At 40.5% G+C, this 226,731-nt stretch overlaps 5 protein-coding genes and 3 long non-coding RNA genes across 32 annotated transcripts; 2 read left to right on the top strand and 6 right to left on the bottom strand.

Moving 5' to 3' along the window:
• Window positions 1-15,964: 15,964 nt before the first annotated feature.
• Window positions 15,965-20,947, bottom strand: LOC134150869 (uncharacterized). Its single transcript, XR_009960733.1, has 6 exons — window positions 20,584-20,947; window positions 20,169-20,329; window positions 19,799-20,014; window positions 18,268-18,451; window positions 17,070-17,357; window positions 15,965-16,298 (listed from the first exon to the last, which is right to left on the bottom strand). It is a non-coding gene; the product is annotated as an uncharacterized LOC134150869 (long non-coding RNA).
• A 2,488-nt stretch (window positions 20,948-23,435) lies between these two features.
• Window positions 23,436-29,863, bottom strand: LOC134150961 (uncharacterized). 8 transcript variants are annotated; one of them, XR_009960754.1, is made up of 5 exons: window positions 29,669-29,863; window positions 28,834-29,186; window positions 27,590-27,757; window positions 25,683-27,400; window positions 23,436-24,541 (listed from the first exon to the last, which is right to left on the bottom strand). It is a non-coding gene; the product is annotated as an uncharacterized LOC134150961 (long non-coding RNA). The 8 variants fall into 8 exon arrangements; XR_009960755.1 differs by lacking the exon at window positions 29,669-29,863 and adding an exon at window positions 29,442-29,467; XR_009960757.1 differs by lacking the exon at window positions 29,669-29,863 and having other exon boundaries at window positions 23,436-23,682; window positions 24,447-24,541; window positions 28,834-29,276.
• A 640-nt stretch (window positions 29,864-30,503) lies between these two features.
• LOC134150962 (uncharacterized) lies at window positions 30,504-167,767 on the bottom strand. Of its 17 annotated transcripts, none has more exons than XR_009960765.1 (12): window positions 167,590-167,767; window positions 160,715-160,851; window positions 143,044-143,123; window positions 135,322-135,438; window positions 114,947-115,039; window positions 56,569-56,707; window positions 46,006-46,141; window positions 35,657-35,784; window positions 35,093-35,255; window positions 34,716-34,894; window positions 33,493-33,616; window positions 30,504-31,765 (listed from the first exon to the last, which is right to left on the bottom strand). It is a non-coding gene; the product is annotated as an uncharacterized LOC134150962 (long non-coding RNA). The 17 variants fall into 17 exon arrangements; XR_009960762.1 differs by lacking the exon at window positions 160,715-160,851 and adding an exon at window positions 122,431-122,518; XR_009960766.1 differs by lacking the exon at window positions 160,715-160,851 and adding an exon at window positions 60,924-61,080.
• On the top strand, window positions 72,142-105,906 carry NGF (nerve growth factor). 2 transcript variants are annotated; one of them, XM_062595171.1, is made up of 3 exons: window positions 72,142-72,311; window positions 101,555-101,697; window positions 105,027-105,906. In XM_062595171.1, exon 3 carries the CDS (start codon window positions 105,039-105,041, stop codon window positions 105,756-105,758), a length of 720 nt encoding a protein of 239 aa, XP_062451155.1. In that variant the 5' UTR covers window positions 72,142-72,311; window positions 101,555-101,697; window positions 105,027-105,038; the 3' UTR covers window positions 105,759-105,906. The 2 variants fall into 2 exon arrangements, with proteins under 2 accessions (XP_062451155.1, XP_062451156.1); XM_062595172.1 differs by lacking the exons at window positions 72,142-72,311; window positions 101,555-101,697 and adding an exon at window positions 104,365-104,471.
• TSPAN2 (tetraspanin 2) lies at window positions 143,954-163,653 on the top strand. The gene is made up of 8 exons (XM_062595173.1): window positions 143,954-144,049; window positions 146,752-146,854; window positions 157,885-157,982; window positions 158,416-158,490; window positions 158,983-159,081; window positions 160,349-160,423; window positions 161,348-161,431; window positions 162,866-163,653. Exons 1-8 carry the CDS (start codon window positions 143,981-143,983, stop codon window positions 162,929-162,931), a joined length of 669 nt encoding a protein of 222 aa, XP_062451157.1. The 5' UTR covers window positions 143,954-143,980; the 3' UTR covers window positions 162,932-163,653.
• Window positions 167,768-173,122: 5,355 nt separating the features above from the next.
• TSHB (thyroid stimulating hormone subunit beta) lies at window positions 173,123-174,267 on the bottom strand. The gene is made up of 2 exons (XM_062595092.1): window positions 174,106-174,267; window positions 173,123-173,365 (listed from the first exon to the last, which is right to left on the bottom strand). The coding sequence occupies exons 1-2, from the start codon at window positions 174,265-174,267 to the stop codon at window positions 173,123-173,125; spliced, it is 405 nt and encodes a 134-aa protein (XP_062451076.1).
• A 12,982-nt stretch (window positions 174,268-187,249) lies between these two features.
• SYCP1 (synaptonemal complex protein 1) lies at window positions 187,250-212,343 on the bottom strand. Its single transcript, XM_062594825.1, has 31 exons — window positions 212,236-212,343; window positions 211,160-211,244; window positions 210,890-210,936; window positions 209,778-209,942; window positions 208,871-208,938; window positions 208,602-208,675; window positions 207,271-207,329; window positions 205,416-205,485; window positions 204,387-204,460; window positions 203,363-203,471; window positions 202,055-202,149; window positions 201,732-201,916; window positions 200,725-200,792; window positions 199,409-199,470; window positions 198,210-198,314; window positions 197,146-197,249; window positions 196,543-196,660; window positions 196,306-196,376; window positions 195,716-195,797; window positions 194,943-195,005; window positions 194,463-194,525; window positions 193,600-193,662; window positions 191,922-192,038; window positions 191,164-191,274; window positions 190,465-190,557; window positions 189,578-189,652; window positions 189,341-189,400; window positions 189,034-189,210; window positions 187,916-188,059; window positions 187,479-187,565; window positions 187,250-187,393 (listed from the first exon to the last, which is right to left on the bottom strand). The coding sequence occupies exons 1-31, from the start codon at window positions 212,341-212,343 to the stop codon at window positions 187,250-187,252; spliced, it is 2,946 nt and encodes a 981-aa protein (XP_062450809.1).
• A 199-nt stretch (window positions 212,344-212,542) lies between these two features.
• On the bottom strand, window positions 212,543-218,790 carry LOC134150901 (bile acid receptor-like). The gene is made up of 10 exons (XM_062595065.1): window positions 218,700-218,790; window positions 217,167-217,532; window positions 216,383-216,523; window positions 215,729-215,868; window positions 215,524-215,628; window positions 215,327-215,426; window positions 214,029-214,157; window positions 213,380-213,499; window positions 212,883-212,996; window positions 212,543-212,781 (listed from the first exon to the last, which is right to left on the bottom strand). Exons 1-10 carry the CDS (start codon window positions 218,788-218,790, stop codon window positions 212,543-212,545), a joined length of 1,545 nt encoding a protein of 514 aa, XP_062451049.1.
• Window positions 218,791-226,731: the final 7,941 nt, after the last annotated feature.

Here is a 226,731-nt window from a genome sequence, read left to right as displayed (position 1 = left end):
AAGAAGAAGGGCAAAGAGGTAAACAAAAGGACAGACAGATTTAAAGTGCACAGAGTAGAGAAAGAGAGAAACAAAGTGAAGATGAAAGAATAAATGGAGCAAAAGAAATGGCAGTTATAGCCTGGCAAGCAGCAATCTATGACTTCTTTCTAAAAAAGGACAATTCCAGCCAGACTGAAAGCCAAGGGGATGAATGTAATTTAATTAAGAGGACACAAACAAACAAAACTGTCTTTATTTGAAAGAACAGACACACACAACTGTCTTTGTCTTTATTGCTCAAAACCAGTCAACAATCTCTTTATCGCAATAAGATATCTTGGCCTTCAATCATCACAACAGAAAAACCTCAACAAGCAACTCCACATCCTAGAGCAGCTCCACATACTCCTTGCCATCCATCTCTATAATCTCACAGCTTCTACTCACATCACCCAGCACATACACTACCTTCCTGCAGTAATAGGCGATCCCCTCCTATTTTAGGTAGCTCTCAGTAACAGGGTTACCAAGAAGAAAAAAGGAAAAAAAAAATCCTAAGAAACCCCAGTACCGAGGCAGAGCTCCGCATCGACGCAGGTGACAATAGTTGCCTCGCAGAGTGGCCGGGACCAGGGGAAAAAAAACGCAGCTGGGAAGAAAAAGGAAAAAAAAAAAAAAAAAAAAAAAAAAAAAAAAAAAAAAAAAAACAAAAACCCCAGTCCCGAGGCAAAGCTCCACATCAACACAGGCGACGATAGTTGCCTCGCAGAGTGGCCGGGACCAGGGGAAAAAAAACCCAGCTGGGGGAAAAAAAAAAAATCCCCCAGCTGGGGTTTTTTTTTTTTTTTAATAAAAACCAAAAATAAATTTAAAATGCTAACTACAACCTAGAGGCAAAAAGAAAAGCATACAACATTAGACCCATCCAACTACCAAACAACCGCCCGCTCACGCTCACTACAGCCATCCATCCCCTGAGCTAATGTAACTATCTGCTACCGTTCTTCTTAAAGGTAACGCTGCGTTGGAATGACCGGGAAGGCCCCCAGACTGGAAATTCTAACTAATAATAAATAAATAAATACCTCTACCTCTTATTAACCCCCCCCAATAACTAGGATAGCTACATTACTATATTCTACCCACTACCATAACTACATCCACGGGCAAGGCAGCTCCAAACAAAGACACAGACGTACATACAGACACAAACACACACCCTAGCATAGAAAAAGGGCAGCGAAGACAATGTTGCCGGCCGGTAAGATCTATGACGCTACAGTTGTGCATCTCAGATGCTCTGGACGAGTCCAGAAAAGAGGGGGAAAGGCCACCGCTCGCGATGGAAAGGAGCCGGCAAAGCCGGGAACGCCGAGGAAGAAGAGGCTCGCGAGAAAGACCCGAGCCCGGGACAACGCAGGGAAGAGAACCCTGAAAGGGCGCCGCAAAGATGCGGAATGAGAGCGGCCTCGGAAGAGGAGCGGCCGGCGAGGCTGCGACCGTGGCCCGATCGGCCGTGACGCGAAGCCGGAGCGACGGAGCGCCCCTTTTAGTAGGCCGCACGGAATGAGATGAGATTCCCTTGGCGCGATGCCGATGACTCATGCCCGGCAAAGGGCAACGGATGCCTGCCACGCTACTCCTACACAGTGTGGGCTGTGCTCCCTGAGCACAAAGAACAAGAGCGACATCAGCAACGTCAGCGACGTCTTTTGCCCTCAGCAAAAGAGAACACAGCCACAACACACAGACGACACCAGAACACAGACGACACCCTGGAGCTGCCCTGCCTAGCACACCCTCGCTTTCTGCCACACACACCCCACCATCTCTTCCTCACACACAGCACTCCTCCTGAGGAGCCCTCCACACTACAATGAATGTCAGCACATGTGCACACGCACACACACGCACACACACACACACACACACACACTGAGCCAACACACCCCAACACCCTTTGCCCTTCAGCTTAGCTTTTACAGTGCGGAGCCTGTGGGTCACCGTCTGTCCTCAGGAGGCACCCGCAACAGCAGCCGCGTCCTCTCCGGTCTTCCTTCGATCGCCGCGTTCGCCTCCGGCACCTGCCAAACCACAGCACGAGCGGTCACCTCCGTGCCGGTCAGCTCCTACCTCATCCCCGACAACACCCTCCCCCAAAGCACCGCAGATGCTCTGCTCGCCTTCGCTACAACACTTCCAAACCCCAACGCTGCGGCTGGATGGGCCACCCGCAGCATCTGGAAGAAACAAAAAAAACAAAATTGCTCTTCACCCAGACAATGCTCGCAGACCGCACGATGCCGGACGCTGAGCTGCTCCCCTGCGACCCCAGGCGTGCCACGGAAAGGCCTGCACGGTACCTGCAAAAAAGCAGAGCGAGAGACATCATCGAGGGGCAGCCCGACACCGCCCACCACACAATAACATTCTGACACAAACAAGATATGCTCTCACCTGCTCAGGCTCTTGCCAGCACTCGACTTCTCTCCACAGCGTCCTGCTAAACCTGCAAGCACAGAGCAATCGTGCACTGAGGTGATGTGTCCAAGACCACAGCCCACCCGCATCAAGCATTTGTGCCCGCCCTTTTACCCGCTCCTATAACCCCTGCTGACCGCCAGGCTACGGCCACCGTGCCGAGCTCTGCCACGCCCCTGTAAAACCGGAACGGCAGCGCACAACAGAAATGGCACCGATTACACAACAGCCCTACATAGGCTCCGCTTCATCTCCTGCACTGACACTCATTTTGCTGTGCTCTGCCTGGGCGTAAGTAATCTGCTCTCCGCATTGCTCCTCATCTGCAAGCACAAAGCGGGAATTGATCCAGGAACCGCAACACAACACCACCCCGTTTCCAACAACAAACCCCTAGATCACCGTCTAAGACTACGCCCCTTTCTTCCTCCATCTCCCTTCAGCCCACTGGGAATGCTGCTCTGCATCTGACAAGAAATAAACCACAGCATGCAAAGGCTGAATGATCACCACCCCAGTCCATCACTGCAACACTCTACATCCTACCATTGCTACATCCACAGGCAAGGCAGCTCCAACCCCAGATGGACAGACACAAACACAAAGCAGAATTGTACACAAAAAGAATCACACACAGACGCAAGACTGTCAGCCAGAAAGCCATGCAATGGCACAGTTGTGCAGCTCAGATGCTCTGGACAAGTCCAGAAAAGAGGGGGAAAGGCCACCGCTCGCGATGGAAAGGAGCCGGCAAAGCCGGGAACGCCAAGGAAGAAGAGGCTCGCGAGAAAGACCCGAGCCCGGGACAACGCAGGGAAGAGAACCCTGAAAGGGCGCTGCAAAGATGCGGAACGAGAGCGGCCTCGGAAGAGGAGCGGCCGGCGAGGCCGCGACCGTGGCCCGATCGGCCATGATGCGAAGCCGGAGCGACGGAATGAGATGAGATTCCCTTGGCGCGATGCCGATGACTCGTGCCCGGCAAAGGGCAACGGATGCCTGCCACGCTGCTCCTACACAGTGTGGGCTGTGCTCCCTGAGCACAAAGAACAAGAGCGACATCAAGACCTCAGCAAAAGAGAACACAGCCACAACACACAGACGACACCAGAACACAGACGACACCAGAACACAGACGACACCAGAACACAGACGACACCCTGGAGCTGCCCTGTCTAGCACCCCCTCGCTTTCTGCCACACACACCCCACCATCTCTTCCTCACACACAGCACTCCTCCTGAGGAGCCCTCCACACTACAATGATGTCAGCACATGTGCACACGCACACACACACACACTGAGCCAACACACCCCAACACCCTTTGCCCTTCAGCTTAGCTTTTACAGTGCGGAGCCTGCGGGTCACCGTCTGTCCTCAGGAGGCACCCGCGACGGCGGCCGCGTCCTCTCCGGTCTTCCTTCGATCGCCACGTTCGCCTCCGGCACCTGCCAAACCACAGCACGAGCGGTCACCTCCGTGCCGGTCAGCTCCTACCTCATCCCCGACAACACCCTCCCCCAAAGCACCGCAGATGCTCTGCTCGCCTTCGCTACAACACTTCCAAACCCCAACGCTGCGGCTGGATGGGCCACCCGCAGCATCTGGAAGAAACAAAAAAAACAAAATTGCTCTTCACCCAGACAATGCTCGCCAGCCCCGTGATGCCAGGCACCGAACTGCTCCCCTGCGACCCTGGGCACGCCTCGGAAAGGCCTGCACGGTACCTGCAAAAAAGCAGAGCGAGAGACATCATCGAGGGGCAGCCCGACACCGCCCACCACACAATAACATTCTGACACAAACAAGATATGCTCTCACCTGCTCAGGCTCTTGCCAGCACTCAACTTCTCTCCACAGCTTTCTGCAAAACCTGCAAGCACAGAGCAATCGTGCACTGAGGTGATGCGTGCAAGACCACAGCCCACCCGCATCAAGCATTTGCTCCCACACCTTTACCCGCTCCTATAACCCCTGCTGACTGCCATGCTATGGTCACAGTGTCGAGGCCCGTCTGTAAAACGAGAACGGCGGTGTGCGACACAGACGGCGCCAACAGGACAACAGCCCTGTATAGCCTCCGCTTCATCTCTGGGACCGACGCTCACCTTGCTGTATTCTGCCTCGGTGCAAGGAATCTGGCCTCCGCATCGCTCCTCATCTACAAGTACAAAGCAAGAATTGATCCAGGAACCGTAGCACAACACCACCCCATTTTCCAACAACAAGCCCCTAGATCACCGTCTAAGACTGTGCCCCTTTCTTCCTCCGTCTCCCTTCGGCCCACTGGGAATGCTGCTCTGCACCTGAACCTAAGAGTGGATATGCCTCTCGCTTCCTTCATCTCCCTTGGGCACATGGGCTGCTGCAGGACATCTGCAAAACAGCATAAAGGGGAGCACGCAGGCTGGCAGATCAGTGTTCTGAGCCATCCCTGCCACACTCTACATCCTACCGTTCCTAACGCCCACAGGCAAGGCAGCTCCAGCCCCAAACAGACAGACAGACACAAACACAAAGCAGAGTCCTACACAAAAAGAAACACACACACACACACCTTTGCTAGCCAGAAAGTCCTACAATGCCACAGCTGTGCGGCTCTGATGCTCTGGACAAGTCCACAAAAGAGTCAAATACCAGCGTCCATGATGCAAAGGTGCCGACAAAGGCAGGAGAGTCGATGCCAAAGCAGCCGGCCACGGAAGACCCCGAGCTGTGGCTGTACAGGGAAGAGAACCCTGAAAGGGTGCCAGCAAGATGCAAAACGAGAGCGGTCCCAGAAGACGAGAGCCGACGAGGCCTCGATGACGACCGCGGAAACGATCGGCCGCAAATGACCGGGACGCGAAGCCGGAGCGACGGACCGCCCCTTCTAGCTGGCCGCACAGAATGAGACAGGATCCCTTGGCAGGATGTTGATGAGTCGCGCCAGGCAAAAGACAACAGATGCCTATCGCTCTACTGCTGCACAGTATGGGCCGTGCTCCTTGAGCACAAAGAACAAGAGTGACATCAAGACCTGAGAAAAAAGGTATCACAGCTACACACAACACAGACACAAGCTGCAGCTGCCCTGCCTAGCGCACCCTTGCTTTCTCCCGTACACCCTCTGCTGCACTTGCCTCGCACAGGAATCACCAGAAGAACCCTCCATGCTACACTGAATGTCAGTGTGCACATATACACCCCACACACACTCTTTGACCCTCAATTTCATTTTTGGAGTACTGCGAGTCACCGTCTGTCCTCACGAGTCATCCTCGATAACGGTCGCATCCTCTCCGATCTTCCTTCGGTCGCCACGTTCGCCTTCGTCGCTCGCCAAACTGGAGCGCGAGCGGTCGCCCCTGTGCCGGTCGGCTCCGGCCTCTTCTGCGACAGCACCCTCCCCGCAATCATTATAATTGCTCTGTTCACCTGCACCGCACCGATTCTACGCTCCGTCATGGCTATGAGAACACTCATGGCACCTGGAAAAAACGAGACAACAAAGGTACTCTTCTGCTAGGCGGCATCGACTTAGCTCTAGAACTGTCACACCATTATACTCACCCATTCTACCTAATCTCAAGCACTCAAACATTCCTGGGAAAAGCCCACACAGTACCTCGAAAAGAAAAGAAAAAAATAAGTTACTGACCAGCAGCCTGGCATTACCCGACAGGACAGGGGAACTCCAGCTCACAAGTGCCCCCTCTCACCTGCTCAGCCTTCTTGTTGCCGCTCACGTTCTCCTCTCCACGACTTCCTGCAAAACCTGCAAAACCAGAGAAAAGACTACACCTGGAGGTGATGCCAAAAACCACACCCCGTCTGCAACCATACCTCACTATAACACTTACCTGCTCCGCTTGCCCATCCTGACCGCCAGGCTATGGGTTGCCATGCCGAGGCATGCCACACACCTGTAAAATCAGAACAGCGGTGGGCAACGGGGACGGCGCCAACAAGACGACGGCTCTATACTAGGTTCCGCATCCTCTCTCGGACTGACGCTCGCCTCGCCGCGCTCCTCCCAGGTGAGAGGGACCCTTGCTGCACATTGTTCCACACCTACAAGCACAAAGCAAAAGTTAACAAGGGGACCGTTGACCACACCGCTCTCCTTCCAAAAACAACTCTAGCTCATCTTCTTATAGCACAACCCTTTCTTCCTCCATCTCTCTTCAGCCCGCTGGGAAAGCCGCTGCATATCTGCAAAAAATCAAAGCAGAGCGCAAGGAGGCCAATCGATTGCCACTCCGGTCCATCACTGACACGCTCTACACACTACTGTTGCTAACACCCACACGCAAGGCAGCTCCAGCACTAAACAGACAGATAAGAAACATTAGACACAAACATGCAGGAAAGCCCTACACAAAAAGAACTACTCCCACACATAAGATGCTGTGGGTTAGAAAGCTCTACAACATCACGACCGCACAGCTCTGATGCTCTGCACAAGACCAGAAAGGAACCAAGTGCCACCACTTCCGGTGGCGAGAGCTCTGGCAAAGCCAGAAAGATCGACGCGAGAAAGGTCGGCGAGAAAGATCCGACGCAGCAATGACGCAGGGAAGAAAACCCTGAAAGGACGCTGCAAAGACGCAAAAGAAGAGCGGCCGATGATGCCTCGACAATGGCAAAGATGATTGGCCGCAAACGGCTACGACGCAAAGCTGGAGTGACGGACGGCCCCTTTTAGCCGGCCACACGGAATGAGAGGCGATCTGTCGCCGCGACGCCGATGAGTCACGCCAGGCAAAAGACGACAGATGCCTACCGCGCTACCGCTGCGCGGTGTGGATCATGCTCCTTGAGCGCAAAGGACAAAAGCAACATCAAGACCTAAACAAAAGGTAGCAGAGCTAAAACACACAACACAAACTACACACGAACATAGACACAGGCTGGAGCTGCCCCGCCTAGCTCGCTCTCGCTTCCTCCCATCCACCCTCCGCCGCGCCTGCCTCACACACGGCACGCACCAGAAGAGCCCTCCGCACTGCACTGAGGGTCAGCGGGCACACACACGCAGCCAAGACACCCCAACGCTCTTTGCCCCTCAACTTAGCTTTTGGAGTTCTCGGGGTCACTATCTGTACTGAAGAAACATCCGCAATGGCAGCTGCACGCTCTCCGATCTTCCTTCGGTCGCCACATTCACCTTCATCGCCTGCCAAATCGGAACGCGAGTGGTCGCCCCCGTGCCGGCCGGCTCCGGCCTCGTCCGCGAGAGCTTCCTCCGCCCGAGCGCTGTGCGTGCGCCGCTCGCCCGTGCCACGCCGATTCCGAGCTCCCGCAACTTCTCTGCGGTGACGTCCGCGGTACCTGGAAAACCGACGCGACAAACTTACTGTGCTGCCAGGCAGCGCTAACCAGCCCTTGACCAACTGAAACACCGGTACCATCACCTGTTCTGCCTCACCGGAAATGCTCAGCTGTTTCTTGGAAGGGCCGCACGGTACCTGAAAAAACAGAGCGGACGGCCCCTAAAGCCAGAGTAAGGGTCAGAAGCACAGCCACGAAACTGTACGCTGCAGCATGTTCGGGGACACAAATATAAGAAAGGCGCCGGAAGGCAACGCTGCAAATTGCTTGCTGCTCGCCCAGGGAAGTCCAGCAGTTTCTTCCTGCTCAGCCCTAATGCTTCGGTAGGAAAAGAGGGGAGTAGATTAGCTATATGTAGGTTGATTTTTGAGCTCTTGAAGCACATATGCTTACTTATGTGGGGGTTGTGTTTCCAATGAGATGACTACATTTCTCATCATACTGCGGTGGTAGGGAGGAAGGGTGCTTCCTTCTCTCTTCATATAAACTCTACGCTCTTCTACAAGTCTACATACTACAAAAATCTCAAGCAGTATCTCCCTGACAGGGCTGACAATATTTCTGAGGAGCAGCAAAACATCCAGCAAGTAAGCTGTCAGACTAGCTGATGAGAGCAACAGCTCACACAGATCTGAATTACTGGAGATGCTACACAACACACCACCGCCTAGGCTGTGAAAGAAGGAGAAAATGCTTTTTGAGAACCTCTGCTGTCTCCTTTTGTCCGCAGTCCAAGAGAAGAGCAAATAATTTCTCAGGTCTCATCATCTGGGAAGAACCCAGTGATGAAGTTGGGACCCTTCCACAATAAACACAGAAACACCAGAACCCAATAATGACACTTAACAGAAGATATACCTGGAGACCCGGAAGTCCTTTTCTGCCGCTGAACACCCCCATACCGAAACACCGACCGGAGAGAAAAAACGCGGGGTATGAGGGGTTTTCTGTCGTACTTGCGTCTCTGCGTTCGGCCGTCCCGTTGCTCTTACGTTAAGGCGTGACCCTTGCTATGCTAAATGCAGCAATAAATTTTGCAGGCGGTTTTATTTCCTCAAATGCTGTTATTTACAGCATTTGTTATTTTAAGGCAATTCCAGAGCTCTACTCCCATGAGAGAGCAAAGCCAGAATGATCTCCCTGGGCTGAGAGCCTGCCTTTATGTAACGCTAGGCCCGCCCACCGCCCTACCCACAAGCCCTTGGAAGGGGCGGAGCAAAGCAGTGGAAGCCATAAATACATAGGGCTGGGCAGAAGCAGGTCTTTCTCTTCTGCTCAGACTGCAAACTATGGAAAGGATCAGCAGACCATTTTGACAGAAAGAGTTATCTACTCTGCTACTGAGACTTCATCTACTATTTCTATAATACCAGGAGGTATGTTGTTAAACTTCTTTTTACTCTAACTAGCACGAGCCTTTGCATTCAAAACTAGAAACCGGTTCTGCTTATGCTTTGGAAGAAAACGACAACATTCCACGTAACCTTTAAAGGGAATGTTATACCACAGTCGATTGGTTCAGACCTGCATACAATTCAGCTGTTCGGGCAGGACACCATTTCCTATAGGGCAAACCGAGATACCGCAATAAACTCTTGGAATAAGCCTGCTTCTGTAAGGTGACTGCTTCCCAAGAGGGGTGTTTCCTGTGTAGTACCTGGAGTAATTAAGAAAATGCAGTTGCTAGGTGGGATAGGTAGGTCCCCAGGGGAATACTAGCTCTGTATCTCAAAGTGGAGGACTCGCAGAAAACAAGAAAGGTACTAACAGGGCTGCAGAACCAATACAGCACTTTAGGGCGCAACAAAGGCTTCAGAATGAGGTCCTGAAGGGACTAGAGGAATCCTACAAGGGTGAAAAGGCCAAAACATAACTTGGGCACAAAAAGAAGGTTGAAATAATAGTCCAGACTAAAATAAAGGGATTCCTAAGGGCTCTGCAGGGCCAACAGAGGTGCACGTGGCACAGTAAAGCTCTGAAGAAGAATCCAGAGCACATTAAACATCTCTTATAGATACTAGAGAACAACTTAAAAAAAACCCCAAAAAGTCCAACTAAGGCCACCCAAAGGGTTCAGAGGAAAAAAGGGGGCTCAGGCAGCTGAATGAAAAAAAAAGAAAAAAGGGATTAGGGCATAAGAAAAAGCTCAGGAACAGTTTTGAGAACACTGCAGAAATCCTAAAGAAGCTAGAGTGCCAAAAGACAGCTCTAGGGAGGATGGAAGGCCAAAAGACTCCACAGTGCACTAGAGAGCTCCTAACAGACCTGCATGGCTAAAAAATGACTCTGGGGCACAAGGAAGATAGCTGTAGGGCTACTGAGGAGACTAGACAGTTCCTAAGGTGGCTAGAGAGTCAGAGAGAATCTGTGGAGCACAGTAAGCATCCCAGGAAGCGTCCAGAGCAGACCAGAGCTCGTAAGGGGACTAGATGGCCAAAAATTAAGAACTTGCTAACGAGAGAGACTTCTAGAGGTATTCTAAGGGCACAGAAGAGGTTTTATGAGATATATAGGGCCAAAGGCCTCAGGAGGCCATTTGAACAACTGGAGGGGTTTTAAGCAACTTTGAGGGCCAGAAGACAGCTCTGGGGCACGAAAAGGGCCTTTAAAGGGAAGAGTTTTTGAAGGGTTTCCAGGGGAGTAGCATGGTGCTAAGGGGGAGCCTACGCAGTCAACGCAGGTCTGCGGGCGGGAAACAAAAGGCCGAAAGAGGAGGCCGAAGCAGAGCGGTAGGCTGCTCAAAGAGCTGGAGTGCTAAGAGGGCTCTAGGGCGGCAGGAGCGCTCGAGAGGGATTCTGAGGGGACTGCAGGATCCGGGGAGGGGGAGGGCCAGACAACAGCTCTGGCAAACAATGAAGGGAAGCAACTAGTCTAAAGTGTACAACAACGGTTCAAAAGGGGCCTACATAGCCAAACAAATGACTCTAGGGAATAAAGAAGAAACCTGGATGGGCTATCAGAAAATTACATGCTTTCTAATGGGATTCCAGAGGGCCAGAAGACACATCAAGACCACAAGGAAGGCTGAGACATCCAGAGGAAACTAGGAGTGCTAAGCAATCTACATGGCAAAAAGAATTACTCTAGGGAGCAAGGAAGATAGCTGGAGGAGTTCTGAGGAGACTAGAGGGTTCCAAAGTGTTGGGGTGGGGCGGGGGAGAACTCTGGGGCACACAGCTGAAAGGGTAATCCAGAGTACACTAGAAGGATGCTAAGGGGTCTAGAGGGCCAACAGAGGTCTGCAGGTGTAAAATAAAAGGCCAAAAGAGGTCGCTAAACTGGAGGAGAGTGCTACTAAAGGGGCTGCGCTGGCAACCAGAGGGCTCCAAGGGGATTCTGAGGGGACTGCAAGGTGCTAATGGGTGTAAAGGACCAGAAGAGAACTCTAGGGTAGAAGAAAAGTTGAAAGAATAGTCCAGAGTGCACGATAGAGATCCTAAGCCATCCAGAGGGCCAAAACAGAGACTTTCAGGAACAAGGAGGGAATCTGAAGGGGTTTTGAGAAGACTAGGTGGTCCTGAAAGGGTCCAGAAAGGCAGAAGACTGCTCTTGAGCCCCATTCTGTCCAAAAGAGGTGTCCAGAGAGCACGAGAGGGGTCTTTGGGGCTCTAGAGGGCCAAGAGAAGACTCTGGGGCACCACAGAGGCCAAAAGAGTGGTCCGGAGCAGAGCAGCGTCACACAGGGTTCTGGAGGACCAAAGGAGTGCTCTGGGTTGGAATAAAGGCCTTCAGAGAGGCTCTGAGGGGACTCAAGGTGTGCTAGAGAGGCTGGAGGAGGAAAAGACAGCTGTGGGGTACAAGGAAGGCTGCAAGAATAGTCCGGAGAGCACGAGAGGGATGCTAAGGGGTCTAGAAGGCCACAGAGGTCAGCAGATGGAAAGTAGAAGGCTTAACCGGGGCAGTAGGCTGCTAAAGGCTGCTGGAGCACCAACTGAGGGCTGCAGGGCAAGGAGGAGGGCACCTGGGGGATCCTAAAGGGACAAGAGGGGGGCTAATGGGTCTACAGGGTGCCAAGACAAACCTCTGGAGCAGAAGAAAAGCTAAAAGAGTATTCTGGAGTGTGTTACAGGATGCAAAGATGACTCTGGAGAAGAAGGAGGCTTTCTGAGACTAGAGAGTTCCTAAACTGCCTGGGCGGGGAGGCCAGAAGACAGCTCTGGGGCACGCCAAAGGCTGAAAGGATAGTCCAGGTGGACGAGAGCAGAGCTAAGGGGTCTAGAGGGCCAGCAGAGCTCAGGAGATGGAAAATAAAAGGCCGAAGGAGCAGGCCAAAGCAGAGCGGCGGGCCGCTAAAGGGACTGGACTGGCAACCAGAAAGCTCTAGGGCAGGAAGAAGATCTCTTGGGGGATTCTGAAGCGACTGCAGGGGTGCTAATGGGTGTAGAGGGCCAGAAGAGAGGTCAGCGCCGGAAGAAAGGAGTGTCACACAGAGGTCTAGAGGATCAAAGGAGTGCTCTGGGGCAGAATAAAGGCCTGCAGAGGGACTCTGAAGGGAGTAGAGGGGTGCTAAAGCTGCTGGAGGGACAAAAGATAGCTGTGAGGCACAAGGAGGGCTGCGAGAGTAATGCAAAGTGCGCGAGAGGGGTGCTAAGGGGTCTGGAAGGCCAGCAGAGCTCAGCAGATGGAAAATAAAAGGCCAAAGGAGCAGGGCAAAGCAGAGAAGCGGGCTGCTAAAGCGGGGTGGAGCCCTTAATCATGTTATCTGGTATGCAAGGAACCGATAGACACACAGGATTGAAATATTTGTTTATTATATTTCTGTGCAGAGATAGGTGCTAAGCGGTAGATCCACAAAGCTAGCGCACCTTCTCCTTTCCTCATTCTTTATTTATATATACACTTTTCAGGGAGTACTTTACACATGTTTTTCTATTAGTTACAGTTTTATCATATCATGTGTTAACTCCATGCTTGCACTTTAATATTCCTATTAATTAGCACAAGAAGCTCAGAAGGTGGTAACATGATTACTATGTCATTATCATGTCATTCTGATCTCATTGATTTAGGGGAGTGTAATTTATTATGTTAATAAGTATTAATGAACTTATAGATTACTGGGTTATTCTACTGTCTTTGTTTTGCCAACTCTTCACATTGTTCAAAGTGTTGTTTCCTTGATGTTATTCAGCTGGAACTGTTCGTCCTTCACATTACTGTGGTACAATAGCCTCTCTCCCTTGTCCTTCAGTCTTGCACGGTTTCCACAGCAGCGTTCCAGGAACAAGACTGCAACTCCTAGCATGCGCTGCAGACAAAAATGGCCTCCCAAAAGCCCGGTACCGAAAGACTACACCTCCTACCATGCGCAGCATATGAAAACGCCCTTCCGGAAACCTGGTGCCGGAAGACTACAGATCCTGGCATGCGCGGCAGGCTAAAATGGCTCCCCGGAAACTCTCTGCCGGAAGACTACATCTACCGGCATGCAGAGCAAAACAATATGGCCGACAGGAAGCTTAGCTCTCCCGGCATCCGCTGCACACTGAAATGGCCGACCGGAAGTCAGATTCAGGTGGACTAATGCTCCCGGCATACCGCGCGCGGAAAAAAAAAAAAAAAAAAAAAACTCCCGGAAGCCCGGTGCCGGAAGACTACTGCTCCCGGCATGCCGCGCAAAACAACATGTCCGCCCGGAAGCCCGGTGCCGGAAGACTACTGCTCCCGGCATGCCGCGCAAAACAACATGTCCGCCCGGAAGACCAGTGCCGGAAGACTACTGCTCCCGGCATGCCGCGCAAAACAACATGTCCGCCCGGAAGCCCGGTGCCGGAAGACTACTGCTCCCGACATGCCGCGCAAAACAACATGTCCGCCCGGAAGCCCGGTGCCGGAAGACTACTGCTCCCGGCATGCCGCGCAAAACAACATGTCCGCCCGGAAGACCAGTGCCGGAAGACTACTGCTCCCGGCATGCCGCGCAAAACAACATGTCCGCCCGGAAGCCCGGTGCCGGAAGACTACTGCTCCCGACATGCCGCGCAAAACAACATGTCCGCCCGGAAGCCCAGTGCCGGAAGACTACTGCTCCCGGCATGCCGCGCAAAACAACATGTCCGCCCGGAAGCCCAGTGCCGGAAGACTACTGCTCCCGGCATGCCGCGCAAAACAACATGTCCGCCCGGAAGCCCAGTGCCGGAAGACTACTGCTCCCGGCATGCCGCGCAAAACAACATGTCCGCCCGGAAGCCCAGTGCCGGAAGACTACGGCTCCTGTTTCCGGCATGCTGAGGGGGGGGGGCGGGGGGCTGCAGCGCTCGGTGGTGTCTGCACCTATGGCACTTCTGTTCTGGCCTGCCCCCTCTCTGCTCCCTCCTCACTCTCGAGGGCTGGAAACCACCACACAGCCCAGACTGCAGCCTTGCAATCTCCAGCACGGGCGTGGGGCTCCCCAACACCCTCTCGAGTAGCCCCGAGTCAGCTCCCACACTGCCCAGGCCCATGTGATCCTCCCCAGTGCTTCCCCTGGGACCCCTTCTACCCCTCCAGGACACAGTCCCAATCTGACCCTGGACCCCCCCTCACTAATCTGATGTGCACTAAACCCCACCACAGCCCTGATGCAATATATTAATCTTTCCACCTCCAGCCCCAGCGCACCGCCTTCCTCCCCACCCTCTATGACCCTGATGCACTGCTCTTCCCCACCCTGTCCTTGCATCCCACTGTCCCAATACATGGGCCCCCCCACCCCCAGTACACTTTGCCCCAGCACGGTCCGCCTCAGTTCTGCTCCATCCGCTAAGACCGGCAGCACGTGCATGACCCATCGGCCAGCCCCCCGTCAGCCCTGCTCACCTCCTCTGCAGTGCAGCCAACATTCTAGTCCCAACAGGCAGTGTGTGGCAGCAGCTCCATTGTCCTGGACCAACACTGACATGAACTTCCAAATGCAGACCCAGCTGACAGCATGTACCCACTTCCTACCCTTGCAATCAGCCAAACAGGCCCCACCTGGGACTTGTCCCAGCCACAGTGCCCAGAGCTGCAGGCCATCAGGGACAGCTGGGACTGCCAGGGCAGCAGAGGGCAGAGGCCCCCCCGGCTTCTGAGAGCAGCTTCCTGAAAGCTCAACAGGGAACCCTGGAGTGCACAGGGAGCAAAAGGGGACATTCAGGGCACAACGAAACAAATTGAGAGCTGCAGGTGCAACAAACGGGGTGTGTGTGTGTGTGTGCGCACACACACACACATTTTATGTATGTATGTATATTACAATGCAAAGACAGAGCAAACAGGGTGATTCTGGGAGCACCAAAAGGCAAAAGGAGGGCCCTGGGGCACACCCAGAAAGCTCTGCGACAAAACAGAGAACTTTGTCGCGCGCTGCAGAGCGAGCACAGGGCTCCGAGGCGCACGGCGGCCGTGGGGGCGAGCCAAAATGTGAACTGAAGGCTCCTGAGGGCATCAGAGGGCAAACGCAGGGCTCCGGGGCAAACCAACACACAGACAAAGGGCCTCGGGGCACACCGAAGGGGCCGTAAGGCATGTCGCGGGGCTCAGCGCGGCTGACTTAGCCTCGACAAGAGGCTCTTAGCCTGGGGAAGACTGAGGGGGGATCTTATCAAAATCTATCAGTATCTGAAGGCAGGGTGGCAAGGGGATGGGGCTAAACTCTTTCCAGTTGTCCCACGCGAAAGGACTAGAGGCGACGGGCACAAGCCGAACCACAGGAAGTTGCGCCCAAATGCGAGGAAGGATTTCTTTCCCGTGAGAGTGACGGAGCACTGGAACGGGTTGCCCAGAGAGGTGGCGGAGTCTCCTTCTCCGGAGATATTCAAAACCCGCCTGGGTGCGATCCTGTCTAACGCGCTCTAGGTGACCCTGCTTGAGCAGGGAGGTTGGACTAGGCGATCCCCAGAGGTCCCTTCCAACCTTACCCGTTCCGTGATTCTGTGACGGCACCGGCGCCTGCAGGCTCTCCGCAGCCCCGCGGACGCCCGCAGCTCTCCCAGCTCCGGGCACGCGGGCCCCGGCCCCAGACAGGCCAGGGAGCAGGCCGGTGCCCTCGCAGGGCCCTGGAGGGGGGGCCCCGGCTGCCCCCACGACGACGGGAACCACCCCCAAGAGTCCCGAGGGTCCAGGCCACGCAAGGGCAACTCCCCACAGCCCCGGGAACAGCACCGCGTCCCCTGGGAACCGCAGGCGCTCCAAAGCGCAAGAGGCTCAGGCACCGGCTCCCGGCCCCAGGCGCCCAACGTGTAACCTTCTCCCCTGGGCGTCATCTTCAGGCAGGGGGGCGTCCGGAACCACAGACACGACCGCAAAGAATGAAGCGGCTGTTTATTGTTTTACTGGGCAGGAACGCCACCTGGGAGCGAGCCTGCCACGGAGCTCAGTGCCGGCACGCTTCCCCTTACCCTGTGACACCTGAAGAGTCATCGCCACGCCAGCGTCTGTCTCTCCGACCGTCCGCCCGTCCGTCGGGGAAGGGTCAGCTCCCGCCGCAGCCCCCGAGGCGGCAGGCGTCTGCGTAGCCGACGGCCTGCCCCTTCTGCTTTTTCCTTCGGGGATAGGATTCAGCTCTGAGAATCGGAGAGGACAATGCCTGAGCTCGCCTGCCTGCGCTTCCGCTCTACCCCAGACCAGAGCCCCGCGGAACGCTCGCACGGCTCTCTGCTTGCCCGCCGCACGTCGCCAGTGTCCGCGTGGTGGGCCTGCACCGTATCAAACCCAGGCCTCAGCTCAGCACACAGAGCGGAGCGCTAGCACAGTGGAAGATGGCAAACGCCGAAGGAGGGCTTGCAGCCCGCTGCTCGGGCTTCAGGGCTTACAGTTTATTATTTACGGATTTTTCCCTCATCAGGAAGCCCTAAGCCCTGAACCTGAAGTGACGAACTGCACATCTTGGCACCCAAATGGTTTCTGAGGCTGTAAAGTCTCGGGATGAGGTTGCATTTTCAATCCTGCACCCTGATCGCTAAATGAGGGACCTGTGAACTGTGCCTGATAAAGACTGAGCCCCACAAAATAAAGTGAGAAACCACAACCGCGACGTGAGAAACCCTCAGCAACAAACTACATAAACCTCGAGTGAAAAAGTCCAAACCCTTAGCTTTAAGCAAGGAACGCCACAGCACCCACGAGCGTGAGAACAGTAAGAAGCGGCCAAAGAGTTTTGCCCACAGCTTAGGAACTTTCCCCTTCATTTAGAAGGGCAGCAGAACAGGAAGACGTGCACCACAATCCTGTTACAGTTGCTGTTTAGAGGCTTGGGCTTAGCCGCCGCTAAAGCGTAAGCACGTGCACAAATCGTGCCGCTGGATCGCGCCAGGCTGCGCGACCACTGAACGCACCTGAAACGCCGCAAGCGCTAATTCGTCTCCCCCACGGACCGTTGATAGTTTTGCTCCTCTCGGCTCCGCGGGCAACCATCCACGGCCAGTGACGCCCGTAACCGCCAAGGGCAAAACCACTGCCACGTCCCAGCCCTGCTCACACGCAATGCAGCCCCGGGACTTAGCTGCGTCCACGCCGCAAGCCCGGGCTCGCCTTCCGCTCGTCTTCGGCGGCCAGACGCAGATCTCCGCGGAGAGCTCCCAGCGACGACAACGCTCTTTCGACGGCCAGACTACGCTCAGCACCTGCAAAGAGGCCGGAACAGCTACCGAGAGGCCAGGCAGCCGCACGGCCCTCCTAGAGCTACTCCCTAGTCCACAGTTACGACCGACTGTAACCGACCGATAACCCCTGTAAGGAAAGAAGGCTCAGAGGAGACGAACGCAGGCAAGATGCCCCTGAAGCTCAGGAACGGTATAAGTGCATATGTGGCTCAGCCCAACACAGAGTATAAGGCCTGAACAACCAACAAAGGAAATTTTGGAGAGAGCGACGGGCTGGAGCTGGCTTCAACCCACGTATTCCTTCCCGGCGACGTCGTGACGGTGAGTGTATTGTAGAGTCCGGTAAGAAGATTTACACTTGTGCTGTGATTTCAGTATATTACTGTATCACTCCCCTAAATCAAAAATCTCACGTAACGTCACATACCTTTAAATTAAGCCACTGTAATAACATTGCGCCCTCCGTATGTGTGGAATATCTAGAAGAACCCTGTCAGAGAGTACTAGGCTCCGACACTGACCCTCAACGCGAATCAAACCACCTGGGAGATTCTCGTTTTAGAGCCTTTTCCCTCCCAAACCTTTAACGATGGTTTCCTAACCTGGGCAGATGCAGTGCCCCCCCCTCCACCCCCCCCAGCATTGTAACAGTTTTCATCCTGGGATCCCACGTTGCTCTTATGACGTGAAGCAGCAAAGCAAGGCAAAAGGCAGGTGGGGTCCCAGCTTACTCATCTCGCCACAAAAATTCTTATTTTAGGCCTCACCGCTTCTTCCAGGTAAACAGAGCAAAATACAGCTCCAAGCAGGCAGCTGAGGCTTCACGCAGACCCGGTGACCCTGCCAGCAACAGCAGGGCCACGGTGACCGGGCTACCCGTCGCTATTCCCCGCTCCCTTTGCCCGCCTGTGAATTGCGGCTTACTACTCACAGGTAAGGACGCGGCCGACCTTCCTACGGCCGAAGGCTCCTCGTCGGGACCGGGAGGAGAACCTTTCCGCTGGCATCTGGATCCTACCGGCCGCTCCTGACACGCGATAACTTGCAGAGGTCCGAGGGCGGTAGCCCGTAATTCTTCACGGCAGCGTGCAGTCGTTCCCCGACGTTACGAACGCCTAGGATTAACGCAGTTTATAAACGCTACCGCTGTAAGGCGTAAAGACGTGCTGAAACGTCTGCGAGCAAAGAAAACGTCTGTGTGTCTGACAGGACGATGCAGATGCATCAGCGCCTAGAGCTCAAGAGGGGGCTAGCGACCCCTCTTGGGTGACATTCTTCTAGCAGGTTGTCTAGCTGAACTCCTCCGTCTTGCCTAAGAGTCTGCCTTGGGACGTTATAACTTTGTCTGCCAGCACTTGTCGATGGAGGCATAGTAAAATCCGTCACCCTACAAAAGTACAGAGGAAAGCAAAACAAAAAAACCGCCTCCCCCCAAAACCACAAAAAAAAAAAAAAAAAAAAAATCTCTGCAGAAAATCGTGAGAATCCAAAGCGGTTTATAAGCACAAAAGCAGCTCTAACACACACACACGCACGCACGCACGCAGGCAGGCAAGGTAAACGGGGAATACGCAGGCCACAAACACCACTTCCCCCACCCGTTTTGGAAGGTGTGAGGACGCTCGGGTGTGCTGTGAAAGGGAAGTTAGAGTAAGTGGCCGCTAGAGATTAACCTGCCGGAAACCTTCTGCGTCCTGGTTTTTGGCGCAAGCGTGCTCTGCCCCTCAGTCAATTCAGGCACGCGCAGGAAGACTCGCCGCTCGCAACGCTCGCACAGTAAGCCCCCCCTCCCCGGCTCGTTAACGTGAGCGCCCGCCGAGCCGCTTGCAGAGATGATCCCCTGCCGTCCAGTCGCGTGCCGGGCGTTACTTCTACAGAGGGACCTGAGCGCGTTGGATTGCCTCTGTCCTATCAAAGGTAGGAGTTTCAAAGACCGTTACAGCCCAGACCGCTGCTAAATGGCCTTTCTCACACCCAGAGAGTTTGTGTTCCGGCCTCAAAGGGGATGCCAGGATCTCGCTGCTGGCACCTGCTTTCCCTCACCGCTGTTTTCTAACGGTGCTGCTCCCACAGAGTCAGCAGATGTGGAAAGCATTGCTGAGAAAGGCTTGCCTTGTTGCGGGAATTTGAGGGCAGGAGATGTTATTCAATCCCACGAGGCTTTAACGTTTCCTCTATCCACTGCCTTCCTCTTTCCCCAAATACCACCGCCAGGTAACTAACCGGGGGGTTGCACTAATTGATCCCTCTGAAAACCATCTCTTAATTTTACGGTTCGTGCGCTTTCTCCCTCTCTCTCTTTCTCCCTCTCCTTCTTCGGAAACTTTGGCCACTTCAGAATCATTCCCCTAAGATAATAATTTGCAGTCTCATAGCTTTTAAACTAGGATCTTTCACAAACGTGTTAAGTCACACGTGCAGAAACACGCGTACGTAGCGTGCTCGCTGTAAGGCGGACAGACCTTCGTTATACGTCTGTGATCCGTTATTTCGATCGCTACTAACAGTGAGCCTTCCTAGTCAGGAAGGACGGGCTTTCGTTCGCGGGAGACGGAGACGGCTCTCGGCTGGTTCCACGTGGTTTTCGCACCTCAGCTTGCTTACGTTTTTCTGGTCTCTTCAACTTCAGCCCTGGCAATTCGTCCGAAAGAGTAAGTATTGTATCCTTCCCTTTCTATCTGCACACGTAGGATAACAAGACAAAACACAAACAGCCAAAGCAAAACTAAGGTGGATGCAGTTAACGGTATCCACAGGGCAGGAAAGGGTTGCTTAGCCCTCAGTACTGCCTCTGGGAGGCTGAAATAACAAACAGTCGTTACCAACAGTCACCTTACTTGCCCGTAGCAGAACACCTCCTTCTGCAGCAGTTCAGGGGTCTACTGCATTTTTGCTTCCTCGTTTCATTCACTTCGTCCCTTAGGTATTAATCACGAAAAGACCGCTTGTCCAGCTTTCCTCTCCGTCAGCATTTACTATCATTGGTTCTAGCTCTGTAACAAAGAGAGAAGCTGGCATTTTACTCTCAATGAAAGACAACGAAAGCATTTACGCATGTTCTTTTTTTCTCTTTCCCGTGTTCTTCCCCCTTTTTATACTTTTTCTTCTCCTCTCCCCTCCTTTCTTAAAGGAAAGGTCTCAATACAGCACTTTACATCATACGTTACAGGGTAAACTGTTTGGAAACATTCCGTACAGCAATTAGGGCTAGGTTATTAGACAGGCAGGCGCATCACCTAATGTTTACCTATGCCATCTTCCATGAAGCCTTGTTTTGATCCTGCTTCAGTACTATCGTTACTGTCCTGTACCCTTTCTCAAACCTTCGCACGCACCTGCTTAACCAACAATTCCCTCGGTCTTTAACTACACGGAAGAAGGACAGCACTTGATGTGCCTGTCTCTGTTTCTGACCTATCACCTTTTCGATTCAGCTCCCAGATTCCTCTTACGCTCAGATGCTTGCCTCATAGGTGATGACCAAATAGCTGGTTCGCTACCTGTAGCCACTTCTCTTCAAGATGTCCCCTTTTACAGCCCAGCTCTCTTGGCTGCCAACACCTTCTTTGGGCACCCTCTATCCACATTCATAACAATGGCACGTGCGGCATTTCTCATTCTCTCAATCATAACCCTAACCCTAAACCCTAACCCTAACCCCAACCCCAACCCCAAACCCTAACCTTAAATGGTGTTCCTAACCGTAACCCCTACCCTAACCCTAAATAGCCCTAACCCTAACCCTGACCCTCTAACCCTGACCCTCTAACCCTGACCCTAACCCTAAACCCAAACCCTAACCTAACCCAAACCAAAACCCTAACTCCTAACCCTAAACCCTAACCCCCTAACCCCTAACCACTAACCCCTAACCCTAATCCTAACTCGCTAACCCTAACCCTAACTCTAACCCCCTAACCCCTAACCCTAACGCTAGTCCTAGCCGTAACCCTACCCCTAACCCGAACCCTCTAACACTAACCACTAACCCCTAACCCCCAACCCTAACCCAACCCAACCCAACCCAGGATATCCTTGCCGGAAGACTATATCTCCCGGCATGCAGCGCAAAACAACATGGCCGACCGGAAGACTAGACCACCAGGCATCAGCCGCAGACTAAAATGGCCTCCCGGAAGCCCGGTGCCGGAAGCCTACTGCTCCCGGCATGCCGCGCAAAAACAACATGGGCCCCCGGAAGCCCGGTGCCGGAAGCCTACTGCTCCCGGCATGCCGCGCAAAAACAACATGGACCCCCGGAAGCTCGGTGCCGGAAGCCTACTGCTCCCGGCATGCCGCGCAAAAACAACATGGACCCCCGGAAGCCCGGTGCCGGAAGCCTACTGCTCCCGGCATGCCGCGCAAAAACAACATGGGCTCCCGGAAGCCCGGTGCCGGAAGCCTACCGCTCGCGGCATGCCGGGAGGGGGGTAGTAGTTGCTGACGTTTCACCCTGCAGCGATTGCGTTCTCGCCCGCCCCTCTCTCCTCCTCACTCCCCCCCGCACCCTCTGGAGCCGAAAACCACCGCACAGCCCGGACCGCAGCCCCGCGATCGGGCCCGGGGCTCCCCGACAACCTCGCAACCGGCCCCGGGTCAGCTCCGACACTACCCCTGCCCGCGCGACCCTCCCCAGGGCTTCCACTGGGAAACCTCCTGCCCCTCCACAACACGGCCCGATCTGACCCCAGACCTGCCTCGCACTAATCTGACTGTGCACTAGACCCCACCACAGCCCCAGTGCAAATCCTTCCTCTTCCCTCTCCAGCCCCAGCAGACCGCCTTCCTCCCCACCCTCCGTGGCCCTGACACACCACTCTTCCCCACCGTGTCCTCACTCCCCACTGTCCTGATTCATGGCTGCCCCCGGCCCCAGTGCAGTTTTCCCCAGCATGCTCTGCCTCGGTTGTGCTGCATTGCTGGGGCACTCCCATCCGCTAAGACTTCCAGTGCTTGCAGGACCCATAGGCTGGACCTCCCCGGCCCTGCTCACCTCCTGCGTGGTGCAGCCAATGTTCAGGTCTCAGCAGGTGGTGCATGCCAGCAGCTCCATTGTCTTGGACCAACCCCAACATGAGCCTCTTCCAAATGCAAACCCTGGTCCCAGCATGTGCCCACTTCCTGCCCTTGCAATCAACCGAACAGGCCCCACCTGGGACTTCTCCCAGCCACAGGGCCCGCAGCTGCACCCTATCAGGGACAGCTGGGTCTGCCAAGGCCGGAGAGGTGTCCCCACTCTTGAAAGCAGCTTCCTGAAAGCTCAAGGCAGAGTCCTGGGGTGCACAGGGAGCAAAGGGGCATTCAGGGGACAAGGGAACAAATCGAGAGCTGTGGGTGCAACAAAAGTTAAAAAATAAAATAAAATAAAATAAAAAGGCAATGAAAGAGTCAACAGTGCAACTCTGGGGGCACCAAACGGCAAAGGGAGAGCCTTGGGGCTCACTCAGAAGCACTCAGAAAACTCTGGGACAGAGGAGAAATCTAAACAGAGAACATTGTGGCATTCTGCAAAGCATACACAGGGAATTGGGGCACATCAGTAGCATGGAGGCAACCCAAAATGTGAATTCAAGGCTCCTGAGGACATCAGAGGATAAACACAGGGCTCTGGGGCAAAAAAAAAAAAATAAAATAAATAAAATAAAAAATACAAAGGGCTTCGGGGCACACAAAAGGGACCATAAGGCACGCTGCAGGGCTCAATGCAGCTGATGAGACAGTGCCTGCAGGCTTCTCCTGTCCCACAGAAACTCTAGCTACCCGCTCCAGGCAGAGAGGTCCCGGCCGCAGACACACAAAGGATGTTGTAGAGTGCTGAAAACAAATCCATAATAAGTCTAGACACCTGAGAAAGCCCTGGAGGGGCCCTGGCCGCACCCACTATGATAGGAGTTACCCCCAAGAGTCCCGAGGGTCCAGGCCACACAAGGGCAACTCTCCACAGCCCTGGGAACAGCACCAAGTTCCCTGGGAACCACAGGCACTCCAAAGTGCAAGGGACTTGGGCACCAGCTCCCGGCCCCAGGCGCAACGTGTAACCTCCTCCCCTGGGCATCACCTTCAGGCAAGGGCGCATCCGGAACCACAGACACAACCACAAAGAATAAAGCAGCTGTTTATTGTTTTACTGCACAAAAACACCACCTGGGAGCGAGTCTGCCACAGAGCTTGGCTCCGGCACGCTTCCCCTTACTCTGTGACACCTGAAGAGTCATCGCCACGTCAACAACCATCCGTCCGTCCATCAGGGAAGGGTCAACTCCCACCGCAGCCCCTGATGCAGCAGGTGTCTGTGTAGCCCATGGCCTGCCCCTTCTGTTTTTCCCTTCAGGGATAGGATTCAGCTCTGAGAATTAGAGAGGACAATGCCTGAGCTCGCCTGTCTGTGCTTCTGCTCTGCCCCAGACTACAGCCCTGCACGACACTCGCATAGCTCTTGGCTTGCCCGACGCACATCGCCAGTGTCGGTGCGGTGGGCCTGCACCCTATCAAATCCAGACCTCAGCCCAGTGCAGAGAGCTGAACGCTAGTACAGGGGAAGATGACAAACCCCGAAGGAGGGTTTGCAGCCCGCTGCTTAGGCTTCAGGTCTTACACTTTATTATCTACGGATTTTTCCCTTATCACCGAGCCCTAAGCTCCTGATCCGGAAGTGACAAACTGCACATCTTGGCACCCAAATGGTTCCTGAGGCTGAAAAGCCTAGGGATGAGGTTGGATTTTAAATCCTGGTCGCTAAATGAGCGACCCGTAAACTCTGACTGATACAGACTGACCCCACAAAATACAGTGAGGAACCATAACCGCTGCCTGAGACACCCTCAACAACAAACTACATAAACCTCAAGTGGAAAAGTCGAAACCCTTAGCTTTAAGCAAGGAACACCAAAGCACCCACGAGCTTGAGAACAGTAAGAAGAAGCCAAAGAGTTTTGCCCACAGTTTAGGAAGTTCCCTCTTCATTTAGAAGGGCAGCAGAACAGGAAGACATGCACCACAATCCTGCTACAGTTGCTGTTTAGAGGCTTGGGTTTAGCTGCCATTCACATGTGAGCACGTGCACGAGTCATGCCACTGGATTGCACTAGGCTGCGCTATCAGCAAACGCACCTGAAACGTCACAAGCGCTACTTCACCTCCCTTACAGACTGTTAAATTTTTTGCTCCTCTCAGCTCTGTAGGCAACCATCCACAGCCAGTGACACCTGTAACCACCAAGGGCAAAATCACTGCCATCTCCCAGCCCTGCTCACATACAACACAGCCCCAGGACTTAGCTGCGTCCACACTGCAAGTCAGGGCTCGCCTTCCGTGGCCAGAGAGATCTCTGTGGAGAGCTCCCAGCGATGACAACGCTCTTTCGATGGCCAAACTACATTTCCACACCTGCAAAGAGGCCGGAGCAGTTACCAGGAGGCCAGGCAACTGCACAGCCCTCCTAGAGCTATTCCCTAGTCCACAGTTACGATTGACTGTAACCGACCAATAACCCCTGTAAGGAAAGAAGGTTCAGAGGAGATGAACGCAGGCAAGATGCCCCTGAAGCTCAGGAACGGTATAAGTGCATACGTGGCTCAGCCCAACAGCGAGTATAAAGCCTAAACAACTAACAAAGGAATTTTTGAAGAGAGCAACGGGCTGGAGCTGGCTTCAACCCACATATTCCTTCCCCACACCTGGGGACGCCCAGCATCGTGACAGTGAGCGTATTATAGAGACCAGTAAGAACAATTACACTCGTACTGTGACCTCAGTATATTACTGTATCACTCCTTTAAATCAAAAATCCCACATAACATCACATACCTTTAAATCAAGCCTTTATATTAGATGTTGCACTCTCCGTATGTGTGGAGTATCTAAAAGCACCTGGTCGGAGAGTACTAGACTCTGACACTGACCCTCTCTGCGAATCAAACCACTGAGGGCCCTGGGAGATTCTTGTTTTAGAGCTTTTTCCCTTCCAAAGCTTTAACGATGGTTCCCCAACCTGGGCAAATGAAGTTCCCCCCCCACACCCTCTCTCTCCCCCCCCCAAGCCCTTCCCCCCGCCAAAGCACTGTGACAGTTTTTATCCTGGGGTCCCAAGCTGCTGTTATGACATGAAGCAGCAAAGCAAGGTAAAAGGCATGTGGGGTCCCAGCTTACTTATCTCGCCACAAAAATTCTTATTTTAGGCCTCACTGCTTCTTCCAGGTAAACAGAGCAAAATACAGCTCCAAGCAGGCAGCTGAGGCTTCATGCAGACCTGGTGGCCCTGCTAGCAACAGCAATGCCATAGTGACGGCTACCCATCGCTATTCCCTGCTCCCTTTGCCCATCTGTGAATTGTGGCTTATTACTCACAAGTCTGGCAAGGACGCGGCCAACCTTCCTACGGCCAAAAGCTCCTTGTCGGGACCGGGAGGAGAACCTTTCTGCTGGCATTTGGATCCTCCTGGCTGCTCTTCACATGTGATACCTTACAGAGGTCTGAGGGCCGTAGCCTGTAGTTCTTAACGGCAGCGTGCAGTCATTCCCTGACGTTATGAACACCTAGCATTAACGCAGTTTATAAATACTACCGCTATAGGCTGTAAAGACAAGCTCAAACGTCTGCAACCAAAGAAAACATCTTTGTGTCTGACAGGGTGATCTATACACATCAGCGCCTAGAGCTTAAGAGGGGGCTAGCAACCCCTCTTGGGTGACGTTCTTCTAGCAGGCTGTCTGTCTGAACTCCTCCATCTTGCCTAAGTGTCCCCCTTAGGATGTTATAGCTTTTTAAGCCAGCACTTGTTGATGGAGGCGTAGTAAAATCCATCACCCTACAAAAGTATAGAGCAAAGCAAAACAAAAAAAACAACTCCCCTCCCAAAACAAAACACAAAACAAAAAAACCCACAAACCACACACACACACATACAAAAAAAAAGAGTCTGCAGAAAATTGTAAGAATCCAAAGCTGTTTATAAGCGCAAAATCAGCTCTAACATGCACACACAAGCAAGGCAAATGGGGAATACACAGGCCACAAATACCACTTCCCCGACCCGTGCTTTGGAAGCTCTGATGACAATTGGGTGTGCTGTGAAAGGGAAGTTAGACTAAGCAGCCGCTAGAGATTAATCTGTCAGAAACCTTCTGTGTCCACATTTTTGGCACAACCGTGCTCTGCCCCTCGGTCAATTCACATACACACAAGATCATCCATTTCTTGTAACACTTGTGCAGTAACTGCCCCCCACCCCGCTCGTTAAAATTGGTGCCCACCAAGCCACTTGGACAGATAATTCCCTGCTGTCTAGTCATATGCCTGGCATTACTGCTTCAGAGGGACCTGAGTGCACTGGATTGCCTCTGTCCTATCAAAGGCAGAAGCCTAAGACAGTTACAGCCCAGAGTGCTGCTAAACGGTCTTTCTCACAGCCAGGGAATTTGTGTTCTGCTCCCAAAGGGGATGTGAAGATGGTGCTACTTGCACCTGCTTTCCCTTACCGCTGTTTTCTAACAGTGCTGCTCCCACAGAGTCAGCAGATGTGGAAAGCATTACTGAGGAAGGCTTGCCTTGTGCCAGGAATTTGAGGGCAGGAGATGTTAGTTAATTCCCCGAGGCCTTAATGTTTCCTCTATCTACCGTCTTCCTCTTTCCCCAAATACCCCCGCCAGGTAACTAACTGGGGGTTCCACTAAGCGAGCCCTCTGAAAATGATCTCTTGATTTTACAGTTCACAGCCTTTCTCTCCCCCCCTCCTCCTTCAGCAGCTCCGGCCACTTGACCATCATTCCCCTAAGATAATAATTTGCTGTCTTGTAGCTCTTATAATATAATGCTTCATAGACATGCAAACTCACATGCACAGTACGTGCACGTACGTAGCATACTTTTTGTAACACATACAGACTTTGTTATACATCGGTGATCTGTTATTCTGACCGTTATTAATGGCAATCCTTCCTAATCAGGAAGGACGGGCTCTCCTTTGCGGGAGACAGAGACAGCTCTCAGTTGGCTCCATTTGATTTTATCACTTCAGCTTGCTTACATTTTTCTGGTCTCTTCAACTTCAGCCACAGCAATTCATCTGAAAGAGTAAGTATTATATCTTTCTCTTTTTATCTATGCACATATGCTAACAAAACAAAATAGAAACAGCCAAAGCAAAACTAAGGCAGATGCAGTTAATGACATCCACAGGGTAGGAACGGGTTGCTTAGCCCTCAGCGCTGCCTCTGAGAGGCCAAAATAACAAACAGCCATTACCAACAGTCACCTTACTTGCCCATGGCAGAACACCTCCTTCTGCAGCAGTTGCTGGGGGTATCAGGGGTCCACTGCGTTTTCGCTTGTTTCATTCATTTTGTCCCTTAGGTACTGATCACAAAAAGACTGCTTGTCCAGCTTTCCTCTCTGTCAGCATTTGCTATCATCAGTTCCATCTCTGTAACAAAGAGAGAAACTGGCATTTTACTCTCAACGAAAGCATTCTTTTTCTCTTTCTCATGCTTGTTTTTTTTTTCTCTCGCCTTTCTTTTTTTTTTCCCTATCCCACTTCCTTTAAGGAAAGGTCTCAATACAGCACTTTGCATCATACATTACAGGGTAAACTGTTTGGAAACATTGCGTACAGCAATTAAGCCTAGGTTATTAAACAGGCAGGCACGTCGCCTAATACTTACCTACGCCATCTTCCGTGAAACCGTTTTTATCCTGCTTTAGTATTATTGTTACTGTTCCGTATCCTTTCTCAAACCCTTGCACGTGCCCGCTTAACCGACAATTCCCTCAGTCTTTAACTACACGAAAGAAGGACAGCACTTGACGTGCCTGCCTCTGTTTCAGACCTATTACCTTTTTGATTCAGCTCCGAGTCCTCTTACGCTTGGACGCTTGTCTCACGGGTGATAACCAAAACAGCTGGATCACTAGGTCTAGCTGCTTCTCTTCAAGATGTCCCCTTTCAGGGGACTACCCTGCCAAACAAGCTGAGACGACTCACAAGGCCATGAGGGTATCAGGTTTTAGACATAGCCTTCCCAAGGCTTTCAGCATGATTGACGTAACTGCTTCTCTTCACCTTGCTTACAGCTACACTCATCTGCTACTTAGGACTAAACTGTTTCTACTTGCAGAGGGGATTGTTGTTTGTTTCAACTTTGCACAGAGTCCATAACTCGCTATGCACCCCCTCTAGCCCCTTCTGCTTTCACAAGGCTTTCGCTAAGGAAAGGCAGTAATTAATTTCTCCTGCTCTGAGGAGGTGCCTGAAAGCCAGGTTCTTTTTTGTAGCATCCCTGGGGCTTCCCAGGGCCCATCAGTGTTCTCTTAGGCTTCTCCCAAGCCTTTTATTTTACTAGGTGATTCTGTGGCCTGCTGTTTCACGTTAGCGTTCCCCTTAAGCACTGTGCACACTACAGTCATCCCAGACCAGCCACCTCTTGCACATACAGAGGCTTCTGAGAGGTGGTTCAGAAGAAAAGAGAGAAAAATCAGTCTGACATCTGTCCCTCCACCCACCAACATTCTTCCGGCTGTGCCTGGTGGCAGGGGACCCCTCAGGGTGTCCGGGGCCATCTTTCTTCTATCCGTCTGCTCACTCTGCTCGGCCTGGCCACGCTTCTTAAGGGAACAACTCGGGGCTGCGCTGATCGTATCTGACTCGCGTTCTCCTTCAGCCGGCTTGCTCCAGAGGGTTCCACCTTCCCGGGACTCACCGGCGCTCCGGGCCACGCCTGCCGCAACAGGAGCCGACCTCCCGCCGACGCCGCGCCGCAACCCCGCTCCGGGGCCCGCCCGCGGCCCCGCTCCTCCGGGCTGCGTCCGCAGGGGCGAGCGCACGCTCCGGCCAGCGCGGGGCAGGAGCCGGGGCCCTAAAGGCGACACACGGCGAAGGCAAAGTCGGACCCGCGCTGCGGCACACGCGGTGCCGCGCAGACCCCGCCCGGCGCTCCCGGCGGGGCCGAGCCGGGCCCCAGCCCCCGCCGCCCCGAGCCCCGCACCGCCGCCTCCACGCAGCGACGGCCTCAGCGGGCAGGCAGCAGCCCAACGCCCGCGGCCACCCGAAGGGTCGCGCTCGCCTCACAGCCGCCCCCAAATCCTCTGCCTCAGGCAGCCTCGACCCTCACCCTCACCCGCCGCCGCGGGAAAGCTCCGCCCCCGCTCGCCGCCACGCGAACGGGGCGCAGCCGCAGCAGCCGCCTGGCAGCTGAGCAACGCACATGCGCCAGCTGCGGCCGGAACCGGGGGTGGGGGGGTGGGGGACACTGCCCGTCCCCGCAACCCCGGGAAGCAGCGAGAAGGATAAGCTCTGTGCGCGCCGGAAAGGGGCGAGGAGCAGGGCCCATGCGCTTACCCGTGAGCGAAACAGCGGAGAGGAGCGGTGAACACGGCGAACAGCGCTGCGCGCGTGTGCGGCGGCTGCCGGCCATATTCTCCGCCCGCGGGAGAGGCCGGGCGCGGCGGCAGTACTGGTTTGTGGACACGCGAGGGCAGCAGTGACCGCGGCGGAGCGCAGTGCGCGTGCGCGAGCCGCGTTCTGGTGCAGTACCGCCTGTTCAACACGCGGGGGCAACAAAGAGCACGGGGGAGTGCGGTGCGCATGCGCGTGCTGCTTTGGTGGCGGATGACCGACATGGCTGCCCGGAAGCCTAGTGCCGGAAGACTACCGCTCGCGGTATGCGGCGGTGGCGCGCCGCTGCGCTCGAACAACGTTCCGTCCCGACCCACAGTACCGTCCGGGGCCCCTCCCGCGACCGGCTCTGGGTCAGTTCCGACACTGCTTCTGCTCCCCCCCCTTCCCCCCCCCCCCCGCAATCCTGCCTAGGGCATCCCGGGCATCCCCTGGGATCCCCCTCCCAGACACCAACCCCATCTGGCGCAGGACGTTCCCCTCCTCCCCCTGCGCACCCTCCTTTATCCCCGCCCTCCACTGCACCGGCGCACCTCCTTCTCCCACCGCCCTCCATGGCCCCGGCGCGCCCCACTTTGTGCCACCTTGCCCAAGACGTTCCTGTCTGCACCGGACGCACAGAACGCACCCCCTGGCCCCGCTCACCTCCTCCGCGCTGCAGATGCCCTGCCGCTTTCAGCGGGCGGTGCTCAGCCGCAGCTCCCTTGTCCCGGGACCACCCCGGCACCACCTCGCCCCAAATGCGGCTCATGGACTGAATATGCACTTGACCCAGTACGATTGTTCATACAGGACTTTATCAATGTGTTGCTAGGAAACAAATCTTGACAAGAAGTTATTTATTCTGATCCTTCGGCTTACATGTCTTCGTCTCAATGTAGTCAAAGGTTGTTTTTGCACATCCAGCAGTCAGGGCCTCCCCAGTAATTCTGGCAGCAACTCACCCCTCTGAAGAAACAAGTGAAGAACATAGATAATGTTTGTAAAAGAACAGGGAAACAAATGCATGCTGTGCATGCCAATCAAAGACCCAATCGTTAGGTCAAAACCAAAATTTTCTAAAGTAGATTAGGTGGGCCAAAGAGGTAGCTTTGTGTCACAGTGTTCCTTGCATACATGTAGGTAGCCTCCCCCTGCTATCGTGGTATCCAGTATCAGCAAGGACACAGTGAAAAATTTAGGAAACTACAGTATTTACCAGAAGCATTTCCAATACATTGGGAAAACAGTTGAAGCAGAGGCTCGTGCAGGGTATGCAACTAGAAAGGATACTCTGCACAAAGGCCTAAAGTGACCAGCCCAGAGCACGGGTCCTGTGGTCATTGATTATGAAGCCCACTTCAGAGCAGGAGTTCTTGTGCTCTGAATATATTGTTGCCTGTGAAACACAATACACCATGGTAATACTGATTGCTGGAGGTAAGCCTGGAAAAAGAGTAAAAGAAAGGAGTATGTTGAAGACAAATATGAAGTTATAAGCCATTTGGAATTCAGACGCATTTCTAGATTTAAAAGGTGTACCTATTTAAAGGTGTACTTTCTGGAATTCCGTACCATATTTTCCCAGAAGCCTGATACAAGAATGAAATGTATATCAGAGAAACTGCTCTGGCCTATAAATTACTGCTTTCAACCACTGTACAGTTAAAGCACTAGCATTCCTGCCAAGAAATAATGTCAAAGCAGAATGATGAAGTAGGTCATAATTCTGAAACTAAACACAAAGGAGCCTGTTCTGCAGTCATCAGTTGAAATACAGCATTCTCATTCTCACTAATAACCTGTTGTAGAGATTGGCAGCTATATACACTTGCTTCCACACTGCATAAAAGGAATTAGGCACTCAGTAAATGTCACATTCTGAATGTGGAACTACATATTTGAAAGCACATATTCAAACAAATACCTGTGACATAACAGAGGTCTAGTGTATTCACATTTACTGTGTATCATATGTCAGTCTTTCTATGTGGAATGTGAATAGGTGGTTCCATCTTCTTTATCTGTTAGGGCAGATACCGAAGGCATTTGACAGATACCCTATGAGAAAGCAAAGAAAGGAAGAAATTCAAAATGAAATTAAACAGATTAGAGGTAGTCTTAAATGGTTTGACTGATCTTCCGCCACCTGGCCAAACCACCTTTGGAAAGGCACATCTCAAAATATATGTAGTTCTGTTATCACTGCATTCCTGAGAGCCTAATAGTAGATGGTGCTTGTTAAACAGGAATGAAATTGTAAAACAGACGTTGAACAGTCTCAGAGATTTATGACATGTACATATTATGATAAACCAAAAAGGAAAAACAAGATAAATTGAAAAAAAAAATTTAAAGCTTTCAACAACAGCATTTTAAGATGGCTTATTTGCACCTTAATTCTGTCCCTTTGACTTTGAAGGCAAAGCTGCATTTAGTAAGTTACTGAAATTACACATTTACTGCTCATGATAACTGTGCTAAGAGGAGTCCAGAGGAATACTGTTGTTCATCACCACATGCCTCCTGGCAGAGAGAGTTCTGTGATAGACAGAACCAAAAAAAGTAATTAATAACACTTTTAGTTTACACACACAAAAACCCTGTTTTAGAAAGAGCAGGACCTGGAAACTTTGTATGGCAGCTTATGGAAAAGATACCAAATAAAAACCCAACCATAAAAGAAACGGTTCAGGCTTTTGTAAAAGATGAACATAGTTTAAGTCATCTCAGATGAAATAGCTTCATCAATCACAGTTAAAGCTTTGGAAAAGTCTTCCAAAAATATAACCACCGAGTGGTGGTTATATTGCCTTTTTAAATTGAGTTCCTTATCTTCTTAAATTAAGTTCCAGGGATGGTGTGAGGACAACAGAGAAAAACAACTCAAAGAGAAGCTGCTAGACATAGCAACAGTACTGTTACTTGTGATTTTCACATGACTATGAAAGCATAGCTGGAATCTGGGAGGAGTGAATAATGAACAGTAAAATATTACGACTGCACCAGAATAAAAGTCATGTTCAAGGAAGATGGCAAAGATGAGTATTGAAGAATACTTAATACCTTTAATAGACAAAGCTTAACCAATGTGTTGAACGTTAACCCTGCAGTGCATGAATTTTACTCATACGTTGCACCCAGCTATGTGTAGGTGTAGATTTTTATCTTCTTTTTCTTTGTTACTTTTAAAAGACCCAGGTGCTGTTATGACATGAAGCAGCAAAGCAAAGACACGTGGGGTCACAGCTTACCCATCTAGCCACAGAAATTCTTATTTTAGGTCACATTGGTTATTCCAGGTAAACAGACCAGAATAAAGCTCCAAAGAGGCAGGTGAGGCTTCACACAGAGCTTGTGGCCTTGCTAGCAACAGCGATGCCATAGTGACTGGGCTACCCATTGCAATTCCTCCTCTTCTTTTTTGCTGGTCCATGAACTTTGGCTTATTACTCACAATTCAGGTAAGGACACTGCCAACCGTCCTAAAGCCAAAGGCTCCTTGTCAGCACCAGGCAGAGAACCTTTTCACTGGCATTTGGATTCTCCTGTCTGCTCTTGACACATAACTTAAAAAGATCTGAGGGCAGTGGCCTATAGTTCTTCATGGCAGCATATAGTCATTCCCTGATGTTTCACACGCCTAGGATTAACATAGTTTATAAACATAAAAATACTACCACTGTAGGGTGAAAAGCCAAGCTAAAATTTCTGCAACAAAAGAAAACTTCTTTCTGTCTGACAGAACAATCCATATGCATCAGCACCTATAGCTCTAGGCTACTGACCTGTCCTGGGTGACATTCTTCTGGCAGGCTGCATATCTGAACTCTTCCATATCGTCTAAGAGTCTCTGCGGGGACTTTGTCAGCCAGTGCTTGTTGATGGAGGCATAGTGAAATACATTTTGCCCTACAAAAGTATAAAGCAAAGCAAAACAAAAAAAAAAAAAAAATTAAGGTAAATGGGAATACGCAAGCTACAAATACTGCTTCCCCCACCCCCTGTTTTGGAAGCTATGATGACAGTCAGGCTGACTGTGGAAGGGAAGTTAGACTAAGTAGACGCTAGAGGTTATCCTTTCCAAAACCTTCTGTGCCCACATTTTTGGCACAACTGTGTTCTGTCCATCAGTAAATTCAGACACACAGAAAGAGATCCACTTCTTGTAACACTTGCGCAGTAACCCCCCCACACACGCTTGTTAAGACTACTGCCCACTGAGCCACTGGGATAGACGATACTCTGCTGCCTATTCATTTCCTTGACGTTATTACTTTAGAGAGACCTGAGCGCATTGGATTACCTCTGTGTTATCAAAGGTAAAAGTCTCAAAGACAGTTACAGCCCAGACTGTTGCTAAACAATTTTCCTCACAGCTGCAGAATTTTTGTTCTTGCCCCAAAGGGGATGTAAGGATGATACTATTGGCAGCCAGTTTCCCCTTACCACTGTTTTGTGGCAGCACTGCTCCCATGGACTCAGCAGATGTGGGAATTCTTACTGAAAAGTCTTGCCTTGGCCTGAGAACTTTAGGGTAAGAGATTTTACAACCACTCCTTTCAGTTTAGTGAAAGCAGTGTCATATTCCTTTTTCCAGCTCCATTCCTGACTCCTTTCCAGGAATTTCCGCCATGCTCTGCTGATACTACCAAAAATTAAATCCTACTGAAACTGCTCTAAGTTGGAAATGACAAGAAGGAGCTTTAATTCCACAAGGCTAGAAGTAAGGCTTACCTTACTTCTAACTACTGTCTTCCTATTTCCCCAAATACCACTGCTAGGTAACTAACTTGGAGTTGCACTAACTGAGCCCTCCGAAAACAATCTCTTAATTTTACAATTCAGATACTTCTCTCTTTCTCACTTCCTCTTTGGTAGCTATGGTCACTTGACTATCATTTCCCTAAGAGAATAATTTGCTGTCTTGTAGCTCTTAAAAGACAATGCTTCATAAGCATATAAAGTCACATACACAGAACTTAGCATACTTTTTGTAATACATTCATACCTTCTATTATACGCTGGTGACCTATTATTCTGATCACTAATAGTGATCCTTCCTCACCAAGAGGAACGAGCTTTCCCCTTTGGAAGATGGAGACAGCTCTTAGCTGGTTCCATTTGGTTTTATCACTCCAGCTTGCTTACGTTTTTCTGGTCTCTTCAACTTAAGCCGTGGCAATTCATCTAAAAAAGTAAGTATTTTATCCTTCCCTTTCTATCTATGCACATATGATAACAAAACAAAATAGAAACAACCAAAGCAAATCTAAGGGAGATGCAGTTAATGATATCCACAGGGTAGGAATGGGTTACTTAGGCCTCAGTGCTGCCTCTGGGAGGCCCAAATATCTAATAGTTATTATGAAGAGTTGCCTTACTTACCCTTGGCAGAACACCTCATACTGCAGCAGTTTCTGGTGATATCAAGGGTCTGCTGCATTTTTGCTTCCTTGTTTCATCCTGTCACTTAGGTGTTAATCACAAAAAGACTGCTTGTCCAGCTTTCTTCTCTGTCAGCATTTGCTGTTGTTGCTTGGTTCCATCTCTGTAACAAAGAGAGAAACTTGCATCTTACTTTCAATGAAAGGCTTAGATTTATGCATGCTCTTTTTCTCTTTGCCATTTTTTGTTGTTTTGTTTTTTTTCCTTTTTCTTAAAGGAAAGGTCTTAATACAGCATTTGCCATATAAAGTACAGGGTAAACCGTTTAGAAACGTTACATACAGCAATTAGGGCTAGGTTATTAGACAGGCAGGCACATCACCCAATACTTACCTACGCCATCTTTTATAAAACCTTATTTTTATTCTGCTTCAGTATTATTGTTACTGTTCCGTATCCTTTCTCACACCCTTATATACACATGCTTAACTGACAATGCCCTCAGTCTTTAACTACACAGAAGAACAATAGCACTTGGTTTGCCCATCTCTATTTCAAACCTACCTTTTTGATTCAGCTCCCAGAGTCCTCTTACGCTCGGACACTTGCCTCACAAGTGACGACCAAAACAAACAGCTTGATCACTAGGTCTAGCTGCTTCTCTTCAAGATGTCCCCTTTCGGGGGACTACCCTGCCAAACAAACCAAAAAGACTGATAAGGCCATGAAGGTATCAGGTTTTTGGACTGCTTCTCCAAGGCTTTCAGGGTGTTTGACATAATGTCTCTCCACTTTATCCAAAGCTACATTCTTCTATTACTTAAGTCTAAATTGTTTCTACTTTAAGAAGGGGCTGCTGTTTGTTAACATGTGTTTACATACGCTCCAAAATTTGCTATCCATCCTCTCCAGTCCCATCTGCTTTCACAATTCTTTCAGTAATTAAAGGTAGTAATAGTACTCATTGTACTACAGGTTGAAGCAAGACATTTAGCCTCCTCTGAGGATGAGCCTAAACCCCATGGTTGGGGCTTCCCATAGTCCTTCGGTGTTCTTTTCACATTTTCATGAGTCTTTTATTTTTTTAGGCTATTCTCTGTCCTGCAAATTTATTCTAGCATTCTCCTTAAGCACTGTTATCCACACTGGCCATGGTCAGGGGTGAGGGGGGCAGCGAGAGGTAGCTGAGAAGAAACAAAGAAAATCTGTTTGTAACTGTTCATCCATCCATCACGACTCCACCAAAAATCGCTGTAAACTCCCTTTTCTCTAAAGTGAGACTGAGCCGGGGGGGGACGCACAGTACAACTGATATCGATAAGAATGCCTTTTATAAATTAATCTGTTACTAATAAAACTATGCTGCTATTACATACTGTGAATAACTACTCAGGTTACACATCGCGTTGCACGGACATCTGTGCTAACGTGTCTCCATTGGATCACCCGTCACCCCCGCGCCGCCGCTATAGTGCGGCAGTCACTGCGCATGCGCCGCGGCGGGTTAACCGACCCACGAGGTGACGCGGCCTGGCAATGGCGCCCCCTCGTGCTCAGAGCCCTGCACGGCGCCCGGCCGCGCTCTCGGCCGCCCCCGGGCGGCCGGACGCTGGTGCCGCGCCGCCCGCAGAGAGCTCTTCCCAGCAGGAAGCGGAGGGAGTGGCCAGAGACAGTCCCGGCTAGTAAGCACCACGGAGCAACTCGGAGTTTGCAGTCCCCGGAGACACCGGGCAGCACCAACGAGCGAAGACAGGCTATGTTGACGGTCTCTGAGCACCGGGACTGGGTGGTTACCTGCCTTACCTCTTAGGGAAACACGGGAGACGGCAACGAAGGCAGAAAGCTGCAACAATCCTGTGTGAGCCTACTCTCAGCACTGCTGCAGCGTGCTCCACCAAGGAGTAGAAATCGGGGCAGGCGGCGGTGCGCATGCGTGAGCCGCCTGGCTGCAGTACAGGGTGTGATCAAGCTAGGGCAGCAGCGAGCGCCATTGCCGCAATGCGCACGCGCGAGCTGTCTGTCTGCCCTGCACGGTGCATGGCAGGGCGCCGTGGGCTGCGGCGGCCGCGGGGCGGATGCGTGCACTGGCCGCGCAGTGCGGATTGCGGTCTGCAGTCGAAGCGCGTTTTCATGAAGGTGTCAGGCTATAAGGTTTCACTTGCCTCCCCCTTGAAATATTTTTTCATGCAGCATCAGGAGGCTTAATCTAAAGAAACAACCTTGTCGGGGGGATTCAACTGCTGACTTGCCTGTTGTGCTTATGACAAATCCTCCAACTGAACTGAGGTCTGGACTGGCAGGCTGTGAGCTCATGTCCCAAGGGCTGCTCTAAAAGCACTTCTGTTTGTGTCACCAAAACTAGGCTCATAAAGTAGTGAGATGTGGTCTGGTAGACATTCTAGGGCTTTAGCAAACAATGCTGTATGTATTTTGAGTTGACTGTCAGTTTCTGGCCAGGTTCTGCTTAAAATTTCTTCCTTCATGTTCAACTTCAGGGTTGCTTTTTTTAAAAAAAAATGATGTGTTTGCTTGCATCATCTTTTTAGTATAGGAAATTTACCATAAGAATTTTGCTCCTCAAGTAACATGATTTTTTTTCCTTCTTCTTCTACTAGATCTAAGAAGCAATCAGCATACGCTAAACTATCATCAGCAGGTTGAAACAAACATTTGGATGCAAATACTTGGCTTTTCTAAGGACTCCTTTAGCCATTAAGATGTCACCTAGTGTTTTAGAAGCTGAGTAAAGCCATGTTCTGTCTCTGTGCTCTATGCTGTTTTTCAGCAGTTTAAAGCCTTTGTATCATTGGGATAGAAATTCATTGGGCTTTATCTCTGTCCAGAAGGAAATTATTATTTGCAAATAACTTTTCACTTGCCCCATCCCTTTAGCAAGGTTGCATTGTGTTGCCTGGCAGCCTGTTTCCAAGAGGGCCTATTTCAGCAAAGCGCTACAGAAGTGCCCTGGGAAAGTTTTGTCCTGTACCGCATGCAAGGTAAGGTCTTTGCCACATCACAAGGTGAGAATGCTGAGCAAATCAGGCTCATCTCCCTTAGTACAAATTCATCTGAATGCTGCTTGCAAGTGCCTGTTCCATTGTTCTGGTCTTAGAAGAGCTATAGCTGTATTCACAAGAAGCAGCAACTGAAGTAATAAATCTGACATACCCAAGGTGGTTCTGCATGGGGCAAGCTCCAGTGTTTCTGTACCAGTAGCAGAGATGCACAATGTGACCTGGATCAACTTGGTTCCCAGTGAGTGACAGGGGCTACACCACAACTGTTGTCTTCCTACTGCTCATCTCCAAGCCCTATAGACCATGTAGCTCCCCACCTTTTTCACGTGTGTGAGCATTTATGGGAAAACTTAACATTAAGTGCCTACAAGATATCTCAGATGAGCTGTCCAAGTTCCCAATATGTTACTAGTCCAGGTATAAACCTCAGGTGTGTTCCTGACATTATGTTCAGATCCTCCCCTCTTCAATATCAGGAAACACCTGGAGGTAGTTTCCAGTTCCAGAAACACATTTTTTCATGGACATACTGGAGCACGTCCAGTGAAAGGCCACTATGGTGATTAATGGATTGGAGCATATGACCTATGAGAAGAGGCTGCAAAAGTCGGGATTGTTTAGCCTGAAGAAAAGAAGGGTCGGGAGGATCTTATCACTGTTTATAAATACCTGATGAGAGACAGTAAAGAAGGCAGAGACAGACTCTTGCTGGCACTCAGTGACAGGGTGAGAAGCAACAGGCACAAAATGAAATACAGGAAATTCCAAACATGAGAAAACTTTTTTACTATGAGGGTGGTCAGACCTGGGAAAGGGTTGCCCAGAGAGGTTGTAGAGTCTCCATCTTTGGAGATTTTCAAAACCTCACTGGACATGGCCCTAAGCAACCTGCTTTAGTTGACCTGCTTTGAATGGTGGGCGAAGGGATGGCTGAATCAGAGATCTCCAGAGGTACCTTCCCACTTCAGCACTTCCATGATCTTGTTTCACTTTTAGGATCTCGTATACATTTACACTTTCAACATGAAGTTGAAATAGAAATTGCATTCATGTGCATCTTTGCAATATTTAAAATGCTAAATTCAACTCATGAAAAAAATAAGGTGAGGATTTTTTTACTGGTAACTGTATAAGATTTTGTAGTGTAGGTTTAGGAAAGTCTCACCGCCCTCCCGGATTATCAGAGACAAAAAAGCATTATGATGAACGTAAAAATAAAAGCCAATTTATGACCAAATAACACATTTGATGAAATTCTGATAGACCTAGTACTTTTCTGATGGTTTCTTTCAGCAAAACAATTACTTCATTTTTCATGAAGCAGTGCCATCCAGCCTCAACAGCTAAACTCGACAAGTATTTTTGCCTCCTGGGGTTTTTCAGGGGTTATTTTGACTACTGATAAAGCAAGTAGTGTTATGAAATTAAATCACATTAAATGAATTGAACAGAGAGCATTAATCTGGGCAAATTACTTTGAACAATTAGAAAACTATGGCCATAGCAATGTCAGACAATAGTTTCCATTAGAAAACAGAAAAAAAATGCCATATATAATCTCTTGTCTCTTAGTCCATACAGCGGAAGGAAGGTTTTCATTCTACTGTGATATAATTTATAAAATATTTCCTAGATCTCTGGTAGAGTAGATGCCCAGCTTTCCCTGTTAAATTACTCAAAAATGTCTGGGATGATGGCTGAAAATCCAATTTTTCTTTTAGAAAGACCTGAATTCCAGTTGAGGGAGAAGGTATCACAAAAAGAGAAACATGTAGCTTTTCTTGATTGTTTTTCAATAACTGTCATTGGAAGTTAAACCTAATTTCTTATATTCCTTGTACATATTTTTTCAGATCAACTGAATCCATAGTCTAGAGATTCAAAAAAAAAAAAAAAAAAAAAAAAAAAGTTTTATCATTGTCTGTATGTATTATTTATGCAGTCCATAGCTGCAGTAAATTAAACTTCCTAGCACATCAATATAAACTCTGGGAACAGCTGCCCGTGTTACTTGTATTATTACTAGAAACTGCTTTTGAGCTCCTGTGTGTCCCCATATGATAGCAAGTGTGGTTTTCTGCTGAGTTTCCTGTCCCTGAACTACCAGGGACACAGGTCTAGCAGATACTTTCCTGTTTGGCCTTGGACAAGTTACCATACCTGCCTCCATATTTCTCTTGCCTGATGGGGAAAAACATATGTAATAGGGCAGGACAGGTTTTCAAGGTGAAAGGTGAAAAGTCTCTGTCTTGCACATAGTATCAGAATAATCTTTCCAGAAGCTCTATTGGTGGGACATCTGCATTGGGTCCTACAGAGTAAAAAGCTTAAGGACTTAACTAAATGCTTTCACTAAACTCTCAGCTCCATCTGCCAATAAGCAATATTTCTAAATTGGCAGTCAGAGAAGATAAATCTCCTTTATGACAGGATTTCTCATTCTGATCACCAGGAAGTTTGTGCTAAACATTGAGGACAGAAACAAAGCCTTCATTGAGGCTAATCTGGAAAGTGCTCATTCATGGGAGAAAGAGAAAAGGAATCAGATAGTGTGACCTTTCACAAGCATGCAAGTATTACTGAATAGCTGTGCAAGAACAATTTTCTGAAAGACTATCCATAGTAAATTCCCTGCACATAGTCTGTTCACAGATGTCTTTGCTTTGCCAATCAAATTTGTAGTGGCAATTCTTTCGGTTGTTTAAGAGTAAATATACACTTGTGATACATCCAGATATCACAGACTGCATTCAAAAATTTATCATAAAGAAATACTCTTGAGTTCTACAAGGCACTCTCAGGCACAGAAATTCTTTAGTTTTTAAAGGTCAGTATTGACAGCTACATTGCTTTGTTCTACACTGAGGATTTGTTTCCTTGCAAAGTTCTTGTACTGTTGGAGAGACTATATAGAACAGTTCTTCCAGCTGTAAAAGCAGTAGTTCTAACTTAACAGTTTGCGCAAAACCATCTGTGACATGGCCCTCAAATGACAGCCTCCGTATCATAAAATTTATTAAAATTACCTGTACTGTAAGACTGACTCCCTAGACTGTCACAGCTTGCAATGGAAAAGGAATGCTGTTTATGTTTAGTTCACTCTTCCAATTCTGAACAATTTCAGAATTGCATCTAGAAATAATTATGAAAGCTTGTTCCAGCATGGCAAAAACGAACAGACTTCATAAATTCACTTATGACTCAATGAGCCTGAGGCAAAGCAATCAGAATACGAAGAGTGTGTCTTAGGCAGTGTCTTCAGTTCCCATGCCTCCAAGCACAGGGGTATCTGAAGGTCTTTGCTTGAGCTTCCATTGCACTTTTAAGTTTTTAAAGGGCCTGCTGTATTCTATAGAACTACAGCTAAATTTGAGGCTTCTTGCCATATTACTGTCAAATGCATTGACAAAGAAAGAGCACAATTGTTTAAAAACATGCATATGTCCTCCTGTGTTATCCCCTGTGGAACATCTCTTCTATATTAAGCAACTTGTGTAAGATACAGCTGAATATTTTTGTTGTGGTACAAGAGCAGACTTGAGGTCCTGAATAGAGTAGGAGTTTGAATGGAGTTTTGGGGGTCTAGAGGACAGGACTGATTTGGAGAATAGGCAGACTAAGCTGAGGAACAAATCGGAGTGGAGTCTGTTCACTTGCAGAGGCAGCTGCCGTAACTCCACTCAGATTTTACAATGTGGACAGTGGTCCTTCTGCATGTTCTTCCCTCTCTCGAAAATAACCAGCACACACATACACAGAATAGACAAGCTTATGGAGGATGAAAAATATCTCATTGCTTTGTTTGCTTTCATTTGCAATAAATATATTTCCAAACACATGCAAACATGGTTTGCCTCAGAGAACTGCTGTCTATTACTGGTTATCACAGTAAATCCACTCAGAAGTGCAACGAAAGAAGCTTCATTGTTTCCATTCTCAGAAGTTTACTCTTTCATTTCAAAGATCCTTATGTATGGAACAAAATGCTTTAGATAAGTGACTAACAGAGAATGACTTTTTCCTTCTTCTCCCAAGTGTCAGCCACAAAGACAATATAATAGCCGCCTTCTCTCATTGATAACTGAAACGAACATTTAGGATATGTGTATTCAAAATATTCCTATATATGAAAATATGTTTGTCATTGAGGTAAGGAGATGTCATATATTAACCCTTTGCAACAGATCCTGAAAATGAACCTATTAATTAACTGTTCCTGTTTATTATAATGACCAACAACACAATGTCCACGTTTCAATTTGCTGAAAACCTTGCACTGTGTTATACATAAATTAAAGTATCTCCTAAAGGTTGCAGGAGCAGAAGCTAACCTGTGTAACGATGCAATGACCACTGAGTCATGGTGCAAGAAACGTCTAGATTCTAGTCCCCAATCTGTTCTTCCCTCCGATTTCAGTTTTTAAACTCAGTATGTTTATATAAACTATTAAAATCTCCTATCATGTCCTTGGTAATAACCCCATGAAATTTTCTAGCTGTTGCAAAAAAATCAAAACCCCCAAAACCCTAAGACAAAAAATACACCCCGCCCACCTTTCTGTAGATTATGTCATTATACTAAATGGCACCAGTGAAAACCCAGACCAGAGCAACTCAATACTTCCAGTGCATGACAGAGGAGCTGACTTGTCTCTCTCTCTCTCTCTCTCTCTCTCTCTCTCTCTTTTTTTTTTCCTTCTAATCAAGCACTGCAACTAAGGGCCAATTCATATTAGTCCAGCTCAACAAAAATCTGGACACACAGCCAAGTCTCTGACATCATTACGGCACTCACAGCATTAAGGCCACTGAATAGAGCTGAAAAGCAATTAGACTTTGTCACATGCTACCAAGAGTGTGCACTGACAAACTATCCTGCATCCTTTGGCAACTGCACCTATAAAAAATGTATTATTCAGAATTTCTCATAAAAAGATGATGAGAGAGGACCAATATACTCCATCACTGGCAGAGTAAAGCTTGAGCACCCTAACAAAAAAGCTGCTCTTTTCATTACAAGTTTTGTAGAAAGATGGTTGAAGATAAATCCTTAATTTATGCATACCTAAGAATACAAAGATTAGCATGCTGACTAATCCCAAATTATTGATTAAAATTAATCAGGCTGGGAAGCTTTTCAGGAGGTCAGTTTCGCTGTGGTAGATCAGATCAGCACTAGGAAACAATAAATACAAGGACAAACTGCTCTTCTCATCAACAGACTTCAACATAGACTACCGATCTAGCAAGCACTCAGCTTGTTACAAATGTGCATTTTTAACAAAGAGCCACAAGCAGCTAAAATAGTATTTAGGAGTATAGTAAAAGAACTAACTAGTCTGATCAAATACTAGCTCATCCTAAATTGCAATGAAGTTGCATTCTGTTAACATGCAAAACCAAAATCAGATAACACAGTGGCATTAACACAGTTTCTGGAAAAAATTCTCTCATATGTGCACTGGTGACCTGCTTTTATAGAAAGCTTATTTTTGGGAAGTCATATCTAATCTATAGCCTGATAAGAGTAAATCAAAACCTTTCTTAAAAGTGTGAGCTTTGCTTATAGTTTTCCATAAGCATGCTTTCATTTTTAAAAATTAATATCAGCAGGGTAAGATAACTAGGATACTGGCCAGATTCCTCTAGAATCCATGCTTGTATTGTGCTTATCACACACAGAGCAAGTTCCACCTTTTGCTTCTAGCCCTTTCACCACAACTAACCTGTAGTGCAATCTGACAGCAAAGAAGTCAATGCAAACGTGTGCTACATTTGTCAATTCCATTTGACAGTTAATGTGGGCGACGCAGCCCTCCATCAAAGGAGGACCTTACCCAGATACACAGAGTCTAGGACAAGAACAAACAAAGGAGCTACACGATTTATGAGAATTGTACAGACCAAGATAAACAATCTGCCTCCTGATCACTGATCCATACCTAGCATATACCTCTTGAATCCAGACAGATCTCATACATATTTAGATAATGCCTCTTCCATTAAATAGTCCTTAAAGTTTCGTGTAGTACCATAAAAGCTTGCTCTTGCCCTGTTCTTTATTGCCTATGCTTAGAGCTAATGCTCACTCCAAGTTTCTCCCAGGTCCAGAAGTATCCTTAATACATCTTTCGCCCATAATTCACCCACTACCTCTTCTAATTACTACTAGAGTTGTTACACCTGTCTGCTGCAATTTAACCTTCCAGGCATACAGTCCACCAGAAAGGCCTGCTGTCCAAGAATCCAGCTGGTTTCCTAGGCGAGAAACAGCAGAGCTCTGGGATAACAGAAGCACTGCTTTAAAAACGCACTGCAGCTAAACACAAGTCAAGATTTCAGCTCCAGAGTTCTTCCTCTTCAGGGGAGCATGAGATAAGCCAGCCACATCCCAGCATTCTGAGTGTTACTAAAGTCTCTGATAGCCTAGAGAGATATTTTTCTTTCTCCTCCCTTAACTTCCAAATAGTTAAAAGAAACACAGAAAGCCTTCTGCTTGTTTGGCAACTACTAGAAAAATATTTCTGTTTGTACTTAGCAACACTCTGAATCAGATTCTTTAGTACAAAAGGAGTTTACACACTCTATGCTCTTACCTCAAGCTCTCTGCAACAGTTTTACTCCAGTTTCTTGCCTTCTACAAACCTTTAATGGTGAGATATCTTTCAGAAGACGCCACTCAGAGAAAAAAGATCTTCAGATTTTCCCTTAATAATACCGCTCCTTCAGAGGATCTTGCTGTATATTTTAATCAATGCAGAAGAAATACAGATAGCAATAAAAAACCCTCAACAATTAACATGGGAAAATGGAAATACTGGCTTTATGTAAAATGACTGTTGTTGTCCTTTTTGTTGCTTTATGATAGGAAACAGGCCTGTACTATCTGCACACAGAAATGATCAAGTTATTATATTAAGCAGCAAGGAATTTTAAATCATTAGCTTATTTTTCCCACTCATTTAAAAGGACAAAGTAACCGATTAACATAGAACTGGGTTAAGTATAAGGCTTGTACCTTCTTAGGAGGATGGTTGCCCTCTGAACTCCAATCTGAATTCACGCATTCTCTTATCTAGTGTGATTTACAACCGAAGTGAGAAAGTTAAGATCTGACACTGTTTCAGTTCACTCAAAAGGCATTAGTTTTGGATCCTCAGAATATAACTATCTGAAAAATTCTTATTAGAAGACAGAGAATGGTAAAAGGAAGTAGCTGGTATAACCATTTCAAGGCAGCTGCCAAGAATTTTTCATGGCAATTAGCTCAGTTCATAGACTTCAAAAATATAAACAAGTCTCATTAAATACAGATGAATGACATTTTCTACATTCATAAAACTATAGATCAGCATTTGTAAGAGTTCATGCAGACATCTATCACTCATCCTAATTAGCCACGGTACTTTAAAACCAAAAGGGGAGGGGGGAGAATCTATTGTTGATTTGTCAATTATGGTCTTTTCTAATAGACTGAAAGCATATAGGCTTTGAAATACATAATCCCAATGTCAGCTTCTGCAGTTCAAAAAAAAAAAAAAAAAAAAAAAAAACTATGCTAACAACAAAATCAGTTTATGTTCTTGTATGCCTCTAGTTTTTCATCCCTAGTTTAAGAGATGTGGCCTGAGGCCACAGTCATGATAGTGACCCATACCCAACACCAACAACAAACTGAGCACAGAATTCCAGTAGTAACTAGACCCAAAGGAAGAAAGGAAGAAAGAAAAAAAAATGCAATACATTGGAATAATAGCTCTACCTCATGAGCTTTTTGCTCTACCTTTTCTTAAGATCTTTTGCAGATAACTGAAACCTTATACAAAAGTTTACCTCAGGTTTTTCTGATCCACACATGGTTTAATCAAAACACACATAAAACAATTGTCTACTTACCTCTGAGATAACCCTTTGACTGTCCTTCACTCAAGAGAATGGGTCTCTGGAGGCCACACGACTCAGGTTGAGTTTTGGCTGATTACAAAAGGCTGCAGATGTGCACAGTGAGACCTGCTGCTGAAAGGCAGCTTCTCTAGAGAGAAGAGACTACTAAGAGTCATTTTGTACTTTGACAAGCTCAGTCATCAGTGCAATGATATTTAATTTTTGTATCTAGAACAGTATTTGGGTGTGTAGGGCTCAGACTGCAAGTTTTCTGCCTCCATAGGACAGAAGGGCTTTGCAACTGTCCTGAGAGGAAACTGGAGATAACTTGACATTGTACTGCAGTAGCAACACATCATGAATTAATAAACAAATTAATAAGTATTGAAGAAAAAGAACATGAATGACACCTAACTGAGTGTTCATCAGCTTTTAAAGGAAATTATGTAAGCATGTGCTTGACAGAACACTTAAATATTACATGGAGAATATCTAATTTGAAAGGATGACCAGGCAGGTCTGTATGATTTCCAGAAGCAATTTATGCCAATAGAAAGGGAGAGATACAGCATATGAATGAGTACAAGAGAGCTTGATCAGAATTTCAGGCTTGTACTTTTTCTGAACACTTGCTATTCTTCATTCAGATCTGGAAAGTTACAGAATGACATGTCTCTGGATGGATTTCTTATGTTGTGTTTCTTTCATCCTAGGATCTATGCCCTACTGGTTCTGGGAAACTTGTGACCTCTGCATTTTTAATTAGAGCTTGTAATTTTTTTCCATGGAAACCTATTTTGATGTCGCAAATACGGAATCTGTCAAATTAAACAACTTCCAAGTGCAAAGCTGAGGACTTCTGTTCGGATTAAGTCCAAATAGATAGAAACATGAAGGAGCACTAGGATGTATGATGCAACATAGTTGAGAAAAATAAAAAAACAGATAGGAAGAGAGGGTTGGTTGGCTTCATTTAATTAACAAGTTTGATTAGTAATTAATACATCAATACAAAAAGAACTGCACTGTGTGATGAGGTGGTTTAGATGAAGGATTCTTGAAACTAACTTCCTTGCAGTTGAAAACAGATAAACTCCTCCTGTCTGATTGATGTGCTAGTACTCACATAGTACAAAAGAACTGGACTATTTCCAGGAAATATTCTAGATGGGAAAAAAAAACTTTACACACATGATTAACTGTATAACTAGTCAGTGAATGAAATAAATCTGTTACAGGCAGTGAATGAGAAAGAAATATATTGCAACATGAGCCCAGATTTTAGCAGATCCTCAACTTTATGAGGAATAATGCAATATAGTAGGATGAGTTAAGAAAAATAATTTAGTACAATGACATCTAAATACATATTTTTCAAAACCATTTATGGTACATACATTGCACTTGCCAAATAAAAATATTTCTTCCTCTTAAATCTCAAGAGGAAAAACTAGTGACAATCTTTGTCACTCAGATACACTATATGTTACCATAATTCGGTCACTGATTCTTGATTAGTCTCTTCAGGGTGTTACAGTTCCTGACATTGGTGTGAGCTTTTTTAACATGTTACAGTGTCAGCATTGACTTCCTCAGAATTCTTCTGCCTGTCTCCTTTCCTCTTTGTAATTACCAAGAAAGGGAGTACCAACTCTCCCTCTACAGTATGAAGAAGTCTTTTGACAAAGAGTATTATTTTCTAATGAACTAGATCTGTGCTCGCTCTTACCATAGCCACTTACTTGTGTTTTCTTTTCCTGCTGTAAGCTAAAACTAAGTATGGACTAGGAAAGCATCTTTTACTGCCATTATGATAACATGCAAGATAATCATCCTTTTACAAGGACACGCATAGGTACTTATATGTCAGACCGACAGCCAAGAGATATGAATGTGCTCATTAAGTTTTTTAAAACAAATGTGTGAATGATATGAACAACTTCAGGAAGAAAAGGCAAATACCAATTTGGGAGTAAAAGGCAAAACTTGGTATTCTTTAACCTTGCATTGCAAAAGAAGTCTTCCTGGGGTTCCAGAATCTTTCATCATTGTAGTCACCTGCAAGGGGTGATGGAGTAAGCAGATTTTTCTACTTTATAGCAAATACCTGTTACTGTTTCTGGCATAAAATAAAACTGACCAACTTCAACATTCCAGAAGATGCATTTTAGTAGCCTGAAGGATTGTCTAAGCAGAGCGTAAAAACTGATGACAATACTAACATGATTTTTCCACTTTAAAATGAAGTTACACAAAACTCTCCTAAAACTGTCAAAATAGGTCATTTTCAATTTAAATGCTTACTGCCCTCATTTTAACAAAAAAGATAATATTGCTGTGAAAGCTTTGATTTCCAAGAGAAACAACTTTATTTACAAAACCAGATGGAATAATGTAATAAATCTACTGCTACATCTAACATTCACTGAACTAATCTGACAGCTGGTTTGCTGGTATTATGAGAGTGATACAGAGAGAACATCACCATACTTATGCATGCCTCACAAAAGGCTATATTATTTTAAAGGCGAATAGCGAAAACTGAATGTTTTAAAAGTCAGGAAACCGGAACTGCCAGGACTTTGGCTTCCAAATACAGACAAGTGTATAGACTAGTATAGAGCTCAGCTGTGGCAAACAGGCATGTCTGCATCTAAGAAGCTTGCTGAGAGAAGTTACTTGTATGAAAAATGCAGCATCTATTTACTTTCCATGTTTGCAGCTTTCCCAGCTATTTGCTTAGACCTTGGCTGCCTCATGGGCCCTAAGGATGCCATAACTTTAAACAGTCTTATAAATCCAGAGGGGAAAATGATCTGTCTCTTGTCTTCAGCAGAGAGCCTTGGAGAATGTCTGTGGGGCTTTACCAGCAGAGTCACTGAAAAAAGAGCCAAGACTCAGGGGCCCCTGACCTTTCCCAGCCCTCCTCCACCAGGATTAGCCTGCAGCCTGCTCTTTAGAAGTTTCTGCGCACCCAAGGAGCAAAATTAGAAATCTTCTCCAGGGACAATCCTTCTTCCACCAGGCTATTCAACAGTCCAAAGAGGAATGGAAAGCATAAAAGAAAAAGTGATTTTTTTTTAAAAAAAAAAGAAAGTATGTAACTCAGTGATGGTTTCCCACAGCAGAGTTCAAATGCCTAGACATGCGTACAGGATTCTGATGTTGTCTTGTCAGCAGAGCCACAGCCTTTAGGTTTAGGCCTTCAGTGTTCAGTACAAGGCATAACAGTTTAAGACTAGCACCCAGCATTCTGGTGGTGATGCATGCATCTACAAAGCACTTAAGCATAAACATGCTTAAACTGCATAACACTAGCAGTTACAAGTGTTGAGACCCTCTGATCCCCATGACAAGTAAAAGCATCCATGGAAATGTGTCTAGCATATAATTAGTGAAATATCTTCTTCAAAGGCTTTGAACATATAAGACTGTTATTTAAGCCTTTCTGAAGGATAACAATAGCTATATAGTTTCTTGCAAAAATTTCTTGTTAGCATAATCTCATTTTTATCACAAATCACCACAGATCAAAGTAAAATTGATATATGTGGAAGATTTTCAAATACACTGAAAATCTGTATTGAAAATAAACAATCAAACTGCACTAATTTCATCAGTTTCATTCACTAACTGTCAGGGTATGGTTAATGTTTTTGAGATGAAACCTATGAAATAGTTTGCCCATCCAGTTTTGATGACCTCTCAAAACTTCTCTCAGGTTTTGCACAAGGATGATCTGAGATTTAGAGAGATTTTGCAACATCTAGTGAGCCACTGATGGCTGCCTCAGCAAGAGGGGAAGCAGCTGCTAGTGCGGAGATCCGAACATATTTTGAACTAGTCAAATACCCACTCAACAATGAATTCCTGAAAGATTCGGAAACTGCTGTCCCAGGAACACAGGAATGCTAATATTATTCCAGCAGCACAGCTCCAGCCTCCACACCACGAGCAACTCTTGGCTTGCTTTAGCACTATTGCCTGCTGGTACTGCTACTCCCTCATGGTGCTTCTATTGGAAGAGGCCTTAGCAAGCCTCTACCCCACTCACTCCTGGGGCAGCTTCCTACGTGCATGGTGGTCTGAAATTATGACAGGCTTCATTCTGCGAATGTGTAAAGGCACACAATGAAAGCCCCAGCCTGCCCGCTCCACTCAGCGGGCTCTCACTCAAGAAAGGAAAGTCCTGGTCCCAGGAAGTCCCATGAAACAACACAACCCCTAGCACAACTCTGCCCTGGGAAGGGACTGCATACACATCACGATAGTTGGCCTTAAATAATCACCAGAAAGATAACAGGACGTAAAAACTACTCTCACGCTCTTAGAAGACCCTGTTCTACGGTAAGTACCCACTATTTTTACATACTCGTTTACTTTTTTGTACTTACACTGAAGGCCGTAGTTATCTGAAGGAGCCAGCTGCTCTCTGTTCACAAATTTGAGTGCTGTTGCACAGTTGTCCAGAATGAATGCCATAAAAACCGTGTGTAACTAAGTAACACAAAAGCAGCGTTTCCCTTCTCCACTCTACTCTCCCATACATGCAGGAAAGGGTAGAAAACTTGAATGGAAAGAAAATATGCAATTTCAACTGTCTTGTTCAACATAAAAGCTGCAAAATTTGTAATTGGACTTCCTTTGCAACAAATCCCATTTTTCATCATGGCAGGTAAATGTGCTAAGTATTTAAATTCCCTCCCAAACAAAGTGCCTTAGCATAAGCAGTGAGTCAGACCAAACACCTGTTTAGCTAAGTATCTTGCTTCCTACAAAAAATGACTACAGGATAACTATGGAAATATATAAGTTTAGAACATACGCATATTAAATGGCTCCAGAATATTTTCCCATTCTCCAGAAATTTGCATTCTAGGGATTTCTTAAAGCAGTAGGCATAGCATTGATCCTCCATGGACTTCCTTTCCAGGAATGTGTTCAGTTTCCCTTGAACCCATACAAACTCCTCCTGTTCATGACATTCAGAAGCAAGAAGTTCACAGCTGAGCTGTCTATAACATGAAGAGCAGTCTGTTCTTTGCTCTGAGCAGCTTTTATTGCCCTCTACTTCTCATGCTGTACAAGGCACACAATAATCATCTTTGCAATGTCTCAAATGACATAATAGACATCTGTCATCTCTCTCCCCTTTTCCCATTATTTTATACATTTACTTTCCAGACTAGACCGTATGATTTTGTTAAGCTGCTTCCGTATGTTAAACGATTGCACATGCTTGACTGTCCTCCTCACCGTTCTTCAAACATTTTCCAGTTCTACTACCTCCCTTCTAAAGCAGTAAGATGAGAACTGCATATGGATGCAACAGAAATTTTTGCAATGACATAACAAATTGTTCTTCCTTCTTAATAGTCAACTTGCTTAAAAAAAAAAAAAAAATTACAGAAAATGTTCTTTAAAAAAGACTCCAAAATTGTCTGTGATAATTATTAGGTGTAATTTTCCTTAACAGTCAGCTTGGAGCCCATTACTGTATATGTAAAATTAGTATTTTGTATATACGTATTTTAATCCTGGTACATCACTTCATGTTACTTACATTGAACTTTATATCTCATTTCATTTGTTATCACCTAGACACATAATGCAACAAAGTCCTCCTGTAATTCTTCAGGGAGACTAAAGACAAACACGTACCAGGAAGACTCAGTCTCCTTGCCATTTTCCCATTCCACATCACTTATGAATGCTGATAAACTTGGGCTCAAGGACTGACCCCTGCAGGACTTTATCCTGAAAACTGACTGTTGCATCATGTCTGGATGCCCATCTTCTAAACCAGTAATTTTAATGCATGAGAACCTCTTGTCTTACATACTGTGACAACCTAGCCCTTTCAGTACTGAAATGTGGTTTCTGAAATATTTTATTACAATTTTGATATTACCTTAGACTTAGGTTATCATTTGGTTTCATTTAAGCCATTACCAGGCTCTAACATAAACAGGATTTTGCACATCAGCTGTTCAGCAGTAACTCTATGACTTTTAGTCCAAATAAACAATATAACAAGATAGCTTATTCCCTGCACTATGGTTCTGTCTACTGTGATATAATTACAGGACTTACATAGTTAAATGCTTTAGCACAAGAGACATCTGCTACTGTATATAATTTATCTAGCAAGATTAAATATTTATATCTGTACAGTTACAACTTAATTGTCACCAAAATAAGTTCAATTCACTTAGACTTCACACTAAGGACAAACAAAAGGCTAGACAAAAAGTTCTAAGAAGGTGAGGGCACATCTGAGATCCTACAGCTCACTGGGGGCTCTAGTCAGGTCTGTGAGGAGCCAGTGTAGGATTCCCAGCCTGGAAACACTCTCTAAATAGCAGGCACTCACCTCTTCATTTTCAAAGCTCTCAATAGCCCAGCTCTTTGGAAACATGTCAGAGAATGCAACTGCTTGCCCAATAGCACATCACATTCATTCCTTACGCTACCTCAGTTCACATTGTGCCTACACTGAAAGCAGGCAGCACAAGTTGAATTTCTTTCATCTGTACTGGCACAATAACCCACACGCCCCATCTTCGGGGGAGTGCTCTAACTGCAGCCTCTTACAAGTGGACACAACTCTGGCGCAAGGCAAAGACCACCCCATGGTTTGGAAGGACCTCTAACCTATGGGCCCGTGTTAACCATATTCTGAGAGCATTTGCTGGACTGAGTCCCCCTAAGGTGAGGACTAACACATTTCTAGAATCTGATAAGATTTACCTACCGAGAAGCTCAGAGAAGGGCAGTAGCAACCACTTCATTTCAGGGCCTAATGGCCATACTTACTATACAGCTAAGCTCTTCCAAGACTAATGCATCTCTAGAGACTTAATTGACTGTATAACAAAAGAAAAAGATGACAGCTGACAATACTGCAGTAAATGTGCAGAGGTTTTTCCACATCACAGTTTCAAAATTAGATGTTTAAACTTTGACGTCCAATTTTTCTAACTTTGAATCTGGCACTCTATATAATGTCTTCTGAAGATTAAACACCAGCTATAAATGTCACCTATTATCTGGGCTGGAAAGGAGGTGATATTTTTGGCAACATTAAATTCTTATAGAATTTCTTCAGCACCAAGATTCCTTAGTACTTATTTTGTAGTTATGTGTCCATGTTCTCTGGAATTCTTTGTGTAGGAACTTTTTGCCATGATTTGGTTTGGTATTTGAACTGCCATTCAGTTTCTGTTTTGTGTGGTTCAGTCATGCCCCCATCCCTCCAACTGTTCAGGTTTCTTTCCCCTTGTTCAGAGAATTTATTATCTGACATTAATTCCCTGAGCCTATAGATTAACCGTCCTGGCATATTTAAAGTCTAAGATTTGAAAACAATCAAATATGCAGCAAATGTGAAATATGACACTATCTGAAAATAAATGTTACAGAGAGATCTGCAGGCAACATTTCAGGAGTTATATGAAATCCCATTTTTGTTCTCATTTCCTAGTGGCAGTCAGTGAATCTTATCTTCCTCTTCAGGAATATGACTGTGAGGAATTATTTGCTAATGTTAGAGAGCTAAAATGTACCAGTCTATCAGAAGTTGAACCTGGTGATCTGGTACATTGCAGTTTAATTCTGTTCAAGGAAAATTACTATCCCCTCAGGATGGTAACTCTTCAGAAATATCACTCTGTACTTTGCTATTTCTTGCCTCCAAGGACAAATGTAAACTCTGAACAAAGGCAATGTCTTATGACTAAAAAACAAAGGAAGATTACAGAATTCCTTTAATTAAACATTATATGTAAATGCAAAACATAAATTCATAGTATGCAGAGAAAAAGATACAAACAAATAAAAAAAATCACAGTTACTGTGTCTGGAAGGCTGCAGATGAAATAGATTCCAGCAACCTATGATACTTAACCAAATATTTATACTTCAACCTAACAATTTTTGAAGCAGCATGATAGGTATACTCTAGAAAATAGATTTATCCTTTGCCAGAAACAGCATCCAAAGAAAATCAGAAAATGCTTATTGGTTTATTAATGGCCTGATTGAATAAAGACTGTGTGTATCAGCTTTACAACACTTACTTTCCCTAATTGCTCTGACAGCCTCTGAAGTTACTCCATGTTTTTTATGTAGCTTCCTGTTCTCACTTTTAAGTATTTCAAGGGACAGTTGAATATTATGAAATGAAAATGCAATTGTGAAAAAATTTATAAGCCACTCCAAAATACCATCTTAAGCATCTATGTGACAGATGCTAGTGCATTGCCTAAAGGTTAAAATGGATGCATTTAGCATCTGTTACTGAGGTACAATGATACAGATTAGAACATTATGTTTGTGTTTAGATTATCTGCTATAAACACATCCGGGTGACTGTACTGGGATTAATTTTTTGAAGCCTGACATTTGTGTACTATCACCTAATTGTTATCTGGTCCTCATGGGGTTTCTTGGCAATTCCGTGACTAACTCCCCCACTCAGCTAAAGTTAGGGAAATAAGAAAAATGAAAAGGTCAGACTTCTGAAGCAATCTTGACCATCTGCTTAACATTTACATCACAAAAATAATAGAATAACTCTGTAACCACAGGCACATGTGATAAAGGACAAACTTTTTCCCTTTTGCAGTGCAAGCACCTTCTCATGCAGAATCTGGCACAGATTCTTGTCCCAAATGCATGAGACTTGTTCCCCATTTTCTTCCAGGATGCCAGCAACTCAGCCTCTAGCTGAAGTTCAGTAAGACAAACTACTTTTTGACTTTTCTTGGTCAAACTGTTGCATTGCATTCTAAATACTTACTCTGAATATCTGTCTATGCTCTTTCCCTTCCATAATAATTTCCAGCCTTGCCTACTGCCTCTAACAATCAACATAACCTGTCACTTTCTGCAGGCAATAGTTATCACTTCCTTCAATCTACGATGCAAAATGAAAAATGAAGGGGGAAAGAAGTAGCTTATAAAGTCCATAACAACAAGAATAAGAGTTTATATGATGGATTAGTTTCTTCTCACTTGAGCCTAGGGAGGACAATAAAACACCAGTGATGCATTTTGCTCCAAAAGTTTCAATGCCACTGAAATTCAAATGTTTAAAATACAGTGGAATATGAACTTTGTCTGTATAGCCCTTTAAATAAAAATAGCATTTTTACTACTATAGTCTTCCCAAGTGCCTGCTTCTTCCTAGTATGTTTCCCATCCTAATACTGTATGTTTTTGCAGCTGGCAATTGACACCGCCAATCAGCATTTATGTTCAATGTTATTTAATATATTCCCACCAGAAAGATATTTTTACTATTCAATTTCAGTATCTTCTTAAAGTGTCTTGCATATAAAGTTCATATAGTAATTTGCATTTTTCCCATAGAATAAGTAAATAAAGATTCAAGCAACAATGTTAAAAGAATTTAGGTTTGTTTGCTGAGAGATAAAAGGAGGGAGGGAGAGTTTTATGGGACAGAAAACTGCTTTTTACTGGAAATAAAGCTGCATTTATTTCTTTATGTTTCAGATGGCTATACTGGAGATAACTGGTATAGCATCATAACAGGATGGCGCTTTAGAAGTGCACTTGCATTTAATTTTTTAGGTATGGAAAAGCAACATGCTCAATTATACATGCAAGGATGAAAATTCCTCAAAATACTGCCCCATTCTACAGAATAGTCTCTTAAACTACTACAGCTGGTCCTCCAAGAGGCAATTTGTATGGACCCGTGTGCATATGCCCTTTTTCCATGAAACTGGCATTTCCTGGCCTACCATTACGTGCTGTGGCTGAACACACACCACTCTACGTTCCCATAACGTTTCAGCACCGTGCTTGTAGGAAATTACATCTTCCTTTCCTGTGCTGTCACAGGGTGATGCAGTGGGAACCTTCAGATGCGCATCTAGAGGGAACACCAGCCTGTTCTAGGGCTCAGGACCATTTTTTTGTACTCTTTTCATTCTTATATTGTTGAGATAAGACCAAAGCCATTTGAGTCCAGTGATCTCGTAATCCTTTTTGGAATTTCACACTTGCAAGACTCAAAAAACCCAGCACAACAGAGTCAGTTCAACCTGTGAGTAAGCAGCTGTCTAGATTACAAATAGTTCTTATGTTTACTCTTCCACTGTACCATGCACTGTGACACTGAAGTTAGCCTTTTGTCCATACTGCTCACAAAGCTGTAATTAAAATGGACTAATTCTACATTTGAAGAGTAGATGCGATTTACACATATCTGCTCAAGGCATACCTGCCATCATTGCACTACAATAAGATGTAAATATCCCTCCTGCTATAGCCTACTAAGCAAGTATTCTCTGACCCTTCCCCTGGCCTGAGAAAATTTTTATTCACACACAGCCAGCATAAAAATACTATAACCCCTTTAATAATCTTCAAGCCAATACCTTCTGTTGAATTAGAGAAATAATCTTATGTGGCTACAGAAACAATGTTTGTGTTTTATCAGTGTTGCTTCCACCAAAGGGTGGATTATCTGTTTCACATCTATTTAAACACAAGCAAGTTGCAACAAGGCAGACAGCAATTTGGACTTTATTGGCTGGGAAAACTGACCTCATAAATCTGACTTGATGCATCTGTCCTTTCGGCTGTCTGTGTATATGCCCATGCGTTCAGTTGGCCATGTGCCTGCTCAGTGGTGGATCAACTTCTGTGGCTACTGCATCAAGGATTTTCCATCTCACTCTCTTCTCTACAAAAATAAACATATTGTAAGAAGTACAGAAAAGATGACAAGTTTAGGACTGCTTGCATCTGCCAAAAGAACCAATGTACTGTTATGATAAATGGTCAGCATGCCATTGAAACAACCTACAGCATCAGACCTTCATTATATCTGTCTATTTCTCTAACAGACACTCTCATCCCAGTGCTTTCTGAGCCCTGGAGAGAGTCTATGAATGAAGCACATCACTGTATCATGTTGCAGCCCCATCCCACATACCAAATATCTTACAGCTCCCACCTCAGGATCAGAAGATTGGTATGTATTGCTTGAACCCAGTTAAAAACACCTAACTTTCAAATAGACCAAATTCAGCGTAGGGGATAAAGGATTGGAACTGGCATTGTATAAACGGAAAGTAGATACTATGATAAAACAGTTATTCTAGGTCCATGAAATTGCTGAATAGCATTTTCTAGAATGAAATGTTTCAGTTTATTTACTACCAAAGACACACAAAGCCTATGGCAGTACACAGTACAGATCCATAACAATGACTTTTTTGAATGCAGTCCCAACAATCCCTTTCACCTGCAGCATTCTGGCTAGTCAGTGATTTAAAATCATCTATATGGGTTTATATAATTTGTTCTCCATCAGTAAACCTATTTAGTACAGTTAGTGAATACAAGGGGAAAGGAAAAGAAGCACATTTTTCTCATTGCCTTCCTATAACTTCAGGATGAAGACTGTCAATCTATTTAAATTGAAAAATAAATAAATAAATCCCTCGACCAGTAGGCAGGCCTTAAAGCAATTTATACACTGTTGTCCCAAAATCTGGGTTCTGCTACCCGTAAAAACATTCTCTTCTGTCTATTAACTGCCACTGCTCTCTAAGAGCCTTCATATGAAACTTCACAAGAAGTGCTGCTATTACGTTTTACTAAAAAAGAGATACTATATGATAGAAACAGAGAAGAATGAAAAATTAAACACTAATTTTAGAAAGTCTCTCTCCTGCCTGAGATTTTCTTTCCAGCTGGACACAAGGGTAAGACCAATGCTGACAAAGATTTTCATTGCAATGTCTGAATTAGTTGCTAGATGCAACTACCAGCAGTAAACTAAATGCCTATGAAGGCCCGCATCTGCACTGATTTATGCTGGTTTCAGGCATTGCTGTTTAACTTCATAGTGGGAGAGCAAAAGATTAAAAAACAGCTTAGTTTCCCTACTACAGATTAATTCAGCTATCCAGCTGCTTAACAAAGAATGGGCTCATTCTATTGATCTAATTTCCTACTACTTGTTGAGAGGACACAGTAGTCTGATCCAATGTTAAGAGACTCCACCTCCCAATAGCTCTTCCAGTAGTGCAGAATAATATAAGATGATCATGGGAACAGCAGCTGACAGAGTAATCCACAGAACCCATTGATTTTTCCCTCCCTGTTTATTCCTCACATTTTAATTGAATTTTGTGGTTCAGTAGTGGTTGGAGGCTGTGCTTTCAGAGTCAGCTAAAGTACGAAGTAAAAAGAGTTAAAGCAATGGGGGGAGGGGGAATCAAATTCTTGAGCTGTGTCCAACTGAAATTAGACAAAAATAGATTCAAAGATTCTCATTGCAAATTTGACTCTGGAATGAAGGTTGTGTGTTTTTTTGGGTTTTTTTTTTTTTTTTTTTTTTTTTTTTTTGTTGTTGTTGTTTTGGTTTGGGTTTTTCTTCTTTGCCCTCAATTCTTCCTTGCAATAAAGGGAACGTGAAAAGGAGAATACTGGGAAAGAGAAATTTTCTTGTTCCCAGCTAGCAGGTTAGAATTTTCAAGGGGGCTGGAGACTTTGAGGAACTCCATCTTGACCAGGTCCCAGAAGAAAGTTAACAGGGTGGAACAACTTGCTGTCAATCATCTCATAAATAAATACTTTCTTTGCCAGTAAGGACAGAACTTGGCTCATGGCCTCTCATCAATGCACTGTGTAAATGCTAGTTAGCTTACATGCTGGACATTTAAAGGCATTACAACATTAAATATCGGTCTAAGGGAAATGGAGACATTCAAAAATAAAGATCAACAGTTCACTACTTCTGCAGCTCTGGGCAGAGCCCTCACATGCACTGTCTTTCCCTGTGCTTAAGTGAGTTTACCTCCAGTTAAATAATAGTACTTTCCACCATTTGAGAACATGGCCCTGCACCTCTCTCTTTCTGCCTTACCTGGAGAAGGCCTTTAAGAATCTAGGAGCTGAGATTTACAAACATCCTCAGAGACTCTGATGATACACTCCAGCTCAGTATCTCCCTATTCTCCACTGTCCCATGCAAGCAGCAGGCAATTTATACTCTTTCAGAGCACTGTCACAAAATCACAGTTCCATTCCAAAATGCCTGTGAGCTGTGCTATATTCTTTTTCAAAAGTTCAAGCAACTAAAGAACTGATAGGCCATATGCAAACAAAAAACACATTTCTGTAAAAAGAAAGAGAACACACACACACCACTTTTCACTTCAACTATAGGGTTTATACGATGACTTGTCAGATGCCCACACAAGTTTGGCTTGCATAAAGTTTGTGTAAGTTTGTAAGATGCCCACAAAAGAACTGCATGCATAAAGTCAAGGTCAGAGCCGAAGAAGAAAGCAGGCACTCTTTTAACCTCGGGTAAGGAATACTGGAGGTCCACAGTTGCTTACCACCTATGTTCTGAACACAGATCACCGATGCAAGACTACATCAATCAATATGATAGTTCAGTGAGACACACAGAAATGGTGACCAGGCTGAAAAAGCTGAGATGGCTAGATGACATACAATAACATTTTAGAAGTCTGGTTTCTGACAGCACTTCCAGCTTCTACAAAGAGTTCCAGTGTCTAGAAGCATGCAATGCATTGTGCTCAGCTGCTAGAAAATGGCAAAGTTAATGCCTGCCTGTTGCCTAGTGTAGTGACAAAGTATTGCTGAGCGTGCACTGCAGTTAGCAATAGCAAGTTTATTCAACTCCTTATTAATGTCACAGTCTTTCTCATTGAGAAATAGTTCCTCTAATGTTTAGGGACACCATGTAATGTTTCTGAGAACTTGAATGGTACTCATGAGCCCTATCTGGGTTCTCAGAACTCTCTCTGCTTTGTGAAAAATAACTTTTTTTTAATAGCAGAATCAAAAGGGCCTTCTGTTCTTTATGTCTAAAAAAATAAGCTTATGTACAACATGAGATTCGTAAGTTTGAGTTCTGCTCTTAATATAGTAATACTTATAATTCCTAGGTAAATTTCCAAGCAGAATATGTTTAGCCATCTGACAGCTTATATTTGGAATGATAAAAATTTTGGAAAGGCTTATGGAATGACAAACTCAATGTGAAATTCTTAAAATTGTATTTGCATGACCTGGGGAGAATAGTAAGAAGAGAAAAATCCAAAATACCAACACTACCTTTTCACATAATGAAGAATAGTTTTAAAATGTGATAAAATTTAGTGCTTCAAATGGATCACAGCAGAGGAAAGAGAATGATGCCAAGAAACATAGTAGAATGGCAGGAATCCATGTGGAGCCAAGCTTTCAACACTGCAGATATTGGGTATTCATGCAAAAGCAAAGCTTGACACTCCCCACAAGGCTGCTGTATGTCCATGTCTAGCCAAAAGACCATGATCTTTTAGGAAGAAAAAAAAAGGGGGGGGGGGGAAGTGAGGCATAAGTCTTCAGCAATATTGGTTATCTGCAATTTTTTCTACATAGCAATCATAGAATGGACCATTTTTTCCCCCACATAACCTTGTTCCATCTAGATGCCAGTGCAGAGGTACAGGAGCATCTTACCACTCAAGAGTCATGCTCTGCAGGAAGGAACAAGCAGCAGGCTAGTGACACGTGCAAAGACTGCCAGATATGAAATGGCTGTGACAGTCAGGATGGAGACTTAACATGAAGCACATTGGATAATCTTCTTGATGTTTTGTCATCGCTCTTTGCAGCTTTGCACTGGCATCCCCTTCCTTTTTTCCAAGAGCAAAAAATTTTGCAAGGTTATTTATGTCCTATCCTCATATAGGTTATCAGCTCTCACAGTGCTTTTCATTGACCATGAGATAGCTTTCACTCTTGTGCAATACAAATTGTTCTCTGCTCTTTCCTATGCTGTTTTGTTTGCATGGGAAGAGCATCCCTGCCAGATCAGTGCCCTGCTTCAGATCCTTCTTTATCACAATATTTACAAATGGAAAGCTCACACATTTGTGCTGAGACAACATCCCATTTTGCAGATCAGTAGCTTTCCTTTTGCCCACTTGGCATCATTCACATGTGCTCTCCTGTTTCCAGGCTCTTTCTTCAGATGAGGAGATCTTCCTGTCTTGCTTTTGTCCAACTGGATTTTCTCCCTGAAATCTTTTAAATAGGGATCGTTAAACAAAGGTTCAGCTATACCATCTCTCCTACAGTTTCTTGTAGTCTCTTTGCTTTGCTTTGGCTCTGCCCAAAACTGCCACTTTGCTCCATGCTGCTTATTCCAACTTCTCAGTGTGTTCTGTTACATGGAATAAAGTTTGAAACCGAAGGCTGCTTTTGATAAGTCCACATTTGATAAACTTATTTTCTTCTAAACTGAGCCATGCTCAGAGAATCTCATTCTGGCTAACCAAACTGGTTAGCACTGAATATAAGCAACAGCAACACAGGTTTAGTTCTCTGCATTTGGACATTTCCTAATTCAACTTTCCAGGACTCCTGTAACTGCAAATTTATACTATCACCACTCAATGTGCAAGGTCATGTAAACTGTATCAGTTCCCCACAACAACTTTATGTGGATCAGCTTGACAGAAGCTTTTCTGCAGGCAGGTATCAAACATTGACCAGCAATCACTGCGGAATAGAGAGGTAATCTCCTTTTCTTAATTCAGGCAAAATATGATCCCTCTATATTAAGAGTATCATAGATATTTTTCAAAGACTTTGAAAAAAAATCATGAAATATGCCTGTTGATTTAATAAGTACTTAGTGGATGGTTAAATAAATGCATTTTTAAAAGGAATTTCAATCATTGTCAAGAGTTCCAAGCTATAACGAACTCAATGCACCACTTGTCTCATCATAGATATACTACTCTTTCTTGGTTGCTATTCATCCCTGGCAAAATAGTTAACTCATTCATTTCAGGTCTAAAGAAACAGTACAAATCTCTCAGTGATAGTATATTCACATCTTCTGTAGAGTCTGTAGAGTCTCTTATTCTTTAATAGTGTATAGAAAAAGTTCATGTTCGCTGAGCACTACATGGCTGCATTATGTAAAGCTGCTGCTAGCAATATCAAAACATATTAAAAGTTTAACTCAGACAATGTGTTTCAGAAGAATTTGCTTTCTTTGGAGCTGGAATGTCCCCATAAAAAGGCATGATCTGTACTAGACAGAGCTGTCCAATGGTCTGCAAATGCTGCACATTATGTCCTGGAGTAAACTCTGCTTTCTTCTAACCCAAATTGGTTTGAATTCCTCCTGTGCATGCAAAGAACATTTCTGAACAATACTGAAGCTACATGTTTTTAACCTGAATTTTGATTTGTGTGTTTGCCTTATGTAGAGAGTGTTTTCAGGTTTTAGTGATTGCGAGTCTACTGATAATGCCATCAAGCCCCTTCACTGTACTTTTTCTTTCCCCTTTCTTTTTATGGGGTGTGGGGGTGGGGTGTTAACATGTCCCTGAAAAGCAGAACCATTCCTGTTTTCAAGGCTTGCCCCATTATCCCATCTGATTTGACCAAAAAACGTATTTTTCCCCAAATTCCCTCTTCCTGCTAGCCCTCTGAAACTACTGTTATTTAGGTAGACCTCTGCAGCATACAATGATACAGCTGAACACATGCACACTCTTAACTTCTCCCTGCACAATACTTCGAGTATTTCACTTTTCTTTCCCTCTCAGTCAGCCTCTCACCTCTGTTTTGCCTCATACTCTGCTGTGCCCCTCACCATCTGCCATAGTTTCACCATTTCTCCCGAAAGCATTGTATTCCCTAGTCCTTCCCACTAACCCTTCCTGTTAATACCTATGTTTTGACATTAGAGCACAAGGCAGACAGGCAAGCACAGGAGATGTAAAAGTGAGTCAGTTGAGAGCTTCACTTTACTGCTGATGAAGGCTGAGGGATTTTAATTTTGGAGACTTTGAGAAGATTTACCCAGCAATGCAGAAGTAGAAATCACTTCTGTATTACTGGAAGAAAAATCTGAGTGCTACAGTCCTACCAGGGTTGACTCCATGACCATTTTTCCTCATGGTAAAATTGTAAAGTTGTGCCTTCATTCAGTTTTTGCCTTAGAATGCTTCTCACATACAGAATTATGCCTCTTACTACAGAATAACTTAATATATATAAAGCACTTACACACCAGCTCAGTCCAAAGGTACTTCTGGCCTGGAGCTGTCTCCAACAGTGACCAGAAGATATGTAGGAAAACAGTGCAAGAAACAGGGAAAGTGCAGAGCAACTCTTCCTATCATATACCCTCCCAGTTTACTGCCTTTTTTAGTAGTAAAGACAAGCTGCAACTTTGGCAAGGAGTGCCAGCTTTTTACACTTTCACCATTCCTATTGTTCTTACACAATACAGGCTCAAGTCCTGGGAGACAAGTATGACACGAAATGCATTTAGAGCACTGCAGTAAATATGATCATTTGCATTTCTTTTTAGCCTTTCTTCCCCAAAGCTTCGTTATCATTTATCCTTAAAGGGCAAGAAGATATCAGACATAGAAATGGTGAAGAGTAGGAACACTTCTGACTTTCATGATGCCAGGCCAGGATCCCTCCAACAAGGCACACTCTTCAAGACATTTTAAAGTGTTTGACAGTCCAAGGCTTCTGTCCTTAACAGCCACGTAAATCTGACTCCAAATTTGATGTTTAGCCTGTGCTCCTAATTTCATACGAGCACTTCCTACTACATTGTACCTCCCCTGGATATTACACCCTTGCTGTATGACTGAGCGGACTAGTGCTGACTGCATAAGCTAGAGTCAGCTGCAACTAGACACTGAAGCTTGTGTATGTGTACACACACTATTTATAAATGCAGTGGCTATAACCCTTGTGCTTTAGGATAATAGTGATATTCTGACATCTAACAGACAGCAAGGGATTAAAAGAAAATAATTCTTGATGACTTTTTTTTTGGGAGGGGGGACAAGACAGGAAAAGAAAAGCATGTGTGCGTGTTGGGGGTGGAATGGAGTCCTCCAAAAAAGACAGGACTATCTGCTCTTAGCAGCAAGGACGGATTGGTGTTCAGTCTGAGATATAACTCACATGCCTGAAGGAAAACTGCAGGAAAGGCCTGATCTTCCTACTGTGGAAGTTAAAAGGCTTTGTCAATATATGCAGAATATGAACCAAACAGGAAAAAAATAGCAGCAGGCTTGCAACCTAATGCCACTATTCTTTTCAGTGAATAAAAGCCACTTGAAAAAAAAAAATTAAGGGAAAAAAAAAAAAAAAAAGAGAGAGATGTTTTACACTTCATTGTTGTGAATCCAGTCTCCAAGCTTAGATAGTCACTCTCTCTCAGGTTGCACAAGGCTATACATTCCCCCCAAACCAGCAGTCTCTCCAAGCACATTTTCTTTTTATAATAAAAATAACATTTTGAAAGTAAAATTGCTCTGTGACAAGAATAAATAACAGAACAGCAGCTGTAGTGATTAGCTTGCAAGTACTTGCATAATGCAATGCTAATGAGCTGAAATACACTCTAGCAGAATAACAAAATGATTTCTTCACATGGAGGAAGGCATTTATTTTTAATCATTATTATTATTACTTCTTTTATTCCCCCCTGCTCTTTAAATGAGCATTTGCCTCACTAGATGGCTAGACTACTGTTCTACCAGGTATCTCCACTGCTTACAAACATCACACAGCTCAGAGCATTTAAGAAAACATGTTTGTCTCTGAGAAATCACATACACAAGTCTTTAGGTACCTTTCTCCATCAACATCCTGAGTCCTGCGTGAAGTCCTAGTCTCAGGAAGGGCATAATGGTTCAGAGAAGGGCAAATGCAATGTTTAAGGTGATGGAATGGCTGCTTTATGAGGAGAGATTGAGGCTCTTTGGAGAGGAAGAAGATGGGGAGGGGTAAAACGAAGGCTTACAAAATCCTGAAGTTAGTGGGTAAGGTGAACGTGGAACTGCCATTCAGGAAACCTGACAATACTAAAACTTGGGCCTACTAAAACTTTTGTTCTTAAATCTTTAATTAACAATGAAAAAAACATTCATTTACTATAGAATGCAGGCTAAAAGTTGCTGCTTTCTTATGTTGGTATATGAAGAGTGAATAACAGTGGCTGTTTTTAATTACAGCCACACGATAGAGCGCTAGACACGCAGTAGAACCATGCTGTACAGCAATTCCTGAACGTGCTCCACCTTAGAAACAGAGAAGCAATGCTTGGAGAAACTCCTGCAGATGGGATTTTTTTTCAGAAATCATTTCAGCTTAAGGAAATCAGATCTCAAGTGATTGCAATCTGTGGTTCTCCTTAAAGAACTGCCTCTAAGATTCCTGGTGTTAGAGTGTTAATTCATTTATGGTAAAGCACAGGCAACTTGAAAACTTTCACAGGACTGAAGTGTTTGAAAAAAATTCACTGATACTGTAAAACCTGTGCTGATACTAGAGTTTTGAAAAATCCAAGATGAACTTTAAAGCAGTCATAGAATGTCTATTATCATAAACTAATTGCCACCTTTGCCATTTTTTTTTAAACTTGGCTTTATAGTTTGGCTACATTTTGCTATTACTTCAGTTATTACTTCAGTTTCTTCTGTTGAGACACAGATGTTCTCTTGAGATCTTTCAGCACAACTGATGCCCCAAGAAAGATGTTTTAGGCAGGGTGTTTATTGAAAAAGAGGGGGGCCAGCCAATCTGGACCTCTTATGAGCATATTCAGACCAATGGGCAGATAGAGAGATTTAATGAAATGCTTGATTTTACGCTTAAGGATTTTGTATACTAGCAATTTGAATGCAGAATTGTTTGTCCAATCTCCTCATTAAGATTTAAGCAACAAAGCAGCCTTTCTAAATAATGCAGAGTTCTCCTGTAGTCTACTTTATGATAGAAGGCCAAGAGGCACCACATATTTAGTGAGAATATTTAGTACAGTGCTCTTAGTCCCTGAGATGCTCCCAAACCTCTTGCTTTTCAGGGCCTCTGAAGTCTCCCTTGAGAAAAATTACAACATGCTGCCCTGTGGGGCTTGCGTCTAGATCGGACCCTGTGGTATCTCCTGTTCAATATGTTTGTGCTTGCACTGCTACAGATGAAGGTTCGGCATTGAAACCCTGAAGGAAGCAAAAATTCAGATACGATCATATGTCATCTGCCCACTAACACGGCAAAAGCAATCAGTTACAATACTCATTCTCAGTAGATACTATTATTGGCTCTAAGTGGCTGCCAGTTCCCAGAGCACATTAGCAAAGCATGGGTGTACTGGTAAGTTAGTCTCAACATCTCCGAGTGCATTATGCACACACAATGAAGTCGGACTTTGACAAGGAGAAGTAATTTCTATTAGAGCATGGCAAAAGAGTAATAGAGAGCAAGAAAAGAAAAACTGAGGCCCATTTCATAGACCAAACAGCAGGGAAGAGTCATTCTCTGCCAGAGTCAGTGCTCTTCTCTGGTCCCAATTCATTTGCAGCAAGCAGAGAAGCAACGCTAGGAGCAAGGTTTCTCAGGGAACCCAAGCATGACAGCCTCACTGTCCAGTAACACGTGATGTGTCTAAGCCTCCTATAGCATGTTGTCATTTCATGCTGACATTCGGTGAGTCAGCCTTGAAACAGCTGTGGGTCTCACTGATGGGTCTAATACCCCCAAAAGGGGGAAATAGCTGTTAGGCCATGCAGATTCTAGCAGGATTAACACTAGCAGAGTGTTTGTGGCATATTCCCACTCGGCAAAATGGGGGAAACATGCATTTGACTTTATTTCTTGAAATGTTCCTGTAATGGAAGCATATGTGATGGTATACCAGATCATACGTGGTTATAAAACTGTGTCAAAGGAGCTTTTGTCTACAAAAGAGCCTCACAAGTCCACTACTAGTGAACTCTGACTGACAACTCTTTGTCATTTTCACGGAGACTTCAGATTCCAACCCAGCCACAGTTCAGTCAAGTGCAACAAGCTATGCCTAAGGATAAAACTATGCAGCCACTAAGCGGAGTATCTTACAACCTTTTATTCTCTTATAGAGCAGCACTAAAACAACATCCGAGTACTGATTTTCAAAATTCAGAGTTCCTTTTATGTTTTAAAAAGCATTTCTGTGCTAGTTTTAACACTTACTATTGGTTTGTAGTGAGGGTAAAGTATTCTAATAAAACCACAGGCTTGTGTATTCCAGAAGTATTTGTAGTTACTGTCTCTTTCCAAATAACTTATCAGCCAAAAAAAATCTCTGCTGCATCCAGAGAGGAACGCTATGTAATGTTATTCTCTTAGCTCTGCTTTGCCTATATTTCACTACCATAGGAATTATATTCTGCCTGTAAAAGCACTTGGATGATCAACAGATCGTTTACTTTTACTAATATCAGGCTTTTGAGATGTTTTATTTTATAGCAAAATGGTTTGTTTCTACTGTACCCTCTATAAATAACCAAAAGGGAACAAACAATATTAATGCAAATCACTTCCATAACTCACCATAACTGAATGCTTTCTATCACTGCTTGGTTTGAACTGCAGTATATTGGGAATGCATCATGTACAGATCAATTTCTCAACATGGCTAAGCTGATTCTGTATGTATTATTGATTCAACTGAGAAACCATGTGGCATAAAAAGTTAAGAAAATATTTACAGGAGACTGAGTCCTACAGTCATTCAGTAATGAACTTGTTTCTATGACCTATTTATTCAGGACCCATGAGTGAGCTTCTCTTTTTTGTTTGTTTGTTTGTTTTTTCTTAGCTTCTGCCCTACACATAACACTATAATATAATGCTACACAAACTTAATGAAGCCAGAGTAGACCACCCATCTATCAACTTCTTTGTTTTTGACTAACACAAGAGAATTCGTGTTGTGACCATTCCTTCTGGTCTCTCAGTTAGCATCTATTTGGCCAAATGTGGGTTAACTTCCTACAGCCAAGTAGTAGGGGTTAAGTTTACTATCTCTTTATATTGAATTTAGCTTTAGGACTACAGCTCTCAGACAAGCTTACATAAAAACTTCCTGATAATAGAACGTTGCTGTCTTAAGACTGGAAATAATAAGTATTCCTTTAGGTAAAATAGACTATCTTACACTTTTGAAAGCCTTATTTGAGAGGTTTAAAATACTTTCACATTCACATCCAAGCACCTCCAGATAGCTTGGGGGATTTATTTTTGATTTATCTTTTTTCCATGTGAAAATCCAGCCCTACAAGAAAGTATTGAATGTAACTGTCAGCACATGTGCCTGTGCCTACAAACACACACACACACACACACACACTTAAGTATAGCTGAAGAAAATAGGATTTTTTTACACTCATCCCATCCCCTATGCTTTCATGGGATGTTTGGAAAGCTTGTAATGCTTTGTGAGCACTTTTCTTAACAATCTGACACCTCTCTATGTACCAAGATTACAGCAACAGTAGCGCTACTCACATGTGTTACTTTCACACTCAAAATGATTTCAGACATAAATGAGGACTCTTTCAGTTCTGCCAGCTTTGTTCCTCAAAAAGAGTTGCTTATAAATCAAAAAGCCTAGCCACTTCTTCTGAAACACCCTCCCTAAAACTCTTTCAGCAGCACAAAAGACAGCAACCCCAGGAGGAATTCACCTCCCATCCTCAAGCCCTCTTACAGTCCTAAACAACCCACATAAACACCAAACACCTTTTTCCTACCCTGTACTTCCTTCAATCTCTAACTTGTATGGATAGAAGTGCTGCTGCAGGGAGAGGAGGCTGTGACAATCCACAACTGCTCTTTTGGGGCTTAGGACAACACTGAACTCAGCCTAATCATCAGAACAGCCACAGCCCAGCTCATCAGAGACAAAGCATTTCAGCTGTGGTCACCTCTCTCAGCAGTGCTGCTCTTCCTTTTGGTTTGTGTGCTTTTGGTTTCCTGAAAAAAATATGTTAGTGTGCTACATAGCAATGCTTTGCTGGAAGACAATGGATTGACTAACTTTTAGGGGAAAAATCACAGAATTGGTAAGGTCAGAAGGGACCTCTGGAGATCATCTAGTCCAAGCCCCCTGCTCAAGCAGGGTCACCTAGAGCATGTTAGACAGGGTTGCATCCAGGTGGGCTTTGAGTATCTCCAGAGAAGGAGACTCCACAACCTCTCTGGGCAACCTGTTCTAGTGCTCTGTCACTCTCACAGTGAAGAAATTCCCCCTCACGTTCAGGCGGAACTTCCTGTGCTTCAATTTCTGCCCATTGCCTCTTGTCCTTTCGCATGGCACTACTGAAGAGTTTAGCCACATCCCCTTGACACCCCCACTTCAGGTACTTATACGCATTGATAATATCCCCCCTCAGTCTTCTCTTCCCCAGGCTGAAGGGGCCCAGCTCTCGCAGCCGTTCCTCAGAGGGCAGATGCTCCAGCCCTCTGATCATCTTTGTAGCCCTCCGCTGGACACTCTCCAGCAGCTCCATGCCTCTCTTGCACTGGGAGCCCAGGACTGGACACAGTACTCGAGATGAGGCCTCATCAGGGCTGAGGAGAGGGGCAGGATCACCTTCTTCGACCTGCTGGCAACACTCTTCCTAATGCACCCCAGGAGACCATTGGCCTTCCTGGCCACAAGGGCAGATTGCTGGCTCATAGTCAACTTCTCATCCACCAGGTCCTTCTCTGCACAGCTGCTCTCCAGAACATCAGCACCTAGCTTGTACTGGTGCCTAGGGCTGAGGAGCTACTCTGTCCCATATTTACTGATGAAGACATGGAAGAGGATGGGACCCAGTATTGAGCCCTGGGGAACTCCACTAGCCACAGGAATGGAGGAACTTGTTCATGGAAGCTCACACAGGAGGACATGGGGGATTGGAGGTTATTGCAGTAGAGGCTGAGGAATAACTGCATGCAAAACTGTAAGAGAACCATGATTCCTTAGTTTGGTGCTTACAGAAGAACTTCTCTCCATGCAGCAGCTTCTCTGATTCCAGAACACATCTTTTCCTTGCTCAGCCTGACATTACTAGTCCCTTACCTTGTGATCAGTGACTTCTGGCATAAGTAAGAGAAACTCCAATTCATGAAAGATAGAAGTTAAGCATCCATGCTTGTAGTAAGAGTTTTCTGTTTAAATCTGTGGTTCAGAGCACTGCTAAAAGAGGAAGATACATGAAATCCGTGCTCAGCTCTGAGCATAGCAATCTATCCTGGATTACATCTGTGCATGGCTAGTATACCTGTAGGACAACACCTATTCCGGAAGCTAGAAATGTAGAAATGCTGTTTGTTTGGGGTACATGGGAATGTATGGAAAAACAATACAAGCCAGTGCTTTTTCCCAGGCACTGATGCAGCTATCTTTCTTGCTCATATCAGCCTGCTGGTATGCGGGAATGAGGTACTTGAGGAGGATTTCATTAGACAAAAATAAGTGCTTGTGGTACAGATTGAGTAAAAATTCAAACTGTGTTATTGTTTACTGTGTCCAAAATAGTTCTCATGACCATACTTTTAAGAAAACATATGCAGTTCTTGCCAAGAAATCAGTTGGAGAGATGCTAAACACAAGCATGCACTAACTTTAAGTCAGAAAAGAGCATACCTTTTTATCTCTTTCTTTTTATATGTTGTTCATATACATACATACATATATATATATATATATATATATATACACACTATGCTCTAATGCTCTTTCAAATTTTCAGCAAAAAATCATAACCTGAGGATATTCTAATGAAGTGAGACAAATTTTCAACACAATAATATCCTGGCATTCCTGCAATGAAATACGAATCTAAGGCCAAATCCCAAGAACAAGTTTTACAGGCAAAACTTGCACAAACTCTGATGGCTGTCTGTGTGAACGAAGACCTTACAATCTGGCCTGTGACTGGCATCTTGTGTGGGAAGTCACTTTTTTTCAGTAAAACAAACCATCCGAACTGCATAATTCCGAGAATTTAGGAAAGTAGCTTCAGTACTTGTACTATACATTTTGTGTTGCAATTTCCTTAAGGATTTTTCAGCCAATTTAAAATGGACACCACTTCCAAGAAAAGGTCTAGCACTGAAGACATTCTTATCTTTGGCACTGCACAAAAGGATTGTAAGACTTGTCTACGACTTCCAATAAAATAGGAGGATATGCGTGGTTCGATTTCAGAGAGTATCATATTCACATGGTATATAAAAAACATCAGTATCTCAAAGCTATTTTGCCTTCTTCTTTGCACCTTTACATAGTACCTTCCACACATCTTTCCCTTCCCAGAAGGGTTTAAAGCATGAGTCTCTCCAGATGTCTGCCCTCTTCTGGAGGTAATCAAAGATGTTTGATTATTTCTATGTTTATAAAATGCAGTGATCTGTTTTTCAGTTGAAGACAATCTATATTTTTGCCTTGCATCCCTGTGAAATGACAAAGGTTACACTACACTAGTATGAGAACTATGAAATGCCAGGTGTCTGCTTTGTAGCTGTATTAAAAGTTCCTTCAATTTATTTAGTCAGCCAGCTATCTATTGCTTTTCTAATGCCTTATGTAATATTTCACTTTTGCATTTCTTCCGTGTATTTCTCAGTGCTTAAAACACACTGTTGCTCTGGTAGAATGCTTAATTTTTCTCCACAAAAATAAAGCAGAAACATTTCCATATTTCTCTATTACTTACAATAAGCATGTCACGTACAGAACATTATGGCTGAAAGGGACCTCATATAATCTTTTCCTCTGCCCCAAGTCAGGATAAACTATTTCCTTATTACTCCGCATCAGTGTTGGCTGACCCTGTTAAAGACATCTGATAGCGAGGACTGCACATTTTTTGCCGACAACCTAGTCCACTGCTTCATCAGTTTAATGCTGGTTTTTCCTTATGCTTGTTCATAGACTCATGACATGAATAAAGGGCTCTAACAATTGCTTTCACAAGGAGCTGCAACTTTGCCTTCGTGAGCTCTCATCTTTAAATACAGCACAAGTATTACTATGCAAAGCAGAAATTCTTAAGACAAAAAGTACCTTAAAGAGAATTTCAGTTCTTGACAGGGGAACCAGGAAGTTCAAACTTTTCCTTGGTCATACAGCCAGTGCATGCTTCGAAACTTTCACTGCACATCTGTGCATCACTGCATGGACTAGGCACCAAGCCAAAGGCTGGATTCCTACGAGTCCATGCAGCTCCCACATGTTTACAGCACTAGGACCCAGAGGGAGCTTAATTCCTGTGAGTCAGTGCAGCTAGCTGAGCCCTGAGAGCAGTGAATGAGGCTGGAAAGGCAGAGGGAACGTGAATGGCTCTTCTGGCTTGGGAAAGTGTCCACGGACAAGGGTGCTACGGACCGCAAAACAGCGGGGACACCCCTAAGGATTCCCTCTCCCTCCAGTGCTGAGTGGTAACAGCTCTGAGGTGAGTGACCCCACGACAGTCAAAGGGTTTTCACAAAACAACTAATGTTGTTGTTGCATCAGTTGTGGAAGTTTCATATCTTTAAAAATTTGCCAGTGTGTTTTTGCTGTATTTTGATTTTCGCTTACTTAAAGGGATGAAGATCAGGTATCTTTGAAACATGGAGTACTCATTGCTTAGCAGCAACATTTGTTCAGAACAGCTTGGTCTAGTAAGACTGAAAATTGCATCTACTAATGCAGTTTAAACTGCATGCACATCTGGAAGGTGTTCATAAAGCATTTGTGGCTGAGTTCAAAGCTTGAAACATGCCCTAGTAAAAGCAACTTAACCTTAGAGAAATGTAAGCATTCTTACTCATTGTTTTTCATCTAGGTAAATCAGACCTTAGTTTTATTTGCATAGGTATAGCAGTTAACTTCTGTATGAAAATGCTTTACTGTCTGGGTTTGAATATTACATTTTTTTTAACACTTTCCTTCTTTTCTTTAATTCTACTCTAGGTAAGAACCCTTTTCTTTCTTTTTAAAAATAAATGAGTAAGAATTCTGGTAAATCCAAACATAATTGGCACAAGGCAGAAACCTTCCAGCTATAGGCAGAGCTGTAGCTCACTTTAGACCATGTATGCTCTAAGTCTACTTGGAAAAGCTTACGAACTTTTTGCTGTCTGATGGTTAGTGACAGGATGAGACTGACAATGTTTATTGATTTATCCTGGGTGATAATAACACTGTTTTATCTGAGATACCAGTCAGAGACAGGAATGGGGATCCCAGCAAGGGAGAGGGTAGGAATTTGTCTGCCGAGAACAAAAAGCGTTCATGCTTTCTTCACTTTAAGTTCTCCTTATACACTCAAGAAGTTTTAGAAAAACAGTGAAAGTGAGTGAGCTTGTCGGGCTGGTTTTTCCAAGCTGTCAAAGCTTGGAAGTTGCATTGTAACTGTTAGGCAGATAATTTGTGAATGTTTTCATATATTAGTGTATTACAATAAAGCCTCGTGGGTACTTTTTTGCTAAGCTAAAATAGAATGTGACAATTACCTGCAAAAAGACAGGCAGGAAGCTAACTTGCCTGTATGTTCATACTCATGGCAGTGCTGAGCTGTTTCAGGTACTATGGAAAACAGGCCTTTTTAAATGACCCTGACAACTACCATCTCACATTTATCCAAAACTCACAAGGTTACGATAGCATCTGCACTTTCACAAAAAAAAAGATTACAGTGATGGGATCAAGAAAATAAAATGGAGTGTCCACATGAGCAGGATTAACAAAGATTTGGCCCTTATATTAATCGTTAGGTGCATGAATCATTTTCTAAAAAAAATCTCAGTAAGGTCTAGAGAGTAGCTCTTCTGACAAATGTGCACAGTAAAGTAACAGTCATTTCACATCCTGATCAACCCCAGCTACTCACTCTGAAGGGATCTGTCAGTCTCACAACAGGGTAATTGTGGCTTTCCTGCACACTATTTTCACATCCTCCTAGTTTAGCAGTGTCCATTTTCTCACCCAAAATCTTAAGTTATCTTTTCAGGTGCCTTCATTTAAGTTCAGTGAAGAATTATAGCACACAAAGGATCATTCTAACCCATAGGCTAAGTTACTTAGAATGACTGTTATTTAGAATGATTAAGCCTACGTAATCATTGTAAAATGTTAATTTAAAAATTCAGGTTAGAAAAATACATAAAATGCTCATTTAGATTAGCGTTTTTAAGTGAAAAAGCTTTTCTTTAATGGAGTATATATAATAGCAGGATAGATGAAACACATTTGAAAACTAAATTACTTCAATCCATGGAATACATTCCGTAATTTCACCTTTGGTCATATACAAAATGTTCTTTTAAATGCAAATTCCATAATGCAAATTTCATTAATCAAATTTCTGCTTCTTTAAAAAATACCTTTGGATCTAACAGAATATTAAATATATATTAACATTAATTGCATTAAATTGAAGGCATCACTTGGAAAATATATTGATAATTTTAAGGAGGTAGTGTAGTTCTGCCATTGGTTTAGTGATATATTTCAAGAACAACAAAACAAAAAGGTTAAAAGAATTAATGATTTCACTCCAAAAGATTTAATATTACAACACCAGAAGCCTACACTGGTATTAGCGGGTTTAGAAATATTTGTCTATCCTTTAAATCTTAGTCCACTAAAAGCTAGTGAACTGCAACACCTTTCAAACCAGCTGCACCAATGGTGACCTCTGCTGGCAGCTGCCCACCCACCAAAAGTTTAAAGGGGTTGTTCAGAGAGTGACCATGAAATAAATCGTTTATTAGATCACTTGATACAGCTAGAGAAATGTAAGCTACTACGTCTTCCCTCAAGCTTTGTCTGATGGAAATGAGGGGTAACAGGCACATGTGACAGTGGTACCACAACTGCTTTTTTTTTTTCACAGAGGGAAGGACATTCTCCCTTATCTAAATTTGACTTCAGCGCTGTCACGGAGGCCAATGTGTTACGGAGCATTTCTATGACACAAGTATCTCCCACACTTGGATATATGTACTACAGGATGTGAGCGGCTTGTTTTTCTGACATAAGGCCCTTTACGCAGCTCTGCTGCATTGATTAAATATTTGCATGTGTGTGTGTACATGTATTTATATCAAAAATTATTATGTGGCCAAACATAGCAAGACTATTTTTGCTTTTGCCTTGCTTTTGCATGTAGTTATGGTCATTGCCACATGTCAAAAAAAAGAATAGAGTAAAAGCAGAATAGGTGCAAGAAAGAGCAACAAAGATGATCAAAGGCCTGGAACAATTTCCATATTAAGAGGAGCTACATAGATTAGGACTTCTCAGCCTAGAAAGGAGATGGTCGAGGAGGGACATAATGGAGGCGCTCATAACTGTTCTGAAGAAGGTTAAGAGGGAATGGCTGTTGTCTGTCTCCCAGTTTAAAAATCAACGAGCAGGAAATGAAAATAACAGGCAGCAGGTTCAAAGCAAACAAAAGAAAGTTGTTCTTTTCTCCAGGCATCATTAAGTTTTCTTTCCACAGGATACCATAGTTTGCATGAGTTCAAAAAGCAATTAGACATATTAAAATCAAAGATGCTACCTGCGGCTTAGGCAATCTGCAATTCAGAAATGATTGGAGAGTGGAAGAGTGTAAAAACGATATATCACTATATGGTTAACCTATTCTTATACCACTCTGTAAGCATTACTAGGTGCTGCAGAAGACAGAATACTGGCCTGGGTGGACTTTCTTCTGTTCTGGTACAAACATCCTTATCTGCTTCTCCTCAGCATTTTAGCCTGCCAAATACTTTACCCATCCTTGCAAGAAGAAAGGTCACTACATAATCTTTGCTATATGTTACTAGTTCACTGATGAAAGTATGGGGATTTTGTTTAAGTAAGAAGGAGAAGATAGTGTTCTTTTTATTCAAGTATTCATTAATTAGGTTTAAGTATATGTTCGAGTGAGTTTCTGCTGCAGAAAGAGATTAATGCTGAGATATACAACTAAACAGGCAAATTAAGGTCTAAACAGATTGTAAATGAGGAAGTGGAAATATGCCTAAGAAAAGTATATAACTGTTTGATCTTGTGAAATTCAGTGAAATATACTTCCAATGGGAAAACAAAGTTTTATCTCATTTCTTCCTGCTTATTTATTTGTGGGGTTGACATCTTATTTTGAGACATATTATTGAACTGCCCATTACAGGTGTTTAGGAGACTTAGAGACAGAAGGATGTAGTACTTGCCCACCTTCAGGCATAATGTCTATGTGGCTACATTCATGTCAAAGACCTTTACATCACACTATTACTGTAGCAGAATATACACAAACACTGCTCAATATTTTGAGCTTGCATACATCTTTTAAGATGAATGTAGAGGTCAGGGCCTGCAGATTTACATACAGGCATGAAACTTTTTTGGCATAACATCTCAGTCCAAAACTAAAAAGACTGCATGAGGTAGTGTGAAATAAAATGGATGCTGGGTTTCCTGCCAGGCTTCTATAGCCTCATTTGAATCTTCTGGCTCACTGTTCAGTGAATAAAACACCTTAGACTCTTTATCAACTTGGAAGCAATGTTTAATTTCCAGTAAAGAGCCTTTCCCCTCTTTTTTTTTCCAATGATTTTGCATTTACAGCAATGTTTCGAGATTTTTCTAGCATAATAGTTCCCATTGGTACAGGCCCAAATCAAACTCTATCAGACCCAGTATATACTCTTTGTTGAGGAGAACAGTTGTAACACATGAGCATGGCTTCCAGATATCTTAGTGGTATCTCCTAGGAAAAACTGTGAGATGATAACAACACACAGCAAAAAATTCTGAGGAATAGTGTGGCCTCGGTTTTGCAACCCAAACATTCAGTCTGATGCTCTCTAAAAGTATTTTCTGAACAGAACTCTGGTCACTATCAGAAATCATACCTACAGTAACCAGACCACTTGATGCAGTTTTAAGTCTTTTGTTCAGGCACTTTATAAAATTGAATATTGTATACAGACTATTATATTGATTCTAAAAAAATCTTTCCTTAATTTATGTTGCTGCCTCCAAAAGTGTATTTTCTGTTCCCATAGTGTATATAACAACGCAAAATAAAAGATCAGATTGTGTTCCCACTGAGTTGTTAGGTATCAAAACTCCCATTCATTTCAATGGAAAAAGATTCAAGCACAATTACAGAAAAACATTAAACAGAAGAAAGGTAGTTTCTTTGACTTTGTTTTGGAACTTCGTTTTCAATACTGTTGACAAAAACATAATGACCATATATGCTATGCAAATATCAAGCTCCTTCCAAAAATAACATGAGCCTGCTTCTTACACTCAGGGTTGGTCATTTATCTTGAACTGCTATATTTTTAAGAAATGCTGCTGTGTAAAAGAGTACGTGATAGAAATTGATTTAGCTCAGAGTCAAAAACCTAACAGAACAGCCTGTTTCTGACAGTCCAGAAAAATGAATAAATTAGCCCAGAACAAATATTGTTGAGAAGCAGATTATTTCTTTTGACAACTTCCTGTTTACTAAGTGTGGCTTTCCTAGTATAAAATTACTATTTTGATTTTTTTCCTATTCATAATCATTTTGTACTTTTCCCTCCAGATTGTATGGGAATAAAGGTGGCCCAGATTTTTTTGTGGTCTAGTTCACTGACTTTGATTTTATTTTGTTCTTTATAGAGCCACATGGGATCCAAGATATTAGGAAAAGAAAAAAGGGAGTTCTTCAGAAATATTTGTGATGGAAATTTGCCAAGTACCTCATTGCTATATATTACTTTGCTTATGATATGGTTAAGCAGCTTTGGCTCACTGAAAATGTATGTGTATTTTCTGTTTTGAAATATATCCTTTATTTTTGGAAGCCATTATGTGCTGGGTGAGTCAGGTATGAAAAGAAATTATGCTTGCTCACAAAGCGATTTGCCCTATGGTGAATGACACAGCCTGCATTTTCTGAAATGCATCATTTCCTGCCCATTACTTTAGGATCCTTTTGAGATGCTCTGTGTACCAGTCACAGACCAGCAAAGCATTTAGGCACATGCATTACCACAGCCATAGGAATAATTCAGCTGAACTGTTCAGTGTTTAATACATTCTAAGAACAACTCACAATTCTGAATAAAAGTAACTATCAGCTCAGCCCTACTGTAGCACTGAACATCCTCTCACCATGAAAATGATTATGTTGTGACCTTTAGGAAGGGTCAGCAGTGCATGTCAGCTGCAGTGGGATGGCAGGTAAGAAGTAATGTGTCAAGCTGTTCAAGCATGGATGTATTTGATCACCTCAGATGTCCATATCCTTAATTCTCTGTTGCTTTCATATTTCAGATGGAAAACTAACACTTCTACACAGCAGTCTCAATAGTGTCACTTTTCCCTCATAAATAGTGGGCAAAGGGACTTCAGTAGAAATGCCTGAACATTTACAAATTTTCCATCTTACTTAGATGTGTGAAGCAACCTTTCCAAATGTAACTAATTGACTGCTATGCTGCATAATCTGCAGGCAGCTGCTGCTCAGATCTTTGTGACTTCACAGAACAATTTGCTTCAGGTTAGGATGATATAGGAAAGAAACGGCAATTTTTTTCAAAAGCAGCTACTAATTTCCAGTTGCACCATATTTATGTGGCATGTTTAGGACTTGCTTAACAGGTTCTGAAGCTCCTGAAATTCTATATGATGTCTGGGAGCTGAACAGGTTGGGAAATCAGGTCCCAGGAACTGAAAACTGGGCATTTCAAAATGGAGATACCCACAAATAATGTATTCTATGGGGCACCTGCTAAAAGAAGTATGCTAGCTCACATTCCATTGCACATCAGCTTCTGTATGCATCTACTGAAAGAACTGTGCATGAGGTTTTTGTCTTTACTTTTATGTCTACCTGCTCCTAAACATTTTAATAAGTTACAGACAAAGAATGCTTTCTAATTCACATTTAGTATAGCTTCATACTTCATTCAGATTTTCATTTTATTGCTCTTTAATGTAGGTATCTATACAGATCTAAAGGAATCAAGTACACTTTGAATGTGAAGTACTCAGTAGCAATGAGACAAATACACATGCCTGAAATCTAGGATTCAAATATTCTGAATTATATTAGAAAAGAATTATTTTGAACTAAATGTGCACAGGGATATAGGGCTTATTGCTCGTACTTTGTACAATTCATTAAATTTGAGTGAATTCTGAATCCTCTAAAGAGGCAATGGATTCCCAAGCAACACTTTTTTTGTCTGCTTTGTACTGATATATCAAGCTTCCACAAAAGGTTTTGCTCAGTTATAAGTTTAGTAATTCAAATATAGGCCGCTTTCACTTTCATTTTTACCAGGAGCTTTGCTGGAGAATGACGCTACACACATGCCCCACCTGAACAAAGCAGGTATTCCTTATCCACATGCAAAACTTCTACCTTACTCAGTGACAGTGGCAACACTTGACTTCCAAAAGTTACAGCATTCTGTTTGAATTTAAAAAAAATCTCTTATTGGAGTCTTTTGTAGTCAAAGGATATATACTCCCCAAACACCAGTGAGAGAACAGGAAATTCAGCATCCAAAATTAATCATGTAGAGAGTATATTGTACATTAAGTTTCCTGTGGCGTTTTTTGTGTTTAGTATGTTAGCATTTTGTGGATGTGGGTAAATTACAGAACAGCACCAACACCACCATATTTGACAAATCTGTTCAGATGCAGACCTTTTATAATTATTGATCACCAAAAAATGTCCCATTTGTATACTTTTTTTGTTTATTCCTGGTCTAAGAATTCTTCAGTAGTAGGAAGAACAAATGCACACTCACATCATCTTCACACATCTAGAAAAGGACTGAGGCTTAGGTTTGCAAGGACAATGCGTGTTATATATCTAATCCATGCAAAGACAGGCTCATTAAGATTAGAACACAGAGATCACAGAACCACGTACTGATTGCCTTTAATATCTTAAGTATTAAAATTAAATGCTGTATCGTAGATGTTCTTTTGAACTCTGAAAAATCCCTTCATCTCTCTGAGATTTTCAGGCTATCACATATCCAAATTTCTCCAGGTATGTTCTTGTTTTATCAAATTATTTTGCCTGGGAACTTTTCTGGCAGTATTTCTGAATTTCAGGATGGGTCTAGAATGCCTATATGTGCATAATTTTTGTCCAGGAAATCTCAGAAAAGGATAAGAGTACCACTTCTTTACAATGGGAATTGATATTTTCCTTCCTTCCTGTCTTTTTAGACTATGAGAGAGGCAGCCTTTTCAGGCATTTTGGATGCTTTATTATTCCCATTTAAACATACAAGGAGCAAACATTCTGCAAAATTATTTTCCTGGATAGACATGATCAGTGCAAGATGCTGGTGATGAGCAGCATACCGCCATATCGCCAGATCTTTAAGGGACTTGGAACAAAGGAATGGCATTACGGACAAAATTCTGACATTCAGTCTCCTAAGTAAGTCTTGAAGTGGCTTCACTGATGAAGTATGACATTTGTGTGATAATGGCCTGTATTTACTACTATTCTGACACCTACAAAGTTTTTCATATAAAAAGCCTCCCACTCTTTCTCTCATTAGTCCGTTTTCAGTGCTATGGATTCCTTTTCCTTTCCATCTGGCTGCAGTTCACAGTCATCAGCTATAATTCCAATGGTACTTGCTCTTGATTTTTTTTATCATATTTGCCTTTGACAAGAAGTCTGGGTTAAATGCTTCCAAATATAATCAGTTACGCTTTCACAGGTCAGATTCAAGACAGGCCACAGACTTTACTCACTTGTTTACTTCTCTGTTGGGGACTAGGCCCAACTCTTCAGCTATCCCCACTATCATAATTCTGCACTTAAGGACAGGAATAAAAAGTCCAAAAGAGCTTGAAATCAAGAGCAGCATGGAGTAAGCTCAATTGCTTGGGGCCTCTTCCAGTAAAAACCTAGGTGCATCAAAGACAACCACCTGACGGCAGGTTGAGTAAGACAAAGTAGGAGTTCACACACTATATAGTTAAGCTACAGAACTCAATATCAAAGGATATTTTGTGGCTAAAACTGTAAATGGATTCAAGGAATAGCTAGACCAATTAATAGAAGAGAAATATACTGTAGGCTTAAAATACATGGAAAACCCATCTGGCACAGGAAGTCACTCATCCAAACACTGCTGAAGGATACAAGGGTGTTTAGAAAAGTACTGCTATATGCTTATCTTGTTCTTATACACTTCCTTAAGCATCCTCTATTTCCCTATGTCAGAGACAAAATGGACAAGAGGGACTTTTGATCTAGTTTGGTATGGTCATCCTTATGTACTGACAGCATTCTAAAGGGCTTGTCATCAATGGAGAGCAAGCTGACTATTCTTTCCACTGATCACTGTGTTAGTAGTTTTACTCATTTATTTATTTTCCTCAGAAAAACACAACTTACTCATTACACTTCTTACCTGGAACGAAAAAGCACACACAGTGTATCAAGAGGAAGAGAGAAATACAGTAGTAGATTTGCCTCCTTATCCTGATATAACTCGTTCTAGTGCTGGTACAGCATGGGCCAGAAATTATTTTTCAATGTGTTATACAACATTAATTCAAGATCTTTTTATACTCATATCTTTGCATAATAAAGACTCCAGTCCTGTAAATAAGGCTAGTATACTTTGTTCATATAACATTTCTTTATATTCCCACCACATACAGGCTGTTTCATAATACGCATTGTTAGTTTACCATGGGATCCATAATTTTCTGTCGGAGTTTGTTCCTTTTCATTGTTTGTCACATTTTTCATTTTTGCATTAATTGCAAACATTGTTAGTTATTGCAGGTAATGGAGAGCATGCTAAATAGCCCAGGGTGTGCTCTTCTCTGCTCCTCCTGCATTTCCACATTTACTTCAGTCCTTTATGGTACTAAAACAAGCAGTATAGTAAACAGCAGAAAGAATGACAGCTTGTTCCTTGTGATTTGCATACAGTGGTTACAGTCTCTGGTGTCTAGTAGAGTGTAATCAGAGACCTGAAAAATATTTATGACATACAAGTATGCTTGTTTGCCCTATCATAAATTCTCTCATCAAACAGACCTCTAACACTGTAGCTTTTCTCCTGCTCAGGGCACTAACATGTATTTGTCCTCTACTTTGCCACCCACGTTCTTGAAATCTGTAGAAACATGCTATCTTTAAAACTTCTATCCTTCTGTCAAATGGGACTGATACTCAACAATTCAAGGGTCATTGGGTTAAGGGTTCATAACACAGCCCATGTCACTTCACAAGTGTCATTTCCCTCCTCCTCTTTTACCTGGAAGCAAAGAAATTATGAACATATTCAATGAGCTACATAATTTCTTACCTTTGCTCAATATTTCAAGTTTTAGGAAGAATTCACAAGCCATGTGAACTCAGTCTTTAGCTGTATGGCCTATGATTTTACCTTAATTTGAAAGTGAAAGGAAATACTTTCTAGGAAAAGAACACATTCTGCAGGAAAACTGATATAATTTTCTTGGCTAGGTTTAAAGTTCATTTCTCTACCCTTGAAATAAAAAAATTTGCAAAAGCTAGTTTACAAATGACACGTGTTTAAACTCTGACATTGTGTGGATGGAAATTAGATTCTTTGAAATTCTTGTATTATTTTAACTCTTCCTGGTTTTGATTTTAAGCCAGCAGAAAATGGCCTTATAAGGTGCACAATTTGATTAACTGCAGGCAACCCTAGGATGCAGCCAAGAGACAATGCTGAAAAGTGGAAATATTCTAAATACAAACACAATAGGCCTCCTTAGAAGGAAGATTTCTAAGTCAAAAACCTAATACAGGTACCTTACACAATTTCCCTCTAGCTTATTTTGCTAGTTTTGACTAATGTAGAATCTTATGGTGGTCATAATCTGGTGAAAATTTTAGTAGAAATAGGCATCCGCCAAAGAAAAATCTATTCCTAGTGCCATGATTATGGCCACAACTTGGAGCCCTGCCTTTCAGCAGAATTTAGAATTTTCAGACTATAGATCACATTTGACTACAAATGTCATTTTTCATTTGTCTCTTTCCCCTACATGCTCATGTAAACTACCGCCCTCCTGATTCAGAAGATAACTACTTTTTGTAACTAATATGACTGTTCCTGACTATTGAGTCAACTAAATAAAGCATTAACCAATAATACTGCAATAAATAAAATGAGATGCGCATCAAATATCCAGAAGAAATATATGGCTCAGAGGATTTACATACAGAATTGAGTAATATAATAGCAGCAAACTTCAAATACAACAGATTATTTAAACTAATTAATATTAGTGTACAAAACATGGAAATACAGACTTCTTACCAGACTTTTCTTAATGCTTTCTGTGGAGCTAGAGAATCTGTAGAACTCAGGTATCAGGTTTCTGGCTCTGACTGGCATTTAGTAGTGTCTTGATACACTGTCCTGCTTGCAGAAGAATGCCAAGAAATTTGTGAATTTGTTCATTTGGCACTTCACCTACTGTGCAAATACATGCATTTCATAAAGGATGCAATTTATATCTTTCAGTATGGGAGAATATTTTTAGATGTTCTGTTCAATGTTTTTAAGAACAGGCAGTTGTTCTCGTTCTGTCTTGCAAACTGCTGAGTGATCTGAACTAAACTGAAATACAGTCATAATCATGTGGGGAAAGGATTACACTTTTTATTACACTTTCTCTATTGTCACTAATCACTTGACAACTTAGACCAAAATCATATCAGATAGCTCACTTGTTTCACCAGCAGACCATAGTTGTAGGTGTTAGGTGTAATATATAAACTTTGGAGCAAGTCTACTTAAATTCTCTTTGAAATCCGAATACTGTTTTTGCAGGTTACCCAATATGGAAAAATAGAATTGAATATTAGTATTATAAATTCTGAGCAAAACTTTTTGGGTGTTTAATGTACTGTTAGTAAAAGGCCCAGTCTGATTTCTCAGTAGGAGCTCATATCCCTTTTCACCTTCCCAAAAACTCATATTGGGAAGCTCCAAATTACCTCTTACAGAATTAATGTGGCATAGACCTGTGATAGGGCACAAAGCCCAGGAAACAGGATTGAACTCATGAGAATAGCTCTGACAAAACCCTTTAACCTCCTTCTCATATTTCCTTTAGTTTTATTTTACTTAGCAATGCCACCACTCAGCACCATTCAAACCATATTCAAACAATAAAATCCAAACGGAAAAGGAAGAATCTTCCATTTCTGAGAGTTGTGTTGAATGAAACCTCATAGGCATGAAACAAAATTATCACTTTGTGCCATTGAAAAAAAACTAAGAAAAGTAATTGCTTATTTTGTCTTTGCTAAGCTGTACACTACACTCACATGAGCAAATAGGCTAACTCCAAATGCATGATTTGAAGCCAGAGATCTTTGTTGTAACTTTTATCATTATGGGGCGGGTAATTAAATATGAATATTGTGTCATATTTTATCGGCTCATGAGATGATTATGAACATATTAACTGTGACATAGTATTAAGGCGATAAGTGTGCCTGGCATTTCCAATATTACAAATGTTATGAAATAGCTTCAAATATCAAATATTCTACATCAAAGCAAGTAGTCAGTAAAATTGTGCAACCATGTGGGTGCAGGAAAAAAAAAGATGATTCATTTACAGATGTGCTGGTGATAATGCTGTCATCATTGCACACAACTGCGAACCCATCAGGAACCAGACAAGTATTTAGGCAACCACTGTTATTTTCAATTGGACAAACTTTTGTAAAAAATTGACATAACTTATATTCAGTTCCAATGGAAGAAATATTTTGAATCCTCTTTGGAATATCCTTTTGGGATTAATTCCTTTGCAAAATAACAACTGAAAGAGCTACTGACTTCCAAAATATCCCTTTCAGGTGGGACTTCTGCTGCTGATAGTAGTATCTGCAGGAGGCTGGGTAGGCTGGTGTTAGTCCACTTCTAAAAGCTTGTAAAAACCTGCTGCTTTTTGACAGTCTGTTTCCTAGAGGCTCTGCAAATTATTGCTGTCCCAGAAACAAGGCAGCACTGTCCAGAATGGAGAATGAAAGGGCAGGTGCTATTCATCTGTACATTCGAGTGTAAACCTGCAAAATCAGAATAAAGTTCTTCTCCTTTGACAAGCCACAGTGAAAATCTTCAAGTTATTGTAAACAGCAATATGAGTTTTCTGGAAGCATTTAACCATATGACTGAGACAATCTCTAGTTATGACTTTATCTAAAACTCATGGGTGAGATTTTGAAACATGACTTAACTCAGTCACTCAGTCTTGATTACAGCACAGCATTTCCTTCTGTGAAGACTGATCTGTAGGGAATGCCGTTCATACCAACCAAAGCAGAGCAGGATGACTCAGCTGATTAATCAGCTTTCCTTTTTCTCATAAGAAGAAAATATTTGGCTTCCCCAACTGCTATGTGATTCTCATATTATAACTCACACAATTTTAGTCACCCCGACTCACCTTCTGAAAGAAGGAAAGCCAACTATAACCTATGGTCTCTTTCACAGCTACAAGACTGATGGATACAATACTGTACTCTCTGTCTTCTGTTGGCAACAGCTGCTGTCATTTGTGGGTGAAATGCCTCCTTTCCTGTTGCTTTCTGATCAAGCTTTGTCCCTAGTTTGGAATCAACTGTAAATCCATGCTTAATTCTTAGTAAATAATAAATAAGTGTATCAACTGCTTTCAAGAGCACTTGTATTTTGCTAAATAAATCTAGCCACTTCAGCTAGAATATAGCACAGAAGATGCAGGTGAACCATATCTCTAATTTTCAATCCAAAAATTTGCTGAATTTATAAATCAATATAAATGAACAACAAAAAGTCTAGTTGTAGAACTCTATTCTTAAGTAAACATAGCATTTTTTTTCTTTCATTAATAGGTAAATCACAGCAAATATGCACCTATGTATTGACTAAGTATGTGATCATTGTCATGAAATGCCTATGACATAAATGGATTTAATGATAAACAGCCCCGGCTTCCCACTCACTAAGTGTCAAAGCACAGGAAGGTTGGCAACTGTGCGTAACAGTTTAGAAAGTTAATGATAGTAAAAAATAGGATTCACTGGAAACAGTAATCTTAACTCTACTAAGCATTGCCAGAGGCCTGACATGAAGAAACAAGTACTGTTTCAAGCAGACTGCAAAGCCAAGGGATAGATTAACATCTGTGGGAATCAGCTACGGATGAGATTCTTACTGATCCTTGAATGTCATAGGAATTTAGAAGTGTTAAAAGGAAATGGAAAAAAAACAGATTTGTGGATTTGGTTCTTCAATTTAAAATTCTGGATGAAAAGTAATAACCTTTTCCTACATTTCAACTGTGTATTTCCATAAAACCTGGTGTGATTTAACTCAGTGTTACAAATCAGAAGAAGAGGCAGTTCTTCCAACCTGTTCACTATCAAACTTAGTCTTGTATGAAAAGGAAGGATATGGAGCTCTTTTGCTGCTGTAAACTAGCATTGCTATTACTAACCTCCAAGCTGTTGTTTTATGTTTAAGCTATGTTGCTGTGGATTTTGTTTCTGGCTTATCCCTGCCTATCCCTATTAATAAGATTAAGACTTTGCTCACATTCTGATTAAAATGCAGTCATTCTGGGAAGAGATTCCAGGTCTCCTTTTAGCACAGTAATCAGGTATTATCATCACATTTGTGCATTCAAGTTACCATTTTTTAATGTCAATGTTTGCACAAAGATAGCAGTCTTCCATGCAGGCTACAGAATGTACTTTTTACAAAGCACTATGTTATCTCTGAGGATAACTCATTACCCATACCAGTTAGAGTGACAGGCTCCATTTTGCAGTAGTGATATCAACAGCATTTGCATACTGCAGCTAGCTGCAATGCTGCCTCAAGCTGATGAGCTCACAGGTTTTGGAATTGCTATTTTTCTCAGTAGTTTAAGCAACTAAAGCTTCCTCACATCTCACCCTGCCTGGAGACTATGTGCATTTCTCCACAGCATTTTTCTCATGTTAAGCTAGAAAGAGCATGAGCTGAACTTCAAGCTTTGCTGCATTTACCAACTATAGCCTTCAAATATTATTTCCAAGTTATTACTTCTGTTGCTTCTCATTCTTATATCAAATTAATATTCCAAAAGTGCCTCTTCGCTCTATGGCTCTTTCCTCCATACCTTCTATTAAGGTAGGTAATACAAGGCTAGATGAAATATTTGTTTAATCAGCTATTGCAAGATCGTTTTGATGAATGTAAGATGAGAAAATTTATTGCAGCAGTTTGCTCTTCCCAGTTCCTTGAGTTCTCACAGTCAATTTATTGATTATACTCACTATGGAACTGTAAAGAGTTTCATACCTAATACAATAAAAGACTTTGAGGAAAATAATACATTGGGAATCACAGTAACAGCAATCTTCTAATCTTGGCCTATTTTTATTAGGATTACTGCATTTCAGTCTCTGCCTAGCAGGAAAGTCAAGGAACTACATGACAGTTGAAGTGTAAACAGTGTAAAGCTCTGCAACAAGATCAGTGATTAGCACTGCTTTATAATTTAGACATTCACATTTATTCAGACTTAGAATAAGACCAAACATAACTGTGGAGAAGTGGTTGAAATGTACAAGTGTGCAATTAAACGGAAAGAGGGATATCTTCCCCAGTATACTTTTTGATTGCAGCAAAAACACATTTAGCAACCAGATGATGACAGAAAACAGAAAATGAACACATAAAAACACCAGAAATGTTCCAAGCACAAGTGTGTTGCCAAGCACAGATTTATAAAAATTGCAGAGGCTGATAGGCTAGTCCAACTCCCTGTTTCCTGTTCTTAACCAGAGGTTGCTGAGGCCTGAACTTCTTCTAAACTGAAACTCCTTTGTACTTTGTTCTTTCCTTAAGAGACTCCCTTATATAACGGTGTCAACTGCAGGAAAAAGAATCAGATCTTTTCTTTGTAAACACTTTTCGGTTTAGCTGTCCTCCTGTACAGAATTACTGAATGATGGGGGAACTGAAGAGACAAACTCCTCCAAACCACTAGTAAAATAATTCATAATCACAGGCATTTCAGGGACAGCAGCAGACTGCCAACAAGGGAGGACATCTTGCACTCTACATCACATCATCATTTCCTGCTCTGCATATTACATTGATCATTAATCATGCTTTGTGCAAAGTAGAGATATTGCAAAGTGGTCAGAAGGAGCTCAGGACCCAAAAAGCTGCTGGTTCCACATCCACATCCAGAGAAGCCTCTTTTCACATCTCCCTTAAAAGTCTGGGCAGGGAAGAAAAGCCTCCCGTCTTGAAACATTCACAGCAGCTGCCTCACCTCAAATGCTGACATAATACGGAGAGAGAAAACTCCTACTCACCCACTGCTCACTGGGTCTGCGCCCAGGAGCTCACAAGATGAAGCTAAAATATGGACACCACTCAAACCATCTTTCCTCTCTGGGAGCATTAGCTGGATTTTTTGTGCAGCAGCTGCTTGACATACTCAGAGTGCTGGAGGGTTGTGCAGTGCAGAAGTTTGGGCTGTACTTTGCTGGCCTCCCATGATTCAGTGTCAGGGCCTCAACTGAAGCAGAGCTTAAATTCTTTTGAGCAGAGGAATGAAGTAACATAGTAACGTCACTATCCTTATTCTGTGTAAGGAAAAATAGTTTGCATAGATTTTTCTGAATATATATATATTTTTGCTACCATAAAGAAACTATCATGTTTTGTTACTACTTCTTTTTGTGGTTGCCAACAGTTGTCTAGCATAGCAACTATGCATGTCCCTGTGCAATGGGTTAACATGGTAACGGGTAAATACCTTCTACAAAAGACCAAAGCTGAGAGGCATAACAAGATGTCCAAAAAGCAATGTGGTGAAGAGCAGGTAGGGCATGGATTCTCCATGAGGTCACTGGTCACAGTGTGTCAAGGAAGGTAGGGAGACTGGCAAGAGGAAAAGACATGGTCAGAATACATGTGGAGGAGAGAGAGAGAGAGAGAGTGCTTGGAGTCAGAGAGGAAACAAAAAAAAAAAAAAAAAAAGAGAGTATGTCAAGACATAGGCATGAGCAGAGGAAGGCCTGGTTCCAGAGAATATGAAATTTTACCAGTAAGAATATATTTCTTGGTCTAAGAGTGTGTACTGCCACACAAACCACATCAAATCAGCACAACTATGCCACAGAAAAGCTCTGGAGTGCTTAGAGCATTTTGACGAATTGTTCTGCATTTATATTAAATGGGAAAGGTGGGTGCAGAAGAAGTGCTTTTGAGTGTCCCTACATTTTTACAATCTGCAGAACAAGCTCTGGCTTTGCAATGAAAAGATACACAAATGTCTGCCCAAATCCCTGCATGTCACCTCATGTATAGCAGCACACAGTTCACTGCTCTCCATTGCTTACATCTACTAGCCATCTAGAATCAATATACTTCTCAAATTTACAGGTTATTTGAAAAAATACCAAAGTCAATCCCAATCATTTAGGCTACTATAGATCCAATTGAATTTAGGGCTTGTTGTTTTAAAGAAAAAATACTAACTTTTCAAGTTAATTAAAAATATTATTCCTATAGCATATGCTCATTTTTAACAAAATAAGTTAAATGCAGTTAAAAATAAGGTAGGTACAATGAATGTGACTAGTTTGAGGTTATTACTCATTTCACCCTCAGTGAAAATAAAGAAAACAACTTCTGGACCTTCATTTGTGTTTTCCTGTCACCATCTCCATATTGTCAGGTAATTTTCCAGAGCTGTAACATAATCATTAGAGCAAGAATTCATTCACTAAAAGAAAAAAGCCTCTATAGTTATCATGAAGGTAAAAGACCTCATTTAGAAATAAGTAATAATAACGTGGAAGTTAAAAAAAGAGAAAAAAGGCTATGGGAGAAAGTGAACAAAGGTAGTTGTTAGAGAAGGAAACTGCTCGGCAAGAATCTTACATTATTCTTTTGATTCTTCACTTGCTACAAAAGTATTTTCTACTGATAAACCATAAGGCTGTGCCCACTTGACAAAGTACCTTTAAAATGACTTAACATCTTTGGATAGATGTTACACAGGAAAAGCAATACTCTGTTTTTGTATGGACAACATTTCTTCAATACTTCAGAAGTCTTTGAATGAACAGAGGAGCATCTCCAATTTGTAAGGCGGAAGCTTTATCTTGGAACTCTTTATCTTTATTTTTAAGTTATTCTTAATGCAAAAAAATCCAGTCCATCATTGTGACTGCTGCAGTTAGATTTTTATGAAGTCCAACCAGCTCCTCAGATTTTGTACAACATATGTTTTAGAGTTCTCTCAACTTTAGTCTTTTTTGCTGCCTCTCTCCTACATTTTGACTTGCCAAACATCTCAATTTCCCTTCTGTATTTTCAGAATTCCTATCCCACTAAAATGTCTTTGTGGCTTTTATTCAATATAAAAGCATTAGAAGATTTTTAGAATTTTAAATTCCTTTTTCATGCAAAAAAAATGAAAGGAATGTGAAAGACTGAAACACACGGGCACTAATTATTAGAAGTCATGAAGATCATGGCCATAATTTCTAGATGTTGCTTGTACTTAAAGAATGTTACTTTCCTGATTTGAGATTTAGAGAAACATTACAGATGACGGAATCTCTCTTTGGGAATGTAATCATGACACATTAACTTATTTTTGTTTTCTCCATTATTTCTTGAATTACCACATTTTATGCATTACACTACAAGACGTGTCTGATCTCTAAAAAAATGTTTGCTTTAAATTTCATTGCAGAGTGGTAAAAAAGAAAAAAATTTAAAAAAGAAAATTATGAGCTTGAATAAAGATAAAATGCTAGTATCACTGTTAGGATTCAGCTGGTTCTTATTAATCAAGGTTTGGCTAAGAATCAGGATTTGTATTCCCTTCTGAACAGCTGGAATAAGATCACTAGCTGGACAAGTTTACTGGCTCTTAAAGCTATTGTATTTTTCTGCCTTAAGTGCTTTTGGCTCTAAGGGGGAATAGTAACATTGTCACTGATTACCCCCATACATTCTCTCCCCAGACAAATTCCATTTTGGTAGTTTTGTAACAGTGAGTCTGAAATTCCTGTTCTTTCATGTGGTGTAAAACATCATTTTAGTTCCCTGGGCTTCCTCTCCAGTTCTGCTCATTTCTTATTGGAGACCTCAGGACCAAACATAGCAAGTTAGGCATCTGGCTATGTGTCATTTACATACCTGTTAATGACACTTTTTGTCACAAAACCAGCTCAACAACCATTTGGGGAAGGTGTAGAGGAGAATGCACCCAAGCCATTCATTTGACCTTGTTGCTTTATGCAGCATACAGGATGACTGCTCTTCCTGTGCTTGGAAAGGAGCATGTAGCAACCTTGCATGTTGACTTGGACTTGGGTGGGATGCAGGCATCCATCTCCAGAGATCTGAAATGCATTTGACTTTATGTGGCGTGGATGGATTTATCCCATTTATGCTGCAGTAGCTTTCCTGTCAGTGAGTGCCTGAGATCATCTGTCACTGCTTTGTGCCAATGAACTAGGATTTATGAACCTCTGGAGCCCTGTAAAATGTATATACAGTTTGAAGTCCATATCAAGTTCCAAATTAATCATCACCTGTCAGTCATTAATTTTAGAATTTGATTTATGGATGCTAATATGACCATCCAGCTTTATACAACTGTATGCTCAGATAACTTTTTTCTAGCCAGCATTTTTACTTCTACATCTCTTAGTTTTACCAGTTCTGTGCCATTGAATCCATTGATTTCAGGAGAATCAGATTCATATGATCCTTTCAGCATTGTTTTCTGTCATTTATTTTCAGAGAGATGTCTCACTAGTCTGACAAATGACCATTAATGCATTTTTCCTTCACTATATTTCAAAGACACGTTCAGCCTGACAGAGAAAATTTCAGTATCATTTATTTGGTTAAAGTCAGTTTGTCTTTGTTATCTTAAATATGGTAAAATTTTCTCTTCTGTCAGGGCTGCTCTGTGTATGTAGGTCACTGTAAGAACAACCAGTCTGTCACAATGTAAGCTGCATCTCATTGCAAATTTTTATGGTATAGCTTCTTGAAAGTCATGTAGTTCTCCAAACAAAACCACATTTTTGATGACTATCAATGATTTTAAATTCCCATGAGCATATTCTGCATATTAGAGTACCATGATTCTAAAGATTATATTGTCAGAAATATAAGTCTGTCTCCACTGTGTTTTACAATTCACTAAGTGAGCCTTTTAAAGTTGAGCTCTGTCTTGTGCAAGGATCTTCTCACTGTTGTGCTCCTCTACAAAAGTTTCCACGATCTAGTGCAAAAATCCACCACCCATTCCCACAGGCTGGATCTCTTCCACCAGCTAGCTTCACTTGGCCCCTAACACTGTGAGAAAATGTTGTGCCAATGAAGCTAGTGTAGGTGATGGGCAGTAGTCTTGTTTTCCTTTTTGAGTCAAAGCATGTGCAGAAATGATGGCTGAGGTTTTAGCACTAATAGAGCTGAGGTTTTAAGAGAACTCAGTGTTGCTGGGAACGCATCCTCAAAAGAATGGTGGGCCCTGGGCAGACTGGCACAGCAATGGTGTCATCCGAAGGCTGCCTCTTTGCAGAGGTACTAGCAATGGAAGTATTTATGCACTGGTTCAGGAGGTCGGGAATGATAAAACTAGGCTACTGCAACTAAGCCATTCCTATTACTTAGACTCCCAGTAAGTATAAAATAAACCCTAAGAACAACTGTTTTCCAAAACAAACCCTTACCAGCTTGTACTTTGGTGAATCTCTACCTTGCAAGTCCAGATTCGTAACACAATTTTCCTTTAACTATCTGAAATGGACAGAGGCATCATGTGCTATTAAGCATTCTCGTTATCACTGCCTAGACTAAACTTGAATCAGAAATCCAGAAGCACGCAGATCAGTGTTTGTTGCACTTCCTGTGATGATGATCAGCATGGTGATATGATCCATGGTCGTTGCTGCAGGTCAGCATTTTTCTCAGTCCATGGCTCTCCTGAGAAATATTCAAAGCAGTACTTCAGTACTGGAGGCATTTGGAACTAAGGGAAGTGTATGAGACAGGTAGCTTACAATTGGCTCTGCAGCATACATGAAGCTCTTATTTTCAGGATGAGTCACTGTAGATGTAACAGAGGAATGAAATCATGAGTCCATCAGAAATTCTTGTTTTCTTACTCATCAAGATCAACAGAAACTTGGAATGCAGTGCCTCTGACACTGCTCTTAGTCACATTAGGTTAAGGAGTCCCTTCAAGGCCTCTCAGGACTCAGAAAGCTTCTGTCTGAATTGCTATTGCTCAATTTTCATTCATATACCTGTTCAAATGTTTTAGTGAGGTAGATGTGCCAGTAGCCACCTTCTCTTTATGAGCAACTTGAGCACCAAGTGCCACCCTCATTTCTCTCTTACTGCCAGAAGCAGTGAAATAAAACTAATACATCACTTGATTCAGTTTTTATGTCAGCGTTTAACTCACTCGTTTGAAGAAAAGCTTTTATTCCCTCCTAATCGTACGTTAATTAGCCATTTATTTTGCTGACCTCTATAGGTCATAGACAGCACATCATTCATCACTGCAAATAATATCAGAAAGCAAGTGGCAATTTACTGACTACAGACCATCTGTTCCCAGTAGCCCTAGGGCAATACACATGCTCCATATTGTGTGACTGGAGAGGACTGCACAAACTTCACTGCTGGTTCAAGCCCTATGCAGAATGAACAACTTCTTGTCAGTTCTGAAGAAAGCACACACTTCTCTCAGCAGAGAGAAGCATTGATAGATAGTATATTCCTCAAAGCATTGATAGATGCTAATCAATGCTTTGGGGAATACACCGACTTGCTCAATACTCTGAAAACTATAATTCTCTGCTATCATTATGTTGTTTTTTTTCTATTACCTGTCATTGGAATTACAAAATATGGAACCATTTTGTAATAGTAGTAACAATAGGCTCTGTCTTCTCAGCTTCTCATTTGTTCTTTCACACCTTCTGCAGGAATGACATGAGATTTAAGGGTAACTAGGTTATCTGCAGTAGGGATCTCACTTCTGAAATACTCTTCATTTCATAAATTCAAGATATATCAGCATTTCCGTAATCATGAAGAAAAAAGAATTCAAATATGCTTTAGGTTTATTTTTGCACATCCCCAAAATCTGCCAAGAACTTTAAGAAAGGCAGAAAACAACATTCCAAATTGTATCATGTTTTGAACTACAACATTCTCCTTTTGTATATTTTTAAGAAAGGAATTTTACACTGCTATATTTGATTGAGTCAAAGTGAATAGCAATTTCTTCTCTCTTGCAAGTGCAGGGGCTACTTTAGTAGAATATGGTGAATGTGTATTTAGAAAGCAGCACTATTTCCACTACTAACATAAGGCACCAAAAATATTCTGTATTACAGACAAACATTCTTCATTCCTACTAAAATCTACAGATAGCCCAATTCAACTCCAATGCTTCTCTAAAGTCAAGTATTTTTTGAAGAAGCAGGGTACCGAGGACCAGAAGAACTACAAGACACACAAGTATACATTCTCATTGATTCTTGTGATCTGACAGCCCATTTAGTATTCCCTGCTGCCAGAGGTCTGCAGGGAATACTAATGCTAGTAATGATGTTCTGCAAGTCCTTTGCACTGAAATGACATGGACTGGAAATCACTGTAGGACTTGAACTTCTCACTTAAGAATACTGCAGCACAGGCTGATGATATTCAATCTGGAGTTGTGTTTTTTCCTCCTAGCCATGCTTTACTTGTATCCAGGGGACTCCAACATGTGTAAGAAGATCATGTAAAAAAGCTTGTATTCAATGGGATAAAAACATCTTAGTATTAAAGGGAACTTCCAACAGTAATGGACCATTTCTTAAGAAGGCTTGAATAAATATGGTAAATGACATTAAACGTTCCTGGAAATGGAGCCTTTGCCCTTTTTTACCTAACTTCATTCTGCTTTAAATATACCCCTTAATTCCCTTAGTCTATTATATCTCTATAGGTACACAGCTCTAGGCTGGCTACAACAGCAGAAGGTTTTTTGAATATAAGACAAAGCACACACAAGCAAAGCAAATTAATAGAAAGCATAAGTGTGTTGCCACTGCATATGACAGAAGTCTTCAGAGAACGAATGGGTAGGGGGGGACTGCCATCTCTGAACTCTGATATCTTTACACTGATTCTGTCTCTATAGGTGTGAACTGCACGTGAAAGAAGAAACAAGTGATTAGATTAGTTTCTCTGTAATTGGAGAAAGATAGAAAATGGATCACTTGCAGCTTAGAAACATGTATTTCTTATGTGCCTGTGATCAAAAATGTATGCTTCAAGTAGTAAGTGTCTAGGATAAAAGCCAAGACATAATTAGAACTTTACTGGTGCGTTATGGACAGCAAGACAGAAGCTTGCCAAAGCATTTTGGAGAATTTTGTTCCTTCAGTTTAAGCACCAGCGCACGGTATTCACTCTGAGGATGCTCCCACCTATTTAGTACTATGCCACTAATTGTGTGAGGTGTTGGAGGTGTCCTGGTCTGGATTTTCACTTTATGCTGGTAGAACTGTAACGCCAGAGTATGGCCTTAATTACTGATTGCTCAACCAGATTTTCATAGTTTCCTGGTCTTTCAAGTCCCTTGTTACAAGCTTTGACAAAGCAATAAAATCACCTTCTTTTCAGAACTGTATAACATTAGGGATAAAAAACCTCATAGGAAAAATGGAATATGGCACTCTTCAAGGAAAGCCCATGCAGCAAGAATACATTCCAACTTGATCTGATGGGAATTACACATTTTTAATATACAAAGTGTATATTGATCTCTAACAAATTAGTAATGAGGTAGAGGGGGAGTTTTCCCTTCTCTTTTCCTTCTTCCCTCCCACCTATCCTCACTCACATTTTAGCAAAAGTGCATGGCAATAAACACTGAGATTGCATAAACAGTTTGCAAAAGCTAATTGGATAATGACTAGACCTACGTGTTCTCTGAGCTGAATGCACATCCTTGGCCTTTAGAGTTCACTGTAGAAATCCTTTCTGTGTTTCTGAGTGGAAAATAAGAGTCATCACTGATTAAAAAGCACTTCTTTTTAATCTGAGAAGTTTGGTGGCTGGATCTGTTTAAGTGAAAATTATCTGTTTAAGTGAAATGTGATTGAAAATTGCCACTCCAATTTCTCTCAATAAAACATGTATTAGATTCTGCCATAGTGCAATTTGTGATTACTAATGACAGAACCTGTTTATTAAATTACAGTATTTGGGAAGTACCTAGTACGTGATTCAGCCAGTATATCGAGAGTAGGGAAGAGATAAATTATCTTCGTAGAACTATAAGAGACACCAAGATAGGGATTTACCTTAAAACACTGTGATTTGATAGCAGTTCTTTGTATTAGTGCAATATTTGTAAACTAAAGCTTAGAGACAAGCATCATTTAAGTGCTGGCTGACTGTCAGCTGGCCCAGCAGGAACGAACTGCATGCACTAGTGGCTAAAACTTCTAATAATCTTGGTCATGACAAAAACATTTCACTTTTCCTCGCAATGATTGTTCTAAAGGTACCATGCTGTATAAAAGAACAGCCTTATTGTTGATATTGCAAAAATTTGGTTGACTGTTTTCTGAGCACTGCTTTTAATTGAAACAGCACAGCCTACGAGTAATTTCTGCTGGAAATTGAATTATTGGAATTCACATTCCTTTAAAACATATATATATATCTTAACTGCACTAAGTTGGTAGCAAAGAAGGAAGCAGCTGTCTTTTCTCATTCTGTATGTATAAGCAAAAAAGAAAACTGCTCTTAATCTCAATGATTCTCTTTCTCAGAATGATCCAAATCCCCTGGGACTGATCAATACTATGGAGCTCTTGTTAGCCCCAGAGCAAATCTCCCTAAGAGAAAGCTGTTCTTGTTCTTCATAATATCATGGTCAAATGGAACCAGAAATAAGAAACATCAGAAGACTGAAAATTTTCTGAAATGAAATTATATCTTTGGTCAGCAAACTTAAGGTAGCAGGTTTTCATCCTTCTCCCCTTCTCCTTTGCTGCTGAGGTAATGAAAGAGCAAAATTAATCCATTTTAAAGATAAATGCAAAAATACCCTTGAAATGCAGCCAAACACACTGCTATTTTGCCAGTTACCATCAAACGTATATAATACTATTCTGTGATAATAACAGCTGATCTTAGAAGAACACAACTGGAAGGAATCTCTGGGGTTGTCAATTTCAGTCACTTCTGTTAAAATTACATTGCAAAAATCTATTAAAAACATTAGCATTTTGACAAATATACAAAAGAAGTATTTCTGATTTGTTTTGACAGAGCTGGATACCTGAAGAAGTTTATGCTGGTGAAACATCACCACTGGTGGGGTGGGCTAGAGTTGTGATAAATCAAGCTTCAATTTTTTCTCCTATAGAAAGTTTAAAATAAAACATTAACATTGTTGAAGCATTGTCCAGTGTCCTGGAGAGAAAAAGTGTGTGATGTCCTGGAGGCCAATCTTCCATGCCATACTTCTTGCTAGACAAGTGATAGTCATGAAATGGAACTGCTTCAACATAGTACAGCATGTTTTCTCCCCATTGTAATGATGCTTTATCAGTGTTTGCAAATTTAAAAGAGATATATGTCTGTATTTCATACAAAAACAGACCTGCCAACATTGAATAGAAGTTTTCATAGAGAGGTGTCAAATCTGGGAATTACAAAACTCCTATGTGTATGCTTACATGTTTTATAATCCAGTTGCTAATTGTCCAAGTTCTGCAGTATGAATTTAAATTGATCTTCACTGGAATCAAGAGTTACACAGGGGATGAGAGGTAGGAGGGGAGTTACTTGGAACAGAGCTCTATACAGAGACTTGGCAATAATCTTAGGCACTAATATTCTTACTGGAAACAATTAATTTAGTAAATAACTAAATTTAAAATATTAAATAACTCTTCCAGGTAATACATTCTTTTCTGCACTCTCATAATCAGATTCTATGAGATAACTGTTCAAAAAAAAATGAGAGAGGGAATTCCCTACCTGTATTTGGCACTTTTGCTTACAGGTGGCAATAAGCAAAGTCTTTCAAGACACGACATCACTTTCTTTTCAACATGATCCTTTTTTTTTTTTCATAACCATTACAGTAAGTCCCATGTTATGTTACTTTTAGACTGTTCCACTTTTACTAGTGGCTTCTTTATTGTGTGATGACCAGATAGGCAAAGAGAAGGAGAGAGAGATTATTTATATTTCAATGACTATCTTTTTCAGACAACCCTTAGACAGGCTGGTAAATGTTGTATTTGTTTTACTGTAAATCACTATGAAACATTCATGTGCAAATAGTATTTTATATATTTATGATGTACCACTTCTACTATATATGCAGAGAGTTATAAATAAAAATATATGTTTTTATTTTCCAAGCCTGTAATTTTGAATGAATGTAAATTGTGAAGAAAGACTTACTTCTGTAGGATACAATATTAATCTCTGGGAATGGTAGGTACAGAAGAATAGTGTATAGATACTGTCTTCAGCATCATTTGAATAGCACTGCATCATTTACTGGATTTTGCCACAATTGGGAATCCGGGAAGAAGAGAGCAAAGGAACATTACAAAAAAACCCTGCTGAAAATAAACTTTTTTGTGGTTAAATAACCAGCCAGTTGGAATTGAGGCACTGTTTTCTTAGGGTGGCAGAACAGTTGGAAAAGTTGTTGGATTTTTTTGGCCGTGGTCTGCACATTACAGCTCTATCATTACTGTTACTAAACTGACAAGTACATTGAAAGGGTTATTATTTTACTAGCACATTCTTGCAAAAATACAGTGTACGCAGTCTGATAGCATGAAGCTTTTGTTTTTAGAATTTTCTTTGACCCTTCTGACACATTCATACCACTGTGATTAGCTGATCTCAGAAATACTTCAAACATGTAGGCACAGTAGAACATGAGACATGATCTACAGACAGCAGCAAATCATCATAGAAGTGGTGCACAAAGCCATATAATGACCATGTAAGAGATATACTTGTGTGTTCCACACTGCCTGAAAAAGGTCTTGGAAAATTTCAGTCAGATTTTTTAAAGTTAGGTAGCTTTGTATTTAGATCTTAGTAACAGAGCCAAAAACAGTAGCTGCACTTACCGGCAGACAGCTCTCCCGTGGACAGAAATGGTACATGTGTAAACTGAATCTGGTTTAAAAATAATTGAACATTCCTCATGCTTTTGTTGTAAACAGTGTTTTCTTCTAGTTGCCCAGAAAAGTTGTGGAATCTCCATCCTTGGAGATATTAAAAAACCCAACCAGATATGGTCCTAGGCAACCTGCTCTAGCTGACCATGCTTGAGCAGAAAGGTTAGATCAGATGATCTCCAGAGGTCCCTTCACCCCAACTATTCTGTGATTCTTAGCAATAGCACTTGAACTTCCATATTGAATCCAGCAGCACCCTTTGCAGTACAGGAGTACCTTATACAACCGTTATTCCCTTATTAAAGGGGAGAGATCAATTACCTAAATATTTAAGATAAATGAAATACTATTTCCATCACTTTCATGAATTCATGTACTTTGCTGAGAAGGTGCCAGTACACTAGATTTAATAGATGAAGAAAATTATTGTTCTCCTTTGATTTGGTGTCTATGTGATCATTTACAGTGTAGCAATTAAGAGCAGAGTTACTATTGTCTTGACAGTACTCAGAGCACAACCAGATGTGCCTTCATATGGATGCAAATCTCATAGCTTCAGTTCTTCTCAAATAACAGCTCAGATCAGATAATTCTCTGCCAACATACAGTAACCTGTGCTTCTCCTGGTTATCACGGGATTGCCCAAGAAGTTTTCTTGTTGATGCAGCTGTTGCTTTTAGGCTCATTGCTTTCCTCCTCTTCATCAGGCTTCAGCAGTCATCCTTATCTTTGTGCCAATTTTTCCTAAATCTGGGAGCAGATTATTTGCCTCAATGAAAAAAAGTATCCCAAGCAAATGACTGCTTTGGACCCACTTTAAATCACATACCTTAAACCTCAAAGATTAAAATATTCTTTCTGTCTTAAGTTCTCTTCTAAACCAGAGGGTCTCAGTTATGTGTCTGCCTCTCACCAGATTCCTGCTTGAATACTAGTGGAAAAAGGAAGCCTGCTTTGAACAGAAAGGCTATGACTCACTGTCTGACAGCCAGAAAGGAATATTTTTACTGTCTTTTCACCTCATCACTGTCAGTTTGCCAAAGGTCCTGATTAAGTGATTCCGTCAGGTAAAGACACATTTAGTTCACCCCTTAAAATATCATCCCAAGCTTGTCTCTGAGTTTCATTTTGGGCAGGATATTGACTTTCTGTTTTTATTCCTAAAACTGCAGGCACCCAGGTCTGAGGCTGATCAATTTGCTAACTCTTAGCACACAGTGTCCTTCTGCTCTGACAGAATAAATGCCTTCAAGTTTCTTTTATTTTTGCATGTGTGAATGAAAGATCTCAGGCATTATCTTTTCAGTGAAATACTCCCTCAGTAATCTCTTATGAAATTGCCTGAGTGGAACTAATGTTCCACAAAATCAGCAGAGCCCAGTCACCATCATTAGATTTCCTGTGAGATGTTTCATGCCTCTGGTCTGCAAAGCTGCCAACTGATTTCTTCCACACACACACACTTTCATTAAACATGATGCTACCTACTACAGAGCAACCCAGCCAACTTTTTGGTACAGCATTTCTTCATACTTAGCTGAACCAGTGTCTTTCAGGGACTATTCTGCAACTAGCTGGTGTTGTATATGGACTATTACAATCATTCACAGTGTTACTGTATACATAGGCAAAAACTCAAAGAAGCAGCCAAAGTTACTTTCCACTACTTCAATGTTACTTTCCACTGTTCAGAATGCATACAGTGTTACACACATTGGTAATCCTCCTTCAGGGTCCCTAAGGACTTCTAGGCTTTGGAGCTTCAACAGAACAGAAGGCATGGGGCATTCATGTGTGCGTAGCACTACAATGGCTAGGGCACAGGTTCATGTCCTGTGGGTAGTGCAGCAGTATCTGGTTTTGAGTGTTTGGGTTTGAGTGTTGACAATGAGAGTGCACGGTCTGAGGAACTGTGACAGAAAAAGGACATGGGGCTGTCAATAGTGCTGTTCAGACTAATCTGGACAATCAAGTAAGAGAGGCTCAGTTTTACAACAACTGCATTTTCTGGCACAAATTGTAGTGTCTTAACTTGTAAGACTTGCTCCCCTGACAAAGAAGATGAGGGGTCTGAACCCCTCATTTGCTTGTCTCAGATGTACAAAATGACCTCAGATAGTGACAGAAGGTGGTATTGCTTCACTGTGGTACAATGCTTCTGCTTTCGGCAGCCTGAAAGATGCCTGAGGACTGTTAACTGAGGTCCGAAAAAGGTGCTAAATAAGGCAGCTCTCTGGCTTAGAAAGATGCTGCCTGTGAAAGGCAATGAGAACTGCAATTTAGTCAACGATTATTCAACAACAGTGAAAAAGGTACAGCTCAGAAAGCTAGGTAAATGGGTTTGTCCCTGTACTCCTGCCATCAAATGGGGAAAGGTACTGAAAACACTTTATTTGCTGGCTAATTACTGAAATAAAAACTTCTACTTCTAGTGGGACACAGAGTAAGCAACTCCCAGATTCTCAGCAACGCAACCAAACTGTCCCAATGGCATGCTGCTGCCAACCACAGCTCAGCATCTGGACGAAGTAAAGACCTTGCTGGGGGAGCAGATTTTTGTGCAAAATACTCAGAGGTAAGCACAACAGAAACACTCTTCTCAGAGCAGACTGAAATCCTGTAATATTATTATCACACAGCAGACTGAACGACTACACCAGAGGAAGTTTTAAATATTTAAAATACTTTAAATAAAGTAATAAGACATTTGACCAACATACAAGCAGGAAGGAGAGTTGTCTCCTTGAACTTAAAAAGTAATTATCTGTCTTCTGAAGAATGAAAGTTAGGGCAGTTTGCAGTTAACATTTATTTTTGCAAATACTTATTTATTTAATGTATTAAACAAGTTGCTTCAACAGTCTGCACTAGCTATTATTGTATGGCTAAAATGGGAGTCTCCCCTTCCTCTGCCTTCTCTTACTCGGCTTCCAGACATCTTAATTTTGGGGGAAATGTTTACTTATAATGAGAGATGGTCCACTTAGGTGCCACAGTTCTCATTAACATATCCTATGTTTTAGTACAGTACTACTATTTTTGGCATTGAAATGCTAGTGGTTTGTTACCAACTTTACAAACAGATGTCCTTGTACTACCAGCACAAAGTTGTGCATCTCCCTGGAAGCTCGGGTGACTGCACTTGGCACACCCTATGTGCACTTTCAGAAAGCACCACCAAAGAGTTTAATAAATAAGAATGCGACAAAGTTTAGAAATCACTTCCCAAAACAGCCTGTGAAATATTTGTGTGTGCCAGCAGATAGTTCACAGTACCCAAAGGCCTACCTATTTAAAAAATTTTTTTTTCGCTTGTGCTGTCATCAAGACTAATGCACTTTAAATCTGTTGATTTCTATTTTCCACTAATTTAGTAACTGATGAAAAAAAATCAATTTTGAAGATATTTAACTTCAGGAAAACTACCAGCTATCACAAATACATTTTTTCCTGTGTTTGAGCCACACTGTATGCAGAATGCTTTACCACAAGGAGATGAAATACGAAGTTAAAAAAAAAAAAGTACTCAAAATAGTAGATGAGAACCTATTTTGTGTTAATAGCTTTAAAGCAATAGTCCTAGGATATGCAACATAAGAAGCTCAGAGAAGAAAGATAAAGGCAGCTGCATTTTAGAGCAGTGAAATTTGCATAGAACAAAACCAGAAAACAGCCCTTTACTGGCATCTGTATGTTTCTTTCCTATAGAAGGAAATATAAATGAAGAGTTTATGTGTAAATTATGTTGAGGCTGCTATGAGCATTGTGCCTGGATTCTGTTCTGCAAACTTTTTCCACTAACATTTCTGTTGGAAAAAGCTAACTCTTTAAGAGATGTAATGAGCCATCTGATTTTAATTTTGTTGTAAAAGAATAGGTTACTCGTTGAATTGTGCATAGCCAAGCCATTGAGCTACACTCAGCTCTGCTTCCTTATACAGATGATGACGGCTGCTCAAGCAAAAGCAGCATGTGAGAAAGCAGCAACTCTCAGCCATTATTTAAGTAAACATATCTTTGCGACAGCAAGAGTAAATATAAATGTATCTTCGGGACAGCAAGAGTTTTCTCTACGAGAGAGAGATGACTCTCTTCATTATCATTTGTCCCCAATTCTTCCAGCCCAACTCGCACAGAGAACTGCTAACGTGTCTTTTGGCCTTTCTCTCCCATTGCTCCTGGGACTGTAGCATCTTTATCCTCTTCAGTCACTCCCTCTATTTGGCATCATCTGCTAATTTCTTAAATGCTCACCCAGCCCTGCAAAAACACAGCTGTTTATTTCATTTCAGCTCTTGAGATAAGCCTGTCTGCACAAGATCCTATGGGACAGCTTAGGGTTCTGCACTTTACATGAGGCTATGTTCTAGAAAAGCTAAAGCTCTGGTGAGTGCTTGAGTGCTTTAGTGCTGCTTTGGATTCTAGTTTGAGAAAGCTGAACAGAAAGGCGGAGCCTTATACAATAACTGACCCTCACCCTGAAAACAATTTTAAGACATCCTGGGAAATCACAGTGGAACTGCAGAGCCCAGTTCTTCTTTTATAAAATGCTGTTTGTCCAGTCTATGTGCGGCTGTCTGCCTGCTGGCCGGACACAGCGAAATTCAGGGCCAGCTGAGACATGTCAGGCAAAACAAGAGACCAAGACAGGGAGGAGCCTGGCTTGATAGTTTTTGTTCTGTTTATGCCCTGTCTCTGCTTATTAATTCTCCACAGAAGAAATACAATGTCTGCCCTTAACTACAATTTCAGATCATTTTTCAAATGTCCCAGGATGCCTGCTGCTGATTTGTTACCTAACATGTGGCTGAATTAGCCAATATATATTGGTTACCTAATGCGGTATTCCTGCTGCTGGACTTCTGGCATAATATTGTTCAGAGATGTTTTAGAAATTCATCTTACATTTTTCCACACCGAAGCAAATGTGCATATTCTCCAGACCAAAGGAAGACTAGCACTGGCCTTGGATCTGCTATATAGTGACACTTGTGGAACCTTTTGCTCATGGCACTCTGAAAAAAAGGATTTCTCCCTACATATAACTCCCCGTACTATGGCCACAATGGTTTTACCTGTGCTCTGCCAAAGAAGCCAATACAGAAGTAGCCTGTCACCCATGGTGTTCCTACGTAATATCCATATTTGTCCTAATAGGCAGCCTGAACATGGACAAATCCCATCTGCCCTTGTGACATGTGATGCCAGAGCTCTTCTGGGAAGGAGCCTGGACTTTCTTATCTGCCCCAAATCAGCCATGTGGTGCTTCCTGAAAGGGCAGATAGGATAGATGGAGGCTGCTGGAGGCTCCTGGGCCAGCCAGAGTGCTGGGGCCTGTCCACACGGCAGGTAAGTGTGGCTGTGATTGTGTGATAATGACAGGATTCACCGGGGTTCCCCCCTTCCAAAAGTACGACCTTGGTCGTCTCCATCTTAGCCCCAAGGACACCCCTGAAGGCAAATATACTGAACGGGCAGCAAATTTAGCCATGGGGTTGCTCCTACCTTCCATAGTCAGCACAGTATTTGCAGCCAAGAGACCAGAACCACAGCAGCCCTGGCCAAAAAGGTTGCTGCAGAAATTGCTAGAGATTTTACTCCTGGGAACATGCTGTTGCCATATGGTCTCCACATTCGTAACACCAAACAAGTGCTTCACAAATAGTGTTCTAATAACAAATACCTAAGGAATTAATAATAATCTAGCTATTATTCTCTAATGTTCTCACTTTATTAAGACCATTTATTCTGTTCAAATGAGCTCTTTTGGAAGAACAACATCTGGCACCCACATGAATACCTGATTAGAGCTGTATGATCCCGGTATCTCACAAATTTACTGTCAGCAACATCTGCTTGTGCCAGCATAGCTTACAGTAACACTATGTTTTTCTTTTGTTCTAGGTGCATAGCGTAATGTCCATGCTGTACTACATTCTGATCATAGCTTTTTTGATCGGCACACAGGCAGCTCCAAAGTCAGCGGACAATGCTCCTCTGGGGTATCCTGCAGAACCCTCCCTGTCCAATATCCACTGGAGTAACGGACACCACGTTCCCAAGGCAGCTCCACACACATCCCACAGCCACTCTACTTGGACGATAGATAGGAGAGAATCTGTGAATATCACTGTGGACCCAAAGTTATTCAAGAAGAGGCGCTTCCGATCCCCTCGAGTCCTGTTCAGCACACAGCCTCCTCCAGTGTCAAAGCAAGGACAGCATATGGGATATCTTGACCATGCAGACTCTCTCAACAGGACTGTCCGGACCAAGAGGACTACACATCCTGTCCTGCACCGGGGAGAGTTCTCAGTATGTGACAGTGTCAGCATGTGGGTTGGGGACAAAACCACTGCCACTGACATCAAAGGCAAAGAGGTGACGGTGTTGGGAGAGGTCAACATTAACAACAATGTATTTAAGCAGTACTTTTTTGAGACCAAGTGCAGGGATCCTAAGCCAGTTTCCAGCGGGTGCCGAGGGATCGATGCTAAGCACTGGAACTCCTACTGCACCACAACACACACCTTTGTCAAAGCACTGACAATGGATGGCAAGCAAGCAGCTTGGCGCTTTATCCGAATTGATACAGCCTGCGTGTGTGTGCTCAGCAGGAAGTCAGGGAGACCCTGAGGCGGAACTAAATCCCATGACAACATCCTCCTATCCCCCTACCTCAGCCTGTAAATTATTTTAAGTTATAAAGGACTGCATGATGTATTTATAGTTTATACAGTACAGAAAGAACCTCATTATTTATTAAACTCTTTTGGAAATCTTTTGTTTGTTCTGCAATTTATTACTGGTAGAACTCTTTGGAAGATATTCACCTTAGTCTCATTCAGCTTTAAAACTCCAAAAATATTTGCATGGTCAGAGACCAATTTTTGTTCAGTACCCTATGAAAAGGAAACATTTTACAGTTTTCATATGTATTCTTCCACAAAACCTCCCAATTTACTGTGAAAATCTTCTGGGTGTGTTTTAAATTGAAATGTTTTGTCCAATTCCCAAGAAACTGAAAAAGACTTTCCAAGACTTGCTTCTAGTTTTACTAATCACCCATGAAGATATTAATCCTATGTCATTAATCATCTCAGTTAATTCCTTTAGTTCTTCACACTGCTGAATATTTTTTAAGTAAAAATTAGTGCACTTTAAAAAATTGAAAAAAATTGCCAAATTACTTTCACTGAAAAATAATCCTGAATTACTTTGCAACAGCTGTTTGCACAGCAGTGGAAACCAAATATGCAGATTTTTGTATTAAGATGATATTTTACATTTGATATTATTTATGAGCTCTACTAGAATGTTGGGGTTGTAAGTGTAAACATATATATGTGAATCAGAAATCTTCATTTTAAGGAGTTTATCATTAGACCGTAAAAATCAACTTGAGGCAGAATTTGGAAATGAGGCCTTGACATAGGAGTGAATCTTTTCATGCATGATGAAAGAGACCATTGTGGCTGTGCTTTATTAAGGAGCCCCAAAATAATGTTTTCCTCATAATATTTATGCTTTGGAGAACACCAGTCTCTAGAAATGTGTGGTGCAGCCTGAAACCTGTGCACACTGAACAAATCTGTAATTTCTCTTACTGTTTCCATTGGAAAAGCAGTTGCTATCTACTGCAGAAACTGTTTCAATACAAACAATATTAAAGACTTTTAGCTTAGTTTCTTCCAAATCTTTAGAGGGTACACTTTCACCACCACTCATGCACTGATATGATTTTAATAAAAAATAACTTCCCTCCCACACCTGGCACACACATGCCCCACATAAACAGCAAAGGCAGACAAGCAGTACATCTCTAGACAAGGTATATGTCATAATAAAATAGTGTCAGTGGAATTAACCAAACCTAGTTAAGAAATGCTTTCTGGTAAGATAGTGCCAGTTTATGATGTGAAGTGAAAGTCACTAGTTTAAAGATCATCCCTGATGATCACCAGTATGCCACTCTCCAGGCTTCTCTAGTAGGTGGTTATGGTATTGGACAGTGATGTTCCAGTAAGAATAAAGTTTTGCCCTCTCCAGAACAACATATTTGCAACATACACATGAATAGTCAATTATCCAGAAGGTCAAGGAGAAGACAATCATGCATATTTGACTGTGTCCTATGTTCTCCAAATAATGACTTCTTTATCTAGGTTGAGGCAGGGCAGGAATGAAGACTAAGGAATATTTAGAGTACAATCATGTAGGCTTTAGATGCTCTGATGCAGTAGAACAAAACAGTGGTGGTAGCCACTGGCCAGTCAGCACAGGAGAGATCAAGGAAGAACAGTGAAAAGTAATACACTATTCTGAAGCAAAGGGAAAATCAGAATTGGAGCTTATGCCTATGCTTTTTGGTTTAAACTTCTAGCAGGAGGCCATAAAGCAATGGAAATCCGTAACAAATCTGCTTTAGAAATTCTCTTTACCATACATGACACTATGTGACTACAAAAAATGAATGCTGCATATCTGCATTTGGAGATTTATGGAGACTGCCATTATTTTACCATTGACAAAACAAAACTGCAAATGAAACAGTGTCTCAAGATTGCATTCGGTAATTCAAAACATCTGCAAACCTGGCATTTCTTCAAAGAACATTGAAGCTCTGACATTGCTTTCTTCTTACAGCAAAAGCAAACTTGGGAGCTGGCATTCCTTTCGCATCCAGCCCACTTAAGAGTTGTTCTTACTACACTTTAAAGCTTACTCTTGCCAAGTACCAGATACCTATAACATCCAGTTGGAGTGGCCACATTATGGATTGCTATGAATTGCTGTAATAAATCTTGTCCTTGATTAAAATTTATATTAATAAATATTAAGCTATTAATTGGGGGGGAGGGGTATTTATTCTTACAGATACGGATGTGTTCTATCCCACCTCTATTCACTCAGCTGATTTTTATCTTGTGCTCTGAAGGCTGAAACTAGACTATTGGTTCATCCTTCACAACAGTGACCTACAGTATCACTGACACTTCTTGCTTGTTGATGAAAAAGGTCCCAAGAGGGAGTGAAGACAGAAGTTTCGTGCGTTTAGCACTTGGATCTTGACCCTGCTATTAATTGCGAAATCCAGAATTACAAACTTAAAGCTACAAATCTGAGCCTGTAGCATACAAATTCTAAAGATGCATGTGATTCTTATCTATGCATGTTATTGCAATGGCTGTGCAACAAGGTGGCATGATCAATGGTCTACTGAGAGGTAGTGTTAATAATTCATCTTAAAAAGTTAGTATAATAAAAACGTGGGTGTTTTGATATATTATTAGGTACAAAAAAACCCTGCAAATGTACACTCTTAGAGAAATTTTGTCATATTTAAATGTTTACTTTAACCACTTTGCTTAGATGGCAAGAGAAGGCTTTACGTCTGGCCCTGGCAACACTCAAACTCTGAAATTCCCCTCAGCAACATTTCCAGATGTTTACAATGTCACATTTACAGAACAGGATTTAAAACACGACCAGTTCTAGCTGTTCTTGCAGTGACTGGCAACACTTTTCCTTATTACCTCCAGGAACAGAAAGTATTCCTGATCAAGCCACAGCAGAGTTTCATACAGTCTAAAGATGTTACTATTACTTGATAAGGGTATCCTGAGAAGCACAAAATGAAGTATAGCAATTGATGGCCTACGGGTATAAGGAATCATCCTCTCTGGACAGTTCTGAAAGCCGACAAGACAAACATCTATCAGAAACATTAAAGCTGAATTTCTTGAATAAGATCCGAGATTGTATGACTTGCAGTGTTATTTTCTGTAATTCTGTATGCTTCCAGGCAAGAGTAATTTATAATTCTCTTTTTGTTCAAGTAATGCCCATGGTTGTCACACATCTATGGTTGGAAAGAGAAAGAGCTTTTGAACATAGTATATTATGCACATGGGATACCATTAAATATGGGCCCAGACTTTTAGAAGTTCAACGTATGGATGAAGAAGTACAAAATTCATGTGATAATTGCTGTGTGAAAACTCACAACTATGACTTGCTACTGGCATACAGCAAACAGGTTAGGTTAGCAAAAATCAAAGAGTAAAATCTGGAAGAGCACTGTTGCTGATATTCTGGAGGATTGAACTTCGAAACCATAGTGGAGCCAGTAACAATTCTTCTTTCTCAAAAAGGACCTCTTGATTATATCAACAAAAAACATCTCTTTGCATCATATATCCAAAATAGGCAAGCTGTCATGGAAAATTCCTCTATACCAACGCATTGTGAGGATATTTTACAAGTCAGTGTTTCTCACCTGAGACTGACAACTCAAACTCAGAATGAAATAGCTCCAAAAGATATATCCATGTGTGCATTTGTCATCAATGATACTGACTGTTCTCTGCTTCCTTGGTCAAAAAACATCATCTTAAAAGCAAAGAGTCACATCAGGATTGAACTACAAAACTAACTCAGTGACAAGCTGTTGCCTTTTATTTTCTCCCCTCTTCAAAGATAAAATCCAGCTAGAGATGCTTGAGGCATCATCTCAGTTGCAGTGAGCTGATCATTTACAGAACAAAGATTACAAGTGGCTTGTTGCACATATGGTTTTCTGGGCAGAGTACAGGAAAGCCAACAGATATACCTTCTTCAGTTCATCTGGAAAGCATACCAATGAGAAAGAGCAGACCAGCATATAAGGGTAATGGAACTTTTAGAGATGGACTCTGCAGATTAAATACAAACTGCAATGCAAATTAATATATTCTAAATTGAAACACACATTTCCACGTTGAGGTAAATAATTTTCCAAATACTTACATTGTTTGTGACTCAGAGCTGCTGCTCCTTGTTCACTGGGAAGCTGTGACAGTCTTTGCTGACATAACTACTACAGCATTTATGTCTGAGTTTGTAAATCTTGTAATGAACTGTCCTTTGTCATGTTTAGCTATGTCCCCCTTTTTTATTTATTTCCTTCTTTTCAATCAAGCACCTGGTAATCTGTCTGCAATTCACATGAAGATTGATGCAAGGAATCCTGCATCTCTGTGGAGTCAGGTGCAAGAAGGCTTGAATGCCAGCTAAGTCCAAACTGCAAGCTGAAATCTTCTTCCTTAAATTCCTTTTTACACATTTGTACGCAGATGTCAATGTTAGGTTTACTGACTGAGAAACTATGTTTCCAGCGGTACCTTCCATACAACAAGTGATATGGCTGTGAGCTGCTAACCAGATGGTAGTATATTATGAACTCATTTGCTGGAGACATCCAACTGATGGCAATTACAATAAATCATATGTTAGGGAATACATAGCAGAGCAAAGGTGGAAATCTGCTTTCTTACATGACTAAGAAAAGAGCAAGACAATTACAGGATTACTGCTCAGCAGAAACTTCTTGGATTGTGAATGAGATCTCATCTGAACAAACCTACATCACAACTGAGGAGAAAAGAGGGAATGAAGAGCTAGATGATGTCATAGCTAAACTTTAATTGCTGAAAAGCAATTATTATTCCCATTGCTTAGTTAACATCAAGCCTATCATGCCAGAAAGCTCAATCTAATGCTCTCAGTCCTGCAGTCAGGTCATACTTCATTGGGCCTTATCCTGATTATTTTTATTTTAATTGCAGTACAGACAGGAACTTTTGACTTTGAGAGAGTAAGAGACAAGTTAGAAAATAAAGAGTAATGCTTTTTCTGTATGTTCCCTTTCATACTTTACAAATCACTGCTGCTTCACTGTCTAATCCTTTATTTAACCATATGATTAAAGAGAAGTGCTGTGGCAGCAACACCCTTTACCAGCTCTTCTTTAGTAAGCAATACCTTTTGTTACAGCAACTACAATCATCATCAGTGAACTTATTTCTGGGCTTGGAATCTCAGTCTATTGTATTAGCAGTTTTCTGATTGGGTTCTAGAGGAATTCTTTGCTCTAGAAAAGTCAGTTTCTATATGCTATTCTAGAAAGTTATCTCTAGTGTTACAACAGTAATTAGACCTGAAATGCAATCTTGAGTTCCAGCACTTGGTTTGCACAACCATTGAAGATGGTGTACTTACACTTCAGTAGCATCCTTCAACCAAGCTGCCTTATAAAATGAAAATTAACTAGCAAAAGCTACAGAACATTCAACAGCACAGCCCGAAGCAGGACAAAAATGCATGAACCACTATATAGTATTTTGATATTTAAAGAAGGAAAACCAAGTCCAGCTGAACATACACTGACACCCTCCCACACACACACACACACACACAGAGAATGGGGACAGGTAGGGAGAGTGGAAAAAAAAACAAAAAAAAACCCCAAGAAAATAAGACAGAATTATCCAACTTCCAATTTGGGCTGGAAAGAATACTCTTTGGTTTCTGGTTTCAGACAGCATAAGGGAATCATGACAAGACTGACACTAGAAAAATCGATGTTCTGTTATTTAGGTTGGTGATTAAGAACAAAAGAGCTCAATAATAATTTTAAAATCAAACAGTTAACTGTACAGCCTTAGTGCTAATGGTCAGGAATCTGTTTTCCTTAGTCTGATCAGCTGACAGCTTTTGGCATTTCCTTCATTCACGTAAGCAGAGATAAGATTCACATGCAACACAGAAGACAGTATCTCAAGCATGACAACAGCAGACAGGATGGGTCTTTAGGACTAGGGGGCCTTGATTTTGAGAATTCTTTGTTTCTCTAGGACAGTTTTGTGACCAGAAGATCATCTATTTCCTATGTGTGCAATTCTATGGCAAATCCTAGGCATAAGCCTCAAATTGTCAGGTAAAATATTCTGCCCTTTTCTTCCCAGTGATAACTATTTCTGCAATGATTATTTTTATTTTCAGTCTATCGAGCACTCCTTCAATGCTCTGCCAAATGTGATAGTGTGATAGTTCTGTCAAATGTGACGGACTAGTTCTTCTAGACTTCAAAGAGCACAAATACTTCCCAACCGAATTTGAGCTTACTAGCTTTTGGGGGATTTCCCCAGACTCTCCAGGAAATTAAGAGGTATGAACAAGCTGTAAATTTTTGTTCTGTACCTTGCAGGAAAAACCATCAGTTTGCTACTGTTGCACAAATGGTGAGACCAATACAATCTTTTACCATAATCAAAGTCCTGGTAAGGGAGAAGGTTCTCTTTTTGTGCTTGTATAGAACTGTCCTAGAGCACAAATTTCTTGCTTTTCATCAAAAGAAGAAATCAAAAGCCCCTCACCATTCCCCTCACACACTTAAATCAGTTACCTGGGATTACTGCTTTAAATGCATACAGGTTTTTATTTCAAATCACTGCTTTTGACACACATAGCTTTTAAATAAAATATTGCCTGCCAACATTAGAGCAGAAGCCCACCACACGCACTTATTTTGCAAAATAGTAGGTCATTGAATATTTTTGCCTTCAGTTACAGACCTATAGTTCCTTCTGTCTTGAAAAGGTAATGTGCTGAATGCACTGATTAATGGATCCTCTCTTGTCTCTTTAATATCAGTTCCGTTTACACAATCCAATGCATACAGTGGCCTGTCTTCAGGCAGCTAGAGAGATCCTGCCTGTAAGTTTGCGATCTAAACTGACCATCTGATAAATGAAAGAATTGTAAGGCTACACAATAACAATCAACCCACACGACACCTTTAGCCTCTCATGAACATAACACAGACAGCCTCAGCATCTCTAGGAAAAGTGTGCCTGCTGATGATGATGATCACACGCATCCTGCATTTTTTCCCCCTCTTGAATCACTTAATTTGGTTGGATACTGTGCAACAGAATCAGAATCTCTTTAAGTCTGAGGAGAGTTCAAGCAGTGGCAGGAAGGAAGGAAGGTGCACAATTCCAATTCCCTTGTGAGAGAAAATTTATTAACCAATAAATAACAAAACTAGTTCTAATTATAACACAAGCTGCCTGAGTTACACTGCCTGAGTTCAGCTGTGTGCTAACTCCAAAATACAGTTTGGTATGTTGTAGAAACCTTCATGCTCTATTCATTCTGATTTTGTATCAACTTCCTACACAGGAAGGAAAAAAAAAAAAGAAAAAAAAGAAAGAAAGAAAGTGTTCATGTCAGTGCATCACCCAACCACAATTGATTACTTTGGTTCTAAGTTCCCTACAAAAGCTGGAACTGCAGCTTCTAAAAACATGGGCATTACAAGTCTGTAGACATCATGGGATGATATTATAAGGTGGGCAATATGAGTGTGCTGAACATAGGAAAAGGCAGCTAAAAGTGTAAATAATGAAACTGTGTGTATAAATCACCAGACAATGTTCACTGTGTCAAACCTAAAAGTTCTTACTCAGTTTTCCCACATAAAGTTTTAAGAATATTTTTCAGAAAGTGTGAAAAAAACTAATTTCCTATTTAAGCAAGCCTGACCAGACAGATTTTGGACAAATTTTTTCAATGACTCATATGTCAGCCGACATAGATTATAAGAAATTTTAGCCATAAATACAGTTCAAGACAAATATAAGACAGTAAAAGTAGAGTCTTATGTTGAAATCATTCTGAATCAGAACAGCTATATGTAGCTAGCTAAGGTGAAGAACTGCAGATGACAAGAAGGTGAAGAGAAAGAAGTTTGTCAAAGGTTCCTTGTCCTCTGCTAGTTCCCTAACCACATAAAAATCAGAAGAGACAGGAAAGGCAGAGGAAATTTTGGTGCCTTTAAAATAAGTTTTGGTGATATGTAACATGAGGAAGGAAGTATCTAATGGGAAAGTGCTGTTCTAAACTGGGACTGTTTACAGACTAATGATGGAAGCCCCATTCTCTCAATCACAGGACACAAGAGTTCTCAACATTCTCCTTCAAAGTTCACTCCCAAACCAGACTGGCAGAGCCAAAACCAACAAGCTTTGCAAGGGCTATTGTTAGTCTGAAAGCTACCGTGATGCAAACAACCTTTTTCAGTCATCTGACTGAAGCAAATTAACATACAAGCAAAATCCAGAACAGTTAGGCGCAAACAGCATTTTCGACATGCACCTCATGTGCTTCTCTTGTCGAGTAATTTTCTAATAACAGTATTATAGTAACTGATCACAATTGTATCACTGAACTGTAAAACCAGGGGAAAAAAACACCAAATGCAGCTATTTCTTTTTGCTATAAAACTGGTAGTTTATTGACAAATATCGATAAAATGATAATGAACCCATAAACAAATACGCCTCCAGGGCTCTCAGCTTCTAAGGGTTAAATTGTTGACATTTCTTATCACTGTCTGGCAGAGTCAAAGAATGCCTAAGCCACATTAAGACATTTTAGACAGTTAGCAGATTCCATTGTATGGAAAGGTGAATTTGGAACATGGAAACCTTTCCATACAATGCAATCTGCTAAATGTCATTTTAATGATATTTGTCTATGTCAACTGAACTGCTGAGGTCTGGCTCAGCATTCTAGAGTAATCTTAGATTCAGAAGGGCTGCAGACTAGACCAATTGCTGCTTTGCTCAGCTGTAGCACTTCCATCCCAAGCCCCAAGAAATTGAAATAAACTCCTCAGAACCTAAAAACTGTGTGGTTGACAACAGACATGCAGAATCAAACATACAAAATATATTTTTTCATGAACTTTCAACGTTGTGCTAGCTAAAAAATAAGTTCTAAACACCTTTGTAGTATTAGAACATTGAGTAACCAACGCTGTTTTCCTTATGCTTGTTGTAATAATTAACAGTAATATTCTCCACAGTCCGCATATGACATTATTCTGGAACACATTCTGGGAAAATATTAAATTAGGACCCATGGCTTTCTGAATAGCTTATCTTTGCACATAGCTAAAAGTGTTGCAGGGAGTGACTGAGGGAAAAAATACAACATACCTCTGGAGTTGCTTACTGTATTCTTTTCCCTTCGTTGCAAAGTAAGGCAGCAATTTCAGTCCAGTTCTGAAACTTCTTGGTATGACATTTCTCCTAGTGAAAAAAAGGGATTCTAAGATGAAATGTGTCCTCTGCAACAGAAGTGAATATTTCAGTTTTATTTTTTGCAATGGATAGTTTCATACCTGGATAAAATCTATTAAGCTACATCAAAGGATTTTTGTCTTTCTTCAATATTCTAAAATTGGAAGGAAAGGCTGTCCCCAGCAACTGAAGTTATAATCAGCCTATAGAAATTTCCTTTAAATTTGTATTTGAAATACTCAGTTGCTCTCTATTTTACAAAACACATTACAGCTCCCAATTTTCTGATTTGTTTAAAAAATAACCAGATGCTTCTTTGGAGAACTAGCATGCGGATTGCTTTACGATAGATTTTGAACAGATTAAAACAAATATTATTTATTCCATTTTCCCTAAACTCAGGTCATCTTTAACTCTATCACACTGCTGAAACATTATTTAATGCAGGTCAATGGATGACTCATTCAGTGATTAATATCTTCCAATACAGCTGTCATTTGCAACAATGCTTAAACACATATTTCCAAACATCAAAACTACCAGAAGGCAAACAAGAGAAAGTAAATTAAGAAAGTGAGACTTTGGCTGTCTTCACTATTAAGCTGGGAAATGATGCTTATTGTGACAGTTTATTTGCCATGTTCGCAAGAACTAGGAACACTTCAGGAAGAAAATGTGCACTCAGAGCAGTCATGCCACTCATTTTACACTGCAAAAAGAGCCAACAAAATCTCCAGTCTTCTGTCAACTAGTTTTAATACTTCCTACATTTGAGCATAAAAGGCAATTTGACACTTAGTATTGCCAATTCCTCAGTATAGCCCTGTACTTACTTACAGAAGAGAGTCCTTCTTTTTTTTTTTTTTCTTTTTTTTTAATTATGCTTGCATATTTAGGCAATAGACGACTGCTGAACACCTAGCTGCTTTACTTAGCAACTAAAAACCAAACAGGCTGTCTTGCAGTCTGCATACTGTGTGGTGTTTTAGCAAATTTTCTCCAACTCGTTATTACTTATTTTTATCCACTAAATTTTGGTAGTGGGGCAGTTTCAAGAAATGTTTCTCAGCATCAGCAGCTCTCATTCTATTTTTGCTTATTTTTCACAATATTTATTTTCTGTAAACCTAATCTAATAGATTTTCATTTTGTGTTTTGCTGCCTGTTTGCTTTTCAAACTGTCCCCCTAATTAATAACCTCAGAAGGTGCCATAACTCTCACTTACAGCCAGGCAACTGTGCACAGCAGGGCCCAGTCAATCATCCCAGGCCTTCAAAACTGGCATCATTCCTTACTTAACAGGCTCTTACCTGTCGATTTCCTAAACTGAAATGGCAGTTTGAGGCAGGAACAACCATGCCGCCCAGTTTTAGCTATTAATGACAAAGAAGAAGATGGGGATATGCATGCACATTTCATTCCCCAAAGCTCACAAAGAAGAAGCTGAGACAATGCCAGCGCTCCTACCAGCACACTTGTCTCTATGTCTAAGAGAGCTTCTGTCATTCAAGTATCTTAATTTTTCTATCTGGTTTGTATTAAATGCTGTATTTTTTTTTTTAACTTGGACATCAGTAACAGTCAGAGACAAAAGCACTACTCTATCACGTCCAGAACAACCCAAGCAATAGGAGACTTTTTTGTATAAGAGCTCTGCCATTCACTCCACTCCAAAAAAATTCTAAACATAACTCTTTGCAAGGCTATTCACTTTTAAATATCTTGCAAACTTAAGATAAGAAAGTGGCCACATAGGAAGTAAGCAATGATTTATACTGATTTATTGAGGTAAGACTGAAAATAAGCAAAGATTTGTAGATTTAGGGCATTTATTTTATGCCTTGTGGTTTCCTACTGACACTAAGTTTCGTTCACATGGGTACTGGGTCTCAAGGAATAATTGTGAAGTCCTAAAATACTCTTTCAAAGATTATACTCATTGTTGGAAAAAAGAAAAAAAAAAAACTTTTAAGGAAAGTCACTGTAAGGATCAAGAATGTCTGTTTCTGGGCTGACTCCAGCTGCTTTCCTGGCTTTTTTCCAGTGAGGTTCAAATCAGGGGTTGTTCAAACTAGCAAACAGTAGTTTTGTGGTTTAGCATGCTACATACAAAAATTTGGGAGCTCTGCTCCCAAACATCTTATTAACAGGGTTCAAGAGTACCCTCTCCTCTGTCACGTGCTTCAGGCTGTGCATAAACATTGCACTGACCAATATGGCAAATTTAGATATTTCTCAGAATGATTTGTAGCATTCTCACGACAGTTGCGATCCCAGACTGGACAGAATCCAGTGGGAAAATGTTTAGACAAAGTACTGTAGCAAACAACACTCCTGAGGGATGCGCCTGTGGTATGTCTGCAATAGAAAGTAAACCTATATGAAGACTAAAAAAAAATATGTCATGCTATGACTGCACGTTACAGAGTGAATGGCCTACTCACAGGGAGGGACAACCTAAGAAAACCTTAGGCAACAGAAATTGAGCATGAAGCACATGTGCAGTCATGCTTATGATGTCTTAACATCAGCCATTTGGTTCAGCTCTGTATAACTCAAATATCATGACAGTCCACAACTAGAAAATAGAAAAAGAAAGGAGGTAAATGGGGAGACCAGAAGAGGAAGCTATCACTTAACCCTTTTCTGCAAACATTTTCCCTCCTGAGCCCTTAGATTTTGAGTCTCAAGAGTCCTTAGGAAATAATTAGCTAAAAAGACTATACTCTTCATTTAGATGCCTCTGTCCTCAAACAGGAGGGGTAAGCATGTGCAGACTGAGAGTGAGGAAGAACAAACACTGCATGAACCTGGAAGCAGGAGAATGTTCTTATCACCGCTACTATGCTGTACTAGGCAGAGCACAGCTGGCAGATCAAGGGAAGTGATTGTTCAACAGCTATATTCAACAGCTCCCATAGCAAAGAAAAAAAGATGAAGAGCCAGACCACTGTTGATCAAGATCATCACAGGGAAGCACACCAAGAGTGGAGAGCCAGTATCACTAGGTAAAATGGGATCTCACTCAGTGGCTAGATTTGGGCCCCAGATATAGTCAGCCTGCTACCTATGTAGCTCTGTCTTCACAAGTATTTCCACCTCCACTCATCACATTTTACTTAGAGACTTTGGGCCATTCACTGTGGAGTTATGCTGGAACAGCTGAAGTCCACATCAGGCCCCTTACATACAGTCAGGAGCCACACTGCATAATGGTTGGAGGCAGTGGTGGGGAGGAAGGAGGAGTGGAGTTCATGTCCATCCTGACTTAAAATTCTATAATGATACTAATAGCTCCTTCGGTGTCTTAAGTATTTCAGATAGACCTAGCTCTGATACCAGGTTAGACCACAAGTTGTTCTAATCTGTGGACAGAACACAAAGTGGTAACACATCTTTACCAAAATATTTCTGGCAACAGGAACCAATCAGACAATCAATGCAAAAGTATCTCTTCCTTGGCTACAATTCAGCCCCTTACAGCCTCTGCCTTCCTAATTCACAAAAGCTATGCCACTGTTCTCTTTGTTCTCCCCATTAAAGTAAAACATTTACATTTTTCCCCCTGCCTGTTGGTTTCCCCTTGTTCTTAGACTAGACTAGTTTGAACTGGTTCTACTTATGCAGATTTCACTTAACTCAGTGAAGCTATCAGTATAAAATTTCTCCCTCAAAATATTTCAGCTCTTAGAGAGATCTTTGCCTTCTGTTTGCTCAAAGACTGCTTTGCAAAATGAGTTATATAAACTTCTATTTTTAATCTCTTTCTCTTGAGTTTTACAAATTTTAGTTCTTCCTGTTACCAGAGTAGATTGCTCTAAATAGCCGAATGCTACTATATACACACATTCAACTACCACAGAAATAATTGATTATGTATGACAGTTCGGCACTTATGTTAGAACTTCACTAAAACCACATTTTTACACCTTGTGTTAATATGCTTATGAAAATCTTTTCTGTCTCAGCAGACAATGACTCAGCTCTTCTCATTCTCTGAAACTTTCAGTTATATGTTCACTATGTCAACCCAAACACTTTAGTCGCACACCTCAGATTTTTTAAAGTGAATGAAAAAATTTGTATGAATATTACCCAAAGCACCTCAGAACCAAGGTGTGAGAAACTAAAGTAATCAATTAATCAAGAAATAGTTTATCTGACACTGATCGCAGGTAACATTACAAAATCTAACTCATTATTCCATTGAGTTGCTGTGTTAGAGGCATTGCTAGTTACTTTCATTCACATATTTGCTGTGAATGAACAAAAGATCCTTTGTAAACCAGAGGCTAATCAATAGTGAAAGATAAATAGCCAGAAAATGTAGGAATGAGTTATTAGTTCTTAAAATGTATATGTTTCATTTTAAGTTTATTCTCAGATGTTTAAATTCACTTCATTTCTGAGCCAGAGGTCAAACTGAAATTTCTTGTATTTATTTTCTCAGTGTGATGGAATAAGCAGAATGTCATGGTGTTTCTATATGACAAATCACATTAACTTACATTACAAACAACGGCTTAGACTTTATCTGAGGTGTATTTTGAAGCAGTAACAGCATAAAGCTGAGACTACTTTTTTCTCATAAGACCTGAGAAGCCTTTGTGGATAGCATGGCCCAAGAAGGAAGTGCTGAACTTTGAGGGCAATGGGCAGATGGCTTACTGGGGTGGGGGAGAAGAAAGGAAAAGGAAAACAAGGCAAGAAATAGGACAAGATCTTTGAGCCAACAGTAGCAAAACCAAGAACCTTGTTATGCTTGTCATAAAAACAATTTCTTCCACTTTTAGAACCTAAAAAGGATTTCAACGTTACTACAAAAATACTAAGCCTCTGTTTAGCCTCTTCCTTCTGCGTAAATATTTAAGACACTAAGGAGTTATTTTCCAGGAGAAGGGAAAGAGTATAGGACCAAACATTCTCACCTTCTTGATTCACACACTGTCTAAGCTGCAAATCCTAGAACAAGCTAACGCTGCAAGGAAAATATCCTCGGCATAATATGCCAGCTCCAGCAACACAGAAAGAGCCTCTACATAGCTGACAATGTTGTTATATTCAGAAACATGGCAAGAAGTGAAAGTGGGAAGATCCTTGCACAGAGGTCCTGAGGCTGGTTAGTACAACTCAACAATATTGCCATAGGCTATTTTTATACTCCCTAGATAAGAAGTAACATGTAAAAACAGTCAAAGCTCAATACCTACTTAAGAGAATTTTACCAAATCAAGGCCTTTAGTTCTGGCAGTGCTCACCCAACACATCTCATTATTCTGCATAAGCAGAAAGGAACATAAACAGAAATCTATTTCCAGAGTATCAAAAAAAGACTTTTTTCTTAGAGACCTCCCTTTCAGAGAAAAATATGCTTTAATATACTAGTCACTTCACAAAGAAATTTGTTTCTTGCACCTCTGGAAACCAGTACCTAATCAAAAAAATAGCAAGAAGTAATCTTATAAATCCATATAAACATATTCCAGGGCTGCACAACTGAGGCCCTATTTTACATTAACTGACCACCATCAGGTGCATATGCACCCACTCTTTAAAGAGGAGAGATTCAACTACACAATATTTTTCTGAGATAAATACAATTACTTGAAGTTAAATGATATGCATAGCAGAAAGAAAAATGGTAAAAACCCACCCCCTTAGATTCAGCTGAAAAATCTTCCACTGGACTTCCATGCACCCTGTAGCTCCAATGTAATTGGAGTTACAGAAGTAACATATCAGAACGTTCAGATCATAGAAATGTAAAAACTGACATAATAGGTCAGACCATAGGTTCACTACTTCAGCACCTTGTTTCCAACAATGAATAAAACCAGATGCTTACAGAAGAAGAAAGACCATATAAATGTTTTTTTTTAATAACTATCAAAGAGATGGATACAAATTTAATTTTGAAGGGATGTACTAAAACCACTACAGGTCCAAGATCTGTGAGAGCTGAAGAATCTAATCAACAGGAAATATCTTGCTATTCAATATAGAAATACTCCTCATGCTTTTACAGGAAGAGAAAAATAACAGCAGAAAAGCTTAGAACCAAATCTCAGAATCTGTGAAAAAGGAGAAAGTCAGCAGGAAAAAAGACTCTAGCCAGCTGCTGCATTATTAAATTATCCTTATCAAGACAGTGATATTGATCATACAAGCTTCAAGATCACTGAAAGAAACTTGCAAACTATTTTTCTATTAACTTACAGAGTGAATCTCAAAGTAACAGACTTGATTAGCCTCCTGAACTCATAGATCACGTATGTCTAGTCAAATCTTTGTCTCCTGGAACAGGCTTACAGGGAGATCAACTTAAATGCAGTATTACTCATTGCACTATGACCCCAAAATGTTACTGTTTCATAATTTAACTGCATTTTGAGAATACACTAATGCTATCAGGAGTGTGTGAAGCACCGGTTTGGGAAAGACAGTTACGCTTCACAGTACAAAGAGTTCATTAGGAAGATGCAGAAGAACACAACAACGCACTCTCAGGTGCATGACACAAGGCTACTGTAATAGGAAGCAGAAACACTGCAGAAAGTAATCAACTATGAGACAAGTACCTCTTGTCCTGTTTCTTGTCATGGATAGCCTATATTATTATCACGGGCCTTAGATAATGTCTCAGCTCTGATACCTACACTACCAACCATCTTAGGCCATATCACTTTGTACATTAATGATGTTAACTTATATAATGTTAACAACATTAATGATGGTATTTGCTCAAATGGGCAACATTTTTCTATTTTAAATGAACTGTGAGCCCCAATCACGTTGCTGGCAGCACAGACTGTTTTTATGTACTGTTATCATACAAATAGTGGCAGAATAATGGCTCAGAGAAACCTGGATATGGAAGCTACAAAGATACTTGCTACTATCTATAGCCCATGGCACATAGTCCACAGAAGCACAAAGTATCATAATTATACAACTCTTATATGTGACTTTTGGCTCCACTTATGCTGCCTATTCTTTTCATTCTCCTTTAACATTTCACCATCTTTTCTTCAATTTATATACAAATTTAATGTTTATATTTCAAAAGCATACTCACTCTTGGCCTCTTAAAGTCACTGACAAAGCTTTTACTCCTACAACATAGGCCCAGAGTGCCTGAAGTGTATGTGCATGCTGTATTAATAGAATTCAGAAAATTGCTCTACAAAATTCCTAAAAGAGAATCAGCCAAAGTTAGCCCTGGCATCTGTACAAATCTAAGCTATTTTTTTGAATACTTTGACAACACCCTGATGTTATTGTCTCTTGGTTCATTTTTCTGCTCAAGTATTCCCCAAAGAAGGAAAGAATGGTATTCCCATTCTCTGAATAAGGACACATCTTGCTTGTTAGAGTGATTTCATTATTTATTTTCCATTACCCTTCTTAAACTGTTGGATCTTTGGATCATGAGGCTTCAAATCCTCCTAACTCTTGCTCTTCCTCAAGAAGTCACAGAAGTTATCACACTGTCTCAAAATAAAAGAAATTAGGAGAAAATTTTATCAGTAGACATCAGTTCTTATCTTCTCAGCTGAATACTGCAAAGAGAACTTTCAGAGATTACAGAAAGCCTGTTAGTTACCTGAAGCTAATTTAGTAACATAGCTGAATCTAATTTAATAACCCAGAAAACCTTAGCTGTTCAAGGCTGATATAAGCAATGGTACAATACAAACCCCCCAGCTCAGCTGTAGTTTGTTTCACCTATGTACACCTCAAGGCAAAATAAAGGTGTAGCATAAACAAAGTTACCTTTCTGTAATGCTACTTCTGAAGGAATTCTGCAGTCAACTGAGAACATTTTCATCTTTTTTTCTTCCATTTGATCTTCTCCGCAACATACTTTTTGGATTACTTCTGGCATTTTACTTCCATCTGGTTTCAACTTTTGATTAGATACTTGCAAGTTCAACTATAACAGCTCAATGCAGAGAACTGAGGTGCTTCTAGCCATTTTCTTCCTCTGAAGATCTTAACTCAGCAGCAGGATTCTTTTTACTGTACTCCTGTCTAAACTGCAGACTACATCCTTAGAAAACAGTTTGTAACTCCTGCAAAGAGCAAAATTTCCTAACTTCTACACACAGGAGGATTCTGCTATCATGCAAGAAACAAAAGCTACAAAGCATAGGACAGTCTTCTTTTAAAACATCTGCTACACAAAGTGTTATCATAAGGAGGCTGCAAGTTGTCAGGTTAATCAGGCAGGATACAATACATGTTTAAACATTCAACAGTTTAATCAATAATTACAGAATGAGAGAGTACCTCAGATACCAGAACTCATCTCAATTCACTACAGAATTCACTAAAAATACATTTTCACAAAATCACAAAGGTCAGAAGGGACCTCTGGAGATCATCTAGTCCAAACCCCTGCTCAAGCAGGGTCACCTAGTGCATGTTAGACAGGGTTGCATCCAGGTGGGCTTTGAGTATCTCCAGAGAAGGAGACTCCACAGCCTCTCTGGGCAACCTGTTCTAGTGCTCTGTCACTCTCACAGTGAAGAAATTCCCCCTCACGTTCAGGCGGAACTTCCTGTGCTTCAATTTCTGCCCATTGCCTCTTGTCCTTTCACATGGCACTACTGAAGAGTTTGTCTCTGTCCCCCTGACACCCCCCCTTCTGGTACTTATCCACATTGATAAGATCCCCCCTCAGTCTTCTCTTCCCCAGGCTGAAGGGGCCCAGCTCTCGCAGCCGTTCCTCAGAGGGCAGATGCTCCAGCCCTCTGATCATCTTCGTAGCCCTCTGCTGGACTCTCTCCAGCAGCTCCATGCCTCTCTTGCACTGGGAGCCCAGGACTGGACACAGGACTCGAGATGAGGCCTCACCAGGGCTGAGGAGAGGGGCAGGATCACCTTCCTCGACCTGCTGGCAACACTCTTCCTAATGCACCCCAGGAGACCATTGGCCTTCCTGGCCACAAGGGCAGATTGCTGGCTCATAGTCAACTTCTCATCCACCAGCACTCCCAGGTCCTTCTCTGCACAGCTGTTCTCCAGAACATCAGCACCTAGCTTGTACTGGTGCCTAGAGTTATTTCTCCCTAGGTGCAGGACTCTGCACCTGCCCTTGTTGAACCTCAGGAGGTTCCTGTCCGCCCAGCTCTCCAGCCTCTCCAGGTCTCTCTGAATGGCAGCACAGCCCTCAGCTGTATCAGCCACTCCTCCCACCTTGGTATCATCAGCAAACTTGCTGAGGAGCTACTCTGTCCCATAGTCATTGATGAAGAAGTTGAAGAGGATGAGACCCAGTACTGAGCCCTGGGAAACTCCACTAGACACAGGCCTCCAGCTAGACTCTGCGCCACTGATGACAACCCTCTGAGCTCTGCCATTCAGCCAGTTTTCTATCCACCTCACTGTCCACTCGTCTAACCCACACTTCCTGAGCTTATCTAGGAGGATTTTATGGGAGACAGTGTCAAAAGCCTTGCTGAAGTCAAGTACACAATGTCCACTGCTCTCCCCTCATCTACCCAGCCAGTCATTCTATCACAGAAGGCTATCAGATTGCTTAAGCATGATTTCCCCTCGGTGAATTTTTTTTAAAAACACTAAAATTATTGCTCAGAAAAAAATAATTTGAAGTGTTCAGTAATAAGCACATTTCTGATGTGATCATAGAATCACAGAATCAGTAAGGTTGGAAGGGACCTCTGGAGATCATCTAGTCCAACCGCCCTGCTCAGCAGGGTCACCTAGAGCCTGTTAGACAGGGTTGCATCCAGGCGGGCCTTCAATATCTCCAGAGAAGGAGACTCCACAACCTCTCTGGGCAACCTGTTCTAGTGCTCCATCACTCTCACAGTGAAGAAATTCCCCCTCACGTTCAGGCGGAACTTCCTGTGCTTCAATTTCTGCCCATTGCCTCTTGTCCTGTCACACGGGGTAACTGAAAAGAGTTTGGCCCTGTCCCCTTGACACCCTCCCTTCAGGCACTTGTACACATTGATAAGATCCCCCCTCAGTCTTCTCTTCTCCAGGCTGAAGGGGCCCAGCTCTCGCAGCCGTTCCTCAGAGGGCAGATGCTCCAGCCCTCTGATCATCTTATCCTCTCTTGTACGAGATCAAGGGTGTTGGCAGTCATCAGTTGTGTAGTCAGCTGACAGAAGTCTGGTGGATGCTCCCATTTTCACAACTAAGAACCACTGTAACAGTATTAGAACAGCAGACTGGGTCAGTCCAGTGATTGATCTGTACCTACTGAACTGTTGGCAACACGACATGCCTATGAAGGATAAAACTGGCAGGTGCAACCAACCAGCATAAATGGGGATGTAAAGACAGTATTTTGAGAATAACGACTCTCCCATAAAATGTTATAAATTCCAAGGAAATAGCTGTAAGTGCTTAATTCTCAAAGACATGTGACAGCTGTGGAAGACAGATAGATATAAGCCAACATCAGATGCAAGATAGAAATCTTGTGGATTTCAAACATTTTTCAAACAGCACCCCAGTCAATTTTCAAAGGTATTTCAAATCACTACCTCCCAAAAGCATCCATGGAAAGTTAGCTAAGTAGTCTAGAAACACAGAAGAGACCTGTAAAAAAAAGGCACTCAATTGATAATCGCAAAAAGCAGGGAAATGGATTTAGACTTCCTACATTTCTGAGTAACTGCAACAAGACCACAGAAAACGGCGGTATTCTGACTGCAGTACTACGAAGAAGCAAGTCTCCTTATTCATCTCAGTTTTGTCACTCATGTATTCTGCGTGTATAGTCTGTCTAACAGATACTACCCCATCTGGACTGCACCAAAATAGTGTTTCTTGCAGTATTTATTTGCAGAATTCACAGCGTAAAGATTTGAGACATATGTAGGGCACATGGAGGAAATATGCTCAAGTTATCTCATGTTTACAGTTTGGAAAAAGGGATGAAAGCTGAAAGTTGGTCTGGATTGTCTCCTAGCAGTCCCCATTCTTTCTTGGGGAGCGGAACTCAGAAAAGGCTGTATGAATACAGATTATCTGTTCATCTTACAATTTGTAATCTTCTTCATACAAAGCAGTATGTTTGCCTCCTTCACTGCAGCATTTTCTGCTCAGCTTGCAGTTTGCAGCAACTCCCAGATTCTTTATCTTTCCATCCTGCATGTGTGAAGCTGCTTATTTCTGCTCAAATATAATTTTATAATGACATATAGTATTATACATCTAATCTTTCAGGGGATTTCTCTGATCTGCCAGGGTAATTTAGAATTCTAGTTCTGTCCTCTACCATACTGGCAGCTTTTTCCAGCTCAATGTCATCCATAAATTGACTATATAGTCTCCATTACGTTATCTAGTTGCTAATGAAAATATTGGCTAACACAAGATTCAAAGCCATCCTCCTAAATAACTGCACACGATACATCCTTGTATGTCGTCAGAAGCACAACTAACTGATGTGGAATATCATACTGAAAGAAATTTAAGGAAAAAGAATGCATTTTTTGTAACTTGTCATGGATTTTTGCTCACATTTGTCTCATTTTCTTTAGCTATGTATCTTAAGGAAACCACGCTATATGTAAAATCCCAATTTTTTCACTACTGGGTTAAAAATTTGAAGGCAGACCTGCTGCTAACCCTGCCTAAGCACAATTATTTACCTATTGTCCAAATTGGTCATATGCTGTCACATGACGTTGCTATTAAACTTTCTGGCTGTTTTTCCATGCTTAATGGTAAAATACTGTATTGTAATTTAATTAGAAAGTTGACAGTTCCAGACATCCTAAGACTCCTGTTCCAAATTGTCAAGTCTTCTCCTCCATGTTTATCCTCCAAAACTGAATGGAATCATCTTGTCTTTTTTCCTAAGAGCTCAGAAAACCACTGTTTATGTCTCTTTCAGTCAAGTTTTTGCTCTAGTTCTTTCCTTTCTGTTCCAATTATCTCCCAGCCCCTGTCCACCCAGCCATTTTGTACAGGCTAATACTTGTTATTCATTGTGTTGTTATTCTTTCCACTTTGCCTTTTCTTCCTATATTTTAAGTCTTCTCTGATTCCAGTTTCAGCTGTCTGACCTGAGAAAGCTCCATATGCCTGCAACCACACATGAAGCCCAAATGTAACTGCGGCATTAGGCAGCTTAAGTACAATTTTTGTCTTGGAAACTACTGATTTACCTAAAACTAAAGAAGACAAAACCATTAACACAACTCAGCGCCCTATAATTTCACTAAATTTTCATTTCTGTTATCTACTTCATCCAAAAATACTAAGGAAGAAGAAAGTTCACCAAAACTCCGAGTCATGCTATTTGCTACAGCTTTAAAAATTCCACTCAGAAAGAACAGTAAAGGGAAGTGAATTCCTTTTACTGGAGACAGAGAAAGCTCCTCTTAGAGAGGTTAACTCTAGTCAATCCTAAAACATGAGCTCCCCCCACCCAAAGGAGATGAAATGAGAAGTGTAGTAACACAATAAAATAATCAGTATTAACAGTATTTCATATCAATAAGACTAAGGGAAGCTACCTGACACCTGGGGCTGCACATTCTGTAATCAAGTTCCCCCAGACTAGGGACTACACAGCTCTGACAGTTGGTTCCTAGTTGACCCACAGAATCACAGTCAGTTCCAAAATTTAGAAATTCAGCAGACCAGCATGATACAAGCACACAGGGATTTGAGAGTTGACTGTAGCCTTCTGGTAAAAGAATTTTTTATAACAGACGTTTCTGACAATTACAAAGCAAAGCAGTTAAGGAAAAATATATTGTGAAATGTCTTAAGAAATTAAAATTGTTCTGTCTGACAGAATCTGGGGGATCACACTGATTGTTTCAGGCTAATAAAAACAAATTGTTGTTTTTAAAGAGAGACAGGAAAGCAACGAGAGTAAATTTTTCCTCTTTGTTTTTGCAATTCTCTGTTTATAGGATTACTAAGCCTTAGGATCACCCCCATATACAAGTCCCATTCACTTTCAGACTTTTTTTTAAAGCACTGCTCTTAATAAAATACAGGGATTCTTATCCCAGAGACTAATTAAACTCTAGCAGCACATGTCTACCCATGACCTTGGGGTGGGGGGGGGGGAACTCTTAGCACCCAAAAGATTAAGCATGTAGACAGACAGGTTCTCCTGTATACAGCTCCACAACTATCCATGGGGTTACTACAATTTGACACTTTTTATTACCCATCTGCTCTAAACTGATTACGTCTAGCATGCAAAGAAGCTACAAGATACTGGATAGGAGATTTGCAAATCTAATAAAAACATGGAGGATTCAGGTGCTCAGGGTTTCTACTGGCGTGTTCTTATCACACTGGGATGTGACATATACATGGAAAGCAACAGATTACATCAACATGCCTGTAGCAAAAAATAGGTTTGTGTCCCTGTTCTATGCAGGTTTTTGCACTACTCTCATCACCAGTGTTCAAGTATAACACAATAGTGCTCTAAAGCACAAAATCAGCACCTGATACAAGACATTTTCTCTCTGTCTGCATCCCAGGGAAACCTGATGGAATTACTCTTCTTTCACTTTCTACCTAGTTTGTTACTGGAATCAGATTGAAAGAGCACACCTTGCATTTGAATGGAATGTAGTGAGATCTAAGGTGGTTCACAGGACCTTGTGAGGGCTTGTTCAACCAGTTATTAGCAAGTTATTCCCTCCTCTGCACACAGCTTTCCTAGCTATAAAAAACTGTCATGCGTGCATGTCAGACTGTCAAAGCTACAATGAACAGGAGAAATTCCTGCTGTGACTTGAAATTCATGAGGGAACAAGTGCAGAAAGTCAAATGTGATAGTTACAGAAACAGCATTTTTTAAAGAAACTTTTCCCAACTCCAAATTATTTAAATTAACAAGGGCAAAATGGTAGCCAGCTAATTGGTGGAGCCAACCAAGACAATTTATCTACCTCTTAGTATGATTCTTGCACCCCTTCCCTGATGAAAAATTCATGTTGATGAGCTGGTATGATGCTGGGCTTCTCTGAAATCACATGCAGCTCGGAACTGAAAATATCAAAAAAGAATCAACTTGGTCCCTAGGTTTGTCTCCCTGAGAAAGACATTATTTAGTCCATCAAACTAAGCTGAGCATCTGTGAGCAGATACAGATGAGCTGAAGTAACTAAAAGTTAAAAAGCATCCACACAACTGGAAGTTACAATTGGGACCAGAAACTGGGGGTCCAAATGAGAAAGAGGAAAGAGGACCTAAGAGCAAGAGTACTTAAAGAGTTAAGGAGTAGATTAGACAGGTCAGATGAGAGACGAAAGCCAGCTATAACTGGGACCCAAATAGTCAGTAAAGTATCTAGGTCCAGCAGTAAGGTATGGCAGCAGAGATGTCATACAAAGCTGCCAACAAGCAGCGAATTTTCTGCTGGAGACCTGCCACACCAGCTCAGGGCCCACCAGATGGGACAGCTCTTTTGTGAAGGCTAGGAAGCCTCAGCTCGTGCTGCTGCCCTGCGCTACAGGCCAGCCCTACGACAGTCAGTCTCATCACCATCTATCTTTACTGGCCCCTGGGCCCAGCTGCCGCTTCGCCCACCACACAGCCACCCAAGCTTGGGGAGGCTGCTTGCCACTGGTGGCTGCTTGGGGAGCCAGGCAACGGGGCACCCTGCACCACAGCAGGCAGGAACCCACGTGGAAATAGCTAAGGGCTGCAGTCTCCATTTACCCATGGCAAACAAGCAAACCATCCAAACCATCCACAGGTTCGGCACTATTCACAAAGACACTGTGCAACTGCTGCAGTGCAGCAGCTCCAGGACAGCTGCTTTGTCACACCGGCAGCTGCAGAGAAACCCACCTCTAATGGGAGCCCCTGTAAAACCCCTAAGCAGCAGTGTGGTGTGGTGCTTCTTATGGCAGGGAATGGGAGTCTGTCTGAAGAGGAATATTAAGTACCTTTATGCTCTGAAGAGCAAATGAAGTTGCCCCTCAGGGGAGAAGCGTAAGGGAAAAAGGGGTCCAAGTCTCTTACAGCCAGTGCTACAGGGGTGCCAAAGAGGTGATGGTGGAAGCAGAACAAGCTGGGTATTAAAATGTGAAAGAGGAAGATGGGATGATGGGGGCACAGAGGGATGAAGAATAGAGACACTTTGAGAGGCAACAGACAAACTGAAAGATGGTTAGATTGGCCAGTTGTACTACAACTGGGTGAGTGGGAAAAGGAAGAAGTTGGTATTTTACAGAAGGTAAATGCAATTAAGGAGTGGTGACTGATGGAAAAATCCCAGGTCCTTTGTATGAAACTTGACTCATCAAAAGTCCTGTAAATTGCTCAGAAGTTCAATTATTCATTACAGCTTTTAGCTTCAGTTTATTTGTAGTTTTCATCAGCTGAAAACTGTGAGCAAAGATGTTGTGAACTTCAACTCAATGTTTGCTGCGAGGGCAAAAGGAGCATTGTTTGGAACTCAGCCAGTCAAATACTGCCCTCTCTGGTGACAGCTGCCAATTCTCAAGCAACGTTTGTTTGGCAAATACATTACTATCATCTGCTAGAAATTTTCAGTTATGCTTTGCAGCAACATCTGGAGTCAGCGAGATCAACCCGCTAACAATACATCCTACAAACAGGCAGGGAGGAAATGCCAGGGGCCGCTCTGCACCAGCCTGCGCCAGGATTCCAACCCCAAGGGCAAAGGGCCAGGATGCCAACACTCAGTAGAAATAGAAAGGTCTTGATCTCAAATGTAAATTCATTCCCTATAGCTGCTGTGTAAATAAAACTGCAGAAAGTGAAAAGGTTAACCTGGGAGGGGGAAGGGGATGTAAAATAAAGGGAAAGTAAAAATAAGAAATCATGGACTCCTCTCACTTTACAATACCTATACATGCTCCTAGCAAGTTAGCAGCCACTGTCCGCAATCCCATACAATGGTAATGATACATGTGGAATCACACTGTATTGGTTTTTATTAAAACCAAACTCAGAATTTTATGATAGCACGCTTTTTGTTTTGCTGAAGAAAGGAAATTTCAGATAAAGCCTAGAACACTTGATGAGTATAAATAGGAAATATTCCAAAAAAACATTTTTAACAAGTCAGCCATGTTTCTGAGTTAAGACCTCACTCATTAACTCAGAACACTTACGACTGGAACTGTGGTCTCTCAATTAAACAGGGAGTAATTTATCTCAAGATCTTGTCTTTGTTGCATGTTTCTGAACAACAATTAATACTTGTGGCAGGATATAGACAAAAGCTCAAATTCTAACTCCCCCAAACTTCTGTGTTTTGCAAGTGAGGAGCCAGATCAATATATTTCCTTTCATCCAAACCTCTAAAATTCTGAAACGTTACCAAGTACTGGGGTCTCCTGGAGAGCCAGAAATACCCTCAGGCTGCTTCTTCTACCTTTTTCTAGTTTATTATTACAAATCTTATAGAGAAAGGGTGTTAGATTTCATTTTCATGATAACCAATAGTTTTGAGGGCATCACACTACACTTGGCAGGACAGATCTGGAACAACAACCCAGTGGGATCAGACACCACAGAGCAACTCAACTCTTTGGGCAATTAACCCTAGCTGAAGCCAAAGGGGTTTTTTTAAACTCTTAAAAAATATCTCATGTTTCTGTGGTTGAGCTGTGTACAAGGACAAAAAAATATTACAATCTATCTAGAAATCTTTAGTTTCTTTCTCATCACTCATACTAGCAATCAGCAAAATTTACACCTGGAGGGTATCACATGTGGGGAAAATCACTAATTGTTCTATCAACCTCATAGCTATAAATCCTATTAATTCCCACATGTGATTCTGTCCACTTCTGCTCCTGAGTAAGCATTCTGTTCTGATTCTTAACTGCTCTGGAAGATACAGCTGAAGTGCCCTCTAGCGCAGTTTCAGAATACGTAGTCCATGCTTTTGCCACTTTTGTGAGACTAAACTGAGAGATGTTGCTATAAATTCCAATTTGGCTTAGAAGGTTTCTCACAGAGCCATGGGATTTTACAACACAAGCCACTATGAACAGCTACTCTGACTGAAAAATTGACAGTGATTTTTTTGCAAAATTGTTACAGTTACTTTCACAGACATATTACTGTTTTATTCCCAAAAAGGTAAAATAGCAGTATTTACTAAACCCTTTTCCAATGTTTCTTAACAATTCCATCTGCTTATAAAATGATGCTGTTGTTGGGTTTGCTTTCTCAATATAGATGGCTTTAGAGCATCAATATCTGAAAAAAAGTTATGGTCCTTCGACTTACTTTTCAGATTTCTTCTATTTCCAAGCTTTTAATATATATTTATCAAAGTGAACTTTATTTTTTAATCTATTGCATTTTTAGTAGCGGTCTTCTCTTCCCTTCCAACTCATCTTGTTTTTAAAGCCTATACAACTTTCACTTTTAAAGTAGGATTGTGGCTTTTTGGCCACATATAAAATTTTCTGAAATGGTCAAATTATTTTTATTTTCCTATTTGAATTACTTTCTTTGCTGACTCAGCTCTGTGAAATTTGGCCCTTGTAAAGCTATTCAAAGCATGGATAACAAACATGCTTCGGTCATCTCACAGGATACGTTTCTGATAGAAGCTGTTCTGGACAGGGTGCACAGTCTTTGAAATAAGCCTCCTGTTCATACACTTACTTAGCTTCAGTAGTCTGTACATCGTTAAAGCTAGCAGACTCAGGCAGCAAATGGGTCTGCTTTTGTAAACTGAAGGTAGAAATGGGGAGAGTAAAGGCCATGGACTAATACTGTTGTTTCAGATACATCTTGCAGAATAGTCAAATCTCAAATTTGACTTGAAAGAAACACCAAATATGCAAATATATGTTCTGCTCATACCAATGGCCCACCTGTCTTTATTGGTAGCTGACAGTAGAGCTTAAGGAAAGAGCCTAAAAATAGGGAGAATACTTTCCTAGTATTAGCCTTCTAGAATTCAGAAATGTTTGTTGTAGGAAAAGAAATAGCAAAGGAAAACTTGAAGTGAGAATAGCAGAAATAAGGGACAGCCTGAGCTATCCAGCTGTGGAATGATTTCAAAGGAAAAGTCCTGTCATTTGACTCAACTGAATACAAACAACTTTAAACTGTAACTGTGTCTCTCAAATTCTTTTTTATAGCTCAAAAATGAAACTCAAAAACCTCTTTTCCCATTTGTACTAACCATTTAATCATATTCCATTCCTAATAGCTTTTCTTATTACTTCTAAGACCTGGGAAAGTCTAGAAGTCTATTTTAAACCATGGCAACTTTCCAGTCTGAAGCAGCAGCTGTAGCTAGGATCAGCAGCTCTCCCTGACAGCTTTCACCTGTTGTACACATTCACATTATGACAGCACTATTGCATCAGTGTATTTCCTATAGATTCTCAGTTTCATGTCTATTTTCCTTATCCCTATATACTTTCCCTAAAGTACTGCATACATGTCATTTCTATGTAGTTCGCGCGTCCATGTGCTAATACGTCCTTCACAATCATAAACGTCTCTTCCCCTCAGATCATCTATCTCTATATAGATGGATTTTTGTTCACCCTGTAGTTTCTCTCAGCTCAGAAATATGTGAATCCTTGCAGCACAGGAATTTTAACCATCGTTAAAAGTCAACTAATGACTAATTCTGAAGATAACATTTTGGACATGATTTCTCTTCGTAAAATGTGTGTTCTGATGATGGGGAAATCTATTGAGACGCAGCCTGGTTACCCCATAGCAGAAAACTCCGTTATTGTTAAATAATTTTTAAACTTACGTAAAGACAGGCTGCATTTTTCTTCCTTGCCTATGTGGGTTCTTCTTAGACATTCACTTCATCAGAACCTTTTTATAAATCTGAGTAAACTAGGTATGAAACTAAAGTTCCCTTTTTTATTTTCTAGTTTCGTATATGTGAAAAGGAGTTCCCAGCATGCCTCGTTCTTGCCTTTTTTTTTTTTTGGTAACTATTCAATTCTCTTTTTTTCCCCTTCCCTTGCTTTCAGTGGTAAGCCCTGGATGAATTCGTTTATATGACTGTTGTGCTTAGTGGCTTTCTCTGGTATTGTCTCTTCACTCTTCTGATATGCCTGGAATTGGTGTGAATTGTGAAAATTTGAAGCCAAAGCATAGCAACAATGCTCAGAGAGGCAGGCAAAGGAAAAAGCCAATCAGATTCTGTAACGTTTGGAATAAGGACCCATATAAAATAGCTCTAACGCAGAAAAGTAAATCCCAGTGCTGCAGTGATTTTCTTTTTCTACTCTGCAACCATTTTAATTAAACCATCCCTGATGAGTTCTTCTTAGACAGTTCAGTGAGAACTAGGGAAGGGGGGAGGGCTATAAAACCCAGTATTGTATACTTAAGCATACAAAAATTAATGACAATAACCATGGGCAAACTGGACTTAGCATAAAAAAAGGAATTTTGGTGTTAGTGTCAAGTTCTTGATAAAATTATCAGTCACTAATAGCACCTGACTTCAGTCCTAAAATTAAAAATAGTTGACTTTTCTACAGATACCTAGAGAGTTGAACACCTTTAGGAGTTGCCAGAAATATCAGAATGTGTATGTTACTGAATTAGTGTATTGGCTGTGGAAGGACATTTTGTACATCTGTAACATGCTAGGAGTTTTTACAGATGCAACCACTGTGTATAGATAGAAGAAGAATAGCTTTGGTTGTATCCCTTTTAACAATTCCTCCTCTTCTCAGTTCATCTGCTTCCTTGCAAATTTCCATGAAAGATGCAAGCAAAACTCAGCACCCTATCATTTTAACCAAGGATATTACACAATAGAATGAAGCGCATATTTACACAATAGAATGAAGTGCATACTGGACCTGCCCTTTCTATTTTGTCCAGGCAAAGGGACAAAACTCAGAATAACTAACTCAGAATAAAATTCAGAGTACTTACTTAGACAAATCAGTCAGTAACTGAGATTCTGTTCCTCAGCAACAGTTCATCCTGCAGGGATACCTACATTTAATTCGTGCTTAGACTCTGCACCACGAAGTTCCCACAACATTCACAATGCATTTAAAGAAGCTGCCCAGTCAGAGGAGTGGCATCTAAACTCTGCCTGTGTCCCCAGAGGATCTAAGAAGTATGCACGCTCTGAAGGCACCTTGTATGTGTGGAAACCACTGAATTCAATGTATACTCAGCAGAGAAATATACTCTATGTATGGAAAGAAGAAGTATCCTCCCGTCACCTCTGCTTTGCATGATTAATTTGAATCAAGCTATTGGAGGTGAAGCCATTATCATGATGCAGCTTGTCCTTGCATTAAATAGCAGAGAAATTTTCCAAAATATTAGTAAGAACATTTACCGTAAACTTGGTGGACTGAAGATTCCTTGTAACATAAACCAAAAATTCTCTTATATATCTTTGACCTCTCTTTGTCCAAACATTCTTCTGATACAACACAGGCACAGTTTTGCTGCACTAGGAGAAAAAAAACCATGCATTTATGTAATTAGTAGGCAGATTAGTAGTCCCCCAGATATAACATTAACCAAGTGTTATTAATGATGTAACATTTAAAATCCAGCATACTGTTTGTTTTAAAGGCTATCTTTCTTGAATGAAAGCCATCCAGCAATTAGTGAAACATTAAAAAAAAGCCAGAATGCGTTTACTGAACATGTTGACTTTCAGTTCCCTTGTTTGCTCCTATTTAACCAAGAAAAAGGACAATTTTACTTTCTTTCAAACAGTAAACAATACATGTTTATATATCCATCTGTCTTGGGTTTTAGTAAGCATTTCTCAGTGATACTAAGTACTAGCTACAGTTCACACATTATCTTGCACTGTTGTAATTTTCTAGTGAACTGGAAAAATGACTCTAACTCCATCAGTTCATAGCTTTAAGTAGTTCCACATAAGCAGACACTTCTCTCTCTAAGCACTTTTGATGCTTACTGAGCTACCCCATCCACCAGAATAACAAGACGCAAGCCGTGCAAATGCTGCCCAATCCCTCTGGCTTATGCTCCTTCTTCCATTGCTGGCAGGATCATGCCAGCTGAAGGCAGGTCTGAACTGCAGCCAGAGCCTGTTGGTGGGAACAAGCCAGGCAACACATCCCTTGGTGTTTCCCCAGGAGCTGACCCGACTTACAAAACTGGCTGGTGAAACTGTTATTTCTTACCACGTTACACATCATCACGGTCCTTTATGTCAACAGAGTGAAATGCAGAAAATATGTGGCACATTTCACCACTCAGTTCTCCTATTTCACATTCCAGTCTCGATACATTCTTGAAGGACCACAGAAATGTGTAGTTTAAAACCTGTCTAGTAAACTTCCTTGATCCTGAGGCATACACTTTGAATTTAAGTAACTTTCTCTTTTTCAACTGCCCTTTGGAACAGTTTCTTTTTCCTATTTGGCTCGGACAATTTTCAAAACAAGACAGCATCAACAGCATGTTCCACCCTACAGTGCAGCTCAGGAGCTGGGGCCTTTGGGACCTTTGTGCTGACAGGATGAAATTATATGGGTCCCCAAGCATTACCACAATGGTATTACTAGGAATAGCTGGGAATGCCTGCAGTACTGCACAGTGCCCAACACTTCTGCTATTGAGTAACAGCATAGGAACTGTTACCTTCAGCAGAGTGTGCAGCAGAACTGCACACCCTCCTCCAGATCCTGACATACAGCACAAAGCAGACACCCATTAGCAGAGCTTTTCGCAGGCTTTCTCTAATAAACAATCCAGGCCACTGAAACAAGCTGCTGTCACTCTGGTCCTTTTTTATGTATTAGGTTTTATCTCCTAAAGAGAGGAACAGATTTACATGAGAGTAAACCACAAAGCACAGTTAGGACACGTACTCACAGACTTAACAGTTCTGGGATTACTCCAGTAGCCCAGTTTCTCAGAAAAACTTCCAGTTTTGTGCTAGGCCTCATGCTAGTTGCAAAATGTGCCTCACATATCTGTGAAAGTGGCATGACTTTTAAGCTGTGCAAGGGTTTGGAGTGTTGTGTTTAAAGCATGGTTCGAAAATAAGAAAAGTCTATATTCAGTGACACTAAATCAGGTTGTACATGAGAAAATTCCATTTTCTTCTGTGGTTTAAACATTCAAATTCACTGTTGGGTCACACTGAAATCCACAGTGGAGGTTCTTAGTCCTAGGCCAACTAAGTTTACACTACTATAGCTGTTTTGGACTCCCTATGACTCATCATAGAACTAGTTCCACATCTCATTTTTCATGCTGACACAATCAGCTACATAAGCTGAGGATGATCCTAGCCATCATATGCACCAGAAAAATTCTTTCTAATTAAAACTTGAGCAAGAGTTTTGATAGCCTGTTTTTTCTTAGATTTTTTTCAGATTGACGTATCATATTACTACCCTCTAACACAGGTTTCCCGTGAAACAAATAATCTCCTTACTCTCCTAATCCTTCCAAGGACATGAAGCCAGATTAAAGCATTTCACGGAATGGTTGAGGTTGGAAGGAACCTCTGGAGATCATCCAGTCCAACCCAATGGCCAATATGATGAGCCTTCATTATATTTTGTTATAAATAGTTCACAGATGTATTAGAACACTGCTACTGCTTAATGGTAACAGAAATAATTAGACTTGTTTTACATAGCAGTCACTAACTGTCGAGGGACAACATTAACTGAGGACAAAGCTTTCTTTCTGGACCATGTTTTATTTTACCCCAAGTCCAGAAAGCACTGGGAATAAGTGTTGTTATGGTGAAAGCTTATGAAAGGGACACTTCAAAAACTTGCATGCCAGTTCTAGCTTCTATTATATATCTTTTTGTCTCCTTTGATTTTCTGGAGTGAAGCACATTCTTTATGTTAAAGATGACAGCAGACAGTTCAGCTGTGAAACAGAACCTTTTTTCTGTTCTTCCTTTGGCTAGGCAAAATTTAGTAGAAACGTTTCCACAGGATAGCATACAATCATACATAAGAATCTTTGCATGCCATGACTGTTTACATAAACCTGCAAACTATGTCATGATCAGGCTTTCGATAGACATGTCATGATCACTGAACTCACACATGGGTTGGTCATTTGTGTGAAGAGTAAGGAGCACTCATCTGCACCTTACAGATTAACTTAATTTACTAAGAAGCGCTGCTGAGTCAAAATGAAAGTGTGCAACTCCCATACATGGAAATCCACCACAGTAAAGACAAATCCAGCCCTAACTGCAGAAGGAACCTGCAAAGAGAGCACATTAGGTAACTGGCAATTGGATAAATGCCTATCATTTGTTTAGAGAAGAGCTGGGAGGGGACTCAAAAAGACAAACTGAGGCTGAGAGCTGCTCTACTTGGAGAAAATAGAAAAGTATGAGATATTCCTCTTTTGTCATTTCCTATATGGCCATTAAGGGGAGATGTGAGAAATAATATTTGCACTATGATTGTGACAGACATGAGGTAGTTTACAGAGTTCTGTGATTCTACAAACCTCAATGCTTTTTCTGAAAAGTAGCTTCCAAATACAGGCCAGGATTTGAGCACAACTAATTTTGGACACTCCTAGACAGAGAAAGTCACGCTGATTCAGTTGTCAGAGTATCCAGACATTGTCCTCAAGAGCCTGGAATAAGCTTTGGAGATTGATGTGTCATGAAATTCCTGATGCAAATAAATAAATAAATAAATAAAAACTTGAGGAAGGAAACAGAGGAGCAGACTGTTTGCTCAGACAGTTCGAGAAGCACAATCCCTTCTGACCTCCTTTTCAGTCCAGTGAGCAATTCCTGGGCTGCGTTCTGAGACAAACTTAGTATTGCCAGATCTAGCATTCACGCAATTACTCAGTGGAAATGGAAACAGCAATACAGATGCCAGCTGGGTGACGCAAGTTCAAATGTCCCTGACACAACAGGAGTCCATTATGGTTCCTGGGCTGCTTCCTTGGAATTTAAAGTCAACTGTAGTTCCATGTAAATCACACACTTAATCGGGAAATAAGTTTTTTTTTTTTCCTTTAAAAAAATCTTCCTCATTCTCTGGCCTGCACTTCTCTGAAGGGCTATTTTGGACCTTGAACAGAGAATGAGAGCTTTGCATGCATAATAGGAGCAAAAAAACCAGGAAATCTGAACAATTTTATGCAGAGCTAAGTATGCACATGAAAGTTCTGTTGTTCATAAAACGTGGAATTGGAATAATTGCAGGTATATGCTTGTAAAACATTTTAGGGAAGGGTTCAACAGCAGAAAGAAATAACATTACTGTGCACTCCTAATCTCTGAAAGGTCAATAAATTAGCAGAGAGCAATTTGGAAGACAACGATAACTGACAAGGACAACAAGAAAAACTGAGTAAGAGTTGGTCATACAGTCTTTGCTGCAGGAACTGCATAATTGTAAATCTAACTGCAAATAAATTTTGAGATAGAAAGATACTATATATATGTGTGCATGTGTGTGTATACCTATAGACACATGCATACACACATATATATACACACACATGTACGCACACATACACACACATTTCATTCACATTAGAGTATGCAAGAACTTCTCCTTGTGAGGGAGAAGACATTTTATGATAGAAAGTCCTTTAGTATATACAGCAAAGGCTGAGTGAGATACAGTGGATGGATTTCAAGTCTGGACATGTTCCAGGCGGAAATAAAATGTGGATCTTTGCAAAAAAATGACTAAGTAGCATAGTTCATGAAATAACTTGTGGATTTACTGACTGTTTACTTCACAAATTGATAACCCTATTCACAAAAATATTAGGGAGCCTCTTTTTTCCTTAAAACACATTGTTTTGTTCTGTAATCTTCTATGAGGTAAATATATTAATCACTTTGCAGTTTTTCTCAGAAATTTCTTCATGAGTAAAAATCTTGAAAATCACAAACGATTATAATAAATGTCAGGGTTGCATAGCCACCAATTACCAGAACAAAGCAGAGAGCGTGAAATGGAATGAGAGAAATCGGTACTTTTAGAACAACAACTGTATTGGATTTGGGGTAGGAATCTGAGTATCTGGAGTGAGATTACTGGACATGTCATTTTTACAGTATTAATACTTACCTCAAGAATGCCAATACAGTAAAGTGTTTCAGATCAGAAACCCTTTTTCTCTCTTTTGCTGTGCCTTTTAATTTCTCCATACCTCTGCTTTTGTTCCTCGCTTTGTAAAATGCTGAGGATCCTGTGATACAACACTTCTGCTGCTGCCTGACTTCGGAAGGATCTGCTTTTTTGAGCACACGGCAACTGCCAGCAGAGGGTGCTGCCGCATGCAAAATGCAAAAGACTACAGAGGTGATGTGCCAAATTTATCTGCATCTAACGTGATAGCTGCTTGAGAACAGAATAAAACAAAGTATGTGGCCTACTGAATCCTGAGTAATGATTTCTGTTTGGTTGCTAGCATCACTTCTGAAGCGAAGGCTGCAGAGAGAGGCAAAGAGAAGTCAATACTGAGAAAGGGCATTTCCCTTTTTCTGGTTTCACTTCACTGGTTAGTTTTTGCCCTACCTTTTGTCTTGGCCAGGTTGTAACTTGGGTTTAGGGCCAAGGCTCAAATGCTGGCCAGTGGGATGGAATCAGCGTGGAGCTAGCAGCAACACAAAGAGCAGGAGACATCCAGTCCTGCAATCTGGACTTCCCTAGTTCTATCAGAGATCTTCTGAAGTCCTATAATTTTTCTGGCAGTCAGCAAGGTTTTTAGCTATCTGACCTCACCATGCATGACTTTTCCTACTCATGGAGGGCAGAAGCACTGCAAAAGGAAGTTGTAAAGTGCTTACTGGAGAAGGTAAGAACTGGGTGGTCAAAAGCAGTATTGTTGGAATTCAAGCAGGTGCTGATCTTACGCCCACTTGGTAGGGCAATGATTAACGTGGAAGTTTGGGAAAAAGGATGCGATATATATGCTACTAACTTTTTGAATATTTTGTCTCATCTTATCTTCATTTGTACCTTCTGTAGAGTGATTCTGCAATCCTGATGAAATTTGTTCTTCTGTCTGAACCTGTTCTGTTGCGATTAAGGTAGCATCCAATGAAGCTCGGCAGGAAGAAGCTCTCCCCTCCAAAGCAAAGGTCATGTCCCCATAGCACCTCCCAGTACATTCATTCAGACTCAGGCACATACACTAAGTGGATGAGAAAACTAAGGCTCACAGAGTAAGTAAGTGGGCTCCCCTGGGTCATGCAGAGCTGTATTTGGCAGAGCTCAGGATCGATAGATACAGTGACCCTCCCAAGACCCAGTTCAGTGTCCACCCAGTAATTTAAGCAGAGGTGTCTTCTGCCTTCCCTTACTCATCTCCATCCTGAATTGAATGGATTTATTTTAGAGCATGGTGCTAATAACGCCAAGGTCGTGGGTTCAATCCCCATACGGGCCACTCATTTGAGGGTTGGACTAGATGATCTCCAGAGGTCCCTTCCAACCTTACCAATTCTATGATTCTACGATTCTATTGACAGCTAAATTAAAATCCAAATTTCATTTGCTGTCCTCAGAACTTGAACTGTAATTTACAAACACAGAAATTTGCAAAGTAGTGTTTATTCAAACCCAGATTTTTACTTTTAAACTGTAAACAAATTGGGAAGTTTCTTCCCATTACTGAAAACGGTCTTTTAGTATGGGCTCTTTGGAACGAACTTTGCCAGATCCTGCCTAGAACTCTGTGAGAAAGTGTGGAGCTTTAAAATGTATTGTTTCTAAAGATGATCCCTTAGCCTGCTTCGGCTAAGAGGACTTCTGTGCTACCAGGACTACAAGAACTTGAAGGTCATAAGCTAATATTTTCTACACAGACTGTTTGCTGCCTTCCTTGGCATAGCCTTCTGAACACAGCTTAGAGAAAGAGCAATGCAGGTATGGCTAGATTGCTACTTCTGAAACGGTTTCGAGAAAAAATAATCACAGAAGGATCAAATCAAATCCACACAGAGTAATCTCACACTTCATGAACACAGTCAAAAGAACCAGACTTCAAGCAAATGTATTCATCATCATGAATGCTTCTCTTCCACATGCAACGGAATATTAACAAAAATGCTTCTGGAACGACAACTGGAAAAAAAAAAAAAAAAAAGAAAGAAAAAGCTATGTAGGGTATTAAAACTACATAAACCTGTATCCAGCATCAGAGACTCTAGTTGAAACAGCTATCTGGGAAGAACAAGACTTTCCTGATGCATTTAGCATTAGTTCAGTCAGACTTCACTCACTGCTAGACTTATGTAAGCAAGGAGACCTAAAATTTAGGAAGGCCAAATGCTCTGTTGCTAAGCTGTACAGAAAAATTAGAGAGAAGCGTGATAAAAGATTTGTTCAACACCTACCTACTTTGTCCTCATGAGCTAATGCAGAGCTATTCCCCCTTTTAGGTTTTGTATTGCTTCAAATGTATCAGGGGATAATGAACTCTTACCCTAATGTTTGATACAGCCCACTGTCACTAGGTTCTTTTGTCTATTCAAATGCATTCATGTTTTTGTTATTTTAGGAGGCATATAATGGACTTGGGTAGGTAGTACCATTTAGCACAGCATCGCTCAGAATAACAAAATGGAAATTGCAAAATTTTGCTTTGTGCCATAATGTAGGTTGAATATTTCTTTTTAAAAATAATTAAATAAATAAATAAATAATAAAGCTGTGTTACATTTGTAATGGAACAAGAGATTCTTAATAGAAGATTTACAATTCAAAGTTTTCCAAAAGGATGATTTTCCAAAACAGCTGCTATGCTTTAAAGTGGCCAAAAAGAAACAGTAAAGTGAGAAAAAATAGAAACCATCTCTAAATCTGTCAATATTATGGTAGCACCAGATAAGTGTAATTGCATTCAAAATCACGAGACCCAACTTCCCTTCCTATGCCTTTTTGCATGGTTTCTATACACACCTTGAGAAAAACACACAAAAACACAAACACAAACTGAACACAAGAACAAACTGAACAGGTAACACTGTACAACTATTTCAGTATAGCTCAAAACCATAAATGACTGCTTCATTTGTTAAATAGTTAGAGGAAATGTTTTAACACAGAAAACTCACTTCTCAAGAGACTGTACCTCACACATCATGCTTCCTGGCAAACCCCTGCAGGCAGCTGCAGTCTCTGACTTCTGAAGACTCTGTGAAAGGAAATATCAGCTGAAAAAAATGTAAGAGGAGCAAGAGCTAAGATTTGAGAGTACAATCAGCATTTTTTAATCAGATTTGAAAAACAAGATGACCCTTTAATAGTCCTTAGTTGACAGGTATCAAGGAAAATAATTTTAAAGAGAAAAGCCCTTTATCCACTATCATTAGACTTCACACACCAAATTTTCCATCTTGCTTATGATTCTAAATTCTAGTATATGTAAAACACGGGTGCCTTATTGAAGGTCTTGGCCTGAAATGCACACTGCATCACCAGCAGACTAAGAGGGATGCAGCTGGGTCTAGAGGGAGGAAAGGCTGGCAAGGCCTGCACCTACACCCGCCCCTACGCTCTGCCTGCTGCGAGGCCAGCGGCACCCCCATCCCCCGCCGCCGCCGCCCAGGCGAGACGACCTGCCCCGGGCGCTGCAAGACGGAGCCGCCAGCTCGGCCCCAGCCGCGCCAGGGCTCACCCAGCCCAGAGCCCCCAGGGCTGCCAGCCCCACCGCGCCCCGTCCCTTCCCCTCGCCTCCCGGCCTCGCCCCCTGCCCGGCCCCGCCCGCTGCCAGCTGCTGACCCGCCTCCCCCGGCCCGGCTCCGGCCCCGCCCCGCCCCCTCCTGGCTGCCCCTGCTCCGGCCCCGCCCCGCCTCCCCCGCCCCGGCCCCGCCTCGACCCCGCCCCCTCCCGGCTCCCGCCCCGCCCCTGCCTCCCAGCTGCCGGGGCAGCCCCGCCTCCTGGCCCGCCCCGGCCCCGCCCCCCGGCTCCCGCTCCAGCCCCGCACCTGCCTCCCGGCTCCCGCCCCGCCCCGCGCCGCGCTGGGAGCTGCTGCTGGAGCGGGTGCCCGCCATGGGCACGGGGCGCGAGGGGATGCGCTGCATCAAGATCCTGCTCTTTATCTTCAACCTGACCTTCTGGGTGAGCGCCGCGCGGCGCCGGGCGGGGCGGGGCGGGGCGGGGCGGGCCCTGCGGGAGGTGCCCCTGACTGCCGCGGGGCCCCGACCCGCCGGGCAGGCTGCAGCCGGCGTGGTGCCGTGGGCCTGCCGCCGCACGGGAGTCTCACAGCGCTGCCCCCTGCTTTGAGGAGGTCTGCGGGCCCCTCGGAAGGGAGCAACCTAGGGTTGCATTGCAAGAACACCCCACCAGTGCTCTTGACTTCTACTCTCTTTTATAAAGCTACATCTCTTGCTAGGAAAATACATATTCCTATGATAAAGAGGACAGTACTGAGCAGAGACAACATCTTTCTTAACTTTTTTTAAAGCAAAGACCATTTCCCCAAAAGCATAAATTTTCAAACAACAGGAGGCTGTTAGAGGATCTCCCAGTACCACTTCTTCACAGCATCAAATTGCTTTTTAACAATGTAATTCCAAACAAGGAGCCAACAGCTTCTACTTTTACAAACTCATCCTGAGAGACAAAGTTCTTGCATAATACTGCACTTTGCTGAGTGCTGCCCTAATGTATCACTGAAACTGTTTTATTGGACACAGTCCTGGGCAACCTACTCTAGCAGACACCACCCAAGCAGGGGGTTTGGATCAGGTTATCTCCAGAGGTCCCTTCTATTGTTTGATTCTATTAATTGTAACATCCTCATGAGATTGGAGAATGTTATGCTCACTTATCACACCTTCTTAACAGTCACAGTGTCAGAGCACAACTTAATTCAAGATCCCTTACTTCTCTCTTTCAGTTTCCCCCATGCACTGTCAGTTTCACAGTGGAAAGTGTGAACTTTTCAGTTTCACATCGAAAAAATAATCAGAAATGTGGGGTTTTTTAATGTCTTCCTGCTTTTTGATTATGTTATTTTTTTAAAAAAAGTAATAAAATATTCCTATTTAGTCTTTTGGAGCAAGCAATTTGGGGATTTTGTCTCCTTTAGGCTTTAAACACAGTTAAACCAAATGCTTTTCCCTTTTGGTGACAGCACTGCAAGCTCCAAGTACACAGTGCTGCTGTGCTGCAAGCACTGTGAGCAGAATGATGTTGCTCAGCTGCAGCTGCAAGTCAGCAGGAGAAGGACAAAGCTTTGTGTTATGTTGTCTCACAGAAGTGACAATTACTGTGTTTTGTTATCTCCATTTACACTGAGAAGGAAGAAATCATCCCCTCAATTGGATTTGGCTGTTCATTTCAAACATATCTAAGCTACCAGAATCACTTAGAAGCCCGGACAGGAAGGGACTTGAGCTGCCTGCCTAATGAGCTCTGGCAGTCCCAAGGCTGAGCCCCTGCTTGTAGCAGGCGAGTTCCCAGGCCACGATCGTGGCTGGGGTGGGACTTTCATTCTCTGAGCCAGAACTTAACTTGGTTTTCACATTCAGTGAGTAAAGCTGTGATCCTGAGCTGTTCAGCTATATGCTCTTTTACATGCTAGTTATGATAGTAAGTCCCACAGTGATTTATAGGAAAACTATCCTGTCATAATTGGTTCAAACATGCTTAACTTCAGCACATCTCTAAGAGCAATATAGACTCCCCCTTCTTTCTGGATAAGCCTCTAAACAGAACCCTTCTCACAATTCAACAGCAGCAGCAACTCTGAAATGGCCAGACTGTCATCTCTAGTTTGGTGTGATGATGAGTCAGAGGTCCAGCTTCCACAGCATCATATATCTCATTTTACTGTGGTTTGTTACAGTGTTGTTTAAGTATCTGAAGGGAGGGTGTCAGGGGGACAGAGACAAGCTCTTTTCAGTTGTCCCATGTGACAGGACAAGAGGCAATGGGCAGAAATTGAAGCACAGGAAGTTCCGCCTGAACGTGAGGGGGAATTTCTTCACTGTGAGAGTGATGGAGCACTAGAACAGGTTGCCCAGAGAGGTTGTGGAGTCTCCTTCTCTGGAGATATTGAAGGCCCGCCTGGATGCAACCCTGTCTAACAGGCTCTAGGTGACCCTGCTGAGCAGGGCGGTTGGACTAGATGATCTCCAGAGGTCCCTTCCAACCTTACTGATTCTATGATTCATGATCCTGGAGCTGGAACAGTGATGCATACAGGGGGAGAAGGCACTTCTCAGCCCAAGTGGCTGCTATTTACCCCTAGAACAGTGATGAGGGTTGAAAAAAGTCAGTGAAATTACTTCTGTCATAACAGTTTGGTGTGTGTCAAGCCAGCAGAGCTCAACTGCTAGGCAGGCAGCACTTCCCTGGACAGAGGTTTTACTACAGAATATTGTCTTCAGTCCAGGCCCAGGCCTAGAGTGGCACTGGCCTACTGCACCCTGTCTCGCTGCAGAGCAGTTCTGGGGGGTAGGAAGGAGGGAAGAGTGTACTCTGCTGGTTTTGCAGCTTCTCTGTTCTCATGTGTACTCACTCCCTCACCTCCTACCCTGTTCCATTTCTCATTGCAATTCAGGCCGAAGTTTGATGACTAAAAGAGCTTATTTATAAGATTTGAAAATCACCAGTGAATTGAGCTGAAGCAAAGATGCACATTGCTCTATGCTAGGAAATCAGTGTTATCAAATACTAGCAAAAGGTCCCTGAATTTTCTGATGGCACAATCCTTAGCTGTGGGGTTTCAAGAAAGTACAAAGTTCCAGTGACCACTCTTTGATGCTCTCCAGCCAGTGGACATTAAAGTATTAACTAGTGTATTTATTTTCCAGCTAGCAGGATTGGCCGTCATTGCCTTTGGTCTGTGGCTGCGATTTGGTGGGGTCATGGCAGAGTTTGCTTCAGACAAAAGATCTCCAGAGTATTTCTTCATGGGTGAGTTAAAGTGCTTGTGTTGACAGTAGCTGTCAGACTTGCTTTTCATCTTGGGGCATGCAACACACTCTACACATTAAATTAAATGAAGGCCAACAATTCCTGAGTTGAACTGCACAGAAGCAGGTATTGTGGCACTGTGTATCATGTGGGTGATGGCTTTCCTCATTTCTCAGCATCAGCTTCCTTAGGCCTAACTGAACTCTTCTTTCAGACCTGATCCAATCCTTAAGTACGATTTTGTAAGTAAGTTGTTGATACTGTTGAAGAAGTTGAGAGGGCTGTGAAATAGGGCTCACCAATATATCCTTCCGGAGTTTCTGTGCAGCTGTTAGCCAACAGAACAATGGTGACAGTGTCACTTCTGAATGTTTCCACTACCAGTGCCGCAGTAAGACTTTTGCTCATCAGTTCTCTCTGTGTCTGCACACAGAGGCCCTCAGTGTGGTTTTGGAAATCACAGCAAACCCTTCCATGGTTGAGAAGTAAAACTGCAGTGTTCAGTCATCTCAGGAACTGTTCCTCCAGCCTAGGCAGGAATTGGCCAGCTCCCCAAGCCCAGAGAGCTGGTAGTATTGGCCACATCTGATTTCAGAAATTTAAAATATTTTTCTCCCTATGAATTCCAGTTGGGTCTTCTGGAAATGCCATGTTACATGTCTATAGATATCTTTAAACAGCAGCTGTCTAGGACTGTCAGCAACTGCATTGCCCCATCCATTGCCAATTGCAATTTGTCTTTACATTATAAGACTTAGGATTTTTTCTGTTTTAATATATATGCTTCAGGATGAACTCACCCAATAAAATCCAATTCATATATTCATTTTTGCCATCTGCATATGCCAAATGTTAATGAATCCTGTTCTGCCTTGTCCATCAAGCCACCTTGACAGAGGAGTACCTGGAGAGCTCCAGGGAAGAGAAAATCTTGGCTGTGAACATAAAACAATTAAATACAGGCACTGGGGGCACTGACTGCTTGCTCAAATGGAAGTTGAGCCAGGGTGTCCTATGGCCGTCAGTTACCCATCACAGGACTATTAACTGGGCTGGGCGGTTTTTTAAATATCTTCTTTCTCTTCACAGGAGACCTTGCCTTGACACACCTCAGTCCTAACCCAAAGCTCTTTTATTACATGCAACAGGGCCAGAAACATTTAGCAAACTGTACAATACTGTGGGAACAGATGGGTAGAGTATTATGTCCAGCAAAGCTTCTGTGGGAACTTAGAAGGCAGAATAAAACCATTTAGACAGAAATTTGTCTGGGACATCCAGGTTACTGTAAAATACCCTGTGGCATCTTTACAGACCCAGAGTTAGAATGCATGGTTTACTTGTTCTCTTTTATCTGAGATGCTACTTCAGCAGTAGGCTGGACCATCACTTCATCTCCAGATCCAGTTTATGCTTGCTGAATTCATATGCTGTATCTTGAAACTCTTCTCTGCCTCATGTTTTTATGTTTGACACAGGAGACTGAAGAAGACAGAAGGATGTTCTGGCCTTCACAGTCATTGTTGGCTTGTTAGATGCCATAAAGTAATAGATCTTGTGATATGAATAAGCACCACAGTTGTTTCACAGCTTTGCAGGACAGATTGTAATGCTGGGCAAATAAGATTTGCTTTGGTTCATATGTATTAAGATCTCTGAAAGGTTTAATCGGCTTCAGTCCTGAGTAGGAATTACAAAAGCTATTCAGAGATGTTCATTCTAGGAAGCCTCAGGGTATGTTCTTGTAAAAGTTAAGTTGTATACCATGCCACTCAAGTATTGTTGGGCTGATTCTCACAGGTATTTATAGAGCTGTATGCTGTAAAATGTAACCACTAGCAAAGGAAGTGCTAAGGAACAGGACATAAATATGATGAGATCTTTTGAACTTGCACTCTTGACTGAACTCTACGGCAAACTTTGTCTCTCTCCAATAATAGGCATTGTACTCAGAGTGGAGTGTGCTTGTTAAAGAAAAACAAAACAAAAAAATTCTGCTCCTCTTCCTCATTACTAATCTTGCTAAATGCTGTTGTAACTCCCGAGCATCTGATGGGGCAGCCAGTGCTGTTAGAAGTTTGAGGCTGTTAATGACCTCTGACTAAGGCTGTGGTAAAGGAACAGTGATAAGTTCAGTGCCAGTATTTCTTTTTGCAGCAGACAAAGCTGCACTTGATAGTCATGCTCAAGTTCTTCAACTCTGAAGATTCCAATTCTGAGTCTCCCTTGACATTTGTCCATTGGGTCCTTCTCAAGGAGCTTCTAGGAGTCTTGTTTATTCAACTCTCTGTGTTTGTTCTGTACCATGCATCCTGGGTGACAGCCAGGATTTTACATAGCAATTCTTAATATGTAATAAGTCTGCAGTATACAAGGAGCAGCTGCCCAGAGGGCTGAAAGAGAAAGCAGATCATCAGTATGACTTGGAGACATAAACACAGGGCCATACATTTCAAAATAATCTCTACAGATGTTTCACTGAACTCTGTGGCTGCTTTGTGATAACTCAAACCGCTGTAATGCGATCAGCTCCAACACAGTGTTTGGAAAAAGCTTCAGCTGTATGCAGTTTCTTTTGTAGACTGAAGCACTGTCCAGGATCACCATCCTGCAGGTAACATCTCCTTTTTTGATTCCAAAGAGCAGCACATTCTGTTCTTTTTATACCTGGATTGAGTTGTCAGCTGTATCCAACTTTTCTTTTTTTTTTTTTTTTTTTTTTCCTTGTACTTACTTCTTTCTCCTCCCCTCCACCCCCGGATCTGAACATTTGTTTTAGTTTAAAATAATTGATAATTACATCCTTGCATTTTCCATTAGGCCAGAATGAGTCTCCCCAAACAGCCCTGTCCCTTACCAGCAGTCCATCTGTCTTTCTGCCCCCTAGAATAGTTTTAGCCACAACTTGCCAACCAAGCGTGTTCATCTTTTCCAGCCACTGAAATGTTTCTGTCAGTTTGAGAACAACTTGCATGCAGCAGTGCCAAGGTCAAGCACATACGTGTCATTAGTTTTCTGTTGCTTGTGGTTTTGTGTTCAGTGATCCATATTTCTCACTACAGTTAGCAGTTTTTAAACTTACCCACAGGAACCCTTTGTCCCATGCAGTCTCCTGCTGCTCTACTGAGTGTAGCTCGTGCTGGAGCTGAAGATTAGTTTCCAACTGCATACAAGGAGTAGCCTCCTAAAATTCTCTTCCTCCAGCCCCCTAGCTTTTGAAGTTCCCACTGCATTGGCAGACATACCAGTACTTGTATGTTGGAACGTCTCATAATGTTTTTTTGTGCCTGTGCTTCAAAGTGCTAAGGCGCAACTGCAGCTTTCCTGATTCCTTTTCAGTTCAGCTCTGGTAGATTTCATATATTCCTCTCACAACTATTCTTCAGGAAAAAAAAAAGAAAGGATAATTACAGCAAAGGTCAATAGCTGGGCAGTCACCTCTTTCATCTGAGTTGTCTGTGACATTGTACTGACCAGATGGAGCAAAGAGCTGTAGAAAAAAAGGGAATTCCCTTGGATTCTTCCTCTTTCCTGAGATTCCTATGCCAAGAGTCTGCTGAATTTTTACTGGGCAGGAAAGCATACAACTGTCAGGAGGGAAAGAGAGGTGATTCTTTGAACCCAACATGTCCGCATTGCGGTCTCATAGTTAATTGGTCCTGAATTAGTTCTTTTTCGTAAATTTAAGAATACTTAAAGCACACACATGATGACAGAGTACCTACTGAGTGAAAATTCAGCATTTCTGAAGAAAAAACTAATGCAGGGACTTCTTAAGGAACAGTTCAAGATACTGCCTCTTCCCTTTTTGCATTTCGTGGATGAGGATGAAAATCTGCTTTGGCTCCATGGAAAACACAGAGGACAAACTCTGTGAGCTCCTAATATGTTAAGTGCCATTGGTCACATCACTGCCAATTACAGTAAACAATGAAATGTATGTACCCTGCAAGACAACTATGAAGGGTAACAGAAACAACTGAATGTGAATGAATCAACCTGGATGACTTTCCCACAGCTGTCAGCGTTGAAGCATTGTTTCTCCTGCACAGTGAGAGTTCCAATCTTTCTCCTATGTTATGCTTTCTTTGCTGCAGTTCCCTGATCAAAGCTGTGGTCCAGGCATTCGTCAGGGCCAGACCAGTTGTGGGTAAAAGTTTCAGGATGGCTGTGGCTCTTCCCTGGGGTCTTTGAGAGCACGAGTGATAATTCTGGCTTTGAAAGGTACAGTTAGATGTTGCATGCCTTAGAATATGAAGTCATGTCTGAAGCTGAAAGATATTAGTAGTTTTTCTCCATAGTAGTAGGTGCCCACACAAGCAGGAGCTGGCCAGCAGTTAAGTCTACGTGAACTGCAATTCTCTGTTCCTGTACTTGGTTGTTGTACTTCTGTTCACATATTTTGGGGTCAAGCACTATACTCTCAGTCAGCAATAATCTCTCTCCAAGGTCCATTGCCCCATTAATTCTATCAGCCTTTAAAATAAGAGCTGTTGGCAAAGTAGCCTCTGCGCAGACATGCAATAGCAAAAATGGTGTGTCAAGCAGTCCTGCCATCATGTGTATGGGACCTTGCAGAGGCTTTTAGTCTGTACTTAAGACTTAAGCAATGAACTTATCTATCTTTCTTCCTGTCATCTTCTGTGCAGGTCCCTTCTTCTGTGGTTAAGGAAGGGAGGTATAGAAGAGGCTGATAGTAATTTCTTGGCTAGAAAACAAAAACTGCTGCACTGGAAATCAGTTTAAACAAATAACACAAAATAAAAACAAAACCCCATACTCAAAAGGGAAGCTGTTGCAAAGTCCTCAGTTTCTGTGCTGGATCACATGACCTAGCAAGTAGCTCCTAAAACCAGTATCCTGCCTGGCAGAGTATAAGGCAAGGCCATCACAAAGTCAGAGTTCTAATAAAACAAGCTAATTAAACCAAGTAGAACAATCTGTCCAGTTACCTCAGACTGACTGCTTTGTGTTTGCAATATGCTGAGAATCAGGAGGCATTTAATTTTTTAATGAGTCACTTAAACGTAATGTGTTTTAAACTATCGTTTTTCCTTGGTAAATTGTCTTCACCTTTCTCCCCTCCACACACAATCTTTTTGTGTGCAGCTGCCTAAAAGCCAGTCAGTTCCGCAAAGCAACAGCAGTTGAACTGACAGTTATGCCATTTCCTTCTTTGACTTCTATAACTCACCCCTTTCTCTAGGCAGCTGCAGGTCACCCTAGTGCCCTGTCTAGCCAGTTATTTCCAACTCCTACATGTGTTTCTCATCTTTTCCAACTGTGCAGTTGCACTACTTGTTTCTTGGTGCTCAACTGAGGTTTGAGAGCCTCAGTTCTTCTAAGGAGGAACACATTTGCCTCAAAGATTGTAATTCACATACAACCTCAGGAAAATCTCTTCAAATCATGTCTGGGTTCTAGGACTCCTGTCATCACTGCCTCTGGATCCCTTATGCAAAGAACAGAGCTGCTTGTTTTCGTGATGGAATATGAACAGTCAGTGGTTTGTTTAGTGCTGGTTACTCAGCCCAAAAAAAGAAAGAGCATAACTATTTAAAATGGAAAAAGTGACTGTAGTAGCCAGGTAAACAAGGAACCCATGTGAAATAAAACCAGACAGAGATACTGTGCCTTTGTCTCCTCCTGCTCTTTGCAATTGGCTCTGGACATGAATTTGTATTTCAAAGCTCTGAGTGAGATTTTGGAGAAAAACAGCTCTGTGAATGGGTTCTATTCTGGAGTCTAAACTTAGATCTCTACCAGCCTGAGAAGCTGGCAGAGGGTAGCTGGTGGCAGTGGTGATGGTTCATACCTTGTCTGAAATAAGAATGGTTTTAACACTCACGTTAATAGGTTCCTCACTGTCTGCTTTGTGTTGTAATGTTTCCTTTCTGGTTCATAAAACATCGGCAGTAAACGTCCCTGCCAATCATGTAATTCTTTGCAATGGCAATAGAAAGGGATTGTGAGTCTAAGGACATAGCTGTTACTCTGTCCAAGTGCCATAGGGCAAACTATTGAACTAGTTGCATTTCCTTTCAGATTAGTTATGCATAGACTTGCATGTTACATTGACATAGGTTTTTAATCACTCTAAAGAATAAAGAGCAAGAATAAGAGTCTTTACAGATTTCACACATCATTTTTCTAAAATGGGGCTGATTGCTCCCTCACTCTGATACACATAAAGACATATTGCAGTTAGTAGTTCTAAAACTCCATCTTTCTCTTCTGCCTAACCTAAAATGATGAAATTCTGTCTTAGTGCTAAGTGCAATGGTTTTGTTCATCCACAAATGGCACACAAAATACTCTTCATCCTTCTTGGGGTGCTCCTTCACGCTTGCAGATCTGCTGTCTCCAAGTCCAATCCCAATAGGGTATGTGTGTGCACAGTCAGAGAAAACAGTATCTTATGGAAGAATTCTGTGCCTTGAACACAGAGTCCAGTCAAGATGTCTGTTCAGTTGTGACTTTGCTGTTCTTTACTATTTGCAGGCATAGTTGCCACTCAACTTCTTGATTAACTGTCTGTTCCCCTTACAATTACAAAGCAGAGTTTGCGGGAAAGTGGGAATCCCTCCTGTTGAAATTTTCTCAGGGCATATCCTCATGTGACATTTTCCTTTCAGGAAATAATGATTTTCCCATAGGATGAATAAAAAAAACTGAGTGTGTAGAAAAGCTGCCGCTTTAATGCTTTCCAACTTTGTTGTTTGCAAACTGAAACAGTGGCTGAAGTATGGGCTTTTCTCCCTCTCACACTCTGTTTTTCAGCCAGAAGAAAAATCAATATGTTGTTTAGTATTCTCTCACTTGATATACTGTTAAAATGGAAGTGATCATTTGTCTTCACAGCTTACAAAAATCTGTCTCTGTGTGTTTGTTTTAGCACAGCTAAAAACAAAACCCAGAATATTTTCCCACAGATAAAAAACAGATAAACAGCAGGGATTTTCACAAAAAAAGGTCACAAATTGGTTTTGTTCAAAAAACTCATTCCTATGAAACTTCATTTTCATTTCACTGTGTTTATATAGAGGCCCATACTTTCTCCAGTGTCCCTCATAGTCATCAGTTTGTTGGCTCAAATCAACCAATCTTCTGTTGCATTTTGCACATGGAGTTTAATTCTTTGGAAAGTGTCTTTTCATCCCGTTGGCACTAAGGGACTGAGACTAACTTGCTTTGTGAGACTTGCATGCAGATGCATTATGTTCCCTGAGTTGCAGGCAGCCACATGCATGACAGGTTTCTGCCTTTGGTCCCATGTTTGCCCTCTTTAATGACATAGTAGCGTGACTGATCTTGGTACTCTATTCACTTGGTGTCTGTTTCTGTGTGCAGAACAGCATGCCAAAAAACTCTAGATACTAGTAAGTTGTATAACCCTCTCTCTTCTTCATTAGCAGATAGAGACCAAAGCAGTGACAAAATTAGGAATCAGGAAATGAACAAAGGCAAGAAGAAATAAGAGGAAAAATTTCAAACGGGCCTCAAAAAATTGGCTCCTTTCTAACTTGTACTCTTCTACTCTTGCTGCACCAACAGCTGCAACTAGACACTCTTCTCAAAATATTCCATTCAACAAAACAAGTTTTCCACCTTGATCTGACCTGCACACTTCTTTTCACCATGCTGAGCCTTGTGGAGAAGTGTTCTTTGTGTAAGAGTTTCTGGCTAACAAATGTGTTCCACTTTGCGAGTATTAAGTAAGCATCTTTGTTGTTTCTCTTTCTGCTGTGCTGTGGATGCCAAATTGGAGACCATGGCAAGGCTTTGTATTTTACGATGGAAGCAGTTATGAACAGGAGATGATTAAAGCTTTGCTTTCCATTCTGCTTTCTTTGAAGGAATAGGGTCTAATGAAGTTTAGTTACTTTTGACACATGATACTATCCCATAGCAATGAATGAGACTAACACCACCAAACTCCTGACTTGTCTGCTTCTTTGCTGATTTTAACTGGACTGAACTGACTGCTATCAGTGGAAAATGTCTCTAAGTAAAGTTGTGATTCTAAGGGGTGCCATAAAAAGCACCATTCTCATCCTTTTCTTTTTCTTTCTCTTCTAAAGAGCCTTGCTTTTCAGCTTAGGTCTATTCCTATTACAAAATTTCAGATGATACTTTCTCCATGCGTCTTACATTTGGCATATTTCTCCATTGCTAGTTACATCCCCATGCCCTAAGAAAAGGAATCCTAGCTCCCTGTCTTAGATATTGACACCATCTGGGACATTTCTGAATCTATTCCTTGAACATCTTTCCAGCTGAGCATATCTAGATCTGGGGACTAAGAATCCTCAGTGCAAGATGAGAAGTAAGCTGCTCCCTTTGAATTTTTTTCAAGCAGCCTTTAAAGTGCCTCCTTCCTGTGTGAAAGGTTGTGTGTATGTATATACAGTAGACATTTAAAAACACCTTTAGTTTTGTGGATTGTTTTTTTTTTTAAGTATCCTCAGTATTTTCCAGCTAGAAATAGTTCTGTGAGTATCAGGAATTACTAGTCCCAGGCCAAGCGAGGACAAGTTCTGGAATGAGCTCTCCTGAACAGGAGATGGAAGGAGGTAGTTTTAAACTGTTGGCTAGCACAACTAAGAGGCCAGGACTCGAAGCAAATTCTGCTTTTAGTGAGTGATGTGAGAAGTTCTTCCTGTAACAGGCCTTAAAAGGGAAGTTCTGATTGAAGTAGCAGTTTAGCTATGAGTCATGCAAGTGAAATGCACAGTCTGTTTCTCAGACAAGCAAATTCAAAGTAGTCTCACCCCTGAGCCTCAAAGAACTTTGTCTTCTCTAGCTAGAAGTAACAAAAAGAAATAGGAAGGCTTCTTCCAGAAAAGTCTTCTTAATAGAAAAGTCTCTCTCTCTCAAGTTGCCTAATAAGTAATTAGGGGACTGGAGTAGGGAGTGACATGCAAAAAAGCATCCAGGATACATCTTCATAATTATATGGTATTTGTTACCATGGAGATTTCCAAATGACAGTTCTGGTGTATGGCAAATGAACAGGAGGTACTGCACCTGAGAGAAGTTGCAACTAGTGTTTTTCCAATTCACCTTCCACAAAGGCTGACCTTTATTCCTGACCCATATACACCTTTATGCATCCCTCCTTCTGTGAAAGCAGCTGCACTGTGGATGTGTGTACAAGCATTAGCTTGAAGAGTGCTCAGTCCTGGTGAGTCACCAGGTGCTGAATATTAAGATTCTGGAAAATACAGAATATGATCCATCAACACATTCAGCAGCAAATCCCACTTTTCTGTCATCTCAGACCTGGCAAGGCCATATTAATCAAAATTACTTGATCAGTATTTAGCACAGTGTGTTCTTCACTGGCCATCCTCACTGCAAGAAAGGTACAGGGCAAGGAGGAAGGGGAGGGGAGAAGAATCACAAGAGGTGGGATGCATATTTGGGTGATAACCAGTGACTGGACAGGGAGTACGCAATGAATGGCCAGGCAGAAACCTGCCTTCTTCAAGGAGGCTGCAGCTACGAGGCAGTCCAAATTAAGTCATGACCATACGCACTGAGCAAGTTAATATAATTTTGTATGCATATATTTGGCTAGATCCTCTACACTCACATTTTTATAATTTGTTTGCTTTTTCATTTTCCTAGCAATCATTGCAAATTGCCATATGTATGATTTCCCGTTATGGACCGGGCAAGGCCTGCTAGCATCTCTGTTAACCCTAAATATTTGGGTCAGATTTAAGAATAATATTAAAAAATATATATATATTTGAAAATAATTAACATTCTCATGAAAAAATGTATGTGGTCAAATCTGAGAGCAGGACTCACTGTGCCCTCTAGTGTGCATAGTCCGTAGTTCCACTGTCCTCTCCTAATGACTTGGGAGGGAAATGTAGCGCATTTTTCTAGCAGTAGCTAGGCATGGCAAGTCTCTGTGTGTACTCAGCACTGCCCACACAAGACAAAGAGCAGAATTAAAAGGCACTGCACAGAGCTTTTGATACTTTGGCTGGCATTGCACTCAGAGACAGTGTACAAACAGTTGTTGTGGTCTGATGGGAGCTGAAGCCACATGCAAAGGTGTATATTGCCTAAGCATAGATCAAGTAGTTTATGAGTGAGGAAGGAAGAATTCTGTGCTCTAGATTCCTCTTGTCCTAGACAGAGCCCAAACAAAAGATAATGCTGGACTTGTGTATTTGCAGCAGCATTACACGTGGCAGAGATGAATGCTATTTGTCTTACCCCTACAGCCTTTGTCCTGCCTAGTTCTGAACATAGCTCAGTTCTCAGGTGTGTTACTTCAGTACTCACTAGTATATACTAGTATATAGTACATACTAGTATAGTACAGGGCTATACTGCTATCTCCCATGTTCCATACCTGTTTCTGGCCTGGTCTTTGCTGGCAGTCTCATCCCCAGATAGTTTAATTATCCTCTTAATGCATTTAATCTGGTGATCTAAAATTTGCTGGGCTTTCTTTATATCATGAAATTTCTCTACATGCACACAGGCCATTTGGCCAGTAGCTTCAAGTCCTTTCAGCAACACAGTCCCAGGAAGAAGTTGGCTAATGTCGTTATACACTGCCAGGCAACTGATTGAGCATTGCTGACAGGTAGCTTACCTCTGTCCCTATGTAACATTACAGCACATTTTCAGCTCCAGGTTTTGCAACAGAAATAAGTCTTCTAGCAGCAACATTGGACCTTCTTGCCTTATATTCCTCACTGAAGAGTTATAAAGTAGTTCTGGATGGTTTGGTGTATGTTCTTCCTGGCCTGAGCTGCTCTTGGGACAGGAAACTTGAGAGGTGGAAGCCTTCTCATTGGTCTTCATGAGGTTTCCCAAGAATTCTAAAGAAATCATTGGGCTCCTTTTGTGGTGAGAACAGCATTTCAGTGTATCTGGGGTGTATCTTTGTGAGAGGTAGGCTCAGTTGTTGTTTTGGATGTGAATGTGTGGTTCTGACAAAATTGATAGCAGGCTCTGGGAAGAGAAACCTGCTTAAATTCCTGTCTGATTCTGATTTTCCATAGGACTCTATGTATTGGTGGGAGCAGGGGTTCTGATGACCACAGTTGGACTTTTTGGGTGCTGCGGAGCAGCGCGGGAGTCTCAGTGCTTACTTGGAGCAGTAAGTAAAAGGGCCTGGTCTGTGCTGGAAAATCAACCAAAAGCATGTATTTTGTGTCATTAGTGGGAAGATCTTTGCTGTCCAAGATCTGAAATGTCTCATGTCCTTTTAATGGCTAATTTAAAATCTCCAGCTATGGTGCTATTGCAGAGTTTCCATACATGAAGAAGGTCTATTGCTTATATCCTACGAGGTGTTTCCAGGAACTACATTCTGTCTTCTCCATTGAAGCTATCTGAGCCACTTCACCTCTGTTTCCATATTACAAGCAATCTGACTTGACATCCTACTGACTGACCCTGCTTACCAGCTTTCTCCATCAGTTGCTGCGTGCACTGCTGAGGCCTGGACAAGGATAAGGGACTGACTGGCAGTCCCTATAAAGCACACTGTGCAAAGTAAATTAACATAAAGTTCTCTTCTCCCTCTGCAGTTTTTTGCTTGCTTATTGGTGATATTTGCTGCTGAGGTCACTGCTGGAGTATTTGCCTTTATAGGCAAGAAAGGGGTGAGTAGCAGTGTACTTTTACTCTTTCCAAGAGAATTATCCCAAGAAGACCCTCTGACATTCTTATCTGTAGTCAACAAAAAGCTTGTGTTCTCACAAGTCCCATTTCAAAACAGGAAGCAGTTTCTGCTCCCCTTTATTAAAGACAATCTATACATATGATTGAGCATTATGCCCAAGAGAAGCATCAAGTAGAACTATATGATAAGGGGGCATAGCTTGGGAAAAGTACAGATAAACTGTAGCAGTGAACTTCTCCAACTAATGAGTGTTTGGCCAAAACACAGAATATAGCATCTGTAGATTCTTCTGCCCTATGCGGAGTCCCTCTGAATGCCATTGGGTCCTCAAAGCTCCTATCTTTCCTATCATGTCTGCCTCAATTTACCAGAAGTAATTTCCTGCTCTGGAAGTCGATGACAAGCTGGAATTTTGCACTGGATTTTGGGTAAGACTTACTTGCCTCTCACTTGAGAAGTCTGATTTCTGCAGGCAATACAGGAAGCCCAGAAAATATATGAAGACATTTATGATGACTATATGAAAAACCCAGAAAAGGTCAACGGGACTATCTATCACTACCACTCAGCTGTGAGTAGCTGTTGTGAGCGTAAATACCTTGTACTATTTCTCTGTTTCACAGTACCTTTTAAAATTCAGTATGTCACCCACTACATATGAAAGAATAGAACAGAAAGATGCTTAAACTGAAGCCAGATGCTCATAACTGTGTTTCCTGATGGCTATGACAGAGTTCTCGGTTTCAGATCCCAAGTGATCCCTGGCTTTGAAAGTGAAAACAGCCAGGCTTTTAAATTTGAGCGAATGCTTCTGGTCTTTGTACAAAAGACGTGACTATTATGGCCCTTTTGGATTTTAAAGTCCAAGAATACTCAAAAACACAGAGAGAACAGAAACATCTGAGTCCAACTCTTCATTTGTCAGAGAAAAAAAAAATGTGTCCAGTGTCCCAGGCTCTACAATGTTACCAATAATATTAAGTGGCAAATCCTGTCACTAACAACACAATACAGAGAACCAACCAAAAGCACATAATAACGTGATCCAGCTCAGGCCACCCAGAGAGTTAGTGTCTAAAACAGATTAGAACCTGTAATTTCCTGATTCCCACTTGATTTCTTTTTCTGTCTACATTGCCTCCCACAGAGATCAAGCCCCCCTCACCTCTGTTGCTCCTTGCAGCATTCCCACGTTCCTTATAACAAATATTTCACAACCTCAGACCCTTCTGTCCTTCTCCCAAGGCTGTTATTTCTGACCCCAAGAGGAATTCCAAGCATTTTGTAGGAGATATGCAAACAGGAAAAATAAACCCTCTAAAGCGCTCTGATTTATCACTGTCTCCAAACCCAGCACTACATTCTGTCTGAAATAAAGATTCCAGCATGTTCTGTTACAGAACTGACTGTTGTGTGTTGCCCATACTACTGTATGTGCTATTTGAACTTTCTGCTTTCTCCATTTAACAATTTCTCTTTCCTTGGAAGCCAGGGATCTGCATTTCCAAGTCAAGGGATCTGCATTTCCAAGTGCTTTGTTATGAGATACTATGATAAAAATTCCTTCTGGAAGTTTTTGTCAATACATATTTGTCTGTTCACTGTGACTTCAGACACTTGAAATTGATTTTTGATAATTTCTCTTCCTGGTCCAGTTGTAACTGGAACAAAGGTAGCAGTTGTTACAGGGGATAAGCTGTGACTTGATCTACATTGTTTCTCTTTGTCAGTTATTTACTGTTGACAATTAACTCACTTTCAGTATGAAACAAGCCTATGGTTTCTGCCTTTTTTTTTTTTTTTTTTTTTTTTTTTTGACTCTTCTCTCTTTCTTATAGCTCCAGTGCTGTGGTAAAGATAGTATGGAACAACAAATGGGATTACCCTGTCCAGAAAACATCCAGATGCCAAAGGCAAGTGTCCTCTATTCTGTTTTCTTCCTAATGACTTTCCTATTGACATGTCATAGTTTAAAAAAAATTTCCCTGGTGACAGGGAACAAAGATACCACAGATGGTAGCATCAGGATGACATGAGTTTTATGGCCCAGAGAGCCAACTGGGTTGAGAGCTTAGTATCCAATAAAAAGGTGTGGTATTTCAAACAAAAGGCAGTTGGCATCTGATTACTTAAAAGATCACCTTTTAATGTCAACCATTTAAGGAAACATTCAGTAAGTGAAAGAAATGGAGAACTTCCTTTACCTTGCAAATTCCAGTACTGCCATACGGGTTAGAGTAGAGGTAGAAGGTAAGTTAGAGGTAATATTAGACACATCTGCCCCTCATTTCTGAAGCCTGCTTGTAGCCTCCTGTGGTAGGTGTGACAGTTATTATACCAGCTGAAAAACAAAGTGGGAAGGATGTAGCAGAATAGAAGTCATAAATGAAAGGCCCCATGAAAGCTGAAATTTGGCAACTGACTGTCCTAATCATATATAGGATCTCCTACCTAGAAGCTTTGTTGTTGCTGAGAAGGGTACTGCTGTTTCTACCTTTTGCAGAATCTGCTTGCAAGCTCAACATTAATCTGAAGGGCAAAACTTTTTGATTTAACATAGCCTGACACAGAAGGGTTTTTAAATTTAGGGTAAACTGATTGTAAGATGACTTGCACTTGTCAACCTGGACAGACAGGGGATAAACAACAGCACATGAAAGTACAGAGAATGTGCTATGAAAATTGTCCAACAAAACACAAGGCATAGAAACCAAAGTTAGGATAGTGAGTCCAATAGCATTTTTCATATTCATCTGTTGCTTTATGAGGAGAGTTGACAGAGTTCATTGGAGTATATTTTTCCAGGAGTAAAAATATTTTAATTTTGTTTTTAATAGAACTGCCTGGTTGAAATCCAGAATGTAATTGATGCTAACCTGCATTTAGTTGGAATTGTTGGAATTGCAGTTGCTGGCATCACAGTGAGTACATCCATGCTGTCACTCTCTTAATCTAAATTTGTGCACAGTACCCTGTCCTTTACTCAAAGCTTTGTGGAAAACGTTTTGCAGCAGTTGGTGAGACTCCTCAAAGCTGCAGCTATTCTTATCACTTTCAGTGTGTCCTCTCTCTGGGAATTGCTAACAATTGTACAAACAGATTTGAGTGACTTCCAGGTTTACTGGTTCATTTTGTGTCCTCAGGTTCACTTTGGCATATTTAATGGTAATTTCGTTTTGTTGTTGTAATAGTAGGAAAAATCTGTGTACATGGACTGAACCAAAAAGCAAAAGGCCACAGCAGCATTTCATCTATTCCAAAACAACTGCAAGCATTGATACTTTTGTCCATTTGAGGATCCATTCTTTAGATTTCATAAGCAATGGAGAGTATGTTCTCTCCCCAATTACCAATTTTGTATGTATTGTGCTAAAGGAATGGTATTTAAACTGCACAGTTTTCAGAACAGTATTTCTCTCCTAAATTTACAGCACTTGGTTAAAGGTAGCTCATTCATCTAATGATGTCACCAAAGCATCTAATTTTCCTTACACTGCGCCTTCTCCCGCAAGAGTGTATTGCTGTCTTCCCAAGGTCTGCTCCTTCATGATGGAGCTGTGACCAATAGATGTCACCCTGCTGCAGGGATCTGGCAGAAGTGGGCAGTCTGCATCAAATGCAGGCTTTAAGAGAGAGTAATTTCAAGACTGTGTCTGCCATGACCTTGTTCAGATTCAGAAACCAACAACAGCATGGAGACCCAAAAGATTTGTAAAGAAATACACTTCTAGCTAGTATAAGGAGCAGTAGATTCATAGAGTTAGGTGAGTACTTCAAAGCAGAGGAAGGGTTTACGTATGGAGTGGGTAAAGAGAATTTAAGCAAGCCTAGATCAGTTGAAGTGTGACTTATATAACACATGATGGTATACTCAAAAATACAAAGCAACACAAGTGAGACAAAGTTCTGATAATCAGGTAGCTCATCAAGGATACACGGGAAATACGAGCATCTCGTCTATGCCTTCTCATCTCAGATACAGTAGAAGTTATGAAATTATACCCTCTTTTAACAGCAAACATGTGTCACTACATTTTTCCATGCTTCTTTCCTTCTTTCTAACAAATGGAGTATGTATTAACTCAGGCTAATAATATTAATTTTGAGGGGGGGGCCTTTTATGCTGGCCATAACATTTAGAATATAGAACAATGAAATCAGTGTAGGCAGATAAAGTCTTAGCTTTGAGTATCAGTGAAGTCTCTTTCATGTTAATTGTCAGATGTCTTGAGCTTTGTAGACAGAAGCAGTTGCCTGCTACCCAGCAATGACAGCCTTCAGGTTGTTCTGATACACAGACTGTTTTATAACTCTTTTTTTAAATGGATCCCTAAATTGCATTCCTTCTCTTCTAGATCTTTGGCATGATATTCAGCATGGTTCTCTGCTGTGCGATCCGTAATACAAGAGACATGATCTAAAATTCTCGCTGCACAACTATGTCCCAGGAGTCCCACACTAAACTTTACAAGAAATGCTCTTCTACCCAACTTAATAATTGTAATATATTTTAATTAGTGTTTTAACATACTGAGAAAAAAACATCCCATTAGGTGAGCCAGTGCATTGCATTAGTTATAGGAAAACTGAAATGAACAAAAAAGGGCTTTTAAATGTCCTTTTTAATGAAAAAAAAACAAAGATTGCATCTAAGACTAATTTGATTTTTAATGTTTGAATACATGCAATTAGCAGTTTACACATCTATAGACATTGTATAAGCACATGCATGTCTCTCCTTACAGATACATATGCACATGAACAGGTGTTTGTCTATTCAATACTTTGTTTAGGTTAAGTATGTGCAAATGGAATACATGGTGTGTACACATGTATGCATGCATATTCTTCCAGGGCCTCACTATGCTAGAGTGTGCAGCCATCCATAAGCTTACACAACTTTCATACTGAGCCCTCTTGCCAAGAATCAAAATAGCACAAATGCACAAATGCCATTTTAAAAAATAACACCCATGATCCATTTTGTAACTATTCTTTCCAAAGCCCAAAGAGAATAGAATTAATAAAATTGGACTTCATTAAAATAAATAAATAAATAAGTAAGTAAAAGTAGTGTCTAAGGGCCTGCTCCTGCAAACTTGCATCCATGTGAGTAGACCTTTTGACTTCACCATATGCACAGCCTGCTTTTTTTTTTTTTTTTTTTTTTTTTTTTTTTTTTTTAAGGGGGGTCTGCAACCTTCATGCAGATGCAGAAAGTTCTGGGGGAGAAATATGCCCAAGTGTCTCCAGGCTAAATGAAGAGGGAGAAAGAAGAGAAAAGCTGGCAAGATACATAGTCATTTGTGAACGATCGCAGTGCAAGGTGTGCTTAAGCTTCCCAAGCTAGCCTGAGACAAAAATCAGTGAGTTAAAGGAGCCACTAAAATTTTTATTCAGATGTCCCTCTATCCTGCAAGACTCTCTAAATGGTACATATATGCTAGTGCAAGAGTGGAGCCTGTATCCAGAAAAGCAGCAGCTTTGTCAGATAACCCATGGAATCTGACTAACTGGTCTATAGCAGCCAGCTAAAGAGTGAAAATAGTCAGGGAAAGACATGTAGCACTTTAATATCCTCTGTTTCTGCTTCTGTGACTATCACAGCTTCCATGGGGCTCTTACCTCAACCTCTCACCCTTCCTTGTGGGTGTAAGGCAGAAAAGGTAGGTAGGACATTTCTACAGAGCCATAAAGTAAATTTTCATACTACCAGTTATACATTGCATGACAGATATAAAAATTACACTGTATTCTTGAAATACCTCAAGGCTTGCATTTACATAGGTTTTTTATATTTTTTATTTTTCTATTTTTCATATTTATGCATATGAGAATGATCTTTTTAAAACAGCCTAGAAAGGTTCTCCCTAGAAGGGGAAAATGAATTACATCAAGGACTCAAAATCTCTTAATTTTTGGCTTTTTCCAGGTAATTCACCATTTCAGGGAATAATTTTCCCCAAGTAGATGTTTTCACAAAGTGAGGCCATGCTAGTAATGTCCACATAGCAGCTATGTCTCTCTTATTACTACTAGTTCAGATTTCTGATGCAGTTGTGATTAGATTCTCTTATGTTCCATATTAAGAGAGTGGGTATGTTGGGGAAGAGTTAACTAAATTATACAAATCAGTGAAATGGTCCATGACTTCTAATAGGACCATGCATTTACGAGTCACGGAGTCTTTACGCCACTGAAACATAATGGAAGAAATGCAACTTCAGAAAATGTGTCCTTTCCAGTGCACATGTTTGTAAGGAATAATCATCCTTTGCGATGTTCATCTCTCCTGTTCCTAAAGAAACACAAACCCCTATCACTTTTCTGCTACTTCAGTACTGAAAAGCATGCTGCTGTTTCATGTGTCCTATTTAATTGACGCATCTTGCTTTCTTTTACATGGATCTCCTTTCTCTTTGCAAATTGTTCAGCCACAAACTGCTAACTATCCAGTAACAGCAAGACAGCTGTGCACTAATGGAAGAACAGCTGAGTATGCAGGAGGCACTGCCAAGTACGCAATTTCAGGCTTAGCTTCAGGTCCCTAGGTGAAAGGAAGACACCTTTCAAGCACCAAAGAAGAGTTAGATTTGCATCCCTCTGTTCAAAGCAGATAAGCTACACATGTCATGTAAAGATAAAGCCTGGGATCTTACTCTGAAAGCATCTGACCAGGAAATCTGGCCTTGATCCGCTATCTGCTCCTATAACAGTCTCAGTTGGGAAAATGACACTGGCAGTAAATCCTTGGGGGTCTCAAGCTGACACTAAAATGTAAGTTTCTCACAGCAGATAACTACTGACTTAGTCAAAGCAATTCCCTGGGTCTCAGAGACACTTGAAACTGCCCCTAAAACTGCTCTGCCCTAAACAATAAATCCAGTAGTGTTCAGTTAGGGTATTTTCTTTCAAGGTAAGACAGACAGAAAGTAGAAACTTGTATACAGTAGCACCTGCATCATTTTTGCCATTCAGAGCAAGGCAGCATTCCATGCCACCAGGTGTAATAGGCAGGCACATGATTCAGGTTCCAAGATAACTGCCCTAAAATGGCAGAAAGGTTTTGTAGCTAAGCTTATCTCCTCACATACGCACAGATCCCACATGCAATGGCAGTATTTTTAGAAAGAGGTCTATGCATACCATTAGGTTTTAATTCCTCGAGTTTGTAGCATCAGCAAGTAATGAGATGACTGAAGGTTGCTTCTTTACATGCTTACTGCTTCCTGAGCAAGTTGGAATATGCCCACTCCTGCTTTTGAGATGCACTGAATACAAAGACTGTTTGCAGAAACTTCTCTTCCTTCCTTGCCCCTACCCCAAGAAGAATAAAAATATCTAAGTGCCTTTTGAAAACAGGCAATTCAAACTTGAACATCCTACTTTCTAGTGAAATTTTTTTTTCCCTGAACAGCACATTTGTTTTTCTGAGCATAATTGTTGCTCATACTCTGGGTTTTGCTCCTTTTTGGGTAAATGGGTATCTGTGCTGCGTATCAGGAACAGAATAATACTAGTTACTGGTTTAGTTCTCTAGATTACTGGTATATATTAAGCTGAAAACCAACGTTAGACATCTACTAGTACCTTGAACAGAAGTCAGAAATACAGCCTGTTTTGTTGTTTCATGCTGTTGTAAGGCACATAAGGTACTGGCAGTACTGTTTAGCAATTTTCTCTACATCATCGTAGAATTTGAAGGTCTTTTTTTAAACTAATCAAGAAACAGAAATTTTTTACTATCATAACTGTAAGAATGTTTTCCCGTTACTTTGCGATCATAGCTAGTTAACAGCTCTTTCAAATTTTCATTAACTAGATGGAGCAGCCCTATTTAATGGTCAGGTGTCACAAGCTGGGTTATGGCTATCAGAACTGGACACAGAGTGCCTACAGTTTATTGTGAAACTGCTCTTTTCTTTCAACTCTGATACCGCAAAAATCTTTGGTTTTTGCCAGCAATACAGAACCATTTCCAAGAGGGAACTATTCCATGGGTGTTCAGTAAGAAAGCTAGTCAAAGGGAACTAAATCCAAACCAGGATGTAAACTTCCTCAAATACAGTTCACGCTCCAGATGATGGAGTTGATCTAGATGTCAGTACTTAATTAGCAAACTCATGCCCTCCAATACATGCATGCTCCAGATAAACTGTAGCTGCCGTATTAGTACCCACCTAGCCTTGTCCCTAGTACCCATTTCAGAGGAAAGGGAACAAAACCGTCCGGAGGACAATTATAAAAAAACACCATACACATTTTCTTCTTAGCCTGCCAACCAATTTGTTCTAAAGATAACAATGTAAAGAGCTAATGCCTGTATTATTTCCTTAACATTGTTATTCTTGTTTTCCTTGTCTAGTTCTTCCTAAGTAATTGATTTCAGTAAGAGCTTCATTTGTTACAGGAAAACCTCAGCCAGTTTTGATATCCTGCAGAGATTGAACAGGAACTGATGGAGCACAGCTCTGCAATATCTCTACATTAAACATGCATATTTTGCTTTTATTTAGCCTGACACCTCTAGTTTTGTAGCAAAATATATTTCATATGTAATGAAAAAGAAATCGAGTTATTTTAAACCTTCAAATGCTATCTTTGGAAACTAGTGATTAACAGCATCAGATGCTGTTCATAGAAAATGTAGATAAGTAAAGCTTGTCAATCTTAGTTCTTCCTCTCTGTTGGTGCTCTGCCCATGCCAATCTTCTGCAATACAGAAGACATTTCCATTACAGCAAACTCACTGGTATAGCGCAAATTCTGATTTTAGACAGAACCGGGATATCTGTTTATGACTGCAGTCTGTAGCAGCATTATCTCTATGACAGCTGTGAAAGAAAAAAATGGGACTGACACTCGTTCTGACGCTGAAATCAGTTCTTACTTCCCTTTAGCGTGGTATGTTCTGAAGGGGAGTTTTATCAGTTTTTCTGTGTTGAATTTGAAACAACATTCTAATAAAAATAACCTGAAATGGAAGATTAGCAGAGGGACCTTGTCCTTACGCCGTCCGAATCCGTCACCCACACCAGCTCCCCGCGTTCGCCACCGCGCCGCGCCGCCCCCGCCTCACCTCTGTCTTCTCCCGCTCAGGCCGCCCAGTGCAGGGTCCCGGGAGTCCGGCGGCACAGCCGCAGCCGCCGTCCCTCGCGCAGCCCGCCCGCCTCAGCGATGGGGCCGGCTGCCCGAGCACAGAAGCAGGCCTCGCCCGGGCCGCACGGCAGCCGCAACGCCGCCTCCGCTCGCCTCAGAGCCCCGCGCGCCGGGGAGATCCCGCCCCGGGGGCGGGGAGAGGGGCGAGCCTCGCTCTCTATTGGCTATTCGCGCGGCGGGGGAGGAGGGGGGGCGGAAATTGCTGCGCGAGACGACGCTCGCTCCCTATTGGCTACTCGCGGGGCGGGCGGTGCTTTGCCCTCAGCGCGAAGGAGGGTGGGAGCGCGCGCGCGCGCGCGCGGCGGCGCTGACGTTAAGGCCGGCTGTGGGAGGGGGTGCGGCGGCAGCGGCGACGCGGTCGCTGTCCGCGGAGCGCGGTCCCGTTCCGAAGTGGTGAGGGTGTCGGGCTCCCCGGGCAGAGCGGCCGCAGACAAGCAGCTTGCCTTGCCGCCGGGTCCCCAAGAGGCGCTTGACCCGTGTTGCAAGGGGCGCGAGGCCCCGCTGGGGTTTCCCGGTGATCCTGCGTGGGTTTCACCCCGGCAGTCGCTTGCCGGTTCGGGCTTGCGCGCCCCGGTGCCGAGGCCACTGCGGCGGGAACGCTTCGGCACGCTGGGCCTGCGTCCTTTCTCTATTTTTTTTTTCCTTCGAAGTCTACATGTTGCTGCGTGGCAAGGCGCCTTTTCTGTGCTAAATACCCTTTTAAATGCTTGTGCTTATTGCAAAGGCACTCTCTGATTCTAAAGCTGAAAATTTTCTGTTGTTCCTTTTCCACTGAGCAGGTAACGTTGTTGCTGCATTTTGCTGGATGGCTCCCCAAACCTTTCCATCATTCTCCGTGCTTTTCACAAAGTAGAGGAGTAATTCATGTTATAACTATGCTGTAGCTGTTCAGAAGGCCCAGAGTTCTTTCACATGCTGTCACTACATGGATTTCATAGTTGTGTTGGAGGAAGAAGGCTCCTCTCCAAAGTGGTCTGCTGTAAACTTTAATTGACTAATCTCTGTTGGTGCAACAGTTGTAGAGGAAACGGTCTCGTGTACATCCAGCCACAAACGCATTGTTTAAACTATGCATGTAAGTGACAAACCTTGCAGAAGTGGAGTTCCCACTGTTTCTGTAGAATCCTTTTCATTTTCTATTAAATTAAAACAAAGGTTTTGGGAGAATTTGAGTTTTCAAACCTTGCCTGCAGAGACATCTTGTATACCACCAAGTTATAGAAAAGATGATTACAGTTCATACCTGTCTAGAATCACTGACAAGCATGCAGATGCTGTCATCTTACTTACAGTTGTCCTGGACAAAGATTTTGCTGTTACGTTCTAGCAGATTCCCTTGGTCTTTCACAGAGGCTTTGCTGCAGTCAAAGTGTTTGGATTAGAGTATGAGAGTCCAGAACTGTTCATGACACTAAACACTGAAAGCAAAATTTTATAAGAAAATAAAATTTCATATTTGTAAAATACACATACTGGCATTCTGGTTCCTTTATTTACTATTTCAAAACTTGGATTATCATTTCTTAAGGAGCTACAATAGTAATTCTAAAGGGGAAAAAAGGCATAAATAGAGAAAAACATACTTTGCAACTCAGTAATATTTTTAGGTGCTGCAGTTAAATTGACCCTGGTCAAACTGACTGCAAATGACTATTTCAGGCACTTCTTAGCCAGAGATGAGACTGTTCCTTTTGTAATATTTCAAATAATTCATATTTTGTGTATGTCAGTCTGATTTTCAGCTTGATTAAATTTGTTTAATTGCTTTGATTTAAATTCAATAGCCTTTCTGAATGCAATATTTAAATTTAAAAAAAGTTAGTAGAATTTTATAAAAACAAGTAGCAATGAATTTATAACACAGTATGTAGTATTAACCAGGAATCTGATCGTTTGCCACGCATTGGCAATTTCTTATCCATAGTTACTCAGCTGATTGAAATGCAAAGCATACGAAGCTTGGTAATCAAATTAAAAACTCATCTTGTTGCTCAAAAAAGATGCTTCCAGGCAGATTTATTAAAATTCGGTTCTCGTGCTTTGAATGGAGTTGAAATTATTTAACCTGTTTAATAGATGATAATGGCACAAACAGGTGCTGCTATGGATGTAACTGATGCAATATAGAGTAGGATTAGAGCTGGGTAATTAGTATGTCAGTAGGCAGAAATTACCTTTTAGAGTTTGTTCCTGTACATGGGAATAAGGTTACATGTGACAAGCTTGGCAAAGTAAGTTATTTTCTCCTTGCATTTATGCTACAAAAGAAGAATAATATTACCATTCCCTAATCTCTCCTCCCTTTGTTTTAGAAAGGGGTTACACTATGTAGAGAGATGGTGGCAGGACATAGTGCCTTGGCACTACTACTTCTCCCAGAGATGTAGAAAATTCAGTTTCAGGTAGCTGGGAAAGCAAGTAATTGAATATTTATCCATCATCCTCATAGATTTCGTGTTTTAAGTGTTTTTTTTCTAAATATTAATGCATTTTGGGTCTGTGCTAGAAAGTAATTTTTATACTTTTATGTAAAATTTTAAAGCAGTATTGAGGCAGTTAGCTTTGTTTCAAGTTGTAGTTTTGATTGCTTGAGAGCTATATTTGATGTAGCTCACTTAATGCAGCATGCAGGCCATGGAGGGGGAAGAATGGAGAGAAACCTTCAGATGAGGAAGGGGTGAGAGAGGGCCAAGTGCTAGTAACTTGCTGGTTTTAATATAAGATTGCTTGAGTGAAAGGCAGTACTGCTGTGGTTGTGGCAAGAACATCAAATATGTCCAGCTTCATCCTTACTCAGAGTGATGAAGAACAACTGGAATTCCAGGAGACAGTGTCAGGAAATGGATTACTTGGTTTCATTTCTGCATCCTTGTGATTGCTCGCAGTATCTCTACCATTCAACACCTGGTTGAAAGTTCGTAGCTATCACCCCACTGCAAACTGAAGTGCATGCTGTCAAGCCAGGGAGAATGATGCACTCATAGCAACTAAGTTCCTGCACCCGCAGGGCCTTAAAGGACTGTCTTGCCAAGATAGTAACAGAGTTGTTCTTATTTCCACTTCAATATTTTTCATCTGTTGGCTACAGAATGCCATGTAAGCATAACATACGCTTTTCTCAGAACATTCATTTTTCTGCCATCCATTTCCCATTGTTTGCACACAAAATGGTATAGAAACTTACAGAAAAAAAAGTCCTGTCTTGTTTATTTTTTCCTAGTTGGTTATATAGCTGGCTCTGGCTGCTCTGTCAACCCCTGAAATGGTAAAAGACTTTTTACAATAGTTCTCTAGTTGTCTCTGTGCTTAACTATGGAATAGCATTTCATGCTGCTCCATAGAAACTAATCGAGTAACTCTTGATAGACTGTTTTAAGGTCTAACTGGCATTCACCAGCACAGCAAGGCTTTTCCCAATAAGGAATATTGATGCTTGCAGTTAACATACCAGAGAATTTTAAAAGGTCAAAAAGTATACAGTAGACATAAAGGATTGCAATCCCACACAAACAAAACTGAAATTTCCCATTAATTCCGAGTAAAGTAGGAGTATGTTAGTGGCTATGTGATAAATTTTTGCCTTCTTTGGGTATCACTGTTGCTGTACAGAAAAATAAACATCAAAAGAGTCTAGTATCAGACCTAGTACCAACAGCTAAATGAGCAGTGGCTCCGAGGGTTCTCAGCAGGTTAATTCTAGGCAGGCACAGTGTCCATCTTTGAGAATAGACAGGGATTCAAGCTGGGCACAGCATGTCTTCATCTTCCTGTCTCTCAGGATGTTACGTGCCAAAACAAAGCCAGTCTTGTTCTGGATAACTGAGAGAAGACGCACACTGCTTTGTAGATGTGGATCTCCACTGATAAATATGTTCCACTTAATACTCCTCTTTAACAGTGAAAATTATTTTTCATGAAGACACATTTGCAGTCACAGAACAACTGAGGAGAGCTATAATGATGTAACCGACCGTAGAAGGCTAAACACATGGCTGCGAGGGGGGGGGGGTGATAAAAGACAAAGTTCTCAGTAGTAATTAAACACATTAGTGGCATGCATGACCTAAACATTTTACTTTATAGATATTGGAACCTCTTAGTGCATCTGTACAGAGCTTCAAATTCCTCGTTATGAAATAGTTTAATTTTAGATTATTAAAATCCTTTTGCTAGCATTTCATTCATTTACACACCAGATTTTTCTGGCTGTATTTGTTAAGACATGCAGAATGATAATCTTAATCCTCATTTAAGAAAGTATGGAGAATTCTATTTATTTTTGGTTAGCCCCATTTATGTCTCTCTGTAGTCCTGCCAGCTTGCCTACGGTGCTTTTGGTTTAGCAGAGGTCACATTTACTTGGGCAGAGACACTTTAACCAAAGTGCCTTTTCACCGTTCCTGTTGCAACTCTGTCACTGGATGCTATACACTCTTCCACCTTGTGTTGAAATCTGTTGAACTAGTTGGAAACCGGCTCCCACTCCCAGTGGTTAGTTTGTTATCATCAGAGCTTGCTGCTGAGCCATCAGCTCTAAAGCAACTGTAGCACTCACAGCAGCAATAACAGACTTAGGGGGGAAAAAACCCAAACGTTTGATTAGCTTACATTTATTTTCTTATTCTTGGGTAAGTACTTCTCACTGGTACACGTTCAGCAGATAGGATGGGGCTCAGTTCACTTTCACCCTTAGCATGGGCCAGCTGACCTGTCGGGGGCAGGGAAAGAGAGTTTTGAGTTTCACTTGGACTTTGATGGTATTACACCCACCTCTCAGAGAGGTGTGTCAGGATCTGAAATTTCACTGATCATCTTCAATGCTCAGAGAAAAAAAAAATTTAAACAAAGTACTACAACAGAAAAAAGGCGTACTCCACTAACGCAGAGAAACATTGGAAGTGCTCCTAGCAATACTGATCATCACAAGTCTGCACAACACTAGTGATGATGCAGAAGTGTAGCGTAGATATTTGACTAAATGTGTTAGCCCAATTTGACTATGCTTAAGCTAGAGTCTTCAGAAAAAGCCAGTATTACACATCTGATAAAATGCAGTTGCTAATGTGAAGGCTGTAAGAGTATGCAAAAATCTAATTAAAATGTTCAACAATAAGACTGTGTGTTGCCTTTAATTCTTAAATATACCAAGTGTTTTATCTCTGAGCATCTCTTCACATAAAACCTAGCATTTATGAGCAAAGGCTAACACATACATGTAATTATTTCCCCTCTCCCAAGTAAATTACAAGTGGATTCTATATACAAACATGGGATCCTGTGATTCTGCTTTTTTCGCATGCCACTGGTTATCCAGTTCATTAAAGTAACTCTAGTGATCCATCTTTAGAATAAAACTTTGTGCACACCGAGTTGCAAACCTGTTGTGAAATACTTTTATTTATGTTTAGTTGTGAGCAGACAGCAGTACATTTCTACCATATTCTATTGGAAGCTCACATGTTACAGAACTTTTGTGGTTTAGTGCAATAGTTTGTCCTAACCTTTTCATGAACACAGTCACTGTAATCAGTGTTACATTTTCCACACTTGCAGCTCACAGCCACAGGATAAGAATAATAAGAGATGGTGTGAAGAGGACAGCCCGGAATCAGTGCTGTTTGATACAACATCTCTTTATATGTGCACACATTCTGGGACAGAGAACTTTTGAGGAGCAGTTTCTTGCCATTGCTGTCCTACAAAGGAAAGAGAAATGCATTGTTTCACCTAAGCACACATGAATAACAAAAAACTCCCTTCAGCATTTTCTCTAGTATATGGAAAGCAAGCCTCTTCCCTCTCAGACTATTTCTGGAATTTCCAGCGTACTTCTGTTCAGACCTGTCATTTTGAATCTGCATGTGATTGGAATTCATTACTCTTGCAGAGATGTTCACCTTGCTTTTGTGGTTGTAACTAGTCAACTGCTTGGCTCAGAGAGCTTTGTAATCTGTATTGGCAACCTACTGACCAAGATGATATTTAAAATGCTATGTTCAACAGTGAAATTCAGACACAGTCTTTGGCATGCCTGTATGTGAGATATTCTCCATTCTTCATAGCTAGCTGTCACCACAGTGGTTCATTGCTTTTACCACGTGGCAAATCTGTGGGAGGAGAAGTTATGCAAGTAATTTACATTAAATAAGAGAATAATTTTAAATATCTGCTTCTCACTTACTCCATCCTGACCCCACAGAGACCCTCCATTGACATTGTAAACCTCTTGGTTAAGAAATCTTGGCATTTCTCATCCTTACCTTCATAATAAGCTAAGTTGAAAACATGGGAATGTGATTTTTCTATCTATGACAAATTCCATAGATTAGGACAATTTCTACACAATTTTCTAATGCAAACAAGTGAGGATAGGCATTTGTTTTACAGTGATGGCCGTTACAGAAACACCTGCCTAAAACAGAGTAACACCTTGTACCCGTGTCATGCAAAATCCAGCGCAGATGGTGGTGTTGATGGCCAGGCAGTAGGTGCATTCTTTTTTCTCCACATGGATTATGTACTCAGAAGGAGCACAAAGTGATGCTGTTTGACCAAAAGTCAGGCCAAAGAGGAGAGACAGCAGAAAGAAGGGATTCATGCTAGATGGAGGAAGGGAAAAAAAAGGGGGAAAAAAAAAAAAACTAAGTAAATCTAAATGTTTCTTCCAACCTTTTTCTCAGAATTTGACAAGAACAGTTATCAGAGCAGAAATAAGCTTAGCATTTTTTCTAGCTGGAGCCTGATACATGTTTTCTAATCTCAGACCTTGAATTGAAACAGTACCAAGTACTGAACAGGGAAACAAAAAAACAAACAAAAAAAACAAACAAACAAAAAAAAAAAAGAACAAAACAAACAAAACAAAACAAACAAAAAAAAGGACGAACAGGCCAACAACATTAGGTCAATATCACATGTTCACCTGTTCCCACTAAATCATATTATGTAGAACTTTTCACTAATGAGTGATAAAATATTGACACAGAAAAATAACATGAGGTTTTCCTATCTTTCTCTGAAAAAGGATCTGAAAATGTGACAGATCAGAGCACATGAGCTCCAGAATTAACCAGAGAAGCTAAAAAAACTCAATGGTTTTCTGCAGAGAAGTATTTTCAAACATCTTATAAAATGTTTGAGAGAGAAAAAGAAACAGCTGTACATATCAGATACATCACTGTATATTTTATTTCCCAGCTGGCTTAGCAGCATGAAGAGATGGGAACATTGCCAAAAATTAAATAATAGATTCAAGCAAGTGACAATAAAGAACACTAGCAAAGAGTTCAAATCAACGAATCCCCACTTTTTCTCTCTGATATGCCGACTTCCTTTCCCAGACCTGCTGGGGCATCCCAAGAACAAAGCTTTGATTAGCTCAAAGGTAATTCCAGGGTCTACTCTACAGCCTCTAAACTACAAACTGTAAATGACAGTGTCTAGAAACACCTGGACATCACCCTCTAGTCTCTTCCAGCTGCTAGTTTCCCATAGCAAAAGCCATTACATAGTCCAGTTTACCCTGTAGCTGCAACAGTGCAAGTCTGGAAAGACCAACCTCTTGTCAGCTGAATTCTTCCCTATTACAGGAACTTGATTCTGCCTTGAGCTGAGAGAGGCAGTGACCCAGCACAAGCTCTGTCTGTGCTTTATACTCTCCTGGCTAATTCCAGGTTGATCTTACTGTTTATATAATTGCATCTGAATTGCTGCTTTCTTATCGCAAAGTCATCTATTGAAAATTCATACTGAACCATAAAGCAAATGTGATAGGAACAAATGTGTCCATAATATCCTAACCTGGAAATTGGATCTGGAAATCTAATTATTTTAAGTCATTCTCTCCCCAGGCTTTTAAATTAACCACTGCTTTTAAAAAGGTACCATTCATGAGTTTAATTGCTACATAGAACAGTAGTGTCATGACAGGGAGGCTAGCACAGAAACAGAGTCATCATGAATCACAAATAACTAATTCTACCTTCTTGTTTGGGGAAAATTAATAAAGTCTAGCTCACTCAGTTTGCCTGTTACGAGGCAGACACAACTGAGAAACGTAGTAGTATACATATAAAATAACAAACCTCAAGTCAAACCAATTGCTCCACAGTTGACCTAGGAACAGCCTGACTTATCTACTCAAACAAAACATTCAGAGAAATTATTTGGTCTTGAACCTACTATCCAAATATTGAAGTAAGAAATAACTGAAACATTAACTGGTAGGGGTAAAACTTTAAGAAACCACTTCTTATACCACAATGAGAAGCAGAATATTGCACAGACAACTGGTGAAACCAGAACGTCCAGAGATGGGGAAAAAAACTTTTGTGCTGAAGGCTTGGATGGACACCTGAGGAAGAGCAAAAGTGAGAAAAAAACAGTTGAGCTGGCATGCGTATCTTGTATTTGTTCAGCACAAGGCCACTGTCCTCTGCTGCTTCATCAGCATCCAGTCAGCTTCTCACTATGCTTCTTCCTTACAGCTCTGCTAACACAATCTCAGACAACTCCCTGGTCACTGAGCTGCCATTTGAACTTCGATCCGATACATGTCTTATGGAGGACAACCGTATTCCTGATTCACGTGGCCATGAGAAATATGACAAAATTGAGCTGTGGCTGATAAACATGGCCATTTTGGACTGCTGAAGAGTGATCCAGTCACTCCTGATTGGTGTTTAGCTAGTTCTTGGGTATTAGGCCCCATTTTTCTGTTTTTCCAGACTGCTGCACACAGGTTTGTGTCCCAGGCTAAATGAAACTATCATAGCAAAGATGGAAAGGAGAACATAACACCAAAAGCTATATGTAGCAATGAAATAATGGGAAAACAATCACTATTAGAAGTGGGAAAACGTAGAAAATTTGTATGAGAAGCTAGAAACGAGGGAGAGAGATATTTCTGTCACAGGAAAGGCCAACAGTAATGTCAAGGGACATTACTAGATGACAAAGTTACTGAGGCAGAAGAAGTGCAGTCTTTAGTAAATCTTGCTGCATTTGAAGAGCTGGCATCTGATTGGCATATACAATTTATTAAATATTTTTATGGGTAATACATAAGGAATAAATATTCCTTATAAATATACTGATTCTATATATAAATACTAACATAAATATAAATAAATACCTAAGGAATAAATATTTTAAAGTCAACACTCCTAAGCTAATGATTTGCTAACTAATGCTAATTTTAATGAGTCTTGGAATACTGAGGAAATTTCAAAACATTACTAAGAGTGCTAATATTATACCAATATTTAAAGAGAAAGTTGACATGTAACTCTCAGCCAGCTAGCCTGACATCTATGCCTGCTAAATCAGGTAAAATAACAGAAAGTTGATACAGGATTTGAGCAATAAAAAATTAAAGGATGAGAACATAATTAATGCCAGTCAAGATGGTGTTACATAAAATAGGTCATGTCACACAAACCTGATTTCATTCTTTGAGGTGATTGCAAATTTGGTTGTTAAGACAACTACATAGATGCACTGTCCTTAGTTCTGTCTGTCCAGAGCCCTACTGTCATGCAGAATTAGAGCAGAGTCCGGTGTGGTGTATGCTGAATACTGGCAATATAATTTCAGAATTGCATTTATTCATTGCAACTCAGTTTACTCTGCTGGCTTTTTACTCAGCCTCTGAACGCACTACAGTGCATTACAAAGATATCTGATCAAGTATAAAGAATGAAAATTCATTTAACTGGAAGTGTGATAAATTAGCCTGAGTGAACCTGTAGACTAATTTGTATATTGTTCCTACCACTCAGGCTAGCTCCACGCTAACATGGACCTGGAAACCTCTTTGCTACTGCCTCTTCTTTGCTGCCATCAGCTCAGCCTGCCCATGTCAGAAATGCACTAAATTTCATTAAGTGCTATACATATTCAGATTTCTCCAGTAATCAGTTTGGTAGAAAAGCTTTTCCCTGGCTGTTCTTCTGGATATGACTGCAGGAGATGACTCTCTATACACCTGATGACAGCAAGATCCCCATACATACCAGGAGCAGCAAGACAAAGACTGACAGCAAAGTCCAGTGTGGCTCCCTGTTAACGCACAAGGCTTCATTCATACAGTTTCCTAAATTCATAGTTAAATATCTGATGCTTATCAACCCATTTCTTTAGTTACCCTCCTGCTGACCTGCAGGCTATTCAGTAATACACATTTTTAATGTGCTTTTACAGCCACCAGCTTTGTAGCTGTGTTCTGGAACAGCCAGTTACACTGTTAATTATTTATCTTTAACCTTTCTGTTAACTAAACTAATCCATTCACTGACATCAGTTATTTACACTTTCATTAAGTGAAAAGCAGTAAGCTGATGTTCTACAAGAAGTTTTTTAACTGATATCTGTAAACAGAATACAGCAATCAAAATTCTTGAGTTCATTACCCAGGAATCTCTGAAATTACAAAGGGTCAGAGAGATTCAGTACATGCCTGAAGTATTATGTAAAAAATAACTTAATACAATTCTCTTTCCTTGATCATTGCTTAAGATATTCCTGCTCACTTGTTCTGTTAGTATGATAACAGAATGACAACTTTGTAGAGCTTATGAACAGGTTAACCCATAGAGTAGTGTGGGAAGGTCTTGTTTCCACTGCATATAGCATTCTGGGTATTAAAATGAGAACCTCTCCATGCTTGCAAACAATGCTGCAATTGGAAGATATACTAATAAAAGCAGACAAAAACTATCAGATTCCTACAAGATTAGGATTCTAGTAGAGGAATTATTTCCAATTCCATCCAGTTGCAGAACTCTAGAGATGAAAGCAAACATGTTGCCATAGGAACAAGGTTTTTGTCACCAGGTTTTGCATTTAAACAGATTGTGTCTGCTGAATCTTCAAAACTAATCTGTCTTTTTCAGGTCTCTCTGTAACTGATTGAAACATAGCTTTCATGTCTCAAACTTGTAGATTCACAGATGACTGCTCTCCTTTCTTCCCTAGGATTAGCTGCAGCATTTCCTTATCAAGCACAGATTTAAAGAGCGATTCTCCTTGTTGCGTATCATATGCCAACAATCTCCATTTATAGTCCGAAAATACTTCACAATCTTACTTGTTAATGTGGCTCATATGATAGACCACTTTGTATTTGATTACATTTCTTTTGAAAGTGCAAGATATTTCAGCTCCTGTTGTTGTAAGATATACAATCTCTATAATGAAGATAATATTTACAAATTAGAACAAAATAAAACAAACCCCCCCCCACAAATGCAAGCCAGAAGCATTCTGCAGTACAATAAAAGTACTATAAAGAATGAAGGATTAAATTCAGACGATATCCTACCAAGGCTGACAGGTATGTATAATCATGTGCACAAACATAGGGCTGCAACTCAGTGGTTAGTAGTTGTGCAGAAAAGCATTTAGAGATTACAGTGAATCATAAGATGAATGTGAGTCATGTTGTTAGAAAGAATGTAAACATCATACCCAAATGTATAAACACAAAAGTTGTCTGTAGCGCATAAAAGATAATCCTACTCCATTTGGCACTGGTTAGGCCACAAATGGAGTACAAATGAAGAAAAGTTGGAGTGACATGAACCAAAAAGGAAAGGTTAGGAAAAAAGTAGGTCATTTGTGTTGTTCAAGATTAGTTATTCACTGCATATAGTTACATTGCAGATATATATAGCTTTTGGCCTCTAGACCTTTTTGCTTAAGCAGTATTTGTAGGACAAGCACATTCTTTTCTCCTTCTCTGTTCATGGCTTACATAGGAGCATTCCTTGGTTTCTTCTCGGGCACAGAACTGCAAACACTACTGGGACTCTGAAGAAAAGAGGAAAGTAACTGGTAGATGAATGTGATTGTGGACAACACAGTATTCCAAATGTGTTAGGTGACATTCTTAAAGAAGGTTGTAAGAACGTTAAAAAAGACTAAGGTTGGAGGGACCTTTGAAGATCATCTAGTCCAATCCCCCTACTCAAAGCAGCTTGCTCGGGACTGCATCTGATCAGGTTTTTATCATCTCCAAGGACTGAGACTCCACAGCCTCTCTGGGCAACCTGTTCCTGTGTTCAGTCACCCATAAAATAGTTTCCTGTGTTTAAGCAAAATTTCTTTTATTTCAGTTCATACCCATTGCCTCTTTTCCTTTTGCTGGAGACCACTGAGAAGAGCCCGATTCCGTTTTCTTTACTCTCCCCTATCAGGTGCTTATACATATTAATACCCCTGGACCTCCTCCTCTGCGCCCTAAACAATACAGGCACTCTCTCTCCTCATTTATCATATGCTCCAATGCCTTAATCATCTTTGTGGCTCTTCACTAGACTTGCTCCAGTACGTCCATGTCTTTCTTGTATTGGGCTGCCCAGAAAGGAAATAGTGTATCAGGTGTGGCCTCACCAAAACTAGGTAAAGGGAAAGGATCAACTCTCTCAACCTGCTGGCCTTTCTTGCCACAGTGACACATTCCTGCCTCGTGTTCATTCTCTTGCCCACCAGGACCCCAGCGCCTTTCCTGCAGAGCTGCTTTCCAGCCGTTTGGCCTGGTGTACGGGATTATTCCTACTCAGATACATTTCCTTTTGGTGAACTTCATGAGAGTCCTTTTTCCCATGTCTCCAGCCTGTCATGGTCCCTCTGAACAGCAGCACAACCTCTGGCCCTCAATCACTCCTCACAGTTCTGTATCATCTGCAAACTAGCTGAGAGTGCACCCTGTTCCACCAATTTAGGTCATTAATAAAGATGTCAATTAGCACTGGACCCAGTATTGACGCCTGGGGTACACCACTAGGGACTGGCCTCCAGTGAGGCCTCATGCTGCTGATCACAACCCTTTAAGCCTGGTAGTTCAACCAGTTTTCAATCTACTTCATCATCCCCATATCCAGCCAGTACTCCATCAGCCTGTCTCAAAGGATGTTATGGGAGATAACATTGAAAGCATTACTAAGATATATATACCTAAGCAACATCCAGGACGAGAGCCTGTAAACCCAAGGCTTCTTCTAGTCATCCAAAGCTCTCAAGTTGTTCATCCTCTGACCCTAGACAGAGCTCCACTGCATTCCACCTGCTCTCCCGCATAAAGGGCAACTTCGCCTCCTCACCTTCCCAGCCCATCCTCCCGAAAGGGGCTGTATCCATCCATTGCAGCACTAGCTTGTCTGAGCTATCACACTACCAAATTTAACTCCTAATGGTAATCAGACTCTGCCGCATGAAACTCTGTAGCATCAGATAGCAGTACCAAGACTAGGGACAGGGATCCCAGGGCACTAACAGGCACCAAAGACAAGGCAACACCCTTGGATCTTACAGAAATGCCTGGAAGGCATCTAATCCTTAAGACCTGCTCAGAAATAAATGATTCCACAATCTCAGCAAAAGGTGTATCTCAGGGGAGGAGAACCACAGTCCTCCTGCCTGTCCTTAACCCTCCTTCAAATGCCCTTATCTACTGTGGTCAGGGGAAAAAGGAGTAGCTGCTGTAGAAAGGGAGACCCATTTCGCTAAAAAGTCACCAATTTCAGTTTCTAAGTGAACAGTAGTATTCTCCTGATTTGACTAGCAATCTCCCATGAACATAGGCAGGCAATAGGTAGTCAGACACAATTTTTACCAATGAAGATCTGCATGGAGGCTTGACGCAAAGCATGTACAATAGAGACTTCTTGGATCAGCATTTAAGCTGTTGATCTGCTCAGTACAAACCCTGGGATATGCTTCTGTTTCTCCTTTCGGGCTTTGGGCAGGAAGCCCTGTCAGATGCTGCTCTTAGCACAAAACGCATTCCTCTCTTAGGCAATCTCACATGCTCACCTGAAAAAGAAAAGCGTCCACCACAGTTACAACTGGGAAGCCTGCAAAAGTAAATGCTTTCCAGCAAGGAAGCCATTTCTGGATTCCAACAAAAAATTAAAATGGCTCAAAGAAAGTAGAAAGGGAGACTGTTTTTCCTCCTTAACCTGACCCTGCAGGATGCTCCTGACAGAAGCAAGGCAAACTACATTAAAAACTTGGGTATCACAGGAAAGAAAAGCCTCTAGGAAGTCAAGAATGACAGTAATGCTGTTATTTATACTGTGGGATGTCTTTTTATTATTATGGTAATTGAAATACTGTAGCATTTTTGTTAATCCTTTGGGCTTAGAAATGTAATGGAAATGTTATTTGTTTTAAGAATAGTTGTCATATTATAATAATTTTGTACATTTATTTTTGTATATTGTACATATAAGAGGATTTTTTTTAATATATATTTTTAACCAAGAAGCCTGTAGTAGCTTCCCTCCGCACATTTGAAGAAAACTGTATATAGGGATTCTTCCCAAGCAGCATCTGATTCTGAAAAAAATACTTGTAAAAGCCACTGTAAAATAAGATCAGCAGCTACCGATATGTAACACTCACCTTTGGTAATACTGTACAGCCAGATTCAAACAGGTAAGCTCAACTTAGCACAGTTACCCTGACTAGTCTCAAACTCCAGTGCAGCTTCATTGGCCACCATAGAGACACTCCTGCATTTCTCTCAGCCCTCCAGGAGCATATTCCAGGGTCCAAATAAACAGGTATGCGTTAAGACACCAGATCTGTTTCTCTGTACTACCTGCCGTCAGCAAACTACCACGTTTGTCAGCCGAGGCGAGTTCTGTAGTGTCATTTTCTTGATTTGTTCTTGCTTTCTTCATTCTACCTTGAACTCTCTGATATTGCTGTTTCTAAACAGAAGAATTTTTTTAATGCCATTTGGAAGTAATTAGCTCCAGAAGCACTTGGATATGACAAGCCTGTACTGCAGCATTAAGTTCTAGCAGTGCTTACTTTTTTTTTTTTTTTTAAGTAAAATATAAAATATGAGATTTCTCTCCTTCAATAACCACATCACATTTGGCACACCTTGCATCAAACAGCATTCACCACCCAAGTTCAAACACTGACAAGTCTTCATATATCACAAGATTCAAACCTGCTGCGACTCCACCACATAAATTTTTATCATCTAATAGAACTATAAATCAAACATTAGAAATGCTGGAACCAACTGATCATCTTTTCACAACCCCACCAACCATCACCAGTAGAGGTCTGACTTCAAATCATATAATGCAGGCTGCAGGTGTGTGTCATTAAGTATTGCAGCCACATTCCCTTAAACTGCTGAGGCCTGACTTGTTTATTTTAGGTGAAGACGAGATATAGAGGTCCAACTGTGTTAAGAACTTGATGGCAATAAAAAATCAAGTTTGCTTTTGCTCATAGTTTGCATTTTCAGAGCTACAAATCCTCAAAGCAGTTCACAAAGCCTAACTACATTTTTAATTTTTTCCAATACTGAGCTCAAGTATAACAGATACTATTGAATATCATGAGCAGTACATACCATTCTGCTGGAGAGCTTAAGAGGTGAGAGCAGGAAATTGGCATCAGCTTCCCCGGGGCGGGGGGTGTTTAAAGTACTAGAGAAATATAGAATTAAATGAAGGGTAAATAAAGATGAGAGGAAGAAAGGAAGCAGAAATAGTAGGCCACAGTATTGCCAACCCTTCTTGAAAATTTTGACAAAAAAGAAAATGGAGAACTGTTCACAATATAATAAAGGAAAACGATAATATACACCACCATTTCCAGATGTTATCTTTAATTTAAAGTAACCAAGTATTAACAAACTTCCTTTTAGCTACACGTGCAAGCTACAGTTCCTCAACTACTTCAGCATTCTAAATAGTCATTAACAAAAAGTGGAAACCCAGTTCAGTGTTGACCATGTGCGTTTGACCTGTACGCTTATCTTAATGAACATTCAAACTCAAATCAAATCTTCAAAAATTCACTTCTGTAAGAAGAAACTGTATCAGAAGTATCATTCTGTATTGCTGCTGAGGCAAAATATTGTAGGTAGGGTATTGAGGAGGTTGAACACTGGATTTTCAAACTGTCCTTTTAAATTTGTGCTGACAAAAGCTTTCTATGCTGTTTTATTAGAATCTAAAGGGTGCAGTTTGCTGTCTTCTTAGCTTTATGCATTTTTTTTTTTCCAAAATAACATTATTTTAGCAGGAGAAGCTCATCTACGGACTTCCATTCTGGCTACTACTTTCAGCAGCATCACTGTGTTTACAGTTCTAATGATTATTATATACACTCATAACAAGTACAGAAAAAGAATTGCCCACTATTCACACCATCAACTGAATAAAAAGTCTCCTGACAGGTTGGCTCAATTTTTTTAAATTACATACTCTGTGAAGACAAACCTACATTTCCATATGTGTAACATGAAAAGCGTGAGACAGAACCACTTTCTGATTCTGCTTAGCAGAGCACAGAGATGCTCTAACGTCTCAGACGGAATCTGCAGCGCTGTCAGAGCCCTTGCACGTGTTCAGAGGGTACCTGGAGGTTAAGTCTTGGAGTAGTTTACACTGACAGTAAGTCCGCTCTGTTAAATGCGGCAAAATTCCTGGATGCTTCTGAAAGGGTGCTGTTGCTCAAAAGAATGTAAACGGAATGCTATGCAGACTTTGTATAAACTGTGGAAATAGAGACACCATCTAGCAAAGCTGCTGTAGATCGTGCTTGTAGGGCTGGGGTGGGAGGAGCGGGGAAGTACATGGAAAGAAGTTAAATTGGTAGCTGCACAATCATTACCAATTATATCCTTACTAATAAGACATTTAATACTTTAGACACTGAAGGCAATATCCTCTTTAAAATAGATGAGGAAAATAAGAACCCAGTGGAAAAATAAATGAAACAAACATGTATTTCACTGGAAATAGTCAAAACACAAGTATTTTTCAAAATAGCATTAACAAAAAAAATACTCAGTTTCATTGATAACTACATTTACTGCCACAGATTAAAATATATTTTCAAATCTTGAGAAAAAGTCAGCTAGAAGTAAGCTTACCTTGCTAATACTTTTAATGAAAGTGTGTGTATATATATATGAAAATATATATATTTTAAAAATTGCAGCAAATTGAACTATCCAGTTACAAATACTATGAATGCCATCAGAATTCAGCTTTAAAAACTTTAACAAAGTTCCACATGTAAAAATATTAATATTCACTACAATGAATAGCTGATAACTAGTAGATTTCAATTTAAAGGGTTTGTTTATGTGTATGCTACCTGAAGGATCCACAAGCCAAAGCACACGCATTAATTTTCACTTGCTTTTCCTGTGTAAAGTGGATGAATACCTAAAATAGTTTTTTCATTTTTATTTAGTCTATATAGTCCACTTGCAGAAATATGCATAGTATGAGGGAAATATGATTTTGCATCCTTTCTAGATTATTGTATTTTCTGTAATTTTTCTTAAAATAGTAACAATGGTACCTTTGTAATTTTGCAGATGATTTATGTAATATACCACATGACACACAGGTGCTATCCAGAGGACTATATGATGCACCACAGATTTACAACCCTGACATGACAGCACTGAAAAATAATGAAGTTCAAATTGATTATTTACAATTTGAATCCAGATGTGTACAGCACAGACTTGAATATTTACCTGTTTAGATAGAAAATTGACTTTTCTCCACCTTCAAGACATTTTAATTACCACAACACTCACAGTAACTATGACATGCAGTTCTAATGCTAAAGTACCATTTCTAATTATCCCTGCTTAAGTTTCTTGCCATTTCTTCTAATGAAATGTCAGATACTGTACGTAGACCGCTATCCTGGAAATGATGCTTGGTTAATATCAAAGAAAACATTTGTTTTTCATGTAAGTCTCACTCAGCAGTGGTTTAAACTATATTTTTGCATTAAGTCATTTAAATATCGCATATTCCAGAATCAGCAAAATTAAGTTGTAGGGTAGGCTTGATATGAGTTCTGAATCTTAACTTGAACAATGGAATTATAGTTTATGGATTTATATGTGAACCATAGCTGAGAAGACAAAGTAGTAGAAATTTTATTATACTCAAACAGCCTGAAATTTTATATTACTCAGTCACTAGCCTAGGAGCCAAGTCTGCATACATGTTGAAGATGCCAACAATAGCAACTGTCAAAATTAGGCATAGGCTATCTTGAAATGAAATAATGATCACAGGCAAGTGTTTAGATCTTATTTAAAATATTAGTCTCTATTAAAATAAATGACAGACTGCACATATGTTGTTTCATAGGTATGCATTGTATTTTTGATGGAAGTAAAAAGAGGTATTAGTAAGCAACATCCCAAACTAAAACAAAGAATAAGGGATTCTGAATGATGTTCCGTGCATGTTTTTATGAACAATAATTAAGGTAATCAGGAGAGGTTTACAGAGATCATTTTATAGTACTTATGGTAAAATAATCTTTCTCGAAAAAAACAGACATCTGGAACTTGTGTGTTATAAGCAGCTCCTTTGCTCCTTCCTTTGGTCTGATTTACAATATTAAGTAGATGTATTTTAAAAACTTAGTATTTCATGTATGTATTAAACATCTCTCCATTAAAAAACGCCATTCTAATGTCTCAAGGTTAACTTACACAGCATATTCCATTTACAAAATATGGAGAAGAAAAAAACAGTACACTCTTTAAGACCTCCAGAAAATATTTATCAGTCACATACAGCAACACCACCACCATTAATATCACTGCTCAACAGATAAGACGTAAGGAACCTAAATCATTAGCCTGTGCAGAGAATTGCTAATCCAAACAATGAAAAGTAAGTTTTGTTATCCACTTCAGATGGAGACAGGATTTTGATTTTTATTAATATTTTTAGATAGATGTACCTGTAAGTCATCTGTTATCTTTAGGGCCTGAAACAAGTTTTTGTTGCTGTTGCAAAACCAAGATTAAGCAAGAATTAACACTGGTATCTACTTTGCTCTAACTGATTTTTATGTTTGTACAGCAGAAGCTGCCAGTCCTTAGGAAGGATGTCTAGCCAGTTAGGCCTGTGTTTAGATCTAATACATAAAGCAACAATATTTATTCGAACACTTCACATTTCAGATAAGTCATTTAATGAAATCTCAAAATTGCATTTACAATCTGAAAATGTAAGTATACATATCTTATTCCTTATGAAGCTGAACTGGTTCTGAAATTAGTAATTTTTATTGAAAATACAATTTTAAATGTTTCAGAACTGTTTTAACATACTGAAGTAGTGGCTACTGGAAATAAAGCAGTTCAAAAAAGACAAGAACATGCAAAATGAACCGAAAGCAAGACAACTTCAAATAAAAGTTCATTTTAAAAGATTCAGCATTTAACTCATTAAATGATATCCTTTTGCGAATTATTTAGAAGAACAAACTGACTTTCTTCAAAACCAGACAAAACATGTTTCCTTTTTAAAGTAATTTTCTTTGTAGTTATACTCATTTCAAAATTAAGTGAGCTAATTTTTTGTCTCCAGGCTTCTTATAGTGTAGAGAATGAAATGCAGAAAATACTGTGCAGGTTGATGTAGTTATGTATCAAGATTATTCATATGAAGGAAATGAAAGTCCTGAATACTGAACATATACTAAGAAAGACAGAAAAATGCAACAGTGTACCAACTCTGAAATAATAATTGTGTTTTACTAATCAAGTAATGTTCATTTCAAGCAAAGAGTTTTTCAGCTTCTTTCATTTTTCTTTTCCTGTCCATTTTAGAAACTGCAGTCCACTCAGCCTCTCGCATTTTTCTCATAGTTGTAATTTTCAGTGCAGAGCCCGGAGTTTTTAGGCTTGTTGTTTCTGGATTCTAAGACGACAACCAACATCATCAATTAATTTCTATAGTAAATTTGATTAAATGTTCAGTTTGATCTTAAGAAAAGCTAAGATACCTTTTTTGGTGTCATAGCACGCAACTGTGAAGTTTGAGGATAATCTTTGTACAAATTTTTAAAGATTTCTTCCTCTGAGACTATGCTCTTAAATTAAAAAGAAAATTACTTAATCATACAATATTCAGAAATCTCTTTTCATTCCCCTTAGAAATAGAGCATTAAAAATGTTAAAATATTATTATGAAACCTCAACAGTTCAACAAAAACAGTGTAGAAATTCATTATGAAAATGAATTTATGTTTTTACAGAGCAGTACTTCATTTGTGATAGTTACTAATTTAGTACACAAACGTTACTCCAGAAAGAGCCAATGAAATAAAAGGATATATGTACATTTTGTCTTGTACATAGAACCCCACATCTTTCTTATGTTATTAGATATAGCAATGTATATAACAAGTCATTAAGCACACTGTTTGTTTCAGATTTTTACCAAGAGGTCACTGTGTTCAGAGCTATCTGACTGAGCATCCAGCTGCAGAAGCACTTTTTGCTTTTTCCTCATGCACTCTTCTGAAGGCAGATTTGTACTTTCACTTTGCAGCTTATGTACTGGGGGAGTCTTTACAATGTATGTCTAGGAAAAAAAAATACGGTATTTAAAATTCCATTTCCAGTGGCACTTCTAGAATGTAAACCTAAACCTGTAACTCAGTTTACAGACCGAGTATCCAAGTAGACACTGAAGAGATGCACTGAAACTATGATTTTCCCCTTCAAAACATGAAGCAAAGATCCAAACAAAATCAAGAAATACTATCTATATGCGTGTATACACACACACACACACACACACTTTTATTGCCAAACAAGAACGAACAGGAAGTCTCAGAAGAACTGAGTTTTATGGCACACTGTATCCATCCTCTTATCTCACGTGCATATATTCAGTTCTTATTCTGAACTGTAGTCATTAAAACCAGAATGTAACCAAACCTGCAGTAAGCAGCTTTCAGTAAGCCACTGACAGCAATGCAGAACAAGATTTTTGTTTTATCCTTTCTAAAAATTTAATGTTGCAAACTGATAAAAATATAACTTCTAGCAAAAAAAGGAAAAAGAAATGACCTATTCTTTTGTTCTGATTAAACACTGCATGTGAGCTTCTGACAAGGTAGAAGCATAAGGCTTTATAGTTATGACAAAGCAGTCAGAAATACATTGATAATTTTTACAGCTACACAAACTATTTTCTGTTTCATAAGGGAAAAACATGCCTTTTACAGACAGACAACAGTTTCTTCTAAGATTAAGAAAAAACACTACAGATGTTATTAAATTAACAGTACATCTAAAACAGGTATTGTTAGTCCCATTTTACTGATCAGGGAAGACAAATGAAGCAACTGAGAAAGAAAAATGGAACACCATTGGAGCCTTTCATAAGTTGTTTTCTAGTATCACTGAAGAATGCACGTCTTCTTGTGGCTATCTACCTTTTGAATCCCTATTTATCACAAAGAAAAATAAAGCACCCCTAGAGAATTTTTAAAAAAATACAGTCAAAAAATGAAGCAAGAACAATTCATTACCATACTACAAGTTACAAACCTTTAATGATGGACTGCACAAGGTACTTGCAGATGCTGAAGGAGACCTTTCTTTATTTTCCATTACATTGACTTTTATAGGAATAAAATTTGAAGACAGTGTTTTTTTTGGATTTATAGATGCAGAGTCCAGATCTAAATGAGGTTTAGGAGTCCCAGAAAAGTGAGTCTGTATTTTCTAAAATTCAAAAAGGTTTAGTTAAGAGCAAATGATGTCTTTTGTCCACTGAATATTATTTAACATGAAACTCCAATCAGATTGCATACATACAGATGTCAAATTCTATCATCTGATTAAATTAAACTACCTTATGTTTCTTTTCTTTTTCAGAAACTGTATTTTGGGGGAGTTCTTTTGCAAGATTCTCCTTAAAAAAAAAAGAGTTATGTCACACAGAGTAATTATTTTACTTGAATTTAGCTGTTGAACATGAGCTCAGCATAATTACAGAACACTGTACAAAGATACATTTCACAGCTGTCATTTTTATAGTGCAGAAGACCCAGCAAAGCATGTTACACAGTGCTATATTAACAAAAAATACCTTCTCTTCAATTTCTGCTTTAAGCTGTTCCTTAAGGGATGACAGTTCACTTTTCAAACATGACAACTCATTTTCCTAAAAACAATCAGATAATGGAAAGGTTAACTATTCTTAACCTGAAAAATAGAAAGCAGACCTAATAAACCATTAATTCATAAGAATATTCATGAAAAACAAACAAAATTCCATCTGCTCAATACAGCTAACTTACCCATAAAGTTAGGACTTAAAGCTTAGAGGTACTTACAATTCACTTTCAGAATAATTCAACTTCTGTGAAGAGAAATGTCAGAAAGATACCAACTTTTAGGTAGACATTGTAGAACTACATTTTTAGAGTCTTGAGGGGATGTTGGCTCTTAGAACTTCTCAAAAGCTAAGCCTCCCAGAAAGGAAAAATGGAAAGAAGAGAACACAGCTCTAGGCTTGGAGTTTTTGTTTAGGTTTGTTTTTCAAAAAGAGCTCACATACTATTAAGAAACAGTTACTTAATCAGAACTATTCAATGAAAGAACTTTTAATACTTGTGAGAAGGTGAAAGAAAGGAAACTAATACAAAGATTACTTAACCAGGTGGTATGGTTAGAACATATGCACTATCAGGAAAGGAAGATAGAGCAGTTCAGCAACTTCCATTTATTTTTAGAAACATCTGATATTTTGGCACACACATTAAAGTAAATACAGTACATGGAAGTTGATCAGCTGATCTTCACTACTATTCAGTCCCACTAAGTAAATGCTTAAACAATAAAATAAGAAGAAAGAAAAGCAAGCATTAAACAGGAAGAATTCTAATATAATATTTATAATATATTACTCTGTCACAATAGAGCACGACAGCAGCCCCTTAATGAAGCTACTCACTGCTGAAGTGTGTATCTTACCAAGAATCTTTTTTCTGATGACTGCTCATGCTCCTTTATCTTAAAAAGTTTTAATTCTGTATCTTTTTCTTCAACCACTTTATCATACTGGTGCTGTGTTAAAAAAAAAAAAAGAGGTTATTTGACTTAATGTTATAATTACAGACACATCTGATCTTAAAATTCCACTCTTTTTCAGATAAAACTACTTTGGAGCTTCAGAAAGCACTATGAGCAAACATTTAGATCTCTGCACAAAATGCGCAATAGAACGTAAAACTAGTGTTATTTTGTGGTGTGACAGAGAATGCTTATCTCCAGTGCTAAGTGTTCAAGCAAAACAAACAAACAAACAAAAACACCCACACAAAAACACCCACACGTCAGCCATGTTATTTTTCCTAATGGTATCTGCTGAATCTACTGCAATAGAGTAGTAAAATGAGTCAATTAAAATAAGTTACATCAAACTGCCAAAAGTCCTCATAAAAACAGGCCCAAGCCAATACTGAAGAATATTGCATGAGGAAAGTATCAAAGGAAGCCTGAATATACACAAATCCTGCCAAACACAAACTTATATATTCCTTTATTCAGCCCAAATATAACATTTGAAAAATGCACTCTCCAAGACTAATTTGCAATACTCTGGTTTTGAGAAGTTTTTACTTAACATGATATTACACACTACTGATCACAAAAATTGGTAAAATCTCCTACCTTGTGCTTTTCCATAAGTGCTACCATTTCAGCAATCTTGTGTTGACATCGGATATCGGTTTCTTTTTGTGTTACTGTTGCTCCCTCAGCCAGCAACCTCATTTTTTCTACCTGTCAGTAACAAGTTTCTTCTAATTCATGAGCAATTAAGAATAATATGCTAACAAAATCTTAATTTCATTTCTTCCTTTCCTGGTGGATACTATGTACAGTCTGCTTACACAGTGTTTATTTACTTTAAAAGATCCTTTTAACATTCTCCATCTTTTATACACCATGTTAAGATACGCAAGTAAAATCTAGATTAAAAGTATATCCATTCCTCTGTGGCAGACAAGTGCAAAGTTGAACCACAAGCAGTAAGGAGTGACTAAGTGGCAATTCAAGGGCTCTGACCTAGCATTTTTTGACATCATCATCAAAAGTTGTAGGCATGAAAACATGAATATTAGGAAAGTTATAAGGCTATTTGCTTACAGTTTATTTGTTCCAAGAATAGAATTTCTGTGGACAATATCCTGATAGAAAGATTTAGTTAGGTCCTTATCTTTAAGGACAAAAAAGTCTTTCAATTTAAGGCAGTGCTGTAGAACTTTGCTCACAAGCATGCACAGTAAGTTCCATCCATGTCTGTAAGACTGCTATACACATGCCACGAGTCTGGTCTATAATTAGCTTCATAAAAATATAGCAAGCATTTGATAAGATATCCTACATCAAAAACTAATTAAAAGCTGCAGTAAATTTTAACAACTCACCTCTTCAAGAAGTTTATTTTCAGTTAGTTTTTTGTCTTCAATTTCTTTTTGATACATGTCAATTGCTTCCTTGTGTTGTTTATTCATATTCTCCACCTCTAACTGTAATTTATTCACCTTTTCAGAATGCAGAATTATTGCTGTTAGTTGTTCAGGACTTTTTTTTTTCCTTTTTTTTTTTTTTAAAAAATGTCTTACTTCAGAGCAGAATTGCACTGTGCTTTCCAGGTATGTGACTGCACTGTTTCTTATTTAACATTCAGGTTCTCTCATGAGCAGCATGAGAGCACTTTTGCCTGAAGTGAGTTAGAAAACACTCATGGCAACTACAGAAGCAGTATAGTAGGAAAAATAGCCCATACTAGTTCTGTGCATCCCAGTCAATAAAGCAGCCCTAGAACTAGTTAAGCACAAAAGAATCATTCCAATATAAAGGAATCATCTATTAGCAATCTGCTAGTATCCTACCTTTTGTAGAAAAGGCCCTTTAGTATGACTGTCATGGAACGCAAAGTCAGAAAATGAGGCATAATGCACAGCCCCCTAAGCCTTAGCAGCAGTATGACTGTAGTATGTTTATAATTAAAACTTTTGTTTAAATTAAGAAATGGAGAAATAGTTTAGCTGCAATAGTTTAATTTCATAATTTTTATTTAATTCTTAAAAAAAAAAAAAAAAAGGGAATCCTTTCAGCTGCTAATATTAACAAGAATTTGATATGAAATAAATAGGAAGAGCTTGGGGAATACACGCACTGCTTAATATCTGTGTGCTCTACACTATATTTTGCTTAATTGCAAGCCTGTCCTTGGCTGCTTTTTCTTTTACTAGGAAATTGAGGGAATTAAACACGCAAACAAGCTTGGAATCTTCAGAGGAGAGCTTTATAGGTGTAAATCCTGCTTGGGATTTACATGTTGCCCCAAGCTCTATTTCCGTGTTGAGCCAGATTAAGACCTTTGATGTCATCACCTTCTAATATTTTTGCATGGGAAATGTTCCCAAACACAAACCTGTGTAGAAAGTTAAGCAAATGCACCCGAAAGAGACCTCAAAAGATCTCTTACCCACTATCTATTCCTGACCAAGTCATCCCAAGTGCTGTATATTAAAAAAAAAAAAAAAAAAAAAAAAAAGATTATTTCCTCTCTTAGCAATCTATTTAATATTTAAAGTCTTTTATGATCATGTTTTCCTACCAAGAATGTACTTTGATTATAATTTTTCCTTTAAGCATCTCATTCAAATGCACTCAAAAAAGTCCACATCTTTCTTGAAGTGTGGTACCCAAAATTGGACACAGTATTCTAATCAGACTTATCAGTGCAGAACAAAAACTGTCTAAAATGAAAAAAATATATTTAATTGCCCTTTTTTCCCCACCAGGAAGGTATTAGTGACTAATTTTCAGTATGTCTACCAACTGAAAAAGAAAGGTACTCAAGAGGAACAGAATTCCTTGAAATATGATGTCCATCTCTTGCAAGTGTCTGATGATCCAATTTGCAATGATTAAGAATGTAAGCATCCTCCAGAAATTATAAGCACATTCTTGTAAAATGTTGAATGCTGTGCCCCAGCTCCACAAAAAATTAAGTATGTGCCTAATATCACTAATTAATGAGATTTAAGAAGTATATTCAGTCTTTATCTTCTATATGAAATGATTTGAACCTACCTTCCCTTCATAAATACTTGCTTTCTTGCTTTCTGCAGTAATTTTCTTTTTCAGCATCTTATTCTATTAAAATAAGATAAACACTAAACTTTTATAAATCATTACATAATTCTGTTAACTGCATAAAGTAGGTTGGAATCCTCAAATTTCAGTTTTCAGCAAGCAAATAACTATTGTTTACTTGTGCATTCAGGTTTCAGATCGATTCTCCAAGTAAAAGAGTACTCAGCTACTTTGATAATACTGTCCTTCACACTTTGTGACCTATGAAAGGCTCCCCTTTCATAAGGGGAGGAAAGGAAGAAAAATCCAAGATGCATAGTACCTCTGGCTCTTATATTATGTAGCTTATACCAAACATAGATTTACTCCTGTGCTGTAGTGCAAAGAAAGAACTGATGTAATGATATACTGATTCTAAGCAGATTGCTCAGGGATTTTTTTCTGCAGTGAAGCAAATGTTGCCGATGGGAAATATGCAGATGTCATCACAAAAAATCCAAACATGTATTTCTACATTAGTTATTTACAGTTTGTCCTATCATACAGTTCTTTTCTACTATTGGTAACAGAGACGGATCATTATTTCAAATATACTGATGATACTATGTGCTAAATGAAAATAACAAAAGCTCATCAGATATATTTCTATAACTGCACTTTAAAAAAAAGAACAGATAATTTTTTACAAATACAATAATTCCAAAGGCTGTTCTTTAGTTTGTTCAGAAGATGACAGGAAGAAAATGCTATAAATTACATAGCTATGTCTAAACTCATGAGACTACAATTGTTGAATAGTAACAGTAACCACAAAATAACTGTATGTTTTACAGATTTGTGACTTTAAAAACTGTGCCTACCTCCTGTTGCAGCTCTTCAATATATTTGGTTTTATTTTCCACTTGTTTCTTTAGATTACTCAACTAAAAGAGATATTTCAAACATTAATTAACAAGCTGCTAAAAACTGACTCAATGTATTAGACATTTTTGTCAAAGTGCTTAAACACGCACATTTACAAGTTAATTTAACTTGTGCAATTAATTAAGTTTGTAAACTTAAAACTGAACTTGAAGTTTGGAAATTCCATTAAGTTGTAAATTTGCACAAGTTCCATTAATTCTAATGGGACTGAAACAGATTTTACAATTAAGATTTTACAATTATTAGAGTTTTAAACATGAAATACTGAGAATTTTGGTAGCCCAACATTAAAACTAATAGTAATGAAACAGTTTGTCAGCAGTTTTAGAGCTTGGCCAAAATAAAATAATATTCCTGATGAAAAAAAGACAAAGTCTTATTTGAAATACTGAAGTTCTCCACTATCCAGCTTCTACCTTATTTTCTAGACTCTTCAACTGCTTTTCCTTTCTTGAAATTTCATTTTCGATACTTCTAGTCTGAAATCATAATTGTTTTTAAATAGCCAAAAATATTATCAGAATTTTGGTACTTAGAGATGAAAAAAACATGGTGAGACTGCTACTAATTATCATCTTACAATTTCAAAGCACAGTTCCCTCAAAAACGATCATTAAATTTGTTATCTGTTTTATAGTTATTTATAAAATATATAAATATTTATATTAAAAAATCATATATTTTATGTGTATAAGCGCAACTACTCCATGCCCTGATTATCTTCAGATTTTACAGTAAAATGTGGAAATCCAGTGTAATGTTAAATATATGCATGAAAATACAGTAAGAAAATAAAAATAATTGAACACAGTTATACTGTAAGTCATACTACATATTGAAAGTTAATCCCCATCCCACTCATCACTAAATGATGCGGGGGGAGGGGAGGGTGGAACGGAAACGGGACACTGTTTTTCTAAACTATAACTAACCTGGACTCAAAAGACTGTATGTAAAGAGTAAATATCCTAGTGGAACTAGTGGAAGTTCCTGTCTTAAAAATCAAAGGGGTCAGCATGTGTATTTATGCTGATTTAATTTTTAACACCATTAAGAGGAGAAAAATCTCTCTAAAAGATTGCATCTCTAGGTAGGAATCTGCAGGGGGAAAAAAAGGAGTTTTATATTTATATTGTGCCCTATAGGTAATGTTGTACTTTTATATGATAAAGCGCATTACGTGTCGTACATTTTTTTCATTTTCATCCAGTTTAGTTTTAATCTCGTCACCCTTCTTTGACATCTTCTCCTTCAAAGACTCCAGTTCATTTCTAAATGCCAAATTAGCAAGTATTAGTAAATATTTAAAACCTTTAGACTTCTCACTACTGCTAAAAAAACAAAAAACAAAAATACATTTCTAAAAAAGCAGCTTTGTTAATGCAACTCATTCATGAGAGCTTCACAAGCTGTTCACTGAAAAGATGCAAAACTGAGTAGTAAGTTAAAAAAAATTACAATTGAAAAAGTTACATGGAAAGTTAATTCTTATGGCCTGAGTAAAATATATTCTAATCTAAGACTGTAAAGCACCTACAAAATATGGAAGGGTGCTCATTAATGTGGGTTGGGCAACGCAGACTTCAAAGGGTAGTATTTAATCTTTTTCACATTTAACACAACTTCTATTTGCTTTTTATTTTCATCACAAATAAGGTAATCTAAAAAAGCATTACTAAAAATCACAGAAAACAGCATGAGTACAGCATTAACAGCAACAGCAAAGGAATCAAGGCTTTCTTTAAATAATATTGTCCTTTAATATTTGTTTTCACTTGCCTTAACTGGCTGTTTTCTTCTTCCAGGTTTTCTAGTAACTTCTGTGTATTTTCTTCTTTTTTTCTATTATCCTAAATAAATGCATATGTAAGTAAAGTACCTCAACCTGCCTTATGACAAGGGTAACCGCTCTTCCATTTTTTTTAAGTACAAAAAGCATTTTCTAATATACCATATAATTTATATTTTAATGTTGTCCTTCAAAAACAGATATAAGTATAGAAGTTTACAACTTGCCTTGTGACCTTCTTGCAGTTTGTTGAGTTCTGCAGCCATATAACTTTTCTCCTGCACTATTTGTTCTTTTTCTAATAAAAGTTTATTGAAATCCACTGTTAGTTGCTCATTCTTGCGCCTAATGTAAAATACATGGTCAGAGAAAGAAGAATACATATTTTTAAAATTACTTTAACTTAAATTCAACTGTTATTAAAAGTTTTCTTCACATTGAAATAAATCCAGGCCCGTATCTGCAAATTCGAGCTTTGCAGAAAACTTAGTACAGAGTAATAGTGATGTGAAGAGACTCTAAGAGGAAGAGGAAAGAAAAGGAGAAGCAACTTCCATATAACAGCTGCTGGAAGGGACTCAGTCCAACATCCACCTCAATGCAGGGTCAGCATTCAAAAATACTTTGTGTTAATACATCCAAGTCAGAGATAGGGAACAATTACACACATATAAAAAAAATGTATTTTACAAATGTGAATATATAAAATCTGTCATACTATGTGCTTAAGTTAAAACTTTTTAGAAAATTATAGATCATTTCATTGTATGTTGATTTCCATGTAACACAAAAATATTAAACAAATCCAAAAATTTCAGAAAAGATCATACATCTCTTGTTCAAGATCTGCGTTCAGTGTCATAAGCTGTTTTAAACAAATTTCTTTGTTTTCAATTGTATCACTCAGCTGTACTTTCAAATCATGTATTTCCTTCTGCAAAAGAAAGTGTTGAGTGTACATATGTAAATCACCGTTCACGAAAGCTGCCAGAAATGAACAGACAACACAAAGCTTCAAGTTAAAAATAAAACTGGAGATATGCCATAAATTAGCCAGTCTGTATCTTTACATCTCTAGTGTAACGTAGAGGTGTGAGACACTTAACTCTGATATAATACTAAATGTGTCCCCTTTTGTATAGTCCAACTAATTAGTCTGCCAAAGCACTGACAAAGTTAAATTTCTCTGAGCATTTAAATAAAGATATTGTTGCCTTAGACATAAGCTTTTGTATTATTTAAAATGTAAAATAAATAAATAAAATAACGAATTGCAGCATTTCAGTACTATGTGATAGTATAAGCACACATTTTGGATGCATGTTGAAACATAATGCAAAACTCTTCCCTTAGAAACCTGCAGTCATTAAAAGGTAAGTTAAGCCTTGCAATGTAATGTATAATATGTAATAATGCTTTGAATACTATTTTCTCCGAATCATTGGTGATACTACACATACTCACAGCCAGTTGATTTAAAACAAAATGTGGGTGCATACATGTGTGTTTAGTTTTTAAACACAGTGGATAATAAACTTCTAGAATTTCTTACCATGGAAGGTATAAAAGCAAATAGTATCAGGCTATCAGGCAGTTCAAAAACTGATGATACATGAACATAAAAGTCCATAAACAGGTAACAAAGGGAAGAGAAAGGGATGTATCCTCTAACATTCTTAATACATTGACTGTAGGGATGTCAGGGGAACAGACCACAGACAATAGCCAGGCTTGTAGGCTCTTATACTATATAGCATCATCTACTGCATTGTCAGGAGTGGAGTACTGCACTGGATGGACCACTGGCCAGGCTCAGACATTTTCTATGTTCTTATATTCAAGCAATAATGTGTAACTTAATTTATAAAAACGTGTTACAATCCTTTATTCAGACCTCTCTAGCTTGGAGAGTATTTTCCATTTCTTTTTCTCTCTCCTGCAATTTTTCAACAGTAGTCTCAAGATATTTCTTCTTCACTAGAAGTCCTTGAACTTTTTCCTATTTAAGGACATTAAAAAAAAAATCAGTTCAGAAAGTTCCATGTTCAGCATATATGTAATAATTTATAAAATGCAAATGTGGTTTCACACCACCTTACTCTAGCTGATACACTTTCTTGTTAGACTAGCAAATTTAAGATCCTATCATCATCCTGTATACTTCATATAATTCAGACAGCTGTAACAGAAGAAGGGCCTGTGTCAAGGTTTAGTAGGGTTCACAGAGGTCAATGCTGCTTACCTCAGCAAACTTCTACAACAAGGAGAGAAGAACACCTCATGTGCTGGTAGAACATGGAACATGATGTTATAACCCATGACACCTTTCTGCAGGCTTAGACTTGCATACCTTCTATAAAGGGATGCATATCAACTGAGTAGGCACTGCTCTTTAGATGGTGCACACTGCAGCAGGAAGGACCTCATCGTAACTAACACCTCACAAACAGCAAAATAATAACAAAACTATGGAATAAGAAACCTATGAGGCATTAGTTATTAGATCACTCATTTTGTCATACATAGCCTTCTGTAACCTTCTTCCACTGCCTTGCCAGCAGGATGTCCTAAGCTTGGTTATTCTTTAAACATCAAAATGAAGTCCTTACAACGTAAGTCTTTATAAGGCTTGATCTTTAGGGTACAAAGAAAGCTATCGAGTCATGAAATTACTGTCGAAAAATTAAGTGATATTTTAGCCTTAAATGTCATATGCTTGGTATTCACAGAGTTTGAGCTTACGTTCGTCACAAAACAAATAAATAAATTTCAGAAAGGTTTAACATGAAGAAAGAAAGAGTAACTAGGCATAACTAAAAATAGGGAGTATTTATATCTAGAGGGAGCAGTATTTAAACAGGTGTGACAGAAGTACCAAATGACTAGAAATGTCAACACAAAGAAAAACAAAACAAGCAGAACAGTAGAAAGAAGCAGGTTCTTCAAAAAGAACACAAGTCTAAAACACAAGAGAAAGTTAGTAGCAACAATACAGCAGATTAGAAAGTGTTTTATAGGGCATTTAAGCTACTTACTATGAGACTTCATATGAAAAGTAAATGCCATGAGACTAGTAAAGGGAACAATATTTACCAGTGTTTCTGACAGCTCTTGAAGTTGCATTTCTTTGTCACACTTTAATTTAGTCATCTCTTCTACAGCACATGCAACGTAAAATTTAAGTAGAAATAATTTTACATATTTAGCAAACAGTATAAAGCATTGCCCCTTTGCAGTACCCAACTTGCAGGACTTGCTGGATTAAGTTCAGAAATCTTAAAGCTAAATTTTGACCTAAATCATGATTTAAACGCAGAAAGACGTTAATGAACACTTACCTGAAAAGAAGCCAGCTAACTGTTCATCTTAAATAAAACTCAGAGTCTATTATATTTTGCACAAACATGGTTTCAAGTAAATTATGCACTGTAATAATATGCACAAAGGACTAGTCTCAGTATTCATGGATACGGATTTTTCTAGAAGTTTGACTACTGAAGATATTCATATAGATATGCTGAAAAATAAAACTATTTATTAGCAAGTAAATTTGAAATGTGTTTTCTACATGCACATTCTTACCACCAGTGTTTTTCACAAGTACTGGACATCAGATTCATTTTTGCTCTGGAAATATCACAGGTTTCATCTCATCTTGTTCCAGAGAAGCAACACTAGTAACTTTTGAGCAGTTTTACCTTCAAATGCCCTCAATACTTATAAGGACATCAAATCATATTTCTCATCTATCATCCAGGGACTAGAAATATTTAGAGACATCTGCTGCACTGAGATAACAGCGCTAAAGGTATATCTCTTGATTTTGGGACTAAGGAATGAATAGCTAGAAATCATAAAATAGCAAAACAATATTGAAAGCAAAAGAAGATTTGAGGGCAGATTCTGAAAGAGGTCCTGCATCTCCTGAAATAATTGACACAAATATTGGAATGAACAATTTTTTTCCTTGAGCATAGGCTGGACAAATTCTGAACATGTTAATTTGTTAGCTTAAAAGTAATAAAAAAAGTCCAAGTCTGAATAATGTCTTTTTGATGTAATACAAAGAAAGAAAAAGGAAGTGTGACTAAGATCACATTTTTTCCTATTCAATTGATTTGGGAAATAGTTCTAGTATAATTTGGAGGTGCTCTGTTAAAAATATATATATATTAAATAAAATAAAAATTTGTATAAAATTATTTTTTAAATTATTTTTAAGTTTTTATAAATATAAAAAGATGTATTTATATATTTATACAGGACTTTGATATCATACTCAGTATCAGAGGACCATAAGCTACAACACAAGATACTAAAATGAGTACTACATAGGGATGGTCTATTTTCAGAAAATAGCAAAAAACACTTTCTTTAGCTAATTCATTTGTTTTTTTCCTTAGTCTTACCCAGTTCAGCAGACTTCTTTCTGAGCTCCAAGGTGAGCAGTTTCAATTCATCTTCATATTTCTTCAATCTAGGAAAATTGTAATTTTTTTGCCCCCCTCTCTATATGGTACACAGCACTGTATTTGAAAGTTTAAGTACAGTACGACAAAGTTCTAGCACAAGCATTTTAAATACATCTGCCTTTCTAAAAGCAGATAATGTAACTACTTGCAACAATTATCAAAATCTACTATTATAATCCCTGAACAGCAAATATATATATACATATATAACTACACAGTTCTCAAAAAATAGCATTATGAAAATCAAGGACCAAAAATTTACCTTCTCATGAACCAGTATCAACCAGGACAACTACAAAAAATAAATTAAATTATTTGAACTTAGACCAGTTTGCTAAAAAAAAAAAAAATTCAACTTAATATCCTTTTGTTCTCGGATTTGTCATAATATGCATCTACTTGCAAGATGTCTTAATGCAAAGACACTTTCTTGAAAAACGCTGTTCAATAGCCTATTAAAAATACAGTGTTCTGTTTCTGTACTTAGAAGGGTTGAATTTAGTTGTTATCAGGTTCTTTGACAAATACGCAGGGTTTTTTATTATTATTATTATTATTATTTTGGAAGACCTGAAATAATAGGCATTGGTATTAAACAGCACTATCATTAGGTAAGGAAGAATATCATCCTCACTAAGTATTTTATTATTTAAGAAAGACTTTCAGGTACCAGATGAGAGTATTCAGCTAAGAGTTGCATCTACACATAGTCAAAAAGCATAACCATTTTCAAGTGCTAATCAGTCAGTAAGAAGACAGATGAGGGATTAAAAAAGAAGAATGGTTATACATTTTTTACACAGAAAGAACTTGGGTACTATAGTTATTATTTTTATATGTAAGTTACACCAAATCACACAAGAAATGTAAGTTTTATTCCCAGAGAACAGTAATCTAGTATTTTATCCATAAGATCACTCTATGAACGTTAACTGTTCAATTACCTATTTTGTTCTTTTTCCAGCAAACTTTTGAAATTGTAAATGGAAGTTTCAAATTCATCTACCATGGATGCATGCAAAGCCTTAGTTTCTTGACATTCTTCCATCTGGGCTTCTTTTTCCCCCGTGACCTGAATTAATGCTTTCACTGCAGTCTGCAATTCAGTTTCTAAGTTCTTCTGAATAGTCTAAAAAATAATTTTATAATTTCTATACACGTTGTAACAACCACCTACAATTAATGTTTCATATCTGACGTATTAATATTTATTTATTCAATTACTTACATAATCTATTTGTACTAGAAAATTATAAACAAGCACTACCTCTGTTTTTTGCAATGAAACTCTAGCTTCTTCAAGTTCTGCCCTCAAATGATCCTGATTGATCTGGGATTCCTTTAACTTTTCCCCTTCATGTCCTAAGCAGAAAGGCATATGCTAACATTAAAGAAAAATAACTTGTTTACTGAAAGTCCTTGCATTTCTGTTTTACAGATACATACATTCCTACAACTTATTCAAGCTACATAATGTGCTTATAAACTACAAATGCTTATTCGACTTATTAAATAACAATAACTGAAATGTTTATGAAATTTAATATAATGCAGCCATTCATATGTATGCGGCATAAAAAAAAAAAACACACCCACACCTTCCTTCCCACTCCACAGTCATTTTTAGTCATTCATCTGTATGATGAACTGATGCTGAAATTTGCTTCAACTCTAAAGAACAAAGATACTTAAACCACACATTACAAATATTTTGTGGCTAATATGACTTAAACAGCACTGAAAAGCTAGTGCTAAAAAATATTTCCTCAGTGACACCTGACTATATATTTGCAAAACTGGAGGAATGTTACTTTCTCATCAAAAGCTTTTATTACTTGCTTCAGCCTGAGAATACAAGAACCCCTCAAAAACAGTTACACTTCCAGTCTCAGTCACTCCCTTGGCTTATTTTTAATATGATTCTATTTAAAAGCTGCAATGTTTTGGGAGTTATTTAGTGAAGATGTCAAAATGTCTTGCTGAATACAGAACAAAGTTACTATTTACGGACTACTGAACAGCTATTAGATGTTGAAGTCCCTTCATTAATTTGATGTAAAATGATTCAACGAAGTAACTAGAAACAATACTCTATTTAATAATTTACCATTTTTATTATACTAGTCCAACTGAAATGGAAAAATTCCTATAATATGGGCATTGTTATACAGTGTTCAGGTAAAAGTTATTACTGTTATGGAAAAGGAAGGACAGGGTATATGCAGCTTATTAGTGATGAGATATGCAGCTTATTAGTGACCATCTCCACACCAGGTCTATTGATGAGCAAGACAAGAAAAAAAATCCTCATCATGAAACTGTCATGTCAATATGAAAACAGACTGTAGTCTAAGCCCTAAGAGAAAACTACTGATATGAAATAAGGGTCTGTATTTTTATATAAGCAGATTACATTAAAAATCCAGATCTTACACCCCAACTTCAGACCTAAGCAAGAAACTGACCTGCAAGACCCCAAAGTTCTGCTGCTGATTAGTAACAAGCTAACATCACCATCCCATTTCCTGTAGTTCTATTAGCAATAGTATTTTGATATAGTAGAGATAATTCTTACTTGTTTTTTCTTCTAAGTCAGCCATCTTACTTTTTGATTCCTGCAACTGAGTTTTGATATCTCTTATTATGTCATCTTTTTCACCATTCTGCATGGTCAAAACTGTAATCTAACAGAAGTAGTATTATAAATAAGTCTAAAAAAGATGACAGATTTGTATCTTCAACTGTTCATTATGCATGATTAGCATTCATGCTAGTATCATTCAATTTAAATAAGGTTGTCTTAGCTAAATATTGGTCATGTTACTCTTTAGACACAAAAGTTCTTCAGTTCAAAATGAGAACATGAGTTCCAACAGATTGAAGATGCTGGAAACATAACTAAAGTTAGAGAATCAAACTCTGAAATGCAGTTCCAGCTGTTATTTCTTCCGTATTTACTGATGCTCTGAAACGCTCCTTGCCTCTTTGCAATGTCATATCCATCTTTGGACAAGTCAACAACTCTTGACCTTCTCAGGTACAGACATAGATGGAAGCCCTGCTTCTCAGTCTGCTGCTTACAAATTAACAGCTCATATCGTATTTAATTTCTTCTACTTACTCAAGCTTCCATCATGGCTATCTCATCACCACTGCCAAAAAACTATTCCAGCCTCTTCCAGCTTCAAAACCTCCCTTATCAGCCTTTAAAAAACAATGCAAAACTAGAAGGGCTGATGATTGTTTTGCTAATTTTATGCTTCCACACAAGCCATTTTTATACAAGTAAGCTATATATAAAGCAAAGAATAAGGATTTAGTATTGACACGGTGCTTTTAAATCCTTTCACTGAGATACCCCTCTTTAGGATACAGCAGTCTATTTCATATTTCACTCCAAACAGCATATAAGGAACACACAATTAAAAAGCAACCTGCAATGTTAACTTCTATCCTTCCAAAATAGAAATATTTTACAACCAAGCAAGCAAGCACTTAAGTAATTATTTTCTTTTGATGCATCAATAAGTCATGAAAGCAAGAGAGTTCAAGTATTAGTTTAAGAATCTGCAAGATTTGTTTCAAGAATTAAAACAAACCTGTTTTTCCTTCATACTGACTTCTAGTTTGTATTCTTTTTCAAACTTGTCCGCTTTTTCTGCTTCTTCTTTTACTTTTGAGACACAAGAATATGAATAGTTAATTTATTAATGGTAATATACTTCATGTTAAATGAAATTTTTATTTTAAGATTACCATGCAATTGATTTCCTAAAAAAAAAAAAATGTTGAGGTCATGTTTGAAATTGTTACCTCATCAGACAAAATATTCTGCCCTAACCTTCCACAGAATTAGTCCATTACAGGATGTATTAATTTCTTAAAATAATCTATTAAGAGATGCATGTCCAAAAACAAGACAGTTCATAGCACAAATACCAAATTAAAACTTCTGCAGTTAAATGCACTAGTGCATTATCAGTTTAATAAGACAACTACATAAAATAAGCAGAGATCTATAGACTATCCTTCATGGACAAAGCTAAAGGTTTTGGTGACAATTAGAAAAAATAAGGTTCAAAAACTGACCCAGGAACACTGGCAGAAAAATAATAAAATGGCCCAGTCCTTATAATGGCAGGCAGCATGAGGTAAGACTAATTTAATGAGCGTGTACCCCTGGCATGATACTAATAATACAACCATCAGATATAAAACTTAGATCAGAAATACAAAACTTTGTGAGGAAACCTGAGTCATTGCAGTGAATTTACCTTTCCTAGGAAATTTGAGACACTCACCCCAAATGAAGGGAAACTGAGGCATTATAAAGCCTGACACACAAAAAAAAAGACAAACATCAGAAGAAATTTTGTAACTTATTTTAATAGGATTAAGACTCGGCTAAGATATGTGACAGACTCCCGTATTAAAGTACCCCGCTTTTCAAGATGATTGAATTCAGCTGACCATATTCAGCAACTATTTCTTTAAATACACAGAACAAGTATTACAGTGCACCATTCTAGCATACCCTATCCTTCTGGCTTGAAACTGCACGCAGTAAAATGCATTTAAGTACAAAACTGTTATGTCTACAGCATAAATAGAGTAAGCAAGACTCTCACATTTGAAACACATTTCCAGTCTGGTGTTCTCCGCTTGCACACGAAGTTCTTCAAATGCCATTATCATTCTCTAAAAGTAACATTCAATACGTACATTCATATAAAACTAAGTACTTTCTGTAACAAAGAACGATGTTTATGGTTCGAAAACAAACCATATTACAACAAGCTCCTATTCATATCTGTAAGATTTTTTAAAAAACTAAATTCTGAGTGTAAACACACATTTTGAATTAAAATGTGGTAATTTATAGAAGATGGAAGCGTAAGAAGTTCTGTACGCAAGATGTAAACAATTTCAGGGATCAGATATTTTTACTAATCCATGTTCAGAGATTCCTTAGCACAACGGAGGAGCTGTTGTGCATCTCCTAGCTGCCCAGCTACTACAACAGGCTTTACTAAACTTTACTCTAAGTACTAAGTTTAACTGTTATACAGTGGGCTCTCTGATTCTGGTTAATATCAAATTCATCACACACACAAAGATGCTTCACATTTCTCAATTATAAATATACAATGGTCTAATTTTCCACAGTGGAATAATTAATTAACAAAAATGTAATGGATGAATGTATTTTGCAAGATTGCAGTTGTTTTATGAATTAAGAAGGAAAAAACCTCTTCAAGTCAAGGAAGCAAATTAAAGATTCACTATTCACACCTTATACTTCTTATTCCATGCACAATCATCTATTTACATTTCAGTTTTGCATATGATCCAGCAAAAGCAATTTGCTTTATTCACCTTTATGCACTTTTCATTAAAGAAAAACATGCAATAGAATAACTGTAATACATCTGACCCGTATCTTAAAAAGTCTGTGTGCCTGAATTTCACCTAAGACTATTTGCAGAACGGAGTCTAAGTCCAAAGATACAGTTCTCCAAAATGCTGTCTAACACCTAAAAGCCCCATTTCCCATGACTTCTAAAGCTCTATTTCTGCAAATGCTGATAATGTTTCAATCTTGCCAAGGCTGAATCATCTGTATTATATATACATGTGTTTATCTATATGTGGATATACATTTACATATGTGTATATATTACACACAGTATTTGTTTACAAATTATACAAACAGGGGTCTGCAGAAAAAAAACAGTGGAACTGACTTGATTCTGGTTCAGAGATGGTAACTGAGTACATTACTCTGCTACAACATGAGATCTACATTAGTTTCCTCCTCCACTACAACATGAGATCTACATTCAGTTTCCTCCTCCACTTGAGGAGTGTCAATACTCAGTTCCCACCTTCCAGGAAAATAGCCCAAAGAACCCCCCTCAACTCTCTTGCTGAAGCTGTCTCAATATGCAGAAAAGACTTTAAGGACAAGAGCAATGGGTACAAACTGAAATAAAAGAAATCCCATTGAAACGTAATTAAAAAAAACCTTTTTACTGTGAGGGTGATTGAACACAGGAACAGGTTGTCCAGAGAGGCTGCCATCCTTGGAGATGCTTAAAACCTGACCTGACACACTCCTGAGCAACCTGCTCCGCCCAACCCTGCAGGGGGCTGGACAATGTAATCTGCAGAGGTCCCTGTCAAATTCAGCTATTCTGTAAGATCAGTGGATGAGTGAAAAGGAGTACAAAACAGAAGATAGCAGTTACAGAAATCACCTAAGACTAAGTAGATCTACATACTCCTAAGGATTGTAAATGCATTTTATCCAATAAATGTGTTGCTTACAATACAAAACCAATACTTAAATAGAGACTGAAAAAAATCAGCGTTCTAACACTCCAAATGAGGGGTCTAATCACCACCTTCTTTGTATGAATAATGTCTCAGCATATACATATAACTCAGATAACATGCTGAGTTTTAACAAGCTACATCACTTACTTCAATGTTGTTATTAAGTTCCACATATAGCTGTCTTGTTTCTTCTCTTTCATGTTCATCTGTCAAAATAAGAATGTACTACAAAGTTTTCCTTTTGAAAAAAAATTCAGACATCCAAGCCATTCTGCTTACATGGCATAATGAATTTTTAAAAAGTTACATACTCTTATTTTAGCAAGTCACTACGAAATACAGTGCACCAAAAGTTATACAGTCCAAAGAAAATGTATTTTGCATTGAAACATTAAGCAAGCTCAGCTTTTATAACTTTCTTCCAAATCTCGTTTTTTCCAGGAGGAATTTAATTCTATATCAATTATTAACAATATTACTGCTGTTGAACAATACTCTACTAAAAATATAAATTTGAAAAGTTGTAATGTAAGGTTCAGTGTGGAACTTCTTCACATCAGCAGAGACACTCATGACAACAGAACTATCATTACAAAACTATTACGATGATACTCTTTCTTTTTACAATTTCACTTTCATAATTGATACTATTATTACTCCTCAAGAAAATAATTCCAATTAATTCAGAATGTAACAGTAAGAAACAGTTACCGAGAAGTACAGTAAATCTATATACAGGTGTCTGCAGAAGACAAGCAAAGAAGAGGCAGACACGAAAAAAAAAAAAGGTATCCAAGATAAAGTTGGTAAAAGATTTTAAAATAATAATTCTGAATTTGATATAGATTTGAAGTTTTAAAATACATTATTGCACTGAGATTTTAAATTTAAGTTTCATTTACTCCAGCTTTATAGTTTTGGTCAATTTAGTGCAAAGAATGCTAGTTGCTCATTGAATCTTGGGCCTAGGGGCATTTTTTTCCTCCAGGGAACCTAATTGCTCCAGACACAATGATGCTGTTTCCTCTAGTCTGAGAAAGAAGGAGCTGAAAAAGGTAACTGGATTAGATTCAACTGCCTAAACACAGGCATGAAGTACCATCTTATATGACATAAGATATCCAAGGTACCTGGATGGGACTGACAAATGCGACAGGACTTAAAGATCTGCACTCTTCTGGAGTGGTTGCTAGTGGTTATTCAGTATTGCTCACAGAACCTAAATCTGTTTTGAAGTTTATGCAACTAAATTTCCCCAGTCATGTAACCTTTTAGCAAACCTTTGAATTTAGCACTACAGAACACACAGATACTTGGCCTCTGGTTTCACATCTGAACTTCATTCTTATGCACTGAGCCACATGCAGTTTATCCCAGCTGGAAAACAACTCAAAATAGAATGACAGCTTTTTCTTTTTGCATTTATAGAAAGCTAGATATACTTTGAAAAAAAAAATCAAGATTTAAATAGCATTTACATTTGGTGGACTTCTCTGTGAAATGAGTACAGGTTTCCTTGATCAGATTACACATATGCCTTGAAGCACTGTTTCTGGAAGAAGGGAAAAAATATCTTAATATGCTCTCATAGTGATGCACATTACTTTGCATACATAAAAGAGTGACATTGCAAAAAGCTTGACGAGCTTCACAATTTAACACATATTTTTTAAATTGCCCATTTTAATAGCTCTTAGCAAGAAAACTTTTCACAAAAATAACAAAACTATTTAACTGTATTACTTACTCTTTTAAAAGATCTTTATTTTCACATATCTCATCTTCAAGTTTTAAACTTAGCCTTTCGTTTTCAAACTAATTTTGAAAGGGACAAGCACAAGAAGATAGTTATTGAAAAATATACCAGTACTACACTTTCACTTTCCCAGTTTTACATTAAAATATGTATTTCTGTATCAGAAGACAGAAATCCGTTTTACCTGAAATGACATGCTGAGCAATCTTTTATTATAGTTTGCTTGAAAATAATTGCTTGAAAAAAACAGTGATTACCAGTAACTGAAATATTTAAGATGTGTTATCTATATGACTGTGATTGTGCATGTGTGCATGCGCATACCCTTCTGAAAACAAACATTTTCTCAAGGCAAAAGTTAAATAGTCAAAGATTCAAGTTACCAACACTGATGCAAACAGAAAACAAGGAAAAGGGTTGATGAATTGCTTAATATATCTGTTCCACTAACAAAGATCCCCACCACTAACAGCTAGATAAGAAACTGGGTTAAAGCAGTGTCTACTACTTCCTATATATGTTGGGTTTGGAAATATGCAGGAGCTTACTTTAAAATACTAGGGGGACAAAAGCTCATACAGTCTTGGGTAAGTCTATACATCTTCACAGTATGATGTACACAGTAACTATTCAAAGATGAAATGCACACTGTTAACAAGAGGAAAATGATTCTAAATAACAAAAAAGGTAAAGATTTTCCTTTAAAACCTGTAGAACTATAGGTCATTGATATCTAGCAAACTAGTTTCTTTAAAGTCCTCATATAAACAGCTTAAAATGCCTTCTTCAAGATCTATAATATTCTTTAATATTTAATTGTATGAATAATATGTTCAAAGTTATTCAGGAAGATATTCTCTTTAATTTAGGTATTCAACACATATAGTAAAATACTGGCCTGCAATTCTTGAATGGCTTTACGCTGTGCTTCAATAATCTTTCTATTTTCTTGCAATTTTCTCTCTTTCTGCTTCAGTTCCAACTCTACTGTTACTTTCCATTGCTTGATCTTCTCAGCCTCTTTGTAGAGTTTGGAATACAATTCATTCATTGTTTCTATACTCTATTGAAAATTCAGAAATTAGTCTCAAATGTATACGTAAAATGCTATTTAATTAACATTTATCTTAAACAAAGGAAGCTTAATATTCTCCCCGCCGTCATAGACGGCGACACAAGCTTCTACTGACCAAGAAACAAATTTAATCTTTATGCTCCACTGTGTATATAGATCAACACATATTACAGAGTAAGGGGCAAATACAACACAAATGAGTGAAAAATACCCCACTGGACAGCCTGCAATCCACCAATTTTGCTAGTATTATCAATGGGGCCAAGATTATTTCTGCTGAATGATCCTTGGATCACATCCAAAACTTCATATGATGCATTTCTGCAGTCAACTCACATACGAAGAAAGAAAGAAAGAAGAAAAAGCAGTCAACCTTGTGCTCTTGAAACATCCTCAAAGCACTGTACAAGCAGTCCTTGATCAGTGGCTTTAAAAAGGTAAAAGCAGAACGATAGGCCATGAGGTAGTTCTGACGCAGGTTTTAGGTATGATGTCACCTAATGCTATCTTTTCTGGCTGCATCATGATATTATAATCTTGACTATAATAGCTACTGTGGTAAAAGAAGTTCAATCCTCATGGAAATTAAAAATATTTAGAGAAAAAACAAGCAATATGTTCATGTTCACAAAAATATAAATCTTATTCTAACGAATCTTAAAACTCCTAGACTTCCCAAGCATTACAAAAATAAAAATAAATAAAAATAGAAAAAAAAAATGAAAATTGTCTTACTATCTAAAGGTTTACCCCTAGGCACAATCACTGAATCTTAAGTACCTTCTCTAAATGATACAGCTTTAAACGGGAGATACAGAAAATATCCTCCCCTTCCCAAAACTGTCTAGGATGGTGCTTATGGAAATGTTTTGGGAACAGATTAAACGTTAGAACGCCTTAAGAAATGAGCTACATGAAGCGTATACTTAGCTGACCTCTTCATCTGTTTCAGGCCAAAGTTTTCCTTGCTGTGAAATCACATCTGGAATATGGACAGATTTCAATGAATCTTTTGGAAAAAAACTCTCCCCCTCACCCTTCCCCAAAAAACAAGTGCAACTGCATTTAACAAAGTAACAGGTATAACATTGTGAAGTTAGTCATGAAAACATGTACAACAGCCAAAAAATTTATATAAATGTGTGTGTATATACACATACACACACAGACACATAGTGGAAGATTAATGCTCATTCTAGGCTTACCTGAATCAGTGATTTCACCATGGTTCAGCGTACTTCTCATTACAAAGGGCAAGTTAAAATCATCACCCGGGCATTTGTTAAAACCCTGAATAAATTTAAAAGTTAGTTTCTTATGGGTAAATTAGAAAAGCATTTACATTAAAAAAAAAATACAGTTAAAGTGAAAAACAGAACTTTCCACTGATAAATTAGCTACATACTGCTTTAAAGGCCCAAGATATTGGCAATGCTTTGGAACTCTCCTGTTTGCTTCTTAACCTCACAGTGACTTTTAGAACTGTCTGTCCTTTGTGGTTTGCTCTATACAATACTCTGACCAAAGAAGCAGATGTCTTTCATTACAGCTGTAAGTTTATTAGCTATTACATGCCTGTTCACAGGTGTGTGGTAAAGGACTCAATAAGCCAAATGATATTTTTTTAGTCCAGTATTCACGTTTATTTTTTCCCCAGTGCTTTCTAGAACAGATTTGATGAAGTTTTAGCATGAAAATTTCAATTTACAAAGTGTTCTAAAGAGTCACAGAAATTTGTTTGTACACAGCATAATCACCTCCTGCCAGAAAGTCACTTTAATCTGAATCTAAGCATATTCAAAAGGGAACCTCAACATAAAAAAAAAAACAAACAAAAACTTGCTGAATTCAGAGAATTTAGTGCCTAGTGACAGCATGCTTTCACACGTTTGATTGGGGTGGGAACAATGAATCCAAGTGAGCCAGTACAAGAAGTTGGGTCCTTCACAACTCACTGCTCTGAATTACCCACATCGAGCATCTAGTTATTTGTCGTTGGTGGTAAATAGCTAAAATATGTAGCAAACAGCCAGGAAGATTACTCTTTTTTGGTTGTGACAGGAATAAACTAAAAATATTGGAAATCAAAATTGAAAACGCTCTCTCCCAGCCAACGTTAGCAGTAGAACGCTGACACACGCGCTCCCCAGACGGAGCCCAAGGCTCCGCCTGGGCGCTCCCGCCCCGCCGCCGCCTCGCCTCGCCTCACCACGCCTCGCGGGCCGGAGGGCCGCCGGGCCGCCGCCGCGTCAGGAGCGCGGGGGGCGGCAGCGCCCTTTACCTGAGCGACACCCGCGGCTCGAGCGCTGGCCTGCGGCTTGACTGCATACACCTGGCCACCACTCAGACGCGGCGGCACGAACAACTTAAATGGCTTTTCCTTCTCCATGGCCTCGGAGGAGAAGGCGGGCGGCAGAGGCAGTGCCTCACGGCGAGCACGCTGCCCGGCGAGGAGGGCGAGAAGGCGGGAAGTGGCAGCGCGCGCGCGAGGCAGGCCGGGAGGGGCAGCGGCGCGGCAGCAGGGGCGCCCGGCCGCGCAGCGCTGCGCGTTGGCGGCGTTGCGGGGCAGGGCTCGGCTCCCGCGCCGCCTAGTGCAGGTCCCAGATCTCGCAGAGCAGGGAGGTCAGCCGCGGGTCCTTGGTGCGCCACGTTAGCAGCACCTCCGCGTGGGTGTGGTTGAGAGTGCGCAGTTCCGTGAGGCGACCGATGAGGCGAGCGAAGTGCTGCGGGTCCTCCGGGTGGTGGATCTTCGAGTACTTGTAGAGGATGCCCAGCAGCGGCTCCTGCAGCTCCTCCACGTGCCGCTTGTTCCTCAGGAGCGGGCGATCTGCGGGGACGGGCGATTAGCGGGGGCGTGTGGCCCGCGGCACAGGGGGTTAAAATGGGTTAAAAGCCTGTTAGTAACAGCAACTCATCTCACGGTTTTACCTGAAAAAAACACAGTTGTTGCCACAAGCAGGGCATATTCTGTCTCTGTCACTTTAAGTTCTCCCATGCTTCTGTAGAAGTAAAACAGCGCGGTAATAAACTCCTCGGTTATACCTTGGAAATGAAATAAAATTATCGGAATGTTATTTCAGTACAGAAATGGACAATGTCATTATGAATCAGCTTTGTCCTAATCTTTTAAAGTTCTAGGCTGTTACATCTCATGAAATGGCTAATAAGCTTAATGAAAACAATTTTAATTCCTATTGCAGTTGTGCAGCTGTTGATACAGCTCTAGACTTCTTTATCCTGGGATATAAGCAAAGGCATAAGCTGCCTTCTCCTTCCAAACAGTGCCTGAGTGGTGGCAGACCAGCTTCAGGTGGAGGGGAGGAAAGGGGGCACGGGCCGTACCAACAGCATCGCTCAGTGTGGTGGAGAGTATGGTCAGAAAAGTCGCAGATTTCCCAATATTTTGTTTCAGAGGCCTCTGTTACCTGTGGTAGTAGTGGAAGTCGGGCTATCTTCACTGTGAGACATTTCCATGGAATAAATGGCGTTCTTATCGAGGTTTTGAACATGGCAACATGTTACATGATCAGAAGATCTTCCATGACCTGCAGCAAGAGGGATGACAGTTCACAGCGAAACATTATGCTGCTTTAAACATTTGCTTGAATCTACTTTGCAAGTATGTACCTGAAATTGTGTGTCTTTTTCTCAGTTCCATGCAGAGGGACAAGATAAATTGGAAAGAGTTCTTTCTGACACCAAGCAACGAGTTTGTTTGTTGCATTATTGTTAGTCAAAATAATCTCTTGTGTCAAATTTAGCATGATAGATGTCATTAATGTAGTTAATATTATCTACCCACCCCATAATTTGTTGTGCAAACACTTAAAATTGTTGCTCTTTGTTTGCAACTGACATCAGGAAAATGGAGATCTAATTAATGTTTACTTTTCGGGATGCTCTATGAAAAAAATCATATGGAAGATATGTAGACGTAACTGCTATTACTGTTAATTAAACATTGCTATGTTTTAGTAGGCGATTACCTGAGATTCGGTGAATAAAAACAAATGGAATTTGTTTCAAAATGGATGAACTGCTGGTGTTAATAGAAAGCTTATTAGTCAAACTTACTTTCACTTGTTGATGATTGGCATTCACTGATTCTTTGGTTATATATCTGTGCTGAACGCAAAAACATTGCTTCAACAGTTGACCCTTTTAGCAGCGCAATTTGATCTTCACTAGCTAAACTTCCAAATCCTACAGAGAAAGATACTGTTAAGACTTAAAGCTGTGGCTGCCTGTAAGCCCCTAATGTGAGTTGATAAAATGATATTTTAATATCTTTAATGGAAAGAAGGAGCTATATTTAAAAGACCTATGTACCAAAGACTAGACTCTTGGGGTCTTTCTTCCTACTTTGCAGACCAGACATAAAGGTTTTGTGCTGTTGGCAGTGTCCAGTGTTACAAGATTCGGAGGAAGATTAAAAAAGATGTATTTAGGAATAAGCAAGATTTTATCAAAAGTTTCTCCCTAACATGCTATTTTTACCTGATATATGTCACATGGCCTATATTGCTTAATGAATATGAATAGTCTCCTTATTCATTCATATCTGATCTTTTTTTTTTATGTTCATCTTTTGACTAATGTGTTATCTGCATTTATAATTTAAGAGCAAAGGAACTTAATCCTGTTCTTAATCCTGATCAAAGCACAGTATGAAAAACAACTTTTAGAAAACAAAATCATCCATCCTCTCAGACCTGTTTCACAGTGGTGTTACCACTGATACTAAATAAATTACATCAAATGTCTGCTTTAGACATGTCAATTGACTTTTGTCAGTGAGTTTTACAACTTAGAGTAATGAACAAATTATCAACCTCCCCATTGAATGTTATTTTGTCAACGTTACATTGAAATGCAGTGGATTTAATTCTATGCTCCCTTGTTCTTGTATTATAGGAAATTAGGAGTAGGAGCACATCCTGGTACATCCTTACTGTGCTGCCTTTTGTTTGAAGGTACATCTATTTTATCTTTGATGGGTATAATAAATTGCAGACTGAATTGGATTTCAGAATGTGTTAAGATAATAATTTGCTCAAGATAGTATTTTAAAGTAGATACACTTCTCAGAAAATGTCTCTATTCTGTGTCAGACATGGAAAAGAAATATAATTATAGTAAAAAGTTTGCAGGCAGTCCAAATTTGTCCTCATAAAAGAGAATGTAGGGAACTACTAGCAAGTACTGGTAAATAGTAATCCTGACCATTAGTGTTTGAAGATGAGATAATCAGTTGAATAAAAATTTTCTTAAAGCTTATATTTTTCTCAGATGCATGCCATCAATATGGTATCTGCCTCTTAAAATGATGTGTCAGACTTAGAGTGTAACTTTTTCCAAAAGAAGGAACTTACCTGGGAGTCTTTTTGTAAAATCCACTAACACTTGTACATGAACAACTGCTGTCTCAGAGAGATGCCAAAAGCTTTCCTCTGGACTTGCGGTTTCTTGTAGCTGCATGAAAGACAGTTTAGACTTTTGATAGAACCAAATACAGTGTTTTGGGATACTAATAACTCAGTAATGCAGGCTGATTGTTCTATATACATACAAATTTTTTTGCTTCCTCAGGGGAAATTGTGTATTTTTGATGTGCTGCTACAATGTGGTCAAGGAGCTGATGTTCTCCTGGAGTGAGTTCCATTTTTTCTGGGATCTGTTTTTTTTTTTTTTTTTTAAAAAATCAATTAAATGACAGTAGATGAAGGCAAAAATAAATGATAAAAAGAGATATTTCAAATAGAAAAATATCCTACTTTTCCAGGTCTTGTTGTAGATGATACATGCTTACTATTCAGTCCCTCATCTTCTAGTTTTATGTTGCAAAGGAAACTGCTCTTCTGTTTGAAATTTTTCCTGAGTCGCTTTGACTTACATTGTACTTCAGTCAGCAAACCTGTGAGGCATAGAAGTGTGTATCAATGCATAGATTTTCAAATTAATTATCATTTGAAACGATAACTTGTATTATTATAGATAACATAAATCTTGCATTGCAGGAGCCGTAACTTGTAAGGAACTCTGTTTCCTAGAAAATACTGCAAAACGGTATTTGTTAGGTGAGTTTGTGTTCCATATCCATAAAAGGCCCGAGTGTTTGCAATCTTCCCATGTTATTTTGTTTGTGGCTGTGTGACATGTAAACATGAGAATTGTTCATTAAAAAATACTATGCAATTTTTTTTCATGGTGTGCGAGTGCAAGCTCTTTGAACAGCAGTCTTCATAACTTTGAGATACTGATGGTTTTTGTAGATGATGATGATGCAGGTCCTACAGACTCCAAAGTTATTTTTTCCTACAGCAAAGTGAAATTTAGACCAATTATCTTTTAGTTCTAATGAGAAGGGATAGTTTTTGAGAGAGAATTTATCAGAATTGATAGCCAGTAGCCAGCAGAGGAGTACTTACATTCTGCTAGCATTCCCACAGCCTTACACTTCTTCAAGCGACATTCCTGACACTTTCTTCGCATGTACATGTCCATTTCACAGTGACCACCATTCTTACATCGATACGCTGCATTTTTAGTAATACTACGTCGAAAGAAGCCTACAGACAAGAGTCAGGTTACAACTGTAGAAATGTAAGGATCTTTATCTCATAATGATCTAAAGAACTAAAGTTTAGGATTTCTTTTTTTACAATTAAAGTATCGCCTTGATTTTAAATTTGGTCTTTAACAGCACAATATTAATGACTTGTTAGTATTTTCTAACTAATATTAATTGCCAGTTTTCTTACTTGACCAAGATAACTCCCATATAGAAAGCTAAAAGTATAGGTAATAAGTAAATGTTTATTTTTTATTTAAATTTAATAACAAAACTAATAACACTGAAGTAACTATGATAACTGTTGTGAGAAGATCAGAACTTAGACACAATTCTAGTGAATAACTGGTAAATAGTAATCAGTAATGCAAAATCAGTTGCATAAAATGTTTATGTTAAATATATACTGTAAAAATATTTCTTCAAAAGATGTTATAAAAATGTGAATCTGGGGTCGGCTTCTTAGGGAGAGAGTTCCTTAGATTAATTGTAAACCTACAAAGCTACAAACCTTAGATAAATTACAAAATTAATGGTATCTATTCCTTTAAAATCACAGGTGTGAAATCTTACCACATTAAATTGAGCACTGTGGGGCAAGATTCATGGGTAAGATACAGATAAACTTACTCTCTTCTTACCTTTGCAACCTTCACAGGTAAGTGCATTATAGTGATAGCCTGAGGCCTTGTCACCACACACAACACAGAGCTCTTCCTGTCCCTTCATTCGCAAGGAAGAATGGTTTAATTTTGGCCTTTTTAGTCCTTGATATTCACTGTCATCAACATGGGAAGCCGTGAAAGGGGATTTGTTTAATTCACAGTTGCTGATTATATACTGCCCATCACTATATTGAGAGTCCAGACTATATGTACTGTATTGGGACTGTGAAGGTTGTGACTGTAATACTGGAGGAGGAAACTGAACTGTGGAATACTGGCAGTAAGGAGTAGTCTGAAAATCTGTGTCTTGTAGCTGATAATTGATGTGCTCGGGTAAAACATCTAGATAAAAAAGAAACAGATTAAATAAAAAACCTGGAGAATATCTTGACGTTAGCTCATTGAAATTTTTTTTTTAACTTTTTACAGACTAGATATTTAAGCATAAATATTAGAGGAACACATTTTCAATGACTTATTATTTTTAAATGTGCTACTTGTAATATTTTTAAGTAAAAGGTGTAGTAAAATGGTTTGGTAACAGTCTGGGCAATATCATGTGGATGCCACTCGATTCTTTTTGGTAATTAATTGAGTATCGTGTCAACTGAGTATATGGTTACCTTTAAATTTACAGTTTCATGTTGTTTTTATTTTGTTTTCCTCATTACAGGAGAATATTTTTCCTGTAAGTAAGTGAATTTTGTAGAGTGAAATGTTTGTTACTGGTACATATTTCAGGCATAATATTATAAAATAAACATTAGAAATCTGAAATTTCAGAAATCCTAGAGTGGTAACATTTACTGTGGCATGAGTCTGAATGTCAGTATTCAGTAGAATATCAAGGCCTGTTTTGTTTACTATTTTTCCACATGTTGCTAAAAATCACATTTCATAACTATATAGGATAACATGTGTGTATGGAATTTTGAAGACAGTTTCTTCCTGCATTTCTGGTTATAGTATTTTCATTTGATTCAAGTATCTCATCAAATTTACACTGTTATACCAAGGAAAGCTCATGCAGTATGTATCGTGTTCAATTTTGTGCTTGTTTAAATCTGTAAAAATAAATGTGAGGTTTTTTTAAAAAAAAGTAGACTGAAGGTCCTTCTGTTTCTAATGGACATCAGGTCTTGCTTTTACTCATCCAAAATTAGATTACTGATTGCAGTTATAGTTGTGTAAGCTATAGAATAATAACCATTATCTCTTTATAATATATCTGGAATACAGTAATAAAACCCGTAGCTTCTTCCTGCAGGTTAAAGGGAGGGAGCTCCACTGTAATCTTTATATGAAATCATCTGTCAGCATAATCAATATATTTGAACGTATTTGCAATATAGGCTTGGTAGTCAAATGTGTGGCTTCCTAAGAGCTTTGCAAAGATAAATTAAAATGAAGAAAAGAGTGATAATTTCCATATACATTCATTTTACTATACTGATTACATTCATTTCACTATACTGATTTTTCTTAGTATTAAAATTCTACTTTACTCACCATAATACTGTATGGGCTCAGCAAGACAGTAGCCGTCAGGTACTGTGACAAATGTATTTGCCATGTTGTGCCCCAAGTTGCACTGTTTCATTCACTTTGGTATACGATAGACTTTTAAGAAGGAAACCTAGAGAAAAGGAAGTGTAAGAGAAACATCACTTGAGAAAGAATGACTGGGTATGATTAGCTAAGGAGCTGAAAACAGGAAATTCCAAGATATTAAACCATTTGCATATCGTAAGAAAATCGGGGATGAGTGTTAAGTGACACAATACTTTAAATGAGTTTGCAAAATGTTGATTATACTAAGGATTAGGTATAGAGTCAGTGTATACATCTTCAAGATGTATACATTTTGTGTATTTGGAACTCTTCAGCTACTGATTTTACACAGAACAATTTGGGGAAATCAGCGTAACCATTGATGAACTCTCACCAGGAAGTAGTTAAAAGAAGCTTCCCTGGATAGAAAAAACTTGGTTGCAGAATGAGGTAGGGCATCTGCGGAAACGTGAAATTTGTGGACTTGCTGTTTTTTCACAAAGATTGATAGGGAAATGGCCTGGAAAAGCCAGCATGACTCTTCCTCCCCCATGTAAATGCTCTTTTATGCATTAAGACCTGGCTTTGCCCCACTTAAGCACTGTCTAATTTAGGTTAGGTTCCACATTTAAAAGCCCATATTCCTTCAAGATTTGAGTTTCTTCTGAAGGATCAAAAAATCAAGTTTCTTGTAGGATGTATCGCCTTCTGGAGTTGCTTTTCTCTGTTCCTTGATTTTTTTGAAGGAACCTAGGCACCTGTTTGGATGCTTTGACTATCTATATATAGTTAGCCCTACATTCACTATAACAGTGTACTGAGAGCTTTCAGTGACACAGTTGGAGCTGAATAGCTATTGCGCTTTGATTTCAAGACTATCTTATTGTTCAGTAACTTTCCTTTGTAGACAGGTTCTAAAAAAGGGTATTCTAAAAATTCTGAAAAGAGGGGTTTAAAAAAAGAAAAAAATAATAGCTATATGAAGAATTATGTGGGCTGGTTTTGAGTGTATATATATGTATGTACAGGCAAGCTCTAGTATAACTTCGGCAGTTGAGTGATGTTGGAATAGCCACTAGAGTGTTAAGTAGGAAGTGCTTTTCTTGGCCTTTCTTTTTCCTCTGCATTGTGGAATGTGGCTGAGAGCCTCACTGGTTATGTTGTATCTGATGCCTGCAGGGTAAACACTCTGCCAAGACACTTTGCCAGTGGACCATGCATGGGCTTTCCTTTAGCAGATAGGAAGGACAAGAAAGACGAAGAAGGCAAGTAAATATTTGGAAGAAACAGCAAGTCCATGTCTTATGTGTATCACAGGGCTATATGTATATGCCTCTTGCAGAATTAACATACAGGATTTAAATATCTTTGAAAGACTCACATATTAGGCTTTGTGTGATATCTGTGCCTAACTATTATAGTCAAAAAAATGAATGTGTCATTTCAGGGAGTTTGAATTGAAGTCATATCTTGAGATATACATGTCCTTCCCCCCAGATTGAACATATCTTTGGAGCTGAACACTTTCTCTTCATGTTGCCAGCAGAAGGTGAAAAGATGCAGTGAGACTGGTATGCTGCTTTTATGTTAAAAGGGCTCTGCTAGTAAATATTTGGTTGAAACATAAATGACTCACTGAATCATGAGGTCCTTATCAGCCAGATCAATTTGGTCTGGGCAAAGTGCATTTTTTTTCCATCAAAAATGTGTATTTGCTAAAGAAATGTGTTTCTGGATTCCAGTGGTTTCTTCAAATAATAATAATCAAAAAGATTAGAATATAAAATAAAGTTAAAAATTAGAAAATAAAATTACATTGATCCAGTCTACCTCACATGTAAATTGGGAGTATGAAGCGTATGCTGCCAAATGGAAGGTGTTGTAGTTTGTTAGACATCGTGAAGCTCTGAGTCAGACTTTAATTAGGCAAAGTTTTTTACTACTTATATGATTGTATGAGAATGGATATGAGGATTTGGCCCTTCTTACTGATTCTTATGCTAATAAAAGTTACCGATTTAACTCCAGAATTTCCAGCTGAGAATGGGACTTTGCAAATTGAAACTCTTCAATTAAGAGAATACCATGACAGTATTAATATCAAATCCCATGTTTATCTGAGGAATGCTATACTATCTTGAAATGAAATTTAATGATCAGCATACCTGTTCGTAAATGTTAATAGTTGCATTTCCTAACATCTGAGAATTGTTCTGATATAAATTTGCATTGGGCTTTTTAAAACAAAATTATGGAAAATGGCATAATAATCTAAGGAAGGAACTTAATTCTCTAGGACAGGAAAGTTTTGTGATTTGTAAGATTGACTGTAGCAATCGTGTTACAATCTGTGCCTCTTTGAAATATTCTGTTCTTGTATTTGAGTCAATCAGCAGGACAGAAGCCTCCTCCAGATTTTAGGAGTCGATGAACTTTTGTGATGCTCTATACACTGATCTCCCAAGAGTTCACTAGCCATCCCTAATCTCTCACACCTCACTGGCAGTGAACCATGACTTCAGGGACACTTCTTCAGGCCACACATACATTCATTAACCCTTTGCCATGCAGCGAAGTAAATTCTACACGCACGTAAGCTTAGCTGCAGACTCTGAACTTGGTGGAATCCTTGACAGAATGCAGCATACATGTCCAATATATAATTTTCAAAACAACAACTTAGACAAATTTTAAATCGCACTGGGGGAAGAAGTTTGGATGTTTTGGTCGATGAGAGCCATGCCATTCTGAAACCATAATATTTTATATCCATTTTTCTCCTTTCTGAGTACTTAAAATATAGCTGTACTTTTTTTTTTTTCCCTAAAGCACATGCACACAGAAAAGTAATGTATTCCCAGAGATGATGCATAAAGATCTTTAGCCTAAAAAGTGGGAATAATTGAAAACAAAAGAGGCTGAAATCTGTTTTGTTGAATCACAAGAATTAACACAGTTAGGATGAAACTCTTAGTCCTTTGTGAGGCAAACTGACTTGGGGGTAAATTTCATCTACATAAACATACATACTGTATCCTGCTTTCCCTTCTTCCCAGTTACTTCTGAGGAGCTATACCTGCTGGATATGTTCACATGTGAAATCTCAGTCATTTGGAGAACTTTTTATTTTAAAAGTTCTACAACCTGAGAGAATCTTCTTGTTTTTATTTTTTTTCCCTCCAGAGGAAGATGTGACTTAGAGTCTAAGTTGCTGAAGCACTTTTGACAAAGTTGCTCTTTTACAGGTTTAGTATTGTCAATGATCAGTCTACTCAAAAAATAACATTCAATATAAAGTGAAATATGCGTTCATTCAGGGATTTGGTTATCCATCCAATACAGAAATTCAGCAATATTCAGTTATTAGTCCTAATGGAAAGACTTTTCAATTCGTCAGAGGTGAAAACCATAAAAAAAGGTAATTGATGAAAGTAAGATGTGACCACAGAACAGCTAATCATTTAACAGAATGTGTATGTTCAGACTAAAAAACATATGGTGAATCTGTTTATTGTTATTTAGGGCATAAGTTGATCTTTATAATTTTATTGCCATAAAATACTGTATCATTAAGTAAAATATCATCAACTTGTATTATCAAATTTATTACAATGCAAAGTATATTTCTTGTTGAAGATTCTCCAGGGAGGCCCTTAAGATGTCTTCATTGACAGTACTTTAACTGCTATCATACATACTTTGACAGTTGTGTTATTGGGAATTTTTTTGTTTAAAGGGAGCGTTAGGAACTCAAGCTGAATGTCTTCAACATTTATTTAACATGCCTTGTAGCAAGCATAATGAACAAGCAGTGGCACTAGGCTGTACGTTTCTCTAACAATGTTAAACATGGTACTTTTTTTTCTTCTGGAAAGCATACTTTAATTTTTTAATGCTTTTTTTAAAGGTATAATTTAGATATATTGTGAAATAAAAGGTTAGATGTTCTTTGTAATTTACGGTTTTCCTAGTACTTTGAGGAAGGAAGCAAATAACTGAATTAAAATTTATTTACTTTATTCTGTATGTCAGATGCAGGTAAGTCTTAGTAGTAAATCCCATCCTTAATGTGATCCAGGGCTCTTCAATCTCAAAACCTTTCATAAAATATGAATGAAATGGGACTATCTGGTGCTGAAATTTGATGTTTTCACCTTACTTTCTGAAAAGAGAGTTACATCCTTTCATCCTCCAAAATAATTGTGCACCACAAACAGCTTATGTAGTTACAGTAATATTGGAACAAATTCCTGGTGGCTAGGATACTTGATTTAGAAGTGCCTGTTTTCTATTTTAATTTAATCAACAGTTTTAAAAGCAAACCAAAAAAAATGCCTCAGATATTTTCACATGGTAAATCAGTTTGTGGCTAGAATAACATTTTGCAATCCCAAAGCATTCAGAACAGTGAATGAAATACTTACGCTAGTTCCAGAGAGAGTCTCTTCTTCCCGGAGCAAGTCTTTTGGGATGTAGCAGTGATTCCAGCTCTGACTCCAGCTGGAGCAAACTGGGCCTTTTCCCTATTTATCAGTTTCTTTGCATACACTAGGCTCCAGACACTCTGCAGAGCAATGCTACAGGCTCTGAGACACGAACTTCCCACACAGCCTTTTCTGGGGTCGAAGCGAGGGCAGCTGCAAGTCCACATAAATCAAATAATAACTGGGTCATCAGGGACAGAGGCCATGGGGACCCTCACGTCACTGTTTCCCAGAGTTCTCCCAGTCCGATTACTAAATATTTTGCTTTCTTGGTAGAATCTCTCCCATTTAGATTGCTTAACATCGGCATATCCGAGTGTTAACAGATAATGTTCATTGCCTGGTCAGAGAAAATATCACAGTAGTATTAGTTTGATGTATCTACAGTACATAACTGCATTTGGGAACATTTGATTAGGCCAGTATCTCCAAACACAAGACATTTATCTTGTTCAATGTATTCTAACTCTGACATACCTGTGCTAATGCAGCATGCCCAGGATTAATCTGTACCTCCAGAATAGAGAGTGACTTGTTAGGAACTTTTGTTGCCATTAATTTTGTGAAATTTCATTTTTATGAAAACTAAGAAGTTCTTTCATTATGAACATTTTCTTATAAACTAATCATTCCAACCTGAGGCTTTTATCGCTTCCTAGATATGAGATGTGATCTTCTGGGTGAAGGCATTTTTTAGTTAAGCATCATGTCATTACACTTGCTGCCTAACGTGATGCATAGAAGGTGGCAGATGTCTTCATTGCAGAATGAGAGTCACTTTTCTTCTGTGTAAGAGCAATTCTTGATATTACCTCAGTAAAACTGTTTTGTTGTAGACTTAGAGGAGTTACATGGCAAAGGGAAAAACTCAGTTCTTGTTGGTTACTTTACTGCAGAGTCACTTGAAATAGACTTTTGGGAACTACAGGTTTTCACAGATCTGTGGCAGAATACACGGCAAGCTGACATTGTCCTTCAAAGGAAATATGTATCACTATTTCCTAGGCTCCAGATAAGAGCACATTACTTATTTCCACATAGTCTGGCACCATTTAGGAATCTGTGACTGAGTCTGTGGAAGTGAAATTGAGTCTGGCCTTTCAAGAAAAGAAAAAAAATGGTTTCTCAAACATTTGAGCATCTTGCAGGTTTTGGGGGACTTTCAAATCTTTGGATTGGTCACATGTGGTGGCAAAGGGTTGGAACATACGTTTTTTGTAGTAGGAACAAAGATAATGATCTTGTACTGCTTAATAAGGTGGCTTTTACTGGAAAGACAAATATTATGCATAATTAAACTTATTAAGATGTCAAATTAAAAACCTTTAATGAGAATAATGAACAGTTTACAACTGATAGACATGCTGCTAGGAAAAAAAGGCTTAATCCTATCTCAAATACCATGGTCTTTTTCATCCAGCTTTTAAGTAAACCTTCCACATGAATGTTAAAAAAAAAAAAAAAAAGGGGGGGGGCATTTTGTGAAACGTTATCCCTAGTTTTAAATAATAGTGACTTTTTTATTCTTTTTCTGATAGAAAACAGCTTACTGATAAACTATCCAAGTGTACTTACAGGACTTGGATGTTTAAATATTACAGACTTTGGGAGACTTAAGTTTGAAGCCTACATTTTCAGAAGGTATCTAATCCTGATTCTGTTCAACATTACAGAAGCTAATGGATTCAGAGTAATTTGAATTTCTAAAGTGACTCAAGTATGTAAGAGCCTAAATCTTAGTTTCAGTAGAATGTAAGTGCAGTGCTACTTTAAGAAGCCCACGGCCTGTTATTCCCACCCATATGCTATCTTCATAGCCGTGGTATTACTGTTCTGCACAGTCAGTGATTCAGACCAGAGGATTGGTCTATGTTAAATTTATGCATTAAAATTATTTTAACAGATCAATTCCCCTAATCGAAGCTGAGGTTGACAATAAAAATGGGAGACCTGGGAGCACTCTTCAAACACATAAAGAACTGCTGAAAAGAGAAGGAAAATAAAACATTTTCTGTGCTTATAAAGAATACAAGCAATAAAAAGTTTATTTAGGAGTAAGGAGGACTTAGAAGATAGAGAAAGCATTTGTAATGGTAAAAATAACACTGGAATAAGTTGCCTATGTAATCTTCATAATTGGATGTTTTATAGGTTAGGTTGGCCTAACTTAGAGAGCTTTGGAACTGTTCTTCCAGAGTTGATCTGTAAGGAGAAGGGACTTTTGAGCTGTCTTTTAGCTCTGTTTTCTGTGACTTTTCCTTGTGTATGTCAATTTTGTAACACACTGATAAGCTGTTTGATCAGCAGCATGTTTAATGTCTTTATAATAGTCAAAGTAAATTAGCAGATACTTGAAGCATGCTTTGCTAGAGATGAGTTAAAAAAAGGGGGGGGGGGAGGTGATTCAGAGGTGGGCTGAAAATATTAGCATGGGCCTGTCATGAGTCCAAATCTAGAAGTGCCACTGAGGTGCAGGATAAGGGATGCATGTTCTCTGTACCAAGTAATCACGTCTGATGATGACATGAGTATTACCTGAATGCCTTATGTCACACTATTTTAGCAGCCTCATTTCTGTCATCAGTGTAAACTGTGGCCTCTACAGTCTCATATACACTGAATGTCTACCTTTGTGCAGTTGTCGAGGGAGTTAATAAACTGGAGATCAAAAAAAGACCTTCCCTGGATCAATGTGTGTTGAGAGAATTCATTTTCAAGCTCAGCAAAATTCTCTTTTCATCTGAACTACAGTTTCTAGATCTCTGTAACTTGTTTGGTATTTGAATAGTTAAAGGAAATCTTATCTACTCCAGCTGGGTCTTCTCTACATAACTGACCCATTCTACTTGATCTGGTATTGGATTATTTACACAACTTCAGTAATTAACCACTATCAGCCTCATTAATGAAACATAAACCACCTCTTCTGCTCATTTATAAAGCACTTGTCAAACACAAATTAAACAAAGGGCAGAATCTCAGCAAAGTTAACAGTCCTTCAAAAGCTACTGGGACTCTGACTACAAGTCATTATGGTCACTTTGTTGTTGTTTTTCAGTAAAAATAAAAAACAAGTGATGGCATTGTCTATTGCTTTTGGCTAACTTTCTGCAAAAGCATCTGAGGTCTGTCACATGAGGGCAATGATGCTTGGCCAACTATTTTGGCCATTTCAGTGCAAAATACTGATGTTCCAGCTCGTTACTGTAAATCATTAAATGATTAAAGCAAGAGTCAAATACTGAGTGGTTGGGAGCCCATGGAAAACAATTACTAATTACAGTAATTGTTGTTATATATGAGTTTAAGATTATGTTCAAATATAGATTACTTCATTAAAGGATTACAGCTCTCCTGTTAGTAAACTATTCTGAACAGCATTGAGAAGATGGAGCATTAATAGTAAAGCTTATGTCCTAAAATGCTTAGACTTCATCTTTACATATTTTTAGTTTTAGAGAAATAGACATAAAATACAGTGAAGGACTAATTCATAGCAAAAATTG

This window comes from Rhea pennata, chromosome 25 (genome assembly GCF_028389875.1).
Source record: "Rhea pennata isolate bPtePen1 chromosome 25, bPtePen1.pri, whole genome shotgun sequence".
In the NCBI taxonomy this organism is placed as follows: domain Eukaryota; kingdom Metazoa; phylum Chordata; class Aves; order Rheiformes; family Rheidae; genus Rhea; species Rhea pennata.
Note: the sequence above shows the minus strand (reverse complement) of the source record. Positions and strands in the feature narration are given on the sequence as shown.

What these genes read in the sequence shown, in the direction of transcription:
- SYCP1 (XM_062594825.1), bottom strand. Translation starts at nt 212,343, where the DNA reads ATGGAGAAGGAAAAGCCATTTAAGTTGTTCGTGCCGCCGCGTCTGAGT. An exon ending in AATAAAGATCTTTTAAAAGA is followed by an intron (nt 208,676 to 208,870) that starts GTAAGTAATACA and finishes CCCTTCTTCCAG; the next exon opens with AAACAGTGCTTCAAGGCATA. An exon ending in GTGCTATGACACCAAAAAAG is followed by an intron (nt 187,394 to 187,478) that starts GTATCTTAGCTT and finishes TTGTCGTCTTAG; the next exon opens with AATCCAGAAACAACAAGCCT.
- LOC134150901 (XM_062595065.1), bottom strand. Translation starts at nt 218,790, where the DNA reads ATGAAACAGTGCAACTTGGGGCACAACATGGCAAATACATTTGTCACA. An exon ending in CTACAACAAGACCTGGAAAA is followed by an intron (nt 215,629 to 215,728) that starts GTAGGATATTTT and finishes AAAAAAAAACAG; the next exon opens with ATCCCAGAAAAAATGGAACT. An exon ending in CTGAGGAAGCAAAAAAATTT is followed by an intron (nt 215,427 to 215,523) that starts GTATGTATATAG and finishes TCTTTCATGCAG; the next exon opens with CTACAAGAAACCGCAAGTCC.
- TSHB (XM_062595092.1), bottom strand. Translation starts at nt 174,267, where the DNA reads ATGAATCCCTTCTTTCTGCTGTCTCTCCTCTTTGGCCTGACTTTTGGT. An exon ending in CTGGATTTTGCATGACACGG is followed by an intron (nt 173,366 to 174,105) that starts GTACAAGGTGTT and finishes TTTCCTTTGTAG; the next exon opens with GACAGCAATGGCAAGAAACT.
- TSPAN2 (XM_062595173.1), top strand. Translation starts at nt 143,981, where the DNA reads ATGGGCACGGGGCGCGAGGGGATGCGCTGCATCAAGATCCTGCTCTTT. An exon ending in TCCAGAGTATTTCTTCATGG is followed by an intron (nt 146,855 to 157,884) that starts GTGAGTTAAAGT and finishes GATTTTCCATAG; the next exon opens with GACTCTATGTATTGGTGGGA. An exon ending in AAAACATCCAGATGCCAAAG is followed by an intron (nt 160,424 to 161,347) that starts GCAAGTGTCCTC and finishes TGTTTTTAATAG; the next exon opens with AACTGCCTGGTTGAAATCCA.
- NGF (XM_062595171.1), top strand. Translation starts at nt 105,039, where the DNA reads ATGTCCATGCTGTACTACATTCTGATCATAGCTTTTTTGATCGGCACA.